The sequence below is a fragment of the Lathamus discolor genome, chromosome 3 (genome assembly GCF_037157495.1).
Source record: "Lathamus discolor isolate bLatDis1 chromosome 3, bLatDis1.hap1, whole genome shotgun sequence".
Classification (NCBI taxonomy): Eukaryota; Metazoa; Chordata; class Aves; order Psittaciformes; family Psittacidae; genus Lathamus; species Lathamus discolor.
The window spans coordinates 50,540,947-50,798,852 of NC_088886.1; the positions used below are offsets into that span (position 1 = coordinate 50,540,947).

At 44.4% G+C, this 257,906-nt stretch overlaps 1 long non-coding RNA gene across 3 annotated transcripts; it reads right to left on the bottom strand.

Annotated features, from left to right (window-relative positions):
- Positions 1 to 12,755: 12,755 nt before the first annotated feature.
- LOC136012198 (uncharacterized) lies at positions 12,756 to 188,312 on the bottom strand. 3 transcript variants are annotated; one of them, XR_010611606.1, is made up of 6 exons: positions 188,263 to 188,312; positions 134,187 to 134,275; positions 132,848 to 132,994; positions 33,883 to 34,084; positions 29,828 to 29,994; positions 12,756 to 16,005 (listed from the first exon to the last, which is right to left on the bottom strand). It is a non-coding gene; the product is annotated as an uncharacterized LOC136012198 (long non-coding RNA). The 3 variants fall into 3 exon arrangements; XR_010611607.1 differs by lacking the exons at positions 12,756 to 16,005; positions 132,848 to 132,994; positions 134,187 to 134,275; positions 188,263 to 188,312 and adding exons at positions 28,127 to 28,325; positions 36,406 to 36,542; positions 36,653 to 36,744; positions 44,643 to 44,729; XR_010611605.1 differs by lacking the exons at positions 12,756 to 16,005; positions 29,828 to 29,994; positions 33,883 to 34,084; positions 132,848 to 132,994 and adding an exon at positions 133,527 to 133,738.
- Positions 188,313 to 257,906: the final 69,594 nt, after the last annotated feature.

Below are 257,906 nucleotides of genomic sequence, written 5' to 3' on the forward strand. Positions count from 1 at the left end.
ACCTGATCAGGTATGTACAGGCTTTTCATTGGCTTGCTGGGAAGGTGAGACACTCAGTCAGACCGTCAGCTAGTCAAACGGGTTTAATCCTCACAGGGTCTTGCCATCTTAAACTCACTGACCCAGTCTGCCTGGCAGCCCTTTGCATGGTTTCTCCCTCTTCCCCAGTGCTAATGACTGTGGCTTTATGGGTACGGAATGCAAAGGGTCCTCGGGGCTTTTTGGAAGCTATTGTAGGGTGCATTAAGAGCCATCTCAGGTGCTGCCATTCCCAACCTGGTTCCAGATAGACAGCGCTGCCTGAATTTAATTGCAGATAGGTGCCCAGCACATTGGGAAGCTTATTGCTATTCAGCATCGGTGGTCAGCCACTGTCTGCTTCTTCACTTGGAAGCCTCTGAATCCCAGTGAAGCCTCACCATCTCCTGCCTCTGGCTTAGTCTCTTTTGTTCGGTCTTCTCCACTCTTGGATGCCTCTTGTCCTTTGCCAGCCTCAGCAGCTGCCCCTCTCTTTCTCTCTCTCTGCATGCCCAGCTCATATCACAGAGCAACTTTCCAAAGCAAGAATTTCACCTTCCACCTTGTAGTTACTGTGAGAAGCAGCGATTGTCCAAGAAGCCAAAGAAAGCCCAAGACACAGATCACATATCAGCAAAGGTGGCTTTCTCTGCCCACTGTGATGTGTCCTATGGAAGTGCAACTGGCTATTGTGTTATAAGTCAGAGAACAGGGAATATATAAAGCCTGGATTTAAAAAAAGGCAGAAGAAAGGGTGCTCCATTTGGGGAAGGAAGAATCCTCCCAGGCTTCTGGACCAGATCCTCCCAGCTGGTGTAAATAAAAAGGCGCTAGACTGGTTTACTCTAGCTGCAGCTGCTGTAAAATACTTTTCCCAAATCATTTTCCTGCCGAGTTGGTTTTCTTTTTCTACTTTCCTCCAACTTAAAATGTCATTGCTCAAATCCAGACACGCAGCCCGATAGGAAACTAGCAGCCAGCAGGATGGCTAAGAAACATCAGACCCAGGCTGAGTTCAGAGACAGAAATGCTGTGCTTCCCATGAATAAGTCCAACCTGTTCTCTTTCCCAGCACTTCCAATACCCTTCCTCTAGAGCACACAGCAAGGATCCCTCAAAGGCATAGGGCTGTTGGACCTGACAGCTGGCAGATGTGCCAGATCAAGCTGGAAGGGGGAGCATCATCTTAAAGGACGCCTCCAGTGCTGGCATGTGCAGCTCTGTCAATGTCCCTGCTAAGCCCCAACGCCTTCGGTGTCATGGTGCAGCACTGACATGGGGTTGGCCACATCAGCTGGAGGGCATGGACCTGGGCTGAAGGGGCCTCCTTAAGCATTTCTGTTGCTGCTGGCTAGGTGAGCTTGTGTTTAAAGACGTCTTCCTCAAAGTCAGCCATCTGTGCTGTTTTCACTCTGAATGATAAACACTTAAGGGTCACCTGCTTTCTTTAATCTCCTCTGGCTTGTATTCATATGAGCTGTGCATCATATTAATTATGCTTCTTTTATTCTTGTCTGTGCCAACAAGGGGGTATTATTACTGCTATTGCTTTCTCTTTTCATTATTAGTATGCTCTCAGTCACGAGTGCCTAATATTCTGTACCACAAGAGTACACTTTCCTGATCACCTTCCTTCATTAAGAAAACTTAATTTTAGTGCTGATGGGAAATGAATTGGGTTAAAGAAAACAAACCACCCTAAACCAACCATGAGGCTTCTGGTTGGATTAAATATTAAAATTAATAATCCAGTGCTGCATTCAGCTCTGTATTTATGTTAATATTTAATTCAATAAAAGCCCATGTTTTAGAACATTTTCCCATTTGTTTAAAGCTACAGATGAAATTGCAATTTCTGAATAAAGTAGAACAATACGTAGCTAACTGTTTTATGGTAATGAGGGGGAATGTCAGCTCAAAAATCTTCTACCTGGCAGGGAGGGGGGGGTTTAGCAGTGGGAAAGGGAGCGGATAGAAAAGCTGCAGAGGAATGCAAATCCTGCTTGCTGGTGGAAAGCTTGACAGATAGAAAAGAGCCTGCAGCTTGCAAGGCAACAGTGCAAAGCCCAGGGACAGTGAGAGCTCTACATGTGGCAACCACTTGGCTTCAAAATGTGTGTTACCACTGTTGCATGGGTTTTTTCCTTTGCAGCGCTAAAGCACTTGATGATGTTTGCCCTTGGGAAGGATAACTGCTGGACTGCTAGTGAAGATCCATGTCCTGGGCTGGGGGTGTATCCTGGTTGGCAAGGACACATCTGGATGCCTTGCAGGTTCACCACTACTTGTGTCTGGGATGTTTTCTCTAGCAAAGCCTGCTAGCAAAAAAAATGGTCCAGGGAGGGTGTTGCCACACAAAGTTTAAGATTTGGATAAGACCTGGGATTGAATGAGGATGTGGAGTCTGGCGTGAGGCTGGTCCCAGACTGAGCTTTCTGTTGATGGCTTTGAAATGCCCTGGCTCCTGCTGGAAGTACCAGGCAAGATGAGCTTTAGTTCGTTTGCTTTTCCAGTACTGAATCAAGCCTGTCTGAAGTAGACCTCAAGCACTACTGCGGCCCTGGGGTTCAGGACATAGAATCATAGAATAGAATCATAGAATAGTTAGGGTTGGAAAGGACCTCATGATCATCTAGTTCCAACCCCCCTGCCATGGACAGGGACACCTCTCACTAAACCATCCCACACAAGGCTTCATCCAACCTGGCCTTGAACACCGCCAGGGATGGAGCACTCACAACCTCCCTGGGCAACTGATTCCAGTGTCTCACCACCCTAACAGGAAAGAATTACCTCCTTATATCCAATTTAAACTTCCCCTGTTTAAGTTTTAACCCATTACCCCTTGTCCTGTCACTACAGTCCCTGACAAAGAGTCCCTCCCCAGCACCCCTATAGCCCCCTTCAGGTACTGGAAGGCTGCTATGAGGTCTCCACGCAGCCTTCTCTTCTCCAGCCTGAACAGCCCCAACTTCCTCAGCCTGTCTTCATACGGGAGGTGCTCCAGTCCCCTGATCATCCTCGTGGCCCTCCTCTGGACTTGTTCCAGCAGTTCCATGTCCTTTTTATGTTGAGGACACCAGAACTGCACACAATGCTCCAGGTGAGGTCTCGCAAGAGCAGAGTAGAGGGGCAGGATCACCTCCTTCGACCTGCTGGTCACGCTTCTTTTGATGCAGCCCAGGATACGGTTGGCTTTCTGGGCTGCGAGCGCACACTGAAGCCGGCTCGTGTTCATTTTCTCATTGACCAGCACCCCCAAGTCCTTCTCCGCAGGGCCGCTCTGAATCTCTTCTTTGTCCAGTCTGTAGCTGTGCCTGGAATTGCTCCGACCCAGGTGTAGGACCTTGCACTTGTCATGTTGAACTTCATAAGGTTGGCATCAGCCCACCTCACAAGCGTGTCAAGGTCCCTCTGGATGGCATCCCTTCCCTCCAGCATATCAACCGGACCACACAGCTTGGTGTCATCGCCAAACTTGCTGAGGGCGCACTCAATCCCACTGTCCATGTCAGCGACGAAGATGTTGAACAAGACCGGTCCCAACACCGATCCCTGAGGGACACCACCCGTTACTGGTTCCAGACGGACATCGAGCCATTGACCACAACTCTTTGTGTGTGGCCGTCCAGCCAGTTCTTTATCCACCGAGTGGTCCATTCATCAAATTGATATCTCTCCAATTTAGAGAGAAGGATGTAGTGTGGGACAGTGTCAAACGCTTTGCACAAGTCCAGGTAGATGACGTCAAGTGCTTTACCCTTATCCATCAATTCTGTAGCCCCATCATAGAAGGCCACCAGATTGGTCAGGCAGGATTTCCCCTTAGTGAAGCCATGCTGGCTGTCACCAAGCACCTTGTTGTTTTTCATGTGCCTTAGCATGCCTTCCAGGAGAATCTGCTCCAAGATTTTACTAGGCACAGCGGTGAGACTGACTGGTCTGTAATTCCCCAGGTCTTCCATTTTCCCCTTCTTGAAAATGGGGGTTATATTTCCCTTTTTCCAGTCGTCGGGAACTTCACCTGACTGCCATGATTTTTCAAATACGATGGCCAGTGGCTTAGCAACTTCATTCGCCAGCTCCTTCAGGACCCGCGGATGGATTCCATCAGGTCCCACAGACTTGTGTGCGTTCAGATTTTGAAGACGGTCTCGAACCAGATCCTCTCCTACAGTGGGCCCAAGGTCTTCATTCTCACAGCCCCTGCATCTACTATCTAAGAACTGGGTAATGTAGTCAGAGCCTTTGCCAGTGAAGACCGAGGCAAAGAAGTCATTCAGAACCTCAGCCTTCTCCAAATCCTGTGTAGCCAGTTCTCCCGAGAGCTTCCTCAGGGGGCCTGTTTTGTCCCTAGTCTGTTTTTTGTTTGCTACGTACCTGTAGGATCCCTTCCTATTATCCTTAACATCCCTGGCTAGGTTTAATTCTAAGCATTCCAAGCATGGCAAGGTAAACCAAGTCCGGGAGGCGAATTCATTGCCTGGGAGGTTTCATGTTTCAGTGTAGAAAATCAGCTGGGAAGGACTTCAGAAGTCCTGCTCAGTTGTTCTTATTTTCCAAGGGCTGGAAAAATGGATGTTCTTGCAGAGGCTGGTGCTGGGGTTTTGGCTATTGGGAGATATTACAAACCCCCTTTTCTTTCTCAGGATAGCTGTGATCTTGAAAACCAGAATAATTATATTGTCTGATGTTATGTGGAGCATGCAGCAGTGATCAGTAGAATTGAAGTGCTCTGGAAGTGAAGTTACAAGTGAGTTTTCTAAAGTTTAGATGCATACCCAAACTTCCTTGAACCTTTTGGGGCCTAATTAAATTTGAGGGGATTTATAAGAACCCGCATGGAAGATAATACTTTTTTCTATTAAGAAACTGCTTAATAAAACAGATTATGTGTAAAATAGAAATATGGGCTTTGCGAAGAAAGAGTGAAAAGACACTAATGAGCAGTGTCTGAGTGTTAATGAATCATATTAGCATGCCATTACCTGTGAAGATTATAAATAGACCAACCAGTTTTAGGTTTCCTTTTCTCCAAAGAACCTAAGTGATTTCTGAAGGTGGCCTGATGCAGTTAGTCCTGTTTTGTAGAACTGGAAACTAAAGCAGAAGTGCATCACTCGCATTCGCTCTCAAGCTTAGGTGAAGGTGACAATGAGGACATTGTGGTTGTGTTTTTATATCGTATGCTTTGGCCTTTGGACATTCAAAAGTGCCAGGCACCATCCTGACCTCTAGGTGTGGAGCAGCGTTTCCACCTGCCTAGAGATAGAGTTGAGAAGCTCACAGCTCGAGCAAGTACCTCTCTTCTTAGATATCAGGTGTTTTGTTCCTCCCTAGACCTTGTGTGGACTGTGTCTACTCCAGCAAGTATCCTGCATGGGTGATGGGAATGGGTCCTCAGGCCTCTTGGCAGGCACTGAGTTCCAGGGCTCTGCTGACATCAGAACTTGGCCCTTCTGCGTGGCTGCTGATGCCTGCAAGCAGTCCCACCAGTCAGGCAGTCTTGGTTAGGGGATCAGGGCTCTGTTTCATGTGGTACCTGTGGTTTGTTGATCACTGTTTAAAGAGACAGTAAGGCATATCTCTCCTTCATCATCATGTCATCCTCAGCCTGTTCAGTGGAAGCCAGGAGTGATTTAATTTTTGCTTTCTTGCTCTTTCAGCTCTTCTGGGAGCTGGCATTGACATCCGTGATTGAGAAGAATCCCAATTATAGCCAGATAAGACTGGGAAAGATGGGCTGTTAATGGTAATATCGTTAAATATATGTTCATGGATGTCTTTGTCACCTCAGACGCTGCTGTGGAAAAGGAAATTACTGCATTTCACTGGGGCTTAGCCTGCAGAGATTGACTTTGAGAAGGAAGGTAGAAAAGGGACAAAATGCCAGTGTGCTGGGGAAGAGGGAGCACGGCTTGAAGGCAATACTGGGCCACACAGGAGCACTCCTTCCTTCTTATTATTTACAGCAAACCTCCCTGTTGCAGTGAATGGACACATTCAATAATATTCTGGATAGAGAAGCTGGGAAGAGGTGCTACTAATAATTGTGAAGGATGTCATGAAGAAGAACTAATGTGCTTAAACATATGGGCTGGGATTCCTCTCACCTCACCCATCATGTAAAAATTAGGTGAGTGCTCATTTTAGGTCTCTCTGTAGTCTGTGCAGAAGCAAGTTTCTTCCAGAAGATGATTTGTTCTGTCCCAAAGGGAGTTGCACTGCCTGGTGTTGCAGACTTGGGAGAGTAAGGAGTCTTCCTTGCATTCTTCCGTGGAAGAGCTGTAGTCTTACCAAAAGCCATGGGACTTTGTCTCTGACATCCTCTAATAATGTAGGCAGATTCATGAGCCACGTGTGGGTGGGCTGAAAAATGTAGCTATTACAACACCAAAGTGGAGGGCAGATTCACTAGCATAAGGTTGGAGTAGAAAATAGTATTTTCTCTGTCCTTTTGCCTGATCAGTTACTGTTGCTTGCAATCACTGCCTGGTTTGGGATTTTTTTCCTTCTTTTTTGGAGGACTGTGAATGTGTTTTACATCTTGAAGCACCTGGATTAACACCAGCTTGCAGAGACAGAGGTGGGCTGGGATATGGAAGCAGCCATTGTTTTGGGATGGACTCATTCTCTGCTCCCACTGTGTTGCTCATGCTCAGTTGGGCCAGGATGAAAGCAGCACTTGATTGGAAGGTGTTATCTTCTTCCAGGGTGGGGATCCCAGCATGCCCTTGCAGTGGAAAGACTCTCACTTGGGTGTCTTGCTATTTTTTCCCCGGTATGTTTGAACAGATGAGGTGAGAAAAAGGCATCGATGACAATATTTTGTCTTTTACTGCTGGAAGCAAGGATGAGTTGCTTTGTTTTACCAGACATGTCTCTGCAGGATCCTGGCAGGTTGTCCACAGACTGCAGTCCATGATGGCCGTCCTGGGGAGTGGGAGGGCTGTGACACTACGTGCTGCGGGAGAAGGCTTTTTTTTTTCACTTCTTATTTCATATATGACTTTGGAAAGTCTCCCCTGTAATCACAGCCCTCATCCTGCCCCCAAGCATTGCCTTGAGGGCAGCATGCAAAGCTGAGATTCCTGCAAGGAGATGAAGGTTTACTGATCACAGGTACTGGGGGCTCCATAGCTCTCCCAGCTCATCTTGCCATGTTTATAAACATGTTTGAACTCAGGCTTTCAAGCTGCCAGTCAGGTCTCTTATGCCAGGATACACGGGTATCTGCTTATGGATGCTTCTGTGCCATCAGGGAGATGTCCTCAGGAGAGTACCAGGCTGGGCAGTGGTCCTTGCGTTTCACCTGCCACCCTGTGAGCACAGCATCCACCCTTAGAGTCCTAAGAAAACCCTTAGAGTCCTAAATAGCCCTTTTATTCAGAGCAAGCAGCATCTTCCTTCCTGCGAAGAGAGATGTAGCAGAATTGCAAATGTTCGAGCCCACTAGGATTTTGCTGTGCATTCAGAAGCACTGTGTGTGGGGGGGTTTCCACCTTAGGGGTTTAGGCTGCACAGCAAGTCCAGTAATGAACTGTTACTCTGGAAAATAAGACTTTCATTAGGTTAGGATTCTGCCAGGGTATTTGCGTTCCTTTATAATGAACCGTGATATTGTGCAAAGCCCTGGCGTGGAGCAGAGCACTGCTTATCTCACTGCTATCATTTACCCACTTATCATGATCAGATACCGTTGCCTCAGCCAGGTGCTACAACTGGAAGAAGGGAGGAGGACCATGGTAATGTTTCTATCTCACCAAGGAGATTCTAGGGGGGTTTCAAGACAAGCACAGGTCAAACAGTGGTTTTAACTCTTAATTGCAACCCTGTCTTCTTGTTACTGATCTCCTATAAAGAAATGCTGTTTTTCTTCTTTTTTTTAGGTGTTTATTATTCATCACTAACAGGTACTGAAATTGCAATGCATGTGTCTTCTGGTGTGAAAACATTAATAACTACTTTGGCTAAGCGTGGAAAGATCATTTGTTTTACAAATACACAGAAAATTCAGGCCGGCTGGGATTAAAGCACAGCGTTTCTTTGTAGGTAAAGGTTTTAGGGCACGTTTTATCATGAGAAAGAATTAGTTTTACATAGATCTGTGCCTCCACAAGCAGATGTGGCTGGGCTTCCCACCCACCAGCCACAACCTTAAGCCACAGGGCTGGTAAAGCAACACATTTAGGTAAGCAAGGCACAAGCACGGGGATGGGGAACTATTTTTTCCCTATCTAAGGGTCTTGATCAGCATCCATGCTTTTTTCCTGCACCTCCCCTTCATCTGTGCATGCAAGGCTGGGCAAGGTTAGATGCCATGCCACTGCTATCACCTTGCACTATCCTCATGTGGCTGTGGCATCTCCTCCCTCGTCCCTCCACCAGCTTTTGAATGCTCTCCATGCGCCTCACCTCCAGCAAGGACAAGGAACAGTAAATCCCAGCAGCCTCCTAAAAAAACCCCATTTTAATTAAAAAAAACCATCATAATGTGAGCTTTAAAGGACATGAAACAAAACAGGTGCAGAGCTCCTCTCTGCCTCCCCTCTCCTCGCCTCCCCCCAGTCTGCAGTGCTCTTCAGAGCAATTTTCATTTAAAGCTTTTTTGATTTCATCAGCTCCGGAGTCCATCAGCGGTTTTCAGTGCAGGCCACGTAGGCAGCCTGGCAGGGATGTTGCTCAGCTTGGAGCAGCAAATAGCCTCTGGGGCTGCACAAGTTCTTGTTTGGGCAGGGCTGGCCAGGGCTGGATGCACAAGGTGACAATGTGACGTCCCCAACCCCAAAGCAGGCTGATGCTGCAGGATGAACGTTAAGGTTGGAATTGGTTGCATCAGGGAGGAAGAGGAGGGTCTGAAGATCCTTTGCTCTCAGGACTGGCTCAGATGAGTTTGGGGCTACAGCCCAGATCAGTGCAAGGAGTGGGGCAATCATAGAGGGGTGTTTTGGTGACCATCTGGAGACATGACATGCTGCTGATCCCACAGGGCAGTAGGTCTCCTTTGGAGATGGCCAACCATCAAATCTGAACCCAAGATTGTCCTAGTTTTTCTGGTCCATTGTAGTGAGTGACCTCTTTTACCTTATTTACTTAACATATATTTCATGACACCAGCACTCACAACACCAGAGGTGGGGATGTCCAATCATCTTGCCTTTCCAGAATCAGCATATCTGAAGGCCACTCATCTAGGCCAGACCAGATGTTTCAGACAAAGGTGTTTCCAAACTCTACTGCTAACATTAAAACATGATTTGAGGTTAAACATCATGTGGCATTATCACTTGGAGGAGCCATACAGCACCTCGAAGAGGGTAAGACAATGTTGTGGCCTTTCTTTTATCTAATAACCTCTTCCCCACCTCCCAAGTCCAGCAGCTAAGGCGAGCTGGACAAATGAAAAACTTCTCAGCTCACTGCTCAATCATCCACCAAAAAAAAACCAAAAAAGAAAAAACGAAGTGGTTTGGATCAATGCAAAGTACAGACGCTTTGATTTTTTTTTTTATTCCCTTACTAAAATAAACCCTTCTCCTCCCCACCCCGATTAATTTTAGATCAAATGAAATGATTTATTCAATTTCAGACTGAAATGTCATTTCAGAACATTGACTAGAATAATATTCCTTTTTACAAAGTGGCAGAGCAAAAAGTTCAACTTCTAAAACTCTTTTTCTCCCCACATGGATGTAGGAACAAATCTGTTTTCTGGTGAAGTTAACCTTTTTGGTGAGTGCTCTATGGCATTGTAAGCCCCTGGAGAAGGGGCTGCGACCTTGTTTTAACTGTTGGCCAAAAGCATCTTCATTCTCCAGGAGCTTCCTCCTACTTCTCTGCTGACTGCTCTTTAATCAACTATTTAAAACCCAGCTCGGAAACTTTCATCACTTTCCAAATCCCTAGGACTTTTAAACCAATAAATAGAACAGGAGAAGATGTCATACTGGTGGCTGTTGATTGGTCTGAGCCTGACCCATACAGGTGGGCTGCAATGCTCCTGCATGAGGAGGTGGTTCTGGGACAGGAGGAAGAGGGAGGTGTTACTGAATGGGCAATCAATCAGTTTTCATGGAGTCTGAGGCCATGAAAACTGCCATTTTCAGGCTGATCTGTAGGCAGGGGTCTACAGGGGTTAGTAAAGATTTATTTTCCTTTTTCTAGAGTGAGATGAAAGGGTGGAACGCGAGGGAGCTACGAGTAAGAAATCCTACAGAAAGGAACTCATTATTTTTTATCTTTTCCAATGACCTTGTTTGTTTTATTCTTACTTGAAAGCAGTTTCTTTCCTTGTGAAAGCTTGGAGATATCTGGAGACAGGGGCCAGAGAGAAAGGGGAAAAAAGGGATCTGGGTAAAGAGAAGGAACATGGAAAATAAACAGAATAAATACAGACCAAGCTGGGAATATCTTCTGAGTCTGCTCACTGGTGCTTCTCCATGGAGAATCACCCGTTGTTGTTAGGCACTGTGATGAAGTACCACGTTTGGAGGAGATGGGCTAACGCCCATAGGGAGGACAGAGGTTCTGGTGGGTGCACTGTCTTTTGCCTCCATTGAGAGCTCAGGATTACACACACACATGTGCATGTATGTGCACATGTGTCTGTGTGTGTGTGAGGCAGTATTGCTGAGCCTGGCCCAGGAGGCTGCTGCTGTTGCACGTGAGCGAGCCGCTTGCAGAGGGAAGCAGATGCCTATGGTGCTTTACAGGGTCTTTCTCAGCCTGGCTGCATTTATTATATGTAAAACCAGACCATGTGGGGAGCAGAGGCATTCATGACTCTCCTGGTCCTCACCCTAATTGTATCTGTGCATTTTCTAACAGACTTGCTTCAGAATCATTATGAGAGGGATTTTATTTGTTTGGGTTTATTTTTCTTTAACCTCCCTGTTCTCTATTTAGCCTCTCTACTGGGAGCATGTGGACTTCTGAAGAAGGTAGCAGCATCACATAAGTTACCATCCTGGAGCTGCAAGTCATGGTGCCAGGTACCACCAGTAGATCTTGTGAGTGACCCAAACCCAACGGTCTCTGCCTCAAATGATGCTGCCTTTGTGTGGTGAGAAGAGCCCTCCCAGGCCCCTAACAGATGCTCCATGACCCTGTTAACCCTCCATGGTCCCCATAACCTGCATAGCCCCTGGGGCAGGAAGCACATGTCCATGGCCACCAGTGTGGCTTTGCCCTTGAATTGCAAAGCCACAATGGCACATTCCTGCACACTGCCCCTGTAACTGCATTGACAGCTTCTTCTCTTGCATTAAATCGGTGGCATTTATTCTCCAAGTCCTTGTGTTAAAAAAAAAACCAACCTAAAAAGCAGGCTTCTCAAAGGTGCGAGGCCAGCTGTTAACCTGGACAAAAGCCCTCTCACCGACTGGAGGGTGGCTAATTTTAGATGAAACCAACCCTTGCTTTCAACTGGCAGCTTGGGTTGATCTTCTCGTGGTTACTTATAAATACTTATGAAAATGCTTCAAGTGCTCAATTTACATAGCTATAAGGTCTCATAAATAATTCTGGGTACTAGGATTTAATTATGTGACCTATACCGTGGAGGGATTTTTGCCTTATTTGTAGAGATCAGAGTCTTTCTGAATGGAAACTACAGTATTAAGTGGCCATTGAGTTGCTGTCAGAGTAGCCATAGAGAAGAATGGGATGAGGACCCAGCTCAAATGCTTACCTGTAGCTTGTTATCAATACTAGCATTAATCAAGGATAATTTAACTTATGTACAACTTTCATGCCTACTATTTGGAGCTGCATTTTAACCATCAGGAGTCCTAGAGAAGACCACTTAGGAGCAGGGCATTATCTCCCAGTAATGGTCATGTACTTGGCCCTTGATATGTGCTGAAGACTCTGCTCTGCAAACTGGAGGACCCTGTTACCTATAAGTGATGTGTTTGCAAAGAGGATACTGGATACTAGTCCTTAACCAGTGCAGATGCCAGCCAGCATGGGAAAACTCCAGCTAAATGAAGGGATTTCAGGCTGGCTCTGATAAGCATTGCGTTCAGTGGGAAGGCTCCTTCTCTAGATTTAGCCCTCAGAATTCAAAGGGAATAAAAACAAAATCTGATTTTTATTTTTTTTTAACACTCTGCATGTAAATCCCACTGAAAAGGAGTGACTGAAGGTTGTGTGACGGTGAGCAAAGGGAGAGAAGGGAAAAACAAAATGGAAAGGTCTTTGTAGTAAGTGTGCTTCAGCAAGAGACTTCCCAGCTTCACGGCTGGGGTCCTGTGTCCTGGGACAAAGCTGAATCCTACTGGGCTGCCTTTTGCTTATAGGGGTGCATGTAAATAATCCCAACCCCTGCCTCTAACTGCAGCAGCAGAGATTAGTTTTTAAACAAATTTTGTCTTCTGTCGTCCTCAGAGAGAAGAAAACACTTTTTGATTTCAAGGGGAAAACACTGCCACAGTGTTCCCCTATAAAAGGCAGCTGGATGGACCCAGCCATCACCCCGGGGATTTTATCCTTCCCAAGGGCAGAGAGCAGCTAAGAAAGGCAAACCTCTACCCATGGCACCCAAGGTGCCCACCTGGTGCGTGGTTCACTGCCAGCAACCAGCATCGCAAGCGGTGGCTATCTGCTAGCGTGAGGCAGCAAGGGGATTATAAATAATTTATTCTCTGGGCAGAGGGGGGAGGAAGAGAGTGAGCTTTTAATTAAAACGATATCTTACAGATCAAATAAATATGAATAAGATGCCAAAAACAACTGTATAAATCCCAAACATTCTCTTGTGTTTTAATTATTTGTGTTGATAAAACAAGAGCGAAGGCATTTTACTTTGCTTGGAGGACGAAGAGGCAAAAGGTTATGTTGGCATTTTTTATGTTCTTTTCAAGGAACAAATGTTTCAGAAGCACAGATCTGACAAACTATAATTCATATCAGGAATTAAATTGGAATTTAGAGAACAATTGTTAATATTTCAAAGTAATTGTTTAAGAAATTATCATTTTGGTATCTGCCTCAAAAATAATTACCCACCACTAATTTTTCTTTTTCAAAGGCTGCTATTTGTTGGAATGGTGGAAAGATGAGGAGTTTTTGCTGTAAGCTATTTATGTAGCTCAAATGAAGAGATAAATAGGAAGGGACTTTCATGTTCCTAGGCAAATGAGTCTGACTAATGTATGGCTTCAAGCTCAAAAGTGGGCCTTGGATTTATTTGAAAATTTGGGGTATTTATTATGGATGGGATTTGCAAGTCAGAACAGGCAAGTGAAGAATCAAAACCTGTGCATATTAATTAGCAACAGGTCCCCAGATAAACCACTACTGCTTGGAGAAACCCTGCCTGTCTGGTGTGGGGCACTGGAGCAGCAGCTCTTCATCCAGATAGGCAGACCAGAAATATCTTTCCTTGCTTGGTACCAAAGAGGATGAGGTCGTACATGTGTGCTTTTACCATTGGTCTTTCAAACATAGTCAGTGCAGCCTCCTAGATAGTCAAAGAAGCCGTGACTGTTTGCTGCACAACCCTACTGCGCAGCCTTACTGCCTTTGCTGCCTTTAGGGGTGGGAGAGGATGGGTATTCCTATTTCTGATCTTCAGATAGGGCATCAGTAAATTGAGACATCTGTGTTCGCATGAAAAGGGGGCTGGTAGTTGAATATTTAACAGGTCACGGGAAAAAAAGACATGGTAGAGGAGATCTTAAACATCATCTTCTGCATCCCACAGCTTGAGGTGGTGTCGTCCAGACCCTGTAGCATCCTGCCCCTACCCCCTGCTGTGCTATGCTGCTGAAAAGTGTGTCTTCCTCCCTTCAAACATTGCTTTCGCCAAAGGATGAAGAGAAATTGCAGTGGTATAGCACCAGGAAGGGTTCAGCAAATGGCAGTTTCAAGGAACTGCTGTAGACATCTCTGCTCAGTGATAATATAGTGAAGGGAAAGTGGTTCCATGAAAACACAGTTTCAGCTGTAAAAGGAAAAATTATTTTCTGGGTTTTGTTAATTTTTTTCTGTAAAGTTATTCATCCATCTTTGTTAGGAATAATTCTTAAATGCATTTTGAAATATCTCACTGACACACACACTTCTTTAACCAGGTAGTTTTACCTTTAAGTAGCACTGAGGTAAATGGTAATTTTTAAAGTGCATAACGCAAGCAACATTTTTCACTAAGTCTTCTAGAAAAGGCTATTTCTCACCACAAAACCAATCTTTTTTTCCTCTGAACTGTTATCCCAATGTCAGGATACCTTCTGGCACTGTCTGGGCACCTGGTACACCTCCCCAGTTGTCCTGTTCGCTGACATTTCCCAGCAGGTTGGTCCCTGCACCCTGTCGAGGACCTGTGCTGACAAAAAGTCTGTCCAGCCACCTCCTGGAGGAAGATCCTATGACTTTTGGGTTGTTACTTTGTTTTTCACCCCCTGCATGTTATAACTGCCTCTTCCCTTTGATCTCGAGGACACCAGACTCTCATGGAGATACTGGTCTGGAGGCTAATGAGGAATACACTCGACCTTTGCAGATGCTGTGATTAAAGATTAGCCGAGAATGTGTGGGGAAGCAAAGAAACCTCCTTTTGGCTCCATCCTCCCAGCTTGTTGTGAGTATCCCAATTATGAAGCAGATCACAGGGGCTGTGTTGGAAGACACTGGTATCAGCAAATTAGCAGGCTGCAGCAGGAGCAGTAATTAAGGCAGCTTTGTGTTTGCCCAGGTTTGGGGCTGTCATTCCTGTTTGCATGCTGCTTGGATTCAGGATCCCCTTGCACGCCTGGGGGTTGGGATCCTGCTGTGCCGTATATGCAGTGCTTTTGAAATAATTGCTGTGGTTTAGGAATTAATTGTAGTGATTGCCAGAGAAGGACAAAACACAGGCAAAATAGTAATGGTTTGTGTGGTCCCACTGCTGCTGCAGCCCACAGAGGTTATTGGTAAAACATCTGAGGATGGGAAAGAAAAATCAGGGGGGAAAATGTTCTCCTTCCTCATGGAAAAGGGAGGGTGATGGATTTATACTGTCCCAGACCTCCTGCTAAAGCAACACAGCAGGATGGTACATGGTAGCTCCTGCTACATGGGAGAGCTTGGAAAATGTTGGGAATCAGTAGGCACCTTGCTCAGCTGGCCCATCTGCTGCTGGAGGACCAGCATGGTCTCTGCTGCATGATGGATACTAGTCTGGCTTTCAGTGGATGAGGGAATAGGGTTTGTAGCCCTTCCTCTGGGAAGTCAATTTGTAGCATAGATCTGTTCATAACAGATGCCTCTGCCAGGAAGTTTTCCCCTCCTTTTAAGCCAATATTTCCCTATGTTTAATTTAAACCCATACTACTTGTTTTGCATCTGTGTAGAGACATTAAAAAACGTAATACTGATCTCCCTTTCATGTTTTTTATCATCTCTAAATATCAGAGCTAACAACCCAGGTTTCCTTTGCTCTTTACAAGTGTGCCTCATAAATCATCCACAGGCTATTGGGATCATTTCGGAGCAATTCCCTGCCATCCCTGTCCATGGGAATGGACTGCAAATTTCCACGTGGATCAGATCTGAATTAGTTATCTAAACCTACAGGCTAAAGGAACTGTGATCCTTTTCTCTCCTGTAAAATATTTACTTCCTTAAGGCTAGAAACTGTTCGGTGGGTTTTTTTGTCTTCTCTGATACACCACAATAACAAGGGGGGAAGTGGAGAGGGAGAATCCAGTCCTTTCCCAGGTAAAGCTTGCCACCTGAGAATATCAAGGGGTATGTACAGGGGTGATTTCTTTGCGATATTGTTCTGAAAGTAATCTGCCTCCCTTGCAGATCTTGCCAGCATACCAAGGAGCTCCTCGAGGTTTTGAAGTAGGATTTGGCCACTCGAAGGTGACATTGCCATGTCACCAACCTGTTCCCCCTGGGAGCACAGCATGTGGTAGAAATCCTCTTCAGCAGCAGCCAAAGGCTGGGTTTTGAAGCATTCGTGCTCTCTGAAGGACGCTTGCAGGGTCAGCTTGGAGAATGCTAGGAGAAATAGTAGATGCCCAGGTAACTTTTCACTCTGATTTTCCAGCAACCCAAACATGACCAGCTCTACCTAAGAGGGTGACTTAGCATAAAGACATAACCTTTGGGTCAGAGCTCTCGCCTTCCTCTTTTCATTCTTTAAAGGCTTTATAATATTAGAGCAAGTGATTTGACCTGTATTGTGTTAGACCTAGAAAATGACCTGCCAAACCTGTGAGCATCCAGAATATCTTCAGGAGTTTAAAAGAATAATCACCCAGTTGGTATCTGAGACAGTTCACTGCTAAGTAGTTGGAAGAGTTCATTCACAGTGGGACATTTCAGGCACCCAGGATGCTTTATCTACTTGCAAGTGTATTCACAAAGGTTCATGGTAAGCCATGTTTACTTAATAATGCATCATAGCGTAGTGCAATTTATTGTAACAACAGTGGGGTACAGCCAATGCAACTGAAAATACAGAGAACCAGGTTTCTGAAAAAGATTTTGTAAATGTGAACTAGTTCTCCCCAATAATCACCAAAGAAGCAAACCATCAGAGGCTCACAGGCTATCAGGAATGGACTGGCAGTGCTCCACAGAGTTATCAGCGGGCATTTGGATCATGCTGGCTTCTTTGGCCAAGGAAGTAACTGTTCTGGCTGAGCAAAACCAAGGGGAGTATTGGAGAGTGTGATCTGTTGAAAGGAGGAGGAGAGGAGTTGAACAACTTTTTCCCTCCTGGGAAAGCTATGTATTTGCACCAAGGATGACTTAAAAGAGAGATGTGTGTTTATCTGTGTTGGCAATGCTGCAGGTCCCAGGAGGCTCACTGGGTAGTGAGGGAGGTGTCAATATATTTTTGCATACAGGATAGCTGTTTGTGAGGAAAGTGCTCTAATTAGAGGAAAATATTTGATCTCCATAGGCTTTTGGTGGAATATCTTAGAAAGGCAGCAGATGTTGCTGAAATTATTTCATTCAACTGTTTTCTCCCCTTTTTCTTCCCTTGTTTTTTTTTTTTTTAATGAGGTGCATTGAATTAAAACTCGATAAACAGCTCATGGCAGTTTATTAGGGGGCATCAAAAACTGCTCTAAATCAAAGCTGACACCTCATCCGAAGCAAAGTACATGCACATGCACCAACATTTCTCTGCCTTACTTTTGAAAGTCCCAAGTTACCCAGAACCAGCAGCTCACCCCGAAAGCTATCAAAGGTTCCCCAAAACATGACATAACAGAGCCAGCTCATATACCTCCACTGCGTCTAGTGTCACCCTGGTCAGCACAGCATCCCGATGATATGCCCTCTTTATGTTCCTGCCTTGTATCACTCCTTTGTCCAGTAATTCACCTCCAGTGAGCCAGAAGGCCGTAAATCAGGCTCCTGAGTCTTAAAAGAAAGCATGCATAAATATAGAACTGCCTTAAAGACCTTCCAGAAGGTCTTATGGATGCATCTGACTTCACTTGACTTATTCAGAGTGGATTCAGGTGAGGAAGTTTAGAAGCCAGGAACCTGAAACCAGGTGTGATCTTCCGTTCAAGGAGACTTGTAAAAAGCCCCATTTTAGACTATTTTGCCCAATGGTAAAATATGATATTGCAGTCTGGAATGGGTTGGTTGTGGCAGCACTGAACTAGTTCTAAACTGAAGTACAGTGAAAGACAGCATCTGCCACAGGCTTCACTGAACAGGTGGAAAATGGTTCCTTCTGTGTAGACTAGGAAATGAGGCATGTATGGAGGAAATGTGTGGTGGTCTACAACAAAGGGTGGGTGGAAGCTGATAAATGCAAAAGACCATATCACATCCCTGTGTGAAATGCTGTCTTTAATGACAGAAGTAAAGGGGTTTTCCCCAGAGAAGGGGGTGCTGTCCTCCAGCCCCTGCAAACTACATGCTGAATGCTGTCAGTGTGTCCTAAAAGCACCAGCAACTCTGTTCAAACAGGGAATAATCACAGACCTTTCTCCTTGAAATGTTGTATACCGAGGGTCTACAGAGAACTAGTTACACAAGCTGGCATCAAATACTGCCTGAAATCAGAAAGCCTGTCAATGTGATTACAGAGGCAAAACAAGGGTCTTTATAAATTTGCTTGTCTTGTGTCACCCCAAAAGCATCTGCAGGACACCACATTCAACCCCACAGGACAGGTCACTTCATTATGTTGAGTGAGTCAATACATTGATTAGTTTATCAAATGATAAACAAGGTTTCTGCTTTCATCAGGGTTGTGGATATTAATTGATTTGACAGCCTGAACCTCAGTAAAACAAGTAGAAGGGGCGTCAGGGCATCACTGTATTAATTAGCCATGTTGAAGCTGCTTTTAGCTGCTTCCGAAGTTTAATCAATATGCTACATTTGAGTCCCAGAAGGCTTATGAAAACAGGCTTTGAAATCCTTTAAATTGTTGCCTATGTGAGGTTTTAGACTCTTGGCATATTCTTATTCTGCTGTTTTTCTTCCTCGTTTTTTCTCCCTCCTGAAATCTATATAGTGACCCATAAGGACTGGTATGGGCAGGCTTTCTTGTTTGAATTATAAATTTGCATTTACTAGGAATAGAAATAAAATGAAGATTTTCTGGTTTAGTACAATAATAATAATAATCCTGGATATCAATGAGCTGGCCTCTGCCTTCCAGTTTCTATATGCAGTAAATTACTTCTATAGACTTAATCTGATGTGAGTGGGCACAGCACCATTAAAATCATGTTTTTCTGAGCTCTTCCATACCATTCAGACTTGAATTTAACACAAAGCAAGATTTGAGCTTGTTAAAATGTTTTACTAAGGGGGAGGAAGGAGAAGGTGGAGCTGAAAATAAAGGTGGGAAGGAAGCTGTGGAGAGAAGGGGATGGAGGCACTGTGACCACAGGATGAAGTGGGGAGATGGGGAAGGCAGAGCCACTGCTGTATGATATGTCTCAGCATTTCCCCAAGGAAAGGAGTTCGAGGAGTCAAAAGGAACACGGTGTACATGAAGAGGAAGACATGAAAGCAGGGATGAACTGGGAGACAGTACGTGTGCTGTCACACTGGTCTGCAGTGCTTGGATAATGGGGGCTGATGGGGGCATGAAAATACTTCTGAGGAAGAGCAGTTCAGCAGGGAAGGGGGTGGGGGTTGCCCTATAGGTCTTTGGGAAATATCTCTGACCTTCATGCTCTAAGACTGCCTGAGGAGGGCACAGTACCTCTGCCACCAGCCAGTTTTACAAGGAGGCTGGACAAGGTGTGATGAAGGAAGGGCCATGCATTCTTTGCAGAAATGTCCTCACGGTTTGCCTTCCCACGGTCTTTTTTATGGCTTTGTGACTAATTCAGTGCTTGCTCAAGAGCCCAGCTGAATCTGGGACACCTCCTGTCCCATGGGATGCCTGAGGGCTGAAGTCTTCTGTCTGTCCTCCAGCCACTGCTCTAGCAGACCTATGAATATGCAGAGACCCAAAACAACTTTTCTGAATCCATGAATTTGGTAATTTGTTGCAGTGTTCTGCTGTTGTGACTTCCTATTCTTTTTCAAGACAAAACTTCCTCAGATGTGCCCATAGCAGGTTTCCCGGCACACCGCATCGTGCCTCCAGCGATTCCGCTTGTGTTGACTCCCCAAGGTCACTGCTATAGATGTCACAGCAGTGCAGTCAACACAGGGAGACCAATAGTGCTTGAAACAGTTCTCAGGGCCCCAGCATAATTATAACAATTACAAAGTCAGGCCCTGAGCTGTGCTTTCTGATGCACGTATCTGCCACTCTCACTTCATTGCATGCACAGATCCTGTTGTTAATAATGGAAGATGCCCCAGTCTCTCCAGGGGCAACACTCTTTGCTACGGGCAAGGTACTAAATCACATTTGAAGTTTCTAGGCCAAAATATTTTACTTTTATTTTGGAGGAATAAAGTGTGAGGTGAATTTCTAGGCCAGACTACTTTGGCTCACCTGGTAACAGGTGGAAAAGTAGGCAGCCTTGCAGTAAGTGAAGGCTAGGCCATCCTGTAATGATGGTGTAGAAGCGATCATATGAATTAGAGAGAAGATAGGGCTGAAAGGGACCCAAAAGTTGTTTGTCCCACCAAACTCCATGAACAGTTAACTCTTCCCTTGTCATTGCCAATGCAGAACCTCAGGGAAGTGAGAGCACCTCAGCAAAATACTGGGAGGCACCTGTTGTTTCTTAGGTCTTTGGATCACCAACAGTTCAGAAATTAAGAGGATGACATTTGAGAAGGAGAAATTAATGGTAAGCTGTTGTTCTGGTGCTCAGACCATGCAGTGAGAGATCAAAATGATGCTGATGGCTTCCAGAACTACTGTATAGAGCAACACTGCCCAAACCTGTCCCCTTGATTTCCCTCTGAAGACTACTGAAGGGTTTGCTGGTCCCCTGCCTTCCTGGACCCAAAAACAAGGAGTGAAACCACTTCATATGTGGGACATGGATAGGAAAGGGCGAGGCAATGCTGCAGGATGACATGAACCAGTGGGTGAAGAAAGTGCTGAGGAGTGTCACTGTAAAGAATGCCCTGACAGCTTCAAAGCTGGTTTGGGAATGAGCCCTGTGTGAGAGCTTTACTGTTTATGTCATTCCTTCTGCTTACAAGAGACCAGAGAGAGACGCAGGAGTGTGCATTTATGGTGATCAATACTTGGGATTTGTCCAGAAAAACAGGCACAAAATACACGTCCCTTGCCAGTAGAGCCTGGGTTTATTCTAGGGAAGCCACGAACGGTGTCAGAGGAAACCCTGGTGAATATGTATCATGTATATAGTCATATACACTTACCTACTTTTACATTACAGCAATGGGAGCTGTCCTCCCTATACTGTGCTCTCATCAGCCTTCTGTGATGCTTCTCCCCACCCTGCTAGGGGTTATCTAAATGAGACTCACCTCATCTATGGGATTAGCCCTTCTCCTGTTAATCTACCTCTTCTGGGGGAGAAAGTCCTTTGAACAGAAATAACACATGCTTCATGTCATCATTAGTTTTAGAATCATAAAGGAAACCCTCCATCAGCACTGTCACAATTACCTTCCCATTTTCCTGCTTCACCTCATTAAAAGGAAAATGTTACAATTAAGGCACGGACAGGAGGAACAGATGAAGTGCGTTGATGAATCGGCACTTAGTCAAGGGGTTTAAAAATATTAAACCTTTCTCAAGAGCCATCCCAAAAGGGAGCATTTCTTATTTGAGGGGTGCTTTCTCAGCTCAGATCCATCACTGGTGCTAAGGATATTGTACAGTGGTGTTTGCCAGAGGAATACTGTTTACTTGGGCACATCTGCTGGTGCTCCACGGCAAGGTCATACACTCCCAGGATGAGGAGAATCTTCTCCCTTCATGCCTAAGATGGGGTAGTTTTTTGTGTGTACATGGAGTATTTTAAATGGAATTGGACATCACCTGTCTTTATTCTTGCTTTTCAATCCCATTTCCCTCCTTACAGCACGTCTTCATTAGAGTTGTGCTTTGTTCAGTCAATTACAAAAGCCCTTCAGGTTTTCATTTCATTTTTTAGGTCAGGTCCCCACTGTGAGAAGGGAGTAGTGAGCAGGCGCGGGGGCAGGGGAAGGGTTGTTCTCAATCCCCCTTACCAAATCCTTATTTCCTTTGGGATAGCAGCATGCCCAGGGCCACCCCAGGAGTTACCTTAGGGTGTGGTGTTCCCCTTCAATGCGCTACTTACTAAGCTAAGGCTGCTTCACAGGGGCCATAACAATGCCTGTAATTCATATCTATTTTCAACATATTTTTCATCCCATTTCAAAGCCTTTTTTATTGCCCTCATGACCTGGAGAAGAGATTTGGGACCGGCCATTCTCACGTTTCCTACACAGTTGGTAAGCCCCAGTCCTCCTATAATGAAAATGTCACTAATGATAAATATTTAACGGGATGTGATGCTTATCTTTATATTTACTACCCTGACCTTTATATATTTGGATTTTATTTTATGTTTTATGTGGCTTGCCTTTGCCTTTTCACAGACAGACGGTGCTGCGGAGCAAGAAGTACTGCAAGGGCTCCAAGATTGCTGTTGCATTATAAGTATGAACACAATACATACAATTAAAGAACTTTAATGCCTGGTATAATTACTGTCTGCAGTTCATATTAATGTTCAGGGTGATATAGTGAAGCAAGCCGCTCAGACACCAAGGGATCTGCATCCTGAGGGACAATGGAAAATCACCGCTTATGAGCTTGCGATTAATTATTGTGCTTTGCATGGAGAGATTGAGACTTTCCAAAGCACTTTGCACCCACAGTTGATTGAAATGCCTACACAGGAATGACATTGCTGTGCATAGCCTGCAGGCAGGGTGCTGCTTTATAATCAAGCAAGGGTATGACATTTTTTCCCTGTAATACAGAAATTGAAAATTTGAGGAAAAAAAGGTGTAAGGAGAATGCACGGTTAAGGCATCTTAAAAGGTAACGACTGTTTACTTATAGGACTTCTCTGGACATCTCCTTGACTCGCACTGGGAGATGCTGGAACAATGGAGAGCTTACCCTGCTGCAGAGTGACCTGCGTTCCAGCTTGTCCTGCTCCTCCTGGGTAGGGCAGGTTGGCCAGCCTCTTCTCAGAGCCCTCCAGGAGCAGAGGTAGGATTTACGGGTGTTTAGCAGATCCATGTGGACATGGCTGCCAAGAAACCGGGCATCACCCACAGCAGTGGGGATAGGGAAATTCTGCAGACAGTTGCATTCGGCAGCCTTGGCTGAGCCCCACGTCCATTTCCCCTTTAAGGAGGGGGGGAAAAATATGAAAGAATGGAGTTAATAGGCTTGATTGGACTTTGCTGAAAAACTTAAAAAACAAGGGGAAAAGAAAGTGCTGAGGCAGCTCCTTTCTGAGTCTTTGAACTTCAGGCTTTGAAAAAAGGTGGGGAAAATCTTAAGGAATTAACGAGGACTACTGGGAAATTACTCAGGAGGAACTTTCAGTGCTTTCAGCTTGGAAAGAAATAGAAAGAAAACTCTTTTATATATATACACTCACACACGCACACAGACAGACATTTGCATGCACGTATATGTGACAGCGTGACCCCTTCAGCCAGCCATTCATCATCTTGTCTCTGATTTTCTTTTAATGACATATTAATTCTTTGACTTGTTGGCACTGTGGCTGGGAAGGGTGAGAGCTGCCTTTCTCCCACTGTAGGGGCTGTGGAGGAGGCAGCTCGGCAAAAACCCGGGGCTGCCACTGCTCTGTCAACATTTGCTGAAACCCAAGCCTTGATCAGAATAGGTCTCCTTTCAGGAAATATCAACTCTTTTTTTTGTTAAAAAAAGGCCTCAAGATAAATATTCTTGGATGAAAACCTATAAAAAGCTCAGACTGACAAACTATTTTTTTAGGCACTTCTTTTTCTCCCAACAAGAATATAGCTGTCAAGAGAAACAGATGTTCTCTATGAAAAATCTTCTTTAATTACAACTCTGTCAAAAAGCTGGAGACAGATTTCTCCCTTTTTTCCCCCAAGCCCATTAAAATGTATGTGAAAGGCCAGCGTTTTAAAGCCATGGCTCCTATCATAATATAATATTTAAATAAAACATTGCACTATTAAAGAGGCTGAGTACCAGCAAAGCCACAGGTTGAAATGCATGGACAAATTCAAGTTTCTTAGGGTTTGCTTTTTTAAAGTGATGTGTCAAGCTTAAACTTGAGCCTTCCCCGTCCACGGGCACCTGCAGTACTGATCTGTTTTCAGGGACCACTAAAACAGACCAGCACCTCTGTGAACAACCAGATTTCTCAGTCAGGTAAGATGAATCCTCCATCCAGAGTCCAAGACTTCTTCAAATCAGGCCAAATGTTTGCATAGTAAACCAAGAGTTTCAGATCCAGCCATTAGCCAGGCATTTCTTCAAACCTTATACTATCTTTTCAGTAATTCTTGCCATGTGTCCAGTAAATACTTTCTTTACTAAATATATTAAAGCAGTAACTAGCAGTCTTCACTTTCCTGGGGCTATTCTGCTCTCCAGAAGCTTGCAGACGATGGCAATGTGACATAAATGTTAAAGAAGGTTTCTCTGGCTCAGCATTTCCCCGAGGCTGGCATGATATGTGTTATCCACGGGAATGAAGTTCTACTGGAGATAGTGGCAAGAATGCAAGGTTGATGTTTCTTTATTTATTGTTTACAGTAATTGGCTAGAACGTGGCTGAGTAGTTGGATGAAAATAATCAATAGCTCTTGCTCACTAATGAATGATTTTCCAGCAGCCGCTAATGTAAATAGGTTTCATTAAAATAGCAAATCCTCCCAAACAAGAAAATTAACAAGAGCTTATGAAACCTATGAAATTGTGTGGGTCTGAGTATCTGACAGAGATGACAAATATCTGCTGTTGATATTTTTGGTAAACAGATTTTCTTTTCAATTTTCACTCTTGTCACTAAAGTAATAACAATGTTTAGCAAATGCATTATTCCTTTCCCAGAAATCTTCAAGTGCAAAATGTGTCAGCTCCAACTCAAGAAAACATTCCTTTCCTGAGCAACCCTCACCTGCATGTGCTTAAGTCCTGCAAATTCGGTGCCCTGTAACTGCATTAATAAACTGGGAATTTTAGCAGTTAAGTCAAGTCTTTTGAGTAGCCCACTACAAATGAAGGGGACTGGGCACGATGCAGCCATTGCTTTTCATGACTCCTAGGAATAAAGTGGTGTGAACTCAAACATCCACTGATGTGTTTCAGCCCAGCAAGGGTGTGTGCGGGGCAAAGGAAAAAAACCTGGGACTTTGTACCAATACTGCTGGAGGATGCTGGGGTCAAAAGAGAGTGGGATAAAAGAAAAGAGATTGAACTGCTCAGTGTTTGATGATATTTCTTGCTCGGTGATTTTGATATTTCTTTCAAACTGCTCACTTCACTTCCATTTCTTTTGTCCAAAGAAGAAATCTCAAAAATATTATTTGTTTTGGCCAGCCTAGAGCATGACTCCTTTTGCCCTAGAGGAAAGTGGAGCTCTTCATCCACAGCCCCTCAAAAAACAAACCCCTAAAGCCACTTGGTGAAAAGTTTCCAGAGATGTTTTTTCAGTTTCTGCTAGAAGAGTCAGGAGTCCTTTGGGGATCAGTGAGGATATTTTTGTAAGTGACAAAACATATGTGAACTCTCAGTGGCAGAGAAACCTCTTGCTCTGCTTCTTGATCTCAGAAATTTTCTTTTCCTTTTCCTTTTCTCCTTCTCCTCCTTCTCTTCTTCTCCTCCTCCTTCTTCCTTTCTTCTCCTCCTCCTTCTCCTTCTTCTTCTCCCTCCCCTTCATCTTTTCTCCTTCTCCCCCCTACGCCAATCTGTCTCCCTTTGGTCTTCTCTCCCTTTCTCCTCCCCATCACCCATCACACACTTGATGGAGAAGGCTCTTAAGGCAAGAGCAGGTTTGGGGCACCATGTATCTTTGTCAACAGCATCAACCAGAAGCAAGGGTTTCAGATGGGAAATGGCATTGGTCATCTCCCTTCGAGGGAGGAGCTCTCATTTTTTCATGATGGCCAGTCATTTTGGGATGTGGATTAAAAGAAAAATCATTTCATTTGCTCTTTGGAAGCCAGAGCTATAGATCAAGGTCCTACTCATTCCCCCAAGGACTAGAAATCAGTTTTTCATGCAAGAATCGAGGCTATCCTCTGTGAAAACTAAAACAGTTATCTGCACTTTCATCTAGAGGTCAGCAGTAGAGATTTTTCTCCAAAAGCTGGATAAATCCAGGTTGTTAGTGTCTCCCCTTCCCACTCTCCTTAGTTATTGCTTTTTATTACACAAAGGGTGAAGAACAAGCAAATACCTCCCCTTCCCAACTTTGCTGTGGTCTGTTTGTACGCATTGTCCAAACATCTCATGCTCTGGGCTTGAGTAGCTTTGGTGCCTGTGATATTCCTCTTTGCATGCCATGATGTGGATGCAGATGCCCAGGTCTGCTTAACCCTGACAGGTGGCATAGGGAAGGTTATTTTCAGAGGACAGCACACAGACTGGCTGGAGATTCAGATCATGAAGGTGGCAGCCCAGTACCTCATCCATCAGGTGGAATGGGCTTTGCTTCTGTAAGGGTGTCTTATCCTCCATCCAGTGCATCCTCCTTCCACACACCACTTGTTTTCTGCCCCCTCTGGGATGGTTCTGTGGAACAGTGATCTCTCCGTCTTCATCTCGTCTTGGCTGCATGGAAAGCTAAGAATACAGCTCCCCAGTAGTCATGCTAATAGCGAAGAGCTATTTTCAGACCCAATTTCAAAGCGGCCCTGCGGAGAAGGACTTGGGGGTGCTGGTCAATGAGAAAATGAACATGAGCCGGCAGTGTGTGCTCACAGCCCAGAAAGCCAACCGTATCCTGGGCTGCATCAAAAAGAGTATGACAAGCAGGTCGAAGGAGGTGATCCTGCCCCTCTACTCTGCTCTTGCGAGACCTCACCTGGAGTACTGTGTGCAGTTCTGGTGTCCTCAACATAAAAAGGACATGGAACTGCTGGAACAAGTCCAGAGGAGGGCCACGAGGATGATCAGGGGACTGGAGCACCTCCCGTATGAAGACAGGCTGAGGAAGTTAGGGCTGTTCAGGCTGGAGAAGAGAAGGCTGCGTGGAGACCTCATAGCAGCCTTCCAGTATCTGAAGGGGGCCTATAGGGATGCTGGGGAAGGACTCTTTGTCAGGGACTGTAGTGACAGGACAAGGGGTAACGGGTTAAAACTTAAACAGGGGAAGTTTCGATTGGATATAAGGAGGAAGTTCGTTGCTGTTAGGGTGGTGAGGCACTGGAATGGGTTGCCCAGGGAGGCTGTGAGTGCTCCATCACTGGCAGTGTTCAAGGCCAGGTTGGATGAAGCCTTGTGTGGGATGGTTTAGTGTGAGGTGTCCCGGAACTGGATGATCTTGAGGTCCTTTCCAACCCTAACTATTCTATGATTCTATGATTCTATTCTAAGTGCTTGTGGGAAGCCAGGCAGAGCTCTCGGGTTGTGCTTTCAGTACCAGAGAGATTTGCAGAAATCTCTGTGGTTCAGGCTTAGCTCTGTGAAGAGAATGCTTTGCCATCAGCCATCCCAGTGCAAGTCCTCCTGTTCTGTGATTCATAGCACTTAGGGACTTTCCAGTATAACACACAAAGTCTTGTTACAGGGATGGGGAATTGAGAAGGTGTAAGCCAAAGCTAGACAAGTATTTTGGCCATTGGAACAGCCTGTTTTCATAATATGAACCCCATTAACTCAAAAGCCCATCCAAAGATCTCAACTAAAATTGCAGGCATGGCCTTAACACAAGGAATGTGCTTGCTCTTGGCTCTGCTACAGGGAAGTCACTTCTCATCCCCTTCTCCGCCCCTCCAGAGCACCACAAAACATTTAAGACAGAAAAATGCCATTTGAGTGACCTCAGCCAGATCCCTGTGTCACTGAAAGGAGAATAAAACTCCTTATGCCAATGTAGCAATAAGAAGCACTTAACACTGGGTGCTAGGTGGAATTTCCACAAATCAAGCACACCCCATGCCATTTTTGTTATTACTTTTATACACTAAAATCGCAAGTTAGTACACTCCCTGTTACAATGATTAATTGGTGATTTGCATATAATTATAATATCTGCTGTGTCATTTTCTTCTCTTACTATGCTTGTGTAGAGGAAGGGTCTTCACCTGGGCAAGGGAGTTTTTGATCTGCAGGTCTGTTTTTTAGTATTATAATGAGAGTATAATGAGGATAGCTCATCTAAAGAACACCCTCATCTTATTTTGTTGCCACGTTGGCCAGCTAGATATCTACCTTGCCAGGTTGTCAAATAACTCATCCTATATACAATAGACCCTAGGTGCTCTGGTTATGGTCTAGAGAGTAAGGACTAAGTCCAGCGTTACACAGAGAACAGGGACTTCAGGCAACACAGAGTTGGATTTCAAGCAGCACAGTAACCCATGCTAATGTAAAGGCCAACTTCTTAAATCAAGATGTTCCTACAACTAACTGTTTCACAAACAAACACAAAGTATAGACAGATTCAGTAAAACTTATTTCAGTAAGACTTAACTCTGTGTCTCAACCTTGAATTGGTTTCACAGTCATTGCTACTAACACTGTCTCTGCTCCACTCACCTGGCATGGGGGCTATGGCACTGGGCCATTTCTGTTGTCTGGGTCCAGTATCATTGCAGATAACTGGTTTCTGAAGCTATGCTGCACTCCCATGTCCATGATTTTCGCAGCCGTAAATCCCGTGCCTCTGTCACGAACAGTGATTGAGCCTGTCTGGCATAATTTATTCCTTTGGAGCCCATGCAGTTACAGGAGAGATGATCACCTGCTCAAGAAACAATGCCTGGGACTTAATCTTTCCCTCTGGAGGGCTCCAATGGAAAAACACAGCAGTGTTCACAAGCCACCGCCATTGGTATATATCCTGTGTCCCCACCTGCCCACTTCCATGTGATGTCTGGAGCCTCAGCAGTTTGCTCACACCCATGGCCTTGCCTTTTCCAGCAGCTACATCACTAAAAATACTCTAAATTCCCCCCACCCTGCAGGGCTTTGCTTGGTGATGACAGCCAGGGAGGGGCTCAGCCCAAACTGAGTGGGATGAATTATTTTTCTCCCAGAGAAATCCCCCCCGTAGCATTCCCTGCTCTCCCTGCAGCCCCTCACTTCACTGCAGCTCCAGAGCCAAGCGTGAAGTGTGCTTTATTGTTTGTCACCTGAAGCACCTGGAAAAATTACACAAATCCATCAAAGTAATGAATCTTCTCAGCAGTGGCAAATAGACAGAGACAGACAGGCACTCATCCGAAACGAGTCATCTTTAAAAATTAATACAAAATAAATAGCTGGCCTTTCCCTCTATTTCCAAGGGGTGGCTACCTGGTTTGGTCAAGGGGACAAGCAGGCGATGGCTCTCGATCGGAGTGTGACACAAGAGTAGGGACTAGTCCTTCTCCAAGTCCCTGTCACCCTCTGCCCTCGGCAGCATCTGGTGGCTCCGAGAACGATGGAAAAACGAAGTGGTCGAACACTGTGTTATGCTGATGACTGCCAGCAGTGGAAACAGCCGGATTTTGAAGTGTGCTGAAGCCTCATCACTTTCTTCCAGCCTTTTCCGGCTCCCTCCAGCCCTCTGGGCTCTTGCACCAGTTTGTCTATGTCTAAGCAAGCTTGTAAACTCCTTAGGGGAGAGACTGCACTTGCTTTTATGCCTGTACACTGCTTGTCAGTGTGTGGACTCCATAAATAATAAACAGTGGTGTTCCTGTCTCCTACAAGCTTTCATTCTGTTATCTAGAATGAAATATAATAGATCTATCTCTCCCTATATATATATAATAGGTATATTAATAGTGATAATAATATATATATTAATAGATATAATAGATCTATCTCTCTATAGTAGATCTATCTCTATAGAGTATAATAGATCTATCTCTCTATATGTGCATTTACTTATATATACACTGTGTATCTGTATATAAACACGGACATATACATGCATTTAGCATATGTATTACCATCATATGGACTAGGAAGGGACAGATCTGAGACCACTGCAAGCAGGACAGGAATATATCAGGTGCACACTGAGCTCCTCTTCTCCTATGCCATTCCTACACTCATGCATGCATCCCATCTCTCTGTGCTTGCTCCCTTTTATGAAGCCTTTTTAGTCAAGCTGTTGCAATGAGTTTTGAAAGATGTAAAAAGACTTTTCTTGCTAAAACTTGGATATTTTTACAAAAAAGCTTGCCATGGGAGGAGGGAAAGAAATCGAACCCAGCTCTCTGAACAAAATCTAGAGAAATCTAGTGATTAACATACCTGTGAGGAATTACTTTATATGGGGTTCTGTAAACCTTAAAGGTTTACATAGTTGGTGCTGTGTCTTGTGGCTGGTGTCACTGCTGGGTGATGTCTGAGCCAGGAGAGAAGGCACGCTCTTGGGGACTGGGCATTTCACTGCCGGCCATGATCCCAGTCATGTAAACCTAAAGCAAGGAAAACAGGTGAAGGCAAATTGCTTTTGACCACAAGAATCCTTCTTCTGTTCGAACCTCCCCCATCTTGAGTTTGTTGAGGATTTTTTATTTATTAGTCTACAAAAAGGCGGCTGTGCCGGTACCTGCGGGGCCTGCCCTTGCCCTGCAGGAAAACACAGGGATGGAGAGTGGGAAGGAAGACGGATGGATCCTGAATTGTTTCTAATTTATGGGGCTCTCTGATTCCTGCTGCCGTATGTCTCTGAGAAATGACACCACTACTTCAGGAGCAGAGATTAATCTGAGCCGGCAGGAGAAGGACAAAACAAATCATCTACTGCAGGAATCTCATTTGATGCCTGTTAGTAAGAGCACCGGGATGAATGGCTTTTGTAAAGACTGCACTGCAACATGGTTTTTTCCCCTTTTCTCTGCTGTTCTGCAAATTAAGGTCTATAAGGTGTGCGGAGGAGGCAATCCCAGGGTTGCTGCAACGAGAGGGCTGGAAGCTAAGCCAAAGGTGCAATGGTACATGTGTGCATAGGGACGAGGTGGACTCATCCTGCAGTGTGCTCCCTCTGATCACATCAAACCCACTTTTTCTTGCCATGAGATCACCCGGCTGCTGCCCATTTCAGTGCCATGGTGCAGCCTGAGGCAGCTCCTGCACTCACAGATTTGGGCCTGTGTGGCTCTGCAGCAGTGCTGCAAGTCTCCTGAAGAGGCAGAGCAGTGCTTGCTGGGGATCACCCCCATATGACCAAGGAAGAGCCCATCCTTCATAAAAAAAAAGAGCACAAATTCCCAAATAAGGAAGCTGGCAGGGTCAGGGCAGCCTGCAAACACAGCTGTGGACTTACAGGAGAGCCATACACAGCTATGCAGAGCCCAGCCTTTGCTTTCCATATCCTATTTTATCCAATCTGTTGCCCACTGCAAAAAGTCCTATTATCCAATCCAAGAAGTTCAGCCACCGTTGGAGCGGTACCTAGCACTGAGCACTATTCCGCTGCTACATGGTGCATTTCAGATTGATACAGAATCAATTCCATAGATTTACTTTTTTTTTTTAAGGTGCAGTCTTGGAATAGCTGAGACTGTGTAAGGTGCAGCTAAGCATGTACTTCCACAAAATAATTTGTCAGGCCCCACTGTAGAAACCTAATGATGGCTGTAATTTATTGCTGACAGATGATATTTATCACCCCAGCATCCTCTCTTTCTCTTTCTCTGTCTCATTAGGAATGGCATCAATAATGTTTATTGTAGCTTTTAATTTTTTATCATTGGTATTCTTACCTGTGCTGATGATGGCTGGCTGGAGATGAGAAAAGGCATTAGAGCAGACAGAGGCTTTGATAAGTATTCAAGGGTAAATGATGAATTTAGGAAATTCTTCCTGAATGCTTACACAGGGTGTGTGCTAAAGCAGAGCATGTTCTGATAGAGGGGAAAAAAGGGGGTGTTTCTCACCAAAGCTCGCCCTCCATTTCCAGTGAAGGAAGTGTGTATGGTCTGCGGAGGATGCTCAGACCCTGAGCCCTCTCTAGGGAAAACCCTAGTGCTCACCCATGGGGTTTCCTCCAAATCACCCCAAAACATTGTGCTCCTGGCCCCAGTCTGGTGCCAAGCAGCTCCCATGACAATAAGCAGGAGCATCCTCTGCAGTGCTTCCATTTCCCTGCTTGGTTTACAAACAATGCTGCCTTGCCACTGAGACCACCTCCGAGTAAACGTTATTTACTTGTTTTTTTCTGCACGATTTGCCATTGCCCCTCCACTAAATGAAGCTCTGCATTCCTCGATAGATGTTTGCATTTTGCATGCAGCTTCTTTTCACACCTATTAAGCGATGCTCTGGTTAAATGGAAATCTGTGAGTGTGCCGGCAGTTGCTTCACTGCAGGGGGTTGTTTGCTGCCTACACTGGAATATTCAGGTGTTTGGACTGGCTGACAGGAAGATGCCCTTGTGAGAAATTATTTACTTTGGGCAATACTTCTCCGCTGAGCTCAGACTGCTCACATCATCTCACACGTGATACTAAAAATACCCTGGGTGCCCCAGCTTTGCTCCCACCCTACATGGCCATTTGCAAAGTTATAGGGCACCTATTTGTGTCCCTAAAAATACCTGAAATACTCCCAACACTTTGATATTTTTCCCATTTTCTTACGTTTTCTACTGACCCTTTAGGAATGTGCTGCACTGGGGTTTGGAGCCCTCCGAACTGTTGGGACCAACAGTTCCCGACTGGTTCTTTTTTTCCCCCTCTTTCCAGACATGAATAATTACCAACCCAATGGTTATTTTAGCATCATTATAGGAGCCTCTCAGACTAGCTGGCCATTTACAGATTAGATAGACATTGCTTATATTGTTCATAACTGATTATGAGATTGACAGTTTGGCTTTCACCCAAAATTTGAAGTCCCAATTTAGAGTAATTGGAACCGAATAGCCGAGCAGAGTGGGGGAAGGGAATAGTGGCTGCTGACAATTTAGTTAACGCTGATTTTATTGATGCCTGAAAAGCCTTTGATGTTGCAGGTTACTCTTTATAGGGCAATAAAGTTTACAGTTTGGGTTGTCCTGGGGGAGTAACTTCTATGTGTCTCTAACTGCTCTCAGGCGATTGCAGAAGCCATTGCCAGCCCCAGCCTCAGTTTGCTCATGAATAATCAGAATCCAAGCAAAAAGCCAAAATACGGTTCTTATCTTGGAATAAAAATTCCAGAAAAACAATGATGACCGAATTAAAAAGTAATCCCATACAAGTGTAGGATTTTATTGCTTAAAAAAACCCTTTCTAATTATTGTATTGTGTTTCCATCCTATTCTTTTATTTAATTCTTCCATGTCTTCTTCATACTTTTGTCCCACAAAATGTTGGGATTTCTGATGTTCACTCTTAATATATTTATAGCCTTTTGTACATCTATTCTCACAATCGCTCTCTGGTGTAGGCTGGGATTGGTACTTCTAAAAGCACAAGAAGATCAAGTAATTTGTCCAACGCAATAAGAAAATCCATGGCAGGAGCAAAATAGATTCAGGATCCCCAGCTGCCAATGCTAGTGATAAACCAGTGAAAGTTTGGTCAGAGCCACTGGCCCTGCTGCTAAAACACCAATTAAAAGATACCTTGCCCTGAAGCATAGGATGAGCAGGATGGAGCTGAGGATCCTTCAGCAGCCACAGTGCTGCTCAGCTGGGCAGGGAAGCCCAGCACAGATGTGAAAGCAGCAAGGCCACCGAACAAAGGCAAATGTTTAGACAAGTCCCAAGCAGGCACCAGGTGGGTTTCAATCTGCAGCCCCAGGAACCTGAGTAATTGCAAGCCAAGACGCTGGGGGCATTTCTGGAGGGGGCTGAGGGCTTTTTCTCCCATCCCAACCTCTACTCTCCTTCCCTCTGACCCCTGGATTATCTATAATGTACCGGCAGAGCTCTGGCTGCTGGTCCTGTGGCTTTGAGCTCATTTGTCAAGCCCAGAGATCTTTATGAAAGGCTGTTAACAGAGCATTTACTTCCCATTTCTCTTCCTACGCTGTCATCACCTTCCAAGATTAATTAAGGAAAAAAGAAAAGACATCTTGTCTCTCTTTGGTTTCCCCCTTCCTTGCCTTTTTTCTTTTTTTTTTTTTTTTACATCCCTTTTCTCTCCATTCACGTCCTGAATTTTGCTGGGGAGCAAAACGAGCAAAACTCAAAACTTTCCTCTTCCCTCTTGTGGATAATATATCAATTTTTTTTGCCTCTCTGTAAGTGGAAGTGGTTGGGTGAGCTTTGTCCTGAACATCAATTCTCTCACATGGCCTCAGCTGCTAAAGCTAAGCCAGGAAAGATCCCAAATCCATTGACTTATGATAGCTTTAAGTGCTCATTTCATACTTACCGCACCAGTCCCAGGGGTCGGTGTCCTGTTCCTGAATCGCCTCCAGGGCTGCACGATGCTATCCATCTTGCTCACCACAGGGTAATCGGGGGCTTTTGTTCAGGCATCAGTTCATATACGAGCTCCTTGTACTATTTGCTTCTATTAGGAGCCATAACCTATGGTTATCTGGTGCAACGGTCTTTTCCATGGTCTTGTGTGCCTAAGAATCCAAATGCGGTGCTGTGTTTGCTGTAGCTCAGGTTATTTAGTCTGTTTCTGAGCCCACCCTGCTCCCAGCTGTGTAAGTGAATTATACCAGTCCTACTCCTTGCCCTGCCACCTTCCCAACCCCGCTCCCTTGGTCCATCTCCATGCTTCCTGAACTCCCCTTAATCCAACTTCAGTAACACCCTTCTTAGGTGACTCCTTTTCACCCTTTTACACCTTTTATTCAGTGGCAAATTCACGTGTTGTGTTATACAGAGGCTAATTTTGCAGTCTGACTCTCCTCACTGCTCTGCTTCTCTCCCCAGTCTGACCAGTTCACCCAGTGGCTGGCTGTACCTGACCTGCAAGTTCCAGCACACTCCCATAAGATGATGCTTTTGGTCCCTCTTTTGGTGGCACAGGGAGGAGGAGATGCCTTCTCAGGCACGTGTCAGTGCCACACACAGAATAAAGATGAGAAACAGTGGATCCTTGGCCAGCGTAAATCAATATGGATCTCCCATCACTGGTGGAATTCAGCTTACTACCAGCGGGGAAGTAACCCAAAATGCTGTTCATTGGAGCAAAAGAAATTTCTGCAGTAATTAGATCTGGAGCATGATTACCCAAAGGGAAACAAAAAACAAATGCGAGTGACAGATATTTCCAGGATAACTGCAGTTATTAATGCTTTTCTCTACCAGTGACAGGCACAAGGGATTAGTATTGCCTGAAAAAGTCTGGTTTACTGTGGGAAAAAATGAGGGCTGGAAATGGAGCAAGTAGAAGGCCATATGCTGCTCGGTGTGCTTGTAAGGTCCTGGGAGAATAGCTTTAGCCAAAACAACAAAAGGCAAATATGTGAGGCATATGTGAGAAGAAACATGAACCTGTTGCTTGCAAGTTTCCAGTTAAAAATAGAGGTTACTCTGAATTAGTGACCTTACTTGTGAGTGCCCTGGCACTGCTTAGCACGCGGGGTGAGTCCTGGGCTACAGAGCTGGGGCTTGGGGTAAGCGTTTTCAATTTAAATGCCTTTTCCTACTGCCTTGTGTTATTTGGGTAGTAACATGAAATACCAGCCCTCCCACTCATACCTGCACCAGCAGAGCTGGGCACAAAGGAGGTGTCCATCACCTCTGTGCAGCTGGTGGGGCAGTGCCAACCTGCTGCAGAGACCTTCTGTCTACAGCACATCACTGCAAGAGATCTGGTCCTTCCCAGCAAAGCAACAGTAGAAAAAGCACAAGCTGGCCCACATCCTTGCTGCACAGCTTGGGCAAGCAACCACAAGCTCCAAGTGTGACTAAGCATGGCTGAGAGCTGCGTCTAGGTTGGTAAGGGCATGGGAATAGCACGGGCTAATCCACCCTGTGGTTTGCTTTTGGCTGTGCGCACTTGTAAATGCCAGCTCTGCTCTGAGCGCATCATTCAGCACGTCTGGCTTCCATGAACCATATGTGCTCACTCAAAACCATCAAAACCTTCTTTTAATAAAAAGTTCGCAAGCAAGTAAGGCTAAAAAAAACCCAGCACCAAAATAAGAGCAAGGTTGAGGGTTTTTTTCTTTTAAATATAAGAAGTGCTGACATCCAGGGAGTAACAAGATTGATTTTTAGCACAGTTGTTTGGCAATAGGCACAATTTAGGTCAGAAAGTTTGTTTTCTGGCATCTGCCATGGTCTGTGCTCCCCATGGGTTCTGGAAACAGCCTGGCAGAGGCTCCACCAACCCATGGCCCCATCTCTGCTTGCCCTACATGATTCAGGGAAAGCTCAAGACCTTCATAGCAGGCAGCTGTATGATAACCTGTCCACATTGAGCTGAAATTTTAGCTAAAAATCAGGTATTTAATAGACCATACAAAGCACATGGCACCATCAGGGCTCCTAAGCATAATCAGTCATCTTACCTGATGAAAAGCCACTTACGTTTTCATCTCTCCTATAGATTTGATACAATGGGCAGCTCTGCAGTTGGGGCTCATACACGTGTTTCTGCTGAGTCAGGTCTTATGTTTAAAGCATACTGAAAGGCTATCTGCCCCCATGGCAGGGGGTTGGAACTAGATGGTCTTTAAGGTTCCTTCCAACCCAAACCATTCTGTGATTCTATGATGATTCTATGATCTGTCCTTTGGGTGGCAAACTGTAAAAGATCCCACCAGTACTGGGGAGGAGAACATCCATCACCTGGCTGCTTAGGTGACAAGAAGGCGTGGGAAGATACTGGAGAGGTTGGAATTGCCATGGCTCAGGGAAGCATCACCATTTCAGATGCGGCCTTCCCCCATACCAGTAACCATCACAAGACAGCCCCACCTACTACAAGTACCTCGTTCCACAGGATGTCTGGTGTATTCCAGCTTTCAAGACATTTAAGGATGATTTGGCCTTTTTTACAATGAAATCCAAGTCTGACATGAATTAACTTTTGCTGCTGAGGCTCTGATTCTCCACAGAACACCTGGCCTGAAAATATGGGTAAGGAAGACAGTATCTGTGATTTCCCACCTGGCACCTGTGTCAGCTTTCACAAGAACTCATGGATGAGATAATGCTTTTTTAAGAATGACACCTACCTGTCCTCTCTACTTCAAATGGGTCTTGAAACATTCCTTCAGGTACCTGTCAAATGCTAAAGCCTGGGCTGAAAGCAAAGTGCAGCCTCCTCCTACAAGACATATTCAGTTAGAAGCCAAGCATCTCATAAGCAATAGTCAGAAAATGACAAACACCAACACCACAATGCTGAGAAGAGCAGCAAGAAAACCTTCCTTTTCCCAAATCTGAGAACTGCTTTTGTTCATGGGTTGAAAAATCCTCCTCTAGTTGTTACCTAGCAGAATATTTCAATAAACACAGGAACTGCCTCTGTCCTTCCTTTAGAAAATGGTGACTTTTCTATTTGACCTGAAAACTGAAAGACTTTGGCCAAAAGTTAACCAAACACAGAGGATGGTGGATGCAGACCATTGGAACCCCAATTTGGTATGGCTCTTCTTTGTCTAAAGCCAATTCCTACCACACCGCCACCCCTCTGACAACCTCCAAACCCTCTATGATTCCATAGCTCAATATGCTGATGAAGAAAACTCAGACAGCTGGAAAGACGCATCCCAGGTAGGAGCTCCTGGATCTTTTCCTATGGGAAAGCCAGATATTTATTTAAAAACTGGTCTGAATCACTACAGACACAGGGGAATGTCAAAATATTCCACAAGTAGGAAGAGGAAGGAGTACAATTGTCTCTGCACCATGTATATAACGAATAACCCGCAGCCTGGACAAAGCAGAAGTTGTAATACAGCCAGCCAAAGCAAAGCACTGCTAAATCCGTGTTTACAGAAGGGAATAGCACTTTGTGCCTTGGTCAAATCATCTTCAAGCAGGCAGTGTAAACTGAGCACTGATAGGTCAGGTAACAAAGAAAAACATAACACAATACTTGAGAAATATAAGGAAGGATAGTGAGAACTGTGCAGATGTGTTTTTCCCTGAACATGGTCACCTGGAAACAAAGCATCTTCACTGAAGTAGTGAAGGTACTAGGAGAGACTGGCATTACTGGTGCCAATCTCCCTCTGAAACACAAGGGAACCACAACATGGAATTTAGGCTTAAAACCTCAATGTTGAATGGCTGAAATTAGATGAATGAGCCCCCTCCCACATGCTGTGTAAATGATTTGCAGCAGAACAGAGGGATATGACGAATTAAAGTCTTTGAAAATTCCCGCTTGAAACCATCCAAGAACTGCTTTCCAACAGAGATGCATTCTGGGGAGGATAGAACTAAATTTTGCTGCATATAGACTTGTATAGTCCTGCCAGTTCCCATTGTAATGCCTTTATTTATTGTCTCTTAAACACAAATGTGAGATAACTTCAATAGGCAAAGAAGTAGTTTTGTTCAGCTGGCCAAGACTGCCACTTTTAAAAATACTTTAGAAGATACTTAAATTAGGGGGAAAATGCAGAAAGTTCTCTAAAAAGGGACAGAATAAATTTAGAAATCAGCTTCAGAAGTGGCTGGATTCTGAAAATGTCTACAACTAAAAATAGAGGGGAAACAGATGAATTTTTTTCACCCCTCTTAATTATATTCTCTCTTGTGTTTCGCTCCTCACACTGGGGTCTTTTCTAAGTGTACATCCAGCCTACGAGCCTGTGCATGGTAAACATTTTTGCTGTTATTCTTGACTAACTGACAGCCCTGGGAGGCTTCCAAGCACAACCACAACAAACTCTAGTAAGCCAAAAGCGAGCATCAATACCAAAATGCCTCAGAGCTGGCTCGGAGCAATGTCATGGCCAAATTCATTCCTGCCTGTGGGACTGTCACCTGTACAAGGTCCCTGAGCCACAGAGCTTCTGGGGGTTTCTTGGGTGGGATCTGGCAGGAGCAAAGCCCCAGTGCCAGTCTGTCTCTGCTGAAAGCATATTTTGGGGTGTATAACCTGGCTCATCACTAACCACATCGGACTTTTTGCACCGTTGTGCCATCTGTTTATTGATGGCACCTTACAGCTCTAATGCAGATGAACCCTGCTGCAGCACCACAACCCAAACCAGAGTCCCTGGGTGAAAGGAGGGGAGACATTTTTTGACCCTTTGACTTTAGTGATAGGGGTGACGATGACAAGAGCATCAGGGATCTCAGCACACCCTGGCTGTTTCCCAGCAGCTTAGCTTGTGGAAAGGTTTCTGCTTTAGACTTAACAGCTGCTTGGCATTTGGGAGTACTCCAGCGTCGATCAAAGCTGGACGAATTAATGCAGAAAAAAAAGGAGAATCCGTGATGAATTCATCCTTCACTGTGGCATTAGCACAACCCTAACCCTGCCCCTCTCCTCCTCATCAGCAGTGAAAAATGCATCCTCTCTGCCAACAATTACCTGTTCCGGCTCACCCCTCCGAACGCCGGCCCTGCTGTAAATGCTGTGCCCACAGCAGTGATGGATAAGCCCTGGCTCGGCCCTGCCACACAGCCATCTGCCACCCCAGCTCCCTCCCTGCGTCCCACCAATTGACACTCTTGTTCCTTTGCTGCGGATCAAGGGCGAGCAGGGAAAAAAAGTGGCAGTGATAAAAGGCGCCTGGAAAAGTGTGAATTAGCCCACAGAAAAGAGGAGATGAATGAAAAGGCATAGGGCATGGGAAGAACGGAAGGTGATGTAGGCAGGGACTACCATGCCTGTGTCTATAACCCTCACTGCTGGGAGCAGTCATGTTCTCCCCTATGCTTTATTAGGCTCTTGATGGCTTGTTTGCTTGCTCTTGGCAAGCCCTCAGTGCCAGGATGAGAATGCTCCTGAGCTCTCCCTAGCTGACACGCCGCTCATCACCCACTGTGATCTACAAGGTACAGCAGAGCAGGGCACTGGATTACATTATTCAAATGGCAGCTGTCAAGAGCAAAACTAAACAGGGAGATGCTGAGCAGTTAAAGAAAACTCCTCTAGTGGCAGGATGACCACAGCAGAAAGTGTCTTGGTAGTACCTCTGTGTTTCTTTTATGTTTCATTGTCCTACAGGATGCAGCAGGGTGTTTGAGGATGGGAAGCTTTACGTGGAGAAGTTTGGGAAGTCTTTGGAAACTTCCCTCCATCCTTAAGGCGAGAGAGATGCAAGCCTCTGAGAAACCACTGCTTTGCTGACAAAGCTTTTCCAGGCTGGGTGGATCACTTCCACCACCAGAGCAAGCTGAGAGGTACCTGGCTGTCCAAACCCCCTCCCAGCCCATTATCTTTCAGGTTTATCATGTCTTTCAGGCCTTCAGTTTGGGAAACTCTGCTTTCAAGCAGAATCACTTTGGAGGGTAGTTGGTTATTTTCACTAAAAGCTCTGGATTAAATTTATAATGGTAATAAATGCATTTCGGTTCATGGGTTTGATCCCAGATTTGCCCTGAGCTGCTCAGGTAGAAGGAAGCTTTATGTTTGAGCTGAAATCCTTCTTCCATCAGGATTTATAAAGAAAAAGCATACAGCAGGGGAGAGGCTGGCACTTCTAAAGATGCTCTGGAAACACTCACACAAGCAGAAACAGGCCCACAAGAATTATTCCCCCAGTGCCAGCCATGCCAAAACCCAGGACACTGTCCTTGCCCATCTGTCAGCTCTGCTTCTGATACTGAACAAATCACATTTATGGCCATCATAGATTTAGAGAAAGCTGCACAAGGGCCATAATATGGTGAGCCCCTTTAAAATGTTTCAAGGCATGCTATAAACACCAACATGCCTCTCAGGGAAGCTGGAGAAGAGGCACAGCAGTACCTTGCTTGCAGTTGTCTGCTGGGATGAGACCACGTACCAGCTACCAGCAGCAATGGTAAGAATCTCTTGAGACTGGTGGGGGGGATAAAAGCAATAAAAGCTTTCCTCAGCATGAGGCTTTCTCCAGCATTAATACAATAACAATTACTTGAGAGGATCCCAGTTAGTCCTTTCTGGAGGTGGGAAGAGCTGGGTTTACTCTGTCCCTTCTACTTCCAAAAGTGAATTTGACAATCAGGCTGTAGAGGAGGCTTTCAAAGGCACATTTGGCCTCTGCAGAGTCAGGACAAGTAGTGATGCATTAGGGATGAGGGTTTTTGCATTCCAAAAGCATATTTTGGAAAAACACATTTTTCTCCAAGTTTCACAGGTCCTGAGTATTTTTGTCTAAAAAAAAAAAAAAAAAGTGTGTTGTCTGATAGACAAACGTTTGGGAGCCAAAGAGAAAACGGTGGTAACAAAGAGAAAAAATACAATTCCCTTTACTCTGTTTTTTAGAGCCTCATAATTTTGCAAGCCACCTTAACACTTGTGAGCTAAAATATTAATTTTAAAATAGAGAACCAGTCTCCTTCCTTCCTTCTCTTCCCCCAGTCCTCCTCTCACACATTTTTCTCTAATAGAAAGGGACGAATTTGACGTTTTGGGATATATTCCCTGCAGGAACTGTAGAAATGCCACCTGCTACCTGCATGCTAGCTTTGATCACAAATCAACAGCACCCAATACTGTACAGGATCTCTTGATATTTTAATGGCAAAAAATGTCTGGCCACTAATAGCAATACATCCTGAATTGCACAGCCTACGGTTTTCTGTAAATGCCAAACACTACCTTGCTATTTGTATCATTCTTAATTGCACATCCTTAATTACAAGAAGCAAAATAATTCATTATATTCAGTTAAAAGACCTCTAAAACCTTGCACTTCAGGCTTGGCTCTCTTGCAAGTGCAGAATTATCATTGGGAAGGACATTTAGCAGCTCTGTGCCCAAGCTCCTCTTCATCCATGCCAATGGTAGGAGACTTGCTCAGTCCCCACCTACCGGCACCATGTACTGTTGATGAACCCACTGAGCATGAGTAGCCCAAGCCTTCTGCTGAGCCCAGCTGCCAAAAGCCAAACTGGGAGAACACAAGTACTGCTGACCAGAACTGGAGGGCTGCAGGGTCTCCTAGCACTGGCTGCAGAAGTCCTGCTGTCACTAGTGGGATGTTGGGATAAATGCTCACATTTCTCAGCTGAACCCCCAGAAAAGTCTTAATTAGGAGAACAGAGTCTAAGGGACCTTGCATCAACCTCTGCAATCTAGAAGTGGGGATCCTTCTTCCTCCCCGCCCATGGATAGCCAGGCACCTCCTGACATGCCATGAAGGACAGGGAGGCACTCCTAAAGATTTCTAAAGCATTGTCCTACAAGGCTCCTTCACATCCTCTTCCTTCAGGCATTGCTGCAGACCAGTATTCACAAACATAGGCGAAACCCCACCCAACCTAGTGCCAAGAAGGATACTAGTATCAGTCGATGTGACAGTGGGGGAAACTAAGATACCTGTATTTCCAGGAGCTTCTTTTATAATCATTATATCAGCCACCACGGCTAAGTTAAGTTGAGGGACTCAACTTGCGTACTACTGAGCTTAAAACACCAGGTTAAGATCCACACACTGGCTGGCTGCTTTGCTATCAAGAAATCAGAGGCCAAATGGTTGGGTACTCCCCTAAGTCTCATACCAGGTTATATAGCCATCTGCAACACCCCTGAGTGAGCTGGAAAGCCTCTCTCCATTGGTGAATTCCATAGGCTACAGTTCCTATACTTTCACTGGGTTTTTAAACAGAACCTGCACGGAAATAAGGTATGTTTGCACTATTTTTCTTGAGAAGCCGAGTGACCACTACCTTTCTGCTCAGCGCTGCATGACTGGAAGAAAATTAGGTTCAGCTTCCAAGGGTTCAAACTAGGGGAGGAAAGAAAAGAAATATATATAATTAATTGAGTAATGTTAGCTTGAGCGCAGGCCTTAAACTTAGGAAACACAAATACATCCTCTATAAGGAGCCCTGTTCCAAAGCAAAGACGTTGACCAACATGTGCAAGTGGGGCAGAGCTTCCTAGGGCTGCAGCATCCTATCTGAAAGGATGCTTCCAGACAGTAGATCTACTATGACATCTTTTCACCATCTGTTACCTCACTTCTCTGAGGACCAGGATATGGCGAGAAGCCCTGAATATAGCTCTCAGTGCTGAGAGTTCTTCTGACATTGGGAGAGGAGCATCTTGACCGTCTTTGGGCCAAGCTGTATTATAAACAGCACTAGAGCCGCTCACAAGTCTTCAAAGTTTCCACATGATTATGTGAGCAAATATTTGGACTGGAAGTGCTGTTAGTCATTATTTGCAGTTCATTTTCTCTTATTTGTTCTCTGTCTTTTAAATAATAAAAAAGAGAAAGCCAAGATGACAGCTCACAGTGTTCACAGAAACGACACCTGGTTTTTTGAGCAAATACCTCGGATGCAGCCAGCCAGCCTCTGCAGCTCCCTGGGAAATGCTGCAGCAGTGACAGCCTGTGCCAGGCTGGAATTGGCCTCTTGTTCACAGCCACGCTGCTGGGTACCACAGCTGCTGCGGCAATGGCGGTCCCTGAGCATCCACTGTAAAAATCCCTGCTCCTGGGCTGGCTGGGCTCCTGCACAGATCTTTTCTGGATTTGGTATTCTGGGGCCAGTTCCCTGTTCCCAGGCTTCCCTGGATTTGGAGGTTTCACTGCTTCATTGCTATTTGGAACCTAATTTGGAGGCCTGATCTTGGCAACAGCTGTTAGTCAAGCTCAGGGTTTAGCACCATTAATCACATCAGAAGGCAGAGGTGTTACCGACAGCAGGAAATACTGCAGCTGGCGGCAGGTGTCTGCAGATACAGCCCCCAAACATGTTCACCAAGGAAGAGTTTACACCTACCCATGTAAGTGCAAGGCTCCCTGAGCACAGAGGCACAAGAGGAGCTATTCAGTAGCAGAAGAGCTCCATGGTAATGCTATAATGCTGGCATCAAAACTTACTTGGGCATCTTTGTCTCGAAAAACCCTACCTTTCCAAAACACCTACAAATTACATTTCCAGCAGCCTATTTCTCTGTGTCTCCAGTACCTTAAGCCTCCAGCTGTGTTGAAAGCAATATATACTGAGTGCTGGAAGAAGCACTGGGCAACATCTAGAGGTGAGCCAGCACTTCAGTATGGACAAGCTGAAAAGAAAGTGTGGTATTCTTCCTTTTGGCACACTCATGGCATAGCAAACGCAGGGAACCAGGACCCAGTGCCTGGATCTGGCACTTTCTGCATCAGGGTCATTTCTGTCTATCCTAACACCTTGTTTCCCAGACATGAATGGATGAAGTAGCTCCTTCCAAAAGGAAGTCTTGTTTACCCCAAAAAATCTGGACAGAACATGTCGGTTTAACTTAAGCTTCCTGGAAGCATTTTGATTTTAACAGAACATCTCCCCAGAATGCAGAAGCATCTTGGGGTGGGTATTTCTGCTCTGACTCCTGTTCCCTCAGGTATGAGTCCACAGGGGAGACCAGAGATATACAGAACTACAGCAAGACCCTCCCGAATCACATTCAAGCCCTTCCATATCCAGTGAGATATTTTTGGCTTTACATGGTTGCTTGCAGAGTAGAAAGTATCTTGTTTCTGTGGAGAACATACACTTATTACAAGCATTTGTGCTGAGAACAAATAGGCCTTTCTGTGGGAATGACTTCAAATATCCTTGTTGGGAAGGAAAAGAGAAAAATCCCAAACTGGGAGAAATACTTGGCCCAACAGAAATAAAGTTAACGTAATATGGCAATATCCCAACCAGCTTCTGTTTAGCAGATAGTCTCTCCTCTGACTCATGTATTGATGTGGCTATTAATAATGCACTGTTATAAAAATCCATCCTTGTAGGAGGAAGGATGCTGTCAAGACTCAAGCAATTCCTTGTTTTCAGTGAAATATGGGTAACATTTGTGTTGTGTTTTCAATTTCTCTTTTCAGGTTATTTTCCATTTCCACTTTAATAATAATCTTTATGCCTAAAAATAGCATCTCACTTTTACAGTTGGAATGACCTTTTATATTACGTGCGGATTAGCACTGAACAGCAACTTGTTCAGTTTAGAGCTGACGGTAAGTACTGCTGCTTTTACCTCCGTCACTTTTATCAGTTTAAGCTGTTCTCTGTTACTACAAGTTTGCTCATGGGGAAACTGAGGCAGACAGCAAGGAAACTACTTACTTGGTATTGTCAGCAGGGTAGGGTCTGGGAGCAAGGCTAAGGATGCTGTGCTGGTTAGGGGCTGCTATCTTCCGTGGAAACACAACCCAGGAGTCCTGAAAAAAGTAATTCATTTGATCATTAGCATTTCTTTGAGATTTTCTCCCCTTTCTCACCCCAAAATAGTGAAAATTGTCTCTCTGAAGAGAGGCTTCTCTTTCATATAGAGAATCATTGCCGTGTTACAAAAACGCCTGTTTCTTCAAAAAGCCATGGCTTGCAATTAATGGTCTTTGGTACAGCACCAACAGGACATTTTTAATTCAGGTTTCAGGCTCGGTCCAGCTGGGGATATTTCCTGTTCAAGCTGCCATAAGTATCCCTCTTAATTTTGTACTTTCTGGGAGCATTTGAATTCAGTAAGGACTACAGCATCAAGTAACACTTGATTTTAATATTAATAGCAGCTTTTTCTGATTCTGGAATTATCTGGCTTAGTTTAGAAAATATAATCTCCATGGCAAAGTCCTCATCCCTTGTTTTACAATGGACTCCTGGAATATTTCAGTATTCCTGTTTCCTTGGACTGCCTCCTCCAAGAGCCCATGCTAATATTTGCTAAAATACCATAGGAACCACTTAGCAATTTCAAGCAGGATGTTTCTCTTGGCCCAATAGAATAAGTGTCCAGATGCTTTCTCCAAAAGAAGTCAAAGTGGTGCCATATTAAATGCTTAAATCTTTTAAAGAATAAATACTCCCTTCACCCAGCACACCTATCAGGGCTGATAGAAACAGGGGTAAATGCAAGCTCAGCATTACAGCTGCAATCCTACTCAGGCCATTGCTTCTCAGAAATCAACCTATACATAAGCAAGGAGATCAGATTTTCTTGCTGCAGGGTTCAGGGCTATCCTTGAAATAAGTTATACCTGCACAAAGCTATTAAGTCCCCCATGCTGCAGCAAAATGGTGGAGAACAATCCGATAACCTAACCACCACACTGGAGGTGTGATAAGCCAAGGGAAGAAACAGCAGCGCTGCTCCCAGGAGTTCAAAAATCTTCAGTCAAACCAGACAAGCAAGAAGAGCAGCTTAAAAAGTAAGAAGATATTAAAATAATCACTGAATGCTGCATCTGAATTGCCATGAAAGTCTTTTGTGCCATCAGAGTGCATTCTGGTGACGCCTTCTTACAGCCTACATGGACTAGAAGTGCTGCAGATGAAAAAAAATGCTCTCTTCTGTGCATGTGAGCTCAAAACCTGGGATTTCTACAAGAAGCACTGCAGTCAAGATGGTCTGAGGTCACTGAGCAAGTCCCCAGTGACAAAGCAAGTCCAAGGTTTAGCTGGGTGGTTCAGTCTACATGACAGGGTTTGGATCAATGGGGCCTGTGGCCACCACAGGTACAGCTGCAAGCAAGGACCCAAAATATCAGTCCACTGCCTTCTGTCCAAAGAAGGAGATGCCAAAGAACAAGGGTGAAAGGAACTCACAGACAAGCATCAAGTTCTTCCTCATGCATGACCTAAGACCAGCAGCAGGGTGACCCTGCAGGCAGGAGCATGATGTGTCGGGTCTTTGTCCACTCAAGTCGCATCATCCTTTGGTCATCATGGTGTGGCCAGCAGGGCTTCGAAAGGCAGGACCAGCTCACGTTGCTTCTCCTCTTCATCCATGGCACTCAACTTTGGGCCCTGAACTGATCATCAGGGGACTGCAGGAGGGCCAGGCCCTCCGTGCTCATGTCCTGAAGCCCTCAGAGAACCTCCTTCCTACTGGGGCAAACATTCCTTCGTTAGAAATGGCTGCCATCAGTAATTTTTATCCATAAAGTGTTTTAATATCAAACGAAACACATGCTTAGGGTTTTCAGTCTGCTCTGTTGCCGCCCTTGATGAAAGAAACGCTTTTTCTTCCAGCTTTTGAAATGTTTTTCCACCCCTTTGGCAAGACCTTGGGTTAGAGACATACTGAAAAAAAAAATGAACATCTCCACCCCCCACCTATTTTTTTAAAGAAAATATTTTTCCTTTCCACTTACGATGGACTTCAGTTCTGCAGCTCACTCTAATGCCAATCAGTGCCAAGCACGGGCTGCCTGGAGATAGTTTTTTAAGGCTAACTGGGTGATCTCAGACCCTGGTTTACTGCCAGCCTCCCAGTCAGTCTGTGATAAAGGCTGTATTTGGAATTGTGTATTTTTCACACGTCCTCCCCAACTGCAGTCTCATCACTATACTAAGTCTACTCTTTTTCTTCGTAACTGTTCCCTACCTTGCTTGTAGAAATATGATGCGGATGAGAGGGAGGGAGTATGTTTCCAGCACCCAGTACTGTGAATCAACCAACATATCCAGCTTTGCCAGGCAGCAGATGCCAACCTGGAGCAAGACCTTTGAGCACAGCCTCCTGGACACCCAGTGCCAGCAGCAGCCTGGGCACTATGGGGAGAAACTGCCCCAGCCATCCCCACTGCTCCTTGCTTTACATTTTGCCTCCAGAGTGAGTCAGCAAATACAGACTATTTTTTGTTATATTAAAAAACCAGCAGCAGTGATTAACTATGGAAGGACATCATGCCAAACAATGCTTGCATGCACTTTAACTCACCTAACAGGAGTTAAGGAGCATAGTGGTGCCAGCAGGACTAAAGCAAACAGCAACTTCTAAAGGGGAAGGGGGAGGTTAAGGACACCAAGAAGCCAATGTCAGGGCAGTAACTGCTCAAACCAGATCAGCCAGCAGCAGAAGGGGTTGCCTGGTTGCACTCTTAGTTCCAAGCATTACCCTAATTCGGATGACTATGTGCAGATCAACACTACCGCAGGATCCAATGTGACCCGCATGCTCTTTTATCTCCTGGCACATGTCCTTTGACAAACCACCCTCAGGGCACACGTGCCACCCGCTTGCACAGCGTTAGGGTTGCTGCTTTGAAGGGTTGCCAGAAAGCCCTGGAGGTCTCCATGCAAGTGGATAAAAGTCACCTTTAATGACCAGATGCAAGACAGCCTCATAAGGGGCAGCTGCAATATCATTTCCTCTGCCTCATACCAATTTCCATACAATGGAATCTAGTTTCTCATCGATTCTTTTGCAATCAGAGACCCATTTCCCTCATAAAAGAGAGCAAGGGCCATTGGAGCTGGCAGATATCTATTTTCTTCCAGCTTATGCCTTAGCCTCTCTCATCACGAGCTAACGTGAAGTGTCTCTTCAATTTGTCCCACTCTTTCCATCGCCCTTGCACAGCTTCATCCAAGCACTGAGATTTCCTGCCAGCCTTGGAAGAAATATCCCGTGTCTCCTACATCTCCTTCAGGGAGGGGGCCTGGAGAGCCATGATGAGGAATTGTTCCTGGAGAGAAAGTGGCTTTTCCCACAGTAGTTAGGCTGAGAGCTTGTGGACCTCCTGGCAGCTCCCCATCCCATCTCACCCTGCAGCTGGAACAATGCCGAACCAGCCCAGAAGCTGATTACCTGCGCTGACGCAAGCGTTAATTTTTACCTATGTTAAATGCTTCTTTCAATAATGTATTGGTTATTTATTCTGCCTGAGAGGAAGGTCAGAGCATGCATTTAAATGGAAATGCTCTTTGAAAAAGCTACAGAAAAGATCATTAATTACCTCTGCTTCTCAGCTGGACCAGATTTCAAAACCGGGATGATCAGGAAGACCTTGTTATTTATATCAGGTTATGCCAAGCTTCATCTGCTTTGCAGAGGGTTTCCCAGAGCATGCCTTAAGTTCATTCCATGTCACTTACTAACCTCAAGTCAGCAGTGTTCCCTTCTCATCCCCACTCCCATAGAGGTGGAAAGGGTTTCTCCACACTTTCATAAACACACTTGACGTGTGAAACTCTGAGATTAAGCCACACCAACATCCTTGCCTTCCCCCTGCCACAAGCCTTCAAGCTGCCCTTTGCTGAGTGAGAGCTGCTGCTGACTTGCACCGTCTTAGAATCATAGAATAGTTAGGGTTGGAAAGGACCTCAAGATCATCTAGTTCCAACCCGCCTGCCATGGGCAGGGACACCTCACACTAAACCATGCCACCCAAGGCTCTCTCCAGCCTGGCCTTGAACACTGCCAGGGATGGAGCACTCACAACTTCCTTGGGCAACCAATTCCAGTGCCTCACCACCCTAACAGGAAAGAATTTCCTCCTTATATCCAATCTAAACTTCCCCTGTTTAATTTTTAACCCATTACCTCTTGTGCTGTCACTACAGTCCCTGACAAAGAGTCCCTCCCCAGCATCCCTATAGGCCCCCTTCAGGTACTGGAAGGCTGCTATGAGGTCTCCACGCAGCCTTCTCTTCTCCAGGCTGAACAGCCCCAACTTCCTCAGCCTGTCTTCATACGGGAGGTGCTCCAGTCCCCTGATCATCCTCGTGGCCCTCCTCTGGACTTGTTCCAACAGTTCCATGTCCTTTTTATGTTGAGGACACCAGAACTGCACACAATACTCCAGGTGAGGTCTCACAAGAGCAGAGTAGAGGGGCAGGATCACCTCCTTCGGCCTGCTGGTCACGCTCCTTTTGATGCAGCCCAGGATACAGTTGGCTTTCTGGGCTGCAAGCGCACACTGCCGGCTCATGTTCATTTTCTCATCGACCAGCACGCCCAAGTCCTTCTCTGCAGGGCTGACAACACCCAAGGTGCTGTCCTGAATAGACAACTACAAGAACAAGCAGGAGGCTAAAAAATAATGTGAACTAGATAACTGGGCCTTAACTGACAGTGAAGTACCAGCAGGCCTCCCTAGAGATGGTATCACTGGAGAAGGTCTCCAAACATGCTCAGCTTTGTGATACTATCAGAGCTGCACTAATACATGACTTTTGATTTTCCAACTGCACCCTCCAGAAAGACATTATTTCCTGACAAATCAAAATTAAAGGCACCTCCAAAGCTTTTTCCACTAAAAGTTACAGCACTTCTTATTTGTTGAATTACTACATTTTAATCTACTGTTCAGTAAAACCATATTAGCAAGGTTTTGGCAGGAGAGTGGGAAAAAGACATGACCCTAATACAGTCCACCACTGATGACAATCACTTTTGGTACCCTGAAAGTAAGATTTTTTCAATTAAAAAACAGAAAAGTTTTGTGCTTTTTTGGTTAAATCCTGCCAGCTCTGCTTGTGCTAACACCAGCATGTACATATGCAACACAGATTTATCCTGGGACTACTGTAGAAAACCAGATTTGGGTGGCTTTGATCCCTTATAAAAAAATTGTTTGTTAAACTTAATAGCATCTAGTTTCCTCCTAAAATAATGTCTGCAGCAAAATGATCCTATTGGGATCCATATGAAACAGCAGCACCATATAATTAACTGGAATATGGTAGAGATATTGGGGACTTTGGGTGATGATATTGCAGAACTGTTCTCTTATACAGGCAAACAGATCACTGTATTGCAAAGGGGAAGACAAAGGATTATTATTATTATTGTGTTGAAGAGAGGCTTGGTTTAATACACAGTAGTGAAAGGAAACCCACAAGTGAAATAAAAGTCCTCTAATTCATATCCATACTGTGAAAATTACAGATAAAAGAGTGATCTTGGATGTTCAAAAGGCAAGTAAAACAGCAAGATAGATAAAAATAATGTACATATGGCTGAAACCCAAAGTACCTCAGACAAGCCCTATTGGATGAACCAGTTTATCATGAAGGAGAGGAGGGGGAGGCTGAATGAAGAGGATGTCTTCTGCCACAGCAGAAGAGGATGAATTATTTTATGGACTTTCATACTTAATGGTCCAAGTGGAAATGACAATGAAAGTCTGCAATATTCAAGGTGACTGGTTTGATCTGTCTCAAACAGACCCTCTATCATCACTGGCCACTCCTGAAAATCTCAGTGAGGCACTCTGAAGTTGTCCCCAGAGACCTGCTGAGCAAGAGGCAGAAGGTCTCCAAGTATGGCCTCAATCCAAACTCTTTAGGCAAAGGCTGATCTCGACAAAGTTTCTGCTCTCTAGATTGGATTCCAAGAGTTCTTTCACCTTTTCTGGCCCAGCAATAACAATATTTTCATTCCAGAACTAGGGTATGGGCTTGGTTTTATTTTTTGCTGTTACTGAGTCCTATGCTGTGATTGCTTGGATGGTGTCCACATTGGTGACTTTTGTCTTGGATGCAATAAAGTCATTAGTGACTTTGGTCATTTTTGCATGTTCAACCTCTAGCAGCTTGTGCATTGCAATTGCTACGATGATGACAGGCAAGGATGGCCCAGGTACCTGATATTAGGCAAGTCCCTAGCCCCACTCTGAAACCTCACATGAGGGAGGCAGCAGCTAAGTGTTCCTCCCAACTGACCACTTCTCCTTCAGAGGGAAGCTAAAGCCCAGCAGAGCCACCAAGACCCCCAGTAGCAGACCCTGCTTTTACCCGCCATCAGTTGATCTCTCTTTAAATGAAAAAGACTTTCTGCAGCAGCTTTAGCATATCAGGAAGACTCCAGGGGGACTCCGCTCTGGACCACCCTCTCTGCGTGAATGTTCACCATAATGAGGGTACCCCATGCCTTTTCTTAGGGGCTTGCAGTTTCACAGACCTCAGCTGCTGGGGCACTCTGGTACCCATGGGCAAGGCAATGGGATTTCTGAGCTCCAGCAGCTCAGCCAAAAGGCAAAAATTTCCAGACCAATTTGATGGAAAAGCCCTCCGGACTCCTCCAGCACTTGCAAGTGCTAATTGCCAGTAGTCCAATTACATTCATGTCTCTGATGGATTTAATTGCCAAGTTGCTGAAGAGAGAAGTGACCTATTATGCATTATTGTTTACAGCAAATTAGTTCAGGAATTCCCATCTTTCTGCCTGTCCTGCTCAGAGGGCAAACTCCCTCAGCTCTGCCACAGTCAGCCAAGGACTTCACTGGCTGCAGCAGATGCAGGCTCATTCACAAGGAAAAGCTGAGCAAAGACATGTCTAGGGCAGAAACACAAACCTGTGCTCAGTAGAAGAAAGCTCTGAGCTGACAGGGATCGGAGAGAAAAGGCAGTAATAGCTCAAAGATAAAAAAATGCCCATGGAAAGAAGCTACAGTGTTTCTGCAGCAGCAGATGAGGGGGCTGGCACACACACATACAGGTTAAAGCTCAGACCTGAGCTCAAATGGAGCTGGTGGAGCAGAGGATGGGTGAGTAGAAGTCCCACATGGGGCTGCTCCGGGCAATGAATGCCTATAGTGCTCTCACAGCTTCAGAGAGAGCATGTTTGCTTCTTGAGGAGGCTCTAAAGGAATGTCAAAGGAGACAGTTAGAGGACCTCCAGGCAGTCTGAAATCTAAGAGTGAATAAAAGGAACAGGGAGGGAACATTTTCTTTTGCAGGACATACATGGGGCTGGGCTGAAAAGATGTTCAGGAGAATTTTGTATTTTTTTCTAAATGGGGTAAAAATTTGTTTCTGATGGCTCTAAACCTTCCTGCCAAGCCAAGGGGGTCTGCCTATCAGGCAGGCGGAAGTTCATCTTCCCTCCTGTTACTCACACTGGTGAGGTCTTTCAGAGGTGCTGTAGCTCGCAGGAGCTCTTATGGTTTTCAAGAGTCAGCACTGGGTACTCAGAGCTGGAAAACAGGGCTCTCGCCTCCCTGTGTACAGGAAGGTGGTGCGCAGCTCTCCGGGTTTGGTTGCTATTGTACATGGACAGCACTAGGACAGCATTATCCAGACTGTCACCTAGAGATGAAAATAATTAAAGCAGGGGAACACAAGAAGCTTCAAAACAGGCCTGCCCTTGACTTGCGCAATATATTTCAGCAGGCCCATAAAAAGATCAGGGAATTCGCTCAAGCATGCATAGTTATAAGCATAAAAGAGTGGTGGTATTATATTTATCATTAAAGCCCTTTTAAAGCCCCCGTTTTGCAGATGAACTCTGAGCCTCTAGGGAAAGTCAGAGATGGGATATTTAGTAAAAATGTTATTAAAAATAGAAATTGTTTCCCATGACTTAACCTTATTGCCTAGGGGGAAATCACTTAAGGTGATGTTATTGGAGAGCGTGCAGTTACAAGACCATGATTGCTATGGAAGAGTAAGCACAACGTTTCTGGAATAGCAGCAACATTTCTGCTTCCAGGGAAGCAAATTTATTTGTGCACCCCACCTACTGCCTCCAGCCCCACTGTCGTCCCCAACCCCTACTGAGGAGGGCTTTTTCCTTAAGCCCACACACCTTTAACCTACCTACAGTCCCTTCAGCAGCTCTTCATCCCCCAGCAATTTATCATCATCATGTGTCAAGTCTGCAGGTCCAAGATGTGACCAGTTCACCCTCCTTGGTCTGAGGTACTTGGGATCAGTAGCATGCAGGATGGTGCCATGGTTTCCTTGCTGCTCCAGCTCCAGCCCAACATTATTAATAGCTTTTTTCCTAACTAAGTTTTCTTCAAAACCTGCAAAAAAAGTTCTGTTATGACGAACTGGTGTTTTCTGACAGAAAAACTCTCCTGCCCCACAGCCCTGGCCAAAGGCAGCATCGAGTGTGATTCCCCCCTGCAAAGATGTCCTGAAGCTCTTTGAGAAATATGGCTCCAGAGGCAATGGAAATGCCAAGGGGATTGCTAAGCTGATCAGATTGTTTCTTGTCTTCCTCCTGGGGTACACTTCAAGGAAGATGGGCAGATATTAGACATTCATCACAGGCACTTGTGCCTTCAACACCTGACATTGGTGCAGCAAAACAGTTTTTGATCGCTTGAGCATAATGTCACTGCAATCATTGTCTGGAATGTAATTTTGTCTTAAAAAAAAGAGGGGGAGAGAGAAGGAGGATAAAAAAATAAGCCTCAAGAGTCTCTGTGCTTCAAAAAATCTAGCTCTGAAGTTTTGCTGTACGTATTAGATCTCAGCAAATTCTGTAAACGCCCTCCCCGCCACCTGCATTTGGACATTTTCCTCTTCCTTAATGATATTTCATCAATTATATAAATTCACAGATACTAGAGATCAGTACTGGGGAGTTCAGCTTCATTATTAGTACAGTTATTGTCCTTTGGAGACTAAGCTAATGGCTATTTGTCTTCTTCAATTCACTTAACAACAATCCTCTCTGGACACCACATAGGCTGCACTCAGTGACATGCCGCTACATCCCCTCCTCCATCAGGACATGACCCCCATCTCCACAGACAAGATCTGTCTCCTCTCTTGCCAGCTGCATGCTATATATTTTAGCAGTGCATCAGGAAATGGCACACTAAATTATCAAAGAACTAAATTGGGCAGGGCTTGAGCCAAGAAAAATCCATTTATCGATGGCCATTCCCCCTCTGAAGTGCTCAAGTAGGTTTACAAGACAGGAACATGCCTTTCCCTACCAGCCAAGAAGACTCTTCCCAATGAGGATAAGGTCACATCTTCCAGCAAAAGATGAAGGGTAGAAGCCGAAGTCTGGAGCCAGACTGAGGAAGGACTTTCAACATTCTTTAAGAAAGTGGAGCTTACAAGCTGCTCCGATATGCCAGTGGAGCTCTTCTTTACAAATGCAGATCATGTATCCTTTATTTCCCCCTTATCCCTGGCTTGTCCTCTATGAATGCTCTTGTTGGTAAGTTCAAGGATCCTCAAGCAGGAATTGTTAAAACCAAGGATGTTCCTCCATAATGTTGCTGCCTTCCAGCATGTGAATAGCCCCCTCACTTCTGCAGACCAATGGCTTGCCTTTATGTCCTCACCCCTTTCCACTTCCAACTCTGTAAGGGCTTTAATTAGAACAAAGCTCATACTGAGAAGGTCTGGGATCAACTCACAATTTATGGGTGAAGAGAGCATATGGGAACAGACAGGAAAGATGGGCAGTCTCCTCACCAACCAGTCTGCACACTTTTCACAATAAGTGCTACTAGTGCAGCTCGACTACAGTGATAATATACACACCCCATGAACAGCCTCCCCAAGGCTTGCTCCCTAGAAGGTCCACCAAAAAACAGTATTTGGCTTGTTAACATGTCCTTTTGCTTTAACAAAAGCAGAATCCATCCTGCCTGCCCCTGGAACAAGCCCAGCCCGGTGCTGCTGGCACTGTAAGTAACAGTGACAGGATCACTGAGACATAACAAGATTTATCACTTCCTCCTGAAGAACAATTGCCTGCTTGGTGTCCTCAGTAAATAATGTTCTGCCTGCATCATCTGGGGACATCATTAACCCAGGAGACAATGACACCACTTAACCTTTCATGGGCTCAGTCAGCTCCCCTAAGCTGCCCAAGATGTATGGTTACTCAACAAGTCCTTTCAGGGATGAGGTGAGGATGTGATGCCAAAATTCACACACGGAAGAAGGAACACAGCACAGACATCTGATATCATGCGGGAGACAATGGAGTACTGAAGAGAACCTGTAAGCAGTTCCATAATCCACCTGCACTTGCAGCACTGCTTTTATCAGGAACCTGCATAAAGTCTGGGCTGATTAGGACAGTTTGGCTTCAGCAAGTATCAGAGTCCAGCTACCAGGCACATCAGGCTGTTTCCCAGCTCTCATCCATAGACATGACCCCCTCACAGTGCTCTTCCCACAGACTGCCTAGGATCCCATCCACAAGCACCTCAGTGACCTTTTCAGGCAGGCCCCAGACAACTGGTCCTGAAGTGTGCCAAGACTTTGGCTTGTTTGGTACTGCCTCCTCACTATCCTTAATAGCTCCTACTGCTCCTTCGCTGTCTATGACCAAAACATTGGACTTATTAACGCATTTTTAACTAGCAAACTCGATCTCCAGGGGAAGATGTCTTGCATCTTAATGACCTTTGCTCTGAACCTTTACCAGATTGCTCTTTATACTGCAAAACTTTATCTTCAACCAAGTTTTCTGATGACCCTTAACTCACAAGATGAGCATCCAGGGCAGGGGAGGTTAGTATGGGTGAGGAATTTGCTAAGTGGATGTAGTCCCAAGCATAGTCCAAGCTGGTGGGAAGTTATAAGAACTCATCTGAGTATGAGCAAGTCATAGAAAACTTACAAAGCCTCTGCACAGTTAAAAAAGTGCTATAGGAAAAGCTTGTTGGAACACAGCAATGGAGTTCAGATGGTCACAGGAGATGGGGAGGGCTGAGCAAAGCTACATGCTTAAAGCATGCTGGAACAGGCAGGGGGCAGGAGACAGCCTGACTGCACACACCAGCCCTCCTGTTCTCAGGGACAAGGAAAGGACCACAGTTATTTTTCCTTGGAGCCTTGTTCAGGCCAGCTCACAACGACATTACTCACCGCATCTCTCCAGGAGGTGCCTCTTTGCAAGCAACACCTTTCCAGATCAGCTTGTATTATCAGAGGCCAGCACAAAGACCTGGTTTTCCCTAGGATTTAGTAACATTTTAATCAATGCTTTCAGATAAGAGTTACACACTTAAATGTTATGCTGTTTCCTTCATCATATCTCCACAGGCATTTCATGGCTTCAACATGGTTTCAATATTTTCTGTATCCCTCCTGTTCCAGATCTCACTTCAAACTAGCTGCTACAATTGAACTGTTCCATGCCGATCGGTGCTGCAGGAGCCCACAGTTCTTAGCTCCATGGCAGAATTCACTTCCTACCTCTGGGAGGAGCAAGGGTTGAACCTATTTCCTTTTCTCCCTTGCTTTGGGAACTGTCAACAGCTCCAATAGCTTCATGCTTTATTACCCACGCAGCTCTATAGACCTATACCTTCCAAATGTGTTCAACAGTGCTGTGTGCCTAGTGCCAGCTGTTCCTTGATTTTCTGGCTGCTCTGTCACACAAGCTGTTAGTGATGGCATTTGTCTCCATCCTTCTCTGAAGGGCACATCCCAATGGCACATGATTGCCAACAGTGGCTGTTTCCCTGCCCTCACCCACACGCAGCCTTATCCTCACTATAACCAAGTAACATCATCTCCAGAGGAGCAGGAGGACCTAGCATGAAAATCCTCTCAGAGCAGAGAGTAGCAGATGCTAAATATTCATGCAGCTATTGGTTTTCATCACTGTGCTACATGTGCAGGAGGTATTTATGCTCCATTGAGTCTCCTGATGAGCGCTGCATCCTCAGCTCCTTTGGATAACCATACAGAGGCAGAAGCACCCCAGAACTTAGCAGAGCTGGTGCAAACATCAGCAATAAATGCTGTACCAGAAACATATGTGTGAGGCTTGTTCCCGCAGCAGGACATGTATTAATCCTTCCTGACTTCTCCACTTATCCACATCCTTGTCCTTCTTTCTGGGCAGCAGCAAATGTGAGTTCGCCTTGCTAAAGGCCCATGGCTGTCCCTTTGCCATGCTCCAGGCACCCAGCCAGACTGCCTGCTGCTCAGTAATGCCTCCTTGAGCCTGCTGTGAAGATTGCTTCTTTGGCTTAAACTGTACTCAGGGACTCGGGAAGCAGCTTAAGCAATTTTGCATGTCTCGGTCCTCCCCCTTAGATCTCCCTTCTTGGAAGAGAAGCATGAGCCTGCCCGTGAGCTCCAGGAAGGCCTCTCACATAGTCTTGTGACACTGCAGGTCCACTGCAGCAAAGAGCACCATAGAATTTCTGCCCTCCACGCAATACTACCGCGCTGGCACCTATGGTTTGCCAGAACTGGGGCTGTTGCTGAAGCCCGAAATCAGGATTGTCATCCTGCTGCTCCTCCAGGAAACACCTGAGCTGCAAGAAAGTGTTTCCTGAGTTGAGGTCAAGATGTGCGCAAGAGATGCAGCCCCAGCAGGCTGTCCCACAGCCCGGCCGTGTACCTCGCCTCACATGGTTCCTAGCAGAGCTGTCTCACCCATACCAACTCTTTTTACTTTGACCCTCCCATATGAGGTTTTGGGCACAGCCACCATGAAGATGTCTCAGTGAAGTGGTGAAGACCTTGCAAAGAGGCTTGCATCACATTTTCAAAGCTGTCACGGTTTGCTTTTGGGTTTTCCCTCCCGCATATGATTTATTTTGACAAGTCAGGCACTGCCCCACTTTCTCTGTGGGTTACTCAGTTCTTATTAGGTGGACAGACAGAGCAGACCAGGTTTTTTTGGGAAAGACGGGCTCATAGAAGAGAGGGGTTTGAAAGCCTTTTCTCTGCCTTCTTCCCCCAGGCAAGACAGAACGATCATTTAATGCAGCTCAGTTTCCTGGTTTCACAATCCCTTATCAACCATGGAGACTCACTACTGCTACTCTTCCACCTTATGTCATTCCTCTACCTTACCCTTTGCTATAATCAGCCTAATTTACCAGCATCACTCCTAAAAGTACCAAGAAGTGTAGGGTCCTTGCACAGTACAGGTTGGGAACCTCTGTGGGGCAAGGCCAGGGTCCAGAGACACCTTGCATCTCCCCACAAAACCTCAAAGGCTCATGCTGCACAGGTAGCATTTCAAAGCCTCTGAGAGAGGAGCCATTCATTATGCCACTTCTCAAACACAGTGTCTGCTGTCCTGCATCCCCAAGCACCAATATCCAGCAGTCTTTCTAAACCAATTTATCATTGGGTTGTTTCACCCAAGTCAGCAGATGCCCCTCTGCTCAGGTTACTAACAGATCGATTGATGTCGAGGCCTTTGAGAAGCTACTTGCCAGGTCTCAGGGTTTCAATTCCCTTTCTCTGTCAGTGAGATGTAGGAAAGAGGAGGGCAAAGCCCACAGGAATAGCAAATGCCAGAGACAGCCAAGCACCCTGCAAGGGGTTGCTGGTCTCTGGCTGAAGGGCTGTAAGGGGTGCAAGAACAGCATGCGTGAGCTCTACACATTCCCCAGGAGCAGCCTGCAGTTGCTCACTCCACCTCTGCTTGAAAACCAAATGGCAATCATGCATGTACAGCAGACAATGCACCCCGCGCAGTGACATGCAGCACCTACCCTTCTCCAACCACTTGTATGCTTTGGCCCTTGCGTGATGCTGCTCAGGTTTGGTCCCACATCTGGCCTCCAGCTCTGCCCACCTGCATCAGCTTGGGATTGAGCTGGATCCCTGCTCTAACAACAATGCTTCCCATTTTGAGCTGTGGGGTGGGAGCTCCTCCACCCCATGGCCTCCTGTATAAGTCTCAGTTCAGCCCTTGCAGTGATTCCGGCCTCAGCTCTTGTGGTCCCATGCCACATTCAGTTGGAAATGGAGGTTAGGGTCTTCTTACTTCTCACACTCAAGAGAAACATGGTGAAACATTTCAGTGAGATTCGGCTGAATTTTTGCTGCATCCTTCTTTCATTCTGGAAGATGAAAGGTGCTTAGTGAGACCCAGGGGAAACAGTGAGTTCCCCATCTGTCACTACATGGAAAACCTGACAGGGTGGTACTGGGATTTAACCATCTGGACAAATAACAAGGACATTTAGCACTTCACCCTCTTCCCCTGTGAGAAGGACACAATAATGTGGTAGGCATTTCTCAGGAGGAAAATACCTGGGGGTCACAACCCAGCAGTTTTCACACTCGGGGTTCTGAATAGATTTCTTCCCATCCAGTCATCCTGTTATACATGCAGTTGGTCCAAGCTCTATTTTCTAAACCCACAGGAGTGTTCACTGAATTCTCAATTAGATACAAAACCTCTCTAGGAGTGAGACAAAGCCCCCAGAAGTGGTTTTATGGCATCCAAGACACAAAGCCCTCCTGCTCAGAAGCACTCTTCTGACAAATACCCATTCCCTAGTTATCCAGGTACATTTTCAAACCAAAGCTGTAGCTGTGAGAGGTGACCTGGAGAGAAGACTGGACTCTTACCCCTATTTGGTGCTCTGCTTGGAGAAGACATTCAAAGAAAGCAAATGGAAATTTCTATTTCTTTTCCTCCCTGTCATGATGAAAAGCTCTTAATTGTTGTGGGGTGGCTATGCAAAAGGAGCAGGACACCACATGGGTGAGAGAGATTTCATTGTTCTTATCAAGGAGGATGCAAAAGAACCAGTATTAGTAAGGTAATTTCCCAGCCTAGTCTCCTTGTTTGAGGGACAAAGCACTCACCTCCAAATAGGAATAGCAACAGCAAAGAGGCAGTGAGGAGACAAAAGTTAAAGCAGTGCCATTGGAAAGATTGGGACAGACTTCATCAGACCCATGCTAGAGCTGCCACCTATCAGCAAAATCCAGTGAGATAAAGAGCTTTAGTTATGCATCGTCATGGTGTATTAAATAAAGGTGTCTGCCCTCAAGCCCTCATTCCTCAAGCCCTTCACCCTGCTCCTCTTGGGAGGGGTGGGTATACATCATTAGAATGGCACACCAGCCTCAGACCCAAAGGGTCACGCTACCCAGAGTTGGTGAGCTCAGCATAGGATAAGCAACTCTGTTGAGATGCATCAGAGTGACAGTTAAGGTCTTTGCCCTCTCCATTAGCTTTATTTTAATTTGAAGCTGCACTGTTCATTACTTCCATTATATCCAGTCTCAGCTGGCTGGCAAAATGCTTTATATTGCTGCTGACTTTGGGCAAGAGCCTGATGCTCTGGTCTCTAGGGTCCCAACTGCGTGCGTGTTATGGCCAGCAGTGATTCCTGGACACTGGCTTTAGCACGTGCAAATGCCATGGGTCTGTTAGGACACTGCTACGCTCCATCACACCAAACCATATTCATCTCTGTATCAGGAGGCAGCTGTCAGGGATAGTCCACATTGTTTTAATTCTCTTGCACAGAAATGCTTTAATTTACTGAAGGATGGAGTCAATATGATGTGTACCATCAGAAGTCCAGTTAGTTTGCTGTCAGACAAGCTTCCAAGCATCTGCTCAGCTTCTGGAAGCTTATATAACTGTGATGCTAGCCCACAGGTAGCCAGAGACCACAGGCTTCAGATGCTGGAAAGCAGCCGCTGGCTGCAGCAACAGACTAGAGAAGTTGGGTCATCACTGATCAGTCTGGAGTCCCTGAGCTAAGTGCTCTTCTAGTGGCATACCTGCCCGACTTCCCAAAATTTCTGGAAAGCTTCAGAGGAGCTACTTGAATCAGGACCATAAGGATCCTCAACCTCTACCACAATATGGTGGTTCTCTCCCCAATACTCCCCCCATCAAAGGGAGGCTGGGAGAGAGCTGGAAATGTAGATATTTCCCAGCTGCTTATTTCCATGCATTGAAGCACCTGCTCACTACTCTCCCCAGCCCTTACCCCAGGAAGCCAGCCCAGGCAGGCACTCCATGGGCTGCTCAGGATTACAAAGAAATCACTGCAGCTGGCACAAACACAGACAAACCCTGAGCCTCCTCTCACTAACCACAGCACACAGTCTTATGCTTTGCTTATCTGAAGGGTCATTTGCCAGCGCTGGAAAGCAAAGTTCTTTCAAAAAGGGAATTTGGAAGCCATACCTCAAGCCAAGAAGCTGCTAGAGAGAGCAAATACACCACACTGCACAAATAAGGAGAGTGCTGTAAGAAAGTTGGACATCTGCTTTAAGACAGGTTGATCTAAGAAAGATTTTCTGCTATCATTTGATATAAAGGAGGAAGTCTTGAAGTATAATCTTTCCTTGGTAAAAAATGCTAGTCTGCAGCTCCTGACATTTCTAGTCCATATATTTACAAGGATCCTTGAGCAGAGACAGGGCAATTTGTTGGGATGAACACTCAGAAAACTAAAGCAGGTTTCCTCACAGAAAACACATTAACATGCTCCCCACATCAAAGGCCATTACCTTCGACTTCAGTTCATGTGAGCACCCAGAGGAGCCTAATAAATGCAAAAGTATTGCTAGCTTACACAGTCAGGACTAAACAGCAGCTAGGGAAGAATAAAGCAGGATGCAAGAGGAGGCCTCTTCAGCATGACAAGGATCTTCACTTGCTGCAAGTGTGGCTCAGACACCAAAGTATCCACACAAGCCAAACGTGGAGAGCTTATATCTGCATCTATGAGCCTTGTCAGCCAGGAAAATCCTAATCCCACTGCTTTCTGCAGCAAACCATTCATGTTGGGAGAGTTCAGCTACCCATCACACATAGCACTTTCCTTTCCTCAGGGGATGATAGAGCTGAACACTGTTGGGCAGGGGACCTGCAGGGCCGTAGGGCAGTGGTGCAGGCTCCTGTGAAGCATTCCCCCCAACATACTAAGAAGAGAACAAAGTTGAAGTCCTAAAGCCGCTGAACCAAAGAAGAAAGAATTCTCATTGCACAAGGGGTCTATGCCCCAGATTAACTCTACTGGAGAAATTGTGCTTTTCTCTTGGAAGAAAAAATGGACAATAGCCTTTGACAAGTCCTATGCCTCAGCCAATCTGGGGTTTCATCAAACAGGAAAGACCATTAAAATGTAAAACTGGATTCCAAATAAAACCCAAGATACCCAGCCCAGGCTTCTGCATTGTGCCAATACAGCTGCAGAGTCAGGCAGATTTTGATGCGGTGAGGACTGCTTGGCAGACTCTGGGTTCATGCTGCAGGCTGATGCATGGTGATTTGGAGTCCCACTCCAATGCACGTGTCCCACTTTGGGACCTCTTGATGGAGTGTACAGTTGTCCCAAAGCAAGTCTAGACCTGAACCAAGTGCCTGCTGCTGTAGGAGGCTCACAGGTACAAAAGTCATAGAAGTTCCTCAGAGAGGAGGCTCAGAGCTGTGTTTTGGACAGAGCCAGAAGGAATTTTTAGATCAATGTATGTATCTGCTGAGAATAGGCTTAAAAAACAACCCGTTTTAGTAATACTTGAAGTATCTTTTGGGGGTAAATCAGTCACACTGAAGTAGCTGACAACTGAAAAGCATTCTCAAGCAGCTAGGTTTCATCAAAATTACTTTTCAGACCCTTAATTCAGGCACATTAAGAGATACGCTTCTCAGTAAGGTTACATAGTACCTTGTAAACTAAATATACAGATTCCTACTCCGATCCTACTGCAGTTTAAGTACAGACCACTCAACCATGGAAGTGAAAAGCACTAAACCAGCTTCTGAAATCAAACGGATCGCAAGGAAAATCCTAGCAGTCAGTGTTAAAAGGTTTTGTGTTGCAGTAAACCGTATATTTTTGTTTTGGTTTAATGGTAATGTATTTATACATTGTTAGTGCAGTTTGTTGAAGCAGTTTCCTTGCTTGCAGAAGCCTGGGTTTAGCAAATATTGGCTGGTTAACTATGTTGTTACTTAGCAACCCTAATTGGATTTCAAACTGGAGATTTTGTTTTGGAAATATTACCTGTATCACTTAGCACTATGAAATAAGTTCCTACCTTCATCATGCAGATAAACCCAATCAGCATTCCTCAATTCACAGGGGTTTAATGCTGTTTACATGCTTCTAAAACAAGAACTGACACCTTCCCTCCCTCCCAGGCCGAGACCTGCAGTATTTCACCAGCGTTTGGAAATCCAAGACCAGCACAAGCTCTTGCTGCAGGCATCAGCTGAAGTGGCCTCCATGGCCACTTCATGGCAACACTGACCCTGTACCCAGGCATAGTGGCAGTCCTGCAAGTTTGGCGTGTCCCAGCTCTACTGGTGGGCACATCAGAGGTAGCTCCGGACCAGACAAATAGAGCTTAATTGTAGCTGCTGGGCCATTGGCTAAAGGTATATGAGTAGAGATCCCAGCTAAGGATGGTCAGAGCAATGAAGGTACACCCAGGCCCCTGGCACCATGACTGCTCCTCAGGTCCCTTGCCTGCCTGTTACAGTCCACCAGCCACTCCATAGCTATCAAGATGGCCAAGACAGGCAAGGAGACCTTCTGATACAGCCCACAAAAGGACATTGGCTCCAGAAGCCTAGGACCTCTGACCTAGAACACCTCTGTAGGCTTTGAGACTTGGGTGTATAAGAATCCCCCACTCCTCCAGATGAAAACCTCCTGCGGCTGAGAGGGAAGGCATCCCACTGCACGCAGCTGGGATATGAGGAAGAAAGCTTGCTAAGTGCCACCTCTGAGAGACAGTGAGGAATTGTGCTGGCATTAGCTGAAGGCAAGGACAGGCTGACCAGGTCTTGACCCAGGCATATGTACATTCCTGCTGTGCTGCTGCCTCGCCCATCATTATTTGAGTTGAGGCTGGGGAGAAGGAAAGAGAGCGCTGAATTAAGTGCCATTATGCATCCCATAACCCCAATGTATCTGCTGCTGGAGGCACCAACCTGTGGAATGAAGCTTGCAGGGCTCTTGAAGATGGGGTGGACTTTCTCTTCCCACCAGCTTCCTCTCCCCTTTCACCATGCCCGTCTGAAGCAGTGCCAATGGAAGGGCCCTCTTGGACTGGCACCTCAGTGGGCTCATTTATGGGGTGAGCAAGAGGCAGACTGAGCAGCAGACAAATCACCTCTTTCCCCTGGTTAGACAATGCCATAACTAAGGGACGCCCAAAAGTCCTGTCCATCTACGTGCAGCTCAAAGCCTCCAAGTACATGTGGATCTGTTGTGCAAGGCTAGCGAGCAAACAGCAGCGTGAACTCCAGCAAAGTTTTCCAGGTCTGTGGAGGTTTATTTCTGGTGTGAGTGGAAGGAAGCTGATGTTACACCATTTAGCAATACTAACGGGTAAGCCAAACATTAAGCTGATTACAACCTACAAACCACCGCACAGTAACACTCTGACTTCAGCCATGCGCCAGTGACCGCAGGGAATGAGCATTGATTGGTGCCAGGGGCCCTGCAACAGCCCTGCTGCCCCATCACTGCTCACTCGATAGCAGGGAGCACTCCTGGTCCTCCTGTCTGCCTGCACCTCAACCCCTGCTCCAGCACTGCAATCCACACAGGGGGTCTGAAAGTTTGGCAGAGACCATGGGAGGCACAGAGGGAGTTAGGTCTTGTAAGAATCAGGAATTTTGGGTTATGCTGCATGGGAGTTTTCTACCTGCTATTGCAGGAAGAATTCATTCTGGCTGGATGGCTTCTTATGAAGCCAGTTATCTCCTCAGAGATGTGATGAGTGAGGGAGTTAAACAATTAAAGAGAGATGTTGAAGTTCTTGTGCAGCACAGAAAGAGAAGAGGCAATTACAGGGAAGTGTCAGCCTGCAAACTAGGCTTTTTATAACCTAAAGATGATAATCTCCATTTTCAGGAGGGATGAGGCAGTTATTTCCTCTATGGGGAAGTCCCTGAGAGCCTGGGGGTATGGAAGAATGTGGGAACACATTGTCCTTAGCCCCATGCAATGGGACAAGTCCAGTCCCTGTCACAGCAGAGTGATATGTTCTGAGCACTGCCAAAGCTGCCCTATTCAACAGGTCATGCAAATGCAGCCTGCTCAGGTACATGCACTTCCTTCCTTCCTGCTTTCTAGATCATGCCTCAAAACCATTTCACTTCACTGTAACTCTACAACCTTGAGACTAACCCAGAAGATGGCAGGAACTTCTTGGTTGTACTTGGGCTACTCCTTTGCAGCAAAAGGGTCTCCAGGAGGTTTGGCAAGAAACTCTAAAGCAGAGGAAGATCAAATGAAAGGAGAAACAAAATCATCTCAGTTGAGCCCTCTGATTTTGAGCCGGGCCAGGAAAATGCCATGGATTGCTTCTTGGTGTTGGAAGAAAGTCCGCTGGTGACTGCGGTGTACTGAAGGGCTGTTTTCCTTCAGGTGGAACTAAACCATGTATTCAGAGGGGAAATGGGCAGGAAAAAACAACGTTATTCTGCTGAAAGTTTAAATGAAAGTAGATTTATTTTGTCTTTGTTCCAGTTCTCAGGAGATGGTGTTGACTTACGTGTTGGAAATCCAAACCCTGCAAACAGCAACTCTGAATTGTTGTATTAAACCTGCCACCTCCCCCTAAAGCCCTCAAGCAAACAAAAATCTGACGGAAGCTGCTGATTTTTTCTTGACTCAAACCAATCTGCTTGGCAGGTTCCAAATGCATTTTACAGTGGTTGAGGGTTTTTTTGTTGTTGCTGGATGATTTTAGCAAACCAAATGTTGAAGAAGAGCAAATCTGAAAGTGAAAACATTTCTCCAATAAAACTCAGGTTTCAACTGCAAATTGTCAGGGAGTTTTCAACCAGGATTAAGCTACAATTATAGGGGATCTATTTTAACTGAGAATTAAAGAGTGTGCTGAAAGAAATGTTGTTGTGTTCTGTTTGAACACCCACAACCCAAAGAACATCCTTTATCTTGAAACGCACGTTAGTTTTACTTTACATTATTACTTCAGAAACACTGCTCCGTTACAGCTGAGGCTTTTGCACTACATGATATCTGCCAGTCGATCTTCCTTTGCTAAGCCCTTCAGCATACCTAGACAGCTACTATTTTAAGATCTTAAAATGATATGAAAAATAAAACATTAATAGAACAAGCGAGGCTCTCTGCGCAAACGTTATCCTTACAGCCCTATCAGCATTCAGCTCAGCTTCCAAATGACCCTGATCAGCAGCAATGTTCTGTACATTCCCACAATTGAACAGCGTTTGAACTTGTGTTAATAGCAATAGAACAATTATCTGAAACAGCAACCACTGTGTAAGCAAGCCGTATCATTGAGAGTCAATCTTGGTGCAAATAAAGATTTACCCTTACAAAGGAAAGGGAGTGAAATCTCCAATGTAAGGGATAAACATTCTTTATTTTACTAGTGGCACCATAAAATCTGAGCATTAACAGTATATTGAATGACAGAAGCAAATAGCCTCTGAAATTTAGGCAGCGTTTCATTGCTTGATTGTAGACCTTTACTGACTATTCCCACTGCAAGAAAAAGAAAATCTTTAGTATTCTGAGACTGTAAAGAGGCATTTGCCTGGTCCTGGTATCAAAAATATGCTTATAATGTTAGAGCTTTGTGTAAGAAATGCAGAAGTAGCACAACAGACTCTTACAACATGGGGGAGGGAGCAAGGAAAGGCTTTTAAGGGCCTGAATATATTCTTACAGCTTAATGAAAGAGGCATGCATTATATTTTTGGAAATTTTCAAAATAAATGAAATGGGGGCTTATTTAAAAGGAAACTTTCCCTGGCAGTTTCTCTTTTGTTTCTCACTGAATAAATGTATTCCATACTGATGGGAGAGGTAAAAACAAATAGCTTTTGGGAGGGTGAGGGGCAAAAGGCAGAAGGAGCTTCCCTTCTCCAGTGTTTTTCTCATTTTTCCTATCTCCTCCATTCCAGTGACAAGAAAAACATTTTTCTCTTAAAAAAGGAGGAACAGACCTGCCTCAGAACCTGGCTCAGAAAAGGATCACGAGTTGACCGAATTGCCAAAGCTGCTGTAAGCATGAATCTGTTACAGAAATACTAAAAGGAACATCGGGAAACTTTTGATCCGACCTTCTGAATTAGAAAAGTTGTGCTAGCAGAGAGCCCCTGCAGCTCCTTCCAGATGGCAGAGCACGGGTGGGTTTCGGAGAAGCCTAGTGCTGTGTTCACATGGCATCGCTTACCCAAATGGGGTGTCTGCCTCTGGCATGATACAGTAAGAAAAGAGGGGCTTTTCTTATTACATTTCTTACCTTTTCATCTAGTAAAGCTCATTGTTCATTCCCAGTTGAAAGAAGACCAAATAAAACTGATGGCAGGAAATTGAAGGCTAGGTGGGGTTAAAAGAGACAATAACATAACTGCTTTTACAGGGTAATCTGCAAGCCTTCGGTAGCTCACACTAAAGAGGGCTCTGAAATCAGCAAGAGAATTAAAAATATTGAGATCAGCTAAAACATTTCTTTCCTTTGCACATCAAAGAGGATACCCACAGGGACAGATTTGCTGGAGTAATTTGCACCACTTTTTACTCTAAAAATGAAAGTGTTTCGTTCTTCTCCCCCATTCCTTTAACAATAATTTACTGTATAGGAAGAAATTACCTTTCTGTGCTCCCTAGAAACATCTCCACCTAATGCAAACAGCGATGCAGTTAAAACATGGGGTCTTTTCCTGGACATGGGGGGAGTATGTCTGCAGTACATCAGCTGAGTCGAAGAGCTGAGAGACAATGGGTGGAAAGAGAGAAGGGCGACTGCTTCCAGAAACAGCTGACACATCTTAAATGTGCTGAGTCCAGCAGCTCAGATTAGCCCAAGGCTGACCCAGGGTTTTCCAGCCAGGTCCAAGCCCCCAGTTACTTGCCGCTGGGATTGCAATCTGCATTAGGTGTCACATAGCCAGGCACAGGGAGGTGAGCTTTCTTCTAGAAAGCTCATTCCCAAAGAAATATAGGGCTGAAACCAAGGAAAATCTGCCCTGAGTGCTTCAGCAGGAGATTTAGGTGTGATGGAGCATGAAAAGCATCGCAAGATTCACCAGCAGACTGGGCTGAGCGCCTTGTCAAGCTTGGAAGAAACCTTTTAGGGATTATTCTGAACTTCCTGAAAGCTAGGCAGGAAAATCTGCACATATAGATTTGCAACCAGTCTGTGAGAATGATCCAGGGCCTGTCCCTGTGCTTGGAATAGAAGCTGTATTACTAAACTGGATAAAATTATAATATAACTCCTCCATAAGCAAAGCCTTCCTTCCCTTGCTCCAGACCACCCTGAATATTTTCTACCTTTCCTTGCTGAAAACCTGTCTTGTTGAAAAATAGGCTTTTTCCCCACGAACAGTTAATTCCTGGGCCTGTCGCTGGGACAAGTGGGAGATTAGGGATGCAGGGCACCTATTTCTGCCACAAAACTGCAGAATTCCTCCAAATCCTGTGTCAGGAAGCTGGCTGGAAGCACTCAGCTTGGCTGCTCTCCATTAGCCCTTCCCTGATACATGACTTCACCCTCTTGTTTTCTCCTCTTCTTTCCTGTCCTGCTTCTCATCTCCTGCTTTTTGGATCTGGTGATCAGTCAGCTTTGGGGCCAGCTCCACCGCACGGCTCCAGCACGGCACGGAGTGGGGCAGCAGAGCCCCTGGATTCAGCACAGCCCGGGTGGCAGGACGCCAGCCAGATGTTGCTGCTGGGACACAGGAATCCATGTGACTCGGCGGGCCCTAAATGAATCATGCAGCACGTACTTTCTCCATATAAAAGAATAGCTGGACGCCAATGCCGTGCACTGATATAAACCAGACAGCCCCTGGGTATTAATTGGAATTCAAGCTCATAAACATATTGCTTCTGCATGGTGCAGCTACTCCAATTCCCTTTGTATCTCTACTCCTGCAAATAACTAAAATCCACTTTCAAAGAGATGTCAGGCCCATGACAAGCAACACATGGGCTGCTGTCAGTGTGTTCCTCCCTTTGGCTCATCCAGCCCAAATGTGCTGTGGTGGGTGGCAAAGGAAAATGAAGGTTCATGTGTGGGCTGAGTGGGGCTGAAGTCTGCCCTGTGCAGCTTTCCTATCTAGGGTAATGACCGCAGCTGCTAAAACTTGGTCTCCAAGCATCCAAATGAGGCTTGGGAACCTTGAGCTATTCTCCTCAAACGTGGTATAAGAGGTAGCATAGTAGATCCTGCATGACATGGCCATGGATGAGAACTTCATGTTAATGTCTGGCCCATTTTTAAAGTTCAAAGCACCTTTGCCATGGCAAGGGGTGAAGGGGGAACAAGGCTAGGCTTGTGGTAGGCACCTTGGTCTTTTGGATACACTCATGCTGTTCCCAAGGCCAAGCATCTCTGCCAGATGTCTCAGTTTGCTCCAGAGCAAAGACGAAGTTCCAGCTGTGAGCCAGGAGCAAACTCAGCCACGACTGCACCTTTCTGGGGTGTGCTCACCCTGAAAAGCCTCTCAAGACAGTGTGAAGGAGAGGGTGGACATGTCCATGCACCAGGGCTCTTCTCAGTCCATGGAGGAGATATGGCCAAGCTGTTTCCCCTCAAGTCCTTCTGCTCTCTCCATTTTAGCTGCCCTTCCCCTTCATCCCACACACGCGGAGCACTGCTGCCACTTCTGTTTTACTATCCCCAGAGACTGCTCTGCACCAATTCTGCAGCCATCACGGACGGAGACACTAATTAAATTGCTTGAAAATCCAATAAAAATGCTTTATGAGAGTGTCTGTCATTGGCAAAGGTTTAGGGAAGAAAATCAGGCTCCTCCAAAAGCAAAAAAAAAAAAAAAAAAAAGTCCTTCTTCCCTATTAGACCCTTGATGTCTCTCATTGGAAATGATTTCTGGGTGCCACAAGTTTAATCTGGTCCAATGGGACCAGTTTCACAGTGCAGGGCTGATGGAGAGTGCAGGGGACTTTTTTGATGAGAGCTCAGATGCTTTCTTCTCTCCTCTCTGAGTGACGGCACTGTCTCGGGCACAAGCTGGGATGGACAAACCAGACCAGTTTATAGATTTTCTCATTCCCCAGCCAGCGCCAGAGAATGTCGGTAATGCAACCAATTAAGAGGATTAAAAGCTATATTTTCTTCTTATTTTTTATGACAGCAACACTGGCAGTTCCTGTGGCTGTGATCAAGGTCCCCATGCTGTTCTTGTCCCAGAGGACTTAAGGATTGATTCATAAAAGGGATTATTGTTCCACACCGCTCCTACAGCTCTTAACGATGAATGTGGCACAGTGAAAGAGGCCAAAGTCTCCAGCAGGAGTTCACAGGATGCCATGTTCTACCTCCTGTTCTACCTCCTGTGTCCCAAAGGACGTGCAATTATTTACACAAAGTGGAAGAGTGTTTCTGATGATGTCTGTCACCACTGCATGCTCAAGCTCTAGACCTTGGCATTTGCTTGGCTAGCGTGAGAGGGAGAATCTCTGGACCATGCTGGGAAGACTGAAGAAAAATATCACAAGGCCTGTGATGTAAATGCTACAAGCAGGCTAAATGCTCTGTAATTTCTCTCAATTATGCAAACAGGAACGAGAAGAAACTGTCAGAGAGCACATTTTCCACCGAGAACAGGGAACACTTGTGCTGAAGCATCTCTGAACACGAAGCCCATTTACAGCGCTGAGGCAAAGAGCATCAATCCCTACATCGGAGGCATGTTACAGAGGGCAGAGTTTTGCCACTTGTGCGGATGAGATGGCAACCCTGCAGGTGAAATGCCCCAGGAGGAGGCAGGGCCTCTGGTAGCTCCTGTTGATTCCCCTTGTGTGGGGCCAACTTGAGTAGGGGGACGGTCCCTGTACCACCTCTGCCCCAGCTGCTCACCCAGGGCATCGGTCACCTTGTCCAGGTATAAGATGGAAACCTGACTGCAGGGAGAGAAAGGGAGTCTCCAGGAAGACACACTTCCTCTGAAAAGGGGTTAGCTTGCTTTCTGCGGGAATCTGGACGTGGGGTCACCCCTTTGAATCTCCTATGAACAGCTGCTGAAATCAAGCTGGCTGCTGAAGCCCTTTTGTTCAGCAAATCTCCTGCTAGGAGGGACTCTTATTTTATTTCAAAGACTCAGCAATTTGGATTGGTTTAACCTTTTCTAGGTTTCCTTTGCACAATAGCACAGATGAGCTCTAAAGCCTCTTTAAGAACACAGGCTGAAGCAGGAGACTGGGGGAGGGGGAGAGAGAAAAACACGTAAAGCCAAAGGAGCTGATACTGTCACTTCCAGACGTGATTTGCTTGCCAACCCCCCCCCCCCCAATATCTTCTGCTCAGGCAGAACAGAGCTGGCTTTTCTGCAAGAAGCAAGAGGCAGCTGCAATTGGCTCTGCCAGCATTTCTGTGGCCACAGAAGCCCAATGGGGCCATCTAAAGCCATGCCATATGAGAACTAGGGACCAAGCAACACTAGGGATTGGAGGACAAGCAACAGGAGACAAATAAACCCCACTCAGAGATAAGAAGGGGGAAAACCCAGGCCCCAGCCTTCTGTCAGATGGGGCGGCACAGCATCTGCTGTGGTGCCCCATCACACCACTGACATCTTGACACCCTATCTTTCAGACGTAATCCTCAGCCCATAGCAGGTCAAAGCCCATCTTCATCTCAGGGCTGTGGAGGTTCCCTGCCTCCTCATGCAGAGCTGAACCCTACTCCAGCTTAAGACTGGAAATACCCAGAATAGCAGGGGGGAGGCGATTTCTTAATGGAGCAGGGCAGCATTCCTTTGATGTTAAAACAACAAAGGCAGGTGCGGCAGAGAGAAAGGTGATCTAAATGCCAGTGAACAGCAGGATGCATTTCAAAAGCAACATCAATAACTTCGAAAATCAATTCATCCCAAGTCAGAAACTGCTCTTCTTAGACTCCTCCAGAACCTCAAGTCTTGATCCCCCCACTTCTAAAGTTTCTGGAGCTGGACCTCTTCTAAATGTAATCTTTGGGAAGCTGTTTCTCCTTAGGCTGAATGCAGCCCCCACTCCCCAGCTCCAGCAGCAGGGCTGGGAGCAGGGTGAGAGGTTTGGGCTGCTCTTGCATGAAAGTTGGTCTGATGCCTGCTTGGCAAAGGCAAGAGAAAGTGCAAGAATTATTCTCGGGTCACATCACCCTCACAGCCACAAGGTATGTAGGGAAACGTGCTAAAAGCAATTATTTACAGAGCAGTTGGTGTATGCCTCTAATGTGGGTGTAAGCAGGATTCTTTGGAGAGGGAAAGGAGACCAAAGGCCAGGAGGGAGAAGGGAGGAGAACCCCATCACCTCCCTCAGGGCAAAGAGCTTCCACTTCCACTGACCGGGTCAGATCTCAGCTCTCTAAAGCATCATGGACAGATAATTTCATAATCAGAAAAGCCACAGCTTTTGTGTTTGTGTGGGGTTTTTTTAACAAAAGCTGCAATTCTGCATTCTCAAGGCTCCTGGACCTGAGTCTTAGGAACAAACAGTAAACACTTTTACTACCTAAACGTTTGTTAGGGCTCGCTCACATCACATCTTTCAGATTCATGTTAAGGGAACTGTTTATTTTGGAAGAGTTCCCTGGAGAAAAAAAAAAAAAAAAAAAAAGGAAAGAAAAAAAAGAAAAACCAGAAAAAGGGAAAAGCTGGTTTTGTGTCAACGTTTTCTAAACAAAATATTTTGATTTATTTGCAATATTCATTTGCGCGATCTTTTCAAATCAGACGCAATTAACACAGAAAGGAGCAAGAGCTCGCAGTTAGTTCCTGCAATCACGAAATGCTTCAGTTTTACTTCTTCGTCTGCTAAACATTAATCCACAGAAACAATCTGCCTCTCCCTCCACTGCATGTTTCCTTTTAAAAAACGTCAGCAAGCTCAAAAAAAGCCACTTGGAGCTGCCCAGCTCAGCCCTGGGGACCTCCCCTTTCACAGCTTCCCCTATCCCACACCTTCTTGAGCACAGGGAGCCAGGTTTGCCATCACCGTATTTGCGTTGTGTTTTAGTGGTTTATTATTTTGATTTTCATGCAGAGCAGCCTGTTCCAGCTCCTCATAACAAAGACAATTATGCTAACTTTATTGGATTTGCATTCAGGGCTGATTTGTCAGAATTGTATATTGGTTCTGGGAGATGGAAAGGGGAGGAAGAAATATTTGCTTTTGTGCATTTGCTTTCCATGAGGGAAGAAAAAGAAAGGTATAAAATTCATCTCTGTTTCACAGTCTCTTCTAGCCAAGCCCCTTCTCAATGAGCAGACCCATTGATGCTGCTTGTAACCCTCAATCACCACTGCAGTGCAAACACTTGTGCTTAGCTGTGGCAGCCAGTGACTACCCACAATGAAAATGGAATATGAAAGGTTGAAAATTGTCAGTGTTTTTGTCCTGCCAGCTCTTAGGAAGAAGTCACTCGCAGCCTTTCCGATGCTGTGCAGCTCATTGGACAAGAGGAGCTGGCCTTCACATTAAAGCAGCAGGGTTGTGCTGTTGTCACAGCTTGGTGTAGACAATGAAAAGGAGAAGTTATACTATGCAGGGATGCTGCCGGGATTGGCCCTGACAAATCTGATTCCTATTTATTGTTTTTAATGCAATCATAAGTAGCAGCCCCAAGCAGGATCACAGCACCTTTGGGCAAAGAGACTGCACAGAAACCGGACCATACCCATTTTGAACAACTTGACATTTGAGGCAAGAAAACCACTCAGGCTGTTTCTTTCCTTCTACAAAGAGATTGAAATATACATAAGATTCAAGACTTCATAGACATTATGTGGTAAGGAGCGGCTGTGAACATGGCAAGTCCACCTCTATGGACACGCTTATTTGTAAATAACATAGGCACTGAGGGAGGCTGGTCCAGGATTTCATACCCACCTGTAGCCTACCTGGGCTCCCACAGCTGCACTTAAATACTGTGTCAGAACTGCTAAACCTCAGTCAGGCACCACCAGCCCATAACCATCTTTCTTCCTGAACCAGATCTGTTGGTAGCTCACCATCCTCAAGAGCACACCAGGACTGTTCTTATCATCTCAAAAAGGGCTTGAGGATGGTTTTGCACTGTCTGCCAGAAAGGCTCATCCTTAGAGATGAGTGACGCCGAAGCCAGAAAAAAATGCCAACTGGTAGGGAGATGGAAAAGACCCTAAAAGAAAGGTGTGGGGAAATGAAAGGGACAATGAGAGAGAAAAATGAACAGCCCTAGTAAGTTTTACTAAAAGAAACCACCAGCCTATCTCCAGCTGAGCTGGTGTTCTACAGCCCAGCCATGGTCTATCATCTGCACAAAGCACTTCTTGAAACACAGTTAACATAACGTGCCATCATGAAATATCACCCTTCCGTCTGCCAAGCAATCTCACAGTTCTTTGATGAGTGCAGGTATTCCCTAATCACTTTTTGGACTTCTGCACAAATCCCATTTTGCTTCATTTTAATTTTTACACTCCCAAGGCCCCTATATTCTGTTTGCACATAACCTTGCTGTGCATTTATTGATGCCATCCTGGTAGTCTCCATGGCAACACAGCCCATCACAAGGCACGACAATCCCGAGGTCACGTCAGCAAAGTGGGAATGGTCGCCTGCTAAAGAGGGATGCAGCAGGATCCATTCCCTTTATTAAAATGCTACAAATGGCTGTGCATTTTTATGACCACGCTCCTCCTCTGGTTTCTCACTTTCACAAAGCTGAGATTAAAATGTCAAGCTCTACCTCAGCCTCTCAAAATGAGCAATACTCATTTTGGATTTCACACCTCTCTGAGGACACCCAAAGGGAAGCGAGGGCAGATGCACATGGCTCCCACGCTCATGCAAAAGGTGCTGGTGCTTGGGGGATGGCACACAGGGGACAGCAATGCTGGTCCTTTCTTGGGCTCACTGCTGCACAATCCCCATGCAAAAAGTCTTTTGCTGGCTTTTCAGAAGCTCAGTTTTTGCAGGAACTTGGTGGGAATGGATGCTTGCCTCCCTCTTCTAGCACATCGTACACATCAAAGAAGGTTTCAAAAGAAATATGCTATTGGTTTTTCTTGTTGGGTTTGTTTTTTTCTGCTTTACAAAGATAGATCTCTTCCACCTGCACTTTGTCCAGATGTTTTGTGCATGACTAAGAAGGAATGTTTTAATTGTCTCCTTGTTATAGGATCCCTATTTACAATCACAGTGTTAATTTATTCTGCCTTTTGGAGCTTCTTGATGTCTACTAGTAATTGCAAAACATCAATACTTTTGGGCTGTCCCATGTTTCTCACTCCAATTTCGAGCGAGTGTTGGAGGAGTCTTTTTTCATGACTGTTAGGGGGAAAAGCTCATGCCTATAGCTAATGCTGAAGTCGGCAGCAAGAGAAATGATTCACAAGGCCAAATAATGCATGCCAGAACTTTGAAAACTCTCTCCTCGAGACATCTTTTCTGGTGTAACAAATCCTGCAGAGGAGTCAGGATTAGCTGCCTGTGCTTGGTAAATGTGACCTACCATGCACAACTGACAACACAGCCGCTGTTTCACCACAACCTGAATGTGCAAAGGATGGCTGGGAAGAAAGAGGTGTGCGACCTCTCACAATAAGCCCTCATGCTGTGCATGATAATCAGTCATAAAAACCAGCTATAACCCTTCTTGTTTAGACAGTTGTAATTAATCTGGGTTCTTCCTCTTACCACTGCAAGAGCTATTCTTCACCGGGCCTTTTTCAGCTCAGTCCCAAAATAAGGCATGTTCAAGCTGCTTCCAGACAACAATAATTTTTTCCACCATTTGAGCTGTCACAGCAAAGCTGAACATAGATGAATTGATCCCTTCAGAGATCACTGGGCCTCTTTTAAGAAGCTTATGCATGCCCTGTGTACTTTCTGCACTTGGCGAAACACCCATATTGACTCATTTTGCAGTACTTGGATTGCGGGTAGCATGAAGACACCACTGAAACCCAGAGGAACTCTTAATACTGAGAGATTTCCTGCACAAGATTTACATCCCGCTGGCATCTGACTTTTTTTGCCAAAGCCAGGCAGTGAAATACCACAATTCAGATGCCAAGCACGTACAAGATAAACTTAAAAAGTGTGATTAAATACATATACTAGACTTGGTTCCCCTTTTTAGCTTTCTGGTGCCAAAGCATCCAGACTGTCTGTGGACAAGACCTTCTCCAGAACCAAAGGCAGCCGAAGCATTCCTGTGCTTAGCTCAATACATGAAACCTTGACTTTCATGGCTGGGCACACAATAAAGCATGTTTACCGTCGCACAGCTTAATGAGACCCCCTGAACAAAGTCAGTGGAGGAAGAGGTGCTGCAGAGACAACAGTGTTAACATACTTTGCCAGAGCAATTCTTGGATATGAAGCCAGTGTGTCCACACATTTGTTCCCATCCCACAGCCAAAACACTTAGCGGAGTACATGACTCTCCCCAGTTCATGCATTTGAACACGATTTCAGCTGAAGCATTAATAAAAAGGAGGCCTAGCAAATATGATTAAATAACAGATTGAAAATTATTTAAGTGCATGCTTTAAGAATGGGTTAAGTGATACAAGTGAGTGATATGAATCATTAAAGGCAGTGGGCGGATCCTATAGTGGGAATAAGAACCGAGGCTCTGCAGCCCACAGGCGTGGGGGCTGAATGCCATGCATCTGCCCTCCTTCCCCAGAGAGCCATCCCCGTGGCCCTGAGGCAAGCCTACGTCAGTCTCCCCTGCTGCAAATGCTGCTCTGAAACACTCTTTGCACTTGGTGAGAGCCCTCCCCCAATACTGCAAAGGCAGCAGTTGAGCTGATAACCTGTGACTGTTCCATTCTGGTTCTACCAACTATCAGTACCTGAAAAGTAGGACATTTTACAGCAGGCCCAAGTGGAGTAGTCTGATTTTTAGGAAAGGGCATGGTTTTCGAAGCCATCAGGTTGCTCTAAGAGGCACAGTGGTAAAAAGTGTGTCCCTTCTCTTTCAGTTAAGTATATATTTCTATGAACGTGCGCTTAATGGCGATCTGTATGTTCCTGTTTATCCTGGTGAAAGCAAAGGTGCTGCACTACACAATCCCTGCTCCAACAACTGCTGCTTGAAGAAGATGACATAAAACATGAGATTACATTGCAACCAAGGGACCTCTCTGAAGGAGCCTGGTGTACAGAAGACCGACAGGGCTGTAGAAAGATCTAGGGGGGCTGGATGCTCCAGTGACACCTTGAAATTGGCTGTGCTCATCTTTAAAATCTCTGCAGATACAGGAGGGTGATGCAAAGGGGGTGAAAAAATGTTTTTCTAGATCTCTGCAAGACTGTACCTACACTTACATGTTTTTTTGCCTAGAGCTCTGTTGCTCTTTGGTTGGATCAAGACAGCCACAGTTTCCAGAGGCAATCCCTTCAGCAGCTGAGCAAAGCAGCTGCTGTGGAATTTCTGGGTGCTCTGACTTGCATCCTGCTGTGAGTTTCTTATGTAGAGTTATTTCCAGCTGCTCGCTTGCATTAATGCAAAGGAGCTAACAGTTTGGCTCCACAGTTTATTAAACTTTGCATCTTTGTGACAAGGTGAGAACCTGTGCTCTACATTAATTTTCCAAAGCTTTTGCATGCCAGGGAAATTACCAGCCATAGAGCATGAACAGCAGGAGAAAGAGCAGGCTTCACATTGGGGATGATCATTTCGTGTTGACCAGACAAGATGAGCAAGTGATGTATGAAGAACCTCTGCACTACAGACCCTAATGAAACCTGGAACAGGCAACTGTCGTCTTGATCATCACATGAGGTCTAATTCAGTACCTTCTCACCCATCGGCCAAAACTAGGTGGGGCTCCAGAGGCTTGCCCAAGTGAGGATGCAGCCCAAGGCATTGCTTCAACAGCTGCTCAGCAGCTCATTTATTCATCTCCATACTTTGTTCCTGCTCTTGCTTCATGAGTCAGCTTGCCTTGCTGAAGACAGAAAACTGATGATCGTCATGACCCACAGGCTTGGCTCTCTCTGCACAGCTTGGCATTTTGCAAGTGGGTGTTTTAGATGTGGGACTCTGCTCCAGAAGCACAGCTGATCTGCAAGTGGGCACCAGCCAGATCAAAGTCACCCTGCTATCTCACGCCTGGATGTACGTATGGATCTGTGGGCTGTTCAGCCATCACTAAGAGCCAAACAGCCTGCCTCATCATTCCGTCACATCCCGTGAATCACTACCAGCCCAGGATTTAGCCTCATTGCCCCTCAACAGCACCTCCAAAAGGTTATCCATGCCAGAGCCATGCCCAAGAACAGCAGAGCAGGACTGATGAAGCATGAGAAGAGGGAGTATTGGTGACTTATCAGGCAGAGGTATGAGCAATAGGGGAAGCAAGGAGAAACAAGGCTTTTCAGAGCAAGCAAGGAGTCACGCACAGTGCACACATGAATAAAAACTGCATTGGAGATGGAAAATGATGTGTGACATTCAGAGCTAAAAACAGCATTGAAACATCTGCAGACTCTTTCTCTGGAGCCCCCAGAGCTCACATGGCTTGGTGAGAGGCCACTGTGTCAGATGCAGCTGGATGGAAGTGGATGAAGGACACACTGCCTCTCTTGGTGTTCAAAACCAAGGATGCTACAGCTGGCTAGAGCTGGCCAACATCATCCCCGGGATGTAGGACACACATGGTTCCAGGAGAGCCAGCAGGAATGGCTGAGTGCAGTACAGATGCTCACCTTCGTATTTCCAAGCTGGAAGGATGGATCCTTCTGATTTCCTGGGATTCAGAGCTGAGCTCTCTGATGGGAAATCTAAGTCCCAGGATCAGTTCACCCCTTGCATGCCATATTTATTGCTCTCCTAATCTCTCTAGTACAGGCCAAGCAAGAGCATGGAGATGCCAAAGTTTTATCAGCAAAAATCAGAGCAGAGACAGCAAGACATGTCTTTTGGTGAAGTGGTAACTCAGCTGTGGCTTGGAGGAGGGCAACCTCTTCTTAAAGGTTGGACATGATGATCTTAAAGATCTTTTCCAACCTAGTTGATTCTATGATTCTATGACCACCTTAGAGTCTGTAACGTGCTCTCAAGATGTAAAAAACAGGCTCTGTACAAACATCACATGTTTGTAGGTTGTTTTCCATCACATGATGAGAGCAGCATGGGCTGGCTCAGCACAATCCCAAGGAACTCATCAGCCTTAAGTGACCAAAGTAGGCTGGGAGCATGGTCTCAAAGTCTTCTCAGTCACAAAGCAGAGACCTTCCCAGCTTCATCTTGCTGCTAGCTCAGCCAAAGGAATCATGCAAGATCCCTGCTGTGGCATGGAGCCTTTCTTCCTGACTTTTCACATGCTGGATTAATTTAATTTCATTTTGGCAGTAGCAATAGAGCAAAAATCCATTCTGACACATGTTCCATATTGAACTGTGAGGATTTCAGTAATAACACTTCCTATAGTCTAATTCACTACTCCGGCATTAGTAGGTACTCAAGACAAATAATGCGTCCCATTGACTAGGAAGGGACAAGGAAAAGGGAATGTGAAGCTGTCCATGCTGTACAGTCCTTCTGGCAACAACTTCACCTAGCCTGGTAGTTGAATAGAAAGCTGTTCTACAGTTATCGGAGAGGGATTGGCCTCAGAACCCCATTGTGTAAGGGCAGGGCCATCTTTTGGAACTGCCTATCTCTGAATATAGGAGCCCAGAAAACCAGGCTTGCCTGGAAGTCTAACTTTGGGGACCCCAAGGTAAGCAAGATGGATCCATCTTCTATGTAAAGGTGATCCAGATCCTGCAGTGATTTCTCTGGGGATCTGGCATGGGATGTGCTTTATGCTCACATCACCCATAGTGCTTGCATTATGAGTCAGGGGATATTTAGACTGGTAATTTACACAGCGAGATGTAACAATAACCCTTTCCAACAAATACCAGCACAGAGAGAAAAGATGGGATGTGACTGGCAGCTTACTGCATCCATTCTGTTGTGCTAGTCTTCAGTTACACAGCGTTTCATCTACGTCCCGTGAGGCTGAATTAACACCTCAGACTACAGTCTCTGGTTATATTTTGTTTCTTTAGAGAAGTGTCTGCACTGAGAGCAAAAATGAAAACTGCTGCTTTGAATGAAATCCTGGAAACGTATCCTGGACTCCCTGATACACCACAAAGATGCTACGTGACCAACAAATGACACTCTTCTGCTGTGGGCCACCACAACCTGTGGTATCATTAAAAATCTCTAACTCATACAGCATAGGGAGACCATACTGACTCTACAGCTTGTACAAGGATTACTTCAAACATAGGAGGACTTGGACCAAAAGATGTTAGCTTCAACGGTTGTACCAATTTGGTCACACTGCTTCTGCACTTTTTTTTGTGACACAAAGACTGCTTTGAAAGTCCACTTCCCAGTCCACCATATACCTTTTCCTTGAGTCTCTGACAGCATGGTACCATCTAGAGCTCATTTAGTTCAGTCTTGAGGAGACTATTTGGATTCTAACAGTTTTATGGAGTTAAAATTAATGAAATGTCAGCAGGTTACTGCTGGGGCTTCTGCCTATTTTTCTGTTACAAGCTACTTATCAGATGAGGGCATTTTTGAAACCTTTACAGAGAAACACTGTTCATTCCATCCTCTTCAGTCTCATTTTGCACAGTCTCTGCTTAAAGTAAGTGCTTCGGCAGCTTTCATTTCTTTGTCAGCCTAATCAGTTTAGTTCCACTGGGAACTAAAAAGAAGGATTTAGGTGAGGTGAGGTGCTGAGGGTTCTGTTTCTCAAGCAGCTCCCCACAGGACCTGTGAAGAAGTCTTCTACAGCCTGATCTTCTAGAAATGAAATGAATATAAATCCCAGGAGCTGCTGTTCTTTCAGTATAACCTCTGACATGTCTTTTCTCTACAGACTGAGCTCTGAGCACTGGAAAGGAGGGTGGAGGTTGTGGGGGAAGGAGCTAATCTGAATGTCAATGGAAGGGGGTGGCTGTGCACTTGGGGATGTGGTGGATTGAGAAATATAATAGAAAATGATAAAAAGGGTTGAAAGAGTAATTCTGGTTGTAACGAGAATCTACTTGCTAACTGTGTTCTGCAATGCAACAGCAGCTGACTCTGTGGAGCTCCACAGGGCAGCCGCCACGGGGAGGTCCAGCCCCAGGAAGAGTTCTGCCGTTTTGGATGAATATAAAGGGGCCATGCTGGCATTGGTGTTTGTACAAAAGCCTGGATGGCTCAGGAGCAGTAAGGTCTTGTTTGCAGACAGTTATCCCAGCTGGCTGCTTTCAGTAAACACCTCTTGGAATGCAGCAGAAAGATGGGAATATGAGAAGGATGGCCAGGTTTCAGAGAAGTCCTTCTTCCCATAATACCAAAGACTCAGCAATAAACCTGGGAATAATTACTTTGCAAACTCAACAACTCTCTAGTCCAAGCTCTAGTGTTCTGGTCTCCCGCAGGCCTCTTGGTGTGATCAGCAGAAATCTCTCTCCTCCATCTCTGGCCACTTGCTCCTGGCTGATGGTGCACAGCCTGTATAGGAACAGATGTGCTACGAGGAGACAGAAGCTAAAAATAAAGATAATGAAAGCAATATGTCACGTCCATACTACTGGCTGATAATGAAAGAGTGTGTAGTACTGCTCTCTTTCCTGCAAGGTGGCATGGATCCAGAGGATGCAAGAATTGCTCGGAGGCCTTCCTGGTGGGATACACTCAAACCGCGACAGGAACCTGCACTTCCCCCATAACATCCACACAAAGACCTGTTCTCTCTCCAGACCTGCTCCATCACAAGAGCAGCTTGACTGCAAACTGGCCAGAGAAGATGGATTCAAGCGTCAGCTTTCTGCAAGAGGCTTCCTGCTTCACCACACAACTGCTGTCAACATGGGCCAGTGCTTGGCCAAGAGCACATCTGGAATGAGGTTGATTCTAGCACAAATCTGTTGGCAAAGAGAAATGTTTGAAAGAGCCTACAGTTACATTTGAGCTCTTCAACCACAGTCTTTCAGGAGCGTGAGGTCACCTCTCCAGCCTCTTGGTTTTTACACTGACTCCCAACTGAAGAGCAAAGTAGGATAAGGTCTTGCTCCTCATTTTGAAGGTACTCCATGGCACTGACTTGGGCTATATAGGACACGCACAGCCCACTGTAAAGGTTGTGTGGACAGCCTTGCTTTGTGGAACCATGGGTGCTCACAGACAGATGGGAGCCTGCCTGTGCCACAAGAAGAGCCTCTCCAGGAAGGCCAGCTTCAAATATAATGAGTGTTTCCCTGTGTGTTTTTTCTAACGTAACCACAAACCTGTATAGAAACTAGTTATGAATAAATAAATGGAAACCAAACCAACAGCCTTCCTCCACCTCAGCTCTCCGGCATTAACTTCTCCTGGGGAACTGGATGAGAAAACAAACACCACAAAGCAGACACTAGCTAAATTGCTCTAGGCACTACCAGGAGGTGTTCAGATAGCAAGGTGTTGGGAACACACAAACTGGATAATGAAACATACTAGCAAAATAATGAATTCTGCCAGCATTCAAAATCCAGTGAGTAAATCACTCACTGGAAGCAGCCTGCCTTGCCCAAAGCTCTTGGGGACATGAAATGTGAGCTCACAGTTGGTTGTTACGTGCCCAGCACCAGCTAGAAGAAGGTTGACCTGCAGCTGTGTGGTCTCTTCCTCCTTCAGTCCCACAGGAAGTTTAGAGCAAGAGCAAAAACTTAGGGGGGATGAATAGGAGGACAACAAGGAAAGAAATGGGCAGTGTGACACATGCCACTCTTCCTTTCTTTCCACGCAGCTAACCATCCTTCCATGTTTTCATCCATAAAGGTGGGAAGTGCATTTTGCCAGCCACCCCAAAAGAAATAAATGCCTTGAAGCACAGGCTCATTGGACGTGCTCTAAAAGATGAGCACTAAGAGATGGATCCCTGTGCCCATTGCTTCTTCCTCAGCCCCCTCCTACCACCTCTGCTGCCAGAGGCGTGATTCAACCCCAAAGCACAATGCTCTGCTGAAAGCAAGCTGCTGGTTATTACAGGGGACTCTCTACTAATAAGGTCACGTAACACTCCTCCATTTGTCCATAGCCTGCCAAACTGTGATGACTCATAAACAAATTGCCCATGCCTACTGCCTGCTTTGGGCTCAAATTTGTTGCTGATAACATTAACAAAAGCAGTGACACAGCATTTTCAATAGATGCCAAGAAAACTCTGCCTGTTTTGGAAGAACACGAACCTTTCGTGCTCTATACTTGAAAATCAACAGAAATCTAGTTCTCTGCGATGAAATTTGCTGTTCTCACAAAATTCAATCCAGATTAGATTAAAATACATGCTTGGGGATTTTTTGCTGCTTTCACACAGTAGTGTTTGTGAGAGGTGCCTCCATTTTCAGTCTTTCCACAAATGATGAATGCGTGCATGAACTGCGGTAGACTTCCGCAGCCCTAAAGCCCTTGGTACCCCCATAAGACACAGTCATAGAGAACGAAACCCAGTTAATTCTTGCTAAAGAGAAAAGTACTGGGAGCCAGCCAACAGATCCTGGGCTTAGTTCTCGCAGTGCACCTCAGCCAGAAAAGCTCATATCCTTGCTACAGAAAGCTAGGAAGTAACAGCCCCTAAGTGTATATGAAAAGTAAGTGAAAGGCTGTTTCATTTCTAGGGATGGGTAGGAACAGGCTACAAATGCCTCATGTGACAGACCGAAAGCAGTTTCTTGGCCACATCATTGCCTAAAACCAGTCTGTCAAACCCAAGGTACTGGGAACTAGAAATGGGCTATTCAACCATATCCGCCACAATCCCTCAGCACTTCAAGCTGCTGGTGTAGAGAACACCAGACTTTCTATGCTTGAACTGGCCTCTGGGTTTTGGCAGGAGAGTTCTGCTCTTGTTGGGTTTTCAGCAATGGGTTCAAAGTTACTGATACGAAAATGGTTGCACAGAATAGCATAAAATTTTTCTTCGTCTCTGTTGTGTTAGGAGTATAGGAACTGGGAAGAAAATAAATCCCTCAAGTTCCAGCCAGTCCTCAGGGATAAGAGGGGCTGAGGACAGCCAGACTACATTTCTGATTATAACCAATTCAACATGATAATCCAGTCATGTTCAATAACAACTTCCATGATTACAGATTGACAAATAGCACAGTCTACTGAAGCAACAGAAATACAGATTGGGAATTGCTGTTGATAAACTCACTCACTGCACTGGCACCAAAATCCAAAGCTAACCAACCATTAATGGAGCTCCTACAGAAATATAACCAATTGGTAATTTGTTAAATTTAATTTCACCTGATATCATTCAAAGCAGTCAGAGGCACAAAACTTACCCAGGACAGGAGGGTCCCTGCTTTGGGGAAAAGAGAGGAGCCAGCAAACTTGCTTCTAGAATGGGGTCATGCTCTCATCCTCTGCCACAGAGGAGTTCATATCCCAGGTTTATAATTTTGAAAGATATGGAGGTGAAACTGCAGTCAAATTGCCTGTTGCTGCTGCCATAGATGGTGTGTGAGGTTCACCACTTCCTCACTTTCGTGCATTTTTTGTATGTAAATGAGGGTTAACAAGAGTTTCAGTTACCTTCTGTCAGGCTGCTCAAGAGCTGTCTTTTGCAAGGGCGGAACAGAGCCATGAAACATTAGCATCACTCCTTCTTCCACCTGGCTGAGGCAGCATTAAGGGCCATCAGGCCTCTCTACCTGATAGCTTAATCATGCACATCAGCAGCCCATCACCTTTATCAGGCTGTTGCAACTAACGCACCTCATTGATCCCTTCACCACATATCTCCTGGCTTCAGGCCTCATTTTTACACTCTACTCCCTTCTTCACCTCTCCCAAACTATTTGTCTTTCTCAGGAACATGCACTAAAGATCAGCATGGTTTTCAAGCAAGGTCCAGCCTGCCCACAACATGACAAACAACTGTGTAAGACTGCAAGTTCCATGAGACCGTTACACCACTTCTACTCCACCTGCCAGAAGCATTTGTTGAGACCCAAGCAAACTTGACCCCCAGAATGACATCCTAACCATGCAGGGAAGGTCAGAGGTACTGCAGGCATCTTGAGGTGCTCTCAATCTAGGAAATCAAAAAAGAAAGCAAAGTTCTCAAAGTGGTGATTGGCAAGAAAGCTTTAATCATCTCTCCTGCATTTACCAAAGATCACTATGCAATGTACTAAATGACTGTGCTTCTTCTTCCAGCCTGCTTTTCCCCATGAAAACAAACTCCAATGTCAAAGACCATGAAAAAGATCAAAACCTCCTTATTCAAGTCCCTGAGCAGCCACTCTTAACTGGCACCTCCTCTGCCGTTCCTGAAAAGGAAAGGTGTTGAAGTCTAGTCAAAGCCAACAGCAAGGGTGGATCTGTTACAGCTACGTTCTCTGTATGCTTAAATACCAGAATTAACAAGGTCCCTTCTCCAGTAGTCAGAAGCCTTCTTCATGGCTCTCTGATTTGTATCAGAGAGTGAGAGCTTCACCAAGAACAGCTGCACCAGGTTTGACAGAGCTGGTTTGGCAAATGTCTTTTGCTTTTGCCTGCTAACATGTTCCCCCTGGTGAATGCAGCATGCTCCGTTTCAGTCCTTTTCCACCCCCATCACTAATGAAGCTGATCGAAAGCAAGGAGTAATTGTGTTTGCAGGTGACAGGGTTGGAAGTGGATTGCTGGGAAACACATACTTGGCAAGAAGTCCCGGTTCGGAGGTGAGGGAAGGCAGCCAATTGTGAAATCCATGGCAAAAATGCTTGTGTCAAAGTGATGTTGCTCTGCTCAGCCCAGCTGCTGCAGAAAATACAGGAAGAGTGCACTTACAGAAAAGCATCATAGCCTGAAAGGGCTGTACAGTGCTAGAGAACCTGCCTACAGGGCATGGCAAAACCTCTTGCAAGGGCTTCATTTCCATCACATCCACAGATATTGTCCATGGCTGCTAGAGCCACACTGCAGAAGACACTTATTCCGTGTTTGTGTAAAATGGGGAGGAACCATGGTCTCTCTAGATATTTGGGCTTAGGAAAGCCTGTTCACTCCAGGAAGGTGTTTGGGTTGTGGTACCCAAGGAAGACTATTGCTGGGAGAACTATGTGGATTCAAGCTCTGGGCTCGTATGTAATATAGAGATGTGTGCTGGTGTTCAGACAAGTCCGATGTAATGATAAATAAAAGCTCCCAAATTCTGCTTTTGAATATGATAGTGCTGCAAATGTACCACCTTTACCATGTGATTGAGTCAAGAGTTTGGTCCCCAGTTTTTATTTCAAGAATATGCCCTTTTTACAGGAATACAGTACTGGAAGGATAAGAACACATGGCATGGGAGAAGCGCAGACAGCCATCAGGTATCTTTCCTTCGGAGTAGAGGTGTAGGTGCTCCCAAATGTTGAAGTACGTGAAGAAAACACATTTACATGAAGAAAACCTCTGGTAGAAATGCCCCCAGTCCCCAGGATGCACCAAAGAGGACACTGCAGACTCTAGAGGCTGGTCTGCACTTCCATCTGGGCTTCTGGTTTGAGTTTGCCAAGTTTTAATTGTGCATGAAAGTGATGGCATTGCCCGAAGTCCACATGCCATTTGGGGTACAGATTCCCATATGAGACATACAAAGATCAGCCCCTTGACATGCACTGTCGAGCACCACAGTTGAAGGCGAAAGGAGTATGTACCTTTCCTTCACTCAATATCTCACCAAGCTTCACTCTAAAAGTCTTTGCTGGTCATGAAGATATTGCATGATTGTGGATTCCCCAGGGCCATGCAACTTTATTTTCTTAGTTGTTTCTCTCAGTTACTTCCCAGTTCATAACTGACTTAGTGCCTGGTATTTCATCCATGAACGGGCAGTGGGTACCAAGGCTACAGTATTTCTGCTGGCAATTGTTTCTTCCTTCTCCATGTGCCAGTTATTTATCTGTATCATGTCACAAGTCTGGCTGGAGTAAGGGCAGGGACGTTGTAACCTCTTCAAGGCAGGGGTACTGTCCTGTGCTTGCTCTAAGTGCCATGCACATTTATGTTACTGTAGAAATAATAAATAATACTAGTAAGTCATCGAAGAAGTGCACCTCAGTGAGGAGTCAAATCACACACTGCAGCAAGAAGCTTTCACTCCAGGCGTAACTATTATACATGAGCTCGTTATTGCAGAACAATTTCCTTCAAGGGTCTATAGCCTGAACTCTATTAAAATGGATGTTCTGATGGTGACTTATGAATTTAGAAACTGAGAGCTGCACTCTGCTTCCAGCTAAACAGGATGAAAATCTAGGGTCACTCTGCTGGCCTCATTCACACAAGAAGACAGAGATTCAAACAGCCAGAGCTGCAAAAATTCATACTGCCAGAAGCACAAAGGGCTCCTCATCTAGTTGCCAGACAACATTTTGCCCTGAATTCTGCCCAAATCAGCAAAGATTTGCAGCAGTATGAAGGGTGGGTATGCATCGAGTGAAAGAATAAATCTGATTAGTGGGGCAGAGAGGGTAAAATGCAGTGGCACAAGTTCCACTTGCCTCACATCAGATCCCTAGGGGAGACAAAGTGAAAACAGCCGCTTCCTGTCCTATTTAGCTTTTACTTGTGTTGCATGAGCGTACATTAATGAGATTCCAGCAAGCAAGCAGACGATCCTGAGGAAAAGGCACTCATTTAATCACAAGGCCTGGCTGCTAAACCTGACCTTAGGAAAATGAGGAATATTTTATTAATTGAGGTCTTCCAAATTTAAAAAAGTCTAACTTCCCAGCAAAGGAGACCTTTGAGCCTTCCAGCTGGTTCTCTAAGCATGCTGGCTGAGGTGCAGCAATTAAAAGTACTTTGAGAAGATGAACAGTGTTTTAAACAGCTGTGTGGAGCTTCTGAGAGTGGAGTGAGGTGGCCTATGGTAAAAAAAAAAGATGGGGCTACTTCAACCCATGAGGCTAAAGACGCAGGTCAGCAAAGTGATGATAAGGAGGGATAGACCTTGCTGGAGAAGGCAGTATCCTCTCCTGAGCACTGGGATCCTCCTGAGGCAGCCACTTTTAGCAGCACTGAAAATTAGGTATTGCAGGTAATGAGCCAGCAAGAGACTGGTGTAGGACAGGGAAAACCCAGCACACAGTGTCCAGAGGCTTTGAAGTGCTAATACTGTTTTGATTAACTGCTTCCACTAGCAAAGTCTCTGTTGTTAACATGGCCATTCCTTCCCCTCTGTGGCACTTTGCTCCCACTTGGTTAGCAGAGCTGGCACCTCTAAAGGGAGCCATCATTTCAGAGGAGTTTTGGGGAGATCACAGGAGCTAGATATCTAAAGCCCACTAGAAACCCAAGTCAGAGCATGCAGCAATATTAAGCTCTGCTGTATAGATTTCTTGTGGGAGACCAGAGCAAGCCTTGCCCTCCAGCCAAGTGATGCTAGAGTTTTCTAAACCTCAAGGCACCTTGCAGGACTGAAGGCATCCTAAAGATTCCTTTGCAAAAATAAAGTTATGTTTCCGAAAAACAAGAGCAAGAGGCAGCAAAACACATCCTCCCGCTATACATATTGCTGGCAATGGACTCCGTGAGCCTGCTCCAAAGGTGGGGACTCAAAAACCATCCTCCAGATCCCATCTCTCCCTCTTCTTCTAGCTGTACAGATGTCCTAGCTGTACAGTGCTCCAGGTGCTTATGGTGCAGGACAATGCTTGCGACAGGCCATTTGTCGAGGATGCACAGATTGTCCCTGACTGCACCAGCTGGATAGTTGTCTCTGCTTGAGCCAGTCCCCAGGCATCCTCTTGCCATGTGACCAGTCGTAACTCCGCACCAGGGAAGACAACATTCCTATGGGGTGTACCCTCTCCTTAGCTAATAGAAGGCTATAGCCCTGGCTAAATCTGCAACACACCTACGGAAATCTTTTCCTTAACCCTCATGACTGGCTATTTTCAGGACTGATCACTGCCTCTAGCTAAAACTGCTTTGAGAAGAGAATCAGTGCAAATGACCCATTTTTAACTAAAGGTGTGGAAGGTAAGTGGTAAGACCTTCAGGACTCATTTCTCTCAGCAGATCTAAGGAGGAAGGCAATACTGGTGCAAGGCAGGACCCTGGTTAGAAAAGCAAGCACGGAGCTGGGGCTGTGAGAACATTGGGAACATTACCAGGGAGGAGGCTGTTATGGGGAGAGAACAAGTCAGGAGGCAAAACTCAGCTTTCAGTAAAAGCAGATTAACAAAGAAGCTTTTCAAGATTGACAATAAAGTGAGAGGGGACAACAAGTCAGCAAAGGCCTGTTCTGGAGCCCAGGGAAGGCAGTGTAAAACCTCCCACTGACTGCAGCAAGCTTTCAGTCCTCACAAATTGCATCTGAGGACTTAAACATTACCAACAAATCCATTGTAAGAGAACACGGGCCATGTCGCAGCGATGTTTATTGGCACGGATAATCCATACCCCTTTCAGGAGAAAAAAAAAAAAATTATAATCCTCTCTCCTCCTTTTCTTATTAGCAGTGTGCAGAATGCCTTTTTATAATCCCAAAGCTATAATGGTGCTAGCAGGGCCCTGCACACGCAGCGGCTGCTGCGGCTCAGCGCCGGAGCCCTGTGCAGCCAGCGATAAGTGGATTCCCTCTCATCTCTTCTCAGATGTGTTAAAAGAAGGGGAAAAATTAAAGAAGAGAAAAAGAAAAAGGGAGGTGAAGGGGAAAGGAAAAACACAGTGCAACAAATGAATGAAAAACATTTCATTCTTCCCAGCAGCTGGAAGCAAGGCAGATAAGTGAGCGCTGGCTCCCCTCCAGCATCGGATTTTCCCCAAACAAGAAGCGTACGGGATTGGAAGCAGTTTTCCAGCCTAACCTTACGCCACAGCAAAAACTGTGAGGTGGAACGATCCATTTGGAAGGTGATTAATGGCAGTGTGCTCCTGCAGGGAATTCAGCTGTGTTGTGGGCTGTCAGGGGTAATGGGGGGAACAGTATTTACCTTCCAATGAATCTGAGATGATTTACCTATCTTTTCCCAGTTACGAACAACATATCTTACCCGGGTTGTTCATAAACGGGGCCAGTGGTGCCTCTGCAGCCAAGGGGTTGCTTAAAAGCAGCTTAGGGGATCAGCAGAAGATTCCTGTCCCCTCCCAAAGTTATGATTTGCATTAAGAGGGGAGGAGGCCAGTGCTGCATACCTGGGACCTTCTGAAGCTCAGCACTAGGAGGTACTGGTCGCACTGCAGAAAGCACATGTGGCTGGGAGGGCAGTGAGGCCATAGAAATAGAGTCAACTCATTCTCTCATCACACACTGTAAAGTTTAAAACAGTTCTTGCTCAGGGCTGTCTCAGCCCTACCTTGTTGAAGAGATAATAGACAAAGGAAAAAAAAACTTTTTTCTAGACAGAACCATATGATGTTTCAAGTAAAAGACAGTCCCCTGAATCTGCATTTCCCTTTCCTCTTTCCAACCATTTCCTTCTTTGCTTCTTCTCCTAACACTTAATATAACCCATCCAAATGACTGGTGTCATAGGAGTCACACCAAAGTTCATAAGCCCAGCACTGAGGGCCGGTATGACGCACATACACCTTCCCTTCCACCTAAGACAGGCATCTGCCTAAGCACTTCAGTGCCAAGGGCAGGGTCTTCTGCCCCAAGTTTTCTCGCCCTTCACTTACAGTGTATATCTCTCATGAAGTCCAGGAAGCCTGAGCAAAGACACTGGATGTAGTCCAGCAGAAACATGGATGGCAACATCCAAGGCTCATACAGCTATCATGGCAAAACAATATTTTAAACCCCAGCCAAAAATAATCACACAAAAATATCCGTGTACTACTACAGCAATGACCCTGAGGTTAGTATTTAGCCTTACTTTTCCCTGGGTTCTTTTTCAGAACTTGCTGATGGCAAGTTCAGAAGACAAATGCAAGAGAGGGAGCCTGAAACATGTTTCTGAAAAAGGGAAGCTGAGAAAAAGCAAGGAACCATTACCTATAAAGCTTACAAAGCCCAGCCTCTAGGCTTGATTTCTCCTCCACCCCATGCCCTGTTTTCCCATGGGATCCTCTCCACCCAGCAATGAACTGCTCCTGCAGCAACCTTGGTGTCCACTGCGATTATTTCTGGCCCTTTCGCAGTGGTTTGTAGCATTATTTCTCCTTTTGCTTTGTTGGGATTACAATTAGAAACAATTTGGCCCAGTAATGGCCACTATCATCATTTCAGTCTCCCTCAGCTCCATGTTGCTCTGTGGCAGTTTTTACCATGGGCCCTGGAGGCAAGCAGGCATGGATGCTTTTGTCTTGCTTAGCCTGCTGAAGGTCAAGCAACGGTGTGGGGTAGCCCAGAGGCTGGAGGTAAAATCAAAGGAGAATGATTGTTGCTCGTGGGAAAGGTGAAAGGCAGGGTCATTCAGCCAATATGTGTGGGAAGGGCAAGGGATTGATTTTAAGAGGGAAAAAGATGGAGGGAGACAAGGAAAATCTTTTTTATTCCTTTCACTAAGCTCCATGGCTGTCTGACAAAACCAGGCTGCAAAAATGCTGAGGATATCAACCCACAGCAGCTGGTTTTCTCTTGCAGACCTTCTTTAATGTGTATTACATGCTGTCCAATCACACAAGAAAACTTCTAATTCTTCCTTTTCACTTACTGCTCTTTCTAGGCAAAGGAAATACAGAAAAAAGCCACTATTAGTGACAGGCTTTAAAGAGGCTTTAGATGGAAAGGATGAAACGATGCACTGCCTCCCCCAAGAACTCCTTGCAGCCTGGATGCTCTGCCGTGAGCCGATGTAGATGCCGTTTCCTACTGAAACTGTATTTAAGGGAAAAAAAATGTTGTTGATGGAGGAAGACCAACAAGGGTTTCCAGAACCCTTGTTGGTACTCAGGGGAAGAGACTGGGTAAGTGCTGCGGGACCAACACTGTGGGGATTACAAGAGAACATTTGTTGGAAGGAAAGCAGTTGCCTGGGCTTATCTCTACTGGGGTGTTTCTGTAAACATCTACACAAGCAAATGTTCTTGGCAAACATCAGGATATCCACAAACAGAGATAGCCTCCAGAGTCTGCAACCTCATAAAGTTGTAGTTAACTTTAAGCATATGCTTAAACCCCAGCCAACTTCACTAAGCGCAGCACATGCTTTAAATTAACCATGTAGTTAAGCACCAAACTGAAGGAAAATCCATCCCAATCCTCTGCACTGGGGAATAAAATCTCTAAGGTCCACCTGAAACCCTTCACCCTGAAAGCCCTGGATACAGCAGGAGGAGGCTTCATGCTGGTGCACAGGAAAGAAGACCCCTTCCCCAAACAGCAAGCGTTTGCGCCACTCAGGTTTTGTGGACAACTCAGGCAAGGAAGGGTCCATAGGTAGGGATTTTTTTAACTTCCTAGCTTTGGCCTGAGAATGTAGATTTGACACAGAAACTCTTGATTTCAATGTGAAGGTTTTCCAAAGGCCAGATGACAAAGATGAGGGAAAGTCAGACCGAGGAATGCTGAAGGGATAATGTGAAAGCCAGACTCCAAACCACACTGAATCACTGTTTGAAGCATGGGAATATGCATTCACTTCACAGCCTCATCTACCGGGGCTCTTCTGCCTTCTCCACACAACCACAGTGGCAAGGAGAAAGAGCATGAAGAAAGCTCCTGATCCTAGAGATGAGATGTAAGGCACTGATGTAGCCTACTTCGCATACAAGCCCTAGTTCCAAGCTAAACACATCAACTGAAGCTTCCCCATGACTTCTTAAGTCAGGAGGTTTCCCTGCAGAGCTTTTCCCTAAAATAAAACTTCTTGTTTTATATGAAAGCTCTTGCAAGGTCTAATAATATAATGCAGAGGAAATGCCAAAGCCATGAGATGTTTTGTAAACCCCAAATCCTATTCCTCACTCAGTTTCCCCCATGCTAACCCAGACAGCTTCTCAGGAATAGCTGAGCTGTGCCGTGGGCTTCCCTCATCCATGGACCACTGCTGCACCACTGTTAGGTTCTGAGCCCCAGACCATCCATCCCAGGTTCTTGCACAACCTTTATCCGGTCCAAAACTAATTCAGTAGTGCACAGGATGAAACAAAACCTCTCAGTCCGGTCTGGGCCCTGAGCAGGGCAGCCCAGATTTCCGTGACTCCTGGCTTTTCACTCTCCATCTTTTTCCCCATCTCCTATTTGCACATTTTCCTCTCCTCTGAACCAAAGGAAGAGGTGCAGCTCGGGAAGGAAAGCTGCTACCCAGAGGATGAAGGCTTGTCATTTATAATTCCAGGGGAGGTTACTTTTCAGAGGGAGGAGGAAGTACAGAAGGGAATAAGAAATCAATGGCTGCAGCTTTATCCCTCTGCTTGTTGGCATGGTGACGCTGCTGCTAGGTGGGTACCCAGCCCAGAGCATGCACACCTTTCCAGGTTCCTCCCAAAACCAGGGTGCACGGGGGGGCTGCCCCTTGGAAACACAGCCCTTTCATTCCCTTAGCTCTTTAGTATTCTCCACAGCTGCCACTGAAGCAGGTTATTGTCTAACGTGTCAGGTAGAAATCCTTTCCTGCCCCTCCTCTCTTTCTGCCGGGGGCTCAGCAATCTGTAGATAAAGTTCATATAATGCAAAAGCTGCTGCAGGGCGGGAGGCTGTCGTAAGCCATTACCACTGACTTTGCCAACATGATAATATTGTCCTTCATCAGCAAAAGGATTAGGAGCACGATGGACCGCGCAGTGCTGTGGATTAATGTGTTCACTTTTCAAGGTCAAACATGGAGTTTAGTGAGCTGGGGATGGGAGTTTACTGGTATCCTTACCCAGGCATACAAGGCTGGAGCACCCACTCTGGAAGCAAGCATGGGTCAGTATTTGCATAGATCTTTGAGCCCTTCATCTGTGCTAATCATAAATCTCCTGCGCTCCCCTCTTGCAGCTCCTCTTGTTTTTGGAGCAGGTGGGAGAACTGGATGGCACAGGGCAACAAACACCAGGGGCTAGGAAATAGGAAACATTTCTGAAGTGGAAAGGAAAATATCCGGACAAACAAAATTTCCTCTTACGGTTTTGGTTAGCTTGCTGGAACTGAGCAAAATTCTCTTCTTTATGCTTACATATTCCAGTTTGTTTAAGATACAGCTTAGTTTTGAAAACACCAGTGTGTGAAGTGGCAGGAAGTTTTCTCTTTCTATTTGTTTGTTTAACAGCAAAACAAATGCTGCAGTGAAAACATTTATTCCAACTACTTCTGTTTTGTTGAAAAAGACTAAGTGCTTTCAAAAAGGAGAAGAAAACTAGGAAGGGTAGAAAGGCATGCAAGCAAGTAAATTAAACTTTCCTGCTGAAGCTACAGAATAGCTTTAGGTACCAAGTCACTACTACAGGAACTTACCATTGCTTATAGCTACCTCATACAGTTCTATTCAATCCCATATTCTGAAAACTCATTTGTACAGAGAGAAAGTCTGGTCTGTTGAAGTATGGACTTAAGCAGAGAGCACTGCTATCCGACAGAAAACCATGGAGGAGATACTAAAACAAGTTTTGTGACTTTTATGAAGTTAACATAGACTTTGATGACTGCACACAGACCGTTCACACCAGGGTTTCCACGTCAGGTTGATAGTGAGCACGCTTCTTCTCCTCAAGCGTTAAAGGAAAATAATTTAACTTGATGTATGAACCAGTAATTCTATTTTACCATCACTGCACTGAAGGATAAATGGAGCCTTGTTCCCATTCCTGGAGGACAGAATTCAGACAGGCACAAATAAACACATCTCTCCTTTACCTTCCATAATACTATTATGGGATAGAAGTAAAGACAAAGTAAAGGACAAATGAACACATAAAAATAGAACCTGTCAACATTGTACCTGTTGCTAATGAAGTCGTGTCTCCCATCCTCTGCCATTCCCATTGAAAAGCTGTGTAAAATGAGGGGTTGGAACTATGAGGATCCTAACCTTAAAATATGATTACCTCTAGAAACTTTAACCTCTGCTTAAAGTTGTCTAAAGTTTTTTGTTTCTTTGTTTTTCAGAATATAAGGCTGCAATTTAACCCTAAATCTCACCAGAAACCTTTTCCAGTCTTTCCCTCTCCATAAAGACTGTTGTATTTTGTTGTACTGATTCCAGAACTTTTCCTTGACTGAGGAGGAAAGAAAGAGCATAAACTAGATTTAGTGTTTGATGTGTGGGATTTACATTCAAATTGCTCTTTCTGCCTGTGGTACCTACACAATTCCCATTGCAGGCATACCTAGCTACTGCACAATCTGTAACACATATCTGGTACAACACCCATGTGTGATGGATGAGCACAACAAACCCCTTCCCTGTAATGTAAGACCTGTTCCACACAGGGTGGTTTTCTTCCAAATCTCCCCAGCAACTCTGGGAGCCAAAGGGCCACTTTCACACACAGCTCTGAGGCCCATATTTCAATTAAACTGACCTTGAGTCACTAAGAACTCTTTCTTCCCCTCCCCACAGCCATACAAAAACCCTTTGAGAAACTCCAGTGGACTTCAGGGACCAGGAGCACCCCAGATATGTGCAAAAGGACCTTGAGGCTGGTCAATTTTGTGGCCACCTCCTGTCTATAACTGCCTGCATCTCTTCACCTGTCTAGAAGCAATTCTCTGTGCAGACTGTTGTGAAGAGGAACATCACCCACAATTTGCATTTCTTTCTTCTTCATGGAGAAAGGGTAGATGCAGATCTAGTGCCTTCCTCAGACTGAGCCTGAGATCTTCTGTCTCTGCTAAAAATGCCCAAACTCCTATAATTTTGGAGGAAGCTGCCAGAGGAGACAGGGATCGTGGCTCCGTCTTCTGGCTTAAGCCATGCAAGTATACAGTGAAAACATTGAGATACTTAGAGGAGAGAGTAGGAAGAGTTTCTTTATCAGGAGAGTGGGGCTCCCTCACTTAGTTGTTGGGAGTGCTCACAAGAAAAACTTCAGACAGTTTCTAAGCTGGCTAATGAGTATTTTACAAGATAGCCATAGCATAAACCAAAGCAACAATCGCTAGAGTAGGAATTACAGTCTCAGGACCTCTCCTAACCCAGAACCAACTTACAGACCATCCATCCACTGCACTCCCATACGAGAGGACAAGCAGCTGGGTCTGTCTGCATACTAAGGCACTCAGTAGCAGAGAAAGCTTTTCCAGACTCCATATGCTTACAAGAACAAAAGTTCCTCTCTGTACATTTGTGCAAATAAAAAATATTTGCACGGACATGGTTGGATTGAATCCTGAGTTGGAATTGGCAACCATTTGTGAATACTTTATTTACACTGCTCAGCTGAGGGTAACCTTGACTCACTGAGCAGTGCAACACGTCTTAGCAACACCAGCAAACACTGAGAATTTACATCTCTTTGACTCTTGACTTACACTCTGAGAGAGTGTTACTATTTTACAGAATGACTTATATATGGCTGATGCATCTACCGGCAGTAGTAGTAATAATGATGATGTCTTCAGTTTATATAGCTATCTGTCCAAACATTCCCATCCACTTAAAGGATCTTTTTCTATATAGGTAACTATTAGAGATATGGAAGGTAAGCTTAGAGTTAAAGAAAGGCACAGTTTTCAGGCAGTAACATAGTATTTTTCAATAATGACATCTGGTTAGGCCATTTTTCCTGGGGTGGGGGCAAACCAACTGAACCAGCTTTTTGTAGATCTCTGCTTTCCCTCTCCTCCAAGGGGACAACCCATCTACTCTCAGTTTTACAGAAATGGAAATGACTACACTGTGTTCTTTACTAACGGCCATCAGAAACTCTTCTGAACATAGCTTTGAATATCATATTGCCTGGGGAGCATTGCCTTTTTAATCTGCAATATCTTTGAGAATACCTGTCATTACAGTGAGATATTGGGCCTTTGTAGAAATAGGTGATTCTTCCTTAGCTGGGTTTGTTGAAAAACTTAAAACAAAAACAAACAAGCAAAAAAACAAACAAAACCCCAAAATCAAGCCCTTTCATAAGTCAAGGTTTCTCTAAATGCTGATAGTTCTGACAGTCCTTTGAAAGCAGGCCACTGGGAGAAGATCCAATCACATGGAGCTTCATGACTGCAGGAGAGCCCAGCTCTTTGGTGTCTACCTCACCACCTTCTGACTATAGGAGCAGATACAATGATCTGCTGTAACAAGACTGGATTTTGAAGTCTTGTGTATAGTTTGATCTTAAAGTAGGGATGAGCTACTGCGGTAGTAGCTGTATTTTCTTCTGGGAAAGAAAACAGCTCCAAACCCAAAGAGGACACGTGCAAGAAAGATTGGGTGAATCTGGTTCATATTGCCTGTGTTTGAACAAGACTCCAGAAGATACTTCTCACCTTAGGATGGCCTGTACAATGTCACTGATGAAAGTTGTCCAGGAGATTCCTTGTTCCTGCTGCTAGCACAGGTAAAATGTGATGCTGAGTCCCCAAGCATCTTGTGTCCAGATCCAAGGGACAGCACAGCCCCCAGAAGGAAATTGTGAGACTAGTAGAAGACCAGTGATATCTGTATTTAACACTGCTGGGCCATGGCATCACATCAAATATGTGGGATCCTGAGATGCACCCTTGACTGAGGGAGACTGGCACTTGGGTTTGGAGAAGAAAAGATCTGCATTTCATCTGTTAAAAGACATCTGTTCACCCCTCTGTGGAAGCTGCAGTGGGATATCTTCTTCCAGACAACCAGCTCTGCCAGCTCCTGTCTCCCATGTACCTGCAGTACATGGAGCGTTAGAAACAGCTGTTCCACTGCATAGCCACAGAAAAGCAGCAATAGCAGGACTGAGAGTACAACAGCAGCCTCAAAAAAATAATGGACCCTTTTCCCTCTGTGGAAATTTGGAGAATGTCTAAGAATAATTGCAGCTATCAGCTGGTGAGCACGAGCAGGTGGACTAATGAATTGTCCTAGCAAAATTCCACACCTTTTTATTTATGGACCAAATGGCATTTGCCCCTGCTCAAAGGTCAGATGTGCTTTCTCGTGTCCAGCATTCAAACCACCACCACAAGCTGTGTTTTCAAGTAAACTGAAAAGTTACCTCAGTTACTGCTGTGTGGCAGGAACATATTTCTGGTTGCTGCAGTTGCCTGGTGTGGTTTCTCGCCTAACGTATTCATTAGAGATTAACTGCTACTTATAACACTGCTTCGTACTAGCCTGGCTTCTCCATTACATCATTAGAAAAGCATGAATAGCCCACCAGGGGTTTTGCTCCCTATTTAGGTGAGGCAGAGCCCTGATGTTCAGATTTCTGCTACTACCTTTGCTGTAAGGGAACAACTTTGTCAGTGCTTTCTTCCAGGAGCAGCAATTAAGACACAGCGAGAGAAGCCCTTCCAGAATACATATTTTACACGGATGCATGCTCCCTTGCTGAATCTCTTCTGAGCTATACCAGGAGGAGGAGGCATTAGTCTTGCTTCCTGGGGGTCTGCCAGCTGCCTGGCCCCATGGCAATAAGGGAAGCAGAGCCCTGTGGTTGCAGAATCTCTACCACAGTGGTGCTGCAAGCAGTTCAGCTCTTGGGGGCTACCCCTCTTGAGCTCAGCCCTGTTGTGCCACAAGCAAATGCCCCTCACCCAGATTACAAATGCTGAGAAGACATCCAGCTGCTGCTGCCAAACTCCAGCAGGTAATTTAGGAGTGATGATGATCCATATCACATGGATACTGCCTGAGCCTGCCTGCTCTTTTTACTCGCTTTATCTAAATATGCATATATAAAAAAATGTATTACTTGGCAAGGTATAATATACATGGGAAGACAATGGAGCATAATGCAAAGAAATGTTCGTGTATGGATTTGAATTCTCTGAGTCACACAGTGGTTTCTATAAATGCATGTGACCGAGAGAATCTGTATTTCAAAACACATATTAGAAAAAATATAATTGAAGTGGAGAGACCAAGATAAATTTGTGTTATCAAGTGTAGTTACCAAAGCAGTAAATCATTGTCACAGCATAAGCTCTTATCCATATTTCCATATTAACACCAGACTCGTGCTCTGTACTGGCGCTGCTGCACATAAAAGGTATCAGCACGTCCTAATGCTGTCTGTTGTAGCTGGCATCTGCTGTTAGGTATCAAGCAGAGACAGCACAGTGCTCCTTGTGTCGCTGGCACCAATACCGACCACAGTTTACCCCTGCACTGGTACTACTCTGCTCTGTTGGGGTTCTGAACACCCCAATCTGTTCTTGTAACTTCTAGCTTGTGCACAGGAAAAATGTCCCACCCAAAGTGGAGTGAAATGTCTTTGTGACGCACAGGGAAACCCATGGCCTTGTTGTGGCTGCCTCAGCCTCCTCAGGGAACAAGCGGGATAGCACTGTCTTTTGCTCTGTGCCCAAGTCACCCAAAGACTAGGCACAAAACATAAAATCTATGACTGCATAATGGCTGGGCTCCAGAGAGAAAAGACAAAGGTACCTCACCTGACATCCTTAACAGCCTTCCTGCCCCTGGAAATCAGCCTGTGGTGCCTCCAAGTCCTTCAAGTCTCTATCTTCAGAAATACTAATTCCCGACACCGCTATCCTCCCAGTAATCTCTGTCACTTTGTGGCTTCTGCACAATACCTTCCAGAGGATCCTAACTGCTAGCAAAGCCCCTGCCACTTGGCATGACCCATCCTGAAGCACCCTGTGTTGCTCAAGGAGGCTTGCAGAACCATCCAGGCTCCTGATTAGCCAGGGCATGCCATGACTGCCGCTTGCATTCCCTATCCTTTGCATCCCAACCAAAACATACTGAGAATACTCTAGCTTGGGCCAACTATGTGGGCATATGTTATCAATAACAATAAACAGAGTCAGCATTTGCTTCTACTTGAGATAATGTTTTGGCCGTAAGCATGCATCTTTACAGGCAAGAAATAAAACTTTGCAGAAGACTCCCTAATAAACACTCTTATTTTAGAAGCCTTTAAAGACTCACAAGAAAAGCTGGTTTAGTTACCAACCTGACTGACGCTCATTAGCATCAGTGAAGCTGAGATAAATCGTCCCTAAAACAAGTTGCCAATGAGAAATGTACTGATGGAGCCTGGTCAGTGTTGTCACTTTTGCCTCTTGTTTCCTTTATTTGGAAGAAGACAAGAACAGAGGGTCTCAACAAAGTGAGCACCGTAAAAGATGAAGTAATTTTAGGCAAACTGTCAACTTTTCATTCAACACTCCAAATCTTTTTGCTGAAACCAAACACTTTTCTGGTAAAAGCTGTTGGTTTGTGAGTGATTTTTTTTTTTTTTTTTTTTTTTTGTGTGCTACTGGGTCAGCACTTTCTTTGTATATCGTATAAGCAAATTACTGCTCTCTAACTGCATTCAGATTGCCTTTGGAGAAAAGGGTTGCAGTTACAGAGACAACACTTCCCATGCATGGCTTGTCCCTGCTGAACAGTGGAGAGGAGTAGTGAAGAAGCCAACATAAAAATCATCATAAAAAATGACAATGGCTTTTCCTACTTCTGTGTGTTGAAAATGTGACTACCTGGCCATCACTCCATTGCCAGCTGTGTATCCCAGTAAATCTTAAGTGCGAACCTACTCCTAACGTAGCCTCAGCCTGAGCTCAGACAATCCCTATGATTAGCAAAAGAAATTGCAGCAGGGTGATCCCACTGGATGAGTTCTTTCCATTACCTTCAGCCACCTCCATAAATTACGTATCTGCTCCAAGCTTATTATTCGGGCTCCCCATGAAGAAGCCAGAGAAAAGCACCCCCAGATGACAATCCCCCATCCGCTTGGGCACATAAGCTGGAGCTGGCCTCCAGCTAGGCACTACACAGGCACCAGTTCATCAGCATCACAGAACAGTACACGAGGTCTTTAATCACTGATATGAGTAGGAGAGTTCGAGCCTGGCAGGATTTAAACGTGATTTTTAGTACTGAAAGTGGACTATTCATCTGGGGAGGTGGGGGGAGCCCTCTGGAGAAACCACAATTCCCTTTCAAGCAGAACTGCTGTGGCAGGGGACAGGATATATTGAGAATGTCTCTTTTATTTTCCAGCAGACAACAGAAAACCGTTGTGACTTGCTCAAACTTCTCGCATCAGAACAAACACATGCTAGGGGCTTATTTATTTTTGATTGGCTGGATGTAGTCCAGAAGCTCCATCTGTTTACCTACACCTCCCCATGCTGGCTCTAACCCACCCGTTGCCCCCTTCCCTTGCCTTGGATTCCCTTAAAATTTATTCCCCTGTTTCCTCCCTGAGTAGAAAAAGCAAAAGCGAAACTTGCTGATTGATTTCAGTCTCCAAAAGTCCCTGTCATCTTGTTTGATGACTTCATTGCAAAAATGAAATAGGCAAGGGAGAAGCAATGTTTTCAAAACAATTTGGAGCAAGAGGAGGAAGGTAGGAGGAGGGGAGCCATGGGAAGTTGATGGCCTTTATTCTTCAATTCCCATGTTGCGTCTGGCTTGCTGCAGGCTATAGCGAGAAAGCAAAATTGTTATGATTCTTATTAGCTTTTATTTTATAAAGCCTGGACTACACTCTGTAGGGGTTTCAAACTGGAGCTGCAAATCATACGCATGCCTGCCTGCCTGGCCATCTTATCTTTCCATTAATGTACTACCTGTCTGCAGGGAAGAAAACTTCTGTCTTTTTGCCAGTCACAAGCAAGGTAGCTAGTTAGGCGACAGAATCTGTCTTGATGCAACACAGTCCTTTATTTCTATGTTACAGAAACACATCTGACACGCGTCAGGAATGACTGTTGTACGTCACTCACCAACCTCTGAGAACAAAGAGAGCAGACCCAGCTCAGTTCCCTGCGATAACAGCTGAGCTGGGATAAAATACAGCGTGAGAATGAGGAGCTGTAAAGGAGCCCACGTGCAATGGCTGCTCCTGCATCCCATAGTGTGTTGACTGGTCCTCCCTTTCCCACACGAATGGTGAGCTCCCCAAGGTGCCCGCAGCACCCCTTAAATCCTCCCAGCTCTGTACAGCAGCTTTTCTTTCCTCTCAGACAAGGTTTAAGGAAAGCAGGATGTAAACAAAAGAGTCACCTACAGCACCTAGAAGATTTCATTGTTTGCACTGGCAATGTCTGTGCTGAGACTTTTACTAAGCATTTGGCTTTATAGCCACTCCATGCACCCAGCACCTGAGCTTTGATATTCTGAATGCCCTTTCACAGCCAAGTTATTTGGTGGATGAATAATAAAACTAACAGGCTACGTTATTTATACTCGTGTTACATCCTGCAGGGAGGCAGCAAATAACATGGAGCACCATGGTGCACACGGGCTCCAGTGAATTTGCAGCCTAACTAGATGAGACAGACATGGAGTGGGAGAGGGGACAAAGGCCAAAAAAGAGACTTTTTCTGTCCAGCACTAATCTCCAAGCTGGCAGCAATTGGTTTTCTCAAAGCAAGTGAATGGGACAAAGGAATACAGACCAGACTGGCAGCGAATGGAGATGCCTAGTTGAGGCGTAGGCAATAGCTTCTTCCCTGTCCAAAGAGCTGTCCCCAGGAGTATGGCTTTTGTAAAGCATCAGGCACTATACTGGGTAAAGAATGCAGCCTTAGAAAAGCACTTAGACTGGTTTTAGGTTTCTGCCATTGGCAGCTTCCTACTTAAACCAATAATTACTGTTTCTGAAAATCTCCTCTTCTTTCTCTCCAGACCATTTCAGAGAACTGGCAGAAAGTCCAAATTCTTACACTGCACTTGCACACCACACACGAATAAGAAAATATCCTTGTCCTAACCCTAGCAGTAAGGAGCTCCGCAGGATCCATAAATATTATAATGCTCTGAGCTTCTTTTTAAGATAAGAAGAACAGTCTGGAGAAGACACATTTCTTAATAATCCTTACTGTGCAGAAGATTTAAGGAAGATTATGCTAATTACTAGCACAAGCATCATGTTCATTTTTCCTACTGTGTTTGTCCCAGCAAATTTCAATATGTTCCCAGACGCATTTCTGGCTACTGTCTTCATTTGCTCTCATGTTTATTTGTGAAGGATACTGGCAAAGGAGGTAAATTATTTTTTAGAACAGAATTCTTAGATTTTGCTGATAAACAAGGTACCAAAAAACCAGCATGGCTTAGACACCTTGTATGAATGATAAAAGGGCAGAATTTCTTTTAGTGAAGGAAAGGCAGCAAGATTTCCCATAACAATGCCCATTCTCTTGGCTTATGAGAACGGCTCACAGGAGCCTGACAAAAAGGAGATGTTTTGGGGGTTGTAACAGAAAGTAAAGCACAGAGAATCAATAGAACCACATTTCTATGCAATAGCACTATAAGAGGCATCGACCCGCACACTAGTGGATGACTGCACTTTCATGGGAAGTAAGAGGGAGATCAGCCCTTTTGGTTGGAACTAGATGTTCTTAAAAGTCCCTTCCAACTCAAACCATTCTATGATTCTTCTGCAAACACATCTGATTTGCGTGGGAGTAGTAAGGCTTGGTTGGAGGAAAGCTTGTGGAATCCACAGGTTAGGAAGGCATGTCCCAGGACAGGGTCAGGATCAGGAAGCAATCAGGACTGGCCACAAATTACGTGCCCTTACGCACAGGAGCCAAAGGCTACCTGGTCTCTGAATCCCAGGTCCCAGAATGTTGGTTTATGTGGGAGAGTACATTTCAGGGATTTTCTGGTTTTCTCTGGAGTCACAGTGCAGAGCATCCCAGCTGCTACCCTAAGTGCCCGGCCCACCATTTCTCATACCAGGAACATTAGTCCCAATGCCAGCACTGCGATTCACACCCAGCACCAGGTAGTGAACTCAGGGTGCAGTGAGCCAAAGCAACACGAGCGCAAGCTTGAGTGCTTTTGTGAGCCTGGCTGCTTGACAAAAGCTAAACAGTCTAAAACAACAGCTTTACAGAAGAAACATTAGTGAGATGAGAGGTCTCGTTACAATGCGCTTGTGTCAGATGCCCAGATACAGGGAAATGCATCATTAACCAAGTATGAAATACCAACACCAGACTCTGCATTTTCAGAGTGTTATCCGTTGCTGTTGAAATGAGACTAATACTAGCATACCTCTGTAGAGCGTGCCTGATTTATTGCTGATCTGTCTATCAAGCATCAACAAAACAACAAAAATCATTCAACTATATTCCCCCAACTCTATTTTTGTTCATACATGCGGGGAGCACATAATCAAACTTCAGTAGATTTGATACTAACATTTCAGTTTCAACAGTTTTGAGTGATTCAAATCTGCTTCGTATTTAGCTCAGACAACTTCTTTTTCTGCTCAAGGTTCCCAGCTCAAGGTATGAGCTGACAACACTGAATCTCCTCTTCTTTATTAATTAAATAATTACTAAGCCTCCAGTCTCCTTCAACAAATCACCCCTAAGCCCCACATGATCAGCAGTAGGCTATCATTGTGTTGGCTCCACCATGGATAAAAACTTTGGAAATAAGGAGCACAGCCGCAGAGAAGATTTTCCAAGCCATTTCTGTCCAGAGTGAGAGATCCGTTTCCTTTTTCATTAACGGGCCCTGTGTACAGATGTTCAGCTCTGCATCCACAAGCAGGCACCCATTCCTGTTTGTAGCACTAGTACCTCTGTGCCCAAGTGTTGCTGTTTGGAAAAGGCCACAGGCATGTGTTTACAAGCACAATACTACACAGTCATAACAGGAGAACAGATTGAGAGTCCTTGGAGGATTGCACAGGAGAAAAACATACAGGATAAAAACTGGTCCAGAAAATGGGTAGACAAAAAGTATGGATGAACTCCTGATGCTACTACAGTTGATAAGAATGCTGTTGGCCAAGAAAATGTAGCCCAGTGACAAGGGCATGGGAGACTGCCTTTGCTTTTACCTCCAGCCATGTTATCTTAATGTCCTAGTGGCCTTATGAGGTATGACTCTAGGAATGTCCTAGAGTTTTTTGAATCCACAGAACTGAATTTAAGCAGATATGTGCACTGAGCTGAACTAAGGTCTAAAAAACCTTTGTATGAAATAAAAGGGTCCCCAGGGAAAGACTAATTTACTTTTATTCCAAAAATCTTGAAGATAATAATGGAGGTCAGATGGGTAATTACTTATTTGGGCAATATCATTGTACAGTGCACTGGAACAATGTGAATAGCTAAAACTGTGTTGAAGAGACATATTTATTTGCCATAACTTACTGTCATCTTCAAAGAGATCGGATTTTTCATGGCACTTCATACTCTGCCAGGAAAGTGGGACCGATGAGGTCTGATGCAAAGGCAATGAAAAATGTGAGAGATCTCCATAAAGCAAGGCAGTCAGCTTTAAGGTTCAGCTGGATGAACTCCTGCTGAGGATTTATGCTGTGGAATGCAGAGCTATGGCTACTTCCAGAATCATTACTGAAGTCACACAGAAAAGGGGAATGGACTTCAGCTTGTGTGAGGGTAAGGCAGGATTCAAAACAGGTTTGTCTTTCACAGCTTGCTCTGGCCTGCTTGATCTCAACACATCCACATGCAAAACACACTTAAGAGAATAAGTGCCACTGCCTTTCAGTGAGACTTTGCTTTCTTTTTACTTCTAGGCTTTAAAGAAATTTCTCTCCTTGTCTCCAAACCGTGAGAAGTACAGACTACAAGAGAAGGAGAAAAGGGCTTTCTTTGGCCAGAAAGTCAGCAAGGGAGGTCCTATGCTTAAAACTCCCACATCCACCTTGCAAATATAAAGGCTATAGCCGTACAAAGGGATTTTGCAGTTCATGAGGGAAACACTCACCCTTTCCTCCCACTGACCTCTGTAGAGCTCCTTGTGACACCAGACCCTGCTCACTACAGGAAGCACACGTCTCAGGACCAGCTTCTCATGCAGTGTATTTGGCATTTTATCACTTTCAGACTTAGGGGAAAGAAAAACATAACCAAAGCCAAAAACCTATTTTTATCAGAAAAATGTGAATTCACAGCATTACTTAATCCACACCATTTTGTGGCACTGCATTTTATAGTTAGGCTGCAGAAACACTACTGTTGAAGGAAAGCTAAAGCTAATGAGCTCAGCCTTCCCATTTTCAACCAAACAGATATATCCACGCATTGGAATAAGGTGATAAATTGGGCAAAACTAGTTTGAGGTTAATAAATAAGTTTTCTCAGAATAACACACTTTATTGATTTGCAGATCTGTAAATAATGATGGAAAGGTATCCTGGAAGCCCTTATTATATAGCCACAAATTTATATGAATGTCCCAGAATGCTTAGGTTCAGCAAGCAAAAAAAGGTAACATTTCCTTGTGAAATCTGTTATTAACCAGGTCCATGCTGAGCTTCCAAAGAACAAAACACTGCACACAGAGACGCAAATGAAGCAATAAGTTTGGTGGTTTTTTTTTTTGAAACAGTGTAAAATATCCTTAGTTAGCATCCTGCCCCAGCAGTTCCTTGTCTGGGGTTTGTGCACGGCCTAAGGGACAAATCTACATCAAGGAGGCAATAACCCCCTCATCCAGATACAAGAAGAGGCACAGAGGGGTCCAGGGACCTGGCCATGGGCACAAAAGGAGAGATGCTGGTGAGCTGAACAGCCCAGAGATGCTTTTAAATAAAGCCAAAAACTACCCAGCTAGATGCTCTTTCAGCAGAGTTTGACAGTTCACCCAAAATTTCCAGCCAGGCAATATTGATAGGCAATGACGTTTCACAAGGAGCTGGATGAAATGGGAATTTGCCAGAAATAGGCAGCTCTTACTTCTGCTTAAAAGTTTCTTTTAACCTTACATTCAATTATCAACCATGAAACGTATTTTTAGAAGCTCGCATTAGCAGAGCACTGACAATTTTATTCAAGCCTGACTTTAAAGTTTGGGTTTTTTTTGAGAGAAGAATTGGAATAGTTTGTGCCTCTGTGTGCCCCAAAAATGGGGAAAGGAGCAAGCAGAGGTTTGGCAGGTATCTATAAACCAAAATAAACAATCCAGGCTGAACATGGTTCAAGGGATTTAATGCAGAGAGGACTTCACAGATGATGGAGAGGAAGAAAATGAAGCAGGAGAGATGTCAGCAGCAACATTTTTAACAGGATAACAGTGTTCAGGATTCAGAGTCCTTCCTGCCCCCGTCGCAGTGGCAGAAGCACACAGTGGTTTGGAAGGACCCTGCTCAGAAAGCCTTGGCACTAATCTTGCTGTTGGAGGGCCACTTCCTCGCAAGACCTCGCTGCCTCTTCCCTCCAGCCCTCCCCTCCACACTGGGGTATCTCTTAAGGGGTTTTGCGTTGCAAGAGCTGGATAGCACAAGCCCTCTGGGAGAAGCGAAAGAAGTTATTAAAGTCTCTTGTCTCCATCTCCCCTTTACAATGCACCTTTTATTACAGTGGAAATATAAGCCACTCTGGTTAATGCTCGGGATTAGATTGTAAAGAAAGAAAACAAAAGGGAAGCAGTTGCCTGGGTTAGGAGCATTTTGAGCTGTGGTTGTAGTGCATCCCTGCTTCTTGCCAGGTGTTTTGTTGAGTTCAAGTAAAACATCGAAGTCTATTATCTTCCACGCTTTCTTCTCCGCCTTGCCCTCCAGCTCCTCAATTCACTGCACAGTATAAAATTAATTTGGTTTATTCCAGCACACGCGATAGCCGCCTGTCTCTCTGACTCCCTGTCTGTAACGAAACAAATTTCCTCCTTAAGCACTTTCCACTTGACCTGCTCTTTTCTCCACTGAGAAAATTGAGGTCAGGGAGCTGCTGTTGCACAGTGGCAGCCGTTTCCCAAGTGCCCTGGGTGCAAGGGGGAGTGCTGCAGCCAACACAATCTTGGGGTCCCCGGACTGCTGCTGGCCGCAGCTCTGGATCTCCTAGCTGGGATTTGTGCTTGCTCCCTGCTCCCATGAGACATAGGCAGACTTAGGAAGGCAACAGCTGCATTTCCCACTTGGTCCAATTATTTTTCAAGTCTCTTTCCTGTGCTGTTGGAAAGGTTATATCTGGTGAGCCCAATAAACAAAAATAAAGAGCTGCAGTAGAGGGTAGAGCTGCTAGAAAGTGCCAGGGCACCAGAAGCAGTTACTGATTGCAGCAATCCCATTCGTGCACAGATGTTAGTGGACTAGACAGAGCTGGAAATACAAGAAGAGAGGGATTTGTTCCTGTGCTTCTTTCCTCCTTTCGTGTTTCTGCATAGAAAATCAGCACAGACTCCCAAGACCTTATCTGCCTTGCACTGGATGTGCCTCCAGCCACACAGAGGGGGTGGGTGGCCACTTCTAACCCCATGGGCATGGCACAGGGTGAGTTCTCAGCTTCCCTACATGCTGCCAGGATTTGGCATTGACCGGTATCCCAGGGTTGTTCTTCCAACACTTGCCATGTGCTGGATGGGGCACAAGAAACAGAGCAGATCCTTCAAGTGCATACCCAGCCCAGTGTCACTGCAAGGGGATGTGATATGGGGACATGTGCTATGGTCAAGCTGTCTCTGGATGCCTGAATCCCTTCCGCACTTCCACAAGGGCCTCAAGATTCCCAGCACAATTGACACCACCCATTATCCTTCCTGGGAAAGATTGTTGGGGCTGCTGGGATGGTATCCTCATCTGCTCCCTGCCTCACTCTATCCCAGTACTACCCAAAGGGGTGAGGAAGGGAGGGAAAAGGAAATCCATGCTCTCTCTGCAGACACGACTCTGACAGGTGGCTCTCTGCAGCTCACTGCACAGCTAACTGACAGCAGCTCCCTCAGCTCCAGCCTCAAACAGTTTGCTCCATCAGGGAGCAGACCTCTGCAGCTAAATGTCCCTGTGAGCTCCTGCAGGTTCCCTCTCCAAGGACTGTTCTTGAAGAATGGGGCAGGGAATTCTCTCTGCCAGAGCAGTCCTACTCCTCCCTTGCTCACTCTTTCCAGGTCAGAGTGAAAGGGAGTGGGGGTGAAGCTGAAGGACCAGGCCGGGTATAAGGCTGAGCAGGCAGGGGACAGCAGCTCCTGGCCTTGAGAAAGAAGATCATCCACCAGAGAATGTGAGGGACCCACACTGTGAGAAACCTGCCCTGCTTGCACCTATTCCATTCCTGTGATGAGTGGGGATGAAGAGAAACCCAATTTAGATGCACAGACATAGAGGGACTCTGAGTCTTCAATCTCAGGGGGAGCAGTTTGGTTTGGACAAGAAAAGGGTCCCAGTCCTGCATTTTCTTTACCGACCTCCACCAGATTCATAGAATCATAGAATCAGCTAGGTTGGAGAAGACCTCTAAGATCACCAAGTTCAACCTCTACCCCAGGACTGCCAAATCCACCACTAAACCATGTCCCTAAGGGATTAATCTACAAGGTTTGTTCAATATCCCTCAGGCACTGGCCCTGGGCAACTGTGGAGAGTCCACAGTCAACTGGGATGGGCCCAATAAGCAGAGCCAAAAACTTATCTAGCAATCGTTGCTTCAGGAGCTTGTTAATATAGATATGCAAATGCATCCAGCACCGGCAGAGATGATGTATTAGTGCCAGCTGTGTACCTCTAATGGTTGCTGCTCTATTAGCTGCATCTTCAGCACTCCTATTACTCCTTGATTAGGATTTATTTCATAGCAGTGCTTGGAGAGACAAAACAAGACCAAAGCCCTGTTGGGAGGCACTGTGCAAGCCGACTGCAGGGCAGATCAACCCAAAGAGAACTCCCTTCAGAAATGGGCAAGACACAACCACAGCTTGGAAATGGCAAATACATTATGGGCACAATGCAATGCCAAATGCCTGCAGCATGCTGAGACATCAAAATGTGTGTCACCACTTCTGGATGGATATGCAGAGGAGAAAAACTGGAGCATAGTAATTTCAGCATAAGTAAAAAATATGTATCAACAAGGATGCATCAGTTACAAACAACCTTAAGGCAGCAGACTTAGTGCCTGGTTCTCAGATAATACTGTTTTCTCACTCATATTAAAATGAACAGTGGTATTTCTGAGGTACCAGGCAAATGTATTTTTCTCTAGTTTCCATATTTGGTTACTGATTTCTAAGGAAAAGTCCCTGCCTTGCTAGTACCTGTAATAAGATGGAGTGAGTAATTTACAATAAATGACTTAGATGACAAATTCAGTCTCTCTGCTCATGGAATGTGCATGAGCTAATTGTGGTTTCTTTCTGTTGAAAATTATTCAACACAGTGGCTGGTGATTTTGAGGTTGGGTTTTTTTTCACCATGTAAGTTGATTTGGGGAAGATACCTGATGTTAAAGCTGGGTATTTACAACCCCATGATTGTGAATTGTTCAGATTGCCTTTTTTTTGTCTCCTTTCACAGAAAAACAAACCCATCCAGACATTGCAACCAGACAAGCGTTTGAGAATGCAGGCCAAATAGTTCTTGTCTTAACTATAAAGAATTTGCTCAGGCCACCATATCAAAAGCCTCCCAAGTAACACAAAAGGGCCATCATGCCAAAGGCTAATAAAGATTGCTAAGCAGCAATTGTATTTTAATTACCTATCATCTCATTTTCAGAAGCACAAGCAGTTAAAAACCAACAAGTGAAATGATACCAGGCTTCTTACACTCCCCATGTGATGAACAAACACATCGTCCATGGCAAGCTCAGAGGAGCATATCTTTCATTATGATAAAAGAGTCTTAACCTTGACCAGCACACTGCTGTTCAGTTGGTTTGCTTGTCTTCATGTCAGTTGTTCCAAACTTCAAATATTTTGTTTTCATGCTCTTTGATTAACATAAATTATTATAAAATAAAATATTTCTTATTCAGTAGATGCACACAAGGAGTTTTCTGTACTTTTTGAGATCTCTTTCTTGCACAGCGTAGAGCAGAAAATGTCTGGCTTAAATTTATGATTGCATTATTAATGTAGAAAGGCGAACATCTGAAGTTAATATATTCCATTAATGGGTGCTATATAATACATTAAGTCAGGTTAAGTGTGCCATATAATAAAGATCTGTAGTGTGAGATATTTTGGGACTCCTGATTTAAGCATAATGGTTATTTTGGTCAATGGTTATAGGCTTTTAATAGAATACCCACCTAAGAGCTGTCTCAAAATGCAGAAAAACTTGGTATTTTGCATTCTGTACCAAGGTGACGCAACCTGGTCTTACATTAACATTTTTCAGAACAAGTTCCCTGGCTATTTTTTAATCTTTGTATAAAAATTATATATATAAAAGCATCTGTGCAACGAGAGAAGAATTTCTTGGTCTATATATGATACAAGTTAATGCAGTTCTGCAGGTGAGTGCAGTTTATGGGCTGATCCTGAATACACAAGGAAAAGTATCAACTGTGCTTTAGGACTTTTTTCCCTTTTCTCTCCAGATCTACAAATTGAATGTATTTTACAATGGAGAAAGTGTTACCTTCTAGTTTCAAAAGGGATGAATAAGCAGATACATTGCAAGGACATGATAGGCAGCAGCATTGCCCTGAACACTTTACATTGCAGCTTCCATTTTCCTTGTCACAAAAGCAGAAGATATTAGCTTAGCTCAAACTAAATGAAAAAATTAATGGGATGCTTAGAGAAACCTGTTCTTCAATGCTATATTCCTTGGTGATTTACTAGCAAAAAGAATTCACCCCTAAGGAAAAAAAAAACCACCCACATTCTAAGGCTGGTCTGAAACCCCTGCAGGCTTTGTGAACAATTGCAGTGTTCTCCTGAACACTGTGTTTTATTCTGTACCAAACTTCCCAGGGTGAGTTTTGAAGTGTAGAGCCCACTAGCCCACAGCAGTATTGCAGAGCCAAGCAATTAGTGGCGGGAGGATGGATGTGCACAAAAAAAGGATCCTCAGGTTCATCTTTCACTGTTATTTCTGACAAATGCAAGGCTGCTCTTCCTCTCCCATGCAGTAGCATCATTAGTGATGAGTTAGAGGAGCCTAGGTTTGAGCACTGCCCTCCCCACCCTCCCCTGGCATAAACTAACACAGCCCCGCTGAGGTTAACACAGCAACACAACCACAAGTCTCTGCAAAGAGAATCTCTGAAAAATAGGTATCAAAGTGGGCCAAGTTTAGGATTCCATGTTAACAAAGTGGAATGCCCCACTGTCACAGGAACCTTCTTCTGAGAGCCACGAAGATGTGATATGCACCATGGGGCTCCTTAACAGGATGAACAATACAGAACATGTGTAAAGAGTAAGAGTAATTCAGACCCATAGGTCTTTTCCAAATAACAGATTAATTCTGCAGTAAATCTAGGTTTAAAGAGTTTTTTCAGTTTTTGCTCTTCTCCTCTTTCCCCGCCCCCCACCCCCACCCCCCCCACATGCCATGGTCTTGCTGAGATCCACAGGAGACAATACAACAATAGAACATGAGGCTGAACAGTAATCCCTTTTTCTGGACACCACCAGGTTAAAGACCTATGTAGGTTAAAGACCTATGCCTACAAGTAAAAATACATAAAAAAAAAGTGTCCATACAGAGCTCCCCGAATCAGGGATTTGGCTGTAAGGTGGGCTGTCTCTCATCTAACTCAGGACGGGATTGGATGCATCTGGAAGTGCATGTTGCCCATCACTGATGATAACTCACACAATTAGCTTAAGACAGATGCTTAACTTTTAGTGAGAAGAGCTGTGTTTAGCAAAAAGAATGCTGCTCTTAGTGCCTAACAAATTTCTTTTGAATACATTTGTGACTTATTTCACAAGCTTTACAGGTGGCTCACTATCAACTGGTAATTTAACATGCAAGGGACTTCTTTATGATATTTCTGATTAAATTATCCTCAAACAAGCAAATGTATTGTAGCAAGATCTTTCTGCACATCTATGAAACACCTACCCTGCCCTGTGTGTGGCTGTAATGACAATGAGCCATTACTCCAAGAGTAATGACAGGCCCAAGTTACAATGCTGCTGCATCTTCTAGAGGAAAGAGGAAGGCTCTCTTCAGCCTGACAGAGACCCACAGTCCTGATACAACTCCACAGCTATTGGCAGGTGTGGATAAGTTGAGCTAGATCTTTGTGCTGGCTGCTTAGCCGTGAGGTGTACCAACCAAAACCTTGGCTGACTTTCTAGCAGTGTTTACAGAGGATTATTGTCAGTCTTTGCACAGAGCTTCTGTAATTGTTCAAACCACCCATCCCTTCCAGGAGATGGCAGAATATGGAACCAGGAGCCTGGATGCTGAACACAGAACCTGGCTGCTGACCCTGGGTGTGAATCCAACATGACGTTCTCAGCTCATGCAAGTTTAGTCAATTCAAAAGCCCTCCTGATTTCTGAGCATGTGATTACTGCAGTCCCATGGCACCAGAAGTACTAAGCTTCTGTCTGTAAAGAGCAAGATCTGCTTATTACTCGGAGTGATGCTTGCAGCAGCTGTGACACACACCCCCTCCAATCTATGTCAGGTCTTGTAAGGCAGGGATTGCAACTGCTGGGAAATGCCTCTGAGCCTGCTCACAGACTCTCAATGTGGCATTCACCATGATAAACATTGACAGAATTTGTAAGCATCTGGCTCATCTCACAGGATGAGCTTCATCTCTCATCCTGGAGGAGCTCTCCCAATCACAGGATGATCATGTGGCTAGTAACTGCTCAAGAGGCTAGTATCTGCTCAAGTAATATCACTTACTAGAGAAGGCTTGAGCTGGATCAGCTTCGGTTTTCATTTTGGATTTACAATCTGCAAAGTAAACTGGACATAGTTTGGTGTTGGATTTAGAGCCAACAGAGAAAATCTTCCCTAGCTGTTAGAAAAAAATTCTCAAGCACAGTGAAAGCAAAAAGAAAGAAAAAAACCCCAAAACTTAAGATGAAAAGCATGAACTCAAATGAGGAAAGAAAAACTGCAGCAGACAGCCAGCGCTTTGGGCCTATTAGCCCAAAGACCACTGACCTGCGAAGCTCGAGAAGTGACCCTGGAGAATTTGGGTCTCTCTCTCTAAGAGCCATCTTTGAAGGATGTGCTGTCTTAAGAGTTAGTCCTGACAGTCCATGACTGCAGACAGAGCACTCCTTCACAGAGGAGCTAATCTGTCACAGTGGGGACATGTTTACGAGCAGCTGACAGCCCGCTCTGGGAGGTGATTGATACTGATTTGAATTGTTATGCAAATACGCTGCTGCTAGTCTCTTTGATACGAATTTTCCCAGGTTGTGACAGTGGCCATTTTTTCCAGTTATTTTTATTTTTAATAAGGAACAAGTGAGCTCGACTCTGTGGCCTCAAACATTCTCAAGTAGAGCAAGTAACGTGACAAACCCTGAGGATGGATGCTTATCAGTGCCGAGATACAGAGGCGTCTCTTTTACTTTCTCTTTTCTTACCTTTCACACTACTTTGCAAGTATTTGTCAGCCTCTGTTGATAGATACAGTTTTCAAAGGTATCAGAGCAACTTCAAGGACCCAGGTCCTACCTTTAAAGTCAGATCTGAGTTTCTTGCAAACATGGGTTTGTTGCAAAGTGCAACAACAACAAAAGCATTGACTGAAGTTAATATGAACCCCTAAAGACTCATCCTGGGGCAGAGTTGGGAGAAGGGCAATTTAAATAAAGAGGGAAACTGGGAACAGTTCATACCTAGAGATTACAAGCAGGCTGTAGGAGCTCGTACTGTCTTTTGAACTCATGGAAGAATGTTACTTTCTGGTGTCCTCAACAACCACCTGACTGCACAAAGCAATGAAGAATTAGTTTTAAAATTTGGAAGATACACTCACAGCACTTTGTCACTTTTCCCTGCCCAGGACTGCTTTGGACTGGAGAAAACCACTTCAATCTGGAATAAAGAGCTTTGTATTCAGGAAGTACTTTTTGATTTAAACCTAATTAATGAGTTAGAATAGAAAACAAAACATTTAGATCTCAATTAACAGATTAGGTTCAGTTTAGACCTTCTTCCTGAATATTTATCTCACTGGAAATTTTTTTCCATTATCCGTTTTTCACTTTGTACCCTTTATACAAACATTTATGCTCAAGCTATCAAGCTTTCTAGTGCCTTGCAGAAATATGCCTCTGGTAAAGCAGCACAGCACAGAAGAACTGAGAGAAATCCCAAAGCTAGCTTGATCTGCTCATTTTATTAAACCAAAAGTGATCCTGAGCTGCAATTTTGCTGAACAGGAGGAAGAACAGAGTCAGTATCCTTTTGCCTATGGCCAAGGAGAAGCTGAAGCAAACAATGGAGTGGTTTGACTCCTGAGAGCAGCTGCACCCAAAAGACTTTCCAAAGGACACCAGAGTGCTTTCTGAGGACTGTGGAATATGCTGCTTGTTCTTAAACCAGCATTCTTCAGTGACCCAACATCCTGCATCCTTAACCAGAGGCCTTCCAAAAACACATCCTCATCTCACTCTCTTTTGCCTTCCTTTGTAAAGCCCCTCTTTTATTTCTAGTAATCTCTGGTCTGGACTAAACAAAAACTACAGTGTCAGCAGCAAATCTCACAGCTCCTGTTGCTGGGCTCAAAGAGGGCTTGGTCAACCACCTCTTGCAATCAGTTACCTTGTGATATTTAGAGTAGGCTGAGGGCTAACAGATAAAGAATCACACCAGTGGGATCTCAGACATGCAGCTTAGAGCTGTGCTTTGTCATCAAGGAAACACCTTGGACCACGATACACGGAAGTAACTAACTTTCGGTAACTCTCCCTACTTGAGCTGAAACCCCATTGTCAATCTGCTGCTCCCTGGGGCTCATGCGCTCATTGGCACATCAGCCATCTCTCCCAGTGGGCCTGCTAGTTTTCAATCACTCTTCAGCCTTCACTGTGCTGCACAAATGCATCCATGTCTTGAGCTGTCTGCAAACACAACAGAAAGCCTTTATGTTTGAGGTGCGCAAGGACAGTATTAATGAGAACCACCAGGACCCACTGTAGGAGTCCTCTGCCTACAATTCCCATTGATCCGCTGCTACCTCTGCTCTTTAATCAGACACCTTGTAAGGGTGGAAAGGTACATTTACAGCCACACTCTTTCTCCTCCCAGACAATCAATGGTTATTAAGTGCATCTTTCAGGTGGGTAGACAAGGAAAGAGACAACGATTCACATTGCTCATCAACCCGAAGAAACTTCATTTTCTATTAGGTCTGATAAACAAGCTGAAAAAAAAAATAAATCAGCTATCCACTTATACCTGACAGGAATAACCAAACTGCTCCATCTGCATACGACACGCAGCAGTAGGTTCAGAAGTACTTCTGTGTATGTTACTCCTATGAAGGAGAGCCACTGCTTCATTGTTGCTGTGTATCTCTTCCCCTGCTATCCTTCTACCCAGAGATACTTATTGATTCCATAGGGCACAAACAGAATTGCCTTGCACAGAAATACCAGGGACGCAGGAATGCTGACAACTTCTTAAAGAGGTTTTCATTTTTCCCCTTTATGGTAAAAATGCTTAGGAGACTGATTTGCTGTTGAAGGCTCTGGAATCTGATTTAGGTTGGAAAGGAACTTAGGATTGCCTAGGTCCAATCCCCATACCATGGGCAGGGACACCTTCCATTAGACCAGGCTTCACAATTTCTCTGGGCAGCTTGTGCCAGGGCCTCATCACTTTCACAGTAAACAATTTATTCCTTATATCCAAGCTAGATCTCCCCTGTTTAAGTCTGAACACATTGCCCCTCATTCTATCACTACAGTCACTGATGAAGAGTCCCCCTTTCTGGCATCTTTGTAGGCTCCCTTCAGGAAAATGGAAAAGGCATTCCAGGTTGAACCCTGCTGGATGTTAGGTGGCTTCTCTCAGGGTCTGATCCTGGGAGCAGGCACCTAACTGAAAAGGGTCCTACTACTCCAGGAAACATCTGGGGCTGCTACATAACCATAAGTGTTTAAAACCCCTGGCCAGTCAAGGAAGGCAAGACCTTCTTCCTCCCACAAGAGAAAGTGAGAAGGGATTTAAACGCAGGCAGTGTGTCCTAATGCTAGGCTGTGTCCAACCAGAAGGAGAGTTACTGGGCAAGCACAATAAGAAGATTAAAGGCTGTCAGTTTAAGGCTGTCACAAGATAAATCAAGGTGCTGAGTTCATGAGAAACATTTTCCTTTCACATCTGTATCAGGGCTCCCACAGAACAAGTACAGTTAGACAACTTGGTTCCTGATTCACTATGCCCATCCATAGGAGCATGAGACAAATACGAGTGTCTTCTTAATAGGAAATCGCAAACGCTCCATTACACACCCAGTTATTCATATATTTCTACTGCCTTTTGACTCATAGGCAAGCCTTCAGCTCTGAAAGAACATTTTCAGAAATATCAACGATGTCCCTTAATCACTGCAGTAATAAATCATACCTTAGAGCATGGGAAGCTCAGTCTGACAGAAAAATGAGATGCTATAAGAAACAGCGGATCATTCTCGCCTTCTGTTTCTGGGACATAGAGGAAACTTACATTAGGATAATAGAAATTCCAAAGAATTTCCAGGATTTGGTGGAGTAAGAGAAGATGCTCCAACAATAAGTGCACCTTTGTCAGCATTTTCCCTGAATGGAGATCATCTGGCAGAAAACACATCTCTCTACCTCAAAACTCTGCCATAATAAAGCAGGAGAAATAGATAGCTAAGTCTGGGAGTAATAAATGGGGCAAAACAAAGGAGTCAACAGTCAAGATAACTATAAAATCCAGTCATTGTCCTGTCTGCATATATAGAACAACCCATGACCAGCAAATTCTAACCTACCCTTTCCCAACACTATATATATACATATATATATATATGTGTATATATATATATATAATTCCCAAGTGCTGGTTTGCAATCCAGTTATATCAGTACAGAAAAAGAGACACTAAACATTGTTAGAAAATTCATCATTTATACTAGTTTCAGTTAGCTGTAATAAAGATACAAGACCTTTCATTTCAATTCAATCAGACCCATTCACAAGCCACCTTATGATCCATTAGTTCAATCCCTCCAAATTTGATTGCAGTGTGTTTTGATTCAAATCAATTGTTTTCAGCTCTTCTCCATCGATTTCCATGGACTCACATTATTCTACCGAGACTTCAGTTAAAGTTGGGGATTTGATCCAAGACAGCATGTCACCGTGAGCACCGCATGGGAGGCATCTGTGGGCTGAGCCAGCTCTCTCCAAGTCAGGGCAAGAGAGGCATGCACCTGATGGGTCCCAGCAGACCAAGCAAAGATGACAACTTCAAGCTTCAAGGTTTCTTTTAAACCATCTTTGCTACCCTGTATCTCTATGACCATGGCTTCAGGGGCAGCTCAGAGAGCAGAACTGCGCGCAGGGACAGAGAAAACCTTGTCTGTAAGCAATCTGTGATCTAACCAGTCATGACAAAGAGTCAAAGGGGGAAAGAGACATTCACAGAGGAGTCTTCAGTTATTTATTTAGCATCACAAAGCCAGCTGAGGAACAATCAGAACTAAAGCAGAACTCTCCGCAGTCTCAGCCTACTGATACGTCTGGAAATCAGCTGATTATTGGCCTAAAAACTGTGAAGAAAATAAAGAGCATCTCTAAAGAAGGGGCCTGAACTGGGGACAGCCACAGCTAGGGAGCGAGAACAAAACCAAGGAAAGCTCTAGGAGACAGGGAGTTTGTATCCTGGTATACCAGCCTATGCTCCCAGCTGTAAGCACATCTGAATGGACAAGCAGCTCACAGCCTGCTGGCTTATAGAGGAGAAGGCCCTCATCTCCCCAGAGGAGATCTCTCAAAGGAGACTGGTTCACTTCTCTCCTGTTGACACTTTCTGCAGTTTAATCGACAGGGCATATTTCCTTCTGAAAACCTCCCAAGTTGGCCTAACTCATGCAGAACTGACATCTATCCTAGCAGAATAAGGCAGCACAATTCTCCTTGAGCTTTGTCGCAAAATCAAGTCAGCAAGATAAACCCAAAGAGAATCTTTCTGATTCAGTGGAGAGGCTGCTGTCAAAAACCCATCACCGCATTTTTACCCAGAAGTCTGAAATATAAGCATGGGTTTGTAGAAAGTTTCATGCAAATCCCAGGTTGAGGCAAAAGAAAAATCAGCTTGCCACCTCCCTCTGCAACGATGAGATGTTGACAACAGACATTTGGAATGTCAGTGACTTTTCTTAAGCTGAAAAGTGTAGATGAAGATCCCTGAGCCAGCAGTAGAGAGGCTAGGGCACACCATTTTACCCTGCAGCTCCAGGAAAGGTTTACAGTCCAGTTACCTCATTGGGATTTCCAGTCCCACCAGCCTCAGTTGTTGCAACCATCTCCAAAACCAAGCTGCAAGCACTGCAGAACACAATCTCTTTTGCTCATGGGTACCTGGGCTTCTGAGAGGTGACTCACTGTATATAACTGGGAGAAAAAGAACTAGGGAGAGAGGAGGAAAGCTTCACTAGCATGTTGCTTAATGGAGTGAGAATGAATTGGACAGCACTCCTGCTAACGTGTCTGGATTATGCTTAGCAGTGTGAATGACCTTGTTGAAGCTAAAAAAAAAATGAACACATTCACAGCTATATATGTAGGACTGTCTTGCATGCTCAACACAAATCTTCAGTGCTACCATACTGCCACTGCCTCCAATGATGTGGGGCTCCTGCTTCCATTTGATTTACAGACCCAAAACCATGGAGAGATGGAGCCCTTTGTGGAGGCTATCGAGAGCATTTGGGCAATTGCTTTTCTTTTCTCAAATCTGCCCTTGTAATAAAATATCAAACATAACAAGTAGAGGAATTGCATGTGTCCTAAATTAAGCATAGAAGCATGTGGTAATGAGCCTGGCTCCTTGGAACTCCCTGCATGCAGATGAGTCATGGTCCGTCCAGTCCCATGACTGCACAGACACAAAGTTAAAGTTAGGTATTTTTTTAGCATGCAATTACAACATGTAAGTACCCCCATGTATTTGGATATTTTCATGTGGTTTTCTTACATAATATGTCTTTTAATAAGAAAAACAAAACCAAAAACCCAAACAACAAACAACCCAAAAAACCTCCCCCAACAAATACATGAAACTGCTGAAATTCAAGGTTTACTCTTGGTCTTTGAGCACAAATTTTTGCTCACCTCTACATATTTTTCAATTCTTTCAGCCAAAGAGTCAGAAACCATACTGTACTCTATCTGTACTAGCATTAGAAAGTACAGGCAAGGAAGAAAGTTCACAAAGAATGGGAAAAGGGAAGCATCAGCATATAAATCACTGTCATGGCAGACAGTAAAGAGGTAAGTGAAACACCAAAAATCCAGCTGCGTTAGTGCATGCTGGCATGCTCAGATTCAAGCTCTCCTGACCTGTGCCCACCTACATTCCCAGCCCTTAAAGCCCTTCCTTTTTCCACACTGAAAATCTGGCAGATGCACAGGCGCAAGTAAGTTGGTGAGGCTGCAACAAGCATGACTATGTCATATCACTTGTACTGCCCTTGATGCAAGCAACAGAGACCTACAAGCACCCCTATTACCATTACCAGCAGGTGTTCATGCAACTTCTGAGTCCTGGGGGAAGAAAAGCACCTTTATGTATAAATCAGTATCAGGGCTTAAGGCACAAGAGGGCAATAAAATTAGAAAGGGTGGCAGGGGATTTGGGGATTGAGGTTTTTTAATTCTTCCTCTTCCCTCCCCTGATCTCACGTTAATGTTGGAAATTTCTCACCACATTGCTCTATCTCAGAGAGAGGGAAGGGCACCCTGCTGCCATTTAGCATAAAATCCTCTTATCAGAAACAGGAGGCTGCTGCCTCTGTCGCTTGCCCAGAGGAGCCCAGGTTTCCTCTGCTCTGCACTGAAATGCCCAGACTTTTCGGGGAACAGTACAGCTTAAACAGGATTGATTTATGCCCCCTATACAGTATTCTCCGGGGCATCTGTATGCTCTGAATGCATTTATATACACACTCCCTAACAAGCGTTCCGGCGCACTACTTAGACCAGCGTTATTTAAAAATGACTTTTCCATGACCTGTAACATGCCTACCTTTGCTTTTGTACAACATGCAGCCGACAATAGATTTGTCAGCAAAATTGCTTTGCTATCAAAACAATAAAAGCCAACTTGCAAGGTGACATTTAGGCGGAATTCAATTCACTTCTTTGTGGTTTTCTTTCTTTTTGTTTTAAGTGTGATATCTTTTTCCCTTTGATTTTCATTCTAAGGTCAGCAGAGTGGAGGAAATAAGTTGTTGTTAAAAGGAAAAGCTTTATTTGATTTAAAGTAGACTTTGAGCTGTTAAGGAAGACTTCTGACAGGGTGGCATAGGATCATTCATTCTTAAGGTGTAGTGCAAATGTATACTTCTTAAAGGTACATGGTCAACACATATGGCTCCAGATCTTCTTCCTGCTCAAAGAGCAGTCAGATTATGGCACATAACCTCTGAATTCCCAGAAGCTTTTTGTTGAGACTCACCAATTCTTTGGTCACAACAACATAAAGTAACAGTTAGCAATTAATTATAGATGCAGTTGAGTCCAGACATGAGCTCACACTGTTGGATTAGCAAGCAAAGTTAATTAATAAATAATGATGATGATGGTGACTAAAGATGTGAATAAACAAAGGGGTCTCTATAGTTGGCATGACGTATTGATGCTTCAGACTACTTCTGCTGACTCCTCACCTCTCACTTCACAGGACTTTATCACTTTCTAACCACCCCACGAGCTACTGGTAGTTACAGGATTATAAACAAGTGTCAGAACCCAGACGGAAATCTCTCAGCTATGACATGAGGAGAGACTCTGGCTAAGGATCCTTGGATCAGTCTATAAAAACTGGGTGACTGGGTTAATACCTGCCATGGTGATAATCAAGAATTACACCAAAACAAAGTAAAGATAGGTGTTTGAACTACTAGCTGCGACATTCAACCAGACACTTCAATGCAATGTGAACAGCTCCTACCACTAAGGAAACTTCTTTAGGAAAAATACCAGAGGATTTTGATTTATCTTCATACCAAGCTTCTGGGCATCATATGCAGGCTGTATCCTCCTCCCTGTACCTCCATTCTTGACAAATCAACAAGCATCTGGGAAGGACATTTCAAACACTGGCAAACTCCAGTTTTGGAGAAAGCCCTACCTGTATCACTTGTGTGCATGTTTCAACTCACCTGCCCTCTTGCTCCCCTCTCACTTGCTTCTTGTGCCATCCCCATGCTTGGGGAAAGGATGCTATTCTACCTCACTATTGCCACATTCACAGGACAAGTAAGAAAAGAGTGAGCAGGTCTTGCACTGTGGAAGACAAGGAACAGGGAATGGCCAGAAGGTATGCCAAGCTGAAGACATTCAAAAGAGGTCCTGAGACTCACAATGTGATTTATTTTAGTTCATACTGTTAAGCATCAGTAAAGAAGAATCAGAGGCTGATACTGTTTATTCCTTTCTACCCCCTCTCTGGCCCTCTGCCTCCAAATCCTTGTTTTATTTGTCCTAAAGGAAGTATTGATCTGAACAGAAATGACTGATGAGGGAAAACACCAAGCTTAACTGAGTCTTTCTTTCCTTCAAAACAGAGCTTTCATTAATGACCCCAGTTAAGGGGTGTTTCTTAGAAGGACACAACCTACATTAATGCTCATTTAATTTTCCCCATTCATAAAGATAATCATAGAGGGAAAAGATGTTTTCCTTTTACTACATTTAATGCATCCTTCATGGAGGCTATTGGTTTTACGTTCAGCTGGAAATTTGATGTTTAGAGATGCAAGCCTCAGCCTCCAAAACCAATGGCACATGAAAGACCAGTCTTTATGCTGAAAATCATAAGGTTCAGGCAGTGGAAAACACACCAGGAGAGAAGCTTGCAGCTGACTGAAATGACTGCAGTTTCCTTATTTCTGATGTTTTTCACCACCACTACTGTTGTCAGTCATTGTTAAGTATTAAATTGCATAAAATACAAACTCTTGGAAACAAACATCGGTGCTTATCAGACTATGTCAAAAGTCAATTTTTTTTCTTTACAGCAATTTTGCCTAGAAATTACTTCTGGTGAGATGCACACTGTGGCTCAGCCCCACGCTCCAGGCAGCACAAGGCTCCACAGCACCAAAGCCCTGCCAAGGACTAAGAGACAAGAGCAGTGCTTTTCTTCTCTTGCCCAATACGCTGCCTGATCCCCAAAGCCTGCAGGTTGGTTTTGTCCTCTCTTGGGCCTGTGACCCACTGGACAAGGAGTTTATCTGCACACACAATGCATCTGTATCCACTATTTTTCTCTCTCCTCTACCTGCACCTCCAATTTGTAAGGAAGAACAAAACAAAGCCCAGGGAAGAGGTAACAGGGTGACTCTGGTGAGCATCACCTAATCGGGAGAGAGGTCACCTTCCTGGTAACTGAGTGGATTAATCTGGAGCAAAGGCAACAAAAGACTGACCTGAAAACCTCTGTAGACCCAGTGAAAGATGGGGAGACGTTTTTGTCTGCCTAGTGGCAAGGCTTTGGAAGCCAAGGCTGCTGAGCAAAGGCATAAATGACCCATACCCTGTGGCCTTTCAGAAGAATAGTACACAGAATTATCCCATACGCGGAACCCTGAGCAGAACTCTAGGGAAAGTGTTATAATGCCTAAAGAGAAAAGCATCCTACTGCACACAGACACACAGTTTGTATTTTACTTGAAAAGTCTGAGGACAGGTCATACTGGAAACTTAAGTGATTAAATTAGCATCTGCGTTAATAGGCATTGCAAAATAAGAAGTCTTATGGTATTTATACTGTTAATAAAATCCTCTGAGTGTATTCCTGACAAATAGTTTGTGAATTAACACAACAGACAACTACAGTTTGTTAATAGATTGCATCTGTGTCCAAAGGGAAAGTGAAATAGTAGAGATGGGTTAAGCTGCCTGCTGTCTACATAATTAAAATGGATATTACTTTATGATATCAACAACCATCATCCATCATCTCAGACATATGAATTGCATCTGTAGGTTTCAGCTAGCATGACACCCTGTGTGATGTAGGACAGTTTCCAGTACACCTTGCAGAGCTCAGAACATTGCCCCTCTGCTCACCTTCCCCACACATATTTTACTCCACAGTGAATACTCTTGGAAAGTCTGGATGAAACTTTTCCTGTTGGCTTTGACAAAGATGGAAACAAAGTTTCTCCAGAGTAGAAGAAAAGGTGTTAACTTTGAAATATGGCATCAATGTGTAGAGGTAACCTTTATTTAAGCTCCAGAAAATGCAGTCTTTAATGCGGCAAGCTTTGAAACCCCCTAGGAACACTGCATGCATTAGTGCTAACAGCACCAAAACTGACTAGTGAAAATTCCTATATTACTCCAAACTAGCTAAAGACACACAAGCACAGTCATTGTTCTCTGGAAGTTGTGAATGCTCCATCCCTGATGGTGTTCAAGGCCAGGCTGGACAGAGCCTTGGGTGACATGGTTTAGTGGGAGGTGTCCCTGCCCACAGCAGGGGGGGTGGAACTTGATGATATTAAGGTCCTTTCCAACCCTAACTATTCTATGATTCTATGATGTTATTTTGGGAGGACTTGAGGAAACCTCCTTCTTTCCTCATATCCGAGAGTAAACAGCAAGGACTATCACAGACTTCAGAGGAACTAAAGATCTCTGTCCCTCTGTATCTCGATGACTTCTCACCTCTTCTTCTATTTCTACATCCATACAATCCCCCCTGAGGTCACACCTTGTTCCTCAACTTTAATGATAAAGCCACAGAAAAGCAAAGAGGTTGAGTGTCTTACTTGGGGTCACAGACTGTAATGGATTCAGCTTACTGGCCTTGCAGCCTACAAAATAAAAGTGGTCCAGGTAAGTAGGTTTGTGTTCTTGCAGCTACGTTGAGAGCTGCAGCCAGCTATTTAAAATGCTGAAGGGGTGCACTGCAGCCTGCTCATGGTATAGCAAAGTATCTTGCTTCACTGCCTGTCACACAGCACAGCTCTTGCAACAGAGAACAAAGGATAACTGGCCAGCTTTAGATTACAATTACAGACAAAAAGACATTGTATAAGGACCCACATTATTGGCCCTGTTTTACAGCTGAGAACTGAGGTTACTCAGCCAGTGTTGCAAAGGTTAACCTCAAGCCTCATGATCACTGACGTGAGCTGCAAAAGCCTACATGGGATGTTTTTTAAGGTCCCAAAACCTCTTACTTCCTAATCATGCAAACATACAACAGCAAACCCTCCAAAACCTAAAAGCTTCTGATTAATACAAGTGCTTGGTTTCTTGGCTACTGCTACCTTGCTATCTTTAAAGTCAAACTACCACGTCCTTCCCACAGAAGCTGAAGTAATCCCATGTACTGGGCAACAGTCTCCTCATAACAGCTCTCTGCTTTCGTGATCCTGAGTCAGTTTTTGGCAGAATAACCCAACCGTGACATTTTCAAGCTGAAAAACTTGGGGGAGTTAGTCCTTTATGGCTACTGAATACCCCCAAAACACCTATAACAACAACAAAACCCTCACAGCAGAACCTTTTTGCCCTAATGCTTTAGGTTGGTAAACAGGTACATGGCTTTGGCTCTTCAATCTGACACTTTCTTTTCTTTTTGACCTTGAATAAACCCATTTACTGCCTGATATTTAAAGATCCTTAACCTTATAAGAGTGTGACTGCTGTCAAAGGTGAGATAGAGAAAGAAGACTCTCCAGAAGCACCTAACACACCTTGATTTTAAAGTCAATGATCAGTGCCTTTGGTCCTCTGGTACTCCCACCTCATCTCCTGGATCCCAGCTTTCCCATTTGCAAAAGCAGAAGCCAAGACAGCAGCCAGGAGCCAAGATGATCTCTCAGAATCACCTGACATTAATAAAGCTGTCCCTGAATTGCAAGAGAACTGTGCTGCTCCCACAGTGCCCCACATCAGTAGCTAAGAAGAGTTTGCACAGGACCAAGGTAATATTTGCAGGAACACGTTTGCACATTCTCACCCACCACAGGAAAAGACAGTAGAGCGCGTACGCTTTGCCAGCGGAGGTTGTGCTGTCTCTTATGCCAAAGTCATAACTCACTGCCAATAGCCTTAATTAAAAATATTAATGCTGGAAAAGTGTGTCTGAGAAGTCTGCTGTTCCATTCTCCTTTCCATACAATTGCTCTGTAATTGCAATAATTCCTGTATCTTGGGGAGGATCACTCCCCAGGGCCTGCCTTCCCGTGCCTCCAAGTGCAAAACCCTTTATTATTTTACAGGCTCGCTCTGCCACCAAGGTGTTACCACTTAATTAGAAAGAAGGAGAATATACATTAGGCAGAACCCATTATAGACTGGGAATGAGGCCATGCATATGAGCTGCTGCTGAACTGCTCAATGAGAAGTTTTCCGCATGCTGCGGCTGACTTAGAGGGGAGGAGAGGATATACATCCACCTTGCTGGCAAAGCCTTGACTTGGCAGGGAGGAGATGAAGCAAGACATTTCCCAGCAGCAGGCTCTCTCCTCCTCCTCCGAGATATGCTGGACTACAACGAACAAGGGGAGAAGCTAAGAGCAGAAAAATCATGCTCCAGAATGCAGAGACATGGGGGAAGTCAAGAAGAAGGATGCTCCTCCTGCCCTCTGCTTCACATATGCAATGTGGGGATGTACCCCCACTGAAGAAACACTGTGGTAGAGAGGGATTTTAAAAATCCCAACTGCTTCTGCTTATAAACTATGGAAACAAATAAAGAAAAACAAAATTAATAAGGAATTGGTTTATTTCAGGCTTTGGTATATAGCAAGAGAAGCTGTAGGACTGTGAGCTTCAGTGGGAGTCACCACTGCATGGAGGAGTGGTGGACAGGGAAAACTGAAGGAGAGCTCTATCAGGAAGGCCCACAAGCATGCAGCTGTACCAGCAGGGTGCAGAACAGCCGAGTCCACAGGGTGATCCATCCAGTGCTGCCAGGGCACATGCAGGGACTGGCACAGGACACCAGCAAAGCACATGGCCATTCAATGCTTCCCACTGGTTGCCTACATTGCTGCCTGGGTCTTTGTACAAATCACTTCCCTTAATACAGCCTTTAAACTCCCTCTTCATGCCTCCTCCACCTCCGATTCATCTTTTCTAAGTGGCTCTTGCTTTTTATATACATGAGGCAGAACAAAACACACTGCATTTTGTCCCTTGGCCATTTCACCAATGTCCTAGTTCTGGCTGGGATAGAAATAATTTTCTTCCTAGTATCTGGTGCAGTGCTGTGTTTTGGATTTAGTGCAAGAATAATGTTGATAACACAATGATGTTTTAGTTGTTGCTAAGTAGTGCTTATCCTGATCAAGGACTTTTCAGTGTCTCATGCTCTCCTCAATGAGGAGGAACACAACAAGCCAGGAGGAAGCAGAGACAGGGCATCTGACCTCAACTATTATTGTTATTATTGTTCTTTTATTTAATGTCAATTATTTAACTGTTCTTGTCTCAACCCATGGGTTTTACCTTCTCCAATTATCCTCCTCATCTTGCTTGGGAGAAAGGTGGGAGGAGTGAGCAAGCAAGCATCTGCATGGCATTTAGTTTAAGTGATAGTTGCTGGCTAGGGTTAAAACACACCACAGACTTAACCCAGCCACAGCCCCTGCCAGGATTTCCCTTTCTCAACACCAACTCTCTGCATCAGATACTGTCACTCCAGCCAGCCCAGCTACTACCTGCATAAGAGCCAGGGAAGCAGCTGGTATTAAAGGTCAGGTCTACAAATCTCCAACTGGTGGCGTGGCACTTGCAGGACTGTATCCCAATTCACAATAAATAAATAACATCCCAAATTAATCCCCATTATTACACACCATGTGCAAGCAAAACCGTTAATGCTCACCAGTGATGCAAGTTAATTACTACACTGTCACCAGATGTTATGAGTCCTGTCAAGATATGACAGGCTCCAGTATCACAGCTCCTCATTTCTTCTGGGAAGGATGGCAGAGCATTTCCATGTGGCATTACTGTCACATCATCCCGTCATAAGCCTGTGATGAGAACCCTAGGAGTACATCTGATAAAGTTACTCCATTTAAAGTAACTTTTGTCTGCTTTGTTACATTACGTATTTCTAAGAGAAGCTGGTAAACCTGGAATGATTAATCTTTAATTTGCAAACATGTATTCCATGTATTCCCCTGTGTGCAGAGTGATTGCAGTGTACGCAGAACATACACCTCTGTAGCTTTAGTTAAACCTTGTTTCAACTCCAAAAAGACACATGTAGCAGAAAGCATTAGGTATGAAAGATCTCATTTCTATCTATCATGATGCGGTGTAAGAAGTGTGGTGAAATCCTGTTTTTCCCAGTATATTTTTGATTAAGTGTTTTCACCTGGGAGAAACTTTATTCCAAAGGTTTTGACTCTTTTTTCCCCCCAGAAATGTGAAAGTGTTTGGGCGCTTTGGCAGCAGCAATCGCACAGCAAAACAGTGCCTTATGTTACAATAACCCCCATCAAACCCTCTGCAGAAATTAATCCCTGCGTGCTGGCAATGCTTTCTCTTGGGTAAATTTCCTTTCTTAAGGTGAAGGTTTAATGCAGCACTGCTCTGTGACAAAAGCAACTGGCTCTTTGACTGATCTTGAGGCAAAACGTCTCATCTGTCATTTGTATTAACTCATTACATTTAACATGAATATCTTTCTTCCCAAGTACCTTAAGAAAAAGCATCCCTGGTTTGCAAGAATCAGTTTGATGATGCATTTCCATAAGCTGTTTTCTCTACAAACTGTAGCTGGAAAAATGTGCAGTTACCACCATGAATGCCAGGCTGACACTGGGCAATCACCCCATGCTCCCTATGGCTTATTGCTGAGTGTCACTGAATGAGGAGACAGCATCATGAACCTCTGTAAGCACAAAGGGAGCAGCATAGGCAAGCTTAAGCTACACAGTGAGCAATGGAAAGCAAGAGCAGGTTTTGTGGCTGTTCTCAGCTTTGCAAGGCAGCTGCAGCTCTCCCCACGGGCTGACCTTCCCATCATGACAGAGGCATCACAGCCATGCTACATGCATACAGCTATTTCTTTGATCTTCAGGATCACTTGGAGCAGACCTGTGGATACCAACCCTTGGATTTGCATTTTTGAGGAGCAGAGGTACAATAGCTCCAGATGCTTCTTAACCTCTTCATGTTACTGCTGTGAAAATGCAGTATCACCCTAAAGAAAGGGAGACTGCCTTTCATCATCTTCAGACAGCCTGTAAGCCACAGAGATCAACATCCCCAGGTCTGGGATCCTCTTTGCCCTAGACACTGGCTGTGTAACAGCATTATGGTTTTGTTTATGTTCAATGCACAACCAAAATCAACTACCTAATCCTAAAAGTACCCCACTGGAAGCAAGTTACAACAGCGTCTAAAGCAATAGGAAGTAGTGGGGTACCATCTTCCCTTTGATTATTCTTCTATTAGAACAGAAAACCATCATGGTTTCAATTTCTTTTCAGTTTTGTCCTGCATTAAGTGCAGCAGCTTTTGCAGCCCACTGCAAGCAAGACATGGCAGATATCATGGTCTCCAGATCCTTGCTCCCTTTTCATCAGCGGGCCTATTTCTGAATTTAAACACATACTTAAATCTTGCCTAGGACACCAGAGATGACAAAGAGAGCTCCAGAACACCAGACTTCAGGAGCACAAATCAAGGACAACACAACAGCTCTCTTCTATGGAACAAATTACTTAAAACATCGCTGCTACAGCTTTGAGTTTTCAGCTGACCCATTGACCATGGCTGTCGGACCATGGGAGCAGCTCCCACTCCTCCCTGAGGCAGCTGCCAACAGTCCACAAGATTAATTTACAAGTCACACATCACAAGTTTCAATGATCTAATTAGACCCAAATTATTTTATGCCTTCAAAAACATCACCAATGTTGGGAAAGATACTGCACATGTGAAAGTCTTGCCTGCAAGGAACTGGTTTACCCTGGCAAAAGCACATGAGCGCAGCATTTCTGGCCCTGGGGTGCCCTGCCACAAGGCGAATTTTGCTCATGGCAAAGTTGGCTGAAGCAGATCTCTGTGCCTGCCTGGAACAAAGCCCGCACAAAGAGGGCAGGCAGGAAAACACGGGTACAACCTCCATCCTCCTCCAATGGAATTCTCTCCCCAACAAGCCCCCTGCAGCCTTTGTACTTGCTACCGAAGTCTTAACACAAGGCTTCATCTCCTGCAAGGGAACAGGAGAGGAGCAAAGGCAGGAAACTTCTCAAGCCTTCAGCCAGGAGCACAACAAAGCAGTTGATGGCCCTCTGATTTGTTACAGATTGGGCTGTCTGGCCATGCCCCCACTGAGCTGCTCAGCCCCAGTGCCAGAAAACAGATCTATAAAGCCTAACACATCACAGGCAATCCTCCTGCCTCTGTCAGCATTGGGATCACAGTCCGAAGTGGGTGGCCTCCTGCAAGCAGCATCTCCCCCATCTCTGCAAGGAGTCAGTCCAACCAGAGGAGTTTAAGTGAGCACACAGTGGGGCCTGGGAAGCAGCCGAAAAGCTGCTGACAGTTGCGGGTCTGGGGGGAGCAGTCTGATGAGAGAGTTCTGCTGTTAGGAAGACTGAAATGATTAACAGAAGTCTGAACCCAATGGGAACAAGGCTAGTACCCCGATTATTCACTTGCAAGTCATGCCAGAGAGACAGGCATTCAGCTGAACCCTGCACTGGGACAGTGCAGGGAGGGAAACGGATGCAGGCAGTTACCATACCCAAAGTAACCCTGCAAAGCCCCACTGGGGTGAACACACAGGTCTGAGTCATGTGTACCTTGTATACACTCTATCAGACATGTCAGTCACAGGCAGGGCTGTGCTCCCTGTATAAGACTTTGTCATGCTGTCATGCAAAAACACAATGGCTAAGAGCATCACCCAGCTTCAAACGCTAGGTTCCTTCAGGAAAATGGAAGAATAATAAAGTGCTGTAAAAGGTATCTATGAAGTGGAATAAGAAAATAAAGTGGGTGCTGAACATGCCACCCTTTGCCTAGGAAGTGAATCAGAGATGCTGCCTTACCCTTATCTTGCCAACTGCTCAGAGTATGGATACGTAGCTCTGATTAAATATAGAGAAGCCAGGGGAGGCCCCCATGAGAAAGGGTAGATTTAACTATCTATTATGACCTTTAATATACTATTTGATTTACTCATATAGAAAAAATATGGAGGACAGGCCAAGAAGGTGTGGAGACTCACAGCTGGGGCTCTAGAGTCACCAGCTATGGACCTGGAAGCAGAGCAGATGCAGAGCAGCATCTCACATCCCTAGCCAGATCAATACAGCCCATGCAGAGTTGAGCTGTTGCAGTCACACATCCCAGCAGCCAGGAGATGCTGCATTGCATCAAGCAGGCTTAAAGATGCTGGATTCCTATTTGACAGCAGCTCTGATCCTTGAAGGCACTTATCACCTGGAGCCCCATAGCTTGGCGTGTTATCTTCCTATGTTTGAAACACAGGGGTATAAACAGAAATTCAACCTAATTACCTCAGCCCCTTCAAGAGCTGACGTTTAGAGAGACAAGTCTGTGTTTGGGAGAATCCACTGCAGCCTGTAACTAAGCTGTCCAAATAGCCAAGTACATTCAATTTTCTCAAAAATCCAGCTTCAATCTAGCTTCAAATACTCCTGCTGCTGTTTCCAGCTGTGTTTGGGAGTAGGAGAGCCTCCTGCTACCTGAGCTCTGCACCTTAGAGAGACCTCACATGACCGAGCCAGTTGCTGACACCAGCTACAGATAAAGGCCACATTGCCAGCATTACATTTGCAACACCAGTGTTGCTGACTGAAAACCCACCGGCCCTACATAGCTCTTGGTCCTGCTGCACCGTTTCCTTTTATTCTTTTCTCTCCATTTTTTAATCAGTGTGCCTCGTGATAGAGCAGATGACTTCAGCAGATGACTTCAAAGCAAAGTGAAGGTGCTCCAGCCCTTGGCATGAACACTGAATGAGACAGCCAGTACTATCTACGCAGGTAGCCCAAAGGGGATGAAGATATTAATTTAAAAATCACATTGCAAGGTTTGAATACTGTAATTTGTTTCAGCCTTTAATTCTCAGGTCTTCCACTTTTTGGTTCAATCACAAGGAAAGAGCTTCATAGCCAAGAACTCCCACACCAGTCCAGATCTGAAGGTTACAGATATTCAGCCGTTTCGGCCATCACTGCCTGGTGTAGATCCCCAGTGCTCAGTAATAGCCACTATGCAATTAATTCTTTTGCAGTAATAGGGCAGCACCAATTACTGAGCAGACTCTAGTAGCAATAAAAAAATAATATACTAAGTCTTACTTTCTAAGTCACAGCGCAATAAATGTGTCTCTTTTGGAGGACTTCCATCTTTATATTCCTACCTCTCAGTTCCTTTTTTTTTTTTTTAAACTAATAAGTCTCATTTGCAGAGCATTCATCCTGAAGCTATGTATTCACCATATGAGACATACCAGACCCAACAGTCCCTTGGTCTGACTTGCATAACACAAAACATGGAGCTCAGCTCATGCCCAGATGAAGCAAGTTATCCAGCAGAGCAGTCATGCTCTTCCAAAAGACATTGGGAGAGAAAGGTACAGCCCTAATGAAAACCAGGACAGCCGGGATCCAGGATGGATTTAACAAGGAAATCTATGGGAAAGATGGAACTCTGAAGGGCCCCTGGTCTGGAAGCCTCTACCACCACAGGTTGAGTGACACTTAATGACAGTAGGAGAATTGAGAGGTCAGGATCCAAGGAAGAGAGAGTGACTATTCCAGGGGAGGACTCAGAAGGGTTCCTAGCTGAACTAAAAGCTTTCCAGCAGTAACCTTACATGCTTCAATCTGCAAGCAATGCCTGCATTGGTAACAGCTCTCCACCATCCCACCTCTTGAAGTTCACTGAAGAGTTTGCTGAGCTATTTCAAACTACAGCCCAGTTTTAAGGCAGATGAAAAACAAGTTTTATTCTGGATGTTAAAACTGTGGTTTGCTGAAAGCTCCATGCTTGGCCACGTGAGCCCAGGCTCCCCAGGTATGCCGTCCTGCCCACAATCCTCCTGTCAGTGGGCACTGTGCCCTGGAGGAATAGCTCCTAATCACAAGCCATGTCTCGCTCCTCTCTGCATGCGACTCCACTTTGGCACAACCATCTACTGAAAGGCCCTATCTGTGTGTGTATATATTCGCTTTTGTCTTGACTGATCTCCACAGCCCATGCACTCCTCACCTTCAGCTTGACCCTGTGGAGTACGTTTTGGCTCAAGACCAACATACATATGTCCAGATTTAGCCCTTGCTTGCCAATTACCTTTACACTCTCGTCCCTGTGGTTCAGCTTGTTCCCTTCTTCTCTCTCTTCACGGTCTCTGCTGTTGTGTTCCCCACCCTTCACAGCATGTGTGAGATAATATTCTTCTCCCCAGTCCACAGCTGCTGCTGAATTCAGCAGAGCCCCCTGGAAGGAAAGGATTTGCCCATAAGAGGTTTTTCAATTCATATTAGAAGGTACAAAGTCCTTGAAAGGTGAGCACAGATAACTCAGTGTGATTTCTGAGCCTGGAAAAAGCAAAAGACATTAGGAAAATGAAAGAGAGCAAAAGAAAAGGGACAATCCCTCTGCAGCCAAGCAGGGAGCCAGGGTGTCCTCAGGGCACCCCATCCCATGAATGGTGAGTCTCCTCTCAACAGTACATATGTACACAGAGCATTGACAAAAATGCTTTAGGCCAAAAAAATTGGACTTCTAAAAGCTCGAAACCAACATGCTGTTCAAGTAAACTCCTTCAAAGTGAGATCCTGAAGAGGGCCTCCCCACCCTGCCACCTGCAGACAGCCTCTCCATGCAATTCAATAGTCTGTCATGCTTGTTACAGGGGAATGAATTCCCTTCACACTGACATTTCATATACTTACTGATACAGCATATAATGAACACTCCGCCAACCCTGTCAGCCTCTTGCAAAACTAACTTTTTATTACATGTTTTTTCATTATTATATTTAAATTTTCTTTCAGGTCTGTTTTCTTGGTTTTTTTAGAAGAGCAGCTCAGGATAACAAATCTCACTTCAGAATCCTCCTTTGGGACAGGGTCTTGCACTTTGCAGTGCACAGATCCCCACCACTGCAGTCAGCTCTCAGGGTTCCCCAGGACAAGGCACCAACTTTGTAGAAGATCAAGCGCCAGCACTGCCAGGCTGCTGCAGAGATTTGAACAGGGACAGATTATTAGGCCCTGACGCGGCAGCGCACAGAAGCACCTTCTCAGCATTAAGCACACAGCAGCCCTCTGCTCTACCATCATATACCTTACTGACCTGGGGCTAAACACATCTATCCTATCAGCAGGATACTTACACCTAATATCTCTGACATTATGATGACTTATTCCACAGTTAGACTTACTTGCTTTCACTCTCCTACAGCATCTAACATGAGAATGGCAGTGCACAATAATGGCTCCTGGGCAATAAAGCAGAAATACTCTTAATGAAAATCAGTAGAAGCTGTAGAATAATCTCTACAGCACTTTAGCTACAGGCTTGAGCACGAAGATGGCTTTTGGCTCCTGTGGCTTTGTTTTGGGCTTAGATATATCTCTGATAACTAGCTTCTGAGCTGGGAATGAGTCTTAGGAGATCCACTCACCAGCAGCAAACGGGAATTCTTCAACCTCCTTTGGGATCATGGCCATCCAATGCAGATGATCACTTCCTCAGCTCACCTTTTACTTTGGGCTAGAACATCAGATAAACAGAACAAACTGCTCTGAAACTGTGACAGGAGCCTGAGACCCGAAATAACAGATAGAAGTGACAAGTGCTCCCAAGAGTAGTTTTCCTTCTTTCCCTGCTTGACACTTCACTGTTCCCTCTCTGCAGAAAGGTCTGATGATTTTACACATTGTCTAATCTCACTTAAGAAAACCAGAAGCCTCACGGAGAGAGGAACACACTTTTTCAAGCTTTTAAAGGGCCATGAACTCCTATATAAAAAACACTTGATGAACAGCACAAAGTGGTATTCTGGAGCTTTTGCAATTTTTATGTTAACAGTGAGACACCACAAGATGAAATGGAAACCCAACAATGTGAAAATATCATTTGTCTCATTTTTTATCCCTCTCTTCACAGAAGAATGACTATGCTGCATCAGATGAGAGGCCTATCAAACTGAGCATCCAGTTTGAAGGTACCCTGTGAAGGGTAATGTACCAATACTTCTTGAATACCTGTTCCAAGCCTCCAGCACTTGGAGCACCAGAAGAGGTTTGCGAGTACTCCTTGATGTATTGCTCCCTATAATTTATACAAACGTTATTTGAACCTGCAACAGTCAAGATAGCTATGAGAAACTTGTTACATGTTTTATGAAGAACTGTCACCTCTTATTTGACTGTTCCATCTGCATTTTTTTTTTATGGCCCAAGTTCTTGTGCTGTAAGAGAGAGAAAACCTCTTGTTCCAACTCTCCTCCCACTCATAATAGTATTGTACAACTAGCGATCTGCAGTCCCCTGCTCTATAAGTTTTATTTAATCATTCTGCACATTCAAATGTTTCCTATGTTGCTAGCACTTGCTCGTCCTCTCTATGCCTTTCCTAGCTCCAAGAAGGCATTTTTGAGATGGGGGTACAGAGCAGCCCTCAGATGAGAAGACACAGAGCCCTTCATATAATCTGTTTTGCTCTTTGATTCTTTTCCATCAAGCCTCATACCTTTTGACAGTTGCTGGGCTCTGTAATGCCATTTCCATAAGATAATTTACAAGTAGCTCCCAAGTCTCACTGAGGAATAAGATCCCAGCTCAGAACTCCATTCTGTATATAAACTGACAACTGCCTTTCCCCATGTGCATTGCTTCATTTATCTGCATTGAATTGCACCTGCTATTTATTGCCTAGTCACTCAAGTTGGTTTTCTTTTTACCACCATTACTATCATCATCAGTCTTCACACTCAGTCTTGACTTGTCTTCCAGATCGTTTAAGATTCACAGAGCAGGAGTGCTGCTGGCACAGGTCTCTGCAGAGCACCACTGCTGACTTCCTCCCTTGCAGAGGTGTGGGGCTCTTCCTGCCTTTTTGTTCCTGTCTTTTAAGCAGTTACCTATCAGATGACTTTTCTTCTTAGCCCATAGTGGCTTGATTTCCTTAAGCTCCTTCACTCAAGAAACTGATCAAAAGCCTTCCAGAAATCTATGTGGATTTTGTCAATTGGACTTACCTTATCTACATGTTCTCTGACACCTTCAAAGATTTCTCAAGAGATTTGTGAGGCTTGATGACTACCCTTTCCAAAGGACATACTGTCCTACTTATCCAGCTGCCTGTTGATCCAGTTCTTTCTTTTCACCAGTTATCTTAGTTTAAGTCTCTTTCTCTGGACCTCCACAGAGCCCTTTTAAGAACCACCATCACATAAGCTGCTTTTCAGAAGACTACTTCTGATGCCAATGCAGTTTTAACCGAAAGGTTGCTCACTGCAGTCAGTTCAGCTTTTCCATCCTTAAGACTCACAAATAGATCTAGTAATTTCTGCACTTGCAATATGGTTTGCACAACCTTTTTTTGAAGACATTTTCTTTAGAGAGGGACTTTTTACAAGGTCATGTAGTGACAGGGCAAGGAATGGCTTTAAGCTGATAGAGGGGAGGTTTAGATTAAATATTAGGAAGAAATTCTTCACCATGAAGGTGCTGAGGCACTGGCACAGATTGCTCAGAGACACTGTGGATCCCCACCCCTGGCAGTGCTCAAGGCCAGGGTGGACAGGGTTCAGAACAACCTGGTCTAGTGGAAGGTGTCCCTGCCCCTGACAGGGTGTTGGAATTGGATGTGCTTTAAGATCCCTTCCAACCCAACCATTCTATGATTCTGTGGCATGTTAAAAAGGCCATAGACACATTAGCATAAGGTCTCTCATGTGTGCTGAAACATCATGAATTGATCCAGAGTCTTCAAGAGCTAAAAGTGCTAATTACCAGAGCATGGACTGAAGAGACAAAGCTCCCCAGCAAAGGATGCAGTGCAACCTAATCTTCTGAGCCTTCAGCTGCATGCATCACTTGCCTTCATCCTCAAAGAGCTTACAACAATAGAAGGAAACAGTGGTCACGGCAGACTCAAACTGGACATGACATACATTTGAGGTTGCACCACAAGAGCTCTTTCAATACTTTATTACTGAAAGATGCAGAACCCATGGCTAAAAAAATTCTTACCAAAAGCAATTTTATAGCAGCCCACATGATGCTGTTTTGCCTGACTCTCCCATCCCTCATACACAGCACTTTTGAGAAGCTGGAAGCTCCAAGCTCCAGAGGGAGCAAGCATGCGGGAAGCCCAGCAGCAAGCAGTGCACACACACCGCTCTTGCAAGCACAGGCACCCAAACCACCATCCCCATCCTCCCTCTTGCTATCTGCAAAACACGTCCATCCTCTCCACAGGCACTGCCAAGACACAGCGCAGTCTCCCCAGGGGCATTCTCCTTGAGCACTGCTCAAACAGGACAGCCACTGAAGGGAATTGCATCTCTAAACTAGCCCAGTGAGCAATCCCATTGGCTCTTCCAGCAAGGTCCAGTGTTTCTGCAGCACAGGGAGCAGCTCATTATACTCAGGGCTCAGCAGAGCATGTTCCCATGGAAACAGGCAGCCTTTTTATGTCTGTTGACAGCTTTGGGTAGTTGGTTTTTTTTTCCCTCTAAAATGCTTGGACACAGAACAGGTGTCTCCAAGCCAGGCAGTAACCAGATAGTGCAAAGCTAGCACGGCCAGATAATGAGGCAAGTGTTTATTTGAGATGAAACATTTTCAGCCAGCAAGGTAGTGAGTCTATATCTGTGCAGTCCCTTCTGCAGGGGCATGCAAAGGCATCTGCAAGGCATTTGATGTCCACAGTCCATCAGCAGGCTGGCACAGGCTTCCCACATCCAAAGCACTGCACGCTGGGAGCAGGGATGTGGAGGGATTGCCCTCCCTCCACTCCACAGATCCTGTGGCAGGGATGGGTAATTGACTCCACCATACCATGGCTGCCAGCAAAGTCTCCTTGTCACAGTGTGCGCAGTCAAGACTCTCCTTGTAAGCCTGCCTAACCAGCCAAGGAGTGATCTATTTGCAAAGCAACAAATAACCCCCTACGCCTATCTCTTTTCTTGTGGGGATGGATTTTCAGTGAATTGAACTGAAGGAAGAAAGGGTGGATCAACAAACGTGCTCCCTTTACTCAAGCCAGTCACCATGCAACAGCCAACTCTCCCTCGCTCATGCTATCCATTCAGCATTTCCCTTCTTACCACCAAGACACCATAAATTATTTTGTTTCTTCTATAGCTCAAATTGTTACAGTGCCTGAGTTTCAGCCAGAAATCACCGAGTAATTTTGCTCAGGAATACCTGTAATCGGTAATGTGCTGTTACATCAAAAGCCATGTCGTGAACTATTCAGGTTTCCAAGTCAGGCGCTCAGAGAGTAGACTGTGCCAGATTTAAAATTGCCTGTGCAAATTTTATTGTGCTCACATGTTATGGTACAGTCTAATTACCCAATTGCCTCCTTCCCCCCCAAAACACCTGCCTTGTTTGCCGAATGGATAATTGTTCACTACAGACTTTTATCACCCTAATTATTATTTAGTATACAACATCCAAACCATGTCTCAAGCAGAAAACTGTGCATTTCCTCTTGAACCTGGCTAGACTTTTCTAACCGATGTAGCTGAAAACTTCAGAGCATTTTCTTCTCAGCACAGCATACTATATGTAAATGATTTCATAGATAAATTCATTTCTCAACAACATCAGGTATAAAAGCGAAGACTGAAGCACAAGGAGATGAAAGCTACTGAATATAACAACTAGTTTTGTAATACTCCAGGCATCAGTCTGATGAACTCCAGAGCATTTAGCATGTCACTGACTTGAATATACTGAGTTAAACCTTCAAATAAGCTTTTGACTGAAGTTCTCTGCATTTCTACACATCAGCCCTACGATCTGCATTCAGAAGATGAGGCATGCAGTTGCTAATAAGTTCAGTTTCTTGCTCTGCATCACAGAAGATGCATGGCTAGTGATTCCTATCTTCCAATCCAGCCCATGACTTCAAGAGGCTGTTCTTTCCTGTCCCCCCACAGCCTGTGGTGTGCTTTACACCACCCATGTACCATTCCTACAGGAACACCCCTCTTATGCACAGTGCAGAGCATCACATGTCACCACCCAAAATGCAGAGCTGTTCTGTGGATGGCCTTTGAGGGATTTAAAAAGTCACCATTTCATCTTTTGTTTTTAGTCAAACAGAACGAGAAACGCACAATGCTGAAGTTGTTTTCTGAATGAGCTCAAGGCGAAAGAACTGCTCAGGGTCAAATGAAGGGTCTCATTTTTAGATCAACTCTCCTTGTTTCAAAGTCCTTAATGTAAAATTCATTCCAATCTGAACGAAAAATGAACCCTACAACCAGGAAGCAAATGCAAAATGCTAATGTTAAAAAGCATGCACTTCTAGTATCACAGGCATTTTATTGTGAAATACAATTTCACAAGAAAGAAATACCATTTAATTCAAGCCGTATTTTACAATGGGAATTGTGATGCTGAACATTTCTAACTAGCTTTCATTGCAAGCACTGAGCAAGGTAGCAGGCAGAGTAAGTAACGTATGGCCATGTATTAGAGGCTGTGCAAGAGAAAATCTGCGCAGAGGAGGTGAAATAAAGATCTACTCCTAACAGTCCCTAAATGGACATATTTTAAGTGCTTGGTAGGGTAACCTCATCACACTTTTTATCATGGGGCTGCTTTTCTTTAGAATTCACTAGAACCTGTTTCATACCCATTTTGTCTGTACCAGAGGTCAGAAGGATGCTTCTCCATATTGTTGCTGTCATGATGATGGAGAGAGAGAATGAAGTAAATTTATACAAAACGTTTGGAAGAAAGGGCTAAAACTGAGGAAATACAACAAAGTTATCCCTGAAAAAAAAAAACCGGAATGAACGAAAGATGAATGGTGTTATCAGTGAGAAGATGAAAAAAAAAGAAGAGAGGAAACACCTAGAGACAGAACATGGGGAGAGATTTTGTCTTGTAAGATTGGCTTTTCACTAGAGCTGAAACATTTGAGGTAAGAGGGGATTTGTGTGTACTCTACTCCCTATGTAGAAACAAATCTCAAGGACTGACAGCTTTTGTCCCTCAGCCTCCAGTCCTCTAGAAACCTCTTTTGGCCATGCTGCAGCCAGAAAACAAGATTCAACCTTCTCACAGCAGCCAAGCATCTCTCCTCCTGTCTGCAGGTTGTCTTTCTTCATTTGGGATCTGCGACACCATTCGCCCACAAAACCTGAGGGGTCCTCAGCCCTCACTAGCCTTTCTCAAATGCATCACTAAAATACTTTGAAGCAGCCTCTACTTTTTCTTCCACCTGGTAGTTAACATTGAGAGCAACCATGTAAAGAATGACTTGAGGGTGTCGATGAGAAACTCGTCATGACCCAACAGTGTGCGCTTGCAGCCCAGAAACAACCTGTGTCCTGGACTGCATCCCCAGCAGCCTGATCAGCACATCGAGGGAGGGCATTTTCCCGTTCTACCATGCTCTGCTGAGAGACCCCTGCAGTCCTGCATCCAGCTCTTGCGTTTGTTCAGGCTGGAGAAGAGAAGGCTCCAGGGAGACCTTAGAGCAGCTTCCTGTGCCTAAAGGGGCCAACAAGAAATCTGGAGAGACTTTTGACAAAGGCAAGGTAGGGACAGCACAAGGCAGAATGGCTGTAAACTGACAGAGAGGAGACTGAGGTTAGACATCATGAAGAAGTTCTTCACTATGAGGCACTGGCACAGGGTGCCCAGAGAAGCTGTGGCTGCCCCAGCCCTTGCAGTGTTCAAGGCCAGGCTGGAAAGGGCTTGGAGCAACCTGGTCTAGTGGAAGGTCTGAGTGCATGCAGCTGCGTGGTTTAACCCAGCTGCTCAGCTCCCTCTGCTGTCCCAGAGCCTCTGCCATGCACGGTTATACTGCAGCTTCACGTGATGGGTGTTGCAAAGGAGGGCTGGGAAGAAGCTTGGTTTTCAGCCCCTCTCAAAATCACATCAAACCTAAAGCTGCCCACTGATACCAGCTGGTGCAGCTCTACACTGTAGAGAGCAAACGTGAGCTGCCTGGAAGGGAGTAGACTCACCTTCTCATCTCACTTCAGTTTGAGAATGTTGTGTCCCATCTCTGCCACTCTTCCCAGCTCTCACACAGTGACCAAACCATGGTCCCATTCTTTCAGAACGGGAGCCAGAGCTATCGAACCCTTTCCAAAAGGAGACTTAAAAGTATTCATGGTTCAGGAGATGAATTCACTTCTGCTTATTATTCAGCTCAGCTATAGTTAAACCAATTTAAGCTGCGCAACATAAGAGTTATTAAAAAAGATCTGTGCCTGTCAACTTTTCATTACATTACTGCTCGACATTCACCTTGGAAAGAGAAGGAAAAAAAAAAAGGAGAAAAAAAAGAGGAGACTTTAAAATTAAACTATGTTAAAGTGTAAACCAGCCACAGAAGAGGAAGAAATTAAAACACTATCGCAGGAACACAGCTTGCACAAGCTGCCCTTTCTCCCCTCCCAATCCCAGCCAGCCTGTTAGAGCCCAAGGGCATCAAACAGCAATTCAAAGGAACAACACCACTGCACTCAGTTTTATTTGTGTTTTCCTTTGAAACAGATATCATTGCCAAGGCTGAATTTGTCCTCCTGATAGGGGTCACTTTCTCAGGTAGAGACCAAACTGGGCACCTGTTTGCTAACAAGCACCCTCCACCAGCAACACCACTTGTAGGGGCTGCAAATCAGAGCAGCAGCTTTTCACCTTCCCCAGAGGGTCTTTCCCTCCTCTTCTTTATCCCAGGCAACAGAGGAGGAAAGTGCTGCGCTTATGTGCCCCAAAGGGGTCTTTTTTTCCTTCAGAAATATGCTATCACAACAGCCAAATTACTGTTCTTTATGTCTCAGAGGGTGTTTACTGTCTCACAGAGCATCACACTAAAACTGTCCCTCTTCATCTGCTCGGAAGGGTGGTTCTTGTTCTGCTTTACTGATAAAATTGACCCTCTCCACGAGTGGAGCACAAAATCAACCAATGCAAGAACAGCCCAGGGCTGGGGGATAGGAGGAACAGCAGATTCAGAGGTTCTACTCATGCACACAAATATAAGAGTGCATCCTCATCTTTTTCTAAGCCTGCTCAAGCTAGCCTCTGAACTCTTCAGGTAGCTCATCCTTGCAGTCCCATGAGCAGCAGAAATGCTAGCAACCTCATCTTCATGCTTAGAGAGCAAAGCAGAAAACAGTAAAGTGATTCTCAAAGAGAGAAGGACAAAATCTGCCCAGCACAGAGCCCTAACCACTCCACCACCCTTTCCCTCCCTCTGACCAGAAGCTGCTTTGCTGTACAAATAATGTTTACACCGTTAACGTGCCCCACTGCAAGGCACAGACTTCATGGCAGCAGTCATCAAACACGGTATGCTACCTTCAACCTAGCACTGAACCCATTCCTTTTTAACAGCGCCAGGTTCACTACCTTTGTCCCCAGCCTTCAGTACAGGCACAGTGAGGGCTGCCCCATTAAGAGGTGCTGCTACCAGCTCCCCTTCCTCACAACATTGGCCCTCTTCAACAGCTGCAGGAGTAATGCCAAGTTCAAAGGGCCAAAGAGGATTATTTATCTGCATTTGATGCCATATGAAATCCTCCTCTAGCTCCTCTCCCAAAGCCCCGGTTAACTATTTTACAGGAGAAAGCCATGCAGTTTCTCCCTGCCACCTAAGAAGCCAAATGAAGGCAGCAAGAGCTGCATATTTCTGTTATTACTTGTTCCACTTGAGTGAAACTCCACAATTGGGCAGTAGCAGGAGGCACTTGCTCTGAGCAAACACAGTTGTGAACACACCGAAAGTATAATCCCCGTGAGGGGAATTAAGCGATCTGCAGTGCAGAGGGGAAATCCAAAGCTCCTGGTGATGAGAAAGGAGACACAGCAAGGAAATAAAGATTGAGAACTCTAAGCTTTACATCAAATCAGTTCACTCAACTGGGCAGAACAATTCAAAGCCAGCCCAGCGACAGACTGCTTTCATGGTAATTGTTTCACCAAAAGGCAAGAACAGAGGTTGCTTAAAACAACTATAAAAGGTTTTCAGATATTTACTAATGAAACTGCTTTCCTGCCGGAGCCTTTTTGCACCACCCTACACACTGAACGGTGATTTGGGCAGCATGGCTTTTTAGCTTGCTCAGGAGCCCTTCTTGCAGGTCCTTACATTTTTAAGGAGACACGAAACAAAAAAAAAAATATCATTTGTTTTCAACAAAATTACCAATGGAGACCTGATCCGACAACGCTTTAGCCTTTACTCACCCAGCAATTCTGTTGACTGTTGTCCAAGAACCACTTTGTATGTGGAACAGCATCAGAGTGGGAGCTGGAATTGCACGTGATTTCTCCAACAAGAGCTGGAATATGGGCTGGCATTGGCTGAAATCTGAAGTCAGCAGAAAATCCCAGAGGTTCTATCTAGAAAGCGTTATGTGCTAAATTGTTAAAAATGTGAATCCACTGCAACACAAGCATGCAGCTAGGATTCAGTATGAAGTAGCTTATCCCTCTGTAGGAATCCTGTGCCCTCATTTGCAGGGCTAAACCTACACCACATCACTTAAGAGGACAGAAACACTTACGGACTCACTGGAGGGAGCTGACAGGCAACATGCTAGTGGAAGTTATGCTAAGATGAGCAAACTATGAGCAGGTTTGTGGTATCCCACATGTGATATATCCTCTGTGAAACACACTACGCTCATCCTGGTTTTGGGGACTCTTGTGGGTCTGAACCTCAAAGAGAGGTTAATCAGCATGAATCTGAGGTATCACAGGATGCTAAGACCACTATAAGTTTTCTCTAGTGGATTTTTCAGCTGCTTTGTATGACCAACACTTGGGTCCTGGGGTATTTTCCTGTCCCTGAGCAATACAGGCAGTGACTAGCTGGGGGGAGTAATCACTCCTGCTTTCTTGATTGTCAGTTATGTAAGGGGAAGAGACTTTTTTCTTCTCAACAACAGGGAATGATACTGTGGGGGCTAAGTGCTCCCTTCTTCACCTCCAAGGAGAGAGGTACAGATCCACAGAGCAGCTCTGTGCTTTGTAAGTAGTCCCTGCTGCCAGTACCTAAGTGACTGATAAAAGCTGGGACTAAAGTATTACCATCCTGATACTTTACTAAAGGCATAATGAATGGACCTATCCGTAAACCACAGGGACAATTTCTTTGGAGTATCAGCACAGTGTTAGAACAGAAACAGCAATTCTTCAAGTACAGAAAGCATCTAAAGACGCAAATGCTGCAAGCAATTGTTAAGCATGTTTAAATGAATATTCCCACTAAGTAGATACCAGGATAAACTTCAGAAAAATAGGACAATGCATGATGAAGATTTATAGCAATTATTTTCGGTTTGGTATTTTGTTCCACTTCTACACGTTCTCTGTGCTAACAAGTGTTAATTTACATTCTGTGTGCTCACAAATATTGATTCCTTTTGTAAAGCATATCCCAGGGTCTTACACGGGACCCAAGGCATAAGGGTAACACATGATTAGCAAGGAAAGAGCAAGTACCCACTGTGATTAGCCTCATAAGAGCTGGCCAGTGACCTCAGTCCCAGATAAGAAATCTGTTCCACTTACGTGAAGCCCTCAGTGGAAGGAGAGACAAAAGATATTTATGGCCTAGAGCCTGCTTAAAGAACCTAGTCAAATCCAAAACATCTGAAACGTACAAGTCCACCAGGTTTGCCTACAAAAGATGAAAACAAAACTGGACTTTGGAAGAATGTAACCAGCCAGAGGTAAGTATTAATTCTGTTAGGTTCATAAGAGGATTTTCTTTTAAAACCAAGTTGAAAATATGTGCGTTACAGCACTTGGAGCAAACAACATGATTTCTGCTCTAGGGTAACCATTTCTGGAATACTACTGGAACCTACAGCCCTTTAAGGAATTGTTTCACTTGCATCCCCACTTAGGATTATGAATTCCAAGAAACCCAAAATACAAAGGCAAAATAAAGAGTATCCAAGGTTTCTGCAAACTATGAGTATCCCTAAGAAAGAAAGAGGAAACATATGCACCTGCAACTCCTCACTCATACACAGGATGCATGAACAGAGAAAGCTGCACTTCTTTAACTACTCACTTCTACGAGTACAAGCTTCACAGTCTCAGTATACTGTCCCAATACTCTTCTGAGGGTAGGGAATGGCTAACATTCCCCATTCACTGGCAAGGAAGTAGAGTACAATACTGCTGCCTTGTGAAAGTTCTGGAGCTCACCATGTGCACAACTACTGCTTACATTCATAATTTATCTTCACTTTCCATAAAACTGCTGCTCTTATAGTGCCATAAAGCCACTGCAGCTGACTGCACATATCAAGTTAAGCACCAGGAAAACTCAAGCATTTTCCTACTTGAGGACTGACACAGGATGGATTGCTCTTTAGTTTAACAATAGCCCAAAATTTTAGTGCTGAGACTGAAAGGGGTCTCAAAGGGCTGGTGTGATCTCCCAGTAAGAAGCATGAGGTAGATGGACTTAATTCTATACAAGCACACATATATTGCAAAGGAAATGGCACTCAGCACCAAAAGCAGCAAGTGCAGAAAAGAAACTGGGGAAATGGCTGTTGCTACATGGGAAATGATCAAGGTTCAGGCTCTGGGTGGGAAACACATTTCTTGGTCCTTTCCTTCAAGGTGAACATCTGTGCACATTAATTGTACCTGCCTTAATCACTAGCTTAGTCTTCCATGGCTTAAGCATTAATATGAATCTCTTGAAGCTATCAGGTGTCCGTATGTGCATGGACTGCGACTGAACAGCCTGCAGGAGTCTGCCTCAGTGCAAGCTGCCTTCTATAACAGTAAAACCTTTTCAAATCTAGCCTTCCCTGCTCAAAATCCAGCCAGATTTTTATTTCCCTCCATACTTCCTGGTTCTTGCAATACAAAGTACATGGAGAACACTCTGGAGACACTGGCTATATTTTATCTCCAATGACTAATAATTACCAAGGTCAAAATTAAACAGCTGACCCAGATCCAACCCCTCTTGTATCTCTCTGCCTCATTGACTCCCCATTTCTCTCTTCATCTCATCTGAAAATACATCTTTTCCTCCCTTGGCCACAGCTGTTAATGTCTCTGTGTGTGTATGTGTGTTGTTATTTATTATTTAGCACTGCAAATCACCTTATGAAGCAGTTTCCATGAAAGGCACTACCACAAAAGCAAGCTGCTTTTGAATATTTTAGGAACCTGGCATTCTAGCATTGATATTCTAATTCCATTTATTTGAAAATCAAGTCAGGCCCCAACAGGTTATTCAACAAATTAATAAATGTTGCGGCTTTTGTCTTCCAGAGGGTTTTTAGCCCCTGGGATTTGCACTTCCATGTTTTTCCTCTGGTGAAGCCTGCTGAATTTGTTTGTTTAAGAAAGGAGACCTGATGTTCCTGTGTGATCCCCTGACTCCAACAGCTGGGACTTTCAAAGCAAACAAACACTTCAAGATGCAGAGGGAAGGAAAAAAATAAAATCAGAGATCAGCCACTCGGCATCTTCCTCTGGTTAACTACCTCATGTGGCTTTCTTCCTTTCCCCCCTGCTAAGGTCTCTGGAATCCTGGCAGGCTCGGGGTCCTGCAGAAATCTCACCCCCGTGATATCACAGAGGGCATGTTAGAGCTGGAGCCATCCACACTCAGAGCATCAACAGTGGAACCAGGAGGTTCCTGCAGCATGGACAATGTCTCTAGCACAGCCAACACCTGCTGTCCTTGGGCATGGGTTACCCCAGAAGAGGATAACCAGGATTAGGCTGCATATTTAAACCTCAACTATGCCTGCCTCAACTTTTTCCAGATTATCCCCCCAGGGTTTCCAAGGCTTCCCCCTTGGTGGGAGCTGATGCCCTAAAAGTTGCCCAACCCAAACAGCTTCACCTTGTCGTCTGCAATATCATAACCCATTCCAGCTGCTGTGACATACCCCAGGCACCGCCCTCAGCTTCATGCAGTTTTAGGGGAGCATGCTATTAACTTCTCTTGTCTTAAACGAGCTGCTGAAAAAGAGAAATAGGCCAGTATTACACAATGAAATCTCTTTGAAAACCATCAAGACTCTGCTGAGCTCTGCAGCACTCCAGGACCAACCTTAGATATTTTTTTCTACAGGACATGAGATACTGTTTTCAATTAACACAAGCTCACTGGCCTTTTTCTGACCTAAAATTTCCCCTACATGAAAGTACAAGGACCTATTTGTTTAACCTGTACATTTAAGCCTCCTCAGAAAAAAAAAAAAAGAGAAATGCCATCTTCCTATTCAGACTTTCATCTTGTACACAAAAAGAAGCAGGGGTAAAAGGGGCAAGATTATTCAGAGAATTTATCACAAATCCCACATACTACCTAAGAAAAAATAAAATACATATTTCTCTCGAACATCAGCGTACCACTTTTTCTTCCCCTAGGACATAGCTCATAGGCGCTCAACCCATAACTGGACCAGCCCACATCATCCGTCCAAACAGAAATGCTGAGTTAACCTGGAGAAGTGCGGGAATTAGATACGGTAAATACACTTTTCTCAACAAAGAAAGCCATTTCAGTCGCAAATTGGCAGAAAAGCCACATAAATGGTTGCAGAACATATCTGCCCATTACGTTTGAGAATCCAAATAGCACTAGCGCATCAGTGGTAACTGTGTTAGCACAGTAGATAATGTAAAGAATAATGTCTCCTCAGCTGTACATAATGAAGTTGCAGTTCCACAGAGAGACTTGAGGGCCACAAGAAACCACAAGTGTTAAACTGGAGCTTTCAGCTCCTAGAATTATTGTCTTAATTTATGTGCACTAAAGTGCAGGAAACAACATCTACTATGCTTAGATTTTTAAAGGATTTTTCCCGGTTTGCCTCTTGTCCTCTCCTTTAACCTTTCAGTAAGTTTCCATTGGTTGTTGTTTCCACACAAGCCTGAAATTTTCATTTAATTCCACTTCTAAAGAGCCCAGCTTCTTTACTGGTCCAGGTACTTGGAAATTAGCAAGAAATGAGAAAATGAAATGTGAAAAAATTTAACCTTGAGGGTTTTTATCTCTCTACCTATCACAGGAGTAATGGAGCAGGCGACAGAAAGACTTAAATGCTATTTTAGCATCTATGTATTTATGCTCAAGCATGCGTATATATTTATATGTATTTATCACGAAGCTTCTGAAAGGTACACAGGAGCACTCTTCACGTGAGCCAGGAAATGAAGCTGATTAATAGAGCTCCTTCCTCCAAATGGAGAAAGTAAATTTGGCCTAAATTATAATCAGTAACTTTGATTTTATTCATCCCTTCAGGATCAAGTCTGAGAAGCCATTTCAAACAGGAATACTGACATAGACATCCTTCCATTCTGTAAGTTTGCTTTACATTGCAATTACTTTATTTTGCAAAGGCTAGGGGGCTGATGTTAATGTTGGTCAGCAGGTTAAATATTTATGACATATATAAAAACATATGCTAATTTTAAAATAGTAAACTAAGCTTAGGACATAGCTGAGGGCAATTTTTAACAAACTCGTCAAATCAAGAACCATGTTTTATAATAAAGCCATAGGCAGAGCACAACAGGTATAACTCTGAATTTGCTTGCTATTAAGGATAAGCACTAAACTCACAGTGCTGTTTTGCATACCAATAGCTGCTTGGAGCACTTAATGAATGTGCCACCAGAGCCTGTGTTACAGTCATTTCTAACAGGGTAACAATACTGACCCACTAAGTCATTCCTCATGCTGACCAGGAGCTGGGGAAGCAACAAACTTTTGCACAGTCTGTGGCACCCTGGTTATGTGAAACTTTGTCAGTGATGCTTTGAGTAGAGAAAGGAGTGAAGGAACATGTGCATTCATCTTTTATGAGAAAAGGAGGTGGGGAATGTCACATTGCATCATGTTGCGTTGGAATCATAGAATAGTTAGGGTTGGAAAGGACCTTTCCTATATTACCCATGGGAAGAGACTTCAGAGGCTCTCTGCTGTATAGCGTTTTCAGTAAAGTATGTGAAGAGACAATTAGCAGAGGAGTCTGCTTTCTGTATATTCCCAGATTCGGTTCTCACTTGTTTCTGCTTCTAGTCACTTATTCAATCACTTGGTAGGAGCTCTTTTTGCCCTCTATATTCAGGGGAAAAGAAAAGGACTTTGAGTACAAAAGCAACACCACACACAGCACTTCACTTGCCCTCTGCCCTGAGGTTTCTAGAAAACCCCATGAAGGGAACCAGTGTTATTTGCCCCACTGACAAGAAGGAAAAAATGAAGCACAAAGCAGTAAAAAGGCTCTCTCAAAGCCACATGGATTCCCGAAGAGCTATTCAGGTACTCTGTCTCCTACAGACTACATTATTGCATTTAAATACACACTTAGATTTAGGAACAAGGTTTGACATTGGGCTTACTGCAAAGGAAAGGCAGGCCCTGTGCTTTTATCCCATATCCAGCTGCTCTGACCAGTTTGTCTGGAGATTGCAGATAGCTCTAAGGCTGCAGTTAAAGAGGAACAAGCAGCTGGTTTGGTCTCTGCTTCCCTTTCCAAAGGCAGGCAATTTTAACTGCAGCATCGCCACCTCTTAACTTATACAGCACAGCATTCAGAGATCTAAAGATCACAACTGGAAATTCCCATGTAATTTACCTCCCAAAGGGAAAGAAGGTGAGGCAGACAGAAGCTTTTATGAGGAAGGAGAATGAGGGACCCATAGAGGGTGAGGCACAGCAATGGTATAGGTGGAGACAAATAAGAAAGGTTGCTTTCTTGCCTGATCTCTGCCATCCTCTACTCCCTACACCAAAGTGTTAAGAGACACAAGCCTTTGAGAACTCACTCTATGTTCCTATCCAAATTACATTTCCACGTTTCAAATCTGTGAGGGAAAGAAAAGAAAAACCAGACCTTGTGCTTTATATAATCCACTGAGGAAACCTGACATAATGGCTTTGACCCCTTGGCATCTCCTGGGCACAACTATGAAATATTATTAGCCATATCCTCCTTTTATTTCTCCTTATCAAATGCAAACTATACAAAGCAAGAAGCAATGATGTCCACTGAAAACTGCATGCTTTGTCAGAAGGTACTGTTATAGCAAACAAGGGATTTGCATTTCCTCTGTCCAGAAGAAAATGCTGCTCCAACCTAATTCCTTCCAAAACCCAAAGCAGTATGTAAAATCGTTAACATGGAAATACTTAAAGAAACTTGATACTCAGTTGCAATAAAGCCGTCTTCCTGAATTTCCACCAAGACATTTCCCCAGTGATTCTTGTGTTACCAGAAGAAAAGTAGCAGCACTGTTTTGACCACTTTTGTTTTGTCTCTCCAGAACCTCATGAATCTGAATCCTCCCTTCCAAAATCATGTACACCAACAAATCCACAATCGAGTCTGGATAGTCAAGACCACTTCTGTTCATCAGCTCCATTCTCCTGCTCTTTCTATTCCTTTTGCAATAGCCAAGCAAAATGGGAAGGAAAGGCACAGCAAAAGTTTACTGTAGATTATTATTGCAAACATAAGGACCCTGGAGATTATGAACTACGTACATTAAACATCCACATCCAAACAGCTTGCATTCTGGCTGTAGCGAAAACAAGAGCGTGGACAAACACATGACTAAAAGGATTTGGAGGAGGAAGTCATAATCCCCTTGCACTTCACACACCAGCAACACAAAGTGTTAGAAAATAACCTAAGCAGAAATGCCCCAAAATCCCTCAGTAAGAACCCCAGCACTCTCCATTTTTTCAGCTTTTTCTGGCAAGGTCTTTGGCCAGAACTGCCCCAGAACTTTTATCAGACCTTCCTGTCCTCATCCAAGCCCTATAAAATGGTGTCAGATGAGAACTGTGCTTTTACAACCAGCTTTTGCTGATGGTGCTGACAATGGAAGAGAGAAAGCAAAGGAGAAACAGTGGGATAGAGTCTGCAAGGCCCTGGCTGTGTGCCTGAAGGATCACAGGCTTATGCAGCTTTCTTAATGTTTCCAGGAGTTTCTGAAGGCTTGTTCATATATTTAAGCCAATATACTAATGTGTGATGTTTCTTTTGCCCACAGTGGTTGATACACTAGATATCCCTGTGTTCACTTACAGCTGAACGAAAGGAGCACTGCACTCGAGTTAGTCCATAACTGGGGGAAAAGAGTTGTCTTTGTTGTTCCCTCTTCTTATCAGGACAGGAACCCTCACCATGGATCAGCTGTCACCTCACAGCAACAAAAACTCTCAAACACTGCTTAAATGCCTGCAAGCAAGCACACTCCAAGCACAAGTGACTGCTGCCCTCATTAGGAAGGACAAAGCGTTATCAGCATTGGAGGAAATAAAGAGAAAGAAAAAGCTTTGTGAAATCACGGTGGTGTGATTGCAATGTAAGATGCAGGCTCATTTCAATGCTAACCAGATTATTTAGCTAGCTAATGGCTACTCTGAAGGGATAGTTGGAATTAGTTGATAGTGATTTAATTTGTGCTACAGATTGCTAATTAAGCCTGTGAAGAGGACAAAAAAATTAATCCATTTAGTTAAGGAGATACAATGATAGATGTGGCATATTTGAGTCATTCACATCCAGGAATAAATTAAAAGGTTTCACTCCATCTCGACACTGAGCACAGAGGGGGTGTGTGTGTGTGCATGTATGGAAGGCTGGCTACAAGGCCATGCATGGCCTTGACCATCTCCCAGACAGCACATTTCTCTATCTGGCAGGATATGTGACCCTCGAGTGAGGGCTATGGCTAATCCTGCAGTCTTTATATATAATGTGTCCACAGAAAAATCCCAGTCTGTCACATCTGGAGTGGTGCTTCTCCATTTTTGCCACTGCTGTGGGGACTAAGGAAAGCATCGGATGCTCTGCAGCTGTATGGCACCAACAAAGGTCTCCTGCCTCCATGGTACTCACTCTTTGCTGTAAAGCACAAAGACAGAAGCAATAATGCTGAAGCCAGCCTTCCCCTCCCACCGTGCTTGGCACACAGCAGATCAATGTGAGCTTTGTCTGCAAGCATCAATACTGAAGCTTGACCCAAGCGGGAAATCTGTACAGCAGAGGAGAGGTAATTAATAGGTACCTAGGGATGTCCTCCGAGAATGCTCCCAAAGATCAGAGCTTGCATAGAAGGGAGCACCCACTGCAGTAATTCCATCTAACCCACCTCACTTTCTGGAGAGGAGATGGCTGCCCAGGGATTCCTGCATCAGTCCCATCTTGATTTTCAAACACCAAGTGATAACAAAAGTCAGCTCACACCTCGGTGAGTTTCTCCAACATTTAATTAGCCTGTTAACCCCTAAATCACTCCAGGCAGTAGAAGTCATTTTAGAAAAAATGCCCAGATACCTTCAGAGGAAATCTAAAGACCCTAAAATTATTTTGGGATGCAGAATTAAGTTTACAAAACAAAAATAACACACAAAAAAGTGCCACACAACAGCCCAAGTTTTGAGTGTTTTTTAAAGCTATATACAAAGTATTAAAGGAATTATTAAATCAGAAAATATTACTGAGTTTTTTAATCCAAACTTGCCATTGAGAATGCCTCAGTGTTTTCCTCAATGTATACCAGCTTCCAAGAGAAGCTGCTTCATGACTGGTTGGATCTTTATCACAGTTTGGCAAAGTAACCATGAAATCTTAAGAAGCTTGATGTCTGGATGACTGTAAAGCTGGGAAGGGCTGTATAAGGGCAACCCACTTGCTGGTGACAAGCAGCTCCTCTGATGTAGCCCTTTTGCCTTCTCCTACCCTGCCTCAATTTTATTCTTCCATCCTTTTTGATGTAATCTGACATGCTGCTAAAGGCAAACCCATTCCAACAATCTCTCACACCAGCTGGGATCCAGTTGTCAGATTTGAGCCAGGGTGCAATCACACCTTGCTTTGCATTGCACCAGTGGATTACAGTCTGCATACAGCTCACAGCAGTGAGCTGAAATGGCATCCTGCTCTCACCAGTGCACTGAGGAGACATGGTGGGAAGTCCATCCTAAACTAATGCCTGGGGCTGGACTGTTAATGCTCAGAATTTCAAGGAGACCAACTCAGCTACATCCTTATTCACACAGATCACAAACAATAAACCACCTCTTGAGAAGCTGCATGTTTCTGGATGGTGGAAACAACCACTCCCTGCTACCACCCAGCTTAGGGCAAAGAAGATCAAGTTTATCTTCTCATTCCTCGTACATAAGAACAGGGCATACACGTGCAAGCTCCTTGGGGTTGCCTGCATGCCACTCATTGTGCAAGCTCAAACTCCAGCAAACAAGCAAAACACAAGAACAGGGCCTGCTATTGCCAGAGAAAATGTGACAGCTGAATGCCTGTCAGTGACAAACAATTAAATTACATCCTACTGTCTAAGATGTAAAAGAAGCAGAAGGCTTTACTTTAACAACTGTTACTAAGCCTGAAACAGTGTGGCTATGTGTCTACCTCTGGCAGTGATTTTGTGAGCACAAATACATCTGTCTCTGCAAGTGAGCCTTTCTCCATCACTTCTCACTTCCAGAAAAGACCATCACCACCACCTGGTTTTTAGCTGGGCAGCTGTAGAAGTCCACTGCAATACACAAAACATCCAGGGATAGTAATATAGTATTGAAGGCAGCAAAGAATCACTTGCAAAGCCCAGTGAATATCTACTACTGCAAGACCTAAGAATGCTAAAAAACTTCACCTCTCTTGTATTTTTTAAGTTGAGGTGTTAGACCCTACTTCTTCTTGATACCAACAAAAACTGAATTAACACAAGGGATAACAGACACCTTAGGATATTTGTTTGAAGATGGCCTCTTCAAATAGCATCATCTTTGCCAAAGGAAAGAAAACATTTCTGGCTGTCTATCATCCCTCAAGATGTGCATACATACAGTGTGATGAAGGCTGGAGTAGCAAACAGGCATCTAAGCAAGCACAAGCTGAATGTAGCCGACACCACTGGCCGTTATGCCCTATACAGCACATGTCTGCTTCCAGAGAAATTGTTCCTGGAGTCACCATACTGAAGAACTGTTCACTTGAAAGTGTTCTGCCTAGACTCCATGTCACTTTATCCTCAGCAGTTAAAACAACTGAAACTGGAGCAGCTCTACTAAAGATCTCCACACCGGAATGATTTCTCTCTCCAAGGAAAAGGAACTTTTTGTTTCCACATCTATTTGAAAGATTAGCCAGGGAAGTTCAAGCACCTTTGAAGCTGCTCTGAGTCTAACAACATGCCAGACTGTTTCTGAGTGATAGTATGGCAGTATTGCTCCAGGAAGAGTAACTATAGGCTCTAAAGCAGCTCTAAAGGAGGTAAAGCCCAGCACTTGCCTGTGGGAATCCTTAACCACACTATAAGGCCTGAAAGATACAAGGGGATTGTCTGGATAATAGTTGATTAGCCCACATTACAGGGATTAGCGTTCCTTTTGAACTTTTAACAACTTTGTTATGTCTTCTACTTGCCTTTTTATGTAAAAATAAATAAGTAAAAAGATGGAGAGTTTTTTAAGCTGATTTTTTTTTTAAAGGAAATTATTAATTCTCCCTATTACCAACAGATAAAGCCCTGGCCACACTTGAAAGGGCGAGTCAATAACGTACAGAGGTTGGAAACACCACAAATCCCATTCGACATGCTCTGATTGGCTTTAGATGTTTGCCTTTGTAGCAGGAGCATGGCTGGATTCCACTGCAGCTCAGCAGCTCACACTGCAGAGACAACAAACTGCACGGCAGCACAGGAGGGGGCTGAGCTGAAAGGAGCTAGTGAGTGGAAGAGAAGACAATCCCATTACACTAGCTCCAGGAAAGCCAAGGAAACAGCAAAACTACTGGTGCAAGCAAGGTCAGGGCAGAGCTGTTCCCCATGAACAATCTGTCTAGACTACAAAGCATTGGATGCTGGTTAGAGGCTAACAAGGAATACTATTTGGACATGGGGATGCACTATGATCAAGGGGCAAACTGCAGGCTTGGTATCCAGCAGATAAGCCTGATCCAGGCAAGATGAAGACAGAGAGAGGGGTACTGCAACTGTTACCTTGGCCCACAACAACCAAGAAAGCCATCTTAGATGGAGCTCTGGTGGGAGAGAATCCCAGTTCCTCCCTTGCTTCTCATCTTATTCCAGGATAGAATTTACCAAACACTGGCTGGCTGCTGACCTGAGAGACCTGGACAGTTCAGTAGTACGTTGAAACAGCTTCTCCTTCCAGGGACCACTATGTTTTACGCATACATCCGAGGAAGGTGCTTAGCTCTAAGCAGACACTTCCCCATTTGCTTTACGTCTGAAACAGAGTAGCAGTCACCCATATCCAGCCACCGTGTCCGAAATTTACTGAAAGTACAAATGCCTTGAAAAGAGTTACGAGGAAAGATGAGAATTATAGGCAGAGGGGTAGGAAAAGCAGGGATCAGACTGGTGCTGGTACTGTGCAATCTCCCACTGCTCCTCTCAGATTCAGTAACAGGTTAGTTACTTCTGCTGGCAAACATGTTGTTTCCCTCTTTTAAGTGTGGCTCATATGGAAATTGAACGGTCACCCTGACCCCAAGACTGCTGTCTAGAGACTTTTAACCTCCTTTAGGCTGAAGTGCTTCATTTATTTAAATAGCTTTAGCAACATGAAACTTGAATTGTGTTCCACTGAGTTGAAACATGCTTTTATCCTGCTATGTGAGAGTGTTCATCAGGCACTGGGCTGATATCACAAAACTCATTCTACCTGGGACCCTAAGCTTGGTCGGAAGATGAATTGATAGACCTGAAAAATCAACTTGTAGCACTACATAGCCTCGACCTGAAAAACTGCTTATTTTCCAAGACCACACTTGCCTTGTAACAGGATCAACAGAGCTGGGAATGACCCAAAGCTGTTCATCTATGTGCAAAAGCATCTTCCTGCTTCTGCAGATTTAATGATGCCTAGTGGATAGGTTCTGACACAGCGTCTTCTAGGTGATGTTTTAACCAGCCCAGAAAACACAGGCAACCTCAATAATCAACTGCTCTACAACACACTGTTCAACTGGCTGATGACTAATACAGTGCCATTTTAGCTTCAGATAAACAGGAGAACCTCATTCTCTAGCTGTAAACACACTGCCATCACAAAGAAATCCATATCATTTCAAATGCCAAGCCTCTTTCAAATCTCCAGCCAGTACTAGTTAGGAGAAAATGGGAATATCAGGCAGAAAGACTACACTATCTTGAACTGAGGACAATTAATAATACATGCAGCAAGCCCCTCAAACCACTTCTCTTCCTCCCCTCCCACTGCAGACAGAAAATGAACTGAATTGGAAATTCTGTCAGGAAAAGTACATCCTCCAAAATTAAAAGACAAAGGCACAGTGAGAAAATGAGCTGTGTCAGGCTCACTTATAACATCTGCAGTACAAGGCACAGATGATTCCCTTCACAAAGCAAGGCAGCCATGTGTTCCTTGGGCTCCACAAGCACCTTAGCATGCATTCAGGCTGAGCAGGTAACATCCCTGAGCTTATGAAGCATCTCCTGATATAATTTTGGAGAAAATACACCACTGTTGGTCTTCAGTTCAACAAGCAAGGGAGGAAAAAGCACTCTGTCCCCTCCCCCCGGTTCTTGCCATGAGAGACAGCCTTCCATCTCTGTATGGAGAGGGAGGCAGCTCAGTCAGGGCTAATAAGGGAGAGCCCAGGGCCTTGCACAGCATCCACACCTCTCAAATCAGCCAAACCTGCCTACAACCAGGCCACAGTATCACAGCATAGCAGTGTTGCAAAGGGGGAGGCAGCACTATCTCCTCACACAGCACCTTAGTGTCCTAGTAGGGGTGTTTTCATAGGACATTGCAGAGTTCTGAGCGGCCTTTAAAGAACACTTAGAGAGGAAAACCCAACCACAAAAAGACAAAAAAGCACAATGCCCCTTCAGTTGCTATAGCCAGTATTGATGAAGTCAGGTACGGACTTTCTAAACAGGGCAAGTGTCTCATTTGCACTCCTGATACAAACTTATTGTCTCGGGAACCAGACAAGGATTGCATGTGTCTTAGAGAAGCACATATGCATAGACATTTAAAATTATTAATTGTATTCTTACTCTTATTAAAATGCTCTTTCTGTTGAAATACAGGATGCAGCTGCCGAGATCAAAGACTCATCTTTCTGCATGCACATACATAAGTGGAAATTCCTGCCTCAGAGCACGTACAAGAGAATGGATATGACAAAAGCTGAAAAAGAGAAGAGATGAAGTGAGTTGTTTCAGGTCAGTCAGAGCTTTGCTTGGTGCTCTGTGCACTGCATGCATAGTGTTTTAGGGGCCAGTCTTGTTTCCTGTGGTGATCTGGGAATGCTACAGCTCTTTGTTCCAGACTACTCTGCAGTCTCAGAAGTGGAAGAGGATCCTGTCACAACTAGCAGACTCCAACATACGGATGCAAAATTGCTCCGGATTCTGACTTAATTAGTGCTGTGTCCATATCCCACAGAAAGTGACCTGACATGGAAGAGATTGCTGTGAAGTAATAGGAACTGCTGAAGAATGGCTCTGGCTACTTTTTTTGCAATTCTGGCATCTACAGGTTAGCAACACCTGCATTGGTGTGGGGAGACACCAGTCTCTGTGGTGACAGCAAGCACAAGCTAATAGTGTCCTGCACCAGTGCCTCACACTTTTAGACATAACAATATATGACATTTTGGTTTTGCAAAATGTTCTACATGCCTACAGAATAGTTCCCCTGATTCCTTACAACTACCTATTTATGTTCAGAAGCAACGTTAGTGCAGCTGGGTTACTATGTTTTGGGATACCAAAGCAGGAACTTTTCAGGTAAGGGTTGCTGAAAATAGTACTGCTCATTTTCTCCAAGCTTCACTAAGCAGAAACTAATGCAGTGAAACCTAAAGTTGAAGGAGTTTAAACACCCAGGAACACATGCCTCTTTCCCTCATCTCTGCTCCTGGAAGAAACAGGATCAAGGGTGGATGTTCCTCAGTGTCCCTTGGAAACTGGAAGTCCTACAGACTAACCATGTGGAACTCGCTGTCCTCTTTGCAGAATAGTCCAGCAAGGTAACACAACCAGTACTGAATAATCCCTTTTAAATACAGCTCCAGTTTTCCACTCCATCTGTCCCCGATCTACAGCCTCCAGCTCAGTTCAGCTGTGACTCCAGCCAACCACAAACTGTACCTAAGCCATAGCATGGGACAAATGTCTGTGGTAATGAAAAGAAACCGACCTCTTATACCTCTACAATACTAACTCCTGAGCTGAGCCCCCTTGGTAAGGAAAAGTAAAACAGTTTCAAAGCAAACTAAAACAAGCAAACTAAGTTCCTGAGGGAAAACCACTCCCTCCGGGCTACCCAGATGCAACAAGGTTGATGGATGCACTGTGCAACCCATGAGATCCGTAGCCAAACAACTCACTTGACACAACCTTTTTGTCTCCTGGGTGCTAGACAGCCTTTTGGCCTGGGACTGCCTGGATGATCCCAGGGAGCATTGGGGAAAGCAGAATAAAAGCCCAGGAGGGGGATCTGAGCTTTGCTAGGGGAATGTAAACTATAAGGGAAAATAAAATCCTATCAAACACAGCTTGTAAGATTAGATGAGGCAAAATATGCTGTGAGCCTTTTGTTGTTTAAAATTCCCTTTCCCTCTGATGTATTGTTTCACCTAATGAAGAAACATGCTTTCATTTAGCAGACTGTTACTTCCTACCAGCTAACAGATCTCCCACAGAGCTGTATCACTGCAGCCATTATTCTATATATAGAATCATGGAATGATTTGTCTTGGAAGGGACCTTAAATATCATCCAGTTCCACCCCCCTATCATGGGCAGGGATGTCTTCCACTAGACCAGGTTGCTTCAAGCCCAAATACTTCAATGCATACCTATGCACTAGTCACCATGTCTCCCACCAGGTCTCCTCAACACTTTCACACCCAGTTCCTCTTTGGGCAGCTAGATGAACCCACTCAGATGCTGGAGCCAACCCTGCTGGACTCTCAGCCTGTTTCTGGGGGAGCACAGCTTCATTATTGCTTCTTCCCAAGGCAGAGAAGGCTCAGCAGTGCAGAGAACCACTTCTCAACCACCTGCCTCTTGTAGAGCTTATACGCTTATGGCACAGCCACAACTCCTCAGACACAGACTGGCTATTGGGACTGGTTTCTTTACTACAGATGGGTATTTTAACTTATAACAGCAGATGCAGCAATCACATATTTGGAGGCGCAGAGGGCAGGAAGGATGGGCACTTACTGCCGTACAACTACTACACTAGAAAGTAGGATGTTGGTTCTGGTACAGGATGCTTCTCTAACAATGAGGGATTGTGGAAGTCTGCAAGTAATGTGGATGGACAGGTGAGAGCCAGGACTGCCAACAGTCCCCACTCTGCCTAAATCATGCTTACACATCCTCTTTTACCTTTACTTGCTGATAGAATGGCTTTGATTGGCTTGCAGGGCAGGAGTCAGAACAATATGCTCTGAAAACAAAACAACACAAGTGAGACTTGACCTCCTGTGCTTCAGGATGTCCATGAGACCTTTTGATCTTCAGTTTAGCTTGTGATATGTCTTGCTTTCCTAAGCCCATGTGGTAGGGGAGCACCTAGCCTTTTTCAGACAAGCAAAACGCACTGGATTAGCCTTGGCACAGCAAAGTGATCTACCTTCCCATTTCCCCTCTAGTAGCAGGGGTAGCAAGCACACCGCCACCAGCGGACAAACTGTCTGGGTAGATGCTAACAGCTGGGGATATGCATGCTTCAGCTTCACCCTGGATCAACACATCAAGAACAAATCCAACATATACAGAGTGCCAAACATGCTGCTACCACTTGAGCTAAAGAGCAAAGCCTCTTGCTGGGGTCTGCAACAATTCATACCCACAGGGGACTGTATGACAAACTCCTTTTGGTGCCAAATTCACATAGGCACAATCACACTCTTCCGCCAAGCGGCAAACATCTTTCAAAAGAATAAAGGAGCACAGTCCAGCTCCATGAAATCAAATAGATTATATATGCTCCCTTGAAGAATTCTCAGTTTATTCACCAGTGGCCACACACTCATGCATAATGCACTTACAGTCACTCATGAAAATAATGTATCAGTGACATCTGAGCCATTTGAGCAGAATGTGGGTCACAAGAGATCAGAGATGGAATTTCTTTATTGTTCCACTGCTACCGTTTCGTTATGTTTTCTCATTCAAGGTTAAATAATTTCTGTTTTGAGCAGTCATTGCATTCTGCGTTACATGCTGGCAAAACTAATGGGCCCCCTGGGCTAGCAAGTGCTGTGCACCTCTCCCGAGGATTCCTCCATACTTCTGTTCCTTCTCAGGGTGACTTCTACACCCTGTGCTACTCACTAATTTGTGAACTGCCTGAGAATCAAATCAGATGTTAGGTCACATTAACTACTGGGCTGCAAAATCTGATAACAGTGTAAATTGATTTCTCTCTCTGGTAGTATTTCCCATCAGAAGGGACAGATACCTTTACTGGGAAGGCAACAGGTTATTGTTTTCTTACCATAGAGTCCTAGTAACCCACCAGAAGGGAGGCAACTGCTGTTTGTTTTTAGGATACTATTTCTGAGCAAGTGATTAGCAGCTGATGGAGGGATATGATATGCCTTCAGTTCAGCAACTGAGAAAAATCCAAGCCTAATATTTGGAGACGGGTAGCTTGGTTCATTATTTGCTTTCAAGAAATGTGCAGCTTTCCCACACTGCTTTTGATCTGAGAAAAGGCTTTTATCTTTACACCAAAGACTTCAATGACTCCCCCTCCTCTCTCCCCACAGCCTGAATTACTCCAAGCCTGGTCACCACCACGACACAGTACATCCTACCCTACCCTACCATGCAAGTACATCTCTTCCCTGGGAAAAAACTGCAGATACTTCTCTCCTTGTGAAAGTCAAAGGCCAACACATTAAAAGTATGGCCCAGCTTAACTTCGGAGTTCCTGGAGTAACAGGGTAACCATGTCTCTTAAGCACACTTGTCCTGGGTTTAGCAGTAGCAGTCATTTTTTCTCCTTCTTAGTAGCTGGTGCAGTGCTGTGTTTCTGACTTTCGGCCTGGGAACAGCACTGATAACACCAATGTTTTTAGTTACTGCTCAAATGTTTAGTCTGACCAAGGACTTTGTGAGTCTCATGCTTTGCCAGGGAGGAGGGAAAGCAGGGAGGAAGCAGAGACAGGACACCTGACCCAAACTAGCCAAAGAGATAATTCCATACCACAGCACGTCATGCCTGGGATGTAACTGGGAGTTACCCAGAAGTGCACTCACTGCTCTGTCGGGCTCCGTTGGTGGGTGGTATCATATTCTCTTCCCTTGTTATTTCCCTTATCATTATTATTATTGGTGGTAGCAGTAGTGATTTGTGTTATACCTTAGTTACTGGGCTGTTCTTATCTCAGCCCGTGGCAGTTACATACTCTCAATTCTCCTCCCTATCCGTCCTCCGGGGTGGGGGGGGGGGGTGGGGGGGTGGGATGTGGGGTGTGGAGTGAGAGAGAGACTGCATGGCTGACTGGGTTTAAACCACAACAACACTGAAACCTTTGGCCCTGAGAGGGGAAAAGAGGCTACACTAGAATCAACAACGCACAAAGTCACACAAGGTGTGTTTCTATGTAGCTGTATCATACCCACCTCAAGAGGCGTAAGCCTTCCCTAGTGTAAAACCAAGACAAAAATAAATACTGTGTCAAAAAAATAAAAGAGAAGCAGCAGCACAATAAAACTCAGCAATAACTCTCACCAGAACTGCTCACCGACATCAGCTAGCCAAGCCTCCGCTGGGATAAATGACATAGAACTTCCTATGATAAACTAATAAAAGAGATTTCTATGAGTAATCATTGATTTGACAGGAAGTCAAACAAATCTATCCATCACTGCTGACATGTGTCTACAACCTTCCAAACAAAGCAGCGTCTACAGAGAAAAATTGAGCAAACTGCCCACACTGTCTGAAATGCCACATAAAGACAACCAGAGTCTGATGCCTTGATCGAATACTCCCTGCCATTCACTCTTGGCTCTGTCTTTGATCCCTTCTGGATTCATTTCTGAAGCCTACAAACATCAGACAAACCCTTGGCTTCTCCTCCCACATCCTGCCCCTGCATGATACAGCCTCCATCTCCATCAGAGATGAGGAGAACAAAAAACTGAGTGGTTCCATCCCACCCTTCTTCTACCCATTGATGGAAGATTATCTACTCCAGGCTCTTTGTTACCAGGTGGTGTGTGTATCTGACCCAGAACTGAGTCAAATGATTCTTGGTCATTGTAAGACTTTGATGCTCTGTGCACAGCAGACTCCAGGGGTCACAGCTCTGACCCTAGGCAATGAGTCAAATCCTACCCCTCAGCCCAGGAAGGTAGGGGCTTAGCCACTTCCTTTAATTCTGAAAATGCATTAGCAACTAGCAAACAAGTCAGGAGTTTATAGTGCTTCTCCCAAGTAAATGGTGATCCAATTGAGCTTTGGGAAGCCTGGCTGGGAGCAGCCTCAGGAGGTGAGCAACATGGAGCTCAGCAAGGCTGTCCTGAGTCCCAACACAGTGAGATGCCACCACTTCTTAATTATACAGCTTCTGTGTCAGTGGGGTGTGACAGCAGCTCAAGCTACCATAAAGGCAATCATCATGCTCAGACCAGTAAGGTTGGGCTTTAAGGGCTCTACATCGATGTACCTCTAGAGCAATGTCAGCTTCTAAAAGCTTCCAAAGGTACCAATTCTACCAGGCTTGCAACACACCTTACCAGTAAAACAGACCAAGCGGACAGTATTTGGGGTTATCCACTCCTTTCTCCATTTCTTCCTATGACTATTTCCCTTCCACTCTGCCCCTCAGAGGTTTAAGCAGAAGCAGGCCAGCTACGTGCTGTAGCCCAAGTCTCCTTGTTATCCGTGTTCTCCTAGAACATCTCAGCAGCCCTGTGAGATGCCACAGCATGTTGTCACGCTACCAGAGCAAAGTCTCAGAGAAGGCAAAGCCAGACTTTACTGGCACAGCCTGGAAGCCAGGGCTCAAGTTCCATCTGTGAACTGAGATCATACTCAGAAACAAGAAGAATACTGCAATAAGAGCATGACTTGCTTAGTCTGCAGAAGTGACTTTGGTTTGCTTCTTACCTCCATCCCGCTGAACTGATGAGCAGTGAGATCTTCTAACACTTTCCATACAGGTAAGTACTCTCTGAAAGAGAGGAAGGTCTTGTCCAAGTATCTGGGAGAAATGCTGCAACTTCAGCCACAGTAATGTGTACACACGTCAGCTGGACCCACAGTATCCCAGACAGCAAGACTCTTTTGTGCTAATACTGTCTGCAGCTCAAGTAAAAACATCCCTGGAAATGGCAAATGAAAGCAAACAAAGAGGCTGTGCATGGGCACGCAGCAAGGTCAGGCTTGGGGCAAGGCTTCACGATGCTTCAGTCCATCTCCCTGAGCTATGGGTTACCTAGCTGCTACAGAGAATGCCAAAACCCTCAGCTTCCCCAGCTCCACAGTACATCGGCTTTTCCAGGGCAGCTTCTGCAAACACAGCAACTCCCAGAAAGCAATCACTAAACGGGTCTGAAGGCAATCAAAGGAACTTCAATTAGAAATGCAGATGATCCCTCACTGCTGATTCAGGACAGCATGGGCTTAGTACTAACCTGTGCAAACATAAACACAACCAAATTCTTTAATCATCACAAAATCAAATCCCTCCATGCTGCGTTAGCTGGGCTGTCCTGTGCATCTGTGCTGGCACAAGAGACAGCTCCCAGCTGACACCACAGTACCGATCAGCAGGACTTTTATGCTGACTTTAATCAGCACATATAAAAGGGATAAAAATCCCGTTTCCAGTTCTTCCCAAGCTGCTATGTTGATACATACACAACTAGTAGGCAAATATTAATAGGACAGACTTTTTTTAATTGTAGGTTTTACTTCTGATTTCAAAAGCTGTGTTTGATCCTAAAGTCCTTGAGGCTTAGATATTTATAATACATTCAAATGCAAGCCAAACAGAGCACATACCTTTCTTCAAAAATTCCCTGCTGCTAGACTCATCCCCTTTTAAGCAAATATGACAGGATTTACTTAGAAAATTTATACACTGGTTCTCAACAACATGAGACAATTTGAAGCAAGACAAAATTTGCAAGCCATCCTCCAGACAAAAAATATGAGCAAGTAGAACTATCCCATTCCCTGCAGAATAGCCTTGTCTTACTGGATACATGTTCTATTTGCCTTGGGCTTTGGTGTTGGAATTCACCTAGGTATGTCACACTAGGATTTCCGGTTTTTGTAGCTAAGAGAGATGTGGACTAAAATGGAAGTAAAGAATGGCTCAGGCTTGAGCTCTGGGGGGAATAAAGAAAATTTGAGGGCATCACTGAAAAACATCTTGCTTTGTGGAAGTGGAGTCAAAAGAGGGTTTTCTATGCATAAAAGCTTCTTGTTTTCTGCTCTGTGTCATTTCTCTTCTTCCCTTCCTCCCTCCATACAGGCTAAGCTGAGAACCAGGCATTCCTTCATGCCTCCCCTCTTTATTAATCCAGAACACCTCAGCCTTGAAAGCAACTTTTGTGTCTTACCTTATCCTCCAGTTCACTGAGCAGCTTCCCCGGTTTCTCTGCTCTCAGCTCTATGCTGTAAGCACCCTTCACAAAGTTATAACTGACTATACAACTCCCCAAACAATCTGAAGCAGTGGCCAGGCTCTGTCCTCTACCATAGCCCTTCAAGCATGACTTGAGCCAGGCAGCAGTCAGGACCAGCTGAAAATCTCTAAGCTTGGTACCAGCTTCCTCTAGGCTTTGACCACAAACAGTTCTGGGTGCAGGAGCTCCAAAATGCAAAAGCATAAACCACTGCAATCCATGTATCCCAAAAGCAATCGTCCAAGACACTCAAGGGAAAATCAGTTCTTGTGCCAAGAGAAATGCATGATCTGGAGACTCCTATGCTTAGCACATTCACCTGACAATAAGGGAAAAGAGCTCTCCAGATACTTTATACCAGTGCCAAGGAGCAGCAACTGAAATCACCAGCAACAAAGACAGGAGCTGGAAGCTCCAGATGCTGCTAAAGTAACAGCTTCTCATTTCAATGCAGTTAAGATTTTCCAACACCTTACAATGTTTTGGCTCAATCCTTATGACAGAAGCTGGCTGCCAAGATGTAAAGTGCGGTGGCAGCAGGTGACAGCAGGATACGGAGAAAGGAAATGCAAATATTTGGGAGACTGGCCCAGAACAGAGACTGAGACTTGGAACCTCCAGACTAGAGGAGGCAGCTCATAGAAATGAAGATTAGCGGGGGACTCTCAGCAACTACCTGGGAGGTGGAGGGTGGCAGGGTATGATACTTTATCCAAACACATAGGTGGGTTCTAGAGCTGGTGGGAAGTGTCCACATGCCTGGCTGCAGAGAGAACTGATGTTCTACTCAGATGCTCTAGGTCAGAAAGGGCCACGTATTTCTAAGGGTGTAAACAAAAAAGCTGAAAGGTCAAGTACATGACTGCCTCCTAGACCTCAACACTTAAGGGGCAACAGGTAGCTGCACTAAAAGGAATGGAAGATATTCTCTTGAAACTAGACTAATTCACTGAAACATCCAGTTTGCACATACCCAACATACAGGAAACCTCCCAGGGATAGGTTTGCATCTCTTAACCAATGGAAAGAAAACAGCTCATGAAGAAAGGTGCTGCTAGGCACAAGCTAGTAAGTGGCTGTTCCATGTGGTGAAGGGCAGCAGACTGTGGTCTTAATTGGCATGGAGGGAAGGAGGAGGCAGGATGAAGTTCTTGGTTCCTCCTCCACTGTTCTGAAATCAGGAAATGCCAAATGTTGATATCCTTCATAAATATCTATTTAAAAACATTGCTTCCCCCACCCTTCCTACTGCCTACCCTCCTACACTAACCAATTTATGAGCACAAACACAACAGCAGCTCCTGGCTCATGGCAGTAAAAACCAACCTAGTTCAGAAACTGACCTTCAGCTTTGCTGTTTTTATCTCATCTGCTTCCTCTCCGTGGAAGTGAGTCCCCTGAGAAAGTCTTCTGATGAGCCATCTGGAGGAAAGGGCAGCCAACCTCCCACTCCCAAAATTCTAACACCCAGAACATAGATTCAGAACAAAAACTAGTGTTGGAAAAGTCTCTACACACACCAGAAATAAAAGAGAAACCCCGCCTCCTGCAGCCAAGGCATTACTATCAATGTTACTTTTGTCAATGTTAAAGCCTAAAAGCCTCAGATTTCCTTTCCACAGAACTTCCTTGCTTTTCAAGAGCCCCTGTGTATCAGTCTTCATAGTATTGCCCACAACATGACACAGTCATCCAAGGAGAACCACAGCTTCTCCATTAGGACCAGCATGAGACAATCCCACACCTTATTCGCCAGGCTAAGGTCGCTTCTGTGCCACTGACCTTCTGAAGAAGATCACCCAGCCCAGCAAGAACATGGACTGCAGACTGGTCTCCCACAAGAGTCCTTAAAAGATCAAGCATGAGTCTGAGGCACATGCTGCTGGCTCAATGAAATCCCAATGTGCAGGTACACCTAATGTGTCAATCTAGGTCTGTAATGAACAGAGGGAAAGGAAACCTCACTAGAAAGCCCTGCTGGTGATTTGAACCAGAGCATCCTGGCAGCCTCAGAACAAGGACAGCTCAGTATCTGGCCTGCTGCAGAAATCAAGATATCATAGAATCATAGAATAGTTAGGGTTGGAAAGGACCTCAAGATCATCTAGTTCCAGCATCCCTATAGGCCCCCTTCAGGTACTGGAAGGCTGCTATGAGGTCTCCACGCAGCCTTCTCTTCTCCAGGCTGAACAGCCCCAACTTCCTCAGCCTGTCTTCATACGGGAGGTGCTCCAGTCCCCTGATCATCCTCGTGGCCCTCCTCTGCACTTGTTCCAGCAGTTCCATGTCCTTTTTATGTTGAGGACACCAGAACTGCACACAATACTCCAGGTGAGGTCTCACGAGAGCAGAGTAGAGGGGCAGGATCACCTCCTTCCACCTGCTGGTCACGCTCCTTTTGATGCGGCCCAGGATACGGTTGGCTTTCTGGGCTGCAAGCGCACACTGAAGCCGGCTCATGTTCATTTTCTCATTGACCAGCACCCCCAAGTCCTTCTCTGCAGGGCTGCTCTGAATCTCTTCTTTGCCCAGTCTGTAGTCACACAGAGAAATGTTTTGAGCATCTTAATACTGGACTTATTACCCAAAAAGCCACTTACATCTCTCTGCAGAATAAGTCCCTTACCTATCCACACCTGAATGAAGGTATTAGTACCTACAACCATGCCAAGGGTTAGAAAAGGCCCAATGAATAGCTAGTAATTCTCTGCTAACATGCTAAAAGAAAGCCACTGGGGATAGGGGGAGACTATCAGATTCCTATTTCCAGCTGGATAGGAAACAGAAGAAAGGTCTAAGAGGACCATAGGTTGAAGGTATGAGTCCATACACCCAGAAGAGTGATTTCCAGAAGGGAATGGGCTGTATCACATCAAGGGACAGAAGAAAGTCTCTAGTGGGAAGTAGGATCATGGTGGAAAAATCAGCAGAGGTTAAATTGGGAATGCTCCCCAAGGAAAACCAGAATGAAGGAAAGGTCTCAGGTTGCAAGTGGTAATGGACTGCCTTGAAGGTCCATTTGAAGTAATCCTGCTCATGAAGCAAACATCCATTCACGCGAAGCAGCTGAGCATGGGACAACAGCACCTGCACCTTTTGAAGACTCCCAGGAACAGGTCCCAGCCTACAGCAAGATCAGATCCAGAGACAAAACTCCAGCACCCCACAATCTTCCCACAGCCACCAAGATCTCACTGAACTTTCCTCCTCCATGTGCAGCCATCTCCTCAGACAGGGATCCTGCGCTGCCAATGCAAAGTGTGCGCCATTGAGAGGACCAGGTCCTCACCAACACTGCAGCAGAGGATCTCAGAGGCATTACACAGAAAACGCCTAGGAACAGCAGTATTTTAACTCCTACAGAGCTAAGCAATCCCAAAAGTGTCCTGTTGCCCCCTCTTCTTTAGCAGGAAGGGGATGGCTGTTGATGAAACAAAGTGACTCCAAATCTGTTTCCAGATACTATCTGTGCCATGGTAAAAACTGCAGTAAGCAGAGAGCTGGAGTGAGTGTGGCATTTCCCAGAGGAACTCTGGATAATGAATAGAAGCCAATGAAATGGCTTTCACTGTGTGAATGAAGTAGATATGTTCATTAGCATAATGCCTTTTAACAGGAAAATTCGGCTTCTGACAAAATTATATTCTGTGAGCCAAGGTCTACTTTCTGATTTTGGTTTCACTTTTCTGGAGTGGGGTGTGTTTGGATTAAAACACCTTTAAAACACCTGAGCTCCAAAATCTTCTCATTAATATCTTTCACAAGGGCACCTCTTGCCAGAAATAGCTGTTTGATTTGCTTGCCTATTCTCCCTCACATACTGAGGCCTTGCCGAAGAGCTACATCTTCCAGAATGGTCTCTCAACTGACACAGGAATCCAGAGTGATGGTGTGTGAGATGCAGTCTCAAGTGCAAGAAGCAGCGATTTTTCAGATTGGTCTGTCTGAGCTGGCACCTGCAGTGCCTGACAGGACTTCCAGCTGGAAACCTCACTCTCTTCAAGTGATTTTGAACATCTGGTTACTTGTCACCACTATCAGAAGTGTTCCCATCCCAAGAATGCCTTTCTCTAAATGTTTTTGTTACAGCTTCATTTGCCTTCACTCAATAAAGCCACACATTCAAGACAAGTAATTTAGATACAGATTTTGGTAACATCTCATTCAGATATTTTTGCAGATGGAATATTTTGGATTTCATCTCAAAATGATATCCTGGAAAGAAATGCTTTACTTGCAGAAATAATTTCAAGCACTCAAAAAGAAACATTCTCCAAACCACCGCAATGCCATATCTCAGTCTAGCCCATACAAAAATATGTCCAAATCTTTGTGCAATACTGTGATTTCCAGCAAAACAGACTGTTCAGTTCCAGTCTTTTTCCATGATGAGTATGAGCAGAACCATATCTCTCCTGATTCATGGAACTTCTTTACAACCTCATCTTCAGAGCATCTCTTCTCCCATTGTAGATGGCACTTCACCAAGTGCAAGGTAGGATGCTGCTGTGGGATGTACCAATAGTGTGCATTAAGTTGTCCTTCTGGAGAAATCTTTTCACTCACCTGAAATCCCATTTACTTGAAATCAGAGTCTCCCCTCTTCAAGTGGTGCACAAAAGCCCCCTCAGTTCTCATACCTTTCACCCTGGGAGTCTGAGTGAACCCTTTTCCTAGTAAGCTGCTAGGCAGGAGCATCTTTTTTTGGAGCTATGTGTTGTTCCATAAGATAGCAAGAGGGAAGCTATTTTCTGATATAAAAGATAATTTATCTCCCTTGACAGATTTCAAGGCAGTTTTAAAACTCCTAACAATATGCTGGGTTTTCCCCATTATAGCTCTGATAGAGAAGGAGTGATAAGACATGTCAGCGTTATTAACCTGAAAATGTTGCAGAATTCTTGAGATGTAACCCAAAGCCTATTAAAATTCTCCTTGTAACCCAGAGGTCACTAAAATAAAGTGAATATCTTAATGATGCCATGCGCCTTCATCATAGGCACTGGGTGTACACTCTCCCCTTTCTGGCTGAGTGCCCAAAGCCACCAGCACACCTTCACCCAACACACATAGCGAGCTCTCAGCCATGGCTGAGATGCACAAAGTCTTGATGTTTATGTTAAGACTGTAGCTGTCTCAAGCCGACTCTTCCTTATGCCTGACCAGTTGCTGACCAGTACCTCTGGCTGAAGCTTTCACACAAATCACACCTAAACAGTTCTCATAATATACTGGAAGTGAAAGCCATCCTTCCTCTAAAGCAGTACTGCACATATTTAAAGGGAGATGGGTTTTCTGTATCAAGAACCCAGCCTTTGTGGGAACACATGGGTCATTCTAAAGTAATTCTAGATTTACCCAACCCTCATTCAACACAGCATTGCCTTTAACAAAGCAGAGCAGACACCTGAGAGTCAGAGACAGCTCTTTTAGCAGCACAGTGCTCAGGAAGGTGGCCTTTAGTATGAAGGACAGTATCCTCTTCAGGATACAAGAACTCCCACACTCCCTTGCTTCAGGCTCTTTTGCCAGTGCCAAAAGCTATGTGTTACTGACAGCCTATTAGTTAGGCTTGTGCAGTTCTAGAGTCCTTTTCCTGTTCATAGATTCATGTCAAGAAGCTTCTGATTTTTGCACGTTTCCAAGCAATTTTTCACAAAGCACCACTTTAGTATAATGATAGTTTGAGTCTCATGTTCAGTCTGTGCATAATTTTATTAACCAATTTTACTAAAATTAGAACAAGGAATAAGTTTTCTTGCCTATCAAAGGGCAAGTGACAGCAAGAGCTGCAGGTTAACCAAACTTAATCACTGATATTCAGCATTTCATCTACCCTGCATCTTTAGCTGTCTGTGTAGGAAGCTGGTGGAAGAAGAGAAAGGGAGGCAAACTGAAATCCCTTTCTGACTGCAAGACATTCATGGTCTCCAATTCTAAAAGCCAAGCATGTGCTTTCCAGCTACAACAGAAGCAAAATGAAAGACCAGGTAAAACTTAAATATTTGCAAGGCCTGGTACCACAAACACAGAGATAGGGGGAGAGGCAGGAAAAAAAAAAAACAGTTTAGAGACAGAAGAATCAATGATCTAAAAATCAGTTACTGCTGCCTTGATTAGCTGAAGTGGGACAGAAAGCTCTGAAGGTTAATACTACTATTTAGCTGCCAAAAACAATGAAGTTTCAAAAGAACTGGAAAATAGTTTTCAAGAATGTAGCAGGTACATTAGGGTTTGGAGCATGTGGATGTGGCTATCTTCACACATGTAAAATTTGATGAAGGTTTCTTTCAATACTACGGAGTATTATTTTGACTCTGACAAGAGCTTAAGCAGTGATTCAGGTTATCCTGAATTTCTAATCTTGAGGTTAATTGTCAGTTGTCACTGAGAATGCCTCTACCAATTGGTGAGTTTGATTAGACTTCAAGTCTTTGGCACTAAGCCTCCGTATTTGGATGAAAACCAGTCTTCCCACAATCATAACATGCAACCAAGTTAAAGACCTTTTTTTACCATTTTGATTGCTATGCATTATAAGCTGAATTTGACCATTCATTTCTCATATTCTTTGATATCACTATGTAAAATAAACAGCATATATTTAGTCAATAACACTAATTAAAAAAAGAAATCTTAAGTCTGTTCCCAACTCTTAAACAATCTGTGCAAATTTGCACAGACAAGGCTGGTAACAAGGAGAATGCCCTGACCAGGGATTTCCAGACACAATTCTGTCACAGTCAGGGGCTGGTAGACATTTCACTGTTTTCGCTTGCTCTCCTGTTTGCTCTTTCTGGCAGATATCAGATCTTTTATGTGTTTGCATAACTCCAAGCGCAACCTGGCACTGATCTCAACTGAAGCTTTTGAGTTCCAGTATCGTCAAAATGCTCACAAATCCAGAGTACGTTGAAAATCACCCAGGAGTCTTGTTTTGTATTAATATAGATTTGCTTAATGGAAAAAATTGAAAGTTACGCTTAGATCTTGGAATGCTTCCTCTATACATTATTCAGCCTGGCAATGGCATACTGACTTGGCTGGGCTAAACATTTAATTACGGATTCTTTCCCTTCTTTGTTTTCCTGATGACATTTAATCCTTTCAGCTATTACAAATAACTCCAGAACTGGGTGCTCTTTACCCAAAGCACAAGTTTTTTCATAACTTTTTTTTATTGAAATGTTTGGGGATCCTGGTGATTTTTTTTTAATCAAAGCACTGGGTCAAATTGACCAGCTGGCATAAACAGACCTGACTGCATTGACAACTGTGGAGTTATGTTCATTGAACATGCTGCCTTCATTTTACTCCTCTCAGAAATCAAAAGAGTGGCTCTTTTCTTGCCAAGCCCCTTTATGCCCTTCTCTACCAGAAAGCAGATTAGATTTCCCCCAGTTCTCTTCCCCTGAAACCCTTGCCTACCAGGACTAGCTTTTATTTTCCCACGCTCTGTCATCTCCACTTGTGAAAAGTACAAAAAGTAAATATTTCACTCCTCTACTCCTTTCTCAGAGAGCAGAAATCCAGCCAGGCTGTACAATTGGATTATCCTCATCCAAGGATACAGACATCTATCATTTACTAACTCTTAAAGTCAAACAAGCTATGCAGAACTCTGTGCAGCACCCCTTTATTCAGTCAGGCTGGTGAATGGGAAATGACAACAGCAGCACAATAAATTTCGGGCCCTTTCAAGACGTTGACTTTGAATGTATTTTCACAGGCACAATGCAACCCCTGCCTCTTTACCGCTTCTTCCTCTGTGGTTTGGGTCACATTCAGATGCACAATGACAGACATAGTATTGAGTGTGTGAATCCCAACTGTACCAAAATGAGTTTGGTCATGCTCAGCAGACCTGATCTAATGGCTGTGGAGCTAACAGAAAGAGTCCTCCTAGTAATTGTAGTTAGCTTTGGAGCAGGGCTCCCATGAGAAGTGGTATCAGAATCCATACCTGTGCTGGACCACTGGCCACAGAGCCTGCACAAAGAAGCTGCAAACAAGTTCACTCCAGTCTATTCCTCCCACATCTTGTTAAATGCTAGAGACTGATTTCAGCGCACAGGGAAATACTTCAGGTGTTGCACTCCCTGCTGTGTCAAGTACATCTGCCCCAAGTCCTGCTCTGACCTCTGATTGCATCCCAGCAAGAACAACATTCGACAGTGACAAAGACATAAGCAGTAGATCATCCACTCATTCCTGAGCCCTCAGTGGCTTTATTTGATCTCCTGCTTAAAACTTACCTTAACCCTATGGGAAGGGAAGGCATGCCCTGAAGTACATGATACTGGTGGGACAGTTTCTCTGGGAAACCGACAAAGGACTCCCTCTGTATGAGACAACTGCTTAGAATATCCCAAACATCTCATCTTTTCTCCCAAGCATGTCTGCTGTCCTCATGCCCTGTTCACTTTGCTCTATTTCTGTTTATACCTTGGTTATTCCTGTCTAAGCCACAGCAGTCAGCAGCATGGCAGTATCTGGCTTTCCATACAGGTTACAGGGACAAAGGATACCACGTAGGCTTTTCTAGGAAAAGAATTTATTCTGCAGAAGTTTCTTTCATGCTGTCTGTACAACTGCTCGTCCATCTGACCATCAGATTCCTACTTCTAGGAACTTAATTTTTCCTCAGACTGACAGAAGGCTCAGAGGTAATTAAATACTGAGAAATCCTAGGGAAAAAAATATGCTGGAAATGGGAAGAGACGGAGCCAAATTAGTGCTTCAGCTGTCATGTGAGCTGAAAAAGAATACCTGCTTTTCACGGCAAGCAGGCTTCTCAGCATCAGCACATATGAAGCAACCTGCCACAGCAAGTACCAACTCATGACTGCCAAGTAGTTAAAGGGCACAGAGGAAGGGGAGAGGAACCTACTGGTCGTGTAGGAAGAGCTAATATTATGAAGGGAGGGGCAGAGGTTAGGAAAGTAGGATACAAATCCAGTGGCTCATTAGTTCTGCCGCTAATGGAACAATTGCTTGGCATCACCTTCATTGCTGGCTGCTGAAACAGCAAAGTTTAGCTCAAAATGTCACGAACATCTTTCTAATACCCTACCAAAGAAAAACACCTTTTTAGCAAGCAAAAAGGCAGCAAAATAGCTCCAATAGGCAGGAATAAGCTCCCTCCCCAGCAACTGTGAAAATAAGCAAGGTCAGACACCAAACACACCATGTTTATGGTCTAAGCCAAATTCCACTCATGTTAGTAGGAAAATGTTTAATGCCCTCCAGTTGTGACCTCTAGCCACCCTTCCTTTAACTGATGGACAAGGGTAAAGGAGTTGATGTCATCTACCTGGACTTGTGCAAAGCGTATGACACTGTCCCACACAACATCCTTGTCTCTAAATTGGAGAGATATCAATTTGATGGATGGACCACTCGGTGGATAAAGAACTGGCTGGACGGCCGCACACAAAGAGTTGTGGTCAATGGCTTAATGTCCAGCTGGAGACCGGTAAAAAGTGGTGTCCCTCAGGGATCAGTGTTGGGACCAGTCTTGTTTGACATCTTCATTGCTGACACGGACAGTGGGATTGAGTGCGCCCTCAGCAAGTTTGCCGATGACACCAAGCTGTGTGGTCCGGTTGATATGCTGGAGGGAAGGGATGCCATCCAGAGGGACCTTGACACGCTTGTGAGGTGGGCTGATGCCAACCTTATGAAGTTCAACCATGACAAGTGCAAGGTCCTACACCTGGGTCGGAGCAATCTCAGGCACAGCTACAGATTGGGCAAAGAAGAGATTCAGAGCAGCCCTGCAGAGAAGGACTTGGGGGTGCTGGTCGATGAGAAAATGAACATGAGCCGGCTTCAGTGTGCGCTCACAGCCCAGAAAGCCAACCGTATCCTGGGCTGCATCAAAAGGAGCGTGACCAGCAGGTGGAAGGAGGTGATCCTGCCCCTCTACTCTGCTCTTGTGAGACCTCACCTGGAGTATTGTGTGCAGTTCTGGTGTCCTCAACATAAAAAGGACATGGAACTGTTGGAACAAGTCCAGAGGAGGGCCACGAGGATGATCAGGGGACTGGAGCACCTCCCGTATGAAGACGGGCTGAGAAAGTTGGGGCTGTTCAGCCTGGAGAAGAGAAGGCTGCGTGGGGACCTCATAGCAGCCTTCCAGTACCTGAAGGGGGCCTATAGGGATGCTGGGGAGGGACTCTTCGTCAGGGACTGTAGTGACAGGACAAGGGGTAACGGGTTAAAACTTAAGCAGGGGAAGTTTAGATTGGATATAAGGAGGAAATTCTTTCCTGTTAGGGTGGTGAGGCACTGGAATCGGTTGCCCAGGGAGGTTGTGAGTGCTCCATCCCTGGTGGTGTTCAAGGCCAGGTTGGATGAAGCCTTGAGTGCAAAGGTTTAGTGTGAGGTGTCCCTGTCCATGGCAGGGGGGTTGGAACTAGATGATCTTGAGGTCCTCTCCAGCCCTAACTATTCTATGATTCTATGATTTTCTGCAAATGTCTGACACCCTCCCAATATACCCTTTACAGACACCTTATTCCTCTACAAACCCTTCTTTCCTCTGTCATCTCCCTTTTCTCCCCTGATACCAGCCACACATTTTGACCCTCACCCACTGTCTTCTCTCTTAGGCAAGAAATGTTTCTGGCTCCCTCTTTTCTCCTTTCTGGTCCCAAAAAAGACTGAAAAGATGTAGCTGCCAACTAAGACAGTCTCTCCTAACTCACTGTCAGGCTTAACACAGCCCATTCAGACTCACAGGGAAACGTCTGTCAGCTATCTGCAGACCACTTGGCTGTGAAAACAGCAGAGGAATGAAAGCATCTCACTACTTATCTTTACAGCAGCAGACGTGCACTGGAGATGGGCACCAGTTCATACCACCATGACCACAGAAATGAGGATCTGTGGGAGACTTCAGTATATGACACTGCATGCACCACTGGCTTGGTCCAGATCAGTGGGACAACACCATCCTTCACACCAGGAGGCGCTTCTCTTGCAGCTCTGTCCTACAGCTCAGCCAGAACCAAGATGAGCCTGCTACTTAGACCACATGGATAGCACAGTGACCTCCCACTGCATTTCTTCTGCTTCTTCATTCAGCTTTACTAGCCAACATAACTGACCTACTGGAGACAATTTTGGGAGATGAGAAACCTTTGTGCACCTAATTGGACTTCATGTCCCTGTCTTTCAATGCTGACAATCAACTGGAACATCAAGCACAACAGCTGGATATGCTTTGGAGAGGATTGCTCATAACAGGCAGGACAACAGCACCCTAAGGACTTAAGGAATTTCCCAGTTCTGCAGCAGCTCTAAGCCTGAAACCCACGTGTACCACTTCTTAGACTCTGGCACCTGGGGAGTCCACAGCAGCAGCAGTATGATTCATCTGCCCCTCTTCAGAGTGGGGAGCCAAGTAGTGCACAGTCTGCTCTTCCACAGTCCAGGGAAGGCAGCAACTCAAGCATGATCTCAGTGCATTCCCACAAAGCTACCATGTTCCAGGTTCCCAAAACAAGGGAAAAAACCTTGTGCAGAAGTCAAACAGGAGAAAAGAGGGAGGAATGGAATAATAAAACACTCTAAATCAGAGCAAGGCAGACATTTTTCAGTTGACAAGTTTGAAATGAGCCTTCTCCCAAATTTCTCCTGCCTCAGAACCCACAGAGGAAGAGAAGCAAGCTGCATGGAATGTAGCACAGCACAGTGTTATGCCAGCATCCAACACTGGCTCCACCAGTATACATTTAAAGGGGGATCAAATCTCTTCTCTGGCACTCCTTCCAGCTCTGCTGGTGCAAGCTAGTTCTGTTCTTTCTTGCTAACCCTGGGCTTACCTTGAGCAAGGCCTGCTAAACTCAGCAGACTGCACACCATGGAGATCAGTCTGGCAGATGGGTGGTCAGTGAGTACATGAGATTTGTTTGACTCAGAACCCACCCACGACCCTGGTGGAAAAGAGAAAGCAGTGACTCAACAAAGCCCTGTGTGCTTGTCAGGTCTTCCCTGTCACTTCCCTCTTGACATTTCCATAATCCTGCTGTGCCTGCAATTAAGAATTTAAACAAAACGCCTGCTGCTTTCCTCCTCCTTCATAACACAGAGTAACAAAACTCCACAGGCACCAACTCCTGCTGAAATGAAATGATAGAAATGAGCATCCGAGGTCAGAGGCTTTTTCACAGCTGCTGAGGGATGCGAGAGATGAAAGGACAGGCGCGTCAGAATTCCCTCCTCAGGATGTGAAAGTGTAGCACGCAGCCCGATTACGTATTTATTTATGGGGAGATACACTGATAGCATCTGTCAAACCTCATTGCAGAGCTAGGGATTGTGCTAGTCAAACCGTGCTCAGCCCTGTGAATTGCCTTACTGGCTCCAACAGTAATCACCATACAGGCAGTGGCAGGTGGGTTTAAAGGTCAGATGAACCATTCCTAGTGGAAGCCAAGGCACAGAAGCCTCTCCTGCCTGCAGGGCTATTACACCTTCAGTTCAGAGAAAGCCTGCAGACACACACAGCCTAAATTTTGGCAGCTTTTATTCTAATACCAATTATTTTCTTCTGGCATCAAATACAAATATGGGAGGGGATGAAAAGCAGTCTCCATGGCTTCTGAAAGAAAAGATATTCTCCAATTCAGTGTATTCCATAGTCTTGGTGATATGTACTTGGTACACTTAAGAAGGGGTCTCCTTTCCAACTGTAGCAGCTTGTGAAGGGCTTATGGAGTAAACAGGATGCTCAACATCTCCCAGAAGCTGGCAGGCACCATTGATACATCAGCCACACTGATGCATATCAAACCCAGACACAGTCCTAATATTTTACATCACAACTTGTCATGCACATGAACCAAATCTCATTGTTCCCCTCCAGAAATACATCACTCACGCTTTTAAGTGACCTTGCCCTTGCTAAGACATTTCAGTAGCCCTGACTGCTCCTTTTGATGCCTGGTTTCTTGCAACAAGGAATATTAGTGGTGCTGCCCATTTACCATCCTCTAATGGGTGCTTCCAAAATCCCTCATCATCTCCCCTAGTTTTGACTGACCAATATAATTATGTCACATGCATATCTTGCCAACCTAATTCCATATTGATAAATGTCTTTACTTTAAATAATGAATGGGGAGAGCCAGGGACAATAATTGCTCATTATTTTCCCATTATTTTTGCTTTGGTGATATGTAAATGAACCAAGGATCTTTGCAGTTCTCTATTTTGACAATTCAATGGCATTAGGCATTTCAGCAGTTGCTTTAACAAGTCTAATTTGATAGGTTTATTTCCAAGAAATTATGCCACCAGCAATTTGTCTATTTACTCACGATCCCTTCGGCATTCAGTCTGCAACTGTCTGCCTGTATACCGCACTAGAGAGGCTCAGGGTTTTGCCAGTTCCTGTCCTGTGATCCTTATTCTACAGGATACAAAAGAATAATAATTTAAAAAGAAGTTACTAGAAACACCACAGTCCTAAACTAAAGAGACCAGGCAAAAAAAACCCTATGATTGATACCCAGTCCATCACAGCAATTGGCACCTCCTGGCCAATTCCACCCCCCTCCATTTATATAGCAGGTATGACCTATTGTGGTATGGAATATCACTCTAGCTAGTTTGAATCAGCTGTCCTGGCTATACTCCCTCCTGGCTTCTTGTGCCCCTCCTCACTGGCAGAGCAGGAGAGACTGACAAGCACTTGATCAGGCAAGTGCTACTAAACACAACTAAGACACCAGCATGTTCTCATCATTATTCTCCCACTAAACCCAAACCACAGCACTGTACCAGCTACTAGGAAGAAAACATACTCTATCTCAGCCAGAACCAGGACAAATATCCATTTGGACAATCTGGCAGAGCAGGATGAATTCACCCATTTATGTGTTCATCTAGTTAGCTAATGCCCATTCTGCATTACTGAAGATCTGCATGCCTACTGCTCAGCTGGGTCAGAAAGCTCCAGCAAAGGATCAGGCCCTTTCTACTGTGCCACAGCATTAGTCCTTCATGCTGCTAACAGCTATGATACAGCTCCAGAGGTCACTCATCCCAACTGGAAGGTAAAGATGGGAAAGAAACAGGCCATCCTCAGGAGCTGGTGCTGAAAGACTCACACAGCAAAAAGGTTTTGCTAAAGAGGCATTAGAACAGATGCTGCAGTTGAACCCACCACTGTCCAGTGTGGGAGCCCTACAAAAGGGGAATTCATACCTTGAAAAGCTTAAGACTTCTGGAAGCCCATGTATATATTGCTTTATATTTTACATTGTGAGCATTTAGTGGTGCTGAAAGGGTGACAGAAGAAACAGAAGTGCCTCAAGATGCATAAACAGTAATTAGTGTTGTGCCATCAGACTGCTCAAACACAAGAAAATATACTTGAATGCCTCACAAATCACCCTGTTTCTGGAGTTAATGGGTATTGATCATTCTGCTCCAGCATTTCCACCTGCTCACTGACTACTAACCCATTGCTGCTGGAATTAGAGATGTCAAACATCCATCAGTGCAAAGACAAACAGACACACATCTTTCTGAGCCAATTCACAACCAAAACAGGGACAAGTTCAGGATCTTGTCATCCCCCTCAGCAAAGGGAAAAAAGAGAGTTGTCAACCAGGCATTTGGAAACAAGAGGTCACAAATCCGATCACTTTACCCTACCCCAAAAGCTGCTAGATGAGAAGTCCAGCAGACAAACAATACTTTTCCTTTGATTGATTTACACATTGTGGAAGTTGGAGTCAAGAAGAAGAGAGCAAAGAGAAACCTATTCTGGCCTGACTACAGTATCTGCTTCAAAATTGAAAAAGTCCTTTTGGAATGCTTCTAAACTTCTTAAAGAAGTTAAAGAAAGGTCTGAAATGAAAAGTCAGCTCAACAGAAAAGCAGCAAAAAGGAAGAGTTTGCAAAAATGTCAGCAGAAAATCCTTGTATTTTTCTCCCCAGGGGTTTTTGTTATAAAACAATCTGGTGCAATCACTCAGGAGTCATGATTAGCACCTGTGTTAGCAAATCTTCATTTGGAGCAGAAACAAATAAAATGCATTAAAATGCCTCCAAGCACAGCTCATATGAGCAGAGGAGGGCCCAGCTCTGAACCAGTAAGAAATCAGTTTCCTTTAAGCACTTCAAATGGCTTTGCAGAGAATTCCCCTCCCTTGGCTGGCCTGAGGCAGAGGAGGAACAGTGACCACAGGCTTCTCTCTCCCTCTTTTCCTCCTATAGGACATACTTTTGCCCTACACTGACCTGTACAGTACAGTAGCAGCTACAGGGTAGCACTGCCCTTCATTCATGAGGGGATGGCATCAGCTCCTGACTATCATTAGATGCTGGACTTTCAAGCACAGCTTACGGTGACTGCAACAGTTTCTGGATGTAGAAGTGTGAACTAAGCTGCCTTTACCAGGCATCTTACTTGGAAAGAAGCAAGTATCATACCCCTGCATGCTTTGCATTCCTCTGTCTCTCAGGAATGCCCTGTATGATTTTATGCACTGGGAAAACTAGAACAGCTATGCACCTTCTGGGCCACTGTCAACTTGCAGGGCACTAAAAGAATTTAGCTTCTCTATGCTCAGTTAATCACTAAGTATACAGAGGCTTTGTTGGCCTTCTCCCCCTAACCACCGCAGATTCTTCACATTTGCCATATTCTTCTTATCAAGATGGTGTCAAACTATTCCATATATTTTCTGCAGTTCTCCAGCACCTGGTTTGCACATACCACTGCTGTTTGCACACTGTGCCAACTATTGCCACAATAACTTACTATATCATGCACAGTATTTCCACAGCTTGTGCTAAACGGCCAATTGTGCAACTGGTTGCACATGAGCAAGGAACAGAATCTTATCTCAGATACAATCAACATGAGTAAGAGTATTAGTCCCAACATGGATCTGAGCACTTCAGATCTGCACCAGTTCTGGACTTCAAGGGCTGTCCAACAAGGTAATAGCAACAGGACAAGAGAAAATGGCCTGAAGTTGTAGCAGGAGAGGTTTAGATTGGATATCAGGAAAATACCTTCACCAAAAGGGTTATGAAACATTGGAAGAGGCTGCTCATGGAAGTGGTTACCATCCCTGGAGATATTTAAGAAACATGTAGATGTGGCATTTTGAGACATAGTTTAGTGGTGGACTTGACAGTGTTAGGTTAAGAGTTGGACTCTGAGATTTTCAAGCACTTTTCCAACCTAAATGATTGCATAATGTGACACAGATGAAAAGAGGTATAACCTCAGTGTCCTTGCCGGTGGTATCTCATTACTGTGCACCAATCTAGGCATTTTGGTGCAGGAGCCGTGTCCCAGTTGACGGCCTCTTTCAGAAGGCAGCAGCTCCCCAACACATCTTCCCTTCTCCTTTGGTGATGGCAACCTTTTGCCAAAAGGATGGGTCGGATGACATCATTCCCTGGACTAGATGTCACTGGCTGGAGCACGCATGGTAACTATACATTCATCCCATCCTGAGGCAAGCCAGAAAATTCATACAACACACTTGAACTCCCTCAGGTCTTCAACAGAGACAGAAACAGCATGTCTGCTAATATGAGAACAGCTATGGGACAACATCTGCAACATTTAGCTCCAAACAGCTTCCAAACCCTAATACATCTACAGATAGGGTCTCCCCTCCTGGAGTGCAAATCCCCCAAGCAGCATGGAGGTGGTTCTCTGAGTGACAGCACTGAACAATTCAAGAGCTGCAGCAAGTAACATACAAAGACTGCACGGATGTGATCCGAGCAGCACTTGCAGGTAAACTCCTGACATCAACCCATATCGTGTATGGACAGGTACAACAACCAGAACCAGGAGTTGTGGGAAGCAATAACTCTCTCATCCAGAAAGTTCAGGTACTAAGCATTCAAACCCCCAGAGCTCTGAGGTCCATCTCTCTGCCTGGAATAATAATGAACAGAAAGAAGTTGCTGCTTTTTAGCTACTGGTATCATGAAATAACAGCTCCCTGCTATCAGAGTGGAGCACAGAAGGAGCAGGAAAAGAAAAATATACACACCCAAAAGCACAAGCAAACCTGTAGCTGCTCAAAAGAGGATTCAGGCAAACCCAGCCAGACCAATCACTCCACATAAATGTTATTTCTCACGTATGTCTGGTACAGTGCAAGGCAGAGACTCCCCCACCCTCTCCTCCTCAGGAGGAGAAAAGGGAGGGGAAAATGAAGAGTGTCCCCACATCTCAGTGGTTAGACGACAATCTTTGCACTCTTGGCTTACAGTTTTCTGATTTACCACTGAGCTGGTTTAGCAAGGAGCTGAATTATGCACAGGCATCAGCAAAGGCTGTTGCAGCATTTCCAGCTGCCGCAGGGAAAGATTGTTGCTGCCACCTGCAGCCTAACCTCTGGAGACAACTTTCTTCTTAAAACACCTGGGTGGGATGCATCAGGCTAACGAGGTGTTGTCCCTGAAAAAGGGGCACTTGGAAAGGTTTCCAGGTAGCCAGGATCCTGCTAGTCCCACCACATGTGCCATCTTTTGACGCTAAAAGACGTACAATGCTTTGCCCCCTCTACCTGACCCTCCAAGCAAATGTGTTGTTTATAAACAGGTAATAGAAATCACTGATGAGAACAATGCAGCAGCAGAGCTCACCAGTCTGGAAGGCATATTGGCTTTATTCTGATACCATATAAACATAAACTCCAAAGCCTCAGTATGTGAAACTAACAGATCCAACAGCCTATGTGCAAGGCTATTTTTCCAGTAGGGAACATAGTGATAACATCTAGGTTTGTGCAAACTGGGTGATTTGAATCTGAGAAGAGATGTGCAATTAATACTTGAACACAGATTGGATATATGAAAATCCTCCCAATGCCAGAGGTAATGTTAAGCATCTACTTCTCTATGAAAGGAGAACAATCTCAAAGGACTTTACATGTTCACATTCTATGAAGGCACAATGCCAGAATATGGAAAATAGTTACTTTCTTTGTGAAATCTTGCCTAATCCCATTTTACTATTAAAATCAGCAAACCCCTCAATAGGAAATTGAGTTCAGACTTAAAGAAACAGTTCTGCCTTTAGAACAACAAAATCAAAACCACCCCCACCAAAACATATCCCCCACCACCTGCAGAGCACAGACAAACACATAGCCATAAACCTCAGATCTCCACAAGCTGCAAACAAAATACCAGGAAAACTGGAAAAGGAAAGAAAAAGTCACGTATAGGTAACCTATTCCTCAAACACTGTCTCAACCTGAGGAAATAAAACTGTAAGAGACCTTCCTGGCCATGAAATGAGGGCTACTGTGTCAAAAAGAAATCCATACATAGAAAGGCTATTTGCCTATTAATATAACTAAAAATGAGTTTAAAAGTCTGTAAAATGCCCCCAGGATTTTCTATGTAAATCTATCTCTAGTTTAAGAGGGAACAAAATTTATATCAAATTATCACTCAAAAAAATAGTTATGAATCAGAAAGCCCCCACAAGAGTTGATATGACAGATCAGAACCGATTGCTCTACACACAAAATAAATGGAGTCCTAAAGCATGACATTCATCTCAGCCTTACTTTGGTGCTAAATGTCTACCTATTTTGATAGAAATACATCACCCAAATAAAATTTGAGGATCTGAACCCAAGAGTCTAAGTATAAAAATATACTGCAAAAGAACATTTAAAATCCATGTCTAAAATCAGTTGTTTGACAAAGGCAGATAACACTGCTGTAATCCCTCCTTCCTGAGCCCGTTGACTTTTTCTTATAACCTCACATATGGCTAAAAGAACATTTTTTTCTGCAAGTTATATTACAGCTTAAAAGGAAGGATTCCCCTCCATGTTCTGCAATATGACAACAGAACCACAATCACAGAATACCAGGTTGGAAGGGGCCTCAAGGATCACCTGGTCTAAGCTTTAATGGACCAGATAGTTTCCATCACTTACCACAAGTCCAATGTTACCTGCTCAGACAGAAGTGAAAGCACTCAGATTTGCTGACCAGTTCTAAGGATTAGAGATACGTGCAAATTGTTCAGCCCAGCTCTGCAGACTTAAAAAAATGCTTTTAACAATTTCTATCATTTATTTTCATATACAAAAGCCCAGTCATATCCACCTCTTCATAAAAGAGATCTTATCATCCTCTTCATGCAGAAGATGCAAAGATGTCCTAATCTTTGAAAGATGTCTTCAAAACTTTCCACACTATTCATGCATGAAAATAAATCCATATGAAAGAGAAGCTCATGCTTTGAATGTTAACATACTGTAGTATCAACTATGATACTTATCGTGTAGCCAATTGGAAGTTAGCAACCACTTACAGTACAATTCCAGTAAACATTATTGCCTTTCCCAGCATATATACACACCCACACAATTAATCAGAGAGAAAAAAACCACTCTCCCTAAATAAATGCAAGTTTCTTCAGAGGGCCAGCTTTATTTTACCAGTTCCAGTATGCTTCAGAAAAAATGATCCCCACTACCCTAAATGCACAGAAAAAACAGTGGGAATGCCTTCCCCTGCCCCCTTAAGGCTGCATGGGAGTGCTTGTTCCAAGGAGAAACAGCAACCTTCCTCCTGTATTTTGAGTTTTGCAGGGGCTGCTTTGCCTGGCAGCAGCAGGATGTGCCAGTGGCACAGACACACTACAGAGGTTTTTGCAGCCCTGCACAAGAGGTAGTCAAGGCAAAGAGTGCCTGCACGAACCTCCCTCTGCTCCAGAAGGGCCAGCACTGTTCTCAAACCACCATGTAAAGAGGTACCCAAGCAGCTGTAATCACCCATGGGGAACAAGCAGGTTTAGGGAGACCCCAACAAACGGGACACCAAAGCAAAAAAAACCAAAGCTTTCCTTTAAAAACACAAACCTAAGTCACATTAATTAAACATGAAACAACACAGAAGAACCTGAGGCCGGCTTTCCTCTAAGGCTGCCCTTTACCCTGCCCACAGCAAAACCACAACCCTCAAAGCAACAGGCCAAGACCAGATTGGTGGCTGGTTTGACCTACAGAGAAGGAAAGAAATGCTAGCAAAGAAGAGAAATGCTTCATTCACCTCAAAGGAGCATTAACTGGAAGACCCACTCAGAAAAACAAACAGACCCATACAGCATCCCCACAAACATTTTTCTCCTGCGAAGACGGGCTGAGAGAGCTGGGCAAGGACCACAAGAAGACATTAGCTGACTAATTCATTCCTTCACAGTCAAGGCTTGAATGGATATTTCCGTGTAGTTTCCACACTTAGCTCAGGCAGGCACAACTCTTCCCAGAATTAATAAACCAGGATATTCCTTTCTAAACTGCTTTTCTGATGAAAAACAAGCCTTAGCATTACCCTGAAAGACTGCCTGGAGCCCAAAGCAATCTCATCAGTTCCCACATTTGTGCCCAGCCTTGGATGACTCCTTAACACTGGGCAGCTCAGGTGTTTCTGATCAGATTTAGGGCTTTCCTTTGTTTCTGGATGAAATCTCAATGAAATGCATTTCCACTCTTCTCTCTTCAGCAGTCACAGAGCAAGATGTGAGAATCAGGTGACCCATGCAAGCTTTCTGTGACTTGGTTACCATGTCAGTTTTTTCCTTGTTTATCAGATAGCTTGGGGTTTTCAGTCTGGGGGACTAAAGCCAGAACCCAGGGGAAAAAGAAAGATTTTTATATCTAGCCTTGGGTCTTGTGGTGACTAATAACTATGGTTGCAGATAGGTGCAGAGACCAGAAGAGGAAACTTATCAGTTGCTGTCAGTCCTGCCTATAGTTCTGTGGCATATTTTGGTTATCTGTGGGCAGGAAGGTGTTTTACAACTTTCAAGGCAAAGCTTCCCATTTCTCCCACTTCCTAGGGAAAGGAAGCCAATACAACAAGGTTAGGTGCTGTCAGAAGCTAGGCAGGAGAAAGGAAAAACTAGATATAGTAGCCCAGGGTCTCTTAGGCTTAAGCCACTGAGTGTTAGTTATAGATAAGGCCCTTCAAAGACTGTTTTATTTCTTAAAATAAAAGCTGGCTGGAGCCATCTCTATGAATTCAAGGAGGAAGGCTCTTTCCCAAGGCCAATATTACCTGTCCAGATGATCTCATAATACCACTGAAGTCCAACATTTCATTTGGCCTTCCCAGCAGACCTGACCCTGAAGGAATATTTTCTTGGCATGAATTGCAGAGGAACTATGAAGAGAAGGTATTAAATGCTTTCAAAGGAGATGACAGCAGAAGGGGTTTCTGTTTCTCCTTCTTGGTGATAAGGAAACAAACCAACAGAATTTCATAGATCCATGTTTGTTAATGATCTAGGAACGCAAACCCTGGCTACAGATACATATTGTTCTTTTGAAGGAGGTTCTGGTAGCTTCTGCAAAAGAACATATAGAAACCTAAAGCTAATATTATGCTAAATAATGAGAGATGTTTTCTCATTCCCGTGTATTACAGATGAGGGTGGAAGACAAAGGGGATTAATGAAGGAAAATAAAGTAGAAAATAAAACTTCTACATTTTCAATAAGTGATGAGTTTACCATAAGGAGGTTTAAAAAAAGGATAAAAAGGTCAGTGATTGGCCTCGGCAGTTAGTCTAAAATTGAGGGCCAGAAGACACAACCTGAAGATAACTGTGTGATGGAAGTTTGCACAACAGGATCACAGAAAAGCAGCGGCCTTCCTAATAGAGGAATGAGTTGGCCCATGCTTCAGATGGAGACCATTCACATACGCTTTCTGTCTCAGGGTCTGAAGGTATGTGAACTGTGCTCTGAACACAGGGCAACAGCCCATCAGTGTGGCTTAGTTAAAGAAAGCTTCCTAGACTGGTGTGTCTCTTTCCCTCTATTTCCTCACTCCCTTTCTTGCTCCCAAAGGTAGGTACATTTTCCCCAGCATTTTTAAGACAGGAAAATGAATTGTCTCAGCAGCTGGTACCTTTTCCAGAGCTTCTAGACACCTGAAAAACAAATGCAGAGGAAAACCAGGAGGAGCTGAAGTACACATCTGCCCTGAGAGATGAGCACAAAATGCAGTTACATTACCTCAAGACAAGTGTGTAATAGACATTTTCCACCTCTCCTTGATTTAATTCAGGCTGTTTTCCTTGAAAGTGGTAAGAAATTGGAATCCAAGTCCACCTCAAGGTTTTAAAGCTTTTTGATATATCAACACTTCAAGCAGAAACTTTGTTTTCTAAAAGAGCCCCTACAGAGCACACCTAGTGTGCACAACACACCTGCTTTGAAAGATGCTGACAGCAGGGTCTCAGGATGGAACTAACCCATCAGATCTACTGCTCACATTGGTCCCCTTGAACACCCACACACTTTGAAACCAACCCACAAATGCTTTGGTCTGCTGACAAACTGCTGGCTTTGCACAGGTACATAGGTGCACACAGGTACAATGAAATTTGGGGCTCAAAATCCTAGCCAATGCACATCAAGGATGCAGCCTTAGCTCAAACAATTTATGCAGTGGTCACTAGACTCCGTGAAAACCCATCTAGAGGAGCTTCCAGGGGATGGAGAACCACCATTAGAACCTCATGAAGGTCAGCAGCAAGTATTTCCCATTGGTTTACTGAGATTCCCAAGAAGCTGCATATGCAGGGAAATTCTTAGGTCAAACAACTCCAAATTCGGACTACTGATTCTACGCTGCAGAATGGTTCTTTATTGTGAGGCTTTTTAGAGCATGTTGTTTGGGGAATGATCACACTTATATGTGGTCTCAAAGGCAAATTTCCCTCTTCACCAAGGAAAATATTGTAACAATATTTTCCTTTGACCTTCTTGAAGTGTTTTAATAAGACTGAAACAACCCATATTAACTGAGATTGAAATGGTTCATTTCCACACTACTGCTCCAATTCCTGCATGATACGACATGAATACAGCACAGCAATTTTACAAATGGTTTCAGTAATGTCCCACTAAAGTGTGCTAAAAATCAATTTCTGAATAGAGAATTCTTTCCTTGAGAAAATACCCCTGCTGCTGTAATACCAGCTTGTCTCAAGAGGCTGAGTTCAGAGGACACCCCACAAACCCCAGTGCTTCAGCAGCACTCAGGTTACATGCTTAGAGGGTACGACTATGAGAATGAGGCCCTGAAAAATAGTTTGATTCTGTAGTGCATATACAACAAAGCTGATCCTTCACAGCAACACCTGATGCTACTAAGGAGCAGTAATGACAATTATACTAACAATGGAGTTGGGTCCGTCTAAATTTAAAGCACAAAAGAATGCTTTTGGAGGACAGGATTTTTAGGTCACCTGTCCATCTTGGGATACCTGGAGATAACAATACATGCAGTCACCTTTATAAGACCCATAGATTGAAGTAGGAAGAGCAAAGACATTTTAAGAATCCAGATCTGCTCAGAAATTCTCCAGCCTTCCTTTCTACTTAAGGGAATGGGGTAATACGTTATGTTGAGTATAGGAATCGAACAGAACATAAATGTTCAAGTTCCAGCCATTCTTCAAGAGATCAGAGGGGCTGGAGACAGCCAGGCTTCATTTCTGGTTATAGACAATTCAACACAATAATACAGTCATGCTCAGTAAGAGCTTTCATGGTTACGGATTCATCAATAGCGTGGTTCATTGAAGCAACAGAAATACAGATTGGGAATTGCCATTGACAAGCTCACTAGTACTAATGCTAAAACCCAGAGCAAACTAATAATTAATTGAGCTTCTATGGAAACATAACCAACTGGTAATTCATTAAGCTTAGTTTCACAAGAGTATCATCCAATGCAGCTTCAGGCACAAAACTTATCAAAGAGGTGCCCCTGCTTAGGGGAAGATAGAGAAGCCAACAAACTTACTTGCAAAGTTAAGTCATGTTCTTACCCTCTGATACAGTGAAGTTCAAATCCCAAACTACCTGGTGCTGCTGCCCTGCACGGTGCAGAGAAGCACTTCCTTAGTCTGGGGTATTTAAGAGAGGGATAATGAGAGCCCTGGTCAGGCTGCGCATGGGCAGAACAGAACCATGAAACAGCACCACTCCCTCTTCCACCTGGCTTAGGCAGCATATCAGGCATCCACCTGATAGGCTAATCACCCCCATCAGCAGCCCATCACCTACATCAGTAGTCCATTATGCCCATGAGGGCTTTGCACCACACCTTGTTAACCCCTTCACCACCAATCTCCTATAGAATAGCCTCAGTAGTATTTGCTGCAAAATTCGACGTTGCCAGTAAGCAGTATATGACCAGTAACTGCCCAGATAGGATAGACTATAGAAGGCTTTTGTGTGTCGCTGCTACTGATAGCATTTAACTAAATGTATGCAGCGTGGAAGATTCCCTCCCTTAACCCTCTTGGCCTGTCTACTCGTTGCCAAATAGAGATCAAACTATTTTATATCCGCTCTTTAGAAAATCGCGATATATAGAATGCTTAAGGTCCTTTCCAAACCTATGATACGCAGGTAGACTCCACAACTCGTTAAAGTTGTGAAGTAAGTGTTTTATTCAGCGCTGAGGTGCATGGGGGAATCACTCCTCCAAAGGCATGAGCACCTCAGTGTTGTTCTCCTTCATATTTATCCTCTAAACTATTACATATTCATGAGGTTATGCAACACGCCTATGCATATTCATTACCTATCCCCGCTTCATATTATAATGAGATAAAAGGTCCTTGCTTGCATAGTGTCTCCTGGTGGTCGTGGGCGAGGGTCTCAAGATGAAGTAAACAAGTCTTCTCTGAACTTTTCATCTCTAGTCGTCGTGCATGTTCCCTGGTGATTTAGTCACTGTCCAAACAGCAAGGCTGATTTCAGCCAGTTTAGAGGTCCAGAGAACAGGAGTTCTCTTCCTCTTATCAATAGCCTTGGTCCTTCCACCCTGCTCTGGCAAGCAGTTGCTCCAGCAAGTGTTGAGCACTCATTTGTTGAGTAAGCAGGAGTAAGCAGTAACCAAGCGGCTTAACCCTAACCCTCCGTACATCGGTTAACCCTTCACACCACCTAGCCATTCTATGATTCTGTGATTCGGACCAGGGATGTCCCCCAGAGGACAACATGTGAAGAGAGATGCACCCCCCTTATCATGGGAAGTGTAAAAGGCTTTTCAGATTGGTGCTCACCAGGTGTATTCTTTCCTCCTTTTAATCCTTGTCTCTCTTCCTTCTCTGCAAAAAATATTCCTGCCACCTCCTGGAAGTATCAGCAATTGCTGCAGTGCCCCTGCAAAAGGAAAATGCCTTGGGAGCCAGTTTGAAAAGCTCTAGGTTTGGGAGTAGATGGGAGCTCACACAAATCTTTTCCTGATTATGGATGGATTTCCAGCTCATACACGGCGCACATCAGAACTGGGGCTGTGTCTTTTCACTGCTGGTGTCTCTCTCCATGTGTGCCTGTCTTGCTTTAAAGAGAAACACAGCATGGTGTTTAACAGTGCCACAGAAAGTGCTGGATGTCAGTGCTTTTGCCACGTCATTGTTTTCTCTTCAAGAAAAAAAAAGACAGTAAGAGAATTTAACTAAAGCACAGAAAATGAATGAGATTGAATAAGATACAAAGGGAGGTATGTGTCTGTTCAGTCAACATTACAAAGTTTGGCTGTGTATTATTTGTGTTATAACACTAACGTCCAGCAAACTAACCGAAGTTCACGGCAGGTGGTATGCAAAGACAGCAAATGACCTCTGTCTTCAAAAAGGTATACAGAAATTAATAGTACTAGTTTGAAGTGCCAATAAACTTTGAAGTGAAAAAGTATCAGACTAGTTCTAGGGATCAAACAAATATTTGAATGCAATTTCAGCAGGTTATATTCTTTCATTTGAGATAACTATATTTAACATCAACTTTGTTTCAGCTGAAATTTTACCTGAGATAATACTCTCAGTCTTGGATGCTTACTTCATCCATGAGCATCGTTTTAGCTCACCAAGACTCCCATGTCTCTCCAGTCAGTTTTATTTACCAGCTTGGAACAGCAAAACCTAAGGCATGCTTTCGAAATACAATACTGCCCTGTAGGTTATAGCAGTAGCAAGTGCTGAGGTCAAGCAGTTATGCTAGATAACAACACAATCCATTTGGACTTTTATTATGTCAAAATGTCTCACGTATTTATCGCAAGTTGATCCTCCATGAAGATAAGGATCCACAAATCTTACAGCAAACCTGAGGAATTTGGTCTTTTAAGATTCTCAGTATAAGGTTTAGTATACATATAAGAGGCTTTAGTATACAGGGGTTGATTTAACTACCTAAATAGTGTGTGTATACATATATATATAGCTGTGCACGTATATATTGCTCAAACTGGGAGTTTGGGATGTTCCTGCACTTACATTCTTTGGCTCACAGTGCAGAAACGTTTCAGCTCATCATATTACTCTTCTTCCCTAGCAGGGGAACGGTCCCACAAGAGAAGCCAGCAGACTTTTCTGCAAGGCCTCCTCTCTCTTCTCACTCTTGGAGTAAGCTCCATGTTCCCAGGCTGTATTTCCCTCTGTTTCTCACATCCCACTGAAGATTTTATGCCCAATGCAGAAATAGGTGAATGCATGAAGAGCCATTAGTATTTTCTGCAGGGATGCTTATTCTTGCCAGGCTTGTAGGAGCTGAATTGTGCCTGTTTGGATTTGAGTGAATTCAGCCTTTCAGAGCTAATGTGGGGAGGAAAACAGGCACAGGCACAGTATGGTCACACTTTATGTCCACTGGAGACAAAATCAAAAGGCAAATCCCTCCAGTTCCTCCCATGTAAGCATTTCTGTATGTTTTTATGTTGAAGTGAGTTTTTTATATCAATTTTGAGAAGGCTTGTACTGAAAATGATCATTCAGTGTCCTTTTTGAGAGCACAGTGTTACCAGGGATGTCCCTGGGAATATAGAGGTAGATGATAGAAGGGTTTTTGCACGGCAGGTCCAACTCCAACGTGTACTTCCTTGGATGTTCCTGGCTAAATAAACCCTGGCGTGATCACTGCAGTTCCAGCTGCTTTGAGCTGATGTCTTCAAACACCAGGGGACACTACAAGACTGAGCAGTGACCAGGCAAGACATGGCCTCAAACAGCATCTGCCGCTTCACATCCCTCCAGAAATACCTACAATGAGGAGCAAATCCCCTGCACTTAGCTCCTTTGGGCGTTGACAGTGCTAGTTCAAAGTGTCCGTGTGCAAGGAGAGGGGAGAGGACCAGAAAAGCAGGGTAAAAGGGGACATTTTCTAATCTCAAAGGGTGATATCCTTCAGAGCGTGGCCTGAGAGGAAGAAACAGGGGTAATAGCTGGGTTATGCCCCTGAGGAGGACTCTCACCATGCCTCAAAGTAAAGGCTCAGCCCTTTACTCTTTATCCCCTTGTGCTGGGGAGCTGGGCAGCACAGCTTAATGCTGCTCAGGGTGGGAGGGCACAGAAGCTGCCAAAACAAGTGCTGGTGTGGTGGGGACAGAAGGAGGAGGGGACTGATGAGGGTGCAGCTGGAGGGGTCTGCTGGCACGATGTGAAGCGGGATGATACCTCTTGCAAGGATCATGTGCAGGCTAAAAGTGACTGAAACGCTTGGGTATTTGGAGCAGAGCTAGTGCTTTCCCTGTGAGATGTATCAGATAGCTTTTAGTCCAGTGCTTTGCTGTGTCAGCCCTTGCAAGGATCCTGCTGTGAAGGGTGTCAGAATAACTCCCATCTCTCCCCTTTGCATGGCCTTTAAGTTCCAGTCTTTAATCACACAAGACTCACTTACCTTGCAGGAACCCTGCTTGGAGTCCAGCACCGCAGGAAACATTTCATCTCATGGTGTGTACTCATAGCCGGCTGGAAACCAGCTATCATTACCCACCTGAGGCAGTCCAGAAAGGACATGACAGCACTCACCAGTGAAATACACAGCTATTTGTAAAACAGCACGGGAATGTGGGGAGATGACAATGAAACTGAAGTCAACAGGGCTCAGCTTACGCTGAAAGGAATGTCTGCGCTTAATTGCTTTGTTGTATCATGGCCCAAGAACAACTATCTCTCCCTGCACAGTTCATTGCAATCACAAAGCCCTCTCAGGGAACAGATGTGTGCCATTTGACGGAACAACAGGGCATTGGCCAAGCTGGCAAGCATGGTGATGCAAAGCAGGGTGAAGGCATCTCCACAGGGTAGTGAGGCTAAGGGCTTGCAAAGATACCAGAGGAGGAGCAGACAAAGTGATGCATGGCAAAGCATCCAGCATGCTGGGCTCTCCAAATGTGCCTTCTCATACATTAAATTCACCCACAGTTAAATACATACCTGTTTGCTTTCGTGAGATTGATCGCACATTTAATCAGTCACTGTTCGTATATACAGTATCACTGAAAGGGAGAGATAATAGAGAAATCATTCTTTTAAAGGAGTAACTGCATTGCAGATCAATTTCTTCAAAACCTTCATGTGCACAGAAATCCTATGGGATGAATATTTCATAAGGGGAATAACACTGTTAAATTAATAAAAACCCTGCATGCCTGGCTATGAACTACAAAGATTGCTGAAGTTGTTATTAAAAAAAAAAAAATAATCATCCTGTTCATACTTTGTACATCAATTTATGACAGAGTCATAGCTGGACCCTGAGGGAAATGGAGGAGAAAAAGGGACCCTTTTGATGTGAGGCATTTTCAGTAATAAGAGTTTCATGGACACGACTGCCCGCCGAGGACAGGCAGCCTTACTAGTAAGGTGAAACTGGTTTCTCAAGTGGGGGGATTGACATCCTAAAATGAATTATGCTGAATACTACTTTCTGTGTGTCTTAAGCTGCAGGTGAGTGACCTGAACAGCTGGAGTGACCTGGCTAAATGACGTCTCCCTTATCCATCTCCAAATACTCCTGAGTATCTCTAGTTTCAGAGCCAGATCTTTAGTACCAGTCGCTCAGTTGGAGGGGGTGTGAAACTCTTCATTAACAATAGTGTAGGACCCAGGACTGGGGCATTCATCTAGATCAGGAGGACCCCAATCTTTGCAACAGGAAGTTCAGTCTATTTCCTTCATCACCCTTGTGCTCTTGGCCATGCCAGAGCAAGGTTTTCCTCCTGTCTCTCCCAGAAATCACATTCTGTTTGTAACTGCTCCCTCCATTCCCATGCTAAGTCCCCATCTTACACTTTCCAGGGGAAAATAAACTTCCACTGGAAAATTTCCAGCCCACTATGCTTCTTTTCATCCTTTCCATCCCTTTTCCATCCATCCTATCCACCTTTACAAAAGCTCATTTTTCTCGGTATCAGCACTTCTGCTAGCCCCAGCAAGTTCCTTGCAGGCTTGGTGACAAGTTAGGGGAGGTTTCTCTCCTGCAGGCTGCTAAGAAACTTAAAGAGGAACTCATCAGCTTTTAACAGGGAAAGACAGAGAAGGCTTGAAGCCACCATACCGATCCTTTGAAATTTTTCTAAGTAGTGCCAAATAAAAATAGAACTAAACTATGTATCAACATTTTCTACTTGTAGCTGATTTGTCTACTTGGCATTATTTCCTTCAGCAGGGAAAAGGGTGAGGCACACAAAGGGGGACAGAGGCTTGGGATAAATAAGTAAGAATGTAAAATTGGGTGTTTTGATTTTTTTTTAATGTTAACTAGATAATGTATTCATAATCTTCCCTGCTTACGACAAAAAAAATGAGTGCTTGCCTTTTGAAGCCCTCATCTGGCAGAGAGAGATAGCAGATTTCTAAGAGCATTTTTTATGCTTCTTTGATGACTGCAAGGAAAAAAAAATATTCGGCGAGCCGAAATGACATTTTTCTATAAATTTCACACTGCTCTGCAGGCGTGGAGGCATGGAGGCATTCATTAAGATTAGTTGGAATTACTTAAGCACCATGAATTTTCTCCATCAAGCTGGTAACTGGAACACTGTGGATTAGTTATTGATCAGCTGCCATTAATACTCGGGGCTCTTTCCATGCCTGTTGTTGGGCTTTTTGTTGATTCTTCCCCCCTCTCTTGTGTGAGCCAGATCTGTGAAATTCACAAATTAAACAGGCGCTCTTCAGTCTCTCCTTTGTTTTGGGGAACAAAAAATCAGAACAGAAAAAATAACTCCTTTGTTACAGCAAATCTTTATCGGCTTTGCCTCACTGCTTCCCTCCCTCCACTCCCTATAGCAGAGTGCTGGATCTTGAATTTCAGGTGGCTTTCAGAGCTAGTGCTGTGGCCCTCTCCTGCAGGGCCCCCATAAGTGTGTCAGGGTCTAGCAGTGGAGTCTGAGCACACCAGTCCTGCAAATGGATTTGAAAAGGCAATGAGGTGGGAGCTCCTGGGTTGTGTACTGAAGGAGGTCTGGTGAACAGCATGGTGACCCTCGTGACTGGCCACTGGAGACAGCAGGGAACCTGTCCCAGCATCTCTTTCCTACATGGGGGCATTGAATGGGCCACAGAGTCATTTTCTGGAGCTGAGCTGACCCCTGAATCCTCTGATTTGCCAACCGCATCCATAGCCAGGGATTTGAACTAGGTACCAACAACTCCCAGTCCAGTCTAGGCTCACTGCTGGATTTAACTGAGATTGAGAGCATCGTTTGAACTCCTTGAGACCTCCAAAGATCTCAGTCCCTCCAGCCTCCTCTTCGTGCCTTTTACTTCTCTCTTTATCTTTGTTTCCTATTGAAAATCTCATAGAATCATAGAATGGTTTGGGCTGGAAGGGACCTTAGAGCTCGTTCAATTCCAACCCCCTGCCACAGGCAGGGAAACTTCACACTAGACCAGGTTGCTCCAAGCCCCGTCCAACCTAGCCTTGAATACTGGCAAGAATCAGGCAGCTACAGCTTCCCCGGGCAACCTGTGCCAGCGCCTCACCACCCTCACAGGAAAGAATTTAATGATACTTATTGCTAGTGAAAAGCACAGCCATAGAGTCAGGTCCTTCCAAACCAAACTTCAGCCCAGCCAGGATGAAAATCCAAAAGTACTTTTGTACATTTATGCAACAGAGTTGTTTCCACTTGTGAGCTTCAGTAAGACATCCTCTTCTGCTTCAGAAGACTAACCTCAGCCTAACCACCGGTCCTCCTCCCACACACTGCTCATATCTTCTGCCCTTTCTCACTGGAGCAATCTTCTCTCCTTTCCTTTCAAAGAATGTTTTTCTGAGCCCTCGGGAGCCTTTTTGGGAAGCCAGTGTTACTAGGTACATCCTGGACACCAAACCCTGACCTTCACTGGACCGTTCACAGCCTGTTTGACCTGCACGCTGTACAGCAGAGCATGAGGTAGTGCTACCTGGGCAAGAAGGAGACAGTCCCACAAAGGCAGGCAGCAGAAAACCTTATTAAGTTCGCTGCAGGATATGCCCCAAAGGAGTTGCACTTGGCTGAACCTAATCTCCAACCACAACCCCTGAGCAAAGATGCAGCTCCAGTAGCAACTGTGCATCAGGCTTGTTGTGGCTATTCTGTGTACAAAAACACCAGGACCAGCACAGCTCCTGTCACCTTCACCCTTTTCCTCCTCCTGTTTATCAAAAATTCACTGCACAGAGTCAAAAGGGGCCCCATGGAGGATTTGCCATGTTTCGCTTTGGAGCATCTGTTCCTCAGCGTGTTTCTAAATAAATGACCAAGGATGACTTTGCAAATGAACAGCATACAAAAAAGCACAAGGCAGCTGTTGCTGCAAGAAGAAAATACAGCTCCCCTTCCCTACCTGCAGCTCCTAGGATAGTTTATGTTTTTCCACAAAGGTCAGTCAACACAAGCAGGAGTGGAGTCAATGTACGCACCTTGCCCAGAGTGTCCTGGCTCGAGCTGCCCTAGGCTGAGGAAAGCTTTGGGGTGGACGTTTCCATCATGTTCAGGCCAGGGGAGGTGACGCTCTCTGTTAGCCAAAGAGGGGATAGAGCATATCAATTTGGATATTCCTATTTTTAAAGCACATTTAAAGAAGGAGGAAATAACTAATATAAAGCCATGTGTTGGAGATAGGGAAGAACAGGAGTTTCTTCCTCAAAGAGCATGCAGGTCGGAGGTGATTGGTCCATTTTCATCAGGATAATTTACCTGCTCTCTACTGGGAAGTCACTAGCATCATCTTTCCCAGGTCTGACACATTTTGGGGATGGGAAGGAAGATGTGACAGTTTAAGCACCACATTTGCACTTGGAAGAGCCAGATTTGTGCCCATCCTGACTTTTTACTTGTACTTAGACTAACTTGTAATTTTTAGGCATCAATTTCTGGCTAGTAAGATGCAATTTATGAAATATCCCTCAGGAGTCTCTCTGTTATGCACTTGAAACTGAGCTCTCTCATTACCCTGTTTCTTGCAGCCATGTAGCACTCAGGTAGGCTCCAGGGGCTCCCATAGCATTAACCTCCTCTTTAGCCATGCCTGTCATGCCTAAATACCCTTCTCTGACATAGAAGCAGGATCAGAGCCTTTAGAAAGAAGCTGTCAGCTTTTCACGAGGATTCTGGAGCTGACAGAGCTGCAAGAATTTTACAGGCTCCAATCCTCTGTGCCTTATCAACTCTAATGAACCTATGGCCCTAATTTTAAGCTGCCCGGTTGCTAGAATGGGACACCAGAGACTACCATCAAGGAGGAAACATGGTGTCTGACGTGTAAGCTGTCCCTCGTTTTTGCTGTCTGGCAGCACACCAGTTCACAAGGCTGGTAGAGAAGCTCTTAATTATCTCTCCTTAGGGATGTATGAAGTTCCATGGAATGTCTTGCGTGTGATGTGTGCTCCTTTTCTTCACGATTGTTATTTCATGTGATATTTGTCCCAAGGGATGCCTAGACATGGCTGGACTGACTTTATGTACCGCTCTGGTTCCGGTTGTACGAGGACATTTCACCTGATGTATGTTCTCAAGTCCTACTGGAGTCCACACAAAAGCCATTTAAAATAGTTTATTTTCTTCTTGGTATTAAGATTTTCTGCTTTTCGTATACTCTCTTTCTTAGGCTCTGTTTTTGCAAAGATGCAGCACAAAGCCTTGGGCACAGGCATTACCCTAACAGAAGGTGATGCAGATCATGTAGCACAGAGTACCAAGAACAACCTTGCTTTTGCATTCCTGGATGGGTCAGTTTCTGAAAAAAGAAATCCTATTTCTGAAAGGCTGAGCAATGAAAATAGCAAGATATTTCCCAAGGGAGCCATATCACAGGAAGAAAATCCTGGAACAACTTTTCACAAATTCAAAATCCATCCCTGTCTCTCTCCTCTTCTTTTTTTTTTTTTTTTTTTTTTTTGACAAGAAAAAGTTCATCAGGTGCAGTACAAATCTTTCTTAAAAGCATTTAGGCTGGAGAGGATGGGACAAGGTGAAAATAATATTTCAATGAAAACAACTCTGCTAGCATTATGTTCAATATTATAACAAAGTTAAAGGAAATATCACTGAGAAACAGTCTCACATGGTGGAGCACAATGAGGAGATCCAGAAAGGACAGGAATCCTCATGAGAGGGGAGAAGGCAGAGGAGGACTGGAAAAGTCTTGGTCTGTAAGGAGAAAAGGAAGACAAAAAGTCACTTCTGTGTGAAATACCTACTGCTGAGACAGGCTGAGAGCAGTCATTCATTCACGGAGAGAGTGGGTAGGGTGAGCTTCCCATCCCACCAATGAATTATATAGCTGTGAAATAGAACAGACAGATTTCTCAAGGTCCACAGAGAACCCAGCCACCAACCCACTCCCCATACCAAGTTTCTTGATCCTGAAGCTTTGGTCTAGGCTAAGGAAAAATCTCAATCTAGCTGCCTCATGAGCATCTCAGGACTCTTCCCACCAAAGTAAAACACTTCTATTTTGGGCTAAAAGTAAGAAGCAAAGGGAGATATATTGGGCCAAGCAGAGGTCCTTAAACTGCTTGGAGGAGGCCACAGGAACTCATCTGGTGACCCTTTGGCATCTCTAGATACTCCTCAAATCGACAAAAAGCAGTTCAGGCTTGCAGTCAAAACTAATCTGCTGTTTAAACGAAAGGCTTGTTGTGGAGATGGCAGTGAAATTGTCAGCTTCAGAAATACCATAATTAAAATCTAAAACCTGAATTATTCAGCTAGAAATAGTGATAGCTGCAGAAGAGGGAGAAATGTTTTCTCCTTCCTCCTCCCAAACCCAGCCCTTGCACCCCATAGATGATGGAGCCACCATAGCAGACTACAGGAGCCCATTCTTCTCAGGCAGGACAACACATGGCCATGTCCCTGGCACAGCTATTCACAGGAGTATATAGAGGCAAACAAATAAAAGGTGTTGTATGTATTTTTACAGGCTGCATTACTTCATCTCCCAGTTTTCCTCATAAAAAAAAAAAGACTTCTTGAAGAGCAGTAACAGCTTTTCACACTCGGAAAGTCAACCTTTCTGAAAAGCTTCCAATATTTAATCAGAATGAATGGCAACCTGTTTTTAAACATCAGAAGGCAAATTGCCATCCCGTACAGTATTTTGGGGTGTTCATTTGCCACATGAGGTTTCTGTCATAGGGTTGAACAGTTGAATAAGAAGTTTGACAAAAAACAAAGTCTTCTGCAGATAACCACGAAACAGAAAATACATTCAGGCTTGCCAGATACTTTAGTTTGTCTATTGTTAACTTACTGAAATAATTGGCATTAAATATTCCTTTTTTCTTTCGGTCGAAAGGGGACTGCAGATCGTTTTCGGAGTTTGATAGTCGTTATTTTCAATTCCATTTTTCCTCGTAGGGCCATATGCTTGGTTTGAAGTTGTGGGAATATCTTAAACAGCGCCAATGAAATATTTAAGATTGTGTAAATAGATTCAGAAAAAATTGTTGCTAAAATATGCCCCCAAACAAAACAGCAGATGGGGTTTGGTGCTGTGTGGGGTAGACCCTCATCTCTGCTAGCCCGTACTTCCTAAGGACATGAACAAAACATGGCAGCAGCTCCTACTCACATGGCTTTTTACTCTTGAGTCTAAGCCCAAAGCTTGGAGACCTTGACCTCTCTTTCTAAGCAGTCTGAGGACAAATTGTTTTCCCAAAGTGCCTGTGAAAACATCCACCATTTCCATGAGTACTGCAGCACTGGGGTCTGGTGTCAGAGGAGTCTGCCTCCTGATTTAGCAATGGTTATATCCAGGCATGGATGAATTGGTTTATTCAAAGGAGACACACTGGAAAAGCATCTTTATCTCTACCTGACCACTGGTATTTCACAGCTCTGCTAGACAGTGAATTTTCTTTGAACTACATAGCCCCTTGTCACCTCCAGTGGGACATGACCAGAAGATGCACAAGTTATTAGATGAAGGAAGAATCCAATGGCTGGCACATGGACACGGACTTGCAAACCAGTGGTGGGACTGCATTTTCCCAGGAAGCTGAACAAAAAAAAACCCCTTGTTGAGGTAAGCCTGTGGACTATATAGCCTGCTGTGCCTCTCCTAAAGCCCTGCTGCTAGGTGTGTTTGCCATCCACATAAATGTACGATTCATTTTTTGCAGCCTGCCAAGTTTTCAGCCTCGGCAAAATCTCCTGGCAATGATTTACAGCAACTAATTGTGTGAAAAAAAAAAAAAAAAGTATTTCCTTTCATCAGTTTTCAATGCACTGCCCTCGTCCTCAGATTACGAGAACAGAAGTTCCCAATCTGCTTGCTCTATTTCACAGTATATTTTACATACCAGTGTTGCCACGTATGGCATTACCATCCTGTGGAGCCTGTTACACATTGTCAGTAGGAAAATCTGCAGCAGGCTGAAAACTGAAAATGATAGGAGAATATCAAATAAATGCAAAAGCAAAACAAATAGCATTGGGGCAGCAATGCTGATCAGCTTTTCCCTCTGCTGAATTCATCTAATGCCTCTATTTCTCATGAAGCTGCCACAGGCTTTACTGCCTGCCACAGAAGCCTATGCTGCTATCCAGGGACTTTGGTGAAAAACTGAAGACCATGCAGCTGTAAAGATAGGCCTAATGCTTGGCATGTTGTCCTCTCTGTCTTCAGGTAACCTCTGCAGAGGAGGCTTCTCATTAGGCTGTTTCTCTCACCTCCAACTTCTCTGAATAGATGTGTCAAGCGTGTTTTACACATGCACCAATGCAATCTCTTTCTCCATTTGTATTCCATCTGCCTCCAACAAATTCTGAAAACCTTGCCTGGGCTGCCTCATTTGTATGCACTTAATCTGGCTTTATCCTGTTTTATGGAGCGTCTTCTTTAAATTGATTCAGGCAAAAGCATAGCAGGGGCTTTGCATAGATTTCGCATGCATGACATTTCTGCACAGTTGGCCCCATTATACACCATCCTGAGCACATTCTGCCCATAAAACCACCATATTAAACATGAAAAAAAAAAGCATCAAAATAAAGAAAGCCATGGGAGGAGGAGGATTAACAGAGCAGACCACTGTCCATTTCTCCAGTGTAAGTATGGGTAGCAGTTTTTCTGGTCTTACTTACCTGATACCTGGTATCTGGTTCATGTAGTATGAGCTTTATGTCCTCTTCTTGCTCTGCTGAGCTCCATGGAGCTCAATCAGACACTGCCTGAGTCCCAGATTCCCCTTGTATCCACTGTGACTCTCTGAGACTCTCACAAGGGGCACTTTGGCTGTGGTTAAGGAAGGACTCAGGATGGGCTGCCAGAGCATGGTCAGCTTTCTGAGGTGCTCGTGTGATGGCAGAAGGCATCAGGATTATCTCTTTGGTCACACCTCTCCACACTGGCAATAAACTGCAACATCAGAGAAAACACACAGTAAGAATAGGAATTCAGCTTTCCTGCTCTCTGTGGTCTTTGCAAACCAAACCCAACCCAACCAGACCAAACCTGTCCACCAAACTCCTGGGATTACTGCTAAAAAGTTGCACCTCTTCATAGCATACGTAAGTTTATGCTTTCTGCAGCTATGAAATCTAAGCCCCAGCAGGAGTGATCAGGTGAATGCTGCTTATTTGGGGTGGCTAGGCAACAGTGAAAAGTGTTATTCAATATTTTATTAGGGAGAATTAATATTTCTTTAAAGGTCTGTTAATGATTTAACAATATTATTGTTATGTTAAGGTTGGGGGAATTAGAGAAAGAGTACTTGTGTTAATATGTCAACACATTAAAATCGCAGCTCCATTTAGGCAGACACTTAGGTTAATGTGTTACACATTAAAAAGTCCAATTTCCTTTGCTGGCTACAAATAACAGCCAAGGTTATTGATACTGAATGATTTGTAATGTATTATTTTACTTTTAGTTCCTTGTGTTTGCATGCTCTGCTTGATTTATAGTGATTGAAGTTTTTGTCCTAAAAATTTTCTGTTAAGAAAATATGAAGCCAGCTATTTAATATACAGTAAGGAAGAAGACAAAAATGTTTACTGCTATGCAGGGACATGAGAATGTGAGTGGGATCAGGTCTTTTATAAAAACCAATAAAACCATTCTCATAATTATATCAGCATCTTGTGGCTTTAGCAGGAGCCCACTGGACCTACCCATGGGAGCTCCTGCAGCTTTGACTGTCTCTGCATAAAGCCTACCTCCGCTTGTGGTGTCTACCCTGAATAAAAGTCCCATAGAGCCCAGTGGGTATGGCACATCCCATGTCTGATGGGATGAGTGTATTGCAGGGCTGCTCTGCGGTCCTCGATAACCAGCTCTGATGAGACACTGGCGCTCACAGTAACATCAAGAAATCTCGTAAATTGTGATCCCTGTGCTCTTGAAGAACAAGAATGAGCCTTGTGATTGGTTGAACACTGAAGTCAAATACAAGACATTAACCAAGGACAAATTGGAGAATTAGAAAGCCAGAGGCTCTTGAGGATAAGCCACGTATATATATAAGTTTTGTAACAAACTAATGACAGAGTGCCTTTTGCGTTGGTAAAAACAGACAGAAATACTGCTCTCTCAAATTCCCAGCCATAGGAAAACCCACTACAGTTTCTCCCAGGACACTGTCCCCACAGCCAAGAGTAAGCCAGAGCTGGTGGCCAGCCTTGGTGTCCTCATTTCCCGTGTGACTTTCCCCTTCAGGCTAAAGCAGGGTGTTACAAAAGTTCCTCAGAGTCACCACGAAAGCATGAACCTGTGCACATGGCTATGGCAGGTACAAAAACAAAAAAAAACCCACTCTTTTCTGAAAGGAATTTGTGAAGATGCAGTAGACTGACATGGTTCAGGCAGGCGAGAGGGACAGCGTGCCTCATCTTTATCATAGGGCTTCCTGTGATACGACCACAAACCCAGTTGCTTATTTTTGGTATGGAAAATCATATATTCAGACTGAAAGCTCTGGCTGCTTACCTTAGGTAGAGGTAGTATTTTAATGTTTCAGCTTGGGAATCCACTTGTCTCTGAAAATAAAGATGGTGAGCAATCTGAGGTTAGGCCCTCATTAAAAAGGTGTTGTATAATGATCATATTACACTGGAGAATCACAAATATTAGAGTTTGGACAGGTACTGTGGATATTTTTGCCTTTCAGTCTGAGTAAGAGAGGATGATAACCTTCCCTGTGTCATGCCTGCATCACACCCCCTACCCATTGCTCATCCTCATGTGGAACTTGGGCCTCCAGGAGATACGGAGAATTCAAAAGCAACTCTTAGATGTAGGTTCACTTTAAAGTCTGCTGATGAGAAAAAGACATTTATCTGCCTGACTGAGCTGCGGTTCAAAGATCCAATAGCTGCATGTACACTGCAGAGATGAATTCAGTGTACATTTCTGAATTGACTTTCTATATACTCGTCATCAATAAATTCTCAAAACCCCTTGTATCAGAATAAAAACTAGCTATGGAAATCATTAGATCTACAGTCAGTAATTGATAACACGCATTTCAAATGTGGAAATGAATTAGCTTTTGGCTTATGGGGGATTTCAGACTGTATCCAATTTCATTAGGCAAGAAATTCAAATGATGAAAGAATAGCCTTTATTGTTCTGCTTTTAAAAGGGAAATGTTTGTTATCTTTTTGCCTTTTCTTAGGCAATCTCTTTAGTTGTCTACAAAGTTTAAAAAGCTAAAAAGTAATCTTAAGGTTTAATAAGACACAAACTTACAATTTCCCAGATCTTTTACCTCTCCAGACCTCAAAGTTTTCAGATTATTTTACTCTTGGGATGACACAGTGTATGCTGCACCCCATCACTAACAGTTCAGTTTCCCTTGTCAGCACCATAACATCCCAAAACCTCAAGCAATTGAAAGAGCTCTGATAAGTGAAATGGGAGCTGAAACTCTCCGACATCCACATACAGTAGCTTCCCTCACCAAGGAAGTATTTACAAGATGGTTTTCTTCTTAGAAATTCTCAGGCACTGCTCTCACTAACTTCAAAACACACACACACAAAAACATTGCAAGGAAACAGGTTTTCAAACTTCTGTTGGAAAACTAAGTACGGCAGGGAGCAGCTCTTCCACCCTAAGATGAGCTGCAGAATCCAGACACGTTCTTCTCCCCCTCCATCCCACCCCAATCTGAGACAGCAGGGGTCTGGCTACGCTTGAGCACATTTTAGAAAGCAGAGAATGTGAAACAGTTGTTGTTGCTGCTCAGGCCAGCTGAAATATTTCATCTTGGATTTCAACAGTTAAATAATAATAATAAAAACCAAAAAGGCACCCCCTCCCAGCATTGTTTTGCTTTATTTTAGCTGCAAAAGTATGCTAATTTGAATGCAGGAAGCTAAATTGCCAATCTCAGTGTGTTACAAGGCAGCGTTTTCATAGTTGGACTTGCTTTGCCTGTTCAGAAGGAGGTCAGGAAAACTAAAAACCATAAGCCTCTTTCATATTTTTTGACAACATTTTGACCATTATTTAGAAATATCATTTACTGGTTCTGTCCTTCCCACAATTTCCAGTTTCACCCACCATCATGGAGACATTTTTGTAATTTCAAAGCAGCTGTGTAAGACCCAGAGTTCTTTAAAAGGGTGTCCTCTTTTCAGAAAGCGGTATACTTGCTGTGCTACGGGCCCAGTGGACACAGTGAACAAAACCTTCTCTTCTCCACTGACACTAAATACACATTCTCAGAGTGTGGTGTGTTTTCCATTTAGTATTCTCTTCTGTGAATTAAACACCACCAGTTCTCTCATTATTTTTTTTTTTCCTTGAATAGTGCATTTTCTATGCCTCTGACCACTCTTGTTGCCTCCTCCTGGGCTTCCTCTAGCCCAGTTCCTTGGTAAAGCAGTGGGGGACTGTGCCTGGGAACCCCTGCCCAGCCCCCATTATCTCACATTTTTTGCCTCCTTGTTTTAGAACTCTGGAAGCGTCTGGTCCCTGTTCACAGCAATGGGAAGTTGCGACTGACAGCCGTGCTATGATGGATTATAGCCCACCAAGACCTTTTTACTTAATATTGGTAGGAGCTCCTCTCTGCTGTCTAAGAGCAATACTTTGCCCTCATTCCCATTAAATTCCATTTGGTTTTTATTCTTTAGACTTTTTCATTACATTGCCAGCATCACCCTGTGTTCAAACCTGTCCTCTTTCTTCAGCCTCTTCCATTGCAGAACAAAACACATATTTTGGGAAGATAGGCTGCACTCCATCCTCCAGAATTGTTCTGCAGGACCAGATGCAAGACCAGTTCTTGCAAAAGCCTCATTTTTAAGTGTCTTGAAATGCTTCTTGGAGGTAAGGAAATGATTCCTTTTATTCTTGAATATCTGATTTTCAGACTTCGTGGGGGACACACCAGGAACATTTCTCATCTTCATGGAGGTCACATAGCTTTTACAGCTGCTGGAGGGGGAGGAAGGCCCCTTGACCCGGTGACTCATCCAATGCAAGTGTAGGTGTCTTCAGTAGGTGCAAAAATGTGTGCACTGAAAGGACTTTTAATTTGTCCCAAGCTGGTCACAGGCTGGAGGAAGAGACGGATGCTGTACTGGAGTACAGTGTATGGCAGAACAACTTATTTCCTTCTTCACCTATCTTTAATAAGATTATTTAAAAAAAAAAAAAAAAAGTATAGACTCCACAAACATTAATCTGAAATTTGTAAAATTTATAGGAGATAAAAAAAAATTCAAAAGAAAAGAAAAAAGAAAAAGTTCACTGCTCCTCTTTTGTTTGCTCTGGGCAACGTCCCAAACTCACACCAAACTGCAGGAGTGATCTTAGTTAGCCTGAAAACACTGAGGATATTATTGAATCCAGACCTTTCAAAAAAAATCATTTAGAATTTTAGAGAAACCCATATGGTTAAATGGTATTGAAGTCACAGAGTCAAGTACTCAAAGGTTAGGAAACCTGAGATGTAATGTTCCTCGCAAATGCACTTTCAACAGAAATGGCAAAACCCAGAACTCACCTGGCTGCATTTCCAATGCTGATTTGTGCTTGTTTCACAATGAAAGCAAATGAGGGCTTAAAAGTTTCCTTCAACCTGTCTGAGGCACAATGGCATGCTTTCAGCTTCCCTTGCTCTGAGGTATAGAGGGGTGCCTGCGCTACCAGATCTGCAGGCATCCTAAGCCAAGACACTGCTGTGCTGCTACTCAAACCGTGGCTGCACAGCAAGTTATTCTGGCACTGCTCGTCTCTAAAAGGGTGGGAGATTTTTAGCAATTCTAACTGAAGAGGTTCCAGAAACATCAAAAGTCCTCTTTGGTTGCTGTGAATGCCCAGGGTCATGCCTGCATGCCAAAATCAATAGTACCCACACTGTATCAATATTGAAATTTGAGATTTAAGCTGATCAGTTTCTACTGCCAGCCAATATCTACAAAACCAAAGTAGGAGTGAAAAGTTCTCATCAAAAGAAAGAAAAGCAAAATAAGAAGAAAAGGAATGAGTTATGTTCCTTTGCTCGAAATAATCAGCTTTAACCATGATGAGTTTTAGGTCTCAACACACTGAGTGCAAACAAGACTTGTTTCATTATCATCCAGTCAATGATTCTGGAATGACGGATTAGTAACATCTTAAACAGATGCTTCCAATGAACTTCCAAAAATACATAGGGTGGTTTTCTTTTTTTCTCTACTAGGGATTAGAAGGCTGTACAGTAATTAGTTCTGAGATATTTTGGCTGGATTTCTACGTACTGCTGTATGAAGAACATGCGACTCTCACTAGTCTGGCTAATATGTTCCATTTTGTATTTCAGATTCGTTTATATTGTCTGTGGATTTGCTGAAAGTATAAATAGAACAAAATCCCAAATTTCATTTGCTGGGAATTTGTCGATGCACATTCTTTTGAGAATTATCTCAAACAAACATCTTTTTTGGCTTTTTATTTAATCAAAAACTGTAACATGGAAGAGCTGAAGCTATGCACTACATTTTCTGAAATAGCCCCTAATCTTGCATTTGCAGTTTTCACGTGTTTGGTCTTGGACAAGTTCAGAGAACAGCAGCGATTTTTTGATCAAGCACTCAGAAAAGAAGATGTCTTGAAATACTATTAGCTATTTGCCTGCACCTCAGTGTTTGCATAAGGGCATCCTTGGACCCATTTTCTGAAATAGCTGAGTATCCAAACAGGTTAATTGGGACACCCAGCCCACTTCTGGTGCAAAGAGCTATCACATCAATAATTTCTTATTGGTATTTTTTCCTTTGGGATGTGTAGGTTCAGTGTAGGAGGACTGACTTGAGAGAGAGGCCAGGTGCTTCTGGGCAGCTATAGTTTAGCATAGCTCCATGTGGAAATCACACCCATTCATGACAGCTGCCTGGGAAGGAAGTCTATTGGCCAAGATTAACCTGTAGAAATTAGCCAGCAAGTATTTCAAGTTGCAAGAATAAGAAAACCACTGTGCTGCTGAGAGGCAATTTAAAAACCAGAAAAAAAAACCATAATTCATCAAATAAGTGATTCATAATGAACTATTAGCTCTTTCCTATTGGCTACTGTGTATCATCAGGGTCTGGAAGCAGACAGGGCTGGGGAAAGATTGTAAATCTCATTAACAGTCAGCAGACATACGATCTTGACAGAGAGCAGGGGGAATCCTCCCATCATTTCCTGCAGCAAGGCTCCCATCTTGACTGGGTTGAGGTGTCTGATTCTGATCTGCCTGTGGAGCGCAATGCCATCCAAAGACATATTGCAATGGCTTTGTTTCCCCGTGCCCATCAAAGTGACAACTTCTCCTTCAGTCAAGACCATCAAAATTCTCCTCAGCTGGCAGAAACCCAAATAGCCTGGCTCTCTTTACAAATGAGAGAACCCCAGATTTACCCTCCAGGAGCAGGACTAGAGGACTAATGTCCTGCTGAATAATTGCATACATCTGATTTACAGATCAAGTATCATCTCACAGAGTATTTCTTTTAAAAGACAAAATCTTAATTTGCCAGGTGCCAAAAAGATGAGCTCTTTTCATGCATGATACTCTCTTTGGTAGTGCTAGTCTATGTACTTCACTTCCATCCAGCATTAGCAGTTGCTGGTCGTGATTCCAGGAGTGTGAAATATTTACAACAGTACCCTTTTTATTTTCCAGGTCAACCTATCATTCGGACTTGGCAACCTTAGAAGAAGATGAAAGCAAACTATCTTTATCACATATCCCAGAAGAATTTACAGTCCAAATGAACCCATTTTGAGGAGCAAGAAAAAGGGGATTTTGAGGTCTTGGCTGTTACTTTTCTGCATTCTGCTGTCTTGGAATAAAATGTAATATTTATAGAAAGGAAAACTGTGTCCGTTTAGACTGACATTTGGAAGAAACCTTGTTGTTTCTAAATATTCATGAAGCAAGTAGACTGTAAGCACCTCAACAGCAAGGAAAACACTCCTTCAGCATATTTTCCACATAATTCTCTTTTGCATTTATTACATTTCCTGTATTTTTGTTGCTTTAAACATCTTCTCTTCATTACATGGGTTTTGAGATATGGAGATGTGTAAAATTGGCAATCTGCTGTAGCAAAACACAATGTACATGCATCCTGTGCTCGGTCCTCTGCACCCCATTGCTCTGCCTGGCAGCTTGCCGAGCATCGGCTTCCACCAGCAGCACACTGTAGCACATCTGCTGTGGAACATCTCTCTCCGTACTATGCCATGGGCACAACCTGGTTATGTACTGTCTGAAAACATGCATAAAATCTGCTTATACCTATCCAAGACTATGCACTCCAATGAGGTAGGAAGGCTGCTGTTGACAAGGATGATCAGTTAGAGGGGTTTGCTCCTTTAGGCTGTAGACTGGATGGGAAAATCTGGGATAAAAAAAGATGGGAAAGGAAGGAGGTGGAGGGCAGGAGCCCCTTCCCAATCTATAATCTCAGGAAGTGAGGAATCGTTTTCCCTGCATTACTGACAATACCACAGACAGTGTCACTGCTGCACTCCCACTGAAAATCCTGTGTTTTAGCAGATACTGCTTCCCTCCTGCATTCCCATTGCCACCCTCTCTGAATTTTACCTTGCTCTGTGATATCCTCTGAAGTGGCACAATACCTAAGATGAAAGAGCAGCGCTGCCTGATGCAGGAGCATTGCACTCTGTTTCGTCCTTTCTTTCTCCCCTTATAGCTCCTGTCACTGCAGCCCCTTTGCTGGTTGCTGCAGCATGTTGGGCTCACAATCAGAGACAACAGCCCACTTAGATCTCAGTTTGGAGGTAATAGCCAATTTAGTCCCTTTCATGGTGAGCGCAGAGCCAGGTTATTTTCCCCCCTATGTGCTTTATGTTGCTTTTAACAACACTGAATGTCAGCTGCCATTTTACCACTGTAACTCAGTGCTGGGAGCTCCTTCTCTGGCTGAACCACAGCTCTTCACTGCTGGAAGTGATGAAGCCAGATAATTCAGTATCACAAAATGGGATGTGGAGCCAGCTGCACCTCATGGCAGAGCAGCATCCCCTTCCTTCCAAGGCACCCCAAAGGTTAAAGCTGTGTTTTATTAGTGCACAAACATAATACATCTGAACAAGGTAGTACTGCACAGAGAGTATTGAGCAGCTGCGCGAGGCAGACCAAATGAAAAGGTCAGGAAAAGGACTTAGGACTCCTTTTCTACTTCATCCTTGGCTGCATGTGCTGGATAAACCTTAGACACAGCCTTTAATGCGTCCAGGGAGGCTTTTGCCTTCTCCCACTTCCATGCCTTAGAGGACACTTGGATACCTAGAAAACACTGGAACTTGGGATGCTCCCTTTGTCCTCCATCACTCCGGCTTCTTCAGCTCCAAACAGGTCTCAGCAGAGATCCTTTTTGGGTCACAACTGGCTAGTCTGTCCTTCTGTGAAAGCTGGCAGTTTGTTCCTACCATATTTTTCCCTAACAGACTGGCCTCCCTCTGTGATACTTCGAGTTTTTGTGGTGCAGGATCTAGCCAAAAGCCTTGGGAAGCTGCAGGAGAGCACATTACCAGACTGCTCTTCTCTTCATATTTTCCTAGATCTGTGAGACATGAGTGCCAGTTACAAAGAGTGGTGACTCCTCCCTAGAATATCTCATTTTCCCGGGGCTGCTAACCATTTCCTTAATCCTTAAACTGCTGAACCCAAAGAGCAGCCTCACTGGTCTGTATTTTGCTGAGTTGCCCCTGAGCTTGTTTTAAAGATTTGCCTTGCCCATCTATCTCCCTGGTGCCCAAGCTGAATTCAGTATTTGGCAGCAGCTCAGGGCCATGGTTTCTGAAGATGTGTTCCTTGTGAACAAAGAACAGAATAATCTGTTTCTCTTTTCCCTTTTCCTTGATTGCCCCTGCTCGTCTCTGCAGGCTTCCTGTTTCTGCTGTGTTTGGAAAGGTCTGTGGTTTCAGTTTTCATGCGTTCACCATGCCTGTCCCATCTGTCATGAGCTTTCACATTTGCTCTGGCTGGGTGTATGCTCTTCTTCATCTTTCATGCTTGAGAACAGCCTCTGTTTTTCACTTCTTTTGTAACTTTTTGCCTCCACATGGCTTATAAACATAGCTTCATTCCAACTGGGGAGGAAATCAAAACACCCAGAGACCTCAAACTCCTTCACAGACACAGAATTTCTGTGCACCTATCACCATTACCCACAGGTTTGGTTGGTTTTTTTCAGCACTGAGGCTGGTTTATAAACACATATATTTGACCTGAGACAGATCATTGCAGCAAAAGAGTAAATAATGCAGTGGTGAATTGCAAAAATGAATACCTTAAGATGAAACGTGCCTTAGCACGGCCTATCAGAATCACCACTCTAATGTGAATGGCTGTGATTTATGACCTTCTGATAAAGATATCCTGATGGTGAAAACATGCATTTATAGATAAGCAGGAGAGATGTCACATAGTTTATAGGTTTTGAACTTCTATTTTGGTGCTAGAAACACGTATCTAGAAGGCTATTTATCAGAGCTGGGCAGAAAAGGAAGATCTTTTCCGATAATTATAACATATTGCCTCAAAATATTGCTGAAAACATTTGGTTTTCCAGCAACATTTTTTTTGACCGAGTTGTAGATATGTTTTTTTCCAAAGTATTTGTATTTCTGCCTATTTATTCTGACTCTGACAGTAAGGATTGCTGCAAAATGCAATATTTTACTATTAATGTATAGGGCTATGTATCAATACTTTTGGCAGATGAAGATGTTGGAGCCTTTAGGCCTAGATTTGATAAATAGAGACAGTCTAGGGTGAGATAATTACAAAACAGTTGCAATTATCATCGATGCTCATTGAAAATCTACGGTAATTTGCATGCAAGACTGCCAGGTTCAGTTTCAAGAAGGTGAACAGGCTGGATTGTCAAATTTGTTAAATCTGCTTGAGAAGCACAGTTTAAAATAATAACAATAATTAGTAGTAATATAATTGATCTATTTTGTTCTGTGCATGACAGGAATTCACTTTAAATTGAACCAGCAAATTAAAGCAACATTTAGCATACTAAACAATATTGCTCATGAAAACGTCTATTTATATCTGCCAATAATTGTTATCTAACTGTGAAGTATGTAGCAGATTATACAGTAACCTTGAGAGGCATCAGAGAAAGGAGATTTAAATCACTGAAGAACAGCTGAAATTTTCCAATAAAAGAAACCGTATCTGAAACATCAAGACAGTTCATTGCAAAGCAAGTCACCGAGTAATCCACCACATCTTGTACTATAAACAATCTTGTTATTTGCATATAAGAGGTTAAATGAACTTCAGCTAGATGGCTAAACTGGCATTCTCATGGATATTTTCTGGTTTGAAATTAAATAAACTGAACCTGGAGGTATGGTGAAGGCTGGAAAAAAAAGAGTTTGGGAGAAAAACAGTCTTTGAGAATGAAAGTAATGGAAGTTGTAGCATGATCCTGGGAAAAGGAGAGGGACAGCTCCTTTTTTTTTTCCTCCTAGAACTTTCTGGAGACAAGTAGAAGGCTCTGCCAACTGGCTGTATTGAGACTTCTCTATGACTTTGTTCTGTCATTCAGAGTTAATTGTAATACTTCAGAGAAATCAGAGCTGGGTTTTGGAAATGATGGTCATGTTCAAACCCAAATCATAGAATCCCAGACTGGTTTGGGTTGAAGGGACCTTAAAACTCATCCAGTTCCAAGCCCCTGCCTCAGGCAGGGACACCTTCCACCAGATCAGGTTACTCCAAGCCCAGTCCAACCCGGCCTTGAACACTGCCAGGGATGGGGCAGCCACAGCTTCTCTGGGCACCCTGTGCCAGCGCCTCAGCACCCTCACAGGGAAGAACTTCTGCCTAATATCCAGTCTAAATCTCCCCTCTGCCAGTGTAAACCCATTCCCCCTTGTCTTGTCACTACAGGATGTGCTAATTTGGAGAAGATGGAGATTTTCCCCTCCCTCTTGCCTGAAGAAGAGGTTTTGAAGGAATCCCATTATCTCCCTTGGCTGGGAGGTCAGGGTGTCCAGCTGGAACAGGCACTCCAGTGTGAGCATGTCTGTGCTATCAACTGCAGTGCCTCCAAGAGCCACTGTCCCACAGCCCCTTGGTGATCCCCTCTGTGCAGAGTGTATCTTTAACTGTCTGTTATAGCTATTTCTATTTTGAGACTCAAATTCTTGACAGCACTCTGCAGTCTTGTCCATTCCCATTCCCTTATCTTTGCCTTCCCTTGTCCCCATGGTCAGGACAGGAGGTCAGCATCTACAACATAGATAAACTCTGTCTGAGGGGTTCTTTGCAAAATATGGACAGGTTGGAATTTTTTTGTCTTCTTTTTCCAGCATCTGACTACAAATCCTGACTGCAATAGTCAGAACCTCAGTGTTCACTGAGGGCCGCTCCCCTCTGTTGCTCTGGGTTGTATATTTCCATGTGCTGCCTCTGCTCAGGTGTCAACCTCCCACGGTGGGGTATAGCTCCATTCCACCCCAGAGATGCTGGGGACTTCACAGTCATGTTGTGAGGAAGACAAGCTCATTGTTCCTAGATATTTTACAACTTCAGGTTAGAAAACATGTGAAAGCAGTACGGAAGAAGGTGCAGTGAAGAGCAGGAAGCCTTGCAGGCAAGGAGGACTTAAAAAACATACTTGCTGCTGTTCAGCTTGTGTCTTGCTTTTCCATGCACATCCAGCTCAGAGCCCCAGACCTTATTTTTGGGGCTCTTTCAATGCAGCTTTGTTTTGATAGAGACTTATGAAAATGTTGTGCTTTCTCATGCAGGTATTTCTGTAGATATATAGGGAAATATGCTGCTTAGCAGCCTGGGTCACCAGGCTGAGCCAGGTTGACAATGGGAGTTGGGTCTTGATGCAGTTCAAGTCTTGAGGTGGATTCCACTGGGACACATCTTTTGGGGAAGACCTCTTTCCCCCTCTGCTTTCTTTAAACTTGCAACTAAGCAGATCCACCCTGGGCTTTCCTTCAAGTCGATAAAAAGAAAACTCTAGCATCAACAGCTTTGCATGGTCAAACTTCTCCCTAGCACACAGGGTCTGTTCTGGGACCCAAAGTCTGTCCAGGTTAGAAAGCTCTTCTCAGGTTAGAAACCAATCTCCATGAGTCAGCTTCATCATATCCAACTTAGATGTCTGTCTATGGTGTAGATTCCTCCAGGAAAGCTTCTCTCCCTTCGTACTTGGTGGAGTCAAGTCAATAAAGTTAATGGAGCTCAGAGAGGGAATCGTCCAACCAGATGAGAGCTTTATGGTTTTTTTCCTATTTTAGGAAAAGATGAATACCACTGTAGACTCTGCTGCCAATAAGGGCTGCCTGAGTCCTGGCAGAGGCTTTCCCCACAGAGTGCATGTTCAGGTGAAGGTAGCCCAATCCTGTGGAAGGAAACTGAGGGAGCTGTTTCTATTTCCTAGTTATTGTCCTTGTTCTTTTGTGCTTGGCAAACCTGAACTTATCTTTTCAAGCAACCAATGACTCCTACACCCTGATTCAAAGTCTGTTGATCTCCACAGGTGCTGTCCTGGGTTCAGCAGCAGCAGTCATTTTTCTCCTTCTTAGTAGCTGGTGCAGTGCTGTGGCTTTGACTTCGCCTGAGAACAGTGCTGATAACACCGATGGTTTTAGTTGTTGCTCAGTAATGTTTGCTCTGACCACGGACTTTGTGAGTCTCATGCTCTGCCAGGGAGGAGGGGAAGCCAGGAGGAAGCAGAGACAGGACACCTGACCCAAACTAGCCAAAGAGGTATTCCATACCACAGCACGTCATGCCCACTATATAAACTGAGGGCAGTTACCCGAAAGTGCTAGATCACTGCTCAGGTCAGGCTGGGTATCAGTCGGCAGGTGCTGAGCGGTTGTATTCTCTTCCCTTGTTATTTCCCTTATCATTATTATTATTGGTGGCAGCAGTAGTGGTTTGTGTTATACCTTAGTTACTGGGCTGTTCTTATCCCAATCCATGGGAGTTACATTCTTTCCATTCTCCTCCCCATCCCTCTGGGAGCCGGAGGGAAGAAAAGGCTGGGGGGGGAGGAAGGGGGGAGCGGGGTGGGGTGTGGAGTGAGAGAGTGGGCTGCATGGCTGAGTTGCTGACTGGGCTTAAACCATGACAGTTGTCCTACAGACTTGTCTCATCCATGGATGAGACCTTGAAGGCTCCAGGTAATTCCTCTTTCCGCAGCAAGACATATCATGGGGCAGCAATATCCACCATCACTGAAGGGAAATGCCTGGCTGAAACAGTCAGGACTGTGTCTAAAGGTGAGCTTGAGAGGTACTGACAGATCTCCATGGTGGATGTCATAATCCACCTGGCTCCCTGCTTCATTTTAATAAGAGACTTGGTTTCCCAGGGACTAATATTAACTGAGCAAGCTATTTAATTTTACTGATTAATTAACACAGGAAAAAGATCTGACCTTGCTGTGGAGGTAATAGCGTTCCTCTTATGCCACCACGAGAGGATGATTTAATTCCGTGACCCCCAGAGCAGTTCAATCATTACTGCACATTAAGTATGATGGTGAAGTCTTCTTTCCTGAGGGAAACATGGGTGACCCTGGGTGAGCAGAGAACACAAAAAAGGAATTATCTGTTTTATGCAATCAGTAGATCAAGAGATAATAACAGTACAGAAATGTCATGAAGTCCATGCCTGTCTCATGTACGTTAGCCATCCATGTGCCAAGAAGTTAGAATCGGAGGCATCTGGTCTGTCGGAAAACAGAGTTAAAAGAAAACCAGATAAAACTTTGCCTTTTGTTCTCAGATGATCAGAGTGAAGCAGACAGGGATGGAGGAATGAGATACTTCTAAAACAATGTGAGGCTGCAGCAGGGCACAGAGTCTGTGCTCCTGTGGTTTGGGAGCCCACCCAAAGCCCTTGGATTGATTTACAGCCCACTGTAAATCAATCTCTGGTGATTTTGTTAACCTGGTGGTTTTGTTAACCCAAAATGCCTGCAGATAGAGGAGCAAAAACTGCTGCTCAGCTTTTGGCTGGGTTTTAGTTGTGAACCAGGAGGCCTCCTGCACCTTCCTCTGCCATTCTTGGTGCTGGCAGCTTCTTTTTGCTGGCACCTCTCCCAGTGCAAGGGCTGGCTCAGTGCTTGCCGGTCACCATGAAGCCAGCCCTTCAAGTACTGGTACCAGGGAGCTCTTCCCTCCCTCATGTGGTGGTCTGCAATTAGGGATAAGGTTATAAACCCAAACACCATGGTGACGGCTGTATATGCATCCTTGGGAAATTAATTCAGATACTGCAACTGCAACTTCATCTCCTACTTCAGTCCTTCATTGTCTTCCCATAAGACCAAGAAGGGTTTGGTGGCAACTTCCCTTGATTCCTTCTTCAGTCTTATTCTACATTCAAAGTCATTTACCTATGCAAATTCCTTCTCTGGTCCCATTACCCGTCTGTCACTTCATCTCATTATCTCTATGAAGAGTCCAATGGCTCTGGCTTCCAGAGGCCAACATTTTCCATTTGGAGGTCAAAGAGCCTGAGATGTCACCATCATCCTATTTTTCTAGGGGTCACTCTCCTAGTCTATCGTAATACACTCATAGCTCTGGATGGCTTTTTCTCCTATTCTACTGTAATACAGTAATACTGGATGCCTTTTCCTCCTATCATAATACAGTGATAATGGATGCATTTTCAATATCTAATCTGATGGCATGTTGCTCCCTAACCAGCCCTCTAGACCTGTGACAAGGTTCTTGTAATAAATCCAACACTAGAGACGGTTGAAAACATCCCAGAAGAATGCTGTGGGGTTTTTTCCCCATAGGAAAATGCAGTCCGACTGAAACCAAAACATTTGGAAGGAGCCGTTTTGATTTTGACTAGGATGTATCAAAACAGATTGTTTCAACTTTTTCATTTGTTTTGACAAATGTATCAAAATGTTTCATTTCAATGAGGTAGAAACATTTGGGTTTGATTTTCTCCTGGTTTAGTTTTGACTTTCACTTTACATTGAAACATTCTATCTTGTCATGAAAAGCCTGAATAGAAGCTCGCATAAGCGTCCAAATGCCAAAATGGAAACTCAAGCTCCTCGGCTGCTTGCAGCTCAGCAGCTCTCAAACCAGAGTTGGAGCCCTCCAGCTCTGCTGGCCAGCCCCAGCCCTTCACAGTCGCTGAAACAGAGAAGCAGAAATACATCCAATCCCAGCACCGGAGCCAGAGCTGAGGAAAAGCAACCACAGCAGCTCCAGGTGCTTTTCAATCCTACCCAGCCTGCAATCTATTTGCTCACATGCTGCACTTTGCTGCCAACCGCTGGGGTGCTGCTGCAATTCCCCACCCTGTGCTAAAGCTTTATAGAAACCACAAAAGCCATGGGGCTGGAGCAAAACCACATCTTCATTTCTCACCTTAGTGTGCTTCAACCACTATTAACTGCTTTTGTTACTGGAAGGAAGGGAAAGTGTTTAATGTCTGCCAGGGAGGTCTTGCTGGCTAGGGGTGAGACAGGACACATCAGCAGAGTAAAGAAAACAATTAAAACAAAGTTAGCACATAGAAATTAACTTTTAGAGGATGATTCCTCTTCCTCAGCCTATCCGTATCACAAGCTGGTGATTTATTCCTCTGTAGTGCTCACTATCATGCTATAAAACATGGGGAAAATAAGTAGGTAGCTTAAAAAGCCCCAAGAATTAAAAGATTTTATTTGCTGGGTCCATTTTCTGTTCTGCTCTCAAATTTGCTTGCTGATTTCCCATACAGCTTTTCCTAGGCACTGGGGGATCTGTATGGGTCTTGTGTATCATCATGGCTTGAAAACAAAAGGGGGGGGGGGGGGGGGGGGAAGCTTGTTTTCTAATTCTCAGCCATGTCTGAATGACCTGTATTGCTTTAAATAGAGGAGATGAGAGCTGAATGAGCTCAAGCTACAGCTCTGCTCCCAGTGAGGGTGCTGCTCATGTGCCTCTTTCTCTCTTACACCTTTGACTTTTTTAGGACATTTAGTATTTTGGAGAGGAACTCCTTTCTTCCAGTGGCTTAGGTTAAAACTGGCTGAGAGGTTAACATGTCCTTAGGGAAAGAAAGATCCCATAAGGTTTTCTTCCGTGAAATGTGAAAGGAGTGCAAGTGGCCACATGCTTGCTCATGGTGGGAGAGAGGATGGATGCTGGGCTCAGGTGGAAAAATACCCAAAAGCAGAAAGCAACAGGTCGGAGGAGGCCTGAAGAGAGCAAGAGGTGTGGATGGGGATCACAAAATAATGTATAGAGTCCCTTAGCTTAAGCACAAAGAGCACAAGTACAGCTTCTTTTCAGAGACAAAGCAAATCTGCTAGTACCTGGAGGCTTGCCTGTAGCTAATTTAATGGGTCCAGCTCAGCCCCTCATCCCATATGATCAATGGGTCATATGGAGTATAAGTGGTTTAAAAATACATTAGTAGTGTTATATTGGCTGAAGTCTATTAAACAAGCAAAGGCTCCAGCATAATATCATCTCTTCACCACAGCTAAAAGTAAGTTCCATGTGCAATTTCAGTCATGCAGTAAGATCTGATCCCTTGGCCTCTCCTCTGCTGCCCATCAATGGGACATGGTGTTTCCAGCAGCAAACAGTCTTGGAAAAAACACAATATAAAACCACATCACCGGGTTAAAAAGGTGAAAAAAGAAGGACTGAGAGAGAAAGAAATGGGGCTGGGTGCAGGACAGGAAACCAATACCTCATTGAGCTGTTATTCTGGTCATGGTGAAAGCCTAAGATCATTTGTAGGAGCCCTCACAAGCTCATAAACACCTTTATTTGTAGTTTCCAATTTGACTTTGTTCAAACTGGAGGGTACGAATGTGCTCCTGTCACTAGCTGCTGATTCTGCTACTTTTCCAAAAAGAAATGGCTTCGCCTTTTTTCAGCATGTGCCTCATAAAATAGGGATTAAGAGCAATTTTTTTTAAAACATAGTTTTTGTAATAGTGCAGCCCCAAACCCCTTCAATCAGCAAACTTTAGCACGACTTGACAGACTAAACTGCCATTCCTTAACCCACAGGACAAGAAGTGCCATTTGCACATGGTTGAGTGGAGAGCAAGAAAGATTCATGTCGCTTGCTAATTGCCTTTGGCTCTGCGCCACCGCACAAACACTTCAGCACTGACTGCATTTCTGTTCCCAATCCCATCTTGGTAAATGTCTTTTTCTGTATTTCAATGACTCAGGAGTGAATGTAGCTAGAATTCTTTTAGAAAGGTGGGCCAGGAAAGGACAAGCAGCTATTGCTAGAAAGGTACAGGTAGGGAAAGTTCTCCAGCAATACCTGTGAACAGTTCGGGAGCCAAGAAGAGATCTCTTGGGCACAAAGCTCACAATGAAACCTACTGCAAATGTCTCTGCGTATTCAGTTCTTCATATAAAAACAGTGTGAACAGGGAGTTAATGTGGGAAGAGAACATTAACCACCACATGGAAGAACTTGTCTTGTTTTCAATATTCTATCCTCAGCCATGTCTCTCAGTGGTATTGGAGGTATCTGAGATGTCTATGGGAAATAGGGCAAAAGAATTATGAAGGACACATGCCTTCTTTAAGAGGCTTTCAGCAGCCCAGGATGGATACTCCTTCAAATGATCCTGGGCATCTCTGTGGACTGAAACCATCCGTCCAAGTCCCTTTTCTCCCTGTGGACAATAACACAAATCAGCTCAAAGCTGAGCCAAGTTTCAGCTATGCCTAATTCCCTACCCCTGATCCTTCAGAGATGGGTTGGGGATTGTAGAGGTAACTCCAGCAGCCCTGTCCACTGTGAAAAGCACTGCGGAAAAAAGCCAGGGGAAATGTGCAATCCTGGGCTTCAGGACAGAATCTGCAGCAAATAATACAAACAGGAATTGAGAACACTCAGACTGACCAAAACGCTGACCAGCCCTTCTTGTAATCGCCTTAAGGTTCATTCAGTGGACAGAAAGATAGGACAAGATGAACAGAAGTTCAGAGTGCCAGCAGCCTTAGAAAAGAGTTAGCTCTGATTCCAAGTTTAAACGGCATCAAGTCTTTCTTCAAGCCTTTGACTAATTAGTATTAAATCAAAACAGTTTGTTCAACTGTTTAGTGTGTTTCTCCTTATTTTCAAAGGAGGATGCATTTCTCTTTTCTGGATTAAAGCTCTTTTAGGGAGGAAAAATCTACAAATGCCTCAATTCTCAGGGTTGGTTTGCTTTTTGAGGGGTTTTGTTTTTTGGGGGATTTTGGGGTTTTTTTGGTAACTGCTTAGGAAAAGAACAAAAAAAAGAAGCTTACATAGTAAGCATAAGAGAATAAGAGATTCATGTATAAGGCAACATAGATTTGATATGTGAATATCTGTTTGAAATGGTCTTCCAACGCATATCAGATTTATCCACTTCAGGTATCAAAACACTGTGTGCTAATGCACAGCCCCAAACCTCATGCATAAGGGAAAGGACCAGACCTGTGGTGGTAGCATTCACTGATAGCTAATGAAAGCATTCTCTAAGAAACCATTTCTGTATGTAAAATATGGCTACAGTTTCACAGGACCCATTGTCTGGTTTGAACTTGCCAGGGGCAGATGATAGGAAGAAACGAGAGTAGGGAGAGGTTTGTACTTGGTGTGCTTATCTCCTCTATCATGTAATGACTTTGCTACATTCCAATGACAGAGAAGGACTGATCTCAGTCTCTCCTGAAGTCCTCTATGCAACTATCAGGAAAACAGAGTAGATTCTCTCTATGTTTGCAGGTGCATCTTCAAACTCCTGAGTCTTTGGGGGATATGGAACAAATACATTTATCCGTGAGGGAAAAGAAACAAATGAGATAATCACTGCCTTTGTTTGTGGAAACACAAGATAGCATAGCTGGCATTAGGAGCACAGCTGCTCACCCCAGCAGCAGAAATAATCATCCTTATTGAGGAGGCATGTCAACAGCATAGGGCAGATGTAGAGGTTGTGAGCTTCACTGCCATGTTCATCCGTCTGGGTGACTTGCAGAAATGATGGGAGGCACTACAAGGGATTACAGCCAACGTCTTTATCCCCACAAAAGGGACTGCAATTGATTATTTCATTAACATCACGAGGTCCTTGAGCATTACAAATTGGTTTGGTCTTTCTTCCAAGGCTCCAGGGGCCAAGAACTGCTTTAACTTGCTCAATCTCCACAGATTGTGAAGAAAGTCACATTTAGAACTGCAGCAGGAGGGTAGCTGGGAGAGTGGATTTCATGCTGGAGATGAAATGCAATGTGTTGATAATATGCTGTGAAGTCCCTCAGATTTTTGCCGCTAGTCTGTAAAGACAGCAAACATTTCCACTGCCAGCTGGCAGAGCATTCCCAAAGGGAAAGCAGACACTCTCCTAATCCTACCTTATGTAGGGAGGCTGAGTATAATCTGCTTGCATAGATACAACATTTCACTAGCTCAGATGAAGACGTGGATGTTCAGATAATTGTTTGATAGGACAGAGGCAAATTCTTGCACATTCATGTCCCAGGGTTGGATTTACCAGTCAAACCAGCTTGGACACTCGTGATGTCTGGAGATGAAGGACAAGCCCACACATCCAAAGCCTTTCCTAATTGGTTCCACACCACTTCCACTTTGCTTGCACTTACTCTAGATCTTGGAAATGAGTCTTCTACTATCCAAACCTGAATTAGCATTGAAAACACTACTGATGGAAATCGGGGAGGGCTGCTCCAGCAGGCTGTGGCTAACCAAGAGAAACCTTGCTACCAAGAAGACTGCAAGGAAATGCAATGCTGTAGAGAGGTTTATAAAAGAAACCAATGTGGTAGAGGATAACCTCCACCCAGGGCTACAAGAGCAGCAGGTTCTCATCTCTCTGATGTTTTCAGATTTGCTCTCAGAGACCTCATCGCCTTCTCTCAAAGGAAGAACTGAACCCATATAAAGGAAGATCCTTAGAGGTTTATATTGAATAAGTCTGAGCAGATGTTTTACAACTATGTCAAATGACACATCTGTGACAGCAGAGTGTGCCAGTTCTCAAATCCTTATTTTAAGCACTGGAGGTGTAGAGTTTCTCAAATAAACCATTGTCAGAATTTGTTTAATACAAATGAAATGGCATTTTTTCCCTAATCTTGTGCTTATTGATCCTTCCTATGAAACAAAAGAACATGTAATCAGCTTTTCAATATATCACAGGTGGTAAAGGTCACCCAGATATCTACATCAAACCAAAATATGAATTATGGATAATATTTTGAACTTAAAGACAGAATATATCTATTACAGACAAGAACAGATGCAGGATGCTATCAATATATTATCATATTTATGGCATGGCAGAGAAAAATCCTGAACAAGCACCCTGTTCCTACATAATTTAATGGACCCTACTTTTCACCTCTCTTGATGGAGTTCACTTGAGTTCCTTAAGCTTCACATCATGAAGTGGTTTTCCAGATCTGGATGCTCTGAGAGCAAATTTGTTTGATTTTTTCCTGTCCTTCCTGTTGGTCTTGAAGCAATGATCATCAAAACCTGATGCAACACACCTAGAAATGCTCCCCAGCCTGCCCAATGCACCCCTTGTACCACACCAAGAACTGCAGTGGCAAACTTGTGCAGCCTTGTTCTGAGCACTCTGGGAGAAGCCATCTTTTCTGCCTCTCATGTTACCAGTTTAGCCTCTATTCCCTGTTCCCCAAAGCATCATCTTTCTGTGCTAAAAAACATGCTTTTTTGGAAGGTCAGCAGCTGGGAGGAGGAGCAATAGCACACCACGTGTCAGTCTTGATGTTTCAAGACCCCAGCTCTGCCAGTAGAAAGGGTGTGAGACATGATCTTGTCCACTTCCAGGACTGGAACAGTTTCCAGAGTCGTCCTTGCTAATTACTCAGGATCCCCTTTGCAACGTGTGTTTTGATTTCCAGCCTGCGCTGCCAGAGTCAGAACCTTTTCCCCTCTCTGGTCAGTGGAGAGAGAAGGAGTCTCCTTGGAAATGACTCAGAGGTGGAGTCAGTCTGTCCTTACCACCAGCTCTGGACAAAGTCTAAAAAGATTCACCTTCCAGTCTGTTCATGAAAGATTAAATACCGGCTGGTGACAGTTCCTGGTCAAAATTGTTCATGAAGGCTGAGAAAGCATAGACAATTATTTCATTTTAGAGGAGGAAAATGGAGGCATTTCAATTAGAGCCCTCACTTGGAATGGAGACTCACAAAGCTGACAAGTGAGGCTTTTTCAGAATGAGGTGCCAAATGCAGGAGGGACCTCTTTGGCCGTGAATGCTAAGCTACAATTCTCTCCAACCTGCCCCAAATATAATAGAATAGGGCCATGTTTTTACTTCTTCTTTAAGACTTTAGTCTTGCTTCTACTGTTCACTAAAGAAATTAGAAAGAATGGTTTTGGCAACCACAGTTTCTGGGAAATCCGTGGAATGTCTTTTCCTTCCTGATTGTACCTATGTACATCCTTTTGTTGTGACAGGGAAGTGCCGCTGATACCTGCCAACCTTCCTGTCCATGTACCCAGATTGCCTTGCAGGGAAGAACAAACGCTTGCATGGCTAAGCTAAACCAGGGGTTTGCTTTTCCAGATCCTTTTCTCTTTGTTTGTAAAGCCCACTTACATTTCAGAGGCTGTATCGCCGAATATTTAAATGAGAAAGCCCTTCTTGGAGAAAATGAACCATGAAACACAGCACAGAGCTATGGGACACAATAATAGAAAAGAAAAAGATTACTAAACAGGCAAAAATTCAGTCCAGGTATGGTTCCATGTATTAGCAGGTGGTAGGAATAAAAGATGATGAATGCAAAGATAAACGCGGTGTCTCCTGATGTATTGAGATGAAAGCACACAGTTTGTATAGCGAAGTCAAGCATTTATGTCTGATTGTTCTCTGGGAACTTTTGGAAAGATAGTTCTGCTTGTGTTTTACTGAAATAGAAGCCAGACTGCATAAAATCATTAGGAGTTGTGTTTTTTTTATTATCTGTGTTTTTTTCTCCGTATGCTAATGGATCCCAGACCATTCTAAACCAAACAATAATAGCTGGGGGGAGAGCTGGAAGGATCTCTTCCTTTGCCAATGATGAGCTATTGAGCATCTAATCATAACCAGGAGATGGGCACCAAGCCCAGAGCCCTTCAGTGTCCAGTTCCCAGGAAGAAAGAAAAAGAAAGAAACACACCCATCAGGGCCCTTCCCATTGGGTATCTAGAATAAGGAGCAAGAAAGATACGCTGGAGTAGAGCAAGGACCATGCAAAGTTTTCCACAGCAACCTGAACTACAAACCCATTGGTACCCCTGGAAAATCTTCCCTTCTTATACAAGAATGAGAGGATTGCAAAGGAAGTGAGCAGAAGCTGGTTCAGACAAACAGAAGGACATGGGTTCCTCTGCATGCTGTGTATGCCAAAGAATATGGTGACTTGTGAGAGGCTGCCTGCACTCAAGAGCAGAGTAGACAAGCCCATGACAGAGAAATCATTAATAGAGAGAAATTACACACAGACAGCAAAACCCCTGCTATTGGAGCCTTAGGGAGTGTTTGTGGGGAGCATTACCTCGCTCAGAACATAATGAACATTGAAATAGATCCTTTATCCAAACAGACTTTAATCTGCCAAGGTCTAGAGAGACAGTTGTGCCAGTACAGGCTTTCTCCCTCTCTGAGGTAAGTACAAGTCCTCACAGAATATACTAAAACTCCTGTGAAATTATGTCACATTCTTGTTTACTAGCCATTATCTTTACAGCTGGGAAAGACCTGCTCTGTGATGGTCATTACACCTTATCCAGGTGAATCCAAGCAGATGTAGCCTCTTATGTTCAGTACATGAAAAGAATATTCCTGCAAAGCGGTATCCCTTGCAACTCATGCAACACCTCTCGCCATAAGTGCAGTTCCAGTGTTCATTGCTGCACAGGGTGGAGGTCAGACCCAGGAGGGAGGCCTGTTGCAAGTAGGTCAAGAAGACAAAACAAGTCTTGTCTCATTGGTAGGGTGCAGGGAGAAAGGCGGTTGGGAGCCTGGGGAACATCAAGGGTTCCCTGAGCGCTACTCAACAGTGTTCACAGCTCTGCACAGAAGACAAGCAAACACTAATGATTTCAGCAGGCTGAGGGCAATCCTTTGGGGAGAAATGGGCACTTGAGAAAGCCAGATTTCAGTCTTCTGTTAGTGAGCACTGCTGTCTCGGAGCTCATTTGGAGCTTGGCACCGAGAGGAGGGGAACGCCTTTGGCGTTTCTCTAGCTGGAGAAAAGATGAAATCTTCCATTTATCACATCTCTGGCCTCTGGTGAGCTAACTGCTCCAGCGTTGCTTGTGTCCCCATTTATTGACAGTATATTAACCTCTGGGTGAAATGATAGGCCTCAGCAACTTCACAGTGGCCTTTACACTATTTGCAGTGACTGCTAAATACCGCAGCAGATAATCTTATTTATTCAGTGCATTGCTAATGTCAATTACAGTGGGACCCCCATCTGGAAATGGAAAGAACCCCCTGCAAGAGGCTGGCATGAATTCATTATGAATCAGTGCTGCTTGAATAAAGCATCTATGGAGAATATCTAAGCAGTGACCTTCATACAAAATGTATCACATAACACTTCCTATTAAAATAATCATAAACACAGTAAGCAGTAAACAAAACAATCAGAATGTGTCTTGAAAATAAATGCAGAGAAGGGATGGTAGATGGAAGAGGGATTAAATTTCCATTTAGGTTTTACAGGCAACAAAGGTTTTTTTTTTCTTTTTTTCATTTCAAATAGTGTTTCCAAAATCAATAACGGAGGGAGGGAAATGGTGTGATTAGTAACATGGTGAGTAATTGCACCAGTTTGTCACCACTCATGTTCAATGTTAGAGCATCTATTAAGAAAGGAAGCTGTTGGAACTGGCCCCAGTCAGTATTTGTCCCTAGCTCAGAAAAAGTCCTGCAGTCTCACTAAATTCCGTATGATTTTAGATCTGACACTTTGCCTCTGCCAACATCTGTCCTTCTCATCATGATTAGACTAGCAGGCTTCAAGATCAAATCAACATGGTGCCAGATGACACATGTACATGCAGAGCAAGGTAATGCCATCCTGTGATTTACATGATGGGAAAACAGAATTACAAAGCAGCTTGCCAAAGGGCAGTCAAGCAAGATGGCAGAGCTGAGTGTTGTACTAGAACCTTGTACCCCTGTCAGGGGCTGTGGTAGAGTTGAAGCCAAAGGATTAGATCCTTTCTGTCTTTGTGAGATGCTACAAATGAAGTCTCACTTACTTTTCAGATACAAGTCTTACTGTGTTCAGACCCATGCTGGTAGGAAAGGTGATGCCCTGGAGGAGAAGGCAAGCTGTCTTGTGGTTCCTTTGTGCATTGTGCAGATATACCAAAGGCTGCTGAAAAGTCTCAGGCTAGTCCCTCTCACTGCCAGATACAGTAGGCTGTCATTGACAATGGAGAGCTCTCTAACAGGAGCAGTGGCTGATCATTGCTGTCATATTATCTACCTTATGGGCCTTGTAGGGGTCTCCTTCCCCATCAGTAAACACCATACAGTTTTACCTTTGCCTAGCCTGCTTTGAACTATTTAGAAGGCATTCTAGCTTGAGGAGACCCATGCTCTTTCTTTCCCTGATTTTCCACATATTTCTTTAAAATAATTGATTTTTCCTTCTAGACCTGCTTTACAGTCTTGCACATCATAACACACAGAATATCTCACCTGTAGCTACTCCAGTTACTGCTTTTCTCTTTCATACACGCAGGCACTGCCTTTGTTCTTCTGTTGGATGACATCCCCACCGACTGGACATCCAGCCCTTTCCAGGAGACCTGCAAAAACAGGGGAAGGATCTCAGCATTCAAGATGGAGACTGTTCTTGCTGTTTCAGCCCCTCTCCCACCCTCACCCCACCAGTCTGAGTGCGCCGACATTTTCATTCTGCATCCACCTCCTTTCTGTTCCTGCAATTCCACTCTGCCTTCATTTCAGCCTTCAACATAATCTCCAGAAACACATTCATTTTCAGTTTTGTCCTACCTAGATTAGCTACAATCTCTAGCTACACAAGAAAAGAACAAGAAAGAATTGTGGCTCTAGAGACAGCCTTTTTTTCCCCAAGGTTTTAATTTATTTTGCAAGTTCCAGTTAAGTTTGAATTTCTCAATTTTCCTTTTCTCTCTACAATTTCTGACCTCTATGTCACATCTCTCTTTGATGATCAGTCTTTTTTCTCTCCTTTCTGCAGGTTCTCAACTTACTGCTAATATATTTTTAGAGACGGTTAGTCATCCTGTCATAGCTGGAATTTTTTCAAACATATTTTCCCTGTTACTTATCAGACAACTTCCAGACTGCCTTCTAACCTTCAGGCTTCCAAGTTTTCCAGCAAGTTTCTGACAAGTTTCCTGGATTTCCCTGAGTTTGTCCTTGTGAATTTTAGAGAGATCTACATTTACTTCCCCTCCCAATTTTGAATAGCCTTCTCACAGTTAGACACCAGCATTGTTTGCTATGACCAATCCATCGGCAGCAAGCAAGTCTAAAATGACAATGAATTTGTGGAATTGGATCCTATCTGAAGAAACCTTCTCATCACATCCACAGTCATACCTATAGATGTGAGGTTGCTCTCTTGTTCTCTTCTTTCCTCTGTATGCCAGGAGGTCCCAGGCTGTCCTCCATTTCTGGCTGTATCCCCCACACCCACATCTTTTCCCCCTTAAAGATGCTGTAGTTACAAAGCAGTGCCATTAACATACCAACTAACAGAAATGTTCACCCACACTTTCACTGTCTTCTTTGTTCCTTATACTCATTCATTCGCTGTCGTTATGTTCTCTCCTTTGCCCTTATCTGTAATAAAAATGTTAATTGTATGATCTCATCTAAGGGGTTTTTCCCTTCCTTTAGTGCCCTGCTCAATGAATGAGGCAAGTTTGACATTTGCTTTTAGACTCTCTTTTCAACAATGGCATATCACTGAAAATCATTCACCCTAAAAAACTGCTTTTTTAACTGAGTATTGTCAATGAGTAACCATCGATGCTTTTCTTCTGATTAGCACTAATGAATCTAATAGCATGCTTTTATCAGTATTCCTTCACATTATATAGTTTATTGATGTACTTTGGTGTCTATTCTCTATAATGAAAACTATGAAATTGCATATCTATCATGACTAAGTGGTGATGCAACTCATAGCCAACTTTAATTGTTGATTCCTTCAGTGAGACAGTGATCTTAGAAGCTATAACTACAAAAAAGCCACAGAGTTATTTTTTCCCAATAAATAACCTGCTTTCTCATGAAGGCAGAAAATTTAAACTGATAAAGGAAAATAGATTTTCATATACAGCATAATTAGTCCATGGGACTTCTCACCACAGAAAGTCATTCAGCCCAAGAATACTGCAAGATTAAAAACCCCCTCAGGCGTTAAATGTGTAGTCAGAAGCCCACAGTAGCTATAGCTATGGCTGAAAAGGTTTTGGAAGTGATACAAAGTCGCATATCCCAAGTTTGTGACTCTCTTCTATAGATCAAGATAAGTCTTCCAGCAGAACAGGAAAATATCTAAAAACTGAGGGTCTTGTCCCACTTTAGAAAGTATTTGGTGAGGAGTAAGGTCAAAAACTAGCTAAGCATGTGACTTACCAAAGCTTGGATATCCCCATGTCTGCTGTTTAATTCCAATCCAGTGAACATATTTCCACAAGGAAAAGAAGTCTCAGTTATTTAAGCTGCTACTGCTACATCCTTCTATTTATAATGAAATAACTTCCTTTAGTTTCTAATACATTAAAATGAGTTCTTTATAATCCTTATTTATCAGATTAACTCAATTTACAATGCTAGGATAAATGTAATAAAATAACTGTCACGTTTCATCTAAACTCTGCATTTTACATTGCTTTTAATCTAGGGAAAACATTGGAGTGTCTGCAAAATGTGAACTTTTTCTGACTTATAAAACTGAAACTTTTTCTCTCCCCTCCCACCCCAAATCAGCAGGCTTTTAAGCAAATAAGAGGGTGATTTTAAGGGCTAAATGATCAAAACATGTTTCCAGCCAAGCAGTGGGACACACAGGCTGTGGACTGAGGGGTTATGGCTGTTCATGGGGAATGCAGAGGTGGGGTGTTCAGATGACAGCTTGACAGGTCTCCAGCAGCTAATTCAAACTCACTCTGGTTATAAACGCACATTCCTACTCCACATGCTGGTGGGAGACCACCAGCGCTCAATATTGAAGCTACTCATGACTCTGGGACAGCCTTTTGACCATTTGGTGTGGCTGTTTCTGCAACATCAGTGATCAGAAGTTCACTGGACAAACCAAACCCAACTGTGTTGCTCAAGAGGCATATAGCAATGTGAGCAAGGGGACAAAGTCTTCATCCCACTTTCTTCTGTTTCCACCGAATTCCTGGTATGATTTACAGCTCCTGTACGTTGCTTGGTCCCAGCCTGCACTGGGAGGGGGGACACAGGGGACCTGTCTTCTCCAGGTCAAGCCAGCTGTGCCACATCTGGCAAGTGTCAAGGCTGTAGCGGAGTAACCCTGACATCTAGTGGCTTCCAGAGCCCAAATCCTGTACATCCCCGATCTGAGCAGAGTGGGGCTGAGCAGGAGACACCACAGGCTGTCTCTGAGGGCTATCTCCCATGGATGCAGCCAAAGGTCTTTCTGCAGGGCAAAAAAAGATACTGGCAATCATCACTGCTCCAAGGGACATTGCTAATAAATTACATGGTCCCTCCTGTTTTTCAATGTGCTGTTGGGTTTTGTCTCTCTGGCTCTGATATTCCCTGTGCTGGGGACTGTTCTATGGCCTTCTCTGGGCTTGGAACAATGGGTTTCAGTAGACAAAGACCTGTGCAGCCTCCTATGCATGGAGATACTCAGCAACGTTAGAGGAACAGGCAGGAAGAGGCGGCAAGCAGTAGGGATGGGGAGTTCCCCGTGTGACCTCTTACCATACTAATGGGGAAGGAGAAATGAGCATTCTATAAAACTGTATGGAGGCCCCTGCTTTCCACTCATGCTGCCAATGCCTTTTGTAGGAAGCATTTTACAACAAGACCTTCTCCAAACAGAAACACCCATTGTTCACTCTCAGCAGGGAGTGACAGGGATTTTGACAGGGATGTGCCTTTCACATATGCAGGCATTCTGCCTTCTTGCAGGCAGTCAGGCAAGACAATGTCTCAGTGCACTGTGCTTTTGGTGTCCCTGTTCCCTGGCTGGGTTCCTAAACCCTGCTGCTGAGCAGGTGCCATTCCCGAGACCCTGCCATGGTCCCTAGGTGCTACTGCGTCCCACTGCTTCCAGCTAAGCTAAGCCAGAAATCCTCCTCAAGCTTCCCTGGTCAACAAAATTATCACAGTTGTGCAAACCATCCAGAAACAGAAGCAGCGAGGGGGACTGGGTAGTAGGAATAGGGTTTTTCACACCTCTTCCAATGAATACAGCAAGCCTGTGTTCTCTGGCAAATAGAAATGTAGGTCTCGCAGTGTCTGCTGGATGAAGAAATTCACACAAAAGCAGCTTGAGAAGCACAAACAAGCAGCAAACAGTAATCACAGAGATACATGCGTGCTGGTGTTCTTGTCACCAGTCCCCTGGCACCTGCATGCACTGCAGCACTGCAGGAGGAGCCAGGGGAAGCTAAAGGATGGCATTCACACTTTTGCTACCGTTTTCCCTGCTGACAACAGATTTATCAGCAATGTGGGAAAGCCATAACCCCCCCCACGCCAAGGCACTTTCAGCAGTTTGCACACAAGGTTGTGTCACAGTGTTCCACAGCCTTTCAGCCCTGGGTTTGCCATTGATCCTGCACCATCAGTGGGTATCATGGCCTTCCCAAAACCCAAGCTCCATGCCTATATGGGTCAACATGGGGTTGGTGCCCACCTAAGTAGATGAGACAGCTTGGGATGGGGCAGCACAGCCCCATAAGCACACCATAAGACACCATTATGCTCTTAGTGTTCATCAATAACCCATGGTGAACATCTCATGCATTCTGAATCACTGCCACCTTCTCCCTGCTGCAGCCAGTGGGAGACAAGGCACCAATTATGGAACGGACAGATAACGCCCTGCCACTTGACCCCCTCCAGCTGTGGCTTTCAGAAGCCCACGGTCTGACTTTGTGCGTACATGAAATCCTGCTTGCACAGCAGCATTACCACTTCTGCACCTTGCTCCCTGCGCACAGAATGAGGCTGTACGTGTTTTGGGGTGGGGGGTGTAGGGGGAGGGGGTGTAGGGGCAAGTGGATGGATGTAACGCGGGCAGGGACATGAACATGGGCTTCTGGGATGCCAGTGCTCTGTCCCATCTCTACTGTCTTCTCCAACAAGGAATGCAAAGAGTGTCCCCATTTCAGCAGGCAACAGCAGTCATCCTCCTTCTCCTGCTGCCACTTCCTCTCCCTGTGTGGAGGATTCACCACGATTTTCTGCTTACTTCCAGCTGTGTTTACAGTCACAGGATTTCTTACTTCTCGTGAAATCCACTCCCAGGGTGAAATTTGAGTTTGTAAATTATTAAAATGTTATCAAGAGCATGCAGACTTGCCCGTTTTTTCCCCTTTTCCTGGTGGGGAATAAGCTGATGTATAATGCAATTTTCTCCCCACAGTTTCTTCAGTAATGTTTAAAAATTATACACACACATACACATGCAGAGAGACAGATCTAAACCTTATTTCCATGTATTAGAAGTCTTTTTGGGCCGGAGGCTTTATCTTCCTCTCCTTCCGCACAGTGCTGAGCAAACTTAGGGTGGTGTCATTCTATGAATAATGTGCAATAATAAATTCATAATTCTTAGTTTCTGAATGTATCTTCATAATAAATTACTTTAAATGCTTGCTTCTGAGACAGAAACAGCAGATGAGAGCACATATATGGTACACAATTATTACTGCTCCTTATCACGCAGAGCAAGCACCAATACTTCTATTTACAGTTTTCTGACAATATCTCCTTCATATATATATAAAAACCCCACCTGCTTATAATTTTGCTAGATTTTAATTCTTTGGGCTGAAACTTGCTTGGCTGGGTGCCTGGCAGGGTTCAGCTTCTCTTGGCAAGTGAAGTAAGCAAAATCTTGTCTTTTTCCCTCTCACATTTAAACAGTTTTACTACCTAAAGGAGTTTCTGTGCTCCCAGGCAAAAAAAAAACAACAGTGTTTGGCAGAGCAGCTGAGGCCAATGGTGGCCTCTTGGAAATACACCCAAACTTAGTACTAGCCAATAGCTCCTGAAAAAGCCAGTTTACACCATCCCTTGTATCTGTTGGTGACTGGAAGCTGAAACCTCAGAGGATGAGCTCTAACTAAAGGAGAAAACCAATGAAGAAATGGGAAGAAAAGGGAGAGAGCAGAAGGATGATGTAGTAGCAGTAGGACAGGCCTGGAAAGGGTGCAAGGAAGGAGCTTGCACAAGATGGAGCAGGAGCTGAGGATGTCAAAGAGCATGACTTTGGATGAGGAGATGAAGCTGGGAAAGGGTGCAGGAAGACACAAGAGCCATTTTAGTTTTCTTAATTCCATGGACTGTTCTGCAGGGAAGGAAAAAAATCTTCTAGTTTCTCCATGAGTTCCAAGGGATCCCCTGGAAAGAAAGTGGTTTTGCTCTGTGCAGTGGAAGCTGCTCTTCTGCCCCCTGCCTGAAGGTTTCCTAAGCACACACATGCACACACTCATGCATGATCTAAAGAGCAAGTGCTGTAATGAAACGTTCGGAAACAAGCAATTATCTAGGCTCCTTTCCTAGCCAATGTGATGCGAGAGAAACTCTTCCGCAGGGACTCACCCGACCCATTCCAGGAAGCTGTCTTCATCCTTTCTAGAGGTCAATTGGAAATTACTCAGCTCAGGATATTTAGCTTTCAGAGGGCTACCACTGAATGTGCAGGGGTGAGGATCTCCATCCCTGGCTCTGCAGATGTGCCAGGCATTTGCAATCCCAAATAGGGCCTACTAGAGACTTGCTTTGAACCAGTTGCACTGAAATTGAGAGGACACGGTGTCTTGGACACCTGGGTGGCAGAGAAGGCCCCCTCACCGCTCAATGGTTGTAAAAGTCTGGGCTTCCCTTTCTCTGGCCAGCCATTCACCCTTTATTTCACTTATGTTTTCTGTTCAACAAGTTTGTTACACACCGCCTAGAAATGCTAACACAAGGTGCTTTAAACAACTATGTTCTCCCTACTCCATGATGTTCTCAACTTGCCCTCCCCCATGGGAAGAGACCCTCCTCTCTGGTAGCATCATACACTCATCTGGGAGCATTCCAGTCAGAACTGCCCTGATGATTTCTACCCCAAAACTTCTTTTAGCTCATCAGGTTTATGCTAAAGTAGAAGCTGTCACAGAATTTTGTGCTAGGAGGTTCAGTGATACCTATTCTCACTTCACGTTCCCCAGGTAGCTGCTCTAATCCACTCACTGCAGCCATGTAAGCTTTCAGCAGGTCATCCAGCCAAGGAGGGAGCTTTGCTCATCATTGTGAAGGTTTTCCTGTGCCCTGGGACCCAGACCTCCACATCTTGCAGACAGGCCACCAAGCTTTCTGGGGGCACACGTTCACAATGTCGACACATACACTCAGTTGCTCCCCTCCTGAGGCCAAAGCAGCATCCTGGAGGGAAGCTGAGCTTTAGCAGAAGCTTTTGCCATTACACATCTGGCAAGACTGGTGCTCTGGGAACATCAATGACATGCTTATGTGTGAATGCTACCCAGGAACATATTTTATAGTGAAATGTAGCTTGCTAAATGCTCTCATGTGTTTGGTTTAAGAAGCTCAAAGACTGCCAGGAAACTCCCCAGCAAATGTGGGCTGTCTGTCAACACATGGCAGTGTGATGCCTGCGGTAGACAAAAAAACTGGGAGAGGATGATGCATGGGGCTGTAACTTAAGGTGAAGTAAGCTGGTCACAGCCTTCTGAACAAAGAGCACCCAAAGGACAGCCAGTGAGGAACAACTCTCAGGTCAGCCTGACATTGCTGTCCTGTAGACAAACATTGCTAACAAAAATTGGACTCCACCTACAGGAAAGAATTGATAATCAAAATTGATGAGGAGAGGAGATTGTTGTCTGTCTCCATTAACAGCAATGGACACCACCATTAAACACAAGAAGTGAAGGATTTTTAGTTTTTTTTTTTTCCTCTTTCTAATGGAAACCAATCTATCAAGATGTTTCTCAGGTTGCTGGAATAACAAATAGGCTTTTTATTGCATCTCCCATCCTGATTCTACCTTTCCTATCTCTCACTAATGAATCGTTCAGTATATGATAGGATCTGTAAATATAGATCACCAGCAGGCTGGGACTTGAAATCCATATTACTAAAAAGGCATCCTTTTGACCCAAACAGGTATCGCCTCCTTGTAACAGACTGCTTCCCTGTCAGGCAGACTTACAAGAAGAAGGAGACAAATAGCGTTGACGAAAGCTATTAATTGCCTTCCTGTTTATGAAAGACAAACTTGGATGCAGACTCCAAGAATTTAATTACAAGCAGAAATTACTATTCTCTACTGAATCTAGAAGCATTACTGCACACTGGACACCTTTCATGCAAAGAAAGTAAATCTTTTTGCAACCATTTCAAATTTTCATGGGTTTTTTTCTTTTCCTTCCTTCCCCCCCACCCCAACTCTCTTGCTGCCTTTCTGTTTGTTAGCTTTTTGGCAGTGAGAAAAAATAATTAACCAGAACAGTATGATGCAGAGAGGCATCACAAGCACTGAAGTCGTTAGGCCTAGAGAGCAGAATGAGAAGTGATTTGATTGTGAGGGATATCATGAGAAGTAATGAGAATATACTGTAATTTCCTATAAGCAATGGGGATGCTCAGCTGGAGTACGGTCCTCTGTTAAAGCAAAGCAAAGATAATATTTTTAACTCAGAGCCTGGTGCTGGCATGGCAAATGAAGAAGCCTAACTAAAATTCAGCACCCGCTATGTGTAAGGTCTGCCAGCATCCTCTCAGACTTCAGAATTGAGCAATTTCTACTTGAGGTGCAAAACTGTTATGCCAAGGCCTGTCCTTCTACTTACTCCTCAGAAAAAAATGCTGAATTATTGCTGTGGACTTGCTGCTAAGTCATTGTTTACCATGATATCTGCTTTTCAGATAAATGGATAAATTGGATAAATGGGGGTTGCTCTTTACGTGAAGAAAGCCTTGTCAGTAAACATGCATTATTGCTGTGATTAGCTCAAGGAACCATATACATTTTTCATGCTTTTCTAGTTACACACTTCCTCTAATTTACTTCTAAGAGCCCATCTGTTTCAGTGAGCTTGCAATGCCCACTAATCAATAGTTCACACTCCTCTCAGCTGCTGGTTGCAATACAATGGGGAGCGTTGCCGAATGCCAGGAGCTGCTGGGTTGGGGACACAGATGGGAGCCCCTCACTCTGACTAGGCTGGCCAGGGGCTGCCCTTGGAAAGCAGGAGGGAGATTGAGGCCAGTCTCTTGACTAAATTGCCACTTCGCTGGAGTTCGACTCCCAGATCTCACAACAAATCACTGCCTGTCTACTCTGGACTTCTCAGGCTGCCTCACCATGCCGTATTCTTGCAGGGCAGTAAAGTTTTGTTAGCTTCCTTGCTGACAACCCAAAGGAATAGCCCGTGGCTTCTAGGGCAACCTTAATGAGATTTGAGATGCCCAGACATCTAATATGAGGTGAAAGCCTGTCATCTGCCAGTCAAGGAGACATCCGTGAGTCCCCATTTCTGAGTACAGACCCAAATCCCAAGGCAGCCACAACCACTGTGCTGCTGCAAAAAGGCTTTTGAGGTGGCAGTCCCAGAAAATGAAAGGCTTGGAGGCAGCATGCTGACCTGCCCAAGATCTGCAGTGTCCCATGGATACTAGCTGCCTGGTCCCTACTTGGCAGTAGCACAGCCAGTGTGTTAGGGCAGCTGTGCTGGGCTGTAGACGGATGGTTTTGCAAACTGACAAGGAACTGCTGTTTCTTTATCAGCCTGTTCTTACCTTTGGTTCAGCATGAGCCCATGTCCCAGCCTGGCAGAGTATCTTCTGAGATGCATGTTCCTTAATTGCAAGAGCATCTGCCTCACACCAGGAGCAAGAGGAAGCATGATTTATTTTGCAGGCTTTCAGGCCACCATCGTGAACCTTTTGCTGCAGACAGGGAAGCTGCAGCAGCTCCAGAGCAGCTCTGTATCACTCAATCAGCAGCACAGATTTCTGTCTGCAGCCACAACAGCTTCATCCAGGTGAGATGGCCTTGGCCCTTGCACCAGCAACCCTTGTTTTCTCCAGCTGAATCGGCAGAGCCTATAAAAAGATCAATGTTGTGTTTACTTGAGGCTTTGCAGGGACTTCTAGCATTTCACCAGGAGTTATTTATCACAAAAGGCTGATCGGAGAGGTGGTTACTGTGTGCTGGGAAGGCACAGGGCTGCTGCTGAAATACTCAGCTTTGGCAGCATGAGAATAGCAAAGTCAATCTCAGCTTGCCAAAGAGGCAAAAATTCATCTAATGTGACTGCAAATCTAATGAGAGCCTGTTTCTTTCTCCATCTCAAGTTATGATTGCTAATACCATGTGTGTTTGCACAGACTTAATTGAACGTCCTTGCCTCTGATGCTCTTTGACAAGGAATGCAGTTTGCAGAAGTTTGTTGAAGGAAGAAAACTACTTTGGAGACCCAGACTCAACATACAAATTTTATTTGAATTGCAGCTTGTGCATAATGTTTGCCTCAGTTGTTAGAAGCCTGGTTTATTTGCCTGCTTGAGCTCATCAGTGTAAATATTTACCCTCTCTTGTCACACTCATTAAACCCTTTGCATTTGCTCTGGAAATGAGTGGAGGTGGTTTGCTATGGTGCCCATACCATTGCATGTGTTTGCCTGTGTAGGAGGAGCTGGCCCAGCTGTGTTCATGCCATGTTTGCTGAGCTGCTCTGCAGTGTGGCAGCCTTGCAGCCCTGAGAGCCCTGCTCCTTGGAAACCCATTTGCTTGTTTATCTAATCAATTGGGTTTGTTTGGTGAGAAGTCCACTTTTCCTCATACTGATGCAGGCATAGGTCTGCAGAGGCATGAGTTCCTCAGTTTTCCAATGAAACTGCACTTCCAGAGAGACTTGGGAGCCTCCTGAAGGCTCTCCAGAAGGAATGGTGTCAAAACCCAGGTATAACATAACGTGACTGAAGCCATTTCCCTTCCACCTTTTCTGTCTCTTATGCACAAAAAGCTGGAAAGTAAGCCCAAATACCACTTGAAGGCAGAGCACTTCAAGTGAAATAAAGCATTTGCACTTCTCTGCTGTAATTTCATGTAATTCTTGTTGGGGAGATGAGAATGAGAAGTCCTTTGCTCTAAATGCTTTTCCTCCTCCACTTCACAGCCCTGCTCCTTCACTGAGGAACACCAGAATTCATGCTAAGGGCAGTAGGAATAAATGGACCATCACATCCCCCTTCTCCTGCATCAGCAGGACCAGCCAAAGGCTGAGTCCTAGTGCGAAGAGAAGACACACATGTCCCTGGTGCAGCCCAGCCCCATAGCAAGATCTTTTCATGATGCTATCAGAAGCCAAAATAACGTCCATCCCAAGCAGCAGCAGCATGTTGATTCTTACACCCAACTGTATTCACAGGAAGTTTTCTCTCCTGGGCCACTGACATGCTCTAATAACTATAAGCCATCCATAGCAGAGCATTCCCAAAAGTGTCATTTCTCAACCCAGATATTTGAAGAACCTGTCACACTTTGAAAAGGGATCAAGTCCACTTTTCCCGGAAAAGATCTGAGGTAATACAGGCTGCAAGGCACCTTCTGATACTTCTGAGGTGCTGTAGGAATGCCGAGGCTAGACAAGCTTGGGGAAGACAAGATTGTGGAGCTCACCAGAAGATACTAATTCTCTCTCTAGTTTTGGAAAATGCTTTAGGAGCATTTTTTCTCCTTACATGCAAGCATGGATTCCTGTCTCTGATGTGAGGTGTCAGTAAGAATAATTTGTGATGCAAGAAGTGCTACTCAGAAGAGACCTTGAAGCTGAACAGCTTTTAACTTCAGCAAAACCAAAGCACGATAACAAGCTGTATCATTCGTATATCCCATGTAAAGTTTTCAGCACATATCTATTTAGTCCCTTTACAGCTTTCTTCTTCTGCCTGTATTCAAATCCAGAAGCTGTTTCACAGCAGCCCCCAACCATCCCATTCCTGACCGTTGGTGCTTGCCCCCACCCAAGTAAGTGCAGCAAATCAGTGTTTCCTACAGAAGAAATACAGCTAATAACATTTCTGATGATGCACTGGGTGATAACAGCAGCATTTTAAAAACTGGGAAGGTGCTGAAGTGCTTGAGAAAGAGAAAAAAAGCCTTTTAGGAGTGTTTGCTGTTACCCTGCAGGCTCATGGCTAGAAGCTAAACTGGAGCCTTCCATCCTCCCTATGACACATTTTTTGGCACACAGCTCTAGGGGATGCCTTCCCTTTCCCCAGCAGCATTAGGAGCCACCACCTAACTTTGTCAGCACATCACCCACATAGCACACTCACCATTTGACTTTCCCTAGAGCTCTTTCCAAGCCTCCCTCCCAGTTCCACATCACTGGTGTCCATACCTGCATCCCCACCACCCTGACACCCACTTTCCTTCCTCAGCAAGCACCGCCAGACCTCCTCTCCCACACAATCAGAACAGTGCACTAAGACCAAGCTTCTTCCTCTTATTTTTTCTCTCTTTTTCAAAAGATTTTAGGACCTCTGCTGCTTTTTATTTATTGCTGTGTTATCTGACGTCTGTGCTAACTCTTCTGAGGGAGTTCTGTATAGGAGCAACTGATTTCTCATGACAGAGCTGTCTCTGTACCCACTACTTGCACCACACCCAGGGGAGGTGAGCCTGCCACCTAGAGCAATGCTTCCTCTCTAAAAGACTGGGGGCCCTGGAGACCCCCTCAGCCTAGAGAAAGGGTTTTCCCAGAAGCTGAAATAACTCTCAGAACCTCCCTGCTCCCTTACTCACCATCCCAGTGCTACTCAGGAATTCCAGAGCTGCCTTCCTCTCCCCTTTTCATTTTTACTGCAGCTCTTTCCAATTAGCTGATCAGGCACACCTGCATTTGCAAATGAGCCCCCATCATTAAGCCCTTCAGGGTTGCTGGTGCCTGAGATCCAGCTTCTTTATTACAAGTCCCTGTAGAACCTTTAACCTAACTCTTTCCTCTTTGTTGAAAGGTAACATTTGCTTTCAAGGCAAAAGGAAGCACTTTCAGGAGTACAGACATTCAGTAAACCTAATTTTGCACTGATTATCACGGGTAATACAGAGCATCTTTCCTTCATGGGCATCAGCTATGGCCCTTTGAATAGAGCCGTCGAAGGTGTTTGCTGACCATGTGTTTTTCTCATAGCTGATGGCCAGCTGTGCACAGGTGTCACCTTTTATTCTTACTGTAACTGATCCTGGAGAAAAAATAGTTGTCTTTTGTCAGACACATTGCCAAAACATCTCTGCAGAGACCCTTTGGAAACATGAAGGCTGTGCTCCACCTGACGTAGTATCCTCCATTCCCCAGAGAAGGTGTTTCAGAGCTGGCCAGTACCATGAGCATACAATTATACTCTTCCCCTTGGTGGATAATGGTTTGGTTGTCCTCCATGTCCTGAGATTTAAGGTTTGTTACTGACTCCATCTAGGCTTTTCTTCTGGCTTCAGCTTGCATTCAGATGTCCCATGTCTTACCTTACCCTTTCATATCTGCTCTGGGGGGTAATCTTTCAGTGACCATTTGGGGATTGCATCTAAAAAAAACCTCGTTGTTATGCAGAAGCACTAGAAGTGCTTCTAGAATTAGCAGCTACTCCAGGTTACCCTGTTCATTTTGAAATGTGCCACTTCAAAGCCCTTCAAGGGTTTGATTTGGGAAGTAAATGGGATTCAGAGCAGGTGAAACATTAAGTAATTACAAATTATTGGAACACTTCATGTTATGAAAGCTCTTAAAATAATTTTAAATTACTTTGTACTAATTGTGATCAGTGCTCCATTCATTTCCAAAGCCCTCTTCAAATGACAAACTGTGGTATATTTTGGGAGCTGGAATCCAGTGCTTGTTTTTTTTTTAAAAAAAAAAAAAAAACACAAAAAATCTTTTTGGAATAATAAGCTCCTGAAAAAAGATGTGAAAAATGCACTTACCGGTTGCCTTTCAGAGGTTCTTCCACGTTGCCTGGAGCAGCATACCAAAGCCAATTCAAGTCCAGTGTGTACAGCTGGTATCCCTTGAGCAGACGATATTCCCCAATTACACCACTTGAGAATAATTCAAAATATTAAATGGAGGATTACAGTAGAGAAGAAGACCAGACAACCATGCTCCTGGCAAGAAACACAGGCATTAATGGAGTGTAGGAGAGCGCAAATGAGAGCCTTCCTAATTTCCAGGCATCCTTCATCCATTTTTCATCCAGGAAAAGCTTTTTGATCATCCAATCCAGCACCAGACCATTCTGCATTGTCATAAACTTGCCTATGGGAACCACTCTGGGCTTCCCCATAGGCCTCTGCAAATGGGGGTTCTGGCGAGACTTGTATATAAACCTTTGATACTGATACGAATACTGTGGTTTGGTTTGGCTGGAGGTCTAGGCACCTTGCTGTTGTAAGAGTTGTAATGGGTCATTTCGCAGCCGTTTGAGGTCTCCTTGTCTTACAATGTGATGAATCATCCTTTAGGGGTGTTTTTCTCACACAAAAACATCAAAATCATCCCCAATGATGCATACAATCAGATGAGACCCACAGACTATGTGAAGCTGGTTTAGAATTTGTCTGCGAAAGTTGTTTAATGACCCCTTAAATTGATAACACATGTTATTTGCACTATCCTAACTGTACAAAAGTGTGTTATGAATCACTAATAATATTAAACCATCAGCATATCTGATGAATGCTTGAGGAATTTTATCTTTAGGTAAGTAAGCATGCAGACAGCTTATGCAAATTCATACCCAAAACTGTTAAAAACTGGTCCCGTATTATAACTACTGCTTCCTTCATTGCAGATTGCAAAGTCATACTACTTTGAGCTTTTTTCAAGATCCGTAACAAAGATGACTACATTGGGTGTTTCTGCCCCATTACCAAGCCTTGGATGGTCCCTGACAGACATTTTATGACCTGATGTCCCAAAGGCATGTGACACTGTGCCTTGTGCATTGTAGTTTTGATGGTCAGAAAGCACAAGAGTAGTACATTAAGGTAACCACATTCCCATCCACCTAAAAAATAAGGAAAAACACCCAGCATTTTTTAAGGTTTTGATAGCTTTTAAGAATGGCCACAGAACAAAAGCCTGCAAAATCCCAGTTCTCTGGCTTCTCACCCTGCCTCTCCCATCCCAGCTTCTTCTTGTTAATCTTTTCAGTTCCAGATCTCTGGGTATGACTGTCCACCCCCAGCCAGCCCTGCAGTGTCACTGGGATGTTGTTCTTCACTGGAAGGCTTTACAGTAATGAATGTTTATTTTCCTGTTTAGCAGCAAAAGTCTGACTCAGCCAACAGGGGTATTTATCCCTTTTTTCATGTGTTTTTTGTGGCACTACATGAAATTGGTTATTCATGTCCTGAATCGCTAGGAGGGCCTTTGAGTGAGAAAGCTCTTTCTGTGTCCACTGAAAATGTTAATGGAAATCACAGTGTTATGGGTCTTTCTACCTCCCTGCACCTGGAGAAACCTCCTCTCCCTCCTGCTGCTGCTTCTCTAGGTGCTTATGCACCTCATTATCCTCTCCTTTCTCTGTGAGAATGCTGACGGCTTCTGAAGTTGATGGTTTGAAGTACCTTACCATGTCGACAGGCTCCTTAATGTCTCCTTAGGGAGGCTCAGCTACAGGTCTTATGCCCTAGTGTCTGTCTGTCTGTACCCTGACTCAAGGTGTAGAAGGGAAACCAACCCATTTGCTCCTATTTCGAGTGAGGCTTTCAGGGCTGGAAAAGGTTCACCTTGCTAAGCCTGTCCTCGTTGGGTTCTTAATGCAGCAACCCCACCAGCTACTTTAAAAAATAAATAAATAAAAAATTAATTTATCTGAATGTTTGCCCCATGGTATGTACCCAGAACAAGTCATACAGTGATGGCACAGGCAAGCTCTAGGGCATGCTGCAAGCTTTCATTTGTCTTCTCCACCAATAGCCCATGGGCCCATGCCAGCGGTAGGCAAAAGGTACTTTTGATAAGATGACATCTCTGAGTTTGCAGAAAGCCTGAAACAACAGCACTGGGGTGTGAACAGTCTTCATCAACCACCTGGAAATATCAATTCTAAAGCATGATGATGCTTTACATGCCCCCACAACACTCTTTTGGTAGACTAAAGATGCAGAGACAAATAGAAGGGAAGTAGGATGGGTTGAAAGACAGCACATAGCAGTTCTAAACAAAATGGAAAGAAAAATAAGAAAGCAAAGAAACAAGGAAGAAACAAAGAAATAGACAAGAGGAACCAAGAAGCAAACCTAATGTTTCAGAGTGGCGTGGATGGGTGGGCAGAAAATGAATTCACTCAAAACATTTGATTGCATCTAACAGCCACCTTCGCATATACCAAAACACACTTCTCCCAGTCAACATTATTTGCAACTCTGCTATGAGTTGAAGGGAGAAGTCTTCATGTTTATTATCACCTAAATGCCTTCATTAGAAATCCAGCTGCAGGACGAGCTGGTCAGTTCTTCCAGGCTGGTGTGGGCAGCCAGCTTCTACCAAACCCAATTGCCAAATCCTGCAACCCTTCCCCTTACTGGTGGCAGTGGTTGAAGTCCTCCTCTCCCCTACTCGGCAATTTCCACAGGCTTTCCAGGAACTTAATTATCTTGGAGATGTCAGCTGCACACATACAAGTTGGTTGAAATAAGCCACAGTTTAGAAAGGGTTACGGAAGAGCTTGTCAGCCAGTGTGCCAACATTATTGCCTTAAGAAAGCAAGCTGAAAATGTGGAGGTAAACCAGCACAAAACCAAAAAAACAGCCGATTTACTAATTACAATAACAATAAAACTCGGTCATTAAAAAAGCAGTTAAAGCTGCAAATGAACAACTGCTTCAACAGTTATCTGTAACAGCATTTACAAGGCCTGAGTTCTCAAAACCCATGAAAATAAATAGCTCAGGATATCATAAATTTTATACTGCTCCCATAGCAAACCTGTGCACAGTATAGCAGAAAATGCATATTTCATTACCCTTCAACAGCCTTAGCTTCCATGCAGACTGCAGGCATTCTTTTCGGAGTAATTTTATAATATGCACACAACTCAAAGCCTCTTTGTAAAAGAAACATAAAAATGATGCATGCACATATTAAAGACTCATATTTATCAGTCTCAAATGTAAGTTCACATACATGCTTAATGTTACCATAAATCAGCTGCTCACTCTCTTAAACCTTATATGCAACCTTATTATCGAGAAAAGCTATGTATGAACACTAGAACAAGTAATCCAACCATCATTTGAAGAAATACTTGTTAAAAATATTTCCTTTCTGAATTAATTACTCAGAGGATAGATCATGAAAGCAAAATAAACCCAAAACCAACCAATTAAGAACATGCAAGGACTTCTGGCTCAAGGAGGTGGTATTAGGTGGAGGAAGCAATTATTTCGTATTTAATTAAAGAAGTGCCGTTAGCTAATTGCTCTCCTCAGGTGGGTGTTTGAGTCTTTGAGGATCCTCCATAAAGTCTGGACAAAAGAAAAAAAGCCCTGTCAAAAGCAGTTTTCAACCAGATGTTTCAACCAGAACAGTAACTCCCTTTGTTTCTGTTGAAAATTAGTATCTCTTATAAAAACAAGCAAACAAGCAAAACCAATAAAACCAACACACATGAAGAAGCATTGTATGTTGTTTCTTCATGGGGTGAAGAGGAGGCAGGATCAGCAGCCTGTCCACCTTTGCCCCCAGGGACCCACCTCCTGCTTCTCACACTGGATAAGAAGGCTTTAGCCATGATAAGAAGAACCACATCTCCCTTCCCAGCCCCAGGCAAAGGCTAATGCGATTTTGGGGCTTGCTGAGAGGGAAGAATAGCTCCCCACATTCCCAACCACAGCTTCTTGCTAATATTCTGTGACTGTGTGGCTAACATCTCATTAGTATTGAAATTGGTTCATACATAGTTCACTTGCAATTTAGGCTCCAATAAGCTTCCTATTTAGACCCTGCAATGCTATGAATTTATGCCCAGCTGAAATCTGTTACAATGCTACGGTGCAGACATGCAATTTCATAGAGAGATAAGATATAGATCTGCTGTACTCTGGTGATTCTCTTTCAGAAGTGTACCTTGTCAGGCCATAATTTGATATTCTTTTACCATTTCTATAGGGCGGAAAAAGCCCTTTAATTTAAAAAAAAGAAAAAAAATCACATTTTCACCCTTTTGTTCAGTAATGACACAAATAGTAAAATGTTCAGATTACATCAGGGAATGGAAAAGCCCCATGGAGAAAAGACACTGACAAAAGCTTCATTTTCAGGTAAAATTGCATGAAGCTTGGGGCACTGCATACTCTTAGAGATTTTTATTTTTTTCCCCCCTCTGCCTTTCATCCCTATGCATCCCTCTGAATGTTAATAGATTTTACAATGGGACATTTAAAAGGACTGCAGAGAAATAGGGTTTTATCCACTCTAATGTCTTCCAGAAATCTCAAAGCAATTTACAACTGTGAATAATATACAAGTAGTTTGGTGAGAGCAGGGGCCAGCAAATCGGATGCTGACTCCAGCTGCAGCTCACATCCTGCTATAAAATCAGTTTTAATCAGAACGTTTTTGGTAATATATATATGTGTGTGTGTTTTCTTCTTCCTAAAGCTGATTGATAGTTTTCACTCCTGCCTTGATAACCATCAGAGAAAAAAGTAAGGGGGTAATCCAAAGGAAGATGTCCTTACCAGTACTACACCCAAGGAATGCACAAACTAGGATTTAAGAAGTGCCAAGCCAGATGCTGTACATGGGAAGGCCACCTCTGAGGACAGACTCTGCACATCTGTGGTGCCTTCAAAGCCAGAAATAGGCTGTACAGAAGGGGTGTGTGACTCTTCACTGGAGTCAAGAGACAACCAGTGCCTGGTTATAAAATGGGAGGGTTGTTTCAAAACAGCACTTGCAGGAAATAGCCTCCATGGCCATTGGGATTGGTAGGGCATCAGCTAAAGCAGAGCGTTCCCAGGTTTGTTTGCATGGCGGATGAGTATTTAGCAGTGGCCCTATGCCCCACATCACTGTGGCCAGCCTTCAGCACCAAAATTCCCATGCTCAAACCCCTTATGTTTTGACAGACGAGGGGGCATTGCAAACAGAGGGTGAATGTACAGCCAGAGTAATTTAGAGCCTGATATAAAAGAAGGGGGAGGTAGTGTGAAATCATGAGAACGAAACACTGCACTGGGTGTGAAGAGGGAATGGTGAGAAAACTCACCGTGTAAAACCTGAATACCACTTTGTTTTCATCTCCCTTGGCAGAAAGTGGGGACTATTTGCTTGCAATAGTGAAATTTGCTGTATAGGGCCCTTTTTCCATTTGCATTTGGCCATAAGGTAAACTACCATATTTCACTTCAGATCTGCATCTTTTCAAAGAGTTTCCTTCTACCATCTGATGGCCAGGGGAACACCAGGCAGAGCAATGTGGTCCTGCTCGTGGAGGCAAAGTAACCAGGAGCTCCTTGATGTCTTTCCAAGGCCATTGTGCAGGTTTGGCTTTGGACTGCAGAGAATTTTGGTCCTGGCTTGTCAGAAGGCTTCTCGATCCTCATGTCAGACTGCATTAGCCAGGATCATCCTAAGATGAGGGATATGGTCAGGGAGCAACAGCCTCTAGACTGTTGTTTGCCCCAGCTACTTTGCATGTACAAACCCTCCTGAACCTCTTCACCTTATCCCATCACAGGTTATAGCTCTAATCAGGCTTAATGAGACCAAGAGGTTATTAGCCTTTCCAACCTGGAGAGAAGAGCACGCCAGGTTATCCAAGCAGTATCCGTCTGCAAGGTCTTGTTGCACCTGAGATATTGCGGGGTGGGGACCTCTGTGTTATAAGCAGCTTCTTTTTCTCCTCCATCTACAGCTTGTGATTTAGACCTTATCAATGCTGCTAAACTTTTTAATGTATATCAATTGGATAAAGTTCACAAACAAAGCAGGAATCGATTGGTGGAATAATAAAGTATTGATCACGTTGATGCTAACCGATGAACCTTCAAATCAATAATGAACACAGATCACATTCCTGTAGTGCGTTCAGTTACTGTTCACTCAGTGGCATGCTCCATGGGATGGCAGGTGGGAAAGGAAAACCAATTTATAGCTCCACATGTCTTGCAGAGCACTACAGCAGGCACTGCTCAATGAGTATGTTTCTCTAGGCACCAGACACTTCCCAGACCGGCTCTCCATTTCTGTCATCACCCTCTTAGCCTTCTCCAAGCTTGTTTCTGAGTGGAGTTTCTGTAATGCGGACAGGGAGAAATACTCTGTTGCAGTTGCCAGTTCAATGTATGAGTATTTGCCTTCCTCCACCAGGAATACCTCAGATGATACATTTGAGGACTGCCTGTATGGTTTCGTAGCAGGATCATTTGAAGGGCTTGCTACCCTAGGCTAAAAACTTGGTCTTTTGCTTTCAGGTTCCCTGCTGAAAGCAGAAAGTTTGTTTTGGAGTTTCCAAGAGAAGAGGGTCATCAATATTTTTGTCGTCATAGTGATCGTACCTGTATTAATAGGCACAAGGACAATCGAGTATAAGCTGGGCTCGGAGAGGTTTAAGATAGGAATGAGAAAAAGGTTTCTAACCATGAAGCTCTGAAAGCTTTAGCTGCTCCTTTCTGGAGAGAGAAACCTCTTACTTTTGGTGTGGGGTCAGTGCAGCAAGATCCTGCTGTTGCTAGGGTGCACTATGGCCCACCAGAAGCCAGCTGTGCTCAGGAAGTGCAGGAGAACCATATACTGCGCAATCCCCTGCTGTGCCACAGTCCACATCACCCAGTCAGCACAGCAAGGCCAGGCTCTGCTCACAGCCGACCCCCAAAGTACATAAAACTGCAGTTTCCACCACTGACAGATTGACGCTGAAGATTTTACACCTTATGTTCCATGCAATCTCTGACACCCCAGTGCACAAGTGGTAGAGAGAGGAGGTCTTCCCTAGCTGATGTCTCACCCACCGCTGTGGAGCTCTCCAGAGAAGCAAGGGCATATTTCTCTCTGCCCTCTATTGCTCTCTACGAAAACCATGAGCAATTTTGTTTCCATGCCTCAGAGAAGAAAGCTGACCCCCCTGCCTGGTCCAGACATGGCTGTGATAGCAAATTGTTCTTTTTTAGAAGAGAATTTACTGTTTCCAAAGGTTTAAGAGAGCAGGAGGTAGCTCATTCAGTTATTCACTTGGACTCAGTGCTGTTAGACACAGATCTTAATGGATAGTATTGATTGAAAGAAACAAAGCAGCAGTTTTCTTTCTTTCTATCAAGGGATTTCTAGCCTAAGATGAGAAGAGTTTGCTGGCTTACAGTCTTAACAACAAAATACCATATTACAAGGTCCCCAGAAGTCTCTCAGGATAGCAAAGCAGTGAGAGAAAGAAATGTGCAAAGTGTTAATGGAATAACAAATTAATAGAGAATAGGATTAGTGAGGGACACAGACTGGTACCAGGTCTCCGGTGTTGAGCTTTAATCCATTCTTGGCATGTCATCCTTGCTGAGAGATGAACACAATGGGAGCCCAACTGATTCCTGATGCCACTGGGATCCCCGGTGGCAGCTGGGACAGCAATGGCATTGTGAGCGGCCAAAATACAATTTTAGGGGAAATCAGCGCCTGCAGTACCTGGAAAACCAGTGTAATTCTGTCCTGTAGCATCTGAGAACAAGCAGCAGGCTTGGGAACAGTTTTAAAATAATTGCTTGACTCTCTGTTGTCCCCTGCAATTTTCCCATCCATCTGCCAGTCATTTTGAAAGGTCGAGAGCAAGGACATTCAAGTTCAGAGGCCTAAGGCTCACTGCTGCATCTAATTCTGGTCTGCTGTCATCCACAGGTGAACGGCCCTGACCACAAAGGCTTCCTGACCAGATCATCCCCACTGGGCAACTGCCTGGGCACGCCAGGCTTGGCCATCAGCCATCACAGAGGTGACAGCTGAACCTAAAACCTTTGTCATTGCCACCTTCCTCACTAAAAGACTTCAAGTCCCACCTCCAGCTTCAGTATCCTGGACTTGAAAGAGGCTAGAACAGAGCAACCCATACTCTTTCTCATTGCCCCTGAGGGTACCAACCCCATACTGCCTGGGAAAGCACAGGCTTCCTGTGTTTTATTCAGTTCCAGATTTCCAACCACTTCAACTAGCACTGGGTATACAAATTCCCTAGGCAGCTTTTCGCACCTCAGTCGCCTACTCCAGCCACCTTGGGTGCCTTTGAAAGTTCTCCTGATTCTCATAAAACATTGATCTTGGGCCTGTTAAATCAGTGAGAGACCCCAATATCACACCGTCCACAGGCTGTTCAATCCCTACCAACATAAAGGCAAAACCAATAGGACTTTCATGTCTACTCTGCTTTTGACAGTGAGAAGAGGGATGGGTCACAGGATGGGGCCTTTCGTTGCCTTTGTCAGTGATGCTGATATTGGATGGGCCATGAAAGTCACAGAATTTTCTGAGGGATAACTGCCCCCCCATTCCCCTTTTCAGTGATGCTCAGTTACAAGTGCAATGCTCTGCAATACTTCATCCAGTGCTGTAACACCTCCTTGACAATATTCTGTCTCTCCATCATGACTTTGTTGAGTCACTTATTATCTCTGCTTTCCTGTTTTTTTTAAGGGCCCCCTGTCTTTCCTAGATCATATTAACAAGACAGCTATGGAGAGTGGTGGCCCTAGGGGTCTTCATTAGTTCCGCCCAGATTTATGTTCTCTGCCAGTTTAATACAGTGTTTTGGGCATGGTTGCAAAATGATGGAGTCACAGTCAGTTTCCAGAGGTCAAGACCTTGATCCTTTTATTTATAGTTAAATGAGAGTGGAGCTCTACGACTGTTCAGTCACTGCAGGGCCCCAGATAGGAAAATGCTGACAAGAAGAGGGACATCTGCACAACCGCATTCAGGATCTAAAGTGCTTCGGATTTAAGGAGATGCCATAGGATGGAGCTCCAAGGGACTTACAAAGCCAGTGTGTGGTCCTACAGGAGAATGTATAGAAGGTGGAGACCAAATACTCAAACTCATATTGCTCAAAGGTGTGAGATTGGTGTGGTCTTTTTGGTGGATTCCCTTGGAAACTGAGATCCTGCAACAGTTTTACCTCCATTCTGCTTTGGAGGTGAACACAGGGCAACACTTACTCCCTATTGGTTATATTCAGTCTTCCCAGAAGACAGCTGAGCTGGAGACCTCAACATGGTCTCCCACCTAGCTGGCCTACACCTTCAAACACTGAGCTGCAAAGCAGGCTGCAATGATAACTTTCATTCTCTCCTCACTGCTTCATTTCCCAGTACAGGCATTTTTGCAGTGCTCATTTTGTCACCATCCTCACACCCACTCTCAAGGGCACACTTGATCCTTCCCATCCCCTTCTCTGGTACAGCTGATCCCACCTCTATGGGGCACTTTTGGCACCATCCCTTTATTTTTCAGATGCTCTCACTGCTGCTGACCGCAAAGTTGCTTTTGGTTAGCAATGGAAATGCTACCATCTTCAGGACTCCCCCATAGCTTCTCTCTCCTGTCAGAGCCATGGAAGCTCATACTCCACAAGCACTCTCAACAGCAGGTCTCCTGATGAGCCCGATGGGTGATGAACAGGTGACCAGAAAGAAGTAATTCATGTCCTGTCCCCCTTCCCCAATCAAACACTCAGTTGGGAAAAACAATCATAGCTGCATTCAAATGAATGTATCTTGATTTACACCACTGGGTCCATACTAATTTGGAGCAGCTGGGGCCAGGCTTGTGCAAGACTACTATAAAAAGACATTCTGCTTACCAGTCCTTCCTCTCTTGCAGCTCTAACCTATAATTTAGTAAGAGATAGATGACCTAAAGAAATTCCTCTGTAGCTGTAAAATGAGAGGGAGAAAGAAACAATTTTATTGCATAAGCTACCACTAGCAAAGAAGTGATTGCACTGGTACTAAAACCAGGGAGGAAATCTAGAAAATAAGAAGAATAAAGCATGGATTTCAACATTCAGGAGGCATAATGGCTAATGATTGAATGAAGGGTTACAGCTGACTGCTGATGCCCACATTTCTCTGAAAGAGCATCCTTTCTCAAGTTCAATATTTAAAACCCCCCCTGAAGACTTATTAGAACTGACAGAATTGTTCCAGGTTGGAGGAATAATGAGCTCCTACAAGGTTTTTTTTTCAAAGAATTAAATAAAATCATGAGTCCTACCCTTGGCTAAATCTGCGGCAGCACAGGTGAAACTCAGCATCGGTTGTTTCCCTTTAGGTGTCTTCAGAAGCCTCTTGTTTGCTTGATCTTCTCTGTTTTACTTTAGATTGAAACATCTTTAGTACACAGAAAAGGCCTGAATGGGGTGTATTTAGCTCAGCCCAGGCACAGCAACCCAATGCTGCCTTAATTGGTGAATTCATAAAGATTTAATGTACCTTCCATACCTTCCCATGAGAGGAAGGAGCGGAGTGATCAGACATGATGTGCAGGGAGAAAAAGTAGCCCAAAGCATTTCTTTGGCCCTCTCCAGTTTCTTGTTTAATACTAATGAGAGCAGTTTATGCTTATGTAAGTTAGATACATGCCAAAGAAATTTGAATCAAGGTGTTAATATTTAACGCAAACACATTCCCTGCTGTTATGCAAGGTTTAAAAAGGTGATGAAGACTTATTAGGATTAAGGGCTCATTTCAGCCGAATTGATCAGATGGCATTTGGGTGTAATTTAAGCTAAAAATACAGGGAAGGGATAAGCATATTTTATTTCCGTATAAAATTGTCTCCTCCTCTCGCTCTTTCTCTGCCATGCACACATGCGTACATGTTTGTACTTACCTCGAGCAACATTGCCTGTTTCTGGGTTGTCTTGGGGGAGTTTTGTACACTGGGAAAGGTTATTTGGACTGGATCTGCAGCAAAGACAGCAATGCCTTGTTTCTCATCTGGTGCATTTAAACATATTCCAGTCCCATGTCACCTGCAACTTTTCAGTCTCAAGACATGAAGGCTGATTGTCCAGAGCAATGCTGCTTGAGCCACATAGCGACTGATTTAGCTTCTACTATCATCGCTGTTTCACAGTTGCAGTCACTGATATTTCTTGGAGTACATACTGCAATATGTCCTGACAGTGAAAACTAGAGCTGGAAGAGGAGAGGAGAGGGGTGCTCTTTGGTGGAACAACATTGCCATCTCATGGTACAGGTGCCTCCCTGCAAAGTCTGCAGTGACTCCCATTCACAGCATTCAAGGTCGTGTGATCCAAGCTCACCCGAGGAAGAAAATCCACTCGAGCTGCAGAAAATCAAGGTGAGTAAACAAAGATCACCAGTCTGATCCCAAGCTTAGAGATGGAGGGCCTTTATCAGGATCAGTCTCAAGACAGGGGTTTTGGACACTCATCAGCAACTTCTCACCCATCCCATTTCCTCCCTGACAATCCTGCTGCTGTCTCTGCGCCAGCCCCTGCTCTCTCCACTTCAGAACTCTTCTGTTAATTCTAATTTTCTCAAGCTTCACTAATAATTTCCCATGTGGCACCATATCAAATGCTTTATTGAACTCTAGATAGATTAGATCTACCAAATTTCCCTTGTCTGGAAAACCAATTATCTTATCAAAGGAAGATGTCAGCACAGTCTGGCACAAACTGCCTTTGGTAAACCTGTGTTGCACTTTATCTCATTTTTCTCAATGCCTTTAATTAATGTTTCCTTCAGAATTTGTCCTACAATCTTGTGTATAACTATAACCAGGTTAACACATCCATAGCTGGCTAGCTCGTGTGTTTCGTTTTCCTTATCTTACTTTCTTTACAATCCACTTGCTTGTACGGGTTCAAGCAGTGCCATTTGACCCACAAAACTCATTAGAAATCTCTGCTTTCTCCTCTGCACACCACGTGCCCCTTCTCCCCAAATCAGATGGACATTTCTCCAACCCCTCAGGCTTCATCTTGGTTCCCTACAGAATCCTGCTTTCCTGCTTTCACCACAGATGTGTCTGCTTCCATTCCCCACCTCTTATTCCAGGTAAATATCTGCCTTTATTCCCCAGTCCGCAGCACCTTTGCCATCAAAAACTAATTATCTCATTAATTTAGAGGGAATGCTTTGATCACCCTTTAGCCTGGTCCTGCTTTTGCTGGCTAGATGTCCCTCCTTCTGCTTCCATTTATATACTTCACTAAGGAAACTTTCAATGATTTTCATTTTCCCTTACCTGTGCCTAGTCATGCTCAGCCTTTGAAGGCATACCTTTCTTCCATCCTGACATTTATATCCATCCATGCCATCTACCCATCCATTTTCCCTGTGGTCTGGAGACCACAGAATCATGGAACAGTTTGGGTCGGAACGGACCTTTAAAGGTCATGTTGTCCATCCCCCTGCAATGAGCAGGGACATCCTCAACTAGATCAGGTTGCTCATAGCCCAGATCAACCTGACCTTGAAGGTTTCTAAGGATGGGTCATCTACCACGTCTCTGTGCAATCTGTGCCAGTGTTTCACCACCTTCATCATAAACAAAAATAATTTCCTTCTATCTAGTCTGAATCTACCTTTTTTTCAGTTTTTTAAACCATTACCCCTTGTTCTGTCGCTATGGGTCCTATTAAAAACTCTGTTGCCATCTTTCTTATAAGCACTCCTTCAAGATCTGGAGCCTATCTCAGTCCCTCGTATGAACAAATTCCTAAAGAGTGGAAGCAGAAGGCAAGAAGGGATGGCTTCAAGTTGCCCGTGCACAATAGATCTCCATGGCTCAGAGACATCTCTGCAACTCCAAGTATTACAAAAATTATTTTTACCCTTGGGACAGAAAAGGTCCTCCTCTAAACATGACAGTGCAGAGCATTGCTCATGGGAAGGTCTCATACCACCTCTGATGTCATTGCTGCACAGGTGGTCAGCAGAGCTAATGAGGGGAAGTTCCCCATGAATTCTAGCCACCAAAACATAACATGGAAGTGATTGATGCCTCTGCTCTGCTTCAACAGACCAAGGGTCTCGACTTGCAGGATTATTCCATGCTAATGCAGGGGAAAATCCTGAATTCTGGATAGGAATATGAGGATTATTATAGTGTGGTGGCAGAGCAATTTGTCTTCACACAGCAGCCTTAAGTTTAAATTTTGCCTAGCCTTTGTAATCCAGCTATCAATGGGTATTTGTTCACATAGGCTGGGGAGCTGAAGATGCCCACAGTGATCCTCTTTACTATTGTGCATGCCTAAAAAAACCCCTGGAAAGGCTGCATTTTCCTTTCCAGCAGTCTGCTAGTTTTGTTTTGGCAGATGCTCAACCAAATGTTGTGTTTTGGCACAGTGGGATCCCATCTTTTTTGAATCCATCCTGTTGGCCTCATGTCAAAATCTGCTGGCAACTAGATTTGGCCTCTTGAAAAGTCTCATATTTTTCTAATTTTCTATATTACAATGCCGTGGCAGCTCTTTCGACGGGGGCACAATGTTGGTCACATGAAGAGGGAGGTCAGGATGGAGCCTGACAAAGGCAGTGAGGGGACTTGCTGATCACAATGGGACAAAAATAACTAGAGTGAAGATGGATTCATTACTTCTACAATAAACCATTCTGTGCACCAGGGAAGACCAGACCATGCTAGCACAGTCACTGAAGTGCCTCCCAGGCAGCTGTGTGGCCCCTTCTGCCTTCTTTCCACTCTCCAGACTGTCAGCTAGCTGGAAGAAAGCTATCTATCACAGCCCATCCACTCTATCCACTAGCTATCTCGATTTAGCTTGCAAGTGCATAATTTATGGTCAGTTGATTTGTCTCCTCTGCTCTTTGTCAATACACAGCATTCTACGGACAAGTTTGTGAGAATAAAAGCTGCAGTACTGAAGGTGCCCACAAACAGGGAAATCTCCACCTCCAAAGTACACGAGCCAAAGAGGCACACATGGGCCATGGGAACAAATGGGCTCAGAGGTGTCGATAAGTGGTTTGGAGCAAACAGCCTTGTCATCCCCCTTTGCAATCTTTGGATCAGGAAGTCATTCTGCTGAGATTTGTTTTGCTTTCCTTCCTCTGTACATAGGATAAAGCAAGCAGAAAGTGCGAAGCTGTTATTAGAGGCAGAGCTCCAAGAAATCAAGACAAATCTCACAGAAGTGTGAGTCATGTGCCCCAAACTAATTTACCTGAAAAAAACTGGCAGTGTTATACACAACCTTATAATAACTTTATTTCTGTTGTGATTGTTGCTGTTGTTCTGGTTAATACCTTTCTCACTTAAAAAAACCCTAACATAACCCTGTAGCAATCACTACAGAAATATCATTTGCTTGTATTATTCTTTAGGTGGCTCCAGTGCTGGAGGCAGTAAGTAGTTACAATCACTCAGTACATGTCAGAGAAATTCATTCCAATAATAATTATAATAATAATAACATTTATTATTTTTGAAATATGAATCTGATGAATTCATGAATATAGAAAGCTCTTGTTGCTGGCTGTCCACAAAATGGTAGTAAAATCAAGCAGGATTTTCTGATAGACTTTTCCTGTAGATTTCTAATGCACTTACTCCAGACATGCATCTATCACTGCCCAGCCATCAGTTCCTGGCCCTGCTTTGTGTTTGGATCCACTTTCCCTCAATGACAGCAGTGGGATTGGGTATGCCTGCTCACCCTGTGATGCAGGTAGTGTTTTCCTTATGGTATTGTTCAGGGTACGGCATAAGTTGCTCTGTCTACCATTGAGTAGAGCATGGGGAAGGCAGAGATCAACGTGGAGCAGATCAACCTGCTCAGGGCACTGTGCTAACAGAGCGTTTACAAATGTTTGCTGTGTTATAAAAAGACCTATCTTTAGAGGCAAAGCATCCACTTCTCTGGAGTTTTACCATTCTCCAGCATTTCTCTTTTTTAGGGTCTGGGAGCTCTGTGGGGTCCAGCAAAACCAGACTTGCAGCAGTGGGTAGGACCTGACCTGCTCACATGTGAACAGCCTGCAAATTGCTGATGGGCTCCGCTCGGTGGAGGCTTTTGCATGCAGGATTGACGCAGCCTGAATCTCGGTGGCTGAAATATAATCTGCAGCATGTATACTGGTAGTTTACACTGGCTCTGGCCAGAGGAAACAGAGCTGTTTCTAATGGGAGGAGATTTTTAGAAAGTGTTTTTGCCAAGTGAGGCCCCCAAGGTCTAATGGTGTTTGCACACTGATATACCAGCACAAAAGGCCTTCATGATGCAAATACAAATTTAGAAGCACCCCCAACCAAACCATCTCCTTCTATTCTGTACCAACAACATCATGTCTTCAGTTAACAACCCCTCATAAAAAAACACAAAGGTTGACCAATGCATAAGCCACTTAAAATTAATTAGTTCCCCAAAGTCCTGATATTACCATTTATAAATTAATATCACAAAGGCTGACAAGTTAAAGCAGAGGAAGGCTACAATAATGCCCATGTGTTTGCAGGGAGTGATGATATCACAAGCTGGGAAGTTATAAAAGGCTTAACAAAGTAAAATGAAGCATATGAAGGTAAACTCTTCTCATAGTGCGGATATGGTGGCCTCCTTTTTAGTCGTTACACTTAGAATCATAGAATCATAGAATAGTTAGGGTTGGAAAGGACCTCAAGATCATCTAGTTCCAACCCCCCTGCCATGGACAGGGACACCTCACACTAAATCATGCCACCCAAGGCTTCATCCAACCTGGCCTTGAACACTGCCAGGGATGGAGCACTCACAACCTCCCTGGGCAACCCATTCCAGTGCCTCACCACCCTAACAAGAAAGAATTTCCTCCTTATATCCAATCTAAACTTCCCCTGCTTAAGTTTTAACCCGTTACCCCTTGTCCTGTCACTACAGTCCCTGACGAAGAGTCCCTCCCCAGCATCCCTATAGGCCCCCTTCAGGTACTGGAAGGCTGCTATGAGGTCCCCACGCAGCCTTCTCTTCTCCAGGCTGAACAGCCCCAACTTCCTCAGCCTGTCTTCATACGGGAGGTGCTCCAGTCCCCTGATCATCCTCGTGGCCCTCCTCTCGACTTGTTCCAGCAGTTCTATGCCATTTTTATGTTGAGGACACCAGAACTGCACACAATACTCCAGGTGAGGTCTCACCAGAGCAGAGTAGAGGGGCAGGATCACCTCCTTTGACCTGCTGGTCACACTCCTTTTGATGCAGCCCAGGATACAGTTGGCTTTCTGGGCTGCGAGCGCACACTGCCGGCTCATGTTCATTTTCTCATCGACCAGCACCCCCAAGTCCTTCTCCGCAGGGCCGCTCTGAGTCTCTTCTTTGCCCAATCTGTAGCTGTGCCTGGGATTGCTCCGACCCAGGTGTAGGACCTTGCACTTGGCATGGTTGAACTTCATAAGGTTGGCATCAGCCCACCTCGCAAGCGTGTCAAGGTCCCTCTGGATGGCATCCCTTCCCTCCAGCGTATTAACCGGACCACACAGCTTGGTGTCATCGGCAAACTTGCTGAGGGCGCACTCAATCCCACTGTCCATGTCAGCGATGAAGATGTTGAACAAGACCGTCCCAAAACCGATCCCTGAGGGACACCACTCGTTACTGGTCTCCAGCCGGACATCGAGCCATGACCACAACTCTTTGTGTGCAGCCATCCAGCCAGTTCTTTATCCACTGAGTGATCCATCCATCAAATTGATGCCTCTCCAATTTAGAGAGAAGGATGTTGTGTGCGACAGTGTCAAACGCATTGCACAAGTCCAGGTAGATGACATCAACTGCTTTACCCTTGTCCATCAGTTCTGTAAACTTGCTATATCTCTAAAGCTGTATGGACATTGCAAGTGTTGGAAATATAAGTAAGGAAATGTGACATGGTTTAAACCCAGAACAGAGGAGATGAAGGGGGTCTAGTTGCTGTCTTTCCCTATTTAAAAGTTTATAGGGAAGGCTGAAGAAATTATAGGGAAATGCACAGCAAAACTGTGAAAGGAGATGGTGAAAAGTTAGGCTGCGCACAGGGCACCAGCCACAGCTCCTCAGTGACAGGCACCCGAGTTTTATTTCTGTAACTTCCTGCGATAGCTGTCAGATGGGCTGAAACTCCCTAGAAAGAGGGCTTTGGAGCTACTTCATTAAACAACAGCATCAGCTGCCTCATTTGGAAGAAGTGTCTGTGTTTCAGAAGGGAGATACAGTAAGTGTGAGAGGGTGATAAGCCCTGAGGAACTTATTTAACACCTGTGCTCGGCAGTGGTCGCAGCCACAGACCTCAGCAGACCTTTGGTAAGGTTTATAAAATGAGATACTGTTTAATATTATTCAATCACCTGTTTTGGATAATGCTGAGAGTATGTCCGGAAGTATTGTAATGTGTTATGCTTCTAGGGGAATGACAGTGCCTGCAAAGAATGCTTGCCTTCAGACCCTGGCTTCTGTTCTGAATAGGTGAGAAATAATCCTTTTGAATGTTACTAGAGCCAAATCCAGACCAGCAGCTGGCTGGATTCATGGAAAGCTCAGCCATTGCTGGAAGCATCCTTGAGCAGCCACATCAATGCATCTCCATTTTTTTGAGATCTCCAGAGCAGAACAAAAGATGTTTATCCTTTCATGGAGCAAATTCCCAAGTTCAGAACTAAAATGAACCTCATGTCTGAGTGGAACAAGGGTGATTTTGTAGGATTACTGTCTCTAAGGTTATTCAGGATAAAGAGAAATCTAGACCGGGTCTCTGCTACAGAGAAAATGAAGGCTTGGGTAGACGCTAGGTTAGAAAGCCAGGCTGTCCCATTGAGCATGGTCCGTGCTGCAAAGCATCAGACAAAACAGTTGAACATCTGTACTGGATGTGCCACCAGAAGGGGCCAGCTTTGCATGTGAACCAAACCTGAGCAGGCAGACCAGGGGTCAAAACTAGTGAACTCCTCCCTTATGACCATGATGAGTCTCCCCTGTTATTCAAGACACAGATTCTGCCTGCAGACTCCCATTTACCTAGGCTCCCCATGCAGCGAAGCAGAAAACAAGCTCCTGTAGAGGGCAATGCAGAGCATCACCGGGGTTTTGGCTGCTCCCTGTACTTCATTTTTTCCTGGTGTGGGTCTGAAGCACGCAGCGATCTCAGCCCAAGTAATGTAGCAGTGCCCCATCCACCAGCTCAGCCCCCAGCTCCATGCACACCAAGCTCACTGGTAAGTGTGAACATACCTGTTGTCTCACCGCTGCCTTTCCAGGAGGCTTTCAGGGACTCAAACTCACGTCCTGAGTTGGCAGTGCACAGGCAAGACTGTGGCAGTGGCATCTGGCCCACCACACCATGGAGCAGAAAAAGGGGGCAGAGTCTAGGTGAGAAGCTGGCAGCTCATGACAGCCAGGTGAGTGCCTGAGAAGGCAGAAAGAGGTTTCGCCTCAGTTTGTCTGACATATTAAGAGACAGGATGAGTCCAGCCCTCAAAGCATGTTTCTGAGGCACAGATGCTCATGTAGGAGATCAGAACCCA